This window comes from Ptychodera flava, chromosome 1 (genome assembly GCF_041260155.1).
Source record: "Ptychodera flava strain L36383 chromosome 1, AS_Pfla_20210202, whole genome shotgun sequence".
Classification (NCBI taxonomy): Eukaryota; Metazoa; Hemichordata; class Enteropneusta; family Ptychoderidae; genus Ptychodera; species Ptychodera flava.
The window spans coordinates 21,682,549-21,919,546 of NC_091928.1; the positions used below are offsets into that span (position 1 = coordinate 21,682,549).

At 37.4% G+C, this 236,998-nt stretch overlaps 15 protein-coding genes and 3 long non-coding RNA genes across 31 annotated transcripts; 11 read left to right on the top strand and 7 right to left on the bottom strand.

Moving 5' to 3' along the window:
• The first annotated feature begins 3,917 nt into the window (after nucleotides 1-3,917).
• On the top strand, nucleotides 3,918-6,716 carry LOC139132796 (uncharacterized). The gene is made up of 2 exons (XR_011552446.1): nucleotides 3,918-4,054; nucleotides 5,595-6,716. It is a non-coding gene; the product is annotated as an uncharacterized lncRNA (long non-coding RNA).
• A 1,580-nt stretch (nucleotides 6,717-8,296) lies between these two features.
• LOC139132767 (uncharacterized) lies at nucleotides 8,297-32,480 on the bottom strand. 2 transcript variants are annotated; one of them, XM_070699035.1, is made up of 2 exons: nucleotides 32,346-32,480; nucleotides 8,297-10,022 (listed from the first exon to the last, which is right to left on the bottom strand). In XM_070699035.1, the coding sequence occupies exon 2, from the start codon at nucleotides 10,018-10,020 to the stop codon at nucleotides 8,836-8,838; it is 1,185 nt and encodes a 394-aa protein (XP_070555136.1). In that variant the 5' UTR covers nucleotides 10,021-10,022; nucleotides 32,346-32,480; the 3' UTR covers nucleotides 8,297-8,835. The 2 variants fall into 2 exon arrangements, with proteins under 2 accessions (XP_070555136.1, XP_070555134.1); XM_070699033.1 differs by lacking the exon at nucleotides 32,346-32,480 and adding an exon at nucleotides 12,004-12,125.
• Nucleotides 17,393-26,325, top strand: LOC139132783 (zinc finger protein 420-like). Of its 2 annotated transcripts, none has more exons than XM_070699048.1 (2): nucleotides 17,393-18,554; nucleotides 24,292-26,325. In XM_070699048.1, the coding sequence occupies exon 2, from the start codon at nucleotides 24,740-24,742 to the stop codon at nucleotides 25,811-25,813; it is 1,074 nt and encodes a 357-aa protein (XP_070555149.1). In that variant the 5' UTR covers nucleotides 17,393-18,554; nucleotides 24,292-24,739; the 3' UTR covers nucleotides 25,814-26,325. The 2 variants fall into 2 exon arrangements, with proteins under 2 accessions (XP_070555149.1, XP_070555140.1); XM_070699039.1 differs by lacking the exon at nucleotides 17,393-18,554 and adding an exon at nucleotides 22,375-22,520.
• A 4,258-nt stretch (nucleotides 32,481-36,738) lies between the features above and the next one.
• Nucleotides 36,739-48,386, top strand: LOC139132755 (zinc finger protein 227-like). Of its 2 annotated transcripts, none has more exons than XM_070699029.1 (2): nucleotides 36,739-37,075; nucleotides 45,307-48,386. In XM_070699029.1, the coding sequence occupies exon 2, from the start codon at nucleotides 45,776-45,778 to the stop codon at nucleotides 47,135-47,137; it is 1,362 nt and encodes a 453-aa protein (XP_070555130.1). In that variant the 5' UTR covers nucleotides 36,739-37,075; nucleotides 45,307-45,775; the 3' UTR covers nucleotides 47,138-48,386. The 2 variants fall into 2 exon arrangements, with proteins under 2 accessions (XP_070555130.1, XP_070555123.1); XM_070699022.1 differs by lacking the exon at nucleotides 36,739-37,075 and adding an exon at nucleotides 41,829-42,272.
• A 12,888-nt stretch (nucleotides 48,387-61,274) lies between these two features.
• LOC139132803 (uncharacterized) lies at nucleotides 61,275-67,124 on the top strand. Its single transcript, XR_011552447.1, has 2 exons — nucleotides 61,275-61,533; nucleotides 64,609-67,124. It is a non-coding gene; the product is annotated as an uncharacterized lncRNA (long non-coding RNA).
• A 2,645-nt stretch (nucleotides 67,125-69,769) lies between these two features.
• On the top strand, nucleotides 69,770-104,980 carry LOC139132810 (zinc finger protein 420-like). Of its 5 annotated transcripts, none has more exons than XR_011552455.1 (2): nucleotides 69,770-70,054; nucleotides 74,890-75,454. XR_011552455.1 is itself a non-coding variant. In XM_070699080.1 (2 exons), the coding sequence occupies exon 2, from the start codon at nucleotides 103,112-103,114 to the stop codon at nucleotides 104,837-104,839; it is 1,728 nt and encodes a 575-aa protein (XP_070555181.1). In that variant the 5' UTR covers nucleotides 69,794-70,054; nucleotides 102,597-103,111; the 3' UTR covers nucleotides 104,840-104,980. The 5 variants fall into 5 exon arrangements, 3 of the variants coding, with proteins under 3 accessions (XP_070555181.1, XP_070555174.1, XP_070555185.1); XM_070699080.1 differs by lacking the exon at nucleotides 74,890-75,454 and adding an exon at nucleotides 102,597-104,980 and having other exon boundaries at nucleotides 69,794-70,054; XR_011552456.1 differs by lacking the exon at nucleotides 69,770-70,054 and adding an exon at nucleotides 70,063-71,064.
• Nucleotides 75,465-76,760, top strand: LOC139132837 (zinc finger protein 420-like). Its single transcript, XM_070699150.1, has one exon. The coding sequence runs from the start codon at nucleotides 75,491-75,493 to the stop codon at nucleotides 76,634-76,636; it is 1,146 nt and encodes a 381-aa protein (XP_070555251.1). The 5' UTR covers nucleotides 75,465-75,490; the 3' UTR covers nucleotides 76,637-76,760.
• On the top strand, nucleotides 85,361-87,958 carry LOC139132836 (uncharacterized). The gene is made up of 2 exons (XM_070699134.1): nucleotides 85,361-85,702; nucleotides 86,389-87,958. The coding sequence occupies exon 2, from the start codon at nucleotides 86,402-86,404 to the stop codon at nucleotides 87,956-87,958; it is 1,557 nt and encodes a 518-aa protein (XP_070555235.1). The 5' UTR covers nucleotides 85,361-85,702; nucleotides 86,389-86,401.
• LOC139132835 (uncharacterized) lies at nucleotides 88,359-91,860 on the bottom strand. 2 transcript variants are annotated; one of them, XM_070699107.1, is made up of 3 exons: nucleotides 91,581-91,860; nucleotides 90,881-91,070; nucleotides 88,359-90,483 (listed from the first exon to the last, which is right to left on the bottom strand). In XM_070699107.1, exons 2-3 carry the CDS (start codon nucleotides 91,060-91,062, stop codon nucleotides 88,995-88,997), a joined length of 1,671 nt encoding a protein of 556 aa, XP_070555208.1. In that variant the 5' UTR covers nucleotides 91,063-91,070; nucleotides 91,581-91,860; the 3' UTR covers nucleotides 88,359-88,994. The 2 variants fall into 2 exon arrangements, with proteins under 2 accessions (XP_070555208.1, XP_070555219.1); XM_070699118.1 differs by lacking the exon at nucleotides 91,581-91,860 and having other exon boundaries at nucleotides 88,598-90,483; nucleotides 90,881-91,564.
• A 48-nt stretch (nucleotides 104,981-105,028) lies between the features above and the next one.
• LOC139132843 (zinc finger protein 227-like) lies at nucleotides 105,029-106,500 on the top strand. The gene has a single exon (XM_070699162.1). It carries the CDS (start codon nucleotides 105,126-105,128, stop codon nucleotides 106,125-106,127), a length of 1,002 nt encoding a protein of 333 aa, XP_070555263.1. The 5' UTR covers nucleotides 105,029-105,125; the 3' UTR covers nucleotides 106,128-106,500.
• A 5,127-nt stretch (nucleotides 106,501-111,627) lies between these two features.
• LOC139132863 (uncharacterized) lies at nucleotides 111,628-120,117 on the bottom strand. 2 transcript variants are annotated; one of them, XM_070699184.1, is made up of 11 exons: nucleotides 119,624-120,117; nucleotides 118,736-118,767; nucleotides 117,894-117,960; nucleotides 117,680-117,769; nucleotides 116,683-117,455; nucleotides 116,101-116,183; nucleotides 115,634-115,740; nucleotides 114,529-114,740; nucleotides 114,121-114,188; nucleotides 113,351-113,446; nucleotides 111,628-112,534 (listed from the first exon to the last, which is right to left on the bottom strand). In XM_070699184.1, exons 1-7 carry the CDS (start codon nucleotides 120,004-120,006, stop codon nucleotides 115,636-115,638), a joined length of 1,533 nt encoding a protein of 510 aa, XP_070555285.1. In that variant the 5' UTR covers nucleotides 120,007-120,117; the 3' UTR covers nucleotides 111,628-112,534; nucleotides 113,351-113,446; nucleotides 114,121-114,188; nucleotides 114,529-114,740; nucleotides 115,634-115,635. The 2 variants fall into 2 exon arrangements, with proteins under 2 accessions (XP_070555285.1, XP_070555296.1); XM_070699195.1 differs by lacking the exon at nucleotides 117,680-117,769.
• A 12-nt stretch (nucleotides 120,118-120,129) lies between these two features.
• LOC139132865 (glutamine amidotransferase-like class 1 domain-containing protein 1) lies at nucleotides 120,130-133,265 on the top strand. 2 transcript variants are annotated; one of them, XM_070699211.1, is made up of 8 exons: nucleotides 120,131-120,287; nucleotides 121,275-121,351; nucleotides 122,789-122,894; nucleotides 123,422-123,529; nucleotides 124,158-124,255; nucleotides 130,351-130,444; nucleotides 131,120-131,231; nucleotides 131,950-133,265. In XM_070699211.1, the coding sequence occupies exons 1-8, from the start codon at nucleotides 120,236-120,238 to the stop codon at nucleotides 131,972-131,974; spliced, it is 672 nt and encodes a 223-aa protein (XP_070555312.1). In that variant the 5' UTR covers nucleotides 120,131-120,235; the 3' UTR covers nucleotides 131,975-133,265. The 2 variants fall into 2 exon arrangements, with proteins under 2 accessions (XP_070555323.1, XP_070555312.1); XM_070699222.1 differs by lacking the exon at nucleotides 131,950-133,265 and having other exon boundaries at nucleotides 120,130-120,287; nucleotides 131,120-131,235.
• Nucleotides 133,266-133,308: 43 nt separating this feature from the next.
• Nucleotides 133,309-155,154, bottom strand: LOC139132873 (uncharacterized). Of its 4 annotated transcripts, none has more exons than XR_011552466.1 (7): nucleotides 155,024-155,154; nucleotides 150,627-151,187; nucleotides 149,352-149,482; nucleotides 145,242-145,407; nucleotides 140,791-140,900; nucleotides 136,885-137,040; nucleotides 133,309-136,340 (listed from the first exon to the last, which is right to left on the bottom strand). XR_011552466.1 is itself a non-coding variant. In XM_070699234.1 (6 exons), exons 3-6 carry the CDS (start codon nucleotides 149,436-149,438, stop codon nucleotides 136,954-136,956), a joined length of 450 nt encoding a protein of 149 aa, XP_070555335.1. In that variant the 5' UTR covers nucleotides 149,439-149,482; nucleotides 150,627-151,187; nucleotides 155,024-155,154; the 3' UTR covers nucleotides 134,970-136,953. The 4 variants fall into 4 exon arrangements, 1 of the variants encoding a protein (XP_070555335.1); XR_011552479.1 differs by lacking the exon at nucleotides 155,024-155,154 and adding an exon at nucleotides 154,690-154,930; XR_011552472.1 differs by lacking the exon at nucleotides 155,024-155,154 and adding an exon at nucleotides 154,602-154,929.
• A 112-nt stretch (nucleotides 155,155-155,266) lies between these two features.
• LOC139132889 (caspase-2-like) lies at nucleotides 155,267-167,213 on the bottom strand. The gene is made up of 5 exons (XM_070699247.1): nucleotides 166,892-167,213; nucleotides 161,371-161,914; nucleotides 160,326-160,438; nucleotides 159,153-159,321; nucleotides 155,267-158,674 (listed from the first exon to the last, which is right to left on the bottom strand). Exons 2-5 carry the CDS (start codon nucleotides 161,453-161,455, stop codon nucleotides 158,652-158,654), a joined length of 390 nt encoding a protein of 129 aa, XP_070555348.1. The 5' UTR covers nucleotides 161,456-161,914; nucleotides 166,892-167,213; the 3' UTR covers nucleotides 155,267-158,651.
• A 10,088-nt stretch (nucleotides 167,214-177,301) lies between these two features.
• On the top strand, nucleotides 177,302-185,709 carry LOC139132852 (uncharacterized). Its single transcript, XM_070699173.1, has 5 exons — nucleotides 177,302-177,529; nucleotides 180,623-181,929; nucleotides 184,261-184,329; nucleotides 184,512-184,601; nucleotides 185,612-185,709. The coding sequence occupies exons 2-5, from the start codon at nucleotides 181,123-181,125 to the stop codon at nucleotides 185,663-185,665; spliced, it is 1,020 nt and encodes a 339-aa protein (XP_070555274.1). The 5' UTR covers nucleotides 177,302-177,529; nucleotides 180,623-181,122; the 3' UTR covers nucleotides 185,666-185,709.
• Nucleotides 185,710-194,166: 8,457 nt separating this feature from the next.
• On the bottom strand, nucleotides 194,167-221,331 carry LOC139132899 (uncharacterized). The gene is made up of 20 exons (XM_070699259.1): nucleotides 220,975-221,331; nucleotides 217,031-217,233; nucleotides 216,084-216,192; nucleotides 211,051-211,167; nucleotides 208,192-208,253; nucleotides 206,143-206,304; nucleotides 205,327-205,440; nucleotides 204,327-204,398; nucleotides 203,820-203,922; nucleotides 203,145-203,221; nucleotides 202,189-202,253; nucleotides 201,404-201,587; nucleotides 200,501-200,653; nucleotides 199,852-199,929; nucleotides 199,352-199,532; nucleotides 198,721-198,866; nucleotides 197,534-197,628; nucleotides 196,973-197,051; nucleotides 196,372-196,480; nucleotides 194,167-194,814 (listed from the first exon to the last, which is right to left on the bottom strand). The coding sequence occupies exons 1-20, from the start codon at nucleotides 221,045-221,047 to the stop codon at nucleotides 194,741-194,743; spliced, it is 2,256 nt and encodes a 751-aa protein (XP_070555360.1). The 5' UTR covers nucleotides 221,048-221,331; the 3' UTR covers nucleotides 194,167-194,740.
• On the top strand, nucleotides 214,668-215,436 carry LOC139132908 (uncharacterized). Its single transcript, XR_011552482.1, has 2 exons — nucleotides 214,668-214,841; nucleotides 215,236-215,436. It is a non-coding gene; the product is annotated as an uncharacterized lncRNA (long non-coding RNA).
• Nucleotides 221,332-226,231: 4,900 nt separating the features above from the next.
• On the bottom strand, nucleotides 226,232-233,884 carry LOC139132916 (small ribosomal subunit protein uS9-like). Its single transcript, XM_070699274.1, is given in 7 exon segments — nucleotides 226,232-226,452; nucleotides 227,327-227,374; nucleotides 231,278-231,355; nucleotides 231,358-231,373; nucleotides 231,837-231,938; nucleotides 233,654-233,705; nucleotides 233,814-233,884. Coding segments are annotated over 6 exon segments (441 nt in total). The 5' UTR covers nucleotide 233,705; nucleotides 233,814-233,884; the 3' UTR covers nucleotides 226,232-226,306.
• Between the last annotated feature and the right edge of the window lie 3,114 nt (nucleotides 233,885-236,998).

Consider the following 236,998-nt stretch of genomic DNA (forward strand, 5'->3'; position numbering starts at 1 on the left):
TTTTTTGGTGGGGGCGTTATTATTTGCGGCGGGGTTCAAACGAAATGACGGCTCCCTTGATGTCCTCAGTTGACCCTGCGTGGTCCCTCTCCAGTTAACAATTTATCAAATGCGGAACTTGGCTGATAACAAACTTCGAGAAAATATTGTTGAGCCTCCCGGGTGATCTTTTACATGTGATTAATCTTTGATGGCGACACATAACTAAATTGAAGTAAGTGATAGACCTTCATTGTGTGTAAACCTTTGCTTATGCATTGTTCAAAAGACTTAGACTCTGGGATAGCTGATCATCGACAAAGTGACCTCCCTGAACGGCTTTTCATTGTTAGAAATCATTTATACACCTTGATCACGTGTCTATTGGGCAGGGAGGGACGAATGTGCCATAATGATGAGTCGATGAGGGCGCTTGAAGTATTAAATTTCTTTTCCTCTTCAAAATATTTTACGCACAATCTTTGTAAACCAAAATCAACCGGACGATTCTCGGAATGTTTCGGTTTCCTTAAGAGCTAGCACACCTGGATAAGATGATTTATCGTAAACAATTGCGAGATGCTATATTCATGATAAACCAAACAAAACCGGTATATCGCGAGCGAGGTTTCCCAAGAGCGAGCTCAGTTTGCGCAACGTGCGTCCAATTTTGGTTTTCAAGCTCAAAAATAATGGAAATTGGTCACGTGAAAGACATATGGAATAATTCGTAAAATAATGGGGAACGGATACCATTGGTATACTGACTCACTGGCGATCATCGGTTCCTCTAATTCAAATCTCTCGACAACAAGACGTGAATAGTTGGGTTTCATGTTCTCTTTGACAGAAGAGTGGAAGTATATGCCAGTAGTCAACAGCTTGAAGATCAAACTACATTAACTTATAAAGTTCTCTCTCTCTCTCTCTCTCTCTCTCTCTCTCTCTCTCTCTCTCTCTCTCTCTCTCTCCAGATGCTCGTGGAACAGATTCTGAAGTCTGCCCTGTTCTTCTTTTCGGTGTCACTGTACTTCCGATTGAAGACGTCAAGCACGTACACGCCGACGGAAGAGATCGAGATACTCATAAAGTTGCTGCCCATAGTGTCCTTGATGGCTTTCATTTTCTTCCATTTTAACATGAAGGGGAAATTTTCCCGCTACCCCTTTGGAATTTTACTGGGACTGTTTTTCTCGGCGATAGGAGATTACTACCTGATAGAGATGTCGTCGTCAGAAAGTCGTTTTATCAAAGGAGTCATAGCTTTTGCGATTGCGCAGTTAATCTATGCGATTACTTTCGGTTTCAAGCCATTAAGGCCGCTGATTTTCCTTGTATGCCTTGTGAGCGGTTCAGTTATGTACAGCTACCTGTTTCCAGGCTTGGAGGGCGCCCTCAAATACCTAATCGGGGTGTATGTCGTCCTCATTCACTACATGGCGTGGAGAGCCATAGCCAGAGTTCGACTCTTCGAAGGAAAATGGACAGTAGGTCAGCTATTTTGCGCATTTGGCTCGATACTATTTATAATCTCAGATTTCCTTCTAGGCGCTGGTGACATTGACATCCCAAACAAAGGTATGATTGTCATGGCAACTTATTACGCAGCACAATACGGGATAACAATGTCAGTGACGGACTACCCAGAAAGTGATGATGTCATAGAAGATGGAAGCAGTGGTCACAAGAAAGAGAAAAAGAAAAGACGCAAGACAAGGGACACTAGCAAAAAGAAAAATTAAATCAATTTTACTTTGTACATTTTGTTTAACAAAAAGTATAATTTGTGTTCTGTAATACAAGCGAAAGGATTTTTAAATATACTGAACGAGACCCATTTCCTCAAACTGAAACGCTTACACAACAACTCTGTACAATATAAGTTTCAGCTAAATCTCTGAATTTAATTATCACTCTCAAATTTCCATTATCTCTACCGTCTTCTTGATGCTTGTTCAATGGTAAACCTTGTTTCCTTGACAGGAAATACTCATGTATGAAAAAGGCAACTTGAAAAATGCAGAGTTTGCCATTTCAGTGATCCAGAACTGCAGAAGAAAGAAAATATGAACATTCGCCTATCTTCAAAATCGCAGAATTATCGAAAATGTTAAAGCGAATGCCATGGGGAATCGAAGTGTTAAATCTCTAACAACGTCTTATATGCGGTGTGATTGTGTTTTGCCCGTTTATACACAGTTTTGGTCTTATTAAGAAAAATTAGTACTGTCGATCTTGTGGACATGTAATCGTTTCGTTAACCCCGCTGGTGTTTGTTTTAGCACACAGCTGGCTGAAACCGCAAACATGCATGTAGTAGTGATTACGAGAATAACAAAGCTAAGGCGTTAGAAAAAAATGTGAGCTTCCGTTATCAAGCCCTCGAGAAATAAGGTTGCAAGTCGGAAACTTTTCATTTATTTTTTTTATTTTTGTGAGACCCTTCAAAAATAGCAACGTTCGGTAAAGTCTTGCATTAATTTCGAAAATGAGAAAAAATGTTCAGGGTCGGAGGGTTTTAAATAGGGTAGGTCGGATTACTGGAAACACACATTTTTATTGGTCTTATTCAGAATCAAGTTTGCTTAAGCTTCAAATTGAAATCATATTGTCAATTAATAACGATACTTAAAATTTTTGTCCATATTTGTTGAGTTGCAGTCTGATTAAAATCAGATATAGAGTACGGCGACGTCTTGTTATGCGTACGCGGTAGTGAGAGGCGACAGCGAGAGAATACCGCGTACGCACAAGAAGACGTCGCCATACTCTACATCTGATTTTAATCAGATTGGTTGAGTTGTAGACGAGAACAGGTTACGTCAGGGACGCAGAACACAGTTTGAACAATTTTCCTGTCAGCAAACAAGGTTTTTAATTTTAACTACACCGATACAAAGTGAAACACTGAGCGTATAGTTCAACTTGTGAAAGTAAAGCTCCCTTAGCTGTAACATTTGATATACTTTAGATGATTGTTGTAGTTTTGTTTGTTGAATACACTTCCTTGTGCTACTTCCGAATGGAAATCCTATACGCAAACGCCCCCAGTGTTCAGCACAAACTGCACGTGTGTAAAGTCAAGCGCTATCAGTTGTACTACTGAATTTTACAATCTAGACTTGAATTCATTTGTCAATAAAAAGATATCGTTTGTAATTTCTTTGTGTTTGCAAATTAGATGTAATACTTTTGTATCGAAGCATACTTTAGGGAGAAGAAGAAAATATGCTTATTTTCTATGAATAAAATTTTCATTCATTCACTCATTCAGTCAGTCAGTCATTAATTCATTCACCGGTAAATTTATTTATTAATTAATTCATTTATTCATTTATTCACATATCTATTTATTTCGAACTCTATGCACCGTAAACAGCAAATCAAATTTCGCTTGTAGCACGCATAATACGTCGAAACGGGCCGAAAATGTATTGTTTATAAGTCGAAAATTATGACTTGACAACATCGCGATCGGTCTGAAATATTAAACCTCTCCAAAAGACAATAGTGTTCGAGGCGAAAAGTGTTGGTCATCTGCGCTTACAAAGGTCTCTTGTCCGGGCAGCTGGATGCTCCCCGTAGTGGGGGCGACGTAGACCACGGTCCCTCCACAGAGCTATAAGCTGCAATAATTGTACCCCTTGGTTGGTGGGGCTTGGCTTCTGTCGTACGGCTCGCGCCCCGGTTGGGACACGGCGCGAGCCGCACGACAGAAGCCCAAGCCCCACCACCAACCAAGGGGTACTTATTGCACCACTTTCCTGTTTCATACTGCGATTGTCCTGTAGTAAATGTGACAGAAAAAATTACCAAAGACAAGTTTAATATTTATGCAGTCAATCGGTATCATGAAATTTCTGAATTTTGCACCATTGAGTTTTAGGACCCGATATCAAAGACCCTCACAAATGACCCTAGATTGACCTGTGTTGACATAGGGGTCAATTTGATTCACACTGTAAGCAAAACGAAGTGACCTTTGCTTGGCAGGGACAAGTCCACAGAGATCAGCAACCGATGAGTACAGCCGTTCCATTCCGTAGCGGTGTTTTGAAAAGACACTTGGAGAAAGGTGAGACATTTCTGATGTTTATTGAATTGGTGTAAAACTCCAGGACTCAAAATTGACCAGATAAACTTTACGCGTATTGTGAGTGTAGGTCTCTGGTCTTCATGGGAAAGGAGCCATTGTGCGAACTTTGGTAGAGCTTCTTGCGTACATGAAGCAACACGGAATAATGGCTCGATATCGATATTAATCCTGGTACATAGGCAGTGTGATATTGAATCACCATGCACGACATCTTTTGGTTGTTCGTAATCGACAGTGGCAGAAAGGTCAGGATAGTGCCACGGCGATAGCTTCCATATTGCCACCGCATCGCAGCTTGACACACACAATGTACGCCCTCAACGGCAGACGTGTTCAACAAACGATAAGCCCTGTGCCTGTCATCTGTGCTATGAATAAAACCGTACACGGTCGTAATGATTCAAAATATTGAAGAGTTCACTTGTATGATTTATAAAAAACAATGGTGTTATCAACTTTGATCAATCATAAAAGTACGTTGCTTTTTTTTCCCTGAAAGAGTCTCTAGCTATCAGTAAAGTCACAATAGAGGGCCTACAACTCCCAAAACTCCCAAACTAGATCAGTACATTATTTATTCATTGCTTTAGGTCTACATTACCTATGGAAATAGAGATAATGTTTAGAATGATCATTCACAGTATAATAATAATAAGCAGAATAAAAAAGGTCTGTAGTCATTTGTGATGTGATCATCCCCCCCACCCCGGACGTTGGTCGACCTGTCACGTGACTGTCACCATGCAGATATTAAAAAAAATAACGTTCGCGATGGTTATATGTACGTATTTATTTAACCTAATAACTTTCCACTGGTTATAAAGCAACGGTTGGAAGAAACTTTTCAAACCGAATTACCCTCTTTTCAGATGTAAAATTATCGATGGAATACAAAATAATAATCTGAACGTACACGTCTTGATGTTGTTTCGTGGGTTCACTGCCCGGTTTTCTGAATACAACTTGAACTTGAAAACCCGAATCATTGACGTGCAACAATGCAACTCTCGTGGATTCTTCAGAGTCGTTCTCTGTAGCCTCAATGATGCGATTATCGTTTCGCTACTGAAAGGTAATAACATTGTAAGGTGTAGGTATGAAATATAGCCTTATCAGCAGGTAATATGGTTGATGTCAGCTGAACTGTAATCCGGAGTAGAATTTTATTTGTCTACACGTGCATGCTGTACACGATGCATGTTTTGAAGACCTAAAACGCACTTAAAGGGAGGCAGTCGTCGGAACTGCGCGTGTGCGACTTTCTTGTTTACAAACAATGTATTTCATGCATGATATCCAGATGCATCGAGTCAACATAGCTGCAACATTTAAAGTTTACGATCTTCACTGTTAACAAACGTATTTTAACTTCCATCAATCGCCAACATACCCTAGATACAGTGTTTACATCAAGATAGTGAAGTTTTTTTATAGAACAAAAGTATTATAAATATTGTCCAGTTAATTTACAAATGTTCAAGTTCTCACCGTATAATAATTCTCGCTATTTTGCTTACAGATGTTGGCTGCAGCCGTCGCCTTGTACATGTTCTTTTTCTCTGCCAGTCTCTATTTCATCAAATTCCACACAGAGCCATCACTTGAAGCCATCATCGTCAAACTTTTACCAATCGTGTCCCTTATGGGATTCGTCCTCTTCCATTCTCTGGGGAAGGGAAAGGTGACTCGGTTCGCGGTTGGCCTTCTGGTTGGTCTGTTCTTCTCATGTGTCGGCGACTACTACCTTATCTACCGAGAGACTCGCTTCGTCGACGCGGTGGCGTCCTTCGCCGTGGCGCAGCTGATCTATGCCATCACGTTCGGCCTGAAACCGTGGAGATTCGACGTGCTTCGCATTTGCATACTCAGCGGCTCTGCCATGTTCTACTATCTGTATCCCGGAATCCAGGGTCATCTCGTACCCACCATAGCCCTCTACGTCGTCCTGATTAAATTCATGGTTTGGCGGGCAGTGGCGCGCTGCCAGTTTGCTGATGGAAAGTGGACACTTGGCCAGCTGTCGTGTGCGATAGGAGCCATATTTTTTGTCATTTCTGATTTCATCATAGGAATTGACAAATTTCGATTCCATATTTCTGACCGACAATTCTATGCAGTTCTTACATATTTCATTGCGCAGTTTGGTATCACCATGTCTGTCACCGACTACCCCTGACGTGACAATAACAGCGGAAACAGACATTTTCAATAATTGAATGACGTGATTTGAACCGAATAATTCATATAACAGTAACGTTTAATAAACAAAACTCAGACATTTGAAGAGTTCAGGCAGCGTTGGCGACTCCGTTCAAGGGGAATGGTGGTGTTTTTCCAATTTTGAGAGACATTGCAAATGTTTATGTTATTGAAATATGGCTCCTAAAACATGATGTTCCGTCACTTCCGAGATTATTTTTTGTTACTTCAGGGACAGAACAAGCCTATTAACGTAATTTTCATCATTTTCTGTGTAACTCAAGCAAAAGTAAAGGTCAAGCGATTTACAGATGATCTGGGATGTGGAATTCGTCCCATTATACGATATCGCATCGGAATGTTGTCATTCTGAAACCAAATGTTGCCTGCGTGCAACCGCCATCGCTTGAGGAAAAAACCCATTAAATTTGATATCAACTGACTCATACACGTCACTGGTCTTGTCTCTGTTCAGCCTGCATGACTTACAGTAGATAAAGCAACCAGAGTTTAGGCGTAAGATCATTCATTCGAGTACAAATCATGATTTTCGGGCTTACATTGCGAGATTTCGATATTCAGCGTCCCAACCATAGGTCCAAACAAGTCAGGTTCGAGAAACAGTGGAGTATTCGTACATTAATCTAAATAAGTGATTTTAGTGCGGTATACCCTATAATAGTTTGTTCTGCATGGTGAGAAAATGCCCCACAGACACCTTATCGACGAGCCGTCTCAAGATCTCGTGATGATCTCGAACATTGCAGTATATCGTAGAGTAATCTGAATCGACGCCGGTCCTTAAAGTTCCCTGTCCCATAAATCACAACTGAGTCTAGAAAATTACATCAACCAGATATTAAATTGACTTTCATGAACACAGTCAACAAAATACCGTTGTAATCACCGTCATATTATCCGAATCTGAACGAATTGCCTTGTGGTGTTTTCTGAAATCATCCACACAGACAATGTCACTCACCATACTTTATATTCAGGCACACTGTCACACAGTACCTGATATTCAGCTCGTTGAAATGGGAAATTACTTATTTTTTCAAAGTTTGCTGTTATGTGTGAAGTGTTTCAGGTTTAGGTTTGGTCTTTCATTGTTCTGTTGTTCTGCTTCTCATCAGTAAATATGACATGTTAATGGAAGTTAAGTTATAAAACTTACACGGCCGGAGTCAATGAAAGGGAGTGGTCGTCGGAACTGCGCGTGTGTGACTTTCTTGAGTATAATATCTATATGCATCACTTCAACATGGCGGTAACATATAAATTTTACAATATTCATTGTTAACGAGCATGTTTCAACTTTCATCAATCGCCAGCGTTACCCAGATACAGTGTTTACATCGGTAGTAGGGGTCCCTGACAACCTCTGAGCAGAGTTCCGACGACCACCCCCCTTTAAGGTAGTAGGCGCCTCGAAACTGAAAGACTTAAAATTTTGCTCAAAATTTCCTCACGGCATCTTTCAACCATTCCCTTGAAATCAAGAATGAACATCACCGGTTTAACAAAATTTGGTTCTAGACATTGAAACAGATTATCGTAAATATTTACCGACACCTTACATTCAAAAATCCTATGTTTACTCCATAATGATTAATTAATTGCGATTTTCATAAAAGTAAGAAAGTGAAAAGTTTATTTACTTTATGAGCTTTAAAATGAACCCCCATAAGTGGTAGACCAAAACGGTATTGTTAAATTTTGAGAGTATGAATATTTGTCCCTGAGGCGCATTCTATCCTAAGGGAAGCGTTTTGCATAGTCACGGTTTCATGTAACTCGAGGTCAACACCAGCTAATTTAGGAACGTCCTTGGATGAGGTATTTCTGTGCATTTATCGGGTACATCTTCTCCCTCTGATCCTACAGTGCGTTGCAATTGAGCCATGAGTGTCCATTGGGAGGAGGAAATGGGGAGGGGAAGGGAGATAGTAGGAGGAGGAAAGGAATGGGAGGGAGAAAACGCTGTACGCTGTATAGAAATTGCAATCATAAAACAATCACTTTTCTTTTTATTTATCATGTTTCTCTTTACTGATAAAACATTCGGCTATATCGTGAATATCATTTACAACATAAAGGATATATCTTGTTTTCTAGTTCACAATAATATTGATTAAATTAAACTCGTGTTTCTCTAATTGATATGGTTAAATGTGAATGTCAGTCTCATGTATCTGAAGAGAACTTTGTTTACGATATAGACGGATGAGACGAGCCATCTCTGAAGAGTAATCGGTATTCTTGCACTATGTACGTAAATATTATCCAACAAACAAACAAACAAACAAACGGAAAAACACACGGCTATATAAATACTATGATGTAAATTTGTATTGTTGCTATTGCATGCTGGCCCAAAACGTAATAAGGTCATCCTCTGGCCTCTTTTCGGCGTTGATTCGCTAAGCCGTCCCGTTGATATCTATGATTCGGGTAGCGAAGGTAGAGCTCTTGCTTGCGAGAATTCCTAACTGTTTTTAGAACTGATCTGCTGATGGTGATAGTTCGTGAAAGTTCAAATGAAATGCCACCTTTGGGATTCAGACTTCAATATAGTCAACTTCTCTCCACCTCACCGACCTGCAGCTGTAAAACACGGAGATGTTTTTACACTTGAGTTTTCCGACTGCAACGAGTGGAATTAACGCCAGAGAAAGCACAAACTTGTCTGAGCTGCAGAGATTAAAGGGACTCGTCAGAGCAAAGTTTAGAATCCCGCCTACGCAATTTGCGAGACAGCAGAAATCTAGGAAGATCAGCAGATAGTATGGAAGGCAGGCTATGATTGGTTCGAGGGGGAGAACATCGAGGGCGCCTGTACTCTCAAAATTTTCTCGGGCGTCCGTCTCATCCTTTTCGGCAACTGTTACCGGCCCACCTGTGGCGCCATCATTCTTGTCGTCGCCTACCCCATTCGTTTTCTCTCCTTCTTGAAACGTACCGTATTGAAGTTTACCTCTTTCCGCCGATCGAGTTCTGTCTGTCGCATTGCCCGTGGCAGCTCTGATGGCATCTTTCTGACATTCGCGCGTTTTCCTATCGGCTATGCTCTCTTCTATCGACAGAACGCAGAAACTCTCCGCAAAGTAATACATCACACATGTCAGCGATATGAAAACGCAGAACGCATGCACTGCAGTCAACGAATGCACTGGACCGGTCGTCGGTTTCACCAGATTTTCCATGGCTGTGCTTGCGTTTATATTAGCCGAAAGGTTGTTGCTCGACACAAGTATATTTGTCCACAATACTGGCGCTGGTGGTACAGTGAACAACTGGACGGCGGCTACTACCGTCGTGGCTAGAAAGTACACCACGGATATGGTAAATACGATCAAATAGGCGGGAGATTTGCGCATCAGTCTACCGAAGTCGCAGAAGAAGCTGGCGCGGCAACCCGGCTGTTTGTTCCTGGCCTTCAGGATGACCGTCGACAGGAATGCGTAGAGCACGAATCCGAAAACGAAGCAGCATAAGCCGTCAAAGACGATGGGTAGCATGGGATCCATGTAGAACACTCTCTTGAACTCGGGAGTCAGGTAACCATTCGCTTGTTGGAAGGAGAATGCGACGAAGAATGTGAACATCAGAATGGCATCCATAGCGGCGAGACATCGCACACCATAGTAGATGGAGCTGAAACTGTAATCTTCCTCGGCTGGTTTTGGTAACCGTACTATCACAGCACGTGGCCCAGAACAGCACTCACACAGAAAGCAGGCCATAGCTGATGGAGAACAACAATTATGTAAACTTCATGGTCACTACCAAGCAAAATGTACGTTAACAAGTATTATAGATGCTATTTCATATGATTATTCTCGATAATTTTCAGAGTATTCGATCCTTTGTTTAGTGTACACGTTTAAGGTAATGCAAGCCTAAAAATTACAGGGCAAATTTTCTTCTCAGACTTCAGTAAGGGAATTTTAACCGTCCTTTTCGAAATCAAAAGTAAAAATTAGTGGTTACCTCGCAAAATTTGCACTATAGAAAAAAAAATACTCGAAGTTCAAAATGGCCACCATTCCTGTGTCAACTCCGCAGGAAAAATAAATTTTCACATAAATGGGGCCATGAAAATTTTACTTACTTCTGGAGCGTCAAAATAAGCCGCAATTAAGTGAAACACCCAAAACAAGTTTGAGAACCCGAAGGTCTGTCCCCGAGGCGCATGCTACCTTAAACCGGTCAACATGTCATAATTGGTTTTAACAGGATAAAAACACGTTATGACAATGATAAATTGGTATGACTAATTCTGAGTGATATTGAACACAATAAACGTAACTGGTTTCCAAGCGATGGCCCGACTCACTTCCAAACAAAAATAGGGCCCTGACAGCGTCATCAAATTTTGTTGCTGCTGGATCCCGAGATCTCTAAATACAGCCAAAACAATTTTGGAGTTTTCAGAAAACAGAGGTTTGAGAAAACTGACACGGCAGGAAATAACGATGCATGGGAAAGTTCAACGCTGGTTCAGAGTCAGAAACACGTGACTCTGGAGGAAAATTATTATCAAACAAACATACACGGTGAGAAAGCAACAAGGCTGGACTTGTTGCTCGGTTCAGCTTGTCACTTTCCCATCGTTAAAATGACCTAATTGTTGGCATGGCTACATCCTTGTTACAAATTGCACACATAGCTAAGACTAGTATTATACCGCTTGCATAATAAAGTTTAAGTTTTTTTATTGGAAGACAAATTTTCAATAATTTTCACAGGAAGATAAAATTTCATAAAAATAAGGAGGCAAAAGTGTTATCGACCAGAAAGTGAGTGTACAAAACTAGGACATATTTCATTAAACTTAAACTGGTCTCGTTTGTTGATGTGGTTACAGGCAGAATACAGGGGGTGTGCTGCCGAAAACATCTACCCGCATTTATATTCCAAAATATGACCCATTTTTTAGTGGTTTGCTTGACAAACTTGATGAGTTTTTACTTTTATTCTCCTGCATGTGACGGTTTTCCTAAAGCATTGGGCATTTGCTTTGTTATCGACCCATAATAGAGATTTTTCGTGAAAATTGACCCATTTTGGCGGCATACCCGTTCACCTTTCTATAGGAGTACCCCGACGGGATATTCATATTGACCCTCTCTGGCTACGGTTTCACTCAAAACATGACACTTGCCCCACACACGTGATATACCATGTCTGGCAGACAGAGATCGAAAGTTCATCTTAAGGTCACTCAGTACGTCTACTGAGTAACAAACGGAAATTCCCGAATCCGAGTCATACATATGTACGGCTAATTACATGTAATTCAAAGAATTGCTTCGACGGCTGTGCAAGACGGTTACCTACATGATTATGATGTCGATCGTATAGTAATCTCAAACTTTGAACAATGCTAAATATGCTGATGATTAATATGGGCATAGTACTGAAACACAGCGCAACGCAACGTCGAACACGTTTGTCCGAAATGTAAAGTGTGCATGCATAGTGGTAGACAAAGCGAAAGCAGCCATTCAACGGACACGTACGCGTCGTACTGAGAACGAGGACGTCTACTGAGAACTGAACATCAATGCATTGACATTCTGTCTTTGCACAAAAGACTGGATGTGTGTTGAGCTCTCGACGGACGTATACGCTACAGAGACGACGGTGCACACGGATTCAATAGCCACAAACATATTCGCAGGTAAAAAAATCTGATATATAAACTACAACAGATGTATGCTTACCTTCTGTATGACCTCATGCACAGACGAATTTGAAATCGTGAGGTTCAGATCAGCATCAGATACTGACATACGCAAGATAACGCAGACAGTGCTTCGTCTGTCATCTCAACGTTTAGTGTTATGCCGATTATAACTGTCAACAAAAGCTATATATAGCTCAGAAGGGAATTTCCTCTGATGCACCAATTGGAAGAAAGCAGTTTATACTTTTCAAATACAAACTCCGCCCACGTATTTCATCATGCATCTGATTCAGAGTACTGGGTGCCCTACTTTCAATCTAATGATGCAACTTCTACACATTTTTGTAGCGTTTGAGCGAAACACGATTGGAACTAAATTAGGATAATTGGATGAGAGTAATTTTAACGAAAGTATAATGAAATCGAAATTTTTACAGCTTAAATTTTACAAAATGATAGAATACTGTACAAATTAAAATATTGTTTTCATCGAACAAAGCAACGAAAACACGTCAATCATTGTATATCGCTAAAGTCGTATTCATTTCTATGAAAAAGGTGGTATTTTTGTGTAAACGTCATAAAAAAACGAGACAAAAATGCATAAAATGTGTCTTATTAATGACTTTGAGTCTGGGCACTTTTAAAATGTCCCTTACTTTTTCGTCAATTTTGGGCTAAATAAACACTTTATGTAGTCAGGGCACTTTTGAAATGACCCTGACTAACTAAACCGTAAATCGATCGAAAAACTTCATTTTGGGTGGGAAAAGTAACAAATCGAGATAAAACTAGTATTTCAGTACCAAAGAAAGTATAGACAAGTTCATTCAAATAAAAATATTGTTCATTTATATTGAACAATATTCAGGGCTCGAAATTAACTTTTTACCTTGGTAGTCCACTTGGGCTACCATTTTCTGAAGTTGGTAGCCCAGTGACAATGGCTGGTAGTCCATGAATATTTTAGTTTAGGGATACTGTACTCGTCCGAGTATAAGCCCCGGTTCAGCAACACAAAATAGCAGTAAAACTAGGGGCTTCTACTCGAGAAACCCCATGTTATGTGTCAGAACGCTTAATTTATGCTTATTTTTGTACATTTGTAACACTTTCTATCAGTTTCTAAATCGGTTTATACATCCAAAGAAATTGTAACTTTAGTAGAGAAAAACAGAAAAAAATATTCTCATGATCTTTATGAACTGGCATGCCTTGTTACACCCGAGTCTCTCTGTACAGAACGTAATACATTGATACTGATCGACAACCATAGATAAAAGACAGCGAATCTCAGCCACGATTTCCAAGCACAGTGTTTTATATTACTATTTCAAATCAAACTGATTACACAATCTCTTGATATAGAAGTGAAAGTTTTGTGAAATTTCAGCATCAAAACCCCAAAACTTGACACGAGTACGTCTTGTATGCTGCCGATCAACAGCATAGTGTGAACTGTCATGCAAAGACTGCACACGGAAAAGAAACTCAACATTCTATTATCAAACGCTCTGCATCTTGTGAAAACAACAACTTAGCAGTGAAAATTGTAATGGTCACCAGAAAAAATTCTTCACAGATAAAAGGATAATTGCTTCAAACAAATGAAGCTACATGTTGACTGCATTTATATCGTGCAAAAGTGACGGACATCGCACGCCAAGTATTTCATGTCCCAGGCTCTGGTAGTCTGTGTGGGCTACCATTTCATGGACTTTGGTAGTCCCAGGGAAAAGTTGGTAGTCTGTGGACGCGAGAGTACCGCTAATTTCGAGCCCTGATATTGCATTAGATGCAGTCATGCAATGATTCTTACTCATAACATGAGCACAACATCGCAAAATTTTGAATAAAATTTTAAAGATGGTTAGTAAATATGGTGTAATATTAACAAATCCTTAAATTTTTGAGAAATTTTGCCAATCCAATTATCCCAATTTAGTTCCAATCGTGTTGCGAATAGACATATTTGTACCGAAAAAACAATTTCTTACAGTCGTCAAAGACGAAAATAATTACAATGTCAAGTAAATGATGGAATAACAACATCAGTTCCAATTATGGAATTATTAAGAAAATACTTAGTTGCTAAGTAACATAACTTCTCAATTTCGCACCATCGGCTATGACCAGTATATGCCATATACATACATACATACATACATACACACATACACATACACAACACACACAACACACACATACATACATACATACATACATACATACATACATACATACATACATACATACATACATACATACATACATACATACATACATACATACATACATACATACATACATACGTGCGTCCCTCCGTCCGTCCGTCCGTCCGTACAGACAGACAGACAGACAGACAGACGTACCTGGACACATATGTACTGGACTTGGTTCAAGTCGGTGATTTAAAAAATAAAACTCATTTGTAACAGTTTCTCTTGTGTCTCTCCTATTTCATACAAACAGGCCAGTCAGGCCATGGCCAGGCTTTCTTAGCGATTGAACGCGTTACCTTTGAGTCTGTGCAGTAGTGAGTTAGTTTCTGCCAGATTCATTTACAGCAACTCAGAAAGCCAAGTCTGTGATTCCGGGAGAAACTCCCCTGTATAGCGTTCACCCCACTCATCGCGTTCACACAACTCACACGTTTCACATGAAAACAGAACACAGAGCATCGTGTTCACCCCACTCAAACATTCACAAATCAAAGACTTGAATCAAGTCGACATACATACATACATACGTATATAATTTTACAAGCATATAGATATACTATATTTATTTATATTTATATACATGCACTTAAATGCATAATGCATACAGATAAAACAATATACATTTATTGTTTTTAATCTATTGTATCTACATTGAGATGTAGCAAATCGTTTGTACACACGTGGCACATCTTTTGCCGTAAAATTAGTTGTGTTACGTCATCCGTCCAAAGATACCATGGATCGTTTCGTTAATCGTCAAGTGCTGCAGACAAACTCTGTCAACTTCTTAGAACTAAAACATCTTCGGTAAGTACAAAACGGTAACTACAAAATGAATCCCTATATCCACTTGGCTGGTGTTGCCTCCGCCAGGATGAATAACCTGTTTATTATTTGGTATTTATTAGTATTTGTCTTTTGGTATGAAATCTACCTCTGAATATGAAGACGAGGCCGTGTTCACAACATCAGAGCGTCTCATTTATACGACGGCGGATAAGATAAGATGGAAATACAGTAATAACTTCTTTGCAAGACAACAAAGCAACGAGAAAAATACCTTTTTTTAGTTGTTTGGTGCGAATACTGATTTTGCATCGAACTCATGAAAACTAACAGATTTAACAATGCAAGTTTACACGTGATAGGATCAGTGTAAAACAAGCCGTCATCCAACGAACTTAGCTACTGTGTAATGAAACGACACAACTGCAGATTATGCATCCTGAATAAAAACTTGTTACGCTAAATATAAAAATAGAACAGTATTAAAAGGGTAGGTGTGATTATTTTAATTTATCGTGATTCAAAATGGAGTTCAGACAAGATACAGAAACACGTTAATTTCAATTCCAACACCATCAATATTTTCCACACTGACTATAATCTCTACAGAATGGGATATATCCCAGAATTCCCTCTGTTCCTGAAATAACAGTAATGAAATTATAGACCATTTATTTTACTCTTGTAAATTCTCTGACACCCTGAAGGGGTGAACTTTACATTTTCTACAAAGAGTCTCCATTCCTTGTTGTGAGACCTACCCTTTATGGTGTACTTTTTGGCGACACAAGTGCTGGAGTTATTTATAATCATCGCATACTAAGAACAAAACGATTTTTATGCGGTGAAAATGAATAGAAAATGAAAAGAAATCATCATTTGCTCTGTACTTGATACAAGTTAACACAATGTGACCTAGCTGTTGGTCCACAAGCTTAGCTGTTGTGTTTTCAGACGGGATTCCTGCCTTTTAAGGGCTTGTTTTGACTTTTACGATTGTGGTGGCGGGTTAAAAAATCGTAAAGTCAAAACCAGCCCGTAAAAGGCAGGAATCCCGTCTGAAAACACCACAGCTATGGACCCACAGCTAAATGTGACCTAGCGTACAAAATTGCTCCAAAAGCAGACAAGTTGGAGATTTATTGTTGTAAACTGATCAAAATAATACCAACGATTGATAATTGATATCTGTTACACCTTTCTGACAAGCAGTGTAACCACTATTTACCATTATACCAATAAAACATGTTCAAATACAAACAGGAGTAAAACGGCATTCTCTTCAAATGAACTCGAAAATGTTCCATGATTAGTAACTCTTCCTTTTGAGTGTGAACAAAATGAGGATTGGACATGGAACGGTAGGCGATGCAATTTGTTTTATGGATGACAAACCATTTCGTTGCTGATACGAGACAACAGTACAAATTAACGCCAGGCCATTCCATAAATTGCAATAAAGTATTTCATATCTACGCTTCTGTCGATCGGCCGAGTTACTGTTATGCTAATTTTGAAGAGAGACTGTCGTCGGAACACAGGCGACCCAGACGTTATTAATATTATTGAGTTTTCTAACTCTTTTCTCTATCAGTTCCTCTCCATTTTTCATGCTCTGACTGATCGGAGTAAATAAAATAAATGATTATATAACCTAACCTAGCCTGCTTATAGCATGAGCTTTTATATCTGTATTTTGTTGTCACTTTGAATTTCATTTTGATAGTTTCACCTTTTTCATTCGTCATGAGATAACCGATGATAATCCAGCAGGGCAAATCAGGATTTGAAAAGTCTGTACTATAATTGCTGTATTTATGTAAATTTTACAAATACATGTATCGGTAATAACTCTTCTAGGGGGGGTCAGTCAAAATTTCTGAGTTAGAGAGGGGGTAATCAAATCTATCATGGTTGGCAGATGGGTACTCGAAATTACGGAGTTTCCGATGAAATCCCCCCGGGCGTAAATAATGACAGCTCCCTTATATGCTTACAACGGCCATCGCCATGTATCGAACCACAGCGACTGAGCATGTATCGGACTCATCACCCATAAAGAGTCAGTTTGGAAGCATAACCATATGGTGCCATGATACGCCTCAGTTGTCCCCGAAAGCTATTCCCCGGTATTAAACGATACAATTGTGCTCTTTCAGTTTGATGTATCCATTTGGTTGTCCGTTTTTCCTAACTCCATCGTACCAACCTACAGCTGTAGAAGACTTAGATGTTCCTACACTTCAGTTTTCCGACAGCAACCACTGGAATTAGAGCTATATACAACGCAAGATTTCCGACTGAACTGTCATCAGTGTCATCGATAGAAAACGCCACAGCAAAATCGATTATTCCGCTGATGCAGTTAGCAAGACAGCATAACTCCAAAAGCATCAAAGAGCGGTACGGCAGACAGGCTACAATTGGTTCGAGTGGGAAGATACTCCCGTGTGAGGACAGATCCCTATTCTGTGATGTGTTCTGGTTCCCATTCCGTAACTAGTTCTGGTCCACATTCTTTGACATATTGGTCACCATTCTGCGACGTGTTCAGGTTTCCATAATGATAAGTGTTATGGTCCCCATTCTGTGACGTAATCTTGTCCACATTCTGTGAAGTGTTCTGGTCCCAAATCTGTGATGTACCGCCCAGCAGTGGAGACACCTCTTCTGAGGTGTGCTGCTCCTGTCGGATACTTGTGTAGTTTCTGGTCCCCCGCTCAGGTTGTGTATGAAAACTGTTGAAATTTTTCCTGTCGGCAATACTTTCTTCGATCGACAACACACAGAAACTCTCCGCCATGTAGTAAACAATGCAGGTAAGCGATACAGCGATACAGAATGATTCCACTGTTGCAGAGGGTTCATTTATGGACTGAGTCTCAGAGTCGTGGGCAGTTGCCGTGGTAGTGATTGTTGTGTACGACGCCCGACGAGCACTTATATTCTGACAGCGCATCTTTATCAACTGCATAATGGCAATTGACATTGTCAACAGAAAGTACAGCAAGGAGATAACAAATACAAGCGAGTATCCAGGCGATTCGCGCAGAAGTCTGCCAAAGTCACGAGGAAAACCATGGAAATGCTGTCGCTCTCTCTTAGCCTTTAATATGATAACTGCCAAAAATGCGTACAGTGCAAAACCGAACATGAAGCACAGTAAACCATCGTATAATAGGGCTACCGTAGGGTCCAGACCGACTTTTTCTTCAAATTTAGATGCCAAATGTGCGACGTTATCTATCTGCTGCAGAGAGAAAGCGACGAAAAACGAAAACATTAACATTCAATCGATAAGAGCGAAAATTCTCACACCATAGTAGATACTACCGTAATGGTAGTCTTTCACCGCTGGATTTGGGAGATTTACCGCTGTATCGGGCGATCTACAACAGCAGTCACAAAGAACGCAGCTCATGGCTGTAAGTAATAAAGTCTCATGCAAGGGTAGATACGTCTGTACAGTTGTCTACTCAGAATCTGAGTGCCACTTTATTATGAGAAACATAGAACGACTTTGTTGGAATGCCGACCATTGCTGTGGAGAGAATAGTTATAAAATAACTGCCTGTCTCCGGTAAGTTTCACCTTATCAATATTTTACATCTCTCTCTCTCTCTCTCTCTTTCTCTCTCTCTCTCTCTCTCTCTCTCTCTCTCTCTCTCTCTCTCTCTGACCTACACACAACTCATGTGACAGCTACATAATCAAGAAAGCATTATAGAACTTTGCGATAACCTTTCACAAAGAGTACTTTCCTATGGATATATTCGTTCTTTCGGCGATTTGTATCAAAATCATTCAATCGAATTAAGTTGACGCTTGTGGGGTGCATGTAGAGTGTCAGATATAACTAAAGAATAACAATTAAACAGCTGATGCCCCACTTTCTTTTTGCATCATAAGGGAGTTGGCGCCTTGAAAATGAAATACTTCGCTCAAACTTTTCTAAATGAAATTTTCAACCATTCCCTCACCAATTTTAAATCGAGACTAAAAATTGGGCGTCAGCATACAAACTTCGTGGGTACACTAGAAAAACAAATTACTAAAACATTTACCGATATTTGAAATTCAAAATGACCGCTATCCCTGTGTTATCTACATGGGAAAAATTAAAATTCTCGATTTTAACAAAACTGAGTCAGAGAAAACTTAGCTTGCTCCATAATGCAACTTTCATTGAAAAAATTGAGCAAAGTTGAAGTATTTCACTTTCGAGGTGCTATTACCTTAAACTGTTGGTAATTTTGACGAATCTAGTAAATATTGAACCCTTTGGCTGCGGCAATTTTTCCCACCAAAAATTTTAATGTAGTATTTTACCAATTTTTGTGAACTTCTCTGTAAGTTTGTCATAATTTTGGACCAAATGGACATCACATTTCATCAGCTACAGTTTTTTATCAAATGTTTTGCAAAAATCAGAAAAAATGACTGTGGTATATTTTATAAAGGTGACAAAATAGACTTTGGCGTCCAAAGGGTTTTAATAATACAAACTGCTCACCAGCGTGCATTATACGGTTGAAACCAAATTCGGACGACGCAAAAATGTGTCTCCTTATACATACAATGCTTAGTCCGAACAAAAAAAAATGTGCTGTTCCGATAACCCGACCTATCCTAATTTTTACCTGCCGATCCTAAACATTTTAGAGCTAATAAAACACGGAAGTGAAAAAAAGGAAGATAATAACCGTAAAATCGCGCGTTCATTACTTGGCATTTGATTTTTGCTTGAACGAGGATGTCTTTTCTGTTTGTATACATTTTTCTGGAAATGTTGTGGCCAGTGTTTGATCGCCCTGAACCCCTGAAAATGCATATGCAAGAATAAAAATATTTTGGAAAAAAAAATCCTGCTGACCTACCTACCCGTTTTTGGAAAATCATGTCATCGGAACAGCACAATTTATATGTTTTGTCTTACAACAAATAGGAGTACATGCACTTTATGTCACCATACATTATGCGTACCTCGCACTATGTAGCCTAGTCATACAACGATCTCATAGAGTGAAAATCTTGTCTATAGTCTCTGTATTTAGATTTCACGGCAGACTTACCAATATTTCTCTGATACGATATCAATCAGCAGAGACAGATTCAGTCACTTGTCCCTTGGTTGATCATGATATCGTAACAACGTCGGTTTTGCCTAATTATGAGCAAACATCCCCGACGACAACCAGACGTTAGTCTGAAAAAAAATACTGGTAAAGCTGTCTTCAATTCTCAGAATAGCACTGATCTCATATATTGAGACAAACTATTGGTTGTGCAACGCTAATATGACACCCCCTAGAGCGATAGAGGTATTCGTTACAGGAAAGCAGACTTTATATTGTTTCGATTTCCATGGTACATAGGGAGGACGGACATCTGATGGAATTACACGTCACTCTTCTTTGTGCAATCTGATCAAACAATTATTAACTTAAAGTGGCTGGGTATTTCGTCATATATTTTTCCGGGTTCAACGATCAGTTCGAATGTAGTGTATATTAGAAGTACGGTGTCTTGTCATTATCTGCTACCACCATAGGAAGCAGTTTTACTAAAATCGTCGCTACTGCACTGAACAGACCCATACAAGTTAGGGAACAAGCGTTATTAACGGCGGGGGAGGGGCTGAAGAGAAAACATTTAGTATTTCGACTGGGACATGGGCAAAAATGTCCATGTTTTTCAACGGTCCCGCGGGGACCGTGATTTTTCTGCAGTTGCAAGGTCATTTCAGAGAATTTAGGAAAGAGCTGGATTACAACTTTTCTCAGCTGTGTTACAGATATTGAACATTTTGCATACCGACTGAGCATTTAGATAATAGACATGTATTCGAAGTGGTTCTTGTTCAGCTGCATTTTCAAATCGTGCCCCACCATTTAGCATAGAACAGACAGAAATAAAGGGGCGAAACATTCACCAGAGGACATCCGAGAGGTCGAAGCTCATTTTTCATATACCTGTGAGTAAAAAGGAAAAGGAAGTGCTCATTCTTTCACCGCCATTAGTATATCGCGAGATGTTAATCGACTGATAAATCCCTCGATTCGTCCGACAAATAGTAACAGCAGTGTGCGGTCATGTGATCAAAGCTTGCAAGGCCAGTCCGCCATGTTAAGTAGTAAGCTTATATTGCCTGAATGCATGGGTTTATATTTATGTGCCCGAGAGCAGGTGACAATTTGCTCGACGCCAGGAGGGCAAATTGTCTCCTGCTGGGAGGTGTATACACTGTATAGTAACTTTCGCCGTAGACTGAACACTTTCGCCGTGGACTGAACATGGGTCATAGTGTCACTTGTATATTTTGATATAGATTGTGAACTAAATAAGGGTTTCCAGAGGGTTATTTACATAAGCAGATTACAATGTGTAAAATATGATTTTATTCAACATAATCATAAGTTATTAATAATCATAATTATAACAACAATGTGGTTTCCAGAAGGTATTTACAAAAAATAGACATTGTTTGTAAAAACGCAAGATTTTATTCTGTAACATTCATATTAATAATTTATAAATATTCATAATTAATTTTTGATCATAACTGGAAATATCAACCTGGAAATATCAACACAAATAATGTCTAATTAGCTTGTGGTTGGGCGTGCAAATAACTGCGGTCACGGTTGGCACACAGGCGAATTTGGCTCAACAGAATCACGGTTCAGAAGCGATACATCGACGGTACGCTTCAGCAGTACTGCACAGAGACAGTACAAACTGAATATCTTTTTCACATTCGACGCATACCTTCATCCTAAGAAACTGTTATGCCATAGTCACTATCAAGCAGTACATCTCTAACAGCAAGCGGCTGCAGTGACTCAATAAAAAGAGACAAAAACTGTTCAATCACGGAGTGTATTCCAATCAATCGGAAGAGTAAAGACTCTGCTGGGTCTTTGGTATTTTCAATTCTTTTCACAAAGCAGTGAGAAAAGTCTCGTTATATATATATATATATATATATGCATATACAATCCAAGTTAAAATTTAGCGTAGATTTAAGTGCTACACGCGGTATGTTTTTGTCAAAGGTTGTAGTGGTGTAGACAAATGAAACCATAAACCGTGGAGAGGTAGGTGTCCACGGAAGTCTAAGGTAAAAGCGAGGCGCTACAAAGAACAAAGAAAGTAACGTTTATTGTCCTTATGAATATAGGACGATAGCAGCATAAGGACATTGCATCCCTCCCATGGAGATACCGTTTACCCACGGTTAACGTACAGTATATACACTGTTTACATACGCGCCAAAATACTCGTAAAGTAAATGGCACCAACTAAACTCTTTTGTCATTTGCCATGAACGCACTTGTCTGCCTGTTGTGGTCCGTGCATACTGAGACAAGTAAAAACGCTGGTCCTAAGTCACTGGGAAAGAAGTATCGACGACCGCATCTTAGTTTGCTCTGGTATAAACTTGAAAGTCATAGACTTTACGGCTTATTGCTCAGTTCAGCTCGTCGGTGTAAACACGACACCTCGAAAACTTTCGGTTTCTTTATCGTCGACAAGGTGAAAAAAGGTAAGTTAATATTATTAGTCGTTTCGGCACTAAAACATTACGGCCTGAATCGTTTTGGCCCCGTATTTTCCTGCCCAAAGTCGTGTCGGTACTGGGACCTAATAGCATGATCAGACGTAGACTTATCAAGTCTGTGATTTGTGAATGTTTGAGTGGGGTGAACGCGATGATTTGCGTTCTGTTTTCATGTGAAACGCGTGAGTAGGGTGAACGCTATAATCCGGTAGAAACTAACTCACTACTGCGCAGACTCAAAGGTAACGCGTTCAATTAATCGCAAAAAATTCTTAATACTGTAGATTTGTATGAAATAGGAGAGACACACAAGTCTATTACAAATGACTTTCTTTAGAAATTCACCGACTTGGTAGTCTAGATCAGACGTTTCGGCTCTGCTGTTTCCAATGGTTCACAGTGTTGTCTCGTCGAACTTTATCAACCTTTATATATATATATATATATATATATATATATATATATATATATATATATTATATATATTATATATATATATATATATATATATATATATATTATATATATATATATATATATAGAAGGTTGAGAGTCCGAATATTATCTGTCCCCGAGGCGCATACTGAAAGTAGCAAATGCGATCATATTGATCAAAGTGAATGTGTTTCAAGTTGTTGTTAGCTATACCCAGGTCATAAGAGGACCGTCTGCTACCTCCGTGGCCCGTTCAAGGCGGAGTGATTGTGCTTTAGTGTTCTTTTTGAGGTGGCAAGTTGTCGGACATTAGGATTTAACCGCTGCGTCTCTGTAGTTTATGCCACTTTACAATGAGTTGTTGTTTTTTGTTTTTTGTTTTTTGTTTTTGTTTTGTTATGTTTTGTTTTGTTTTGTTTTTTTGTCTGCTGTTTTTTTTTGGAGGGGTGTAGCATCTGGCATAACTCATATCTGTAGTCCGTTGGCGTTGTGTCCGATTCGATATACCACATTAGCTCCGCCTGTTGTCAGTCAAGGTTATGTAACAGAGAGAAAATAGATAGATGGATGCACAATATAGAAGCACAGTCTCGCCATCAAGGACTGCTCTAGTAGTCATGATATGGACACGCTGACACGCTTATTGGCATATCACTGATATTTTCCTCCAAGCTTATAGTCAGGATCCCATGGGGGTTATTGAAATCAAAAGATCATTCTTGGCATCATGGTAGTTCGTATACAGCTGTTCGTATATGCATGGAGCTAGATAAGGATCCGTTTCTAGCTCCACGGTGTATGCATGGAGCTAAAAATGGATTAGCTCCATGGTTTATGTAAACTACAGAACAACTAAATGTTGATATCAACCATGGTACTTTGTGGAATTCTTTTGCTTTGTTTATTTGTCTTAGCAGAAAGCTTTCTACCTCAATTGTTTTAGCAAGCCTCTGATAATAGCCCGTGTGCACTGTCAACATTTAACAGTTAAGTTGTCTTTTCTTTTCGAAACTTTGAGGGAATGTCAGACTGTGAGATCCGTCGCCCGAGGGCGCTCTCTAGGCGCACCCTCGTAATGTATACGCCCTTTAAAAAAGTAACTATATGGGACAGATAGTGTATAGGACGGATATCTGCATTGGGCCTTTTGTTTCAGATGACATTTTAACACGATGCACAGATATTTTGTCCTTGTCTGTGCACGATGGATAGTGCGTTCCGAGTTTAGTCTCATTTAAAACATAAACGGTAGAGGGTTCCACTGTACTGTTCATGTTAAAACAACATCTACTAAGTCGTGAAACTTGTTTTTTTCTTTCAGAGCATCCTGGAAGTGGATGTACCCAGTGAATTTTGAAAAAGTAGTTCTGAACAGTTTCATCGCAATTCAAAGTAACAAAGCAGGCAAGCTTCCAGTTACAAGAAAAGCCGGATCGGATGCCACAGTCGGAATTCACTGAGACTCGGGTGATTGGATAGCTACATGTCTTCGAAGTAAATGTATCCAAATGCAGCAATTTATATAAATCTTGGGAGATTTGAAATTCAATGTCCATCAACGACTGTCAATGCAGCAATAAGAAGGCAACAGAAGCCACACATAATCGCCCAAGTAGCTCTGAGGTGAAATCTTCCTGAAAGTGATTCCTTATTCTTCAGCTGGGAAATGAAGTTGCAATGCCTTGCCTTTTGTAAGCATTGTTTGCATAGAGAGTTTCACGTGGAGATCTGAACATCGCTGAAGGATTCCCTCAAGTGAAAATACCATCATGGCATTTCTCGGACAAGTGTGCGGGGAAAGTTTTGTGGAGAATGCATGTTCGGGAGCTCAACAGAAGACTCAGTCAAATGAAAAACATTTGGAATACAAAGTTAATGATGAAAGGTTTGAACCGAATAAGAATCTTATACATCATGAGAGAATTAATCATGGGGCAAGCTCCATGGCTAACAACATAAAATGTCACCATAAGGTTAATTCAGATGAAGAGCCATTTGTTTGTAAAGTCTGTGGTAGAGGTTGTGCTTCGAATTCTCATTTGAAAAATCATCATAGAATTCATACAAACGAAAGGCCATATAATTGTAAAGTTTGCAATAAGAGTTTCAAACAGATTGGACATCTATATCTTCATCAACGTGTTCATTCAAATGAAAAGCCGTTTGTTTGCAAAGTCTGTGGTAAGGGTTTCAAGTGGAATGTCAGTTTGAAAAATCACCAGAGAATTCATTCAAACGAAAAGCCATATGCTTGTAAAGTTTGCGATAAGAGTTTCATACAGAGAGGATATCTAAATATTCACCAGAGAATTCATTCAAATGAAAAACCGTTTGTTTGCAAAGTCTGTGGTGAGGGTTTCAGGTGGCATTCTGGTTTGAAAAATCACCAGACTATTCACACAAACGAAAAGCCATTTGTTTGTAAAGATTGTGGTAAAAGTTTCAGAGAGATTAGAAATCTAAAATCTCACCAAAGAATACATTTAACTGAAATCCCCCATGTTTGCAAAGTGTGCGGTAAGAGTTTCAGGCGGAACTCAAACTTAAAATGTCACCAGAGGATACACAAAAACGAAAAACCATTTGCTTGCAAAGTCTGTGGTATGAGATTCAGAGAAAATAGTTCTCTAAACCGCCACCAGAGAGTTCATTCATACGAAAAACCGTTTGTTTGCAAAGTCTGTGGTAAGGGTTTCAAGTGGAATTACACTTTGAAAAATCACCAGATGATTCAGACAAACGAAAGGCCATTTGTTTGTAAAGTCTGTGGTAAGGGTTTCATACAGAGTGGAGGTCTGACTATTCACCAGAGGACTCATTCAAATGAAAAACCGTTTGTCTGAACGGTATGTGGTAAGGGTTTCATACGGAATGACACTTTAAAGGGTCACCATAGAATTCACTCAAATGAAAAGCCATTTGTTTGTAAATTCTGTGGTAAGGGGTTCACACTAAATGCAAGTTTAAAACGTCATCAGATGATTCATAATTAAAATGAGAAAAGTTTTGTTTTCAAGATGACAGGAAAGTGTTGAAAATGAAATACAAAGTATGCAATACCACACATGCATTCATACAAAGGAAACAGTGTGTTTTGAAAGTGTATCTGTTATACAACGAAAACGTTATCTGGTATTATCTTTTTTTTATTACGTATGAAGGTAGATGCTCTAATATAGGTTTGTTCAAGTAGCAATAAAATTTGAACGTGAAAGTTCCTGAGATTTCTTTCATGAGATAAATTTCCGTATTGTATAGGGTGCAATTGTGATTAGTCGGTGTACATCCATTGCGTGTGTACTTCATGTATGTATGTATGTATGTATGTATGTATGTATGTATGTATGTATGTATGTATGTAGTGTATGTATGTATGTATGTATGTATGTATGTATGTATGTATGTATGTATGTATGTATGTATGTAGTGTTGAATTGAGGACCTCCAAACCACGGCAAAAGAGAGGTTATTTCTCTGTTTTTCTTTAGGTCAATATGATGGAAACATATATTTTTTGCGACGAAGGCACGAGAGTCACAAACGAATCCTATTAAGTGGATATTGCCAGTCATAGTAATTTGTGACACACCCAATCCAAATTTTCCCATTGAAAAATAGGAAAGTACACGTTTATCACTCGTCTCTGTTGCAGACGACAGCAAGTTTTCCTAACAATTCACAGAATGTGCACATGCCTGGATGATGCTTTCAAACTGTCAACCAGTCTGTAAACGGTTTCTAAGACTGTCAACCTGTAATAAGTTGTTTGCTTGTATCAACGCTAACATTATGTTTACCAAGTGACCAAATATTGACGAATAAGGATAGATATTTTTGATGTAATGAGTCCCCACGGACACCGTCCGGGGGGACTTATAGGTTTGGTCATGTCCGTGCGTCCGTGCGTGCGTCCGTGTGTGCGTGCGTGCGTCCGTGCGTCCGTCCGTTCACCCAGATATCTCAGAGACGCCTGGAGCGATTTCGTTCAAACTTGGTACAAGGATAGTAACCTACCTCATACAGATGCACGTCGATTTGTTTCACAATGCGATCAAATTTGGCCGTGTTAGAGGACTTTTTAGTTTTCACCTCCATTGACTCCCATGTATAAGGCAGTCTCCATAGACTCCCATGTATAAGGCAGTCCATAGACTCCCATGTATAAGGCAGTCCATAGACTCCCATGTATAAGGCAGTCCATAGACACCCATGTATAAGGCAGTCCATAGACTCCCATGTATAAGGCCAAGAAAAATAAAAATTTAGTTTCTCATCGTATTCATATTGCAAAAAGGATGCAGTGACACAGTTTTTAGTGCCCACAGATAAAGTCCAGGGGCTTATAGATTGGGTCATGTCCGTCCGTGAGTCCATCCGTTCACACAGATATCTCAGACACTTTGACAAAATGTCACGTGACCTTGGTGACCTTTGACCTTGAATATACATATTTGTCCGTAACTCAGTAACCACAAGTGCTAAACCTTTCGTATATGGTATGATGGGACACCCTATGACGCCACATATTGTACCTCACATTAATTATGCACCTATCTAATTTTGAGCAACAAGCCAATAGACTTAGAGGTCTGATTTTTGGTATATATGGATAACTTAGCACTACAATTTTTTGACAAAGTGTCATGTGACCTTGGTGACCTTTGACCTCAAATATACATATTTGTCCATAACTCAGTAACCAAAAGTGCTACACCCTTCATATTTGGTATGATGGGACACCTTATGACGCCACATATTGTACCTCATTAATTATGTGCTTATCTAATTTTGAGTGAGCCAATAGAGCCAGAGGTCTGATTTTTGGTATGTAGGGATAACTTAGCAATACAATTTTTTTTACAAAATGTCACGTGACCTCAATGACCTTTGACCTCAAATATACATATTTGTGCAATAACTCAGTAACCACAAGTGCTACACTCTTCATATTTGGTATGATGGGATATGACGCCACATATTGTACCTCATTAATTATGCACCTATCTAATTTTGAGCGAGCCAATAGAGCTAGAGGTCTGATTTTTGGTATATAGGGATAACTTAGCAATACAATTTTTTTGACAAAATGTCACGTGACTTCGGTGACCTTTGACCTCAAATATACATATTTGTGCATAACTCAGTAACCACAAGTGCTACACCCTTCATATATGGTATTATGGGACACCTTATGATGCCACATATTGTACCTCATTAATTACGCGCATATCTAATTTTGAGCGAGCCAATAGACCTAGAGGTCTGATTTTTGGTATATAGGGATAACTTAGCAATACAATTTTTTTGACAAAGTGTCACGTGACCTTGGTGACCTTTGACCTCAAATATACATATTTGTCCATAACACAGTAACCACAAATGCTACACCCTTCATAGTTGGTATGATGGGACACCTTATGACGCCACATATTGTACCTCATTAATTATGTGCATATCTAATTTTGAGCATGCCAATAGAGCCAAAGGTCTGATTTTTGGTATGTAGGGATAACTTAGCAATACATTTTTTTGACAAAATGTCACGTGACCTCAATGACTTTGACCTCAAATATATATATTTGTCAGTAACTCAGTAACCACAAGTGCTACACTCTTCATATTTTGTATGATGGGACATGACGCCACATATTGTACCTCATTAATTATGCACCTATCTAATTTTGAGCGAGCCAATAGAGCTAGAGGTCTGATTTTTGGTATATAGGGATAACTTAGCAATACAATTTTTTTGACAAGATGTCACGTGACCTCAATGACCTTTGACCTCAAATATACATATTTGTCCGTAACTCAGTAACCACAAATGCTACCTCCTTCATATTTGGTATGATGGGACACCTTATGAAGCCACATATTGTACCTCATTAATTATGCATATATCTAATTTGAGCGAGCCAATAGACCTAGAGGTCTGATTTTGGGATATAGGGATAACTTAGCAATACAATTTTTTTAAGAAAATGTCATGTGACCTCAGTGACCTTTGACCTCAAATAGACATATTCGTGCATAACTCAGTAGCCACAAGTGCTACACCCTTCATATATGTTATGATGGGACACCTTATGACGCCACATATTGTACCTCATTAATTATGTGCATATCTAATTTTGAGCGAGCCAATAGAGCTAGATGTCTGATTTATGGTATATAGGGATAACTTATCAAGACAATATTTTTTACAAAATGTCACGTGACCTCAGTGACCTTTGACCTCATATATACATAATTGTCCATAACTCAGGAACCACAAGTGCTACACCCTTCATATTTGGTATGATGGGACACCTTATGACGCCACATATTGTACCTCATTAATTATGTGGATATCTAATTTTGAGCGAGCCAATAGAGCTAGATGTATGATTTTTGGTATTTAGGGATAGACTAAAGGATAGACATTGTTTGACAAAATGTCATGTGACCTCGATAACCTTTTACCTAAAATACACGATTATGTCAAAAAATAAGTAATCACAAGTGCTATGTCCTTTACATTTAGTAGGATGGGAGACCTTATGACAACACATGCTTTACCTCATTAATTATGTACATATATAATTGTGGGCAAGCCAATAGAGCTTGAGGTCTGAATTTTGGCATATATGGATTAATTAGCAATACATTTTTTTTTTCAAAATGTCACGTGACCTTGATGACCTTTGACCTTGATTATGCATATATATGCATAACTCAGTAACCACAAGTTCTTTACGCTTCAATTTTGATAGGATAATAGACCTTAAGATGTAACATCTTGTACCTCATTTATTATGCGCATATGTATTTCTTGGCTGGCCAATACAGCTAGAGGTCTGATCTTTTTTCCCGATATAGAACCATAAATTAGACATGCCTCTTGTTTCAAATTTGGAACAATGACATAGTCCTATGTGCCCATTCATCTGAACATATACACTCCAGTCATACTTGTTAATGACCACATTTCCCTGCCCCATCAAGACTAATACTCCTATTACAAGTGGGGACTATGTCATTGTCAATGACTTGTTGATTGTAATGTGTTACAATTTCAGCGCCATTGCCCTGTTTTAGATTTTCTCATATCTTTTCTAAATTTTATGTCAAGGAGTCCATTGGTCATTCTTTCATTGTTTTGACTCTCGTCCCCTATTCTTTCATGTACCTTTTTTATCAATTGTTTCTATTTCATGTGTTGAATATGTAAATGTGTGGCTGCAACTAAATTTTTCAGACTTGAGATTGACATGTCAACTACGTTTCCTTTTCTTCGTTTGTTTTCGTTTCCAACGTTGTCAGAAATAAAATCTCTTTCAAGATACTCAGTAGAATTTTTTTCATTTGTGGAGTTCATGACGAGACAACTGAGGTATTGAAAACTTTCGGAACATCTTATTCAAGCTCCCCTTGAAAACACATAGCAGGAAATTATAATTCCTGGTATTATTCCTTTTGCATCATACCAACATTATGGCTGTGAAGTAATAGGGAATGGATGTAGCGGGTTTTCCTCGACGATGTATGGCTAAAGAAGGTGCAGAAGTTAAGAGAAAATCTATACTTCACATGGAATGCTGCCTTAAATTGTCACCATAGAATTCACACAAAGCCATTTGTTTCCAACGTTTAAAGATTACTGTTCATTAAAATGTCATCCTGGGATTCATTCCAATGAAAGGCCGTTTGTTTGCAAAGTCTGTGGTGGGAGTTTTAAGTCGAAAACTCATTGGAAATATTACCAGACAATTTACACTAACGAAGAGCCATTTGTTTGTAGAGTTTGTGCTATGAGATTCAGAGAAATTCAGTGTTTAATACGCGAGAAGAAGGTTCATTTAAAGAAAAACAATTTGTTTGCAAAGTCTGTGGTAAAGGTTTCACACAAAATGCACTTTACTGGATGGTTCATGATTAAAATGAGAAACCTTTGTTTCAAGTTGAGCGGAAAGAGTTCGAAATTAAATACAAAGTATAACATACCACCACAGCATCCATAAGTACTGCATAATGTCTATGAAAAACCAATGAAACCATAATGCTCATGGTTGACGTCACGGTTGCGAAACTGTCTACAGTCACGGTCACTGCCATAGTTTTCGGACAATAAATATATTTCGACTGACACAATTAGAAAGACAAAAGACAAAAGACAAAATTGACTCAGTATATTGACAATTCTTACAGAAAATTTCAGTGCATTTATCATTCTGATTCAACTTGGGGGGGGGGGGGCGCAGCAGTATACTTCAGATACTTATTTTGTCACAAATCCAAAAATTTGCAAGTCCATACCAGGACATACTTCATTAAAACTTAAACTGGTCTCGTTTGTTGATGTGGTTACAGGCTGAATATATGATCTGTGGTCCCACCCTGTGACTAACGGAAACAAGGTTGACGACACGTCTTTGCACGTCTTAAGGCATACCTTGGGTTTTCTGACTCACCCCCTGCATATGGACCGCCTCCGGGAGGAGTACTTCTGATATATTCATACGGGAGGGTGTGCTGCCGAAAATATCTACCCATATTTATATTCCAAAAATATGACCCCTTTTTAGGGATTTGCTTGACAAACTTGATGAGTTTTTACTTTTATTCTGTTGCATGTGAAGGTTTTCCTAAAGCATTGGGCATTTGCTTTGTTATCAACCCATAATAGAGATTTTCGAATGCAAAATCGACCTATGTTTAGGTATTTTTTCGTGAAAAGTGACCCATTTGGGCGGCATACCCGTTCACCTTTCTATGGGAGTACCCCCACGGGATATTCATATTGACCCTCTCTGGCTACGGTTTCACTCAAAACATGACACTTGCCCCACACACGTGATATACCATGTCTGGCAGACAGAGATCGAAAGTTCATCTTAAGGTCACTCAGTACGTCTACTGAGTAACAAACGGAAATTCCCGAATCCGAGTCATACATATGTACGGCTAATTACATGTAATTCAAAGAATTGCTTCGAAGGCTGTGCAAGACGGTTACCTACATGATTATGATGTCGATCGTATAGTAATCTCAAATTTTGAACAATGCTAAATATGCTGATGATTAATATGGGCATAGTAGGGAAACACAACGCAACGTCGAACACGTTTGTCCGAAATGTAAAGTGTGCATGCATAGTGGGAGACAAAGCGAAAGCAGCCATTCAACGGACACGTACTGTCGTACTGAGAACTAGGGCGTCTACTGAGAACTGAACATCAATGCATTGACATTCTGTCTTTGCACAAAAGACTGGGTGTGTGTTGAACTCTCGACGGACGTATACGCTATAGAGACGACGGTGCACACGGATTCAATAGCCACAAACATATTCGCAGGTAAAAAAATCTGATAAACTACAACAGATGTATGCTTACCTTCTGTATGACCTAATGCACAGACGAATTTGAAATCGTGAGGTTCAGATCAGCATCAGATACTGATATACGCAAGATAACGCAGACAGTGATTCGTCTGTCATCACAACGTTTAGTGTTATACCGATTATAACTGTCAACAAAAGCTATATATAGCTCAGAAGGGAATTTCCTCTGATGCACCAATTGGAAGAAAGCAGTTTATACTTTTCAAATACAAACTCCGCCCACGTATTTCATCATGCATCTGATTCAGAGTACTGGGTGCCCTACTTTCCATCAAATGATGCAACGTCTACGCATTTTTGTAGCATTTGAGCGAATAGACATATTTGTACCGAACAAACAATTTCTTACTGTCTTCAAAGACGAAAATAATTACAATGTCAAGTAAATGATGGAATAACAACATCAGTTCCAATTATGGAATTATTAAGAAAATACTTAGTTGCTAAGTAACATAACTTCTCAATTTCGCACCATCGGCTATGACCAGTATATGCCATATACATACATACATACATACATACATACATACATACATACATACATACATACATACGTGCGTCCCTCCGTCCGTCCGTACAGACAGACAGACAGACGTACCTGGACACATATGTACTGGACTTGGTTCAAGTCGGTGATTTAAAAAATAAAACTCATTTGTAACAGCTTCTGTTGTGTCTCTCCTATTTCATACAAACAGGCCAGTCAGGCCATGGCCAGGCTTTCTTAGCGATTGAACGCGTTACCTTTGAGTCTGTGCAGTAGTGAGTTAGTTTCTGCCAGATTCATTTACAGCAACTCAGAAAGCCAAGTCTGTGATTCCGGGAGAAACTCCCCTGTATAGCGTTCACCCCACTCATCGCGTTCACACAACTCACACGTTTCACATGAAAACAGAACACAGAGCATCGTGTTCACCCCACTCAAACATTCACAAATCAAAGACTTGAATCAAGTCGACATACATACGTATATAATTTTACAAGCATACATATATATATATTTATTTATATTTATATGCATGCACTTAAATGCAAAATGCATACAGATAAAACAATATACATTTTATTGTTTTTATCTTTTGTATCTATTGTATCTACATTGAGATGTATCAAATCGTTTGTACACACGTGGCACATTTTTTGCCGTAAAATTAGTTGTGTTACGTCATCCGTCCAAAGATACCATGAATCGTTTCGTTAATCGTCACTAAAGTGCTGCAGACAAAATCTGTCAACTTCTTAGAACTAAAACATTTTCGGTAAGTACAAAACGGTAATTACAAAATGTATCCCTATATCCTCTTGGCTGGTGTTGCTTCCGCCGGGACGAATAACATGGTTTACTATTTGGTTCGAATTTATCTTTTGGTATGAAATCTACCTCTGAATATGAAGACGAGGCCGTGTTCACAACATCAGAGTGTCTGATTTATACGACGGCGGATAAGATAAGATGGAAACAGAGTAATAACGTCTTCCCAAGACAACAAAGCAACGACAAAAATATGGTGTTTTTAGTTGTTCAGTGCGAATACTGACTTTGCGTTCAACTCATGAAAACTACTAGATTCAAGTTTACATGTGATAGGATCAGTGTAAAAAGACGTCTTCCAATACACTTAGCTACTGCAGGGCTCGAAATTTGCGGTAGTCCCGCGTCCACAAGACTACCAACTTTTTCCTGGGGCTACCAAACGAATGAAATGGTAGCCCACACGGACTACCAAAGCCTGGGCATGAAATTACTTAGTGTGCGACGTGATGTTGATGGCTGTGAGATGTCCAACGCTCATACAGTCAACCCAGCTGGACACAGAAAGGACATGTCGACTTTGTTGCGCCTAACTTTGAATAAAATATTTAACTGATGTACTTGGATAACAGGCTCGGTAAATGATGGCCAATGAAAAATCATTTTCATAGTTATTTAATCAAATTTTATCAATCACAATCAAACACAAAATTATTCAAACTGCAAAGAAAAAGCTGTCGGGCCATCCACAAATTTCGCTTTCTGAAGTGTACGAGATCATCCCATGATATGGTGGGGAAATATAGTCAAAATTGCCATGAAAGTATTAGGAACATGACTGTACCAAGTTGTCATCCTGAAATTCATAGCCAATCTATTTTTAGCCATGTTATGTTTACACATGCTGAGTGAAAAGTCGTTGTATTGCGAACATCAAAATTTACATGTAAGCTCTGCGTATGTGTGAATAATTCGTGAAACTTTGAGGCGTCACCGTTGTCAACTGCACATGCTATACCGTTCTCCTAAGGCTATGATCTGCAGGTATTGATGTCAAATGACTAGGAAATTTATTTCCTGGATAGAATCATGCAAAAATAAATCGTTCATTGTCTAGATATAAATAAAAATATCCTTTACAAAAAAAACCCTCTTAATTCATGCATGGGCTACCAGACCTTGTCGCTGGGCTACCAACTTCAGAAAATGGTAGCCCAATCGGACTACCAGGGAAAAAAGTTAATTTCGAGCCCTGTACTGTGTAATGAAACGACAACCACACAACTGCAGATTATGCGTCCTGAATAAAAAACTTGTTGCACTAAAAATAAAAATAGAATAGTATTTACTGCGTAGGTATGGTTATTTCAAGTTACCGGGACTCAAAATGGAGTTCAGACAAGACACAGGAACTCGTTTATATCAATTTAAACACCACCAATATTTGCCGCACTAACTATGACATCTATACAGAATGGGATGTATCCCAGAATTTTCTCTGTTCCTGTGATAGCAATAACGAAATAATAGAGCATTTACTTTACTCATGTAAACTCTCAGACACCCTAAAGGGGTGAACTTTACAATTTCTACAGAGAGTCTCCCGTCCTTGTCATGAGACCTAGTCTTTATGATGTACTTTTTGGAGGCACTTGAGTTATTTATAACCATCTCATACCAATAACAAAACGATTTTTATGCAGTGAAAGCGAAAAATGATAAACCATCATTTGCTCTGTACTTGATACAAGTTAACACAATGTGACCTAGCTGTGGGTCCATAGCTGTGGTGTTTTCAGACGGGATTCCTGCCTTTTACGGGCTGGTTTTGGCTTTTACGATTGTGGTGGCGGGTTAAAATCGTAAAAGTCAAAACCAGCCCACAAAAGGCAGGAATCTCGTCTGAAAACACCACAGCTATGGACCCACAGCTAAATGTGACCTGGCGTGCGAAATTGCTCTAAAAACAGACAAGTTGGAGACACATTGTTGTAAATTGATTAAAATAATACCAACGATAAATGATAATTGATATCTGTTACACCTTTCTGACAAGCACTGTAACCCTTATTTACCGTTATACCAATAAAACATATCCAAATACAAACAGGAGTAAAATGGTATTCTCTTCAAATGAACTCAAAATGTTCTATGATTAGCAACTCTTTCCTTTTGAGTGTGAACAAAATGAGGATCGGACATGGATGCAATGTGTTTTATCGGTGACAAAACCATTTCGTTGCTGATACGAGACAACAAATCAACGCCAGGCCATTCCATAAATTACAATAACGTATTTCATATCTACACTTCTGTCGATCGGCCGAGTTTCCGTTTATATGATAATTTTAAAAAGAGGCTGTCGTCGGAACACAGGCGGCCCAGACGTTATTAATAATATTAAGTTTTTCTCACGGTTTTCTCAATCAGTTCCTCTCCTTTTCTTCATGCTCCGACTGATCTGAGTAAATAAAATAAAAGATTATATAACCTAGCCTAGCCTGCTTATAGCGTGAGCTTTTATATCTGTATTTTAATGTCACTTTGAATTTCATTTTGATAGTTTCACCTTTTGCAATTGTCATGAGATAAACCGATGATAATCCAACAGGGTACATCAGGATTTGAAAGGTCTTTACTATTGCTGTATTTATATAAATTTTACGAATACATGTATCGGTAATAACTCTTCTAAGGGGGGGGGGTTCAGTCAAAATAGCCATATGGTGCCATGATACGCCTCAGCTGTCCCCGAAAACGATTCCCCGGAAACGATACAATTGTGCCCTTTCAGTTTGATGTATCCATTTGGTTGTCCGTTTTTCCTAACTCCATCGTACCAACCTACAGCTGTAGAAGACGGATATGTTCCTACACTTCAGTTTTCCGACAGCAACCACTGGAATTAGAGCTATGTACAACACTAGATTTCCGATCAAATTGTGATGGATAGGAAACGTCGCAGCAAAATTGATTATTCCGCTGATGCAGTTAGCAAGGCAACATAACTCCAAGAACATCAAAGAGCGGTACGGCAGACAGGCTATAATTGGTTCCAGTGGGAAGATACGCCCGTGTGAGGACAGATCCCCATTTTGTGATGTGTTCTGGTCCCCATTCCGTATCGAGTTCTGGTCCCAATTCTGTGACGTGATTTGGTCTCCAGCCTGTGACGGTATCTGGTCCCCATACTGTGACGTAATTTCATCTCCATTCTGTGACGTGTTCTTTTCCAAATTCGGTAACGTGTTCTGGTCCCCTTCGGTGACGTGTTCTGGTCCCCATTCTGTGATGTACTGCCAAGCAGTGGCCTCCCCTCTTCCGAGCCTAGTTGGACCTGTCGGGTACTTGTGTCTTTTCTCGTCCCTCGCTCAGGCTGTGCATGAAGAATGTTGATTTTTTTCCTGTCGGCAATACTTTCTTCGATCGACAACACGCAGAAACTCTCCGCCATGTAATAAACAATACAGGTAAGCGATACAGCGATACAGAATGATTCCACTGCTTTAGGGGACCCGATTATGGACTGAGTCTCAGAGTCGTGTGCAGTTGCCGTGGTAGTGATTGTTGTGTTCGACGCCCCATGAGCAGTTTCATTCTTTGAGGGCATCTCTTGATATACCAACTGCATAACGGCAATTAACGTCGTCAACAGAAAGTACAGCAAGGAGATAACAAATACAAGCGAGTATCCAGGCGATTCACGCAGAAGTCTGCCAAAGTCACGGGCAAAACCATGGAAATGCTGTCGCTCTCTCTTAGCCTTTAATATGATAACTGCCAAAAATGCGTACAGTGCAAAACCGAACATGAAGCACAGTAAACCATCGTCTAATAGGGGTTCCGTGGGGTCCAGACTGAATATTGCTTTATATTTAGATGTCAAATGTGTGAAGTTATCTGTCTGCAGCAGAGAGAAGGTGACGAAAAACGAAAACATCAACATTCCATCGATAAGAGCGAAAATTCTCACACCGTAGTAGATACTACGGTAACCGTAATTGTAGTCTTTCACCGCCGGATTTGGGAGATTTACCGCTGTATCGGGCGATCTACAACAGCAGTCACAAAGAACGCAGCTCATGGCTGTAAATAACAAACTCCCACGCACAAAAAACAAACGAGGGTTATGCTTAATAATGGGCAAACATCCCCAACGACAACCAGACTAATATTGAAAAAAAATTACAGGTAAAACTGTCTTCAATTCTCAGAATAGCACTGATCTCAGATATTGAGACACAAACTATTGGTTGTGCAACGCTAATGTGACACCCCCTAGAGCGATAGAGGTATTCGTTACGGGAAAGCAGACTTTATATTGTTTCGATTTCCATGGTACATAGGGAGGACGGACATTTGATGGAATGACACGTCTCCTCTTCTTTTGTGCCGAATTCAATCTGATCAAACAATTATTAACTTAAAGTGGCTGGGTATTTCGTCATATATTTTTCCGGGTTCAGCGATCAGTCCGAATGTAGTGTATATCAGATCTAGAAGTACGGTGACTTATTATCTGCTACCACCATAGGAAGCAGTTTTACTAAAATCGTCGCTACTGCACTGAACAGACCCACACAAGTTAGGGAACAAGCGTTATTAACGGCGGGGAGGGGCTGAAGAGAAAACATTTAGTATTTCGACTGGGACATGGGCAAAAATGTCCGTGTATTTCCACGGTCCCTCAGGGACCGTGATTTTTCTGCAGCTGTAAAGTCATTTCAGAGAATTTAGGAAAGAGCTGGTGTTGCCATCGACAATTATCTTCCTCGGGGAATCGCCATGCGAGAGGATGTCGGGATACAGAAACAGCGTAGAGACTCCAAGTCTTCAAAGATAACACCGTTTATTTCTTATAAATGGATGCTACATATTGCCAGATAGTTCCTTCTCTCAAGATGTTGTCCCTTCGTCTGAGCTGGTGTACGTAAAGACACCGTGTATATACAATTCAATGCATACAATCCTTATCTACATACAAATAAAATGAAATCTTTCCCTGACGTATTTGGTGCAATCGCCAAGACCATAAACACGAGAACAGTATGTACTTGTTAGATTTCTCACATGACGTAACAGTATGTACTTGCTAGATTTCTCACCTAAGGTATAATCATCGCACATAATTAATAAGTCTGAACCTGTCTGCACCTGATAATTAACCTTTATGCAGAATTGACGTCAGAGTCAATGAACTCTGTAACACTGGATTACAACTTTTCTCAGCTATGTTACAGATATTGAACATTTTGCATACCGACTGGCAGTGTGCGAAATTAAGAGAAAATAGCTTCAGGTCATAAGGGCCTGCACCAAGCCAAAGCTTCAGGTCCTTACAGAAAGCTGCCGGTCCTCAATACATGAAGTTGTTAACGACAATTAAAGTCAACTTCTCCACCAATATTATGCTTTTGAATGTTGTAATATTTAATTTTTCATGTCCTTTTATTAATAGAGTCAGTAAGTATTCTCTGAAAAGGACTATTGTTCACATAGATTGCAGAATAGTGTAAGTGAATGAATCATTCAGCTACATGATCTGGAATCTGAAAAAGATCACAGCCCTCATCTTCCTCACTGTCATGCGCACACATTTATTAATGTTTTCCACCACGGAGGGGGGACTATGGGACTAACAGGCCAAGGAGAATTTGAAATTTTTTCTAGCCATGTCAAATCCTCCACTTTCGGACTATAAAATTATGTCAAACACCCAGGGGCCGGGGAATACAGGCCCATGCACTGGCTACATGTGGATGATGAAAGCGAAACAGTTTGTCTCTCATGACTTTCTATGGGGAATGGTGTACTCTAAATTGCTGTGTACAATTGTACACTACACCTGGGCATGTGATATTGTGATTTGAAAATGGTTGGAGAGCTGAAAATCACTTCTGAAATTAGCCAACGCGAGTGAGTGAATAGCTTAGTACCCTGAAAACAGTCATGAGTAAGGGGAGTGTGTGAATAATTTTTTATACAAACATTGTTCTTTTTTATTGTTATGTAAAACATAAGGGGGAAAATACCTGGTATGTATTTTGATATGACGTATGGATTACTTTCAAAATTTTTCAAAACATAAATATGCTTAAATATGGCCTCTGTTGCATTCATGAAGAAACAGATGAAGTTATACTTTTAATTGAAAGGATAAGTATCGTAACTTTTTTCTCGATTATAGAAATTGCAGACAACATGAATGGCACACGTCGCCACTCGCGGAAATGAATGCATATTTTCTGATCGAAAAGTTTTGCCTGAGCGATTGTTGGGTCTCATCGCCCTTTGAAAGCGTAAAGTTATTAAAACGACTCTGAAAAGTTTGACATACACTCGATTCTGCTGAAAACTACGATCAGTTAATGCTAACATTACCAGGGTTACACTCATTGGACAAGTATTATTATAATATTGTATCGCATTGTTGCACCAAAATCAATCCATTCCATTGCTAGAATCTGCATGCATGGACGTAATTGACACTGATCTGAATGTAATCAGCTGCACTGTGCTATGAGGGATTAGACTCTTCGTAAATGTAAAACGTCGCGAGACAAAAATTACTATGTTGCGACATTGTCACCCCCCCCCCCCGGTCTGGCGTACCATAGAGATTGAATTCCCCACTACCAGGACACGAAGTGCGATCAATATCCCCTGTTGCCAAGCACTCCCACGGTGGAAAACATTGATAGGTGCATGACATTCAAGTCCGAATCAAATGATTCAAAGTCAGTCATCATCTGCATCTGTTACAGGTCTTGACGGAGAAATTTTCATTATTTATTCCAAATTTCAGTCGGTCATAAGGACCGACACGTTGATAAAAACTTTCGGCCCGACGAGAAATCTGTCGATCTCGGACAGTCGGACCGACGTTAATTTCGCACACTGCCGACTTGGCATTTAGATAATAGGCATGTATTTCATAGTGGTTCCTGTTCGGCTGCATTTTCAAATCGTGCCCCATCATTTAGCATAGAACATGAAAACATTCACCAGAGGACATCCGAGAGGTCGACGATCATTTTTCATATATCTGTTAATAAAATGGAAAAGTAATCATTCTTTCAGGACCATTAGTATATCTGATATATATACTGATAAATCCGTCGATAAGATCATCACGACAGTGTTTATCGACAAATAGTAACAGTGTAGGGTGTGGTCATGTGATCAAAGGTTGCAAGGACAGTCCCGCCATGTTAAGTAGTATGTATTATTGCCTGAATGGATGGCTTTATGTGCCCGAGAGCAGGTGACAATTTGCTCGACGCCAGGAGGGCAAATTGTCTCCTGCTGCGAGGTGTATAAACTGTGTAGGAACTTTCGCCGTAAACTGAACATTTTCGCCGTAGACTGAACATTTTCGCCGTAGACTGAACATGGCTCATGGTGTCACTTGTATATTTTGGCACAGATTGTGAAGGTTTTCATGAGGGTTGCTTACATAAGCAGATTACAATTTGTAAAATTTGATTTTATGAAACATAATCATAATTTATTAATAACTATAATTATAACAACAATGGTGTTTCCAGAAGGTATTTACACAAAGTAGACGATATTGTTTGTAAAAAAAAAGCAAGATTTTATTCTGTAACATTCATATAAATAATCTATCAATATTCATAATTAATTTTTGATCATAACTGGAAATACCAACACAAATAATATCTAATTAGCCTGTGATCGGGCGTGCAAATAACTGCGGTCACGGTTTGCACACAGGCGAATTTGGCTCAACAGGATCACGGTTCAGAAGCGATACATCGACGGTACACTTCAGCTGTACTGCACAGAGACAGTACAAACTGAATATCTTTTTCACATTCGACGCATACCTTCATCCTATAAGAAACCGTTATGTTATAGTCACTATCAAGCAATACATCTCTAACAGCAAGCGGTTGCAGTGACTCAATAAAAAGAGACAAAAACTGTTCAAACACGGAGTGTAGTCCAATTAATCGGAAGAGTAAAGACTCTCCTAGGTCTTCGATATTTTCAATTCTTTTCACAAAGCAGTGATAAAGGTCTCGTTTCTACAGTCTCACATCTATATATGCATATACAATCCACGTTAAAATTTAGCGTAGATTTAAGTGCTACACGCGGTATGTTTTTGTCAAAGGTTGTAGTGGAGTAGACAAATGAAACCATAGACAGTAGAAGCGAGATGAAACTAACGATATGTGTAGAACCGTGGAGAGGTAGGTGTTCACGGAAGTCTAAGGTAAAAGCGAGGCGCTACAAAGAACAAAGAAAGTAACGTTTATTGTAATTGTGTGATACAAGACGATAGCAGCATTAGGACATTGCATCCCTCCCATGGAGATAATGTTTGACCATGGTTAACATACAGTTTATAGACTGTTTACATACGCACCAATATACTTGTAAAGTAAACGGCACCAACTAAACGCTTTTGTCATTTGCCATGAACGCACTAGTCTGCATGCTGTGGTCCGTGCGTGCTGGGACAAGTAAAAACGCTGGTCCTCCGTCACTGGGAAAGGAGTATCGACGACCGCACTTAATTTCAGCCGGTACAAACTTGAAAGTCGAAGGCTGTTCGGCTTATTGCTCAGTTCAGCTCGTCGGTGTAAATACGACTCCTCGAAAACTATAGGTTTCTTCGTCGTCGACATGGTAAAAAAGGTAAGTTAAAGGCGGGGGCCAACCAATGGCGGTGTTCATCGTGTAAGTGGACACCAAGCAGGTAACATGAGGGCACACGCTCCAAAAAATGCCACTTTTTAGTTTTTCCGACCGCAAAAACGCTGACAGACTGCCAAGCGGTCAGCACGAAGCTGCTGCCGATCGAACTCAGCGGTTCTATTTAAATTCTAACGTGACTGGAAGACGTTTTTTAAGGAAATTCGAGTGTGGTGCTGGGGAATAAATGACCGTTGGCAATTTGAACCGACCGTCAATCAAACGATTATATAAGCTCTGTTTGCAGGATTAGCAAAAGGTGACAAAAGATTGAAATCAGTTTGCAAACATCGTACTGGCCATGTGTTTGACTTCGGCACTGGGACGTTTCGGCACTGCTTTTTCTCAGTGTTGTCTCGTCGAACTTTATCAACCTGTATAGATACGATCTTTTTGCTAACTCTTTCAATCGCGGCGGTGAAAATCACACGCGTGCGCGTAATCTTTGCCTTCGGACTTGCAGCTGCGTAGACTTGTTCCATGTCTGTGGGCATATAAAAATCAAAAATGAATAAATTAAAGGAATTAACGTCCTTCAGGCTGGTGCTTAGATCGTGGGGTGAACGTCTAACCCCACCGTCGGATAGCATGGAGCTATAAAAGGCCAACAACTGCACTGACGAGACAAGCCAAGCGTCTGGGGGCCTGTCCAGTAACCGCGTATTCACTGCGATTGTGAGTTATGGAAATGTCTACACGTATTCATTCTCAAAAAAAAACCATTTGAAACACATTGATTGTCCCTTTAGTGTACCGTCGGGTGCGGTGTACCGTACGATGAAAATTTGTTAATCGCCGTAGCGACATGTGCTTGTTTCACGGCAATCACGGTTAAAGTTATGACATGGCGGCCTAATTGGTGTAGGCTTGGTTCAAATCGGCGAATTTTTAAACAAAAATCATTCGCGATAGTTTCTCCCGTGTCTTTCCTATTTCACACAAATCTATTTGGAATTTGGTAGCCGAGGCAAGTTTTTCCTTATGATTGAACGCGTTACATTTGAGTCTGCTCAGTAGTGAATTAGTTTCTGTCTGATTCACCGAGACTCCCTGTCTCCACTCTTCGCATTTACCCCACTGACGCGTTTCACATGAAAACAGAACACAAAATCATCGCGTTCGCCCCACTCAAATATTAAAGAATCACAGACTTGACCCAACTCTATAATTGGTACGGTTATCGGGGGAAAAAGTGTTACCGAAACGACATTGGGCCGGAAAACACAGGGCCGAAACCACAGGCGTTCGGCACATTTCTGGAATGATATCAACAGTTAATAGTCGCGCCAGCGGCTTACTGACTACGCATGCGCTTATTCATAATATACTATGCGAGTAACCGGAAGTGTACCCTTCTTTCATGGGCGCCGCCATGTTTTTTTGAGTACTCGTAAATTAACAAAAACGAAACAAATTACTATTATATAACATGCCTTTTATAAAATATACCTCTTTTATTAGTCAGTAAATGTTATTATGCACCTTGTCGCTGATACAAAATATCGTTAATATAGATAAAGGGAGAAAACTGTCGTGCATATGAACGGGGAGCATACGCAAAGAATGCTGGGATTGAATTATAGAAGAGCGCCCCCTGTGTCAATAATTAGATTCAAAAATTGCCAGTTTTTAGACGGAACGCTATAGTTTTCAGCTTGCAAGTGGAAGGTGGGCAGTGCGGTTACCATTGCAATGATAATGATTGCATAATACGTCCCTTGTTTATCGCAATAGGCTGTTATCATTGTAAAAATTGCCAATTTTTGTCCAAAATTTTTACACGCTACAGAAAATCTATACTGCCCTATATAGACATACTGCATAATATTATATAGGGCTCAGCCCTTGGTGTCGCGCCAGGGGTTATTAAAGATTGGCAATGTTATTTGTATTGATTCATGATAAACTGTAATTGTTACTTCATAAACGTTTATATGACAACTACCGGTATGCCCACTTTCCCTCTGATGAAAGCAGTTCACGTACGTACAGGACGTCAAACCCTGTAACAACTATACAGGTCATTCTGTTTAATCGGTTTTGTCGTTTATGCCACTTTACTATGACATGTTGTTATTTTTTGTATTTTGTTCGTCTGGGGGAGGGTAGCATATGACATAATTCATATCTGTAGTCTGTTGGCGTTATCATTGTCCAATTCGATTTACCATATTAGCTCTTCCTGCTGTCAGTCAAGGTTATGTAACAGAGAGAAAACAGATAGATGGTGCACAATAAAGTTACACAGTCCCCCCGTCAAGGACTGCAATAGCAGTTATGATATGAACACGCTTATTGGCATATCACTGATATTTCCTCCAAGCTTAAAGTCAGGATCACCATGGGGGTTACTGAAATCAAAAGATTATTCTTGGCATCACTACTGGTAGTTCGTATACAGCTGTTCGTACATGCATGGTGCTAGAAAAGGATGTGTTTCTAGCTTCATGGTGTATGCATGGAGCTAAAAATGGATTAGCTCCATGGTTTATGTAAACTACAGAACAACTAAATGTTGATATCAACCATGGTACTTTGTGGACTTCTTTTGCTTTGTTTATTTGTCTTAGCAGAAAGCTTTCTACCCCAATTGTTTTGGCAAGCCTCTGTTAATAACCTCTGTGCACAAGTTAAAATGCACTGTCACATTTGACAGTTGTCTTTTCTTTTCGAAACTTTGAGGGAATAGACTGGGAGATCCGTCGCTCGAGGGCGCTCTCTGGGTACCCCCTCTTACTGTATAGGTACTTGACATATGTAATATGGGACAGATATTGTTTAGGATGCATATCTGCATTGGGTCTTTTGTTCAATGACATTTTAACACGATGCACAGATTTTTTGTCCTTGTCTGTGCACGATGGATACTGCGTTCCGAGTTTAGTCTCATTTAAAACATAAACGGTAGAGGGTTCCCCTCTACTGTTAATGTTTAAATAACATTTACTAAGTCGTGAAACTTTTTTCTTTCTTTCAGAGCATCCTGGTAGTGGATGTACCTAGTGAATGTTGAAAAAAGCAGTTCCGAACAGTATCATCTCCTGGCAATTCAAGCCCCGTGTATTGCGAGTAAAAGACCAGGGAAGCTTCCAGTTACAAGAAAAGTCGGATCGGATGCCACAGTCGGAATTCGCTGAGACTCGGGTGATTGGATAGCTACGTGTCTTCGCAGTAAATGTAGCCAACTGCAGCAATTTATATAAATCTTGGGAGATTTGAAATTCAATGTCCATCAACAGATGTCAATGCAGCAATAAGAAGGCAACAGAAGCCACACATAATCGCCCAAGTAGCTCTGAGGTGAAATCTTCCTGAAAGTGATTCCTTATTCTTCAGCTGGGAAATGAAGTTGCAATGCCTTGCCTTTTGTAAGCAACATTTGTGTGAAGAGTTCTACGCTGAGTTCTGAACGTCGCTGAAGGATTCCCTCAAGTGAAAATACCATCATGGCATTTCTCGGACAAGTGTGCGGGGAAAGTTTTGTGGAGAATGCATGTTCTGGAGCTCACCAGAAGACTCAGTCAAATGAAAAACATTTGCAATGTAAAGTACATGATGAAAGGTTTGAACCGAATGAGAATCTTATACATCATGAGAGAATTAATCATAGGGCAAGCTATAGGATTAATTCAAATGAAGAGCCATTTGTTTGTAAAGTCTGTGGTAGAGCTTGTGCATCGATTTATCATTTGAGAAGTCATCATAAAATTCATACAAACGAAAGGCCATATAATTGTAAAGTTTGCAATAAGAGTTTCAAACAGATTGGACATCTAAATGTTCATCAACGCGTTCATTCAAATGAAAAGCCGTTTGTTTGTAAAGTCTGTGGTAAGGGTTTCAAGTGGAATGTCAGTTTGAAATATCACCAGAGAATTCATTCAAATGAAAAGCCATTTGCTTGTAAAGTTTGCGATAAGAGTTTCAGACAGATAGGATATCTAAATATTCACCAGAGAATTCATTCAAATGAAAAACCGTTTGTTTGCAAAGTCTGTGGTGATGGTTTCAGGTGGAATTCTGGTTTGAAAAATCACAAGCAGATTCACACAAACGAAAAGGTATTTGTTTGTAAAGTCTGTGGTAAGAATTTCAGAGAGATTAGAAATCTAAAATCTCACCAAAGAATACATTTAACTGAAATCCCCCATCTGTGCAGAGTATGCAGTAAGAGTTTCAGGTTGAAGTCAAACTTAAAACGTCACCAGAGGATACACAAAAACGAAAAACCATTTGCTTGCAAAGTCTGTGGTATGAGATTCAGAGAAAATGCTTTTTTAAAAAGCCACCACAGAGTTCATTCATATGAAAAACCGTTTGTTTGCAAAGTCTGTGGTAAGGATTTCAAGAGGAATTTCAGTTTGAAAAATCACCAGATGATTCACACAAACGAAAGGCCATTTGTTTGCAAAGTCTGTGGCAAGGGTTTCACACGGAATGACACTTTGAAGGGTCACCATAGAATTCACACAAACGAAAGGCCATTTGTTTGTAAAGTCTGTGGTAAGGGTTTCATACAGAGTGGGGGTCTGACTATTCACATGAGGACTCATTCAAATGAAAAACCGTTTGTCTGCAAGGTATGTGGTAAGGGTTTCACACGGAATGACACTTTGAAGGGTCACCATAGAATTCACACAAACGAAAGGCCATTTGTTTGTAAAATCTGTGATAAGAGTTTCAGACGGATTGAAAATCTAAATGTTCACCAGAGAACTCATTCAAATGAAAAACCATTTCTTTGTAGAGTCTGTGGTAAGGGTTTCACACTAAATGCAAATTTAAAACGTCATCTGTGTGTCAGATGATTCATAATGAAAATGAGAGACATTTTGTTTGCAAGATGAGAGGAAAGTGTTGAAAATGAAATACAAAGTATACCACACCGGCATTCATACCAAGGGTACAAATAAAATGTTTTGAAAGTGTATCTGTTAAACAAATAAAACATTTTCTGGTATTATATCTTTTTTCATTTTTTATTATCTATGAAGGTAGATGCTCTGATATAGGTTTGTTCAAGTAACTATAAAATTTGAACGTGAAAGTTCCTGAGATTTCTTTCATGAGCTAAATTTCCGTATTGTATAGGGTGCTATTGTTATTAGTCGATGTACATCCATTGCGTATGTACTTCATGTATGTATGTATGTATGTATGTATGTATGTATGTATGTATGTATGTATGTATGTATGTATGTATGTATGTATGTATGTATGTATGTATGTATGTATGTATGTATGTATGTATGTATGTATGTATGTATGTACTACACGTATGCAAACACGTATGTCTACAGAGAGGATATTTCTCTGTTTCTCTTTGGGTCATTATGATAAAACAGCTTACACCATGAAATAATGAATATCTTTCAATTTATGCCTTTCTTGATTGATTAAGAGGAACGCCGTTGGTCAGTGGAAACATTGTTGCGACGAAGGCCCGAGTGTCACAAACCACTCCTATGAAGTGAATATTGCCAGTCATAGTGATTTGTGACACACACCATCCAAATTTTGCCATTGGAAAATAGCAAAGTAAAAGTTTATCACTCGTCTCTGTTGCAGACGACATCAAGTTTTCCTAACAATTCACAGAATGTGCACATGCGTGGATGATGCTTTCAAACTTACTCTGTGAACATATGTCTGACTGTCAACCAGTCTGTAAACAGTTTCTAAGACTGTCGACCTGTAATAAGTTCTTTGCTTGTATCAAAGCTAACATTATGTATACTAAGTAACCAAATATTGACGAATAAGGATATATATTTTTGATGTAATGTGTTGCAATTCTAGCGCAATTACCCCTTTTTGAGATTTTCTGATATCTTTTCTAAATTTTATGTCAAGGAGTCCGTTTGTCATTCGTTCATTGTTTTGATTCTCGTCTCCTACTCTGTTATGAACCTTTTTTATCAATTGTTTGTATTTCATGTGTTGAATATGTAAATGTATGGTTGCAACTAAATTTTTCAGACTTGAAATCGATATGTCAACAACGTTTCCTTTTCTTCGTTTGTTTTCATTTCCATCGTTGTCAGAAATAAAATCTCTTTCAAGATACCCAGTAGAATTTTTTTCATTGGTGGAGTTCATGACGAGACAACTGAGATATTGAAAACTTTCGGAACATCTGATTCAAGCTTCCTTTGAAAACACATAGCAGGAAATTATAACTCCTGGTATGAAGTATTCTTATTTTGACATACCAACATTATGGCTGTGAAACTATCGCGTAAAGGGGACAGGGAACGGATGTAGCAGGTTTTCCTCGATTATCTATAGTTAAACGTGGTGCAGAAGTTGAGAAAAAAGTTATACTTGGCATGGAATGCTGCCCTAAAGTGTCACCATAGAATTCATGCAAGCTAAAAGCCATTTGTTTGCAACGTTTAAAGACTACTTTCCACTAAAATGTCATCCCAGGATTCATTCCAATGAAAGGCCGTTTGATTGCAAAGCCTGTGGTGGGAGTTTTAAGTCGAAAACTCATCTGAAATATTACCAGACAATTTACACTAACGAAGAGCCATTTGTTTGTAAAGTTTGTGCTATAAGATTCAGAGAAATTCAGTATCTAAAACGCGACAAGAAGGTTCATTCAAAGAAAAACAATTTGTTTGCAAAGTCTGTGGTAAAGGTTTCACGCAAAATGCACTTTACTGGATGGTTCATTATTAAAATGAGAAACCCTTTGTTTTAAGTTGAGCGGAAAGAGTTCGAAATTAAGTACAAAGTATAACATACCACCACAGCATCCATAAGTACTGCATAATGTCTATGAAAAACCAATGAAACCAAATGCTCTCGACGATTGCGAAACTGTCTATAGTCCCTGCCATAGTTTTCGGACATTAAATATTTTTCGACTGACACATTTAGAAAGACAAAAGACAAAATTGACTCAGTATATTGACAATTCTTACAGAAATTTCAGTGCATTTATCATTCTGATTCAACTTGGGGGGGGCAGCAGTATACTTCAGATACTTATGTTGTCACAAATCCAAAAATTTGCAAGTCCATGGTAATATCATAAAATATGTCCGACAAATGCCGAAGTAATCGGACGACAAAGTCCGACGAGGATATAAATTGTTCATGGACAATTTAAAATAGCCGAGCCAAATTTCAAATTTCAAAGTGCCGAGAAAATTCTCTCGTGGTCACTTTTTGCGTAATAAACCGCTAAAATTTCAACGAGTATATTGCGTACATTACCAATCACACTCGACTAGGAAACGTACGTCAACGCCTACTAAACATAAAAACAAGGTCAAATTACCGGTGTGATCAAAAATATCTACGTTTCATTGTGACTTCAACAGTGAATGCAGTTTCGTCCAAAGATAAATCACGGGACCGTAGATAAATTTACAGATCAGGTAACGCCTTTATATTATTCCAAACATGGAGCTAAAAAAGGAGGTTCATGTTCACAATGACAATGAGCTCTTCAGCTGTCTGAGTGTAGAATGCAATTGTTATGCCATAGTCACTATCAAGCAGTACATCTCTGAAACCACGGTCACTCCACAAAACCGGGTTCATCAGTTGAATTTAACGTGTACTGTTATCAAAAGAAGAAATATCAGAATGAAAAACCGTCAGATTTTTTTTTTCAGTTTAGAGCGAACAGAAATTCACGCTCTGACACACATGAAAGACGCTATCAAGTGAAAATGGCTTGCAAAATCATGTTAAAGCCCCTGTAGCTGTAACTCTTAGAATTTGTCGACCTGAAAAAGGCTTTCTATTTTCTCTGGTTTTCTTTAAATTCTACAGGATATAGTCGTTCATCACTGAAAAAACTGGACAAGTAAAATTAAATTTTAACCGTTTTGATTTCCCGCCATTTTAAAAAAAATGTAATATTACAAGGAAACATAGCATATGGTGTTATAGTGGAAAACATTCAGCACTATGTATTATATTGACTACTCTATTGTTTCTGTGAAGATTCCAGTTCATATATGCACGACGTACAGTGGTTTTTTTTTGCTGTATCTGCATTAGGGCGTCATTTTGTTTGGGCAAACATTTATTATTTATCTTACTCAAAATTGCACATGTAGTGACAGTGGACAGTTTATTCTACCTGTAATAAACACCTCTCAATGTATACATTCCCGTGAACTTCTTTAAGTTTTGAAGTAAAATCTCAAAAAATAATGCTAGACAAAGACACCACCGTACCCACTCTTTGAGGGGACGCCACAGCTGGTGTGACGTCACCAACAGCGACCGCCAGCGCAACGCGCATCCAATAAACTAATGCCTCATTCACACGTTTTTGTTGAGTGACCGTGATTCAATTAACAATTTGAAATAGCCAAGCCCAGCCAAATTTCAATATGCTGGGGAAATTCTCTCGTGGTCACTTTCTGTTTTGAATTCACATTGAACTGCCAAAATTTCAACCAGAGTATTGTGTTCATTACCAACCACACTCGCTTACGTCAACGCGTACACTCAAAATATCGATTTTCCCCAAAACTTGTAACCTTCTTTTACATACAGACTTTCAATTCCGCAAAAAACAAGGTCAAAATATTTGCGAGATCAAAACTATCTACGTCACATTGTGAATTCAACAGTGAATGAGGTTTCGGGCAAATAAAATTTATAGATCAGGTAACTCCATTGTGTTGTTGTTCACAATGAAAAACATTTCTTCTGCTGTCTGAGTGTAGAATGCAACTGTTATGCCATAGTCACTATCAAGCAGTACATCTCTAAAACCACGGTCCAAGTTGTTGGAGGGACTCGACACAAAGAGACAAAAACTGTTCATACACGGAGTGTAGTCCAATCAATCGGAAGAGTAAAGACTCTCCTAGGTCTTCGGTATTTTCAATTCTTTTTACAAAGCAGTGAGAAAAGTCTCGTTTCTACAGTCTCACATCTATATATGCATATACAATCCACGTTAAAATTTAGCGTAGATTTAAGTGCTACACGCGGTATGTTTTTGTCAAAGGTTGTAGTGGTGTAGACAAATGAAACCATAGACAGTAGAAGCGAGATGAGACTAACAATATGTGTAGAACCGTGGAGAGGTAGGTGTCCACGGAAGTCTAAGGTAAAAGCGAGGCGCTACAAAGAACGAAGAAAGTAACGTTTATTGTCATTGTTGAATATAAGACGATAGCAGAATAGGGACATTGCATCCCTCCCATGGAGATACCGTTTACCCACGGTTAACATACAGTTTATACACTGTTTACATACGCACCAATATACTTTTGAAGTAAACGGCACCAACTAAACTCTTTTGTCATTTGCCATGAACGCACTGGTCTGCCTGTTGTGGTCCGTGCATACTGAGACAAGTAAAAACGCTGGTCCTAAGTCACTGGGAAAGAAGTATCGACGACCGCATTTTAGTTTGCCCGGGTACAAACTTGCAAGTCGAAGGCAGTTCGGCTTATTGCTCAGTTCAGCTCGTCGGTGTAAACACGACACCTCGAAAATTATAGGTTTCTTCATCGTGGAAAGGATAAGGTAAGTGAACGCGATAACTTGTCGTTTCGGCACTAAAACATTACGGCCTAAGTCGTTTTGGCCCCGTATCTTCCTGCCCCAAATCGTTTCGGCACTGGGACTTCTAAGACGTTTCGGCACTACTGTTTCCAATAGTTCAAAGTGTTGTCATGCTCTCGTCGAACCTTATCAACTTGTATGTTTTTGCTAAATCACACGCGTGCGCGTGATCTTTGCCGTTGGACTTACAGCTGCGTAGACTTGCTCCAAGTCTGTGGGCATATAAATATCAAAAAAAAGAATAAATTGAAGGAATGAAATTCAGCAGACTGTCAGGTTAGGTAGTGGGCTAGTGCTTAGATCGTGTGGATAGAGGTACTGTGGTGGGGTTAACTTTTTGCCCCACCGTCTGACAGCATGGAGCTAAAAAAGACAGTAACTGCACTGACGAGACAAGCCAAGCGACTTGGGGCCTGTCCAGTAACCGCGTATCCACTGCGATAGTAACCACAGGCGCTCCTTAACGGGTAGTCTGCTAAGTAGATCGATTTTCCGATCGATCTATTGATCCCGTAGTCGATATGCCCGCCACTGCAACCTAAATACTCACAAGGTGAGTATTTAGGTTGCAGTGGCGGGCGTATCGACTACGGGATCAATAGATCGATCCGAAAATTGATCCACTTAGCAGACTACCCAGCTAAGGAGCGCCTATGATAGTAACTAATGACAATGTCTACCTGTATTCGTTTTCAAAAAATAATTTGACACACATTGATTGTCCCTTTCGTGTACCGTACGATGAAAAGTTGTTAATCGTCGTAGCTACGTGTGTTTGTTTCACAGCAATCACGGTTACAGTTATGACATTGCGGCCTAATTGGTATAGACTTGGTTCAAATTGGCGAATTTTTAAACAATATACTATTCATATGGTTTTTCTCCTATTTCACACAAATCTATTTGGAATTTGGTAGCCGAGGGGCAAGGTTTTCCTAGCGATTGAATGCGTTACATTTGAGTCTGCGCAGTGAATTAGTTTCTGCGGGGACTCACCGTAAACTTCCCTGCTCACTCCTTTCATTGCATTCACCCCACTCACGCTTTCAAATGAAAACAGAAGACAAATCATCGCGTTCGCCCCACTCAAACATTCAAAAATCACAGACTTGAACCAAGTCTATAACTGTTACGATTATCGGGGAAAAGAGTGGTACGGCGAAACGACATTGGGCCAGGGCCGGAAAACCACAGGCCAGGGCCAAAACCACAGGCGCTCGGCACATTTCTGCGATAATAAACATAGTTAATGTGTGGAATGTCTACATGCCTTGTTTATTCAATAAACAATCACGGTACATGATATTACAGAAAAAATGTGCAGCAATGGACAACGCTGACACTGTGCAGCAATGGACAACGCTGACACTGTGCAGCAATGGACAACGCTGACACTGTGCAGCAATGGACAACGCTGACACTGTGCAGCAGTAGCCAATCGGTTATGCTAGCCGACATGTACAGTGATATCATTTACCGGGATTTTTTATCGAATAAACAAGTCATATAGATATTCTACATACAGTATTAAAAATGATTATTATCCCAGAAATGTGCCGAATGCCTGTGGCTGAAACGGCTTTGGCCGTAACGGTTCAGTGCCGAGACGTTTACAACAACCGTTTTAGTACGGTCATTGTGGAGGGACCGTCGCTTTGGCAAGAAAAGTATTCCATTGTACTAAGTTCTCACGCGTACCTCCATGGTTAAAATCAACTTTTTGTGTCATTTTTATGTATCTGAGTATTATAAACATAATAAAATGACTATTACTGTGCACTGTACAACTATACAGGTCGTTCTATGATTTATCGGTTTTGTTGTAAGCCAAGAGACGGGTCCTGAAGCGCCATGACCAAGGATGTTACCAAAGTCGCCCCATAATATGAAATTTTCCATAAGAAACCTTTCGACCGTTTTCTCTCAAATCAAGAACAAAAATCAAGGGTCACAGTGCAAATTTTGCTCCTCAAATTTACACACATTTGAAATTCAAAATGGCCACCATTAGATTTTCGAATTTTCACAAAAACTTCACTTTACTAGCTTCAAAATGAGCTCCAACAAGTCGTACTTCAGAGTATTGAGAAGTTTGAGAGTCCGAATATTATCTGTCCCCGAGGCGCATACTGAAAGTAGCAAATGCGAACATATTGATAAAAGTGAAGGTGTCTCAAAGTACAGTAGCAGTGAAGAGAGGGCTTCACACATCGAACTTAATGTTGTTCGTGATACCCCCTAGTCAATGGAGGGCTGTCTGCTATCTCCGTAGCCCGTTCAAGGCGGAACGATTGATTTTTGGTGTTCTTTTTGAGGTGGCAAGTTGTCGGACACTAGGATTTAACCTCTGCGTCTCTGTAGTTCGTGGCACTTTACTATGGCTTGGTTTTTTTTTGTATTTGTTCGTTTTTGGGGGAGAGTAGCATAATACAAAATTCATATATGTAGTCTGTTGGCGTTATGTCCAATTCGATTTACCATATTAGCTCTGCCTGCTGTCAGTCAAGGTTATGTAACAGAGAGAAAAACAGAAAGATGATATAAAGTCCCTCCATCAAGGACTGTACTAGCAGTCATGATGTGGGAACGCTTATTTGCATATCACTGATATTTCCACCAAGCTTATACTCAGGGTCACCATAGGGATGTGCTGAAATCAAAAGATTATTCTTGGCATCACTACTGGTGGTTCGTATATGCATGGAGCAAGATAACGATCTGTTTCTAGCTCCATGGTGTATGCGTGGAGCTAAAATGGATTAGCTCCATGATATATGTTAAGTACAGAACAACTGAATGTTGATCTCAACCACGGTACTTTGTTTTTTGTTTGTTTGTTGTTTCTTTTAGCAAGCCTCTGATAATAACCGGTGTGCACAAGTTTAGCCGCAACTGTCAGCATTTGACCAGTTGTCTTATCTTTTCGAAACGTTGAGGGAATGTTGGACTGGGAGATTCGTCGCTCGAGGGCGCTCTCTAAGCGTCCACTCTTACTTCATACGACCTTGAAATGAGTAATAAGGGACAGATATTGTATAGGAAGCATATCTGCCTTGGGTCTTTTGTTCCAGATGACATTTTAACACGATGCACATATTTTTTTATCCTTGTCTTGCACGATGGATACCGCGTTCCGAGTTTAGTCTCATTTAAAACATCAACGGTAGAGGGTTTACCCTCTACTGTTCATGTTAAAACAACATCCACTAAGTCGTAAAACTTTTTTTCTTTCAGAGCATCCTGGTAGTGGATATACCCAGTGAATTTTGAAAAAGCAGTTCCTAACAGTTTCATCTCCTGGCAATTGAAAGTAAAAAAGCAGGCAAGATTCCAGTTACAAGAAAAGCCGGATCGGATGCCACAGTCGGAATTCACTGAGACTGGGGTGATTGGATAGCTACGTGTCTTCGCAGTAAATGTAGCCAACTGCAGCGATTATATAAATCTTGGGAGATTTGAAATTCAATGTCCATCAACAGATGTCAATGCAGCAATAAGAAGGCAACAGAAGCTACACATAATCGCACAAGTAGCTCTGACGTGAAATCTTCCTGAAAGTGATTCCTTATTCTTCAGCTGGGAAATAAAGTTGCGATGCCTTGCCTTTTGTAAGCAACATTTGTGTGAAGAGTTCTACGCTGAGTTCTGAACGTCGCTGAAGGATTCCCTCAAGTGAAAATACCATCATGGCATTTCTCGGACAAGTGTGCGGGGAAAGTTTTGTGGAGGATGCATTTTCGGGAGCTCACCAGAAGACTCAGTCAAATGAAAAACATTTGCAATGTAAAGTACATGATGAAAGGTTTGAACAAAATGAGAATCTTATACATCATGAGAGAATTAATCATGGGGCAAGCTCCATGGATGACAACATAAAATGTCACCATAGGGTCAATTCAAACGAAAAGCCATTTGTTTGTAAAGTCTGTGGTAGAGGTTGTGCATCGAATTATCATTTGAAAAATCATCATAGAATTCATACAAACGAAATGCCATATAATTGTAAAGTTTGCAATAAGAGTTTCAAACAGATTGGAAATCTAAATATTCATCAACGGGTTCATTCAAATGAAAAACCGTTTGTTTGCAAAGTCTGTGGTGATGGTTTCAGGTGGCATTCTGGTTTGAAAAATCACCAGACTATTCACACAAACGAAAAGCCATTTGTTTGTAAAGACTGTGGTAAAAGTTTCAGAGAGATTAGAAATCTAAAATCTCACCAAAGAATACATTTAACTGAAATCCCCCATGTTTGCAAAGTGTGCGGTAAGAGTTTCAGGTGGAACTCAAACTTAAAACGTCACCAGAGGACGCACAAAAACGAAAAACCATTTGCTTGCAAAGTCTGTAGTATGAGATTCAGAGAAAATGGTTCTCTAAACCGCCACCAGAGAGTTCATTCATATGAAAAACCGTTTGTTTGCAAAGTCTGTGGTAAGGGTTTCAAGTGCAATTCCAGTTTGAAAACTCACCAGAGGGTTCACACAAACGAAAGGCCATTTGTTTGTAAAGTCTGTGGTAAGGGTTTCATACAGAGTGGAGGTCTGACTGTTCACCAGAGGACCCATTCAAATGAAAAACCATTTGTCTGCAAGGTTTGTGGTAAGGGTTTCACAAGAAACGAGCATTTAAAGGGTCACCATAGAATTCACACAAACGAAAGGCCATTTGTTTGTAAAGTCTGTGGTAAGGGTTTCATACAGAGTGGAGGTCTGACTATTCACCAGAGGACTCATTCAAATGAAAAACCATTTGTCTGCACGGTATGTGGTAAGGGTTTCACAAGAAATGAAACTTTAAAGGGTCACCATAGAATTCACACAAACGAAAGGCCATTTGTTTGCAAATTCTGTGGTAAGGGTTTCACACTAAATGGACGTTTAAAACGTCATCAGATGATTCATAATTAAAATGAGAAACATTTTGTTTGTAAGATGAGAGGAAAGTGTTGAAAATGAAATACAAAGTATACCACACCGGCATTCATACTAAGGGTACAAATAAAAAACAGTGTGTTTTGAAAGTGTATCTGTTATACAAAGTAAAACATTGTCTGGTATTACATCTTTTTTATTTTTTATTGTACATGTATATGAAGGTAGATGCTTTGATATAGGTTTGTTCCACATGAAAGTTCCAGAGATTTCTTTCATGAGCTAAATTTCCGTATTGTATAGGGTGCTATTGTTATTAGTCGGTGAACATCCTTTGCGTATGTACTTCATGTATGTATGTATGTATGTATGTATGTATGTATGTATGTATGTATGTATGTATGTATGTATGTATGTATGTATGTATGTATGTATGTATGTATATGTATGTATGTATGTATGTATGTATGTATGTATGTATGTATGTGTACAGTAAAACCTGTCTAACGGAACCCTGTCTAAACTGAAAACCTGTCTATGGCTCATTTCATCCAAATTTCCCCATTGAAAAATGGGAAAGTACAAGTTTATCACTCGTCTCTGTTGCAGACGACATCAAGTTTTCCTAACAATTCCAAGAATGTGCACGTGCGTGGATGGTGCTTTAAAACTTACTCTGTGGACATTTATCCGACTGTCAACCAGTCTGTAAACGGTTTCTAAGACTGTCAACCTGTAATAAGTTCTTTGCTTGTATCAACACTAAAATTATGTAAACTTCTTGACTAAATATTGACGAATAAGGATGGAGATTTTGGATGTATGTGTTGCGATTTCAGAGCAAATGCCCCTTTATTAGATTTTCTCATATCTTTTCAAAGTTTTATGTCAAGGAGTCTATTTGTCATTCTTTAATGGTTTTGACTCTTGTTTTCTACTCTGTTATGTACCTTTTTATCAATTGTTTCTATTTCATGTGTTGTTTATGTAAATGTATGGTTGCAACTAAATTTTTCAGACTTGAAATCGATATGTCAACAATGTTTTCTTTTCTTCGTTTGTTTTCATTTCCAACGTCGTCAGAAATAAAATCTGTTTCAAGATACTCAGTACAATTGTTTTCATTGGTGGAGTTCATGACGAGACAACTGAGATATTGAAAACTTTCGGAACATCTGATTCAAGCTTGCTTTGAAAACACATAGCAGGAAATTATAACTCCTGGTATGAAGTATTCTTTTTGGGACATGCCAACATTATGGCTGTGAAACTATCGCGTAAGGGGATAGGGAATGGATGTAGCAGGTTTTCCTCGACGATGTATGGCTAACGAGGTGCAGAAGTTGAAATAAATCTATACTTCGCATGGAATTCTGTCTTATAGAATACACACAAACTAAAAGTCGTTTGTTTGCAACGTTTAAAGACTACTTTACCCTCAAATGTCATCCCAGGATTCATTCCAATAACCATAATTCATTCCGATGTTTACATAGTTTGTGGTGGGAGTTAAACTTATTTGAAATATCACCAGGAAGTTCACACTCACGAAAAGCCCTTTGTTTGTAAAGTTTGTGATATGGGATTCAGAAAAATTCAGTATTTAATAAGCGAAAACAAGGTTCATTCAAATGAAAAACCATTTGTTTGAAAAGTCTGTATTAAAGGTTTCACAAAAATGCATTGTTTTTAAATTACAGAATGACTCAGAATTAAAATGAGAATCCTTTAGTTTGCGAGATGAGTGGAAGGAATTGAATTGAATACAAAGCATAACATACCACCACAGCATCGATACCTAAGTACTGCATAACGTCTATGGAAAACCAATGAAATTAAAATGGTCATGGTTGACGTCACGGTTGCGAAACTATCTATAGTTACTGTCATAGTTTTCGGACAATAAATATTTTTCGACCGATACAATTAGCAAGACAGCGAAATTAACGAAGTATGTTGACAATTCTTACAGAAAATTTCAGTGCATTAATCATTTATGATTTAACTGGCGAGAAGTAGTATACTTGTTTGGTCACAAATCCAAAATTTGCAAGTCCATTTGATATCACAAAATATGTCCGACAACTGTCGCAGTAACCGGACGACACAGTGCGACAGGGATTTCAATTGTCCATGGACAATTGAAAACAGCCAAGCCAAATTTCACATTTCAATGTCCCGAGAAGATTCTCTCGCGGTCACTTTTTGTTTTGAATGCATATTAAACTGCGAAAATTGCACCGAGCATATTGCGTACATTATCAATCACACTCGACAAGGAAACTTACGTCAACGCATACTCAACATATCGATTTTTCCCAAAACTTGTAAACATCTTTTACATACAAGATTTTCTACCCCGCAAAAACAAGGTCAAATTACCGGTGTGATCAAAAATATCTACGTTTCATTGTGACTTCAACAGTAAATGCTATTTCGTCCCAAGATAAATCACGGGACCGTGGATAAATTTACATATTAGGTAACGCATTTATATTATTCCAAACATTGAGCTAAAAAGGAGGTTCATGTTCACAATGACAATGAGCTCTTCCGCTGTCTGAGTGTAGAATGCAATTGTTAGGCCATGGTCATTATCGAGCAGCACAACTCTGAAACCACGGTCACTCCACAAAACTGGGTTCAGCAGTTGAATTTAACGTGTACTGTTATCAAAAGAAGAAATATCAGAATGAAAAAGACCGTCAGATTTTTTTTCAGTTTAGAGCGAACAAAAATTCACACTCTGCTGATCATGACACCTATGAAAGACGCTGTCAAATGAAAATAGCCTACACACTATAGCGTATATTCAAAGCCGATGTATAGCATAAAATCGATAAGGGAAAAAAATCGCATGCTTGCTGTATCATGAAATACTAACGTTTCGAAGTAGCAGTAGATTTTATTGCAAATTCAGGTTAAAGCCCCTGTAGCTATAACTCTTAGAATTTGTCGACCTGAAAAAGGCTTTCTATTTTATCTGGTTTTCTTTAAATTCTACATATTTAAAGGATATAGTCGTTCATCACTGAAAAACTTGACAAGTAAATTTGAATTTTAACCGTTCTTTTGATTTCCCGCCATTTTTAAAAATTGGTAATATTACAAGGGAAACATAGCATATGGTGTCACAGTGGAAAACATTCAGCACTATGTATTATATTGGACTACTCTGTTGTTTCTGTGAAGATTCCAGTGCATATATGCACGACGTACAGTGTTTTTGCTTTATTTGCATGAGGGCGCCATTTTATGTTTGGGCGCACGTTTATTATTTATCTTGCTCAAAATTGCACATGTAGTCACAGTGGACAGTTTATTCTACCTGTATAAATACCCCTCAATGAGTACATTCTCGTGAACTTGTTTAAGTTTTGAAGTAAAATCTCAAAAAAATAATGCTAAAAGATACAGCTATCGGGCCTTGAATTTCTTCCTCAAAGACACCACCGTACCCACTCTTTGAGGGGACGCCACAGCTGGTTTGACGTCACCAACAGCGACCACCAGCGCAACGCGCATCCTATAATAATGCCTCATTCACACGTTTTTGTTGAGGGACTGTGATTGAATTAACAATTTGAAATAGCCAAGCCAAGCCAAATTTCAATATGCTAGGGAAATTCTCTCTCGGTCACTTTCTGTTTTAAATTCATATTGAACTGCCAAAATTTCAACGAGTATATTGCGTTCATTACCGACCACACTCGCTTACGTCAACGCGTATACTCAACATATCAATTTTTCCCAAAACTTGTAACTTCTTTTACATACAAGATTTTCAATTCCGCAAAAAATAAGGTCAAAATACCTGTGAGATCAAAACTATCTACGTCTCATTGTGCATTCAACAGTGAATGAGGTTTCGGCCAAAATAGATTTGCAGATCAGGTAACTCCACTGTGATGCTGTTCACAATGACACGCATTTCTTCTGCTGTCTGAGTGTAGAATGCAACTGTAATGCCATAGTCACTATTTTGTGGAGGGACTGTGTCACTATCAAGCAGTACATCTCTAAAACCACGGTCCAAGTTGTTGGAGGGACTCGACACAAAGAGACAAAAACTGTTCATACACCGAGTGTAGTCTAATCAATCGGAAGAGTAAAGACTCTCCTAGGTCTTCGGTATTTTCAATTCTTTTTACAAAGCTGTGAGAAAAGATCTCGTTTCTACAGTTTCACATCTATACATGCATATACAATCCACATTAATATTTAGCGTAGATTTAAGTGCTACAAGCGGTATGTTTTTGTCAAGGGTTTTAGTGGAGTAGACAAATGAAACCATAGACAGTAGAAGCGAAATGAAACTAACGAAATGTGTAAAACCGTGGAGAGGTAGGTGTCCACGCAAGTAAAAGCGAGGCGCTGCCATTTCCATCATAGAACAATGAAAGTAATTTATATTGTCATTGTGTGATATAAGACAATAGCTGCATTAGGACAACAATTGCATCCCTCCACTGGAGATACCGTTTAACACGCAGTATATACAGTGATTTTTAACAAGGAGCGCGCCAAAATAAAGTGAATGGCACGAACTAACTCTTTGTCATTTGACATACACGCACTAATCTGTCTGTGTCCATACATGCCAGGACAACTGAACACGCTAGTCCTCCGTTACTGGGAAAGGAATATCGACAACTGCAATTAGTTTTCCCTGGTATACACTTGAAAGTCGAAGACTGTTCGGCTAATTACTCAGTTCAGCTCGTCAGTGTAAAGACGACATCTCAAAAACTAGAGGTGTCTTCATTGTTGATGGGGTACAAAAGGTAAGTTTAGGGACGGAGCACAATTATCCACAGGGGGGCCGGAAGAGAAAATAGGGGGGGGGCACGAAAAAATGAGTGTTCTTGGGGGTGGGCCATGAAAATTCCAGGGAAGGTAAGGGGTGGGCCACCAAAATTTTTTACACCATGACAGACAGAGAATATTTTTCAGCATTTTTGTTTCTTGTTAAAGCTGGAGTTCCTTGTTAAACTTCTTGTAGCATGATGAAATACCAAGTCTTAAACCTCACAATGCAGTTGTTATGTGTAAAATGAGCAATATTATTATTGGAAATTGACTTCATTTGTCAACAATAATAATGGTTGGTAATGATACAGGGGCTAGGTTGAAACTGGTTATTTCATCATGCTATAGGAAGAACTAGAATACGTAGTAGACACACGGGAAAAAATACTGAAAAAAAAGGAGAAAAAATGGCATTAATGGGTTATTTATAGTTAGCCCATGGAGGACTATTCCAATGGCAGACTGTCATTACAGTGGAGTAACATTGAATATCTTGGGTAGTCATACAAAGGCAGACACTGGGTTGTGATAAGTGCATTGAAATCACAATGGTCATGTTTTACATTCAAACAGATACTCAGTTGAAGTAAAGCATAGACATACAGGTATATGAAATGCTAAACATGCATATCAGCAAACAGACTTAAAAATAATTATGCAGTTCGGTCTTCTCAGTGACAAAATTGTCCTAAAATTCTTACTCTTTGCTGTATCATACTTTGGAAATTAAAAAGACAATGCATTCATTCTATATATACCATGGGTAATATGTACATGACCCCTGTGTGACCATTTGTTCGGATGACTTTTGAGTAAAACTATATTAAACTGAAGGGGAAAAGTTACGTGGAATTCTGCTCATAAAAACACTTATCTTTAGGGTTGTGCAGGAATCTGTCAAAAATGTCCTCCAAATGTCTTTTGTTTCAGGGTATTCAAACTAAACACACAACACACAGCATAATAACTGAACATTCTTATATAGGGATGGTTAAAGGTACAGTTGCTAAATTTCTTAATTTCCCTGGTATTTAGTCTCGGTATAAATTGACCGTTATTGTTCAACTCCCTAAAATATGTGGCATTGTCCAGTGTTCAGCATATTTTGTGTTCTGTGTGTTTCACTTGAAGTTCTTATTTTACTCAGAGTATGATGAAATGCACAATATTGAGCTTGTTAGACTAACTTGGAGATGTGCAGTGAACACTGTCATCATTAAAAATAATCCATGTCTTAATCAATGCTTCAAATTTAACAACTATAGTAGCACTGAAAGAACTTGTAGATTTTTTATAAGGTATTTGGTAATTTCATCATTCTTTGAGATTAAAATAGCACAACACAATACTGAAAAATAGCTGTTACAAGTAGTAAAGCTTGAACATATGTTATTTTGTTTGTTTATTATTTATATATTTATTTCTTTATTATTTATTTCAAGAATGCAAGAATGTTGTTTTCACTAAAGCATATATATTAAAAGTTATAAGGATTATATATATCTGTACAACTTTGTACCTATGTAATCTTTCTTTTTGGGCAGGGGGCACAACAATTTTGTTGCCGTTGATGGGGGGGGGGAGGGGGCCACTAAAACTTTTGCTGGTGTAAGGGGGCCTGTAAAAAATATATGCACCACATATTTTTTCTTCTAGCCCCCCCCCCCCCCTGCCGTTAATTGTGCTCGTTCCCTTAGGTGATAACTGGTCGTTTTGGCAGAAAACTGTTACGACCTAAGTCGTTTTAGCCCCGTATTTTCCTGACCGAAGTCGTTCGGCACTGGCACCTAAGACGTTTCGGCTGTGCTATTTCCAATAGTTCAAAGTGTTTTCCATGCTTCATGTTCTCGTCGAGCCTTATCAATTACAACCGTTGTGCGAACTCTTTCAACCGCGGCGGTCAAAAGCGCACGCGCGCACACGATATTTGCCTTCGAACCTGCAGGTGCCGCGATAGGTGATAACATGTCTACACGTATTCATTCTAAAAATCATTTGACACACATTGATTGTCCGTCTGGTGTACAGTACATGAAAATTTGATAATCGTCGTGGCGATGTATGTTTGACCATGGTTAAAACAATGACGTAGCCGGCTATTTGGTACGATTTAATATTGGGGAAAATAGTGGTGCCGAAACGACTTTGAGTCGGAAAAGACGACTTTGGATGTAACGGTTCAGTGCCGAACGTACACATAAAGTTTTAGCGAGTACCGTTGTTTTAGCAAGAAAAGTATGTCATTAGTTCTCACTCGTAATTCCATAGTAATGTAAACTTTTTGAGGAATTTTAATGTTACTGATTCACTGTACAACTATACCGGTCGTACTGTTTATCTGTTCTATTGTAAGCCAGAGAGGTCCTGAAGTGCCATGACCTAGGATATCACCACAGTCGCCCAATCACATCACGCCACAACCACAAAGGACTGCACCAGCAGTTATGATATGAACACTCTTATTGGCATATCACTGATATTTCAGTGATATGAATATATATATTAGTCAGGATCACCATCGGGGTTATGGAAACCAAAATATCTTTCTCGGCATCTCCACTCGTGGTCCGTATACGCATGGAACTAAAAAAGGAGCAGCCCCTTGGTATATGAAAACACAGCCCCTACACCCACGGGAGGCCGTGATGTAAACTACAGAACAAGTGAATGTTGATGGCAACTACAGTACTTTGTGGAGTTTTTGTTCGTTTGTTTGTTTGTTTTAGCAAGCCTCTGATAATAACCGGTTTGTGCAAGTTTAGCCACAACTCTTAGTATATTGAAAATTGTTTTCTGTTTCCGAAAAGCTGAGGGAATTTATACGCCCAAGAAAAGTTGAGGGAATGTATACGCCCTAGAAAAAATAACATGGGACAGATATTGTATAGCACGCATATCTGCCTTGGGCCCTTTGTTCCGGATACAAATTTTTTGTCTAAGTTGTCTGTGCACGACTTCAGTCTCATTTTAAACCATAAACGGTCGAGCAGTTCCCCTCCACTGTTCATGTTTAAAACATTTATAAGGATGTGAAACTTTTTTTCTTTCAGAGCATCCTGGCAGTGGATGTACCAAGTGAATTTTGTAAAAGTAGTTCCGAGCAGCATCTTGTCCGTGCAGTTCAAGCCTCGTGTATTGCGAGTGAAGACAGGGAAGCTTCAAATACCAAGAGAAGCCGTATCAGACGCCACAGTAGGAATTCACAGAGACTCAGCTGAATGGATAGCTACGTGTCTTCCAAGTACATGTATCCAACTGCAGCAATTTAAATCTTGAGAGATTTGAAATTCGATGTCCCTCATCGGGTGTCAATGTATGTAGCGATGTGAAGGCAATAGATGCCACGAATAATTGCTTAATATTGTGCTAACCCTTTTGTGGCTCTTGTATAGTGAGAGTAGAGACAGAAAGGAGATTGTAAGTTGTTTTGTACTCCTATCGAAAAGCATATCGACTATCATACATTTTCAGTCCAAGGTAGCTCAAATGCGAAATCTTGCTGAAGGTGATTGCTCTTTCTGTAGCTGGGTAATGAAGTTGCAATGCCTTGCCTTTTGTAAACAACGTTTGTGTCAAGAGTTCTAGGTGGGGTTCTGAACGTCGCTGAAAGATTCCTTCAAGTGAAAATACCATCATGGCATTTCTCGGAGAAGTGTGTAGGGAAAGTGTTTTGCAGCACGCATTTTCGGGAGCTCACCAGAAGACTCAGTCAAATGAAAAACATGTGGAATACAGCGTACATGATACAAGGATTGAACTGAATGAGAATCTTATATGTTATAAGAGTTTTTGTCATGAGGAAAGCTCGACAATGACGCACAACATAAAATGTCACCAGAGGGTTAACTCAAATGAAAAACCGTTTGTTTGCAAAGTCTGTGGTAAAGGTTTCAAGAAGAATTCTCATTTGAAAGATCACCAGACTATTCATACCAACGAAAAGCCATTTGTTTGTAAAGACTGTGGTAAGAGTTTCAGAAAGATTGGAAATCTAAACGCTCACCAGAGGATTCATTTATCTGAAAATCCACTCGTTTGCAGAGTATGCGATAAGAGTTTCAGGTCGTATTCAAGCTTAAAACGTCACCAGATGACTCACAAAAACGAAATACCATTTGCTTGCCAGGTCTGTGGTATGAGATTCACAGAAAGTGATTCTCTTAAAGCCCACCAGAGGGTTCATTCAATGGGAAAACGGTTTGCTTGCAAGGTCTGCGGAAGGTGTTTCGCACGGAATGACAGGTTAGAGCGTCACTATAGAATCCACACAAACGAAAAGCCATTTGTGTGCAACGTTTGTGGTAGGAGTTTTACAGACGACAGAAGCCTTAAATGTCACCAGAGAGTTCATTCAAATGAAACACCGTTTGTTTGCAAAGTCTGTGGGAAGGGTTTCAAGTGGAATTCCAGTTTGAAAGATCACGAGATGATTCACACAAACGAAAGGCCATTTGTTTGTAAAGTCTGTGGTAAGGGTTTCATAAAGAATGGACGTCTGACTATTCACATGAGGACTCATTCAAATGAAAAACCATTTGTCTGCAAAGTATGTGGTAAGGGTTTTACAAGCAATGACATTTTAAAGGGTCACCATAGAATTCACACAAACGAAAGGCCATTTGTTTGCAAAGTCTGTGGTAAGGGTTTCATACGCAATACACATTTAAAACTTCACCAGATGACTCATCAATAAAATAAGAAACCTTTTGTTTGCAAGGTGAATCACGTTGAAATAGTTGAAAATGAAATACAAAGTATGAAATAAAACCACAGCATCCACACCAAGGGTACAAATAAAACCAGTTTGTTTTGAAAAGTGTGTCTGTTATACAAATAAAGCTTTGTCTGGTATTATATCTTTTTTATATTTTTAATTTTCTATGAAGGTAGATATTATGATATAGGTTTCTTCAAATAACTATGGAAGTTTGAAAATGAATGATCCTCTGATTTCTTTCATGAGCTCCCATTTTCTAAATCCTATGAAGTGAATATTGCCAGTCATTGTAATTTATGGGCACATTCCACCCAAATTTTCCCATTGAAAAATAGCAAAGTAAAAGTTTATCACTCGTCTAAGTTGCAGACGACATCAAGTTTTCCTAACAATTCCAAGAATGTGCACATGCGTGGATGATGCTTTAAAACTTACTCTGTGAATATTTGTCTGACTGTCAACCAGTCTGTAAACAGTTTCTAAGACTGTCAACCTTTCATAAGTTCTTTGCTTGTATCAACACTAAAATTATGTATATCACGTGACCAAATATCGACGAATAAGGATAGAGATTTGGCATGTAATGTGTTCAATTGCCCCTTTCTTAGATTTTCTCATATCTTTTTTATGTCAAGGAGTCCATATTTGTCATTCTTTCATGGTTTGACTCTTGTCTCCTACTCTGTAATGTATCTTTTTATCAATTTTTTCTATTTTATGTGTTGAATATGTAGATGTATGTTTGCAACTAAATTGTTCAGACTTGAAATCGATATGTCAACAACGTTTCCGTTTCTTCGTTTCTTTACATTTCTTTCGTTGTCAGAAATAAAAATCTCTTTCAAGATACTCAATAGAATTTTTTTCATTGGTGGAGTGCATGACGAGACAACTAAGACATTGAAAACTTTCGAAACATCTGATTCAAGCTTCCGTTGAAAACACATAGCAGGAAAGTATAACTCCTGGTAGCGAGTATTCCTTTTGTGATATACCAACATTATGGCTGTGGAACTACCGCGTAAAGTGTCACCATAGAATTCACACAAAGCCATTTGTTTGCAACGTTTAAATACGACTTTACCCTAAAATGTCATCTCAGAATTCATTACAATGAAAGGCCGTTTGTTTGCAAAGTCTGTGGTGCGGATTTCACAAAAATGCATTTTTAAAAAAAATTTACTGAGTGACTCAAAATTAAAATGAAAATCCCTTTGTTTGCGAGATGAATGGAAAGATCTAGAGTTGAAAATGAAATACAAAGTATAACATACCATCACAGAATCGATACCTAAGTACTGCATAATGTCTATTAAAAACAAATAAAACGATAATGCTCATGGTTCACGTCACGGTTGCCAAACTGTCTATAGTCACTGCCATAGTTTTCGGACAATAAATATTTTTCGACCTATACAATTAGAAAGACAGCGAAATTAACGAGGTATATTGACAATTCTTACAGAAAATTTCAGTGCATTTATCATTTGTGATTTAATTGCCGGGAAGGAGTATACTTGTATGGTCACAAATCCAAAATTTGCAAGCCCGTTTGATATCATAAAATATGTCGTCCGACAACTGCCGCAGTAACCAGACGACACAGTCCGACTGGGATGTGAATTGTTCATGGACAATTTAAAATAGCCAGGCCAAATTTCACATTTCAATGTGCCGAGAATATTCTCTCGCTGACACTTTTTAAATGCATATTAAACTGCGAAAATTGCACCGAGTATATTGCCTACATTACAATCACACTCGACCAGGAAACTTACGTCAACGCGTACTCAACATATCGATTTTTCCCTAAAACTTGTAAACATTTTTACACAGGAGATTTTCTACCCCGCAAAAACAAGGCCAAAATACCGGTGTGATAAAAATATCTACGTTTCATTGTGACTCAACAGTGAACGAAGTTTCGTCCAAAGATAAATCACGGGACCGTGGATAAATTTACAGATCAGGTAACGCCTTTATGTTGTTCAAAACATAGAGCTAAAACAGGAGCTCCATGTTCACGATGAAAAGCATTACTTCTGCTGCCTGAGTGTATAATGCAACTGTTATGCCATAGTCACTATCAAGCAGTACATCTCTAAAACCACGGTCACTCCACAAATCTGGGTTCATCGGTTGAATTTAACGTGTACTGTTATCAAAAGAAGAAATTTAAGAATGAAAAAGACTGTCAGATTTTTTCTTCAGTTTAGAGCGAACAAAAATTCTGGCTCTGCCGACACGTATGAAAGACGCTATCAAATGAAAATAGCCTTCACACAATTGCGTATAATATCCAATGCCGATTTATCGCTAAAAATCGATAAGGAAAAAATTGCATGCTTGACGCATCATGAAATACTGCTTATCGAGAATGTACCAACGTTTCGAAGTAGCAGGAGATTTTATTGTAAATTCGGGTTAATTCTTCGTCAAGACAAACACCACCGTACCCACTCTCTGGAAAGACGCTACAACTGGTTTGACGTCACCAACAGCGAACGCCAGCGCAACGCGCATCGTATCAACTAATCCCCCATTCGCGCGTTTTAACAATAGCGTTTCCCGACAGTTTTTGTTGAGTGACCGTGCACAGTCCCTCTTTGGACCGTGATTCAATTAACAATTTGAAATAGCCAAGCCAAGCCAAATTTCAATATGCTGGGGAAATTCTCTCTCGGTCACTTTCTGTTTTAAATTCATATTGAACTGCCAAAATTTCAACGAGTATATTGCGTTCATTACCGACCACACTCGCTTACGTCAACGCGTATACTCAACATATCAATTTTTCCCAAAACTTGTAACTTCTTTTACATACAAGATTTTCAATTCCGCAAAAAATAAGGTCCAAATACCTGTGAGATCAAAACTATCTACGTCTCATTGTGAATTCAACAGTGAATGAGGTTTCGGCCAAAATAGATTCGCAGATCAGGTAACTCCGTTGTGATGCTGTTCACAATGACAAGCATTTCTTCTGCTGTCTGAGTGTAGAATTCCATAGACACTATCAAGCAGTACATCTCTAAAACCACGGTCCAAGTTGTTGGAGGGACTCGACACAAAGAGACAAAAACTGTTCAAACACGGAGTGTAGTCCAATCAATCGGAAGAGTAAAGACTCTCCTAGGTCTTCGGTATTTTCAATTCTTTTTACAAAGCAGTGAGAAAAGTCTCGTTTTTACAGACTCACATCTATATATGCATATACAATCCACGTTACAATTTAGTGTATAATTAAGCGGGACACGCGGTATGTTTTTGTCAAAGGTTGTAGTGGAGTGGACAAATGAAACTATAGACAGTAGCAGGGAGATGAATATGTGTAGAACCGTGGGAGGTAGATGTCCACGCAAGTAAAAGCGTGGCGCTGCCATTTCCATTGTAGAACAATGAAAGTAATTTATATTGTCATGGTGTGATATAAGACAATAGCTGCATTAGGACAACAATTGCATCCCTCCCATGGAGATACCGTTTAACACGCAGTATATACAGTGATTTTTAACAAGGAGCGCGCCAAAATAAAGTGAATGGCACGAACTAACTCTTTGTCATTTGACATACACGCACTAGTCTGCCTGTGTCCATACATGCTGGGACAACTAAACACGCCTGCCCTCCGTTACTGCAGCATCGACAACTGAAATTAGTTTTCCCTGGTATACACTTGAAAGTCGAAGACTGTTCGGCTAATTACTCAGTTCAGCTCGTCAGTGTAAAGACGACATCTCAAACACTAGAGGTTTCTTCATTGTTGATGGGGTAAAAAGGTAAGTTTAGGCAATAACTGGTCGTTTCGGTACAAACTGTTACGACCTAAGTTGTTTTACCCCGTATTTTCCTGACCGAAGTCGTTCGGCACTGACGTCGACACCTAAGACGTTTAAGCACTGCTATTTCCAATAGTTCAGTGTTTTTCCATGCTTCATGTTCTCGTCGAACCTTATCAATTACGACGTTGTGCGAACTCTTTCAACCGCGGCGGTCAAAATCGCACGCGTGCACGTGATCTTTGCCTTCGAACTTGCAACTGCCGCGACGGGTACGTGACGGCAATGATAACATGTCTACACGTATTCATTCTAAAAATCATTTGACACACATTCATTTTCCGTCTGGTGTACAGTAAGATGAAATTTGGCAATTGTCGTGGCGATATGTTTGTTTCTTGGCAACCACGGTTAAAATAATGACATAACAGCCTATTTGATGGCTATTTAAGGCCAAAAAAAAAAGAGAAATGTTTCTGGTCAGCGCGCGCGTCACTTGACTTGAACAACGGCGCGTCACCCTTTTTTTTCCTTGTTTGTGGCCGGCGGCTGTGGCAAACTACATACTGATTACTATAACACCAAACCAAAACGGCTGAAGAGAAAATTCTTTGGGGCACATGATCAGTGACTGCATGAACAATTTAAATGTTACTATATTGATAACACTGTAAAACTCAGTGTTCTCCCCAGACCATAGAGGTCCCGCTACGCTTTCGCCTCTCCCCGTACGCTTTGATTCTCCCCGAACGCTTTCAAATAGTCCCGCCATCCTTTGCGTAGCTACCAGCTGATGCATGCATTGTCTACACATTAGCGCTCACTGCAACTTTCAACCTGGTGGAAGGTGTGAAGTATGGTATGCATCAGATAAGTTGTCCGTAAGTGTTGAGAGGAACGTTAAAACAATAGAAGAATCGGCTGGGTTGTTCACAGATTTTCATTCCAGAACGACTATTACGACCAACAAAGACCAACTCAGTATACATCGCGGACAAGTGTTCACAGAGGTAGGCGGTGTAGCACTAGCCACAGGTGTACGGAACGTTTCGTAGATCGTCGTCGGATGGGAAGTGACTGACACTGTGAGGCCGAAGGCCGAACCTAGGTACTGTATATATAATACTTGTACAGTACCCGAGGTTCGGCCTTCGGCCTCACAGTGTCAGTCACTTCCCATCCGACGACGATCTACGAAACGTTCCGTACGCCTGTGGCACTAGCAGGGCCTTTGATCACATTCCCATGCTTTGATCAACGAAATGGATCGCAAAAGAAACGAGTTGACTGGTGAGGTTGATTATGATTGTACAACGATGAGTTTTGTCCTAGTACGATCACGATCGCGATCGAGTTCACATTGCATAAATTTCAATATGGCGGCGGCCATGTTGGTCGACGGGTTATAACGTGTTGACATTGATACTGGCGTCGCATGTGGTGCAACTCTGACACGTCCTCTGAAAGATTTTACACCTGATTTTCGAGGGATTCTAGTCGTACCTAGTTCATGTCTTGTGATCATCTTATTGGTATTTTTAAAATCAAGAATCGAACGACGATGTCCTGTGGCAGTAGAAGTTATGGGGGGGGGGGGGGGCGCTGGTTGAAATTATTCGCGGTATTTGTCGTTCAAAAATGATATAAAACTCAATTAAATTTGAATTGTGTAAAGCTTAAACTTGTGAATTTTCCTCTTTGTTGGCAAGTTTTGACAATTTATTAGCAATATATGTATTAATGAAACTCCAATCAGACAAACCATTTCATGCTCTCAAAGTTTCAATCTGAATCTTGTTTTAATTGCAATTGTAATTACAATACTGTGATGATTTATTTAAGTGTAATAAAGAGTTTCCATGATGTTCAAACTGCACACTTGTGTGTTACCATTGCATTTTGTTGTGAGTGTACATGTATGTGTGGATGCATGTGCAAGCTTACATCCATATGCAAATATAAATTAATGATATGCAAATGATTATGCAAATTAGCCGCTACGCTTTGGCGCTTTAACTGACCCTCCTCCCTCCCTTGAGGAGGAGAAAAAAAATCCGCGTCGCCGCACCATTTTTAGCTACTATAGTATATAGAAGCTATTGGGATGGGTATCCGTCCGGCGTCCGTCGTCAGTCTGTATGTATGTATGTATGTATGTATGTATGTATGTCCGTTTGTGAGGCGTCCGTCCACTCAAATATCTTGAGAACCGCAGTACTTACTGATTTGATATTTGTTGTGTAGATTAAAAATATGATTTTGAGAAACTGATTTTTTTAATTTTTTGATATTGTTGAAAATAGGCAAATTAATGCCAAAAAAGGTGTTTTTGGTAAAAAATCTTCTTCTTAATAACCGCTGGTCAGACAGCTTTGTTATTTGGTATGCAGGTCCCTAGGGATAACCCAACTTAGATTTGTTCAAATTGTGATGAAATATGCAAATGTGTATTTTCCAGGAATTTTTTTTGTCATTTTTGGTCAAAGTTTTACTTACATTGTATGTAATTCTTGTACCAGTACTGCTTGTACTGTATAAACCCTATCAATTCACCCAGAAAAAAATAATTGATATGATTTTAGATAATTGAATTAATTAGGAAATCATCAAAGCCAAAATAATTTTAGTGTGGAATTATCAGAAAGTTCAACTTTTTTGACAGTTCATAGTGAAATGCTTACCATCTTTGAGGATGAAAACATGTAAAGGTATCTTATTTCCTGAATCCCAACTTTGATATATTCTGAACCACCATTTATGTTATCTAAAAGAAATTGCTCATAATAGTTTGTCATGATAGGGTGGTCAAATAAATAGAGGTAGAGAAAGTTCTAATTTCCATTTATGGTTGACTTGGTACTTTTTGTGGAAAAAAATAGAGTGGTCAATTAAAAGAGTGGTCAAAGTGATAGGGTTTTTATGGTAAATCTGGGCTGTAAGATTCCTCATGTGCTATTTATAGCACTTATGCAATCTGTGTAAACAGTGCAATGAAAGTGTAACATGATTCCTTATAATGCTTTTGATGACCTTGAACTTCTTAAGTTTCAAACATTTGTCTCTTCAGTGTGCTTTCTCTGAGTACGCACAGTCTCAACTTATTCAACAGAACTTACTTACAATGTTAATTTGAAAGTTAAAATGTGCTTGGTTAGTAGGATGAAAATACTGATATTAAAAGATAACCAGCTCAAGATTCTTTATAACCTGACAGATATGCTGTTTTTTTATGACGTAAATCTTGATTTAAGCAAGTCTTGTTTACTCTAATTAGAATGTAATTAACTCTCATTTATTTGCTATTATAGACTAATATAGTCTGATGAAATATGCAAATCTGTATTTTTACAGAATTTTTTTCCATTTTTGGTCAGGCCATCCTGAAATGAGCTATCAAAGATATCCACCTTCTTCATCAATACATGTGTCACAAAAGGTTATTCTCTACATAACACAGCAGAGCTCTGTCAACTGTTGAGTCGCTTGTTTTTTCAAAACCGCTGGTCAGACAGCTTTAATATTTGGTTTACATGTCCCTAGGATGACCTTAGTGAGATAATTTCATACACTCAGGAAATACTTAATTTTGTATCCATGTCTATAGTAGCTTCAGGGACTTTGGCCCTATGTTTTTAAGAAAGGCCTGACCAGAAACATTTCTTTTTTTTTTGGCCTAATATTTGGGAAAAGAGTGGTGCCGAAACGATTTTTGATGGGAAACACAGGGCAGGAACGAGTTTGGCTGTAACGGTTCAGTGCTGAACGTCTATAGATATAGTTATAGCAAGGACCGTTGTTTTAGCAAGAAAAGTATGACAGTAGGCCTACTTCACCGTACCTCCGTTGAGGAATTTAATGTAACTGAGTATAGTAAAAAGCCTACTATCCTTGGTTTACTGTACAAATATACGGGTCGTTCTATTGTCCGTTTTATTGTAAGCAAAGTGCTGGAGAGGTTCTGAAGCGCTATGACCTAGGATATCACCACAGTCGCCACATCACATGGAGATAGAGGGTCTTGTATGTAGTGACAGACTGAAAATCGTTGAAATTTTCCACGAGACAATTTCAACCTTTTCTTTTAAAATCAAGAGGGGGGGGGGGGGGGCTTCACACATCAAACTTATTGTTGTTAGTGATTCCCCAGTCCATAGAGGTCCGTGTGCTACCTCTATGGCCCGTTCAAAACGGAACGATTGTGTTTTGGTGTTCTTTTCGAGGTGGCAAGTTGTCGGACATTAGGATTTTGCCGCTGCGTCTCTGTAGTTCATGATGCCACTTAACCATAGCATGGCTTGTTGTCTTTGTTTTTGTCGGCTTTTTTTTTGGGGGGGAAGTAGCATCTGGCATTCATGTCTGTGGTCTTTTGGCGTTGTGTCCGATTCTGTCTACCACATTAGCTCCACCTTTTGTCAGTCAAGGTTATCTATAGAGAGAAAACACATAAATGATGCACTGTAGGTGGTTTCCATAGTAGCACAGTCTCTCCATCAAGAACTGCACTAGCAGTTATATATAGACACGCTTATTGGCATATCACTGATATTTCCTCAAAGCTTATAGTCAGGTTCACCATCGGGGTTATGGAAACTAAAAGATCTTTCTTGGCATCTTCGCTAGTGGTTCTCTTATGCATGGAGCACAAAATGATTAGCTCCATGGTATATGTAAACTACAGATCTAGAACAACTGAATGTTGATATCAATCACTGTAATTTGTGGAGTTGTTTTTATTTGTTTGTTTGTTTTAGCAAGCCTCTTGAATAACCTTTGTGTACAAGTTTAGCCGCAACTCTAAGCATTTGACAATTATTGTCTTGTGTTTCTGCTTCCAGTTACAAGAGAAGCTGTATCGGATGCCACAGTGGGAATTCACAGAGACACAGCTGAATAGATAGCTACGTGTCTTCCAAGTACATGTATCCAACTGCAGCAATTTAAATCTTGAGAGATTTGAAATTTGATGACCATCATCGGGTGTCAATGTATGCAGCGACAAGAAGGCAATAGATGCCACGAATAATTGCTAAATATTGTGCTAATCATTTTGTGGCCTGCGTTGATGAGAATGGAGACAGAAAGGAACTCTTAAGATTTTTTGTCCTATAGAAAAGTATACCAACTATAATACATTTTCAGACCCAGTTTGCTCCAAGGTGAAATCTTTCTGAAGGTTCATTCTGCAGCCAAGTAATGGAGCGTTTAGCGGTGAAGAGTTTTACTCAGAGTTCTGAACGTCGCTGAAGGATTCTTTCAAGTGAAAATACCACCATGGCATTTCTCGGACAAGTGTGCAGGGAAAGTTTTGTGGAGAATGCATGTTTTGGAGCTCACCAGAAGACTCACTCAGATGAAAAACATTTGCAATACAACATAAATGATAAAAGGTTTGAACTGAATGACAATGATAGCATTTGTCATGAGGAAAGTTCATTGATGATCATAAAATGTAACAAGCGGATTGATTCAAATGAAAATCAAGTGGTTTGTAAAGTCTGTGGTAAATGTTTCAAATCGAATTCTCATTTGAAAGATCATCATAAAATTCATACAAACGAAAAGCCATTTGTTTGCAAAGACTGTGGTAAGAGTTTCATAGAGATTGGAAATCTAAATAATCACCAGAGAATACATTTAACTGAAAATCCCATCGTTTGCGAACTATGCGGTAAGAGTTTCACATGGTATGCAAGCTTAAAACGTCACCAGAGGATTCACGGAAACGAAAAGCCATTTTCTTGCCAAGTCTGTGGTATTAGATTCAAAGAAAATCGTTGTCTAAAAGCCCACCAAAGGGTTCATTTAAATGAAAGACCGTTTGTTTGCAAGGTCTGCGGTCGGGGTTTCGCACGGAAAGACACTTTACAGCGTCACCATAGAGTTCACACAAATGAAAAGCCATTTGTTTGCAACGTTTGTGGTTGGTGTTTTAAAAACTACAGTAACTTAAAATATCACCTCAGGATCCACTCAAATGAAAAACTGTTTGTTTGCAATGTCTGTGGTAAGGGTTTCGCACGGAAAGACACTTTACAGCGTCACCATAGAGTTCACACAAACGAAAAGCCATTTGTTTGCAACGTTTGTGGTTGGAGTTTTACAAACAACAGTTACTTAACATATCACCTTAGGACCCATTCAAATGAAAACCCATATGTTTGCAATGTCTGTGGTAAGAGTTTCGCGTGGTATGCATTCTTAAAACGTCACGAGAGGACTCACAAAAACGAAAACCCATTTGCTTGCCAAGTCTGTGGTATGAGATTCAGAGAAAATGGTTCTCTAAAGCGCCATCAGAGGGTTCATTCGAATGAAAAACCGTTTGTTTGCAAAGAATGCGGTAAGACTTTCAGGTGGTATGCAAACTTAAAACGTCACGAGAGGACTCACAAAAACGAAAAAACATTTGCTTGCCAAGTCTGTGGTATGAGATTCAGAGAAAATGATTCTCTAAAAAGCCACCAGAGGGTTCATTCGAATGAAAAACCGTTTGTTTGCAAAGTCTGTGGTAAGGGTTCAAGTGGAAGTCCGGTTGAAAGATCACCAGACCATTCACACAAACGAAAGGCCATTTGTTTGTAAAGTCTGTGGTAAGGGTTTCATACAGAGTGGAGGTCTGACTATTCACATGAGGACTCATTCAAATGAAAAACCGTTTGTCTGCAAAGTATGTGGTAAGGGTTTCACACGGAATGACACTTTAAAGGGTCACCATAGAATTCACACAAACGAAAAAGCCATTTGTTTGTAAAGTCTGTGGTAATTGTTTCAAGTGGAAGTCCGGTTTGAAAGATCACCAGACCATTCACACAAACGAAAGGCCATTTGTTTGTAAAGTCTGTGGTAAGGGTTTCATACAGAGTGGGGGTCTGACTATTCACATGAGGACTCATTCAAATGAAAAACCGTTTGTCTGCACGGTATGTGGTAAGGGTTTCACACGGAATGACACTTTAAAGGGTCACCATAGAATTCACACAAACGAAAGGCCGTTTATTTGTAAGGTATGTGGTAAGGGTTTCACACGCAATGCACGTTTAAAACATCACCAGATGATTCATAATTAAAATGAGAAACCTTTTCTTTCATGATGAGTAGAAATAGTTGAAAATGAAAGAAATACAAAGGTTGAAATACCACTACAGCATTCATACATAGGGTACAAATAAAAAACAACTTTGTTTTGAAAGTCTGTCTGTAATAAAATATTGTCCAGTATTATATATTTTTTTAAATTTGTAATATCTATGCAGACAGATGCTCTGATATAGGTTTGTCCAATTAAGTATAACATTTGAAGATGAAAAATTCTTAGAATTTCCTCCAACATCTCACATTTTCTAAACTTCAATATTGCACAGAGCGCTATCGTGATTAGTCACTGTGGACATCCGTTACGTACATTTATATAACTCATGGTCATGTGACACATTGTTCTCACCGTACGTTTATTATCGAAACACCAATTGTTCTTATGCAAATAAGTAAACCATTACGGTTTATTAATATGGAAATTAGTAAACCTTACAGTTTAATGAATAGACTTCATTATCATATGAATACAGACGTCAGGTTTACTACTTTCCATATCAATGTACGCGTAAAGGTTTACTTATCTACATACAAACGAAAATTAAACATCTGGCAGATTGTACACATGGCAACTTTTAATGAACTAGCGAAATTACATTTCAATGACAACTTATCACCGTGTTGATTTTGAATGAAAATATGGCCTGATGAACTTGTGTACGAGGTTATTAAACGTAGTGGTATCTGACAAGCAGACGGAGAATGGTACTCTTAAACTTTTACATAAACTTTTGTCACAGGTTGTGAGGGCTGTAAAGCGTTAGACACGGTTTTCTGCAGGAAATTGCTGATACGCAGTGTACGTGCGAAATTCTTCATCAGGACGATGACCTGTGCATTCTTTAAATAGTTGTTCATCGAAGCCCTTATTCATACAAAGAAGTTTCTGCAGCAACCTGAATTTAATGAAAATAATCAATAATTGAAAAATATTGCCGTCGAAAAGGAATGACATTTGAGCGGAAAGTAATGGAATCCCACACTTGAAACTCCGTTCAAAGGACAACACTCAGCGGGCAGGATAGACCCATTGCATCGAACGTTTCAAATATTATGTCACATTAAATTGGCCTTTCAAAAACACGATGGAAGAAACAATAACGATAACATTCACGCCGGGAAAATGTAAGAAAATAATTGAAACTAACCTGCCCGAATGGCCGGTATGATATCCAGATATTCCACACATCCGCAAATGAATATTTCACTGCTTTTAACTGGAGTGCTTTAAGTTTCTCACTTCGGGTACGTCCCCATGCATCCGACACTGATCATGACACGCCTGATCCGGTAGATTTGCGTGCATTTTAAAGTACGCGAGATCCTTATATTTCAGTCAATTGTGCACTGTTCACGGCAGCAGGAAATCTTTCACTTTCATGTTTGCCGTTAGGTAAAATCCTCTCTGTCATCCAGTGGTATAGCGTTATCAAACTGCGAGCAAAACTGTTCCACTTCGCTTGATTACATTGTGTCGGAGATATACAAGTATGCGTCCATACTGGTGGCGTGGCCGATGCACAGTGACATGCACATGCATCATACCACGTGGCAAATTGATATGCACCTGGATCAGTGCAGTCAGTTTGTTAGCCAATGAGAAAGCTGTATTAAACTATCTATTGTGTCAGAATTTCAATCCCTAACGCACCAGGTGTTTTAAGGCGCAATGCAAATGATCATTCTGATAGCTCCGCACAACTAGGTCATGATATTTTTCAAATTTCATCTTTTTTCGTGGTATAAGTAGGTAATTGTACAGGTTCTCGTTTGTTTACAATTCTAATTCTCACGGCTTTAGCTGGCAAGTTGTAAACCGCACTCGGCCTTCGGCCTCGTGCGGTTTACAACATGCCAGCTAAAGCCGTGAGGTTTAGAATTGTAAACCCACTCGAACCCGTACAATTACCTATACTTATATAGCGCATGTACGTATGTATTATGTGCATGTATTTATGTAAGTGTGTGTGTGGGTGTGTGTGTGTGTGTGTTTATTACATATATACAAGCATGTTTGCTGTGTTGAATTTAGGACTATCAAACCGTGGCAAAAGAGAAGATACTCCTCCTATTTTTGTTTGGGCCATGATGACGAAACACCCTACTTGATTAACTCTTTCAATTTATTCCTATCTTAATGATTTTGTGCAACGTCGTAGGTCAACAAAAACATACTTTTTGGGCGTCGAAGGCCCCAATGTCACAAATGAACGATATAACTTGAATATTGCTGGGCAACATTTAATTTGTAGCACACCTCATCCAAAGTTTTCCATTGAAAATTATGAAAGTTGCTCACTTGTCACTCGTCTCAGTCGTAGACGAAACAATTTAAATTTCTTAGAATTTCCCAGAATGTCACATTCTGTACACTTTATGTGCGCACGCATCAAAGCGCTTTGGTGTTAACATTTGTCCGAATTGTTACCAGTCTTAAAATGTTCCCATTAGGCCTACTGTTAACCTCTAAAATGTTCTTTGCTTGCATCAACGCTAAAATTATGTATACCAAGTGAACATGAATTGACAAATCATGCTAGAGATTATATGGTGTGTTGCACTTTCACTTGCCTTTTTTTTAGATTTGCACATATCACTCATTAATTTTGAGTCAAGAAGTCAATTTGTCATTATTTCATGATTTTAATTCTTGTTTACGCTGTCATGTGCCTTTTTATCAATTGTTTGTATTTGATGTGTTGAATATATGTAAATGGATGGTTGAAACTTATGTATGCAGTCTTGAGATTGCTATGTCAACGTCCTTTTCTTTGTTTGTTTTGGTCGTAAAGTTGTGAGAAATAAAATCTGTTTCAAAATACTCTGTACAATTGCTGTTCTCTTCCATTGGTGGAGTTCATGACGAGACAATAGAGATATTGAAAAGTATCAGAACATATCTGATTCAAGCTTCCTTTGAAAACAAAAACCAGGGACTAAATAATAAATCCCGTTATGAAACATTCCTTTTTGTGACACACCAACATAATTACTTTGAACCTAACACGTAAAAGGGGACCCAGATGAAGGTATCTCCGGGGTTTTTATCGAGGGTCTAAACGTGGTGCAGCCTACTGTCCCACGGGCCTCCTGGGACAATAAAAAGCAAGAGATGGCATATGCGACGCCCTCAACGACCATCTGAATTGTACGTTTCGTCTTTAGGTGTAACTATGGACGCGCGCGCGTTCTTTCGACGTGTAAAGTTTCGTCTTTAGGCGTAACTATGGACGCGCACCGCGCGCGCGTTCGTTCGACTTGTCTCACGTAAGCGAGTGAGACGGTTTTAGATATACCAGGGTATGAAACACATTTTCAGCCTTCTCCCATATAGCCTATATAGACCTCGAAATACGCCACCCCAATCACAGTTTACGTTTTAGAACACAAAGAAAACTAACGTGCAGCTGTTTATTTTTCACTAGTTTGGCGAACATTCGAGAGAATGGTGAAATAATGTGTGTCACTTTTTCTCGGTACGTGCGTTACCAAACTTCGTTTTACGGTAAACCGGACTGTCGCAAAATTAACCGCAAAACGTCATCAAATTTTGCTTTGCATCAAATTTCGCGCGACTTCATCAGTGTGTGGCATGGTGGCAGCATGACACACAGGAGGTATTGGATCGTCTACCGTTTTCGTCAGGCACTCTGAATATACAGCTAAGTAGATTTATTGTTAGTCTATTAGATAGTGTACCACTGTTATTTATCAAGTTTCTTGTAGGTGGATTAGGTTTTTCAGTCATTTTTTATCGCATTTTTCAACTTAGATTAGTTGGGTTATGAACAGTCTCATGCGCCATGGCATGGTTCTGCTGACTGCAGTGTCGATGTGTCATTTTCCCTTTCGTCGTATTGTAGCCTAGTACTATTTTTAATGCCGGGTATCCTTATTCGTTAGGGTTTCCATTGTATCTAAGCTTTTGGATTTTTTTTTCTTTCACCCTGTCAATACACGTTGCGTAATATTTGGTCTGTCCTCTTTCATTTTCTATCAGCTGGTTATTCTCCTTCAATGCCTGCATCAACTGTTCTGTGGTCATGTATGTCCTCTGGACACTAGTGCACTGGATGTTGTTGGTTGGCCAGATGCATCTGTCTCGCAGTTGATACGTCTCCTATACCGTGCTGACTTCAGGCAGTTGTACAGTGTTCTGCAAGCCTCGCATCTGTTCGAGTAATTTTGGACCATACTGCAACAACTTTTTGAATATATGAGACAGTCGTCTATGCCGTGTTTTTCAGCTTTGCATATTGCATCATTTCTCAATTGTATAGCGGTACACGATTCTCCAAATATCCCTTTACAGGGTTGTGAATCAAGGTCTCTGAATCCTCCCTCACCATTCGGTGTGATTTCATCACTTTCTCTACGTGACAGATTGAGGTAACAGTATGTGATATAAGTTAGGGAACTGTACAATTTCTGATGTATACCAGATTTACCCTTTAAGATGTATGAATTGTGAGTTTTTGTATCACTTTAAGAAGAAGAGAATGTTCTTTTTCAACAGTTATACTATTGTGTGTTATTATATGGATCAATTCAGGTTTTATTAACATAGAAGGCACACTGTTACAAACACATTATCAAAGTCCGTTGTAGACATGTAGTAAAATTGATCTGTCTTCTGCAATCTGTAGGTAATTGAAGCAGCTATATACATGTATAGTGTCCATTGAAAGGCACAAGCTATGTGATTTATTTAGACGTATTTTACGATAATTTGATCATCAAAGTGTATAGTCTATGTCATAGTGCAGCTATGACAAGGCCACCTTTAAAATGACTAGGCCACCTTTAAATTCATCATGTATTTTGTAGGAATTTTTCCATTGTTGGTTAAACTTTTGCTTTAAAAAATATGTTAATCTAAGAGTTAATGTAATAACTTTCATTTTAGGGGGGTCCTTCAGGTATTCTCATTTTACCAAGTAAAAATTACTATTTACATGTACATGCTGTTAAAACAATAGTTACCGGTAATTTTTTAACCAGGTGGCCAGCTGAGAACTTTGTTTACACAATTCCTGCACGGTGACATGAGAGATAATGTTAACATAAATTATTGCTTCATTTTTGATGAAGAAAATCTTGAAAGATGTCATTGCTCTACTTAAAAAGTATTACACAGAGTTGATGTTGAAATATGCAGTCATTAGCTGGAACAGATAATTGACACCAAGCAAAATATAGCATAACTTGGGAATACGTTTTGTTCTGCACACTAAAATGTACAAAATCCCTGACACAGCTGAACCTTGCACAGCACCATGTACATAGAGAAAATTCATGATTTGTTCCGTCCAGTTTTTGGTACATAACAAAAATTGTGCTATAGTAGAATTCATGCTCTATGAAATTCCTTCACCTGCACTGCACTGCACTGACACTTATTCTGCAAGTTCATTTTAAATGAAGACAATCTTGGGGAAAATCTTTTAATTGCTTTACTTGAAAAGTTCATGTTGCAAGTTCAGTGAGATATGCAGTCATTAGCTGGGTCAGCTCAACTCACCTAGCAAAATTTAGCATTAGATGGGAATACTTCACTGTACATATTTTAAGGTAGTGTAAAGGGTATTTTTTGGACCAAAACTTAATTCAGATTCAAAAACAAGTTAGAATAAAGACTTTGCCAAAAATTACACCTTGTGGACCTTTGGTGAGCTAATCACCATGAAAATGTATTTTGATTCAAATGAAAATCATCACAATACCATGATAAACAAAAAATGCAGAACTTTTGTACTTTTATAAATTAATAAGCCTGTATTTTCAAAAGAACCACCCAAGACTGGGTTAAGTTAAACAAATTGACTGTTACTAGGGTTTGACTCTTGCTTTTATGACTTTGTACTTTTTTGTATGAAATTTTTCAATATTCTTCATGTTGAACATGTTTCACAGATTATCTACAACTCGAATACTGGATGTGTGTGTGTTATACCTTTATGCCATTAGAGAGTTCACGTTATCAAGAATAACTGCAAATAATTGGGGAGGTACTGGTTATACAGACCATTCCTTGCTACATCATTTATTGATATATTTTAACACTGATAAACATGTAAGGAAATAGGATTTTTCTGTTCCTGTTATTCATAACATGGCCTCTGTGAATGCCAGATTTCCATGTCTGGTTCTGGAACGGACAATGAACACAATGTACAAGTTTTTACTTTACTGTTTCATTGATTTCCTTAAATATTCATCTCATCATCATGTCATAATTGTTTAATTTTACATTGTCTTTCATCCTGTCAACAAAAGTGGCATAATATTTGCTCCATGTTTTCATTTGCCTGGAGATTTTACTGCCTGTGAAGCTTCACAAAAAATTAGTATTTAAATAATTGATTTTTCTCTGTTTGGTACATAATTTTCAATTGCATATAGCCTGATAAAAATTGTTATGAATGTAATCAAACTGATTGTCCTCTTGTGACCTAGTGTAATGTATAGACTGATAGTTACAGAATTCAGTCATTCCTATTTGTGTTGGACACCATTAATTCAGTATGTTTGCAACAAAAAGAGAAAAAAAGATCAGTTAAGGATGTACAAGCATTATATGGGTGGAATTTATCCTTTCCCTTAGGTTTACATTGAGAATCGCTGGAAAAGCAGTTCCAATTGCCATTTTCATGAAAAGTTGCACATTGCTAAGTCAAAAGAAACAAATAATATTAATAGTGATAAAATGATATTGAATGGTCACCATGCTTAAATATAATGTGGAGATAAATGGCATTGGAAGATTTCACCCATAGAAAAGGCAATGGTGAAAAATGCTGACTTTGCAAGTTTTTCTCAAAAATGAAATTTAAATGTTAAAATTCATGGTCTTGTATCTCACAAATGAGTGCAGTGACCCCCATATTTTATTACACATTTTGATATACAGTGAAGAACCCAAATAACAATTCTATCAATTCTATCGCTTGTACATCCTTAATATGTCCTGTGTATGTACATCAAATTTTGATTATGCCATGTGACAAGGACTCGCTCAAAATTGTTTTATGAACAAAAAGGGATATCGTCGTGAACCATCAAATCTTCGTATCCTTTGCACTTGTAGGAAGGTAGACATTATGCACCTGCCAAACTGATCTTTTGTGATGTCATGATTATGGCTGCAGCAGTAGACGTTGTATTCCTCTGATACTGTGACCATTTTACCTGATACTACTGCAAATGTTTGATGAAATCTGAGATGAAAATAAAGTCAATACATGTAATTTGTCATAGCAATATTTTGTTGTCTCCACAAACACTCACACCAACATATGGAAGCTGTATTAACAATTTCCATTAGGGAAAAATAACCTGTTCCTCAGATCCACCCCTTCTCCCTCACTTATCTGATATAGAATTTTACAGTACATTTTCTTGAAATTAAAGAGACAAAGTTGCTCATTTCCAAGTTTTAGTTGATTTTAAAATATTGCTTTTCTTGTTAAGAACAGTGAAATGGCCCAATCACTGGTTGTCACAGCTCAACCCTGTACATAGACATAATGCATGATTTCTTCCATCATTTAATTTTTGGTATGTAATAAAAATGTATCATAGAAGAAGAATTCATGTGTTATAACCATGTACAGGGTGAGAGTTTACTTGTATCATCTAGTGATTGGGCATATTTCAGTCAAAGAATGGAATAAATGATGTTTCAAGAGAAACTAAACTAAAATAATGTCAAAAATGAGTGACTTTGTCCCTTTAAACTGGATATTGTTAAAACTATTCTTCAGGTTTTCCTTCAAACTAAATATTTAAATTACTACTTTGCTTCAATGGTAGTTCAGTGGTTTTGCATTACCAAATTTATAAAAGCCTCAAATTATTGTGCTTGCCTATAGCTTGTTCTGAGTGTTTTGAGTCCTTTATAATAAAATTATTTGGTATTCCAAGTATGTTGGAAGGAAAAAAATTAGTCCTCTCATTGATTTCACTGCCAAAAAAAATCAGGATCAGTTACAAATTTGTTTCTTGATAATTAAAATTGACTGTACATCACAGAACTTTATGCACGAACTGCAAGTGTTCCACTATTTTTTTAGCCTAAAAATGCACAAGGTGTATCCTAACTGTATATATAAACAAGATAATAAAAAACTAAAGGTGAATCATGTTCAGTAGTCTTGCTCTTGTGATGACGTAAGTATATATGCAAATGAGTGTGCAATCGGATTTTTCATCTTTTTTTAATTTTTTTCCTTGTTTGAGCTTACAGTGTTCAAAACATTGGTTAAATTAAAAAAATGGAGTTTTACTAACCTTTTGGTGACGGTTACTGCTGTGGAAAAAAGTGTCCCCCCTGTCCCCCCTTTTTGGTAACGCACGTCCTGAGAACTCATATGAGCGGTTGCATAGACCCTTTTCATAAAGAGGGCGTCCTTTAATTATGACGTCATTTACCGAACGAAAGCGTAATGAAAGCGAGGTCAGTAGGTCCTGTCAGCTGGAGAAGGTAAACAAAGCGCACGAAGTTACGAACTATTGACGGTGTTACAGCAGAACTACCTGAGAAATTTTTCTAGAAAGGTAAGGTATTCAACATTTCTCTACATTAATATTCCAAGATAGGGCTGTCATGCTTGTTTAACCGCACTTTTGCCACTGTGTGCAGAAAATGTTTGTCATCTCTCTCGCGACCGGTCGCGAGACGTTGTCGTCTGCAGCTGAAATAGTTGACGTTGTACCACTGTCGGAGCTCGTGAATGCATGCGTTGGATCACGAAATATCAGGTTGACAACAACATGTGAGCACGCTTATAGAAAGTGAAACACCATAAATATTCTCTAGTGTAATTACATCCCCTGTATACCCGGTTTTGTAAACTTAAATCGGATAAATCTGAACATCGTTGAGGCATCGTTGATGGTGGTGCCTCGATCATCCTCACAGTCAATGGTTGAGGACACGAAAGTACGGAATTGAATTGTACAATAAGTTGCTGACTTTCTCGACTGCAGTTCTTGATACATTTGAAGAGATGGATTTGTTTATACTACGTAAATCAGGTAAATACAGACTCAGGCCTTACAATGACATGAATATGCTGTTAGAAACAGCCGGGATTAAGCCACACTGTCACGTTTATGTTCATTTACATGCTCAGATCATTTTGACGTTGTTTCTTGATGTCCATCAAGCGACAGTGGCTAGAGGGACTGTGGTAGTATGTAATCGCTGTGAAAACATGCTAACTCGGAATTTTTTTCCACAGGGAGGTTTGAAACATGCCCCTTAATTGCTGTGTTCCTGGTTGTACTGGTAAGGGTTACCGGAGAGTGTCTGGTCACAAGGTATCTTTCTTTAATTTCCCACGCGATACAGACCTCGTGAAGAAATGGCGTCATGCAATAAGGCGAGATCCCAATGCAGCTGTTTCAAGTACCAAGGTCTGTTCCCTACATTTCAAGGAAGATGACTTCCGATACACACTAACAAGAAAGAGACTCTTGTGTAACAGTGCGGTGCCATCACAATTTGCGTGGACCAATCTGATTCAGAATAGGAAAACGCCTGTAGAATGGAGAGCTGAATCCACAAACTCAACTGTTAAAGACACAGTGACAACAAAAACAGTCCTAGGGGAGTGTCAAAATACCTGTGACACAGTAAATGCTGAGGAACTGATCATGCAACATAAACTGAACATAGAGAAGTTGAAACAAGATAATCTACAGAAAGACATAGACATAGAAAAATTGAAGAGTGAAATTGAAATTCTCAAAGACAGTTATGAAAAGGAATTAATGAAGGTCAGAAATGAAATAACTGAACTAAAAAATGAAATAATAGCTGTGGATGAAAAGCACTGTCAGATTGCTTTTAGTGTACACAGATTTTTAGATTCCGACAATGATATAGCTTTCTATACTGGTTTTCCTGATACCAAGACTTTCCTAGATGTTTTTGAATTTTTAGATACAGGAGAAAATGGAGAGAATGTCAGATACTGGAATACTGGAAATGAGAAATGTAACATGGATAATTCAGGTACCAGGAATAATTTCCACAGAAATAAGTTAGGTCGACCAAGGTCTCTGGAACCTCTAGATGAATTTTTTTTAATACTTTGCAGATTACGGCAAGGCTTTCCTGAACATCATTTGGCCAACCTGTTTAATATTTCATCATCAACAGTAAGCAGAATCGTTGTAACTTGGGTAAACTATATGTATTTGAAACTAGGCAGTCTTGATATATGGCCTTCAAGAGATGTTATCTCAGCAACAATGCCACTCTCAATGAAAGAAAAATATCCATCAACCAGGGTTATAATTGATTGCACTGAAATAAAATGTGAGGTTCCATCATCTCTTATTTTACATAATGAATTGTTTTCACATTACAAAAATCACGTGACCATGAAAGGATTAATAGGAATTTCTCCATCGGGTGGTATCACATTTGTGAGCCAGTTATATACGGGTTCAATAAGCGACCGTGAAATGGTGAAAAGAAGCGGTTTTCTGGATATGTATTTTGATGTTGGAGACTCTGTGATGGCAGACAAGGGATTCACCATATCAGACCTTCTAAAGCCTAAAGGTGTTTCTTTAAACACTCCCCCATTTCTTGAGAAGAGAAATCAATTTGATGCAGGTGAAGTTGTTAAAACTCAAGAAATAGCTGCAGAACGAATACATGTCGAGAGAGCCATCAATAAAATAAAAAAATTTCATATTTGGGACAAAGTATTCCCTTTGTCTATGTTTGGCAGCATCAACCAAATGTGGACGGTATGTGCACTTCTTTGCAATTTTCACGATCCAATTATAAGTATGTAGAAAGAGAAATGTACACAAGCAGTCTACTCACTTTTCTAGTTCATTGCAAAAAAGTAGTTTTATTAAATGTTAAGTCAAGTGCATTTCATAACAGTATTTCTTTCAAAATATTTAACATTTGAGAACATAGTGAACTCTGTAAATAAATAGAAATACATTAATTTTAAACAGAGTTGGCCTATGTAAATGTTATCTTATAGTCACAAGTCATCATAAATATATGTATATCAACATTGATTTTTAAAAGTGGTAAAGCCTTTCAATTATATATTCTGTGAAATTACAAATATAAATAGTTATAGGTGTTTAAAAGACAAAATGTATATTCTGATACTGTAATCATAAAACTGGTATTTTAAATATTTATACAACCTGTGGATTATTTACACCAAGAGATCATATATTCTCAGTAAATTATTTACAAAAGAATAACTGAGACTTTAGTTTACAATAATATTTACATGTTTTATCAATTATTTATTTCAGCAATAAAAATACTTTTAGAATGTAGAATTTTCAGTGCTCTATAATTAAATTTGATCAGTCAATATAAATATAAATAAAAGCAATGGTTCAGATATAAATATTTTAATAAATGTTGTATAAATCTATATTGGATGATGTATTTTCTGTCTTTTTAAGTGTATTTTAAAGCAAACTTCACTCTGGTGTAAATACTTGGCTTAACTTTTTTGTCTCACAAAGATTGGACATACAGGATCTAAGAATATTTCAAAGTCTGACAATATGAAATTGATAATTCACTGTGGCGTTGCATTGTGAGATGCAATAACACATGGCCCATAATAATTTACAAAGAAATCATTCAATTTTAGAAACATCATTCTCCAAAATGCATAGTTAAAATCTATTCTTTCAACACTTAAACCCCTGTGGGTGTAGATGATGAAATCACACCACTGTGCACCTGTGATGGCCATCTGGCCTTGTACTTGATAATAATATCTGTGAGTTTGTTTCAAAACTGGTTTATTATCAATATTTTCACTGCAGAAATTTGGGTCAAAACATGCATCTAATGGTGTAATGTTTTTTTTGATTCAGGGCATTTTACTTCACAGATACCAAAGTGTGAATCAGCACTCATGTCTATAACCTTACCATCAGGGGAACATGCAAGAAAACCTTGTGTTGTGTCAATAACTAGACCACATTTATATACTGTTATACTGTAACCACCATTTTGCATAAATTTGATGTAAGCCTCCAAAGCTTTCTTTTCAAACATCCTTCCATGTTCTGTGCTCACTGACCTAAATGGCTTTGGATTAAATAATCGCTCAGCAAGAGTATCAAAATTACGCTTTCTAGTGCAAACATCAAAAAATGTTGACGCAGTTATCCTTGGTTTGCGATATTCCCACCATTTGTCACAAGCTGCCTGGCCCCTGGTATCAACCTCAATGCTTGAAGCAGTGTTTTCATCAATTGTTAGTTGACTTATTAAAGCTTTGAGACAATCAGGTAGTTGCTTATCTGTAGATTCAGTTGGCAATGAAGAGAGTGGAAATCTAGGGTAACTAATCAGTGGCATAGTATTTACTGGAACTCTTGCTGAAGGGTTAGTTGAAATATAAACAGCAAAGTTGGATTCACTTGGTGCTAACTGATAACTTAACACTGAACCTCTTGGCATTTCACCAGCTTTAGTATCAATCATATTTGTAGTATCATTCAAAGGAGTGATCAACATTGCACAACTTTTGGGGTTTCTGTCAACACAATTCTTTTTTAATGTTACTTCATTGTCAACATTAATCACATCACCTCTTACAGCTTGATATAAAGTACAGCACACTGCATCCCCCTGATTTTTCTGGCCCACTTTAAGCTTTTTAACAGCTACATCCATAGCTGCTGTGGGTTCAATTCCATCAGTCCGTCTTTGATTCCACTTTTGTAATTTTGATGTCACAGGAATATTACCATTCAAATCTTTTTGTAGATTTTCATCATTAACATTTTTGTATCCATATAGCGAAAATTCACAAATTCGGAACATAAGCCCAATCATGTGGTTACAAAAACCAGATTTACCTGCAACACATGTACACTGGCCATACAACACCTCACCACTTACTAAATGCAGAGCTAATTTTAGAGAATGAGGATCTTTGGTTTTACTGTAGCTGTGAAAACATTTTGATTTAAAAAAAAAGAAGGATTCTGAAACTGCTGTCTGTAGGCTAAAAATATAGTTCTCATGATGAAATACAGAACCACGCTGAAATGAAGTTGCTTCTCCTCTTTTGTGTCTGTGCAAGGCCTTACCACCCTGTGTTGCATAGCGGTCCATCTGGGCTCGGGAAAACAATGGCAGTTTCTCTAGTGATGTGCCCCATCCTGTCACTGGGAAACAGCTTTGAATAGATGTAGATGGTTGAGTAGTTGCTAATTTATTATTTCTTGTTAACCCCAGGCTTCTCCTTTTCAGCTCTGTATATATGTTGTTTGGATCTGGATCAACAATGGTATCTATTTTGTTGGCAATAAAGTGATGCACTCTGAAAAATATAAATATAGTATAATCCATCTAGTATACCTTTGAACATGGAACCTAGTGAATTGTTTTGTCTTAAGAAAATTGAGATTTAGTCACCATGACAATGGGTTTCCATTTTTATAAAAATGTACGTGTGTTTGGTAGACATCATCTTAAATCAAGTCCTATTCAATCATGGCTTTGAAAACAAGAATAAAACAAGATCCCTTCCCTTGAAGATTACCAGATTGATGTTTGTTGAAATTCAGTAATATTGCATACAACTTAATAACAAGATAACATACATGCAGACAATTAACAGTTACTTGTACTTCATCATGTGAATAACAAGTAGTGTATCAACATACAGAGTTTGTATTTCATTGAAAACAGAACAAGAAACTGCATTGCTGGAATACCTTGCCACAAGTTCTGCTTTAGTCATACTCTGCCTGGGTTTGTCTCCTCTACACTTCAACCAGAATCTCAGCTCGTCATTGGTTAACCTTGCTGGCTCCCTTCCATTCAATGCTGCCCCTGGTATGTCATCTTCTGTCAGGGATATACTGGTTTCACTTACAGAGTTCGTGTCTACCGCCATTATTAGATCTACAATGTACACATCAACATATTGAACTAAATAAATAATAAAATCAACTCAGACTCAATCACGAGTCACAGAGAAATATAGCTCAGCGTGGCAGAGCTGTGTGTTACCGGCGTTATATAGCCAGGTGGGAGACCCTATACCGCCGGTAACACACAGCCATAGGCTGCCACGCAGAGCCATCGTCCTGCGGAGTATCTCCGTTGTTATGTGTATACACACACCGACAACGTCAATGCAGGGGTGTTTAAAGAAATTTGCCGACCCAACAACTTCACATCGATGCATACGTCTATTGAACTCTACGACACATTTATAGATGTAGGGTATCACACTGTCCCTCCGTAGGTATCAGCACAAATCAAGAGCGACTGTTTAGCGCACTATTTGCAGACGACAACGTCGCGAGAGAGATGACAAACATTTTCTGCACACAGTGGCAAAAGTGCGGTTAAACAAGCATGACAGCCCTATCTTGGAATGTTAATGTAGAGAAATGTTGAATACCTTACCTTTCTAGAAAAATTTCTCAGGTAGTTCTGCTGTAACACCGTCAATAGTTCGTAACTTCGTGCGCTTTGTTTACCTTCTCCAGCTGACAGGACCTACTGACCTCGCTTTCATTACGCTTTCGTTCGGTAAATGACGTCATAATTAAAGGACGCCCTCTTTATGAAAAGGGTCTATACCCATCCTAATACATACAGTGTACAAACGCGTCTTGGCCCTAGTAACCAGAGATCGTCTGCTGCTGGTCCGTCGCGTGCGGCGGTGTGCGTTCAGTTGTGGTTGAAATTACGTCATTTCAGGCTCGGGTGTAGTCGATCATGGATGTAAAAAATAGACTACATCCATGAGTCGATCGACCCCGGCCCCGGTTCGTGGGCAAATGCATGCTTGTGCGGATGTACACAAGCATGGATCGTGTTTACGTACTGACTAAAGAAGAGGTTATTATGCTAACTTTATTTTGGGTTTCTTTAGGAGAGGCGTTTGCGCTAGGTTGATGTTCCGGAATCTTCCTTCTTGACGGGAGGTCAGGGTTCACGGGATAAAACGAATGCATAACGCAAATTTGGTCGGTGAGGGCGTACTGCTAAATTCGCTTTATTGTGCCATGAAGCCCATGGTTCAACTCCAAAGAGAATGTTGCAATGATGAGAATTGAATGAATTGACTTTCCAAGTTTTGCAATTTTGAACGATGGGATATCAGTATGCACTTCACCAAGACACCATTACAAATGAACTCACCATACATGTAGCCTACATACATAAATACATAAACTCGTACGTACACACATCTCTCTATCTCTCTATCTATCTATCTATCTATCCAGCTGTCTGTCTATCTGTCTATCCATCTATGGTATCTATCTATCCATCTATTCAAGGGACAAAGTCGGCCATTTTTCATGAATTTTGTTTGATATGAGATACTAGGCCTGCATACTTTAGGCCTATATTGTTTGACATGTTGAAAGATACTGAATGAAAGGGTGACCATGCATATATTCGACCCCGGTTTTAGAAACGATACATGAAACCATCACGAAAATGAATTTATTTTCGCAATGATTTCATTGATCGTGTCTAAAACCGGGGTCGCATATATTGGGGCTACGTGGTCAGCCATTCATTCAGTATCTTTCAACATGTCATGATAAAACAATATAAATTATGTATCTCGTATCAAACAAAATTCATGAAAAATGGCCGATTTTATCCCTTTAAATGCAAAAGTTCATTAAATATGAAAATTACAAAGTATTCTATAGTTTCAAAATCACAAAATCTTTGAAACAAAATTGCAGTGCACGTAAGTTTGTTAGCTTAGGCCTATAAGCTTACAAGCCTTAGATCTTTGCTTTGCAGCCAATAAGCTTAATCGTCATTCGAAACTTAGCACAAAACTGCCACATGTCCTTCACTACTGTTTGCATTATCAATATTTTCGCTAGTTTTATTGACTTTTGCCAAGTCTTTCTGGATAAACATACATCCCACTTTTTGTAAAAATTCGTTAAAAATATACAAATTCGCACGAGAAAGCGCATGCATGCAACAACCGACCGTGTTGAAAACGAGGCATTGTTCCCATGATGCCTGATTTACATCACAGACCCTGGAGCGAGAGGGTCCTATGTTCACATGTATCCTGTCACTGATTGTCAGTCGCATCGGTCGGCACAAGAAGGTAAGCTTTGGCGTGTGATCGGTAATAATATAAGTTTAGCTACCGTAAAACACTGTCTATCTCGTAAAATGGGGCGAATATGGGCGAAACGATTATAATGACTACTGTGTGTACGAATCACTTGTGATCAGTCCGGGTTATGTCCATATAGAGGATAGTAGGGAAGAGCCAATGGCGTACCGTATATGTAATGAAATTAAGGCAAGAACCAATCACGTACTGTATATGTAACAAGGGTCAAAGGTTACGTTGGTTCACTTTGTTCAGATCGCGATATGACCTGACAGATCCACCGATCGAGTGAGACTGTTGGCTACCCGGAAGTATCTTAGCTCCAGTCGATTGGCGACGTTCTACCGTGTTAAAAATTGTAAGATTTCTTCAGGAATAGTTTTCTGAGTTTCTTTACCCTTGACCATATTCGACAAAGAGTTATTGGACGTTTTTCGTTCTCTTTTCCAGCTTTTGGTTAACTTCTCGGCGATTGATCCGGCGCGCGTTTTTCTGAGCGAAGGGTCAATCGTACCGGAAACGCATGGTGATCGAAAAAATCGTGCTCCATCGTGCTCCGATGACCGACTAAAACAGTTGACCCATCTTTGTAAAGCTTGAAAAATTCTGCATACTGCAGATGGCAAGGTTAAATTGAAATTTGACCAAAAAATAGGCGATATTTGGCAACAAATAACTTACTGTAGATTTACAAGGGTCAAATGCTGATTTCTAGGAGTCGTACCCGGCCAGGAAATTCATCCAAATAAGTAATTTTCAATGTACTAACCACTTGTGTCGGTCACCATCTCGGCCGCACTGAACATTGTGCGTAACGTCTACAACTAAAAACTACCCAGTGCTAAAAATAAAGGGCGAAATCAAGCCGAAAAGTTCCAAACTCGTTGCAATGTACGAGCCAAGGTTTGCATGGTTAAGTATTCATGACGTTGGCGGCGGCAGGTTCGCTGATTGGTCAATCGTACTATCCTCTCTATGGACATAACCCGGACTGGTAGTGGTATGGTGTACGCCACTGACTCCAGCTGCAGTACAGTAGCTCTAGGTTTTGCCTGGGTATTTTGGACGGCAACGTCCGACCCAAATACCCAGGCTAAACCTCGAGCTACTGTACTGCAACGTCCGACCTAGCGCTGCATGGCACGGCTGTGTGTTACTGGCGTTATACGGCCTCAGACCGTATAACGGCTCCGGTAACACACAGCCCTGCCATGCAGAGCTACGGCCGACCCAACTACCCTGCAAAAACCTCGAGCTCTGTACTCACTGCAGCTACACCGACTGCAGCGCTGCTCAGAGTCAATTATGCATACTGAACGCAGACTTTCGCGGCTAATATAAGGGAGCGTTCAGTTATTATGGCCGGGGTTGGGCCGGCAAATTCTTCCTGCACATCAGTCAAAACAAGTGAACCCCCCCTACTCGTTGTACCAAAAATTGATGACCCCTTTAAGACGACAAAAATTTCATGACCCCCCCTTCCCCCATTGCTTGAGTAAAGCTGCACACACAAACACCTCAGGGCGGGGTATGGAGCAATGGAATAAAAAAAATCTTAGATTTTTTCAAATGACCTTCCTTACAAACTAACAAGGTGTTAATGCTCAGATTTCCCCTTCCGACTTCCTATAATTTTGAAATTATACCCCTCACAGGGGTTGGACAGAAATTACAGGTGGATCGCAATATTTTTGCGCAAGCGTGTGTGTACAAAATGTTGATATTTGGATTTAATTGAAAATCAGTTGTTGATAATGTTGATTCACTATATATGGTAATGTATGAGAAAACTATGTGATACTTTTTCAATGCAAAACTATATCTATGCATTTATAGATATTTGATAATTTACATAAATGCACTTAAATGAAATAGGGTTGAAACTGGCATATGGACAAAAAGTTTCACTTCAGAATTTTACCAAAAATGTTCATCCACTATACCGGTACATGGGAGTCAACGATAAAATTGTGAATAATTTTTTTTTTCAATGAAAAACTTGGTATACTTGTGCATGTACAGACGTTCAATAATTAACATAATTGTACTTGATTAGAATATGATGGTTGAAGGTGCATATTATGTGTACAAGAAATCTGATTCTGGAATTTCACTGAAAATGTCCAATTCAAAAATCTGTGTATTTATAGATGTTTGATAATTCATTTTAAAGTATTTAGTTAGGCTAGGATGGTTAAAGGTTGATATGTGTGCAAGAAATTGGATTTTAGAATTTCACCGAAATGTTGATTCACCATACATGGTAGTCTATGAGGAAACTATGAATAATATTTTTACAATACAAAACCATCTAAATCTGTGTATTATGGATGTTTGATAAAGTACTTAGTTAGACAAGGATGGTTAAAGTTGATATGTGTGCAAGAAATTGGATTTTGGAATTTCACCGAAATGTTGATTCACTATACATTGGAGTCTATGAGAAAACTAAGAATAATTTTTTTACAATGCTAAACTAAATTAATTTGTGCTTTTATAGGTGTTTGATAATTGATACAAATGTACTTGATTCAAATAGGGTATTTAAAAGTTCAGATGTGGACAACAATTATGATATTGGAATTTCACCTAAAAGTATTATTTAACTTTTCATGGTACTAGTAGTCTCAGTACAGGTAACTGTTAAATAATTTCCCTGACAAAACTTGCTATATCTCTAATATGTAAGTAATAGGAATTGTTCATTGCCCTCAGTGCAGTGAGCTTGATTTACAATAAGACAAGCCTCAGAGTTGCCAAGTCAAGATGTTCATGTGACAGGTAATTATACTTTTGTTCAGATTTACAGTTGAATAACTTCAGAGAATGAAATCATACATGAATCATTTTTATCTCCCAGAATATTTCTGAACACTAAAACTGCTTTTTGACGGGACGGATACTTTTAAAATTAAGTGACCCCACCCCTCTGAGCTGTTTGAAAAATACATGACCCCCCTCCCTTGCAGTTTTCAAATTTGAAGTGACCCCCTCCCCCCCGTAGTTTTTGCCGGCCCACCCCTGGCTATAATAACTGAATGCTCCCTAAGTCACGATTTCTCCACAAAAAGAGGGACCATGTATAAGTCTGTACCATAATCACTGATAGGAGATGAAGTTATGTGGTGCAGCCTTGGGTTTATGCTGTATTTGTATTTACCTCGTCACACAAACACATGCACCAGGGAGTACACTTAGTGTGACAGTTTTCGGACGACCTCAGTTTTTGGCACACAGTCCATGTAGCCGACAATGAGATGCAAATGATATGCAGTTAAGGTCTCCTCAACTAACTTTCAGCTGGTTGTTCACTTTCTACTATTTTTATAGTATTTTATACAAAGGCACAGACTTATTCTACCTGCAACTTAAAACTGATAGTGATTTTGTACCTCATTCTTTACTATTTTTCATAGTTTTCGGTGGCCGGTAACAGACACTTCGTGTTCATGTCGGCTACATGGACATCTGCCCAGTTTTTGGACATTTAATGACATGTTGTTAGATAGCAGTCCGATTACTACGCACTCAACATGGGGTCAAAAATTTGACAACTTTGACCCCCTCAATACCACTTCCGTCCTTTTTATAACAGTTTGAGGATAAACACTATAAAGTTTCAAAAGGTATGGTAATAAGATTTCGAGCACTTGCTCGTCATTTGTGAAACAGCTCTGGGTGAAATTCACAACCCTGTATGAAAACTGTCACACTGAGAGTATGGCTGCACGTTGGCTACAGCATTGACGTGCTCCAAGTCTGTGGGCATATGAAATCTCAAAAGAGAATAAATTGGAGGACTGAACTTATTTAAGTAGACTGTGGTACTAAGTGGTAGGCTGTTGTGTCGATCGTTTGGTAAACGCCTCGCTTGGCCAGCCAGTAACACAGCTGCCGAGAAAAGCCAGGCGACTGGGGACCAGTCTAGCTGCGGCTGTAGGCCATGTGAGTTTGTTGTTGTTGTACGCGATCGAAGAAGTCTTGAAGTTGAGGGGCAAGAGTAATATATGCTCTGCAGAACTTTTGCCACTGTAGTCCGCCCTCCTTTTCTAACAGCTAATGTTAACCCCTCACAAGAACTGTCCACATTTGTTTTGTTTTAGGTGTCTGAGCTCGTGGCAGTCTTTCATCCATGCATTCACTCTAACTCACTGGGCAGTCAGCATTCAGGTTACAAAACCAAATGTAAGTATACAGATTTCAGAGCCTCCAAGTTCTACCGGTATTAGTCACAGTGCCCTCAAGCTGGTATATATAGCCAGTAGCTGTAACTTTCGATAATTTTTACCATATTTGTTTAACCCTTTTCCTGCCAAGTCCATATTTCACCATCAGGTCAAGATGGTTGAAATTAATGAAACACAACATATTCCAGAAGTTGTATTTAACATAATACTGTACATTTGAAGGCTGTTGAAAAGATAAATACCGTAAACTTGATATTTTTGGACTAAAGATGCTATAACAGACCAAGCCAAGTGGGTGAAAATACGTCATGTTTTGGCTCAATACTGCTGTTTTACTGACGTGACTTATTAAGAAGTGATACTGTCTGGCAGGAAAAGGGTTAATATATAAATGGCTATTCTTATTTTACTCCCCAAAGCATGTTAAAACACCGGCTGTTTATCTTGTCAACACAGCATCTATTCACACAGAATGCACTGTTTTTGTTTACGTTTGAATACTCATTCAGTCCAGAATGCATGCAGTCTGTACATGTACACACTGAGTTGACAACCGGAATACTTTGTATCTCAACATGTTTTGGAGATTAGAACAAGAAACTGGTTGATGTGTAAACAAAAATGTTTCGATATAATCATAAAAAAATTAAGTCTTGAAAAATTTTAAAAGTCTATATGTATCCCTGAGGCGTATACTGAAAGGAGTATATATATTTCAGAATAACATTGAAGAAGGGAGGGAGGGCTTAACACATCAAACTTACTGTTGTTCATGGTACCTCAGTCAATGGAGATCTGTGTAGCTACCTCCTTGGCCATTATTAAAGCGATACAATATCATTTTGGTGTTCTTTTTGAGATGGCAAGTAGTCAAAGATCAGTTTTGCAATATATTTTGCAGCAGTATCCAGTGTTCGAAATTTGTGGAAAATATCAACCAGTCACCAGGACTGGTAACTTCAAAAAGTTGCCTGTCCTGCCAAAAACTTACCAGTCCTGATACTACTGTTATGTGCCTAAGTATTTTTGTTATGCGCTGTTGAGTAGGATGAATTTACGGGAAAGAAAACTGTCTTGCCATAAAATTTGAATGGAAGCCCGGAGAAAAAATAGCAGACATAGTTTTAAAGAAGACTCCCCACGCTAAAGTCAACCTGTCCGCCGTACTAGTAACTTTTTTATTTTACAAGTCCTGCAGAAAAACAACCAGTCTCGGACTGCCAGACAGGTGTTATTTCGAACACTGCAGTATCAGTTTATGCCACTTTCCAATGAGCTGTTTGTTTTTGGGTATGTTCTCTTGGAAGGGGGGGGGGGGTATCTGAGATATCTTATTTCATGTCTGAGGTGTTTTGTGTCTGTTGTTGGTCAAGGTTATATTACAGAGAGAAATCAGATCAATGTTGCACAGTAGGTGGTTTCCATAGCAGCACAGTCCCTCAATCAGAAACTGTACTGTCATGCAATGGGCATGATTATTGGACCAATTTAATGTCATATTACAGATGTTTCCTCCTTGCTGATAGTCTGGGTTACCATGGGAATTAAATCAAAAGATCTTTTCCAGCATCACTACTGGTACAGTCAGTATTGACTCGAAAATGTAAACTTAGACATGCTGATCCGAAACACGGTGATTTGCTCAACGCATATACCTTTTGCAACCCTCTGATAAGAACGAGTGTGAACAACTAACTTAAAGCCGCACTTTTCAATCCCAGGTTCTCGCATTAGTGGAGTTCTCCTCCCAGTCAAACACTTGGCCAGTACGATGTTTGATTTCTATCATTACTTACGAAAAACTGATCTCACTCTTTTGTCACCTTTTGCTAATCCTGCAAACAGAGTTTATACAGGCGTTTGATTGACGGTCAGTTCAAATCGCCAACGGTCATTGATTCCCCACCACAAACGCTCGAATTTCCTTAGAAAAGTCTTTCAGTTGCGTTAGACTTTGAATATAACTACAGAGTTCGATCGGCAGCAACTTCGCGCTGACCGCTATGCAGTCTGTCTGCGTTTTTTGCGGCCGAGGAAAACTAAATGTGGCATTTTCTGGAGCGTGTGCCCGCGTGTTGCCTGTTTGGTGTCCACTTACACAATGAACGCCGCCATAGCTTCGCGTCCTTTTAAAGGGAGGCTCCGCCTTTAAGCTGCAACTGTCACCATTTTACAAATGTCTTGTGTCTTCAAAAGGTTGAGAGTATAATATGTATATGCCCTTTAAAAAAGTAAACTGAGATAGATATTGTTAAGGATGCATATCTGCCTGGGATGCTTTGTTCCAGTTAACACTTTCACATTATGGTCACCACGGTTAAGGTCAGTCTCATTTTAACCATTATAGACAGTGGAGGGGTCTTTCTCTACTGACTATGTTTAAACAAATGCAAATGTATAATTTTGACCATTGAAGTCACCTCTGTCTCAATACTTGTACATATTTTGAAGTCAACAATGTATCAGTGTGGGCCTAAATTAAACATTTATCAATAATGTCGTTGACAATTTTAATGAATACAGTGCTCATGGACAAATGCCATAGAGGATGTTCCCTCATCTTTAGACTATTCAATTATCGAAATGACGAAACTACCACATATTAAATACTGGTAAATGATAATAATCCATGAACGCATAACTTACTAACAGTGATTAAAAGTCAATTGGAAGTTACGAAGAATTGGAAATGCCAACAAAATGCCACAGAAATATTGTGGCACTATTGAGTCCTAAAAACTACAGCATGTAACATGCATATTTTGACCCTTTTCCAAGTCCATTTCTCCCCATCAGGTCAAGATGGTTAAAATTAATGAAACACAACATATGCCATATGGCGTATTTTATCATAATACTGTACATTTGAAGGCTGCTGAAAACATAAATACTGTAAACTGATTTTTTTGGACTAAAGCTGCTATAACAGACTAAGCCAAGTGGGTGAAAATATGTCATGTTTTGGCTCAATACCGCTTTTTAGCTCATATTTGGTATGTATTTAAATACCAAAAAGAGCCTATACCGGTACTATATGGTGAATCGGTGGCATCTGTATGTCTGTATATATGTACATGTACCGATGTATGTCCGTCACACGCAAAAGTTCCCATACCGCCAAAGCTACATCTCAGTATTTGATGTACAGGTAGATGCAGGGATTGAGATGTGACGTTCAAATGAACACATCAGTGTCAAAAATGTGCAAATGAGGTAAGAAAAAGGGAAATCCTGCAAATGTGCAGGAGTGGTGGCATGTCAGTGACTGAAACAGGCTACTCAACTGACCTTTAGTCATTAACTGTTACATATTAAGGTGGTTGGAAAGGCTATTTTTGCACCAATTCTTTTCTCAGAGTTAATGTCAAGTTTCAAGTGTTAGAATCAAGATATTTAGTTCAAATTTTCAGGATAACTCTCTTAGTTAATACTTTCTCCAAAGAATATATAAAATTGTATATTTGCAGCCATGATTTTGAAATATGACACTGCAGTAAATATTAAAATTTAATTTTTCATATTTTCTTTACATATTTGAATTTAATAATAATTGGATAGTATTAATATTACCAAATTAGTTATAAATATGTTGACACTATTATTTGTAAGATTTGTACGGCAGGTTTGTAAATAAAATTTGTTTTTATGATTTTACATGGGTTTACATATCAAAAATTATTAAAAATTCTTTCAAATTTCAAAATATGATTTTTCAAAAAGTACTTCAAATACAGGAAAATTGTGCCGTACATATCTTATCTGTAACCTTGTTAATAGGCTGTAAAAATTCCATGTGCATATCTCATTTCAAAGGTTGGATTAAATTGGTATATCGGTATAATTATGTAGGAAAACTGTTATTCTGTCAAAAATGTTGAAAACAAGCCATATTTGCACACCTCTTTTGAAGTCACAGAGCAGTCTTTTTGGTTAATCTCACTTTTGACACCTCTTCGACACTCAAAGAATCTAAAAATGCATTTACAACTCACTCTGAATGCAAGCACCGCCTTGTCAAACTTTCCTGAAAAACAGCAAATAATGACTTTCCCTTTTTAAACATTTTATTAAAAGCTAGGGGACCTCTACCGTAGTTAATACACTAAGGACTCCCCAACTTCTTCTTATTTGGTCAGTTTTTCAGAAGTTTCAACAGGCTGTAACTCTGCAATGCCTTTGTGCCAAATGTCTAGTTTTTTTATTTCACAGAGAATGTTGACTACTTTTATATTTTAATAGTTTTGTTGAAGTTTATAACTGACGCTCTAGCCTTTCCAACCATATTAACAGACCCAGCTGTTTCTGCTATGCATGTTGCTAGAGTTGACCTCCAGTACCTAAAGTTTCAGACCTTACTTTTGTCATTCTTGTTTTTCTGGTTAAAATATTCCTTGTTGTTTTTCTGGTTGTACTGTGCAGAAATCATTGTCATAACATCAACGTAGAATTTTCCTGCACTGAACAGATAGAAACAACATTTATTGTTGATCTTTGGTACCCATACTGGTATGTACCAATTCTGATCAAATGTGAGCGACACCGTATAATTGCGGTATTTTTACTGACTTGGCTGATGGGGAATTGATACTGTATGGAAGGAAAAGGGTAAAGCTATTTTGGTGGGTCTAACGTATGGTTATGATGCACAACAACTGTTGGTTTCTCTTATGAACTAGAAAATACCACGGTTACAGGGGTGAGAGAATGTTAAAGGATGAATTCGACCTATAAAATCGTAAGACATAATGCACGCACATAGGGATAAAGTAATGGTGATATACCGGTATGTGAGTAAACCATACAAAACTGATGAAATACAACAGCTTATAATGCAAGTGAACAAATTCTCTCCCTGGTTCAGGACAGGAAAGGGGCAACAATTCCCCTTACTTCTGAGCGACAGAAGTTAACAATGACTTCTTATAACTTTTGTCAGAAGGAACAATCTAATTGATGACCATTTTCCTCAATGTATTCCCAGACATTTGTATATCTGTACTATTCACCCAAAAATACTCTATCCTTTAGAATAAACAATCTAATACAAGTACAGGACAACAAGTAATCTTCTCCCAATAAAAGTGGCTCTTCTTAGGTCAAATCTTTATATTTGCAACTTCTTTTCTCTTTCAGTGTATCTAGGGCAGCAGATTTAACAAGTGAAATTTGAAAAAGTTATTCAAAACAACATCATCTACAGGCAATTCAAGCTTTTGTCTATTGCCAGGAAAAACAAGGAAGCTTCCAGTTACAAGAGAAGCCATATTGGATGCCACTGTAGGAATTCACCGAGACTCAGATTGAATGGATAGCTATGTGTCTTCCAAATACATGTATCCAGCTTCAGCAATTAAAATCTTGAGAGGTTTAAATTCAGCGTCCATCATCGGGTGTCAATGTGTGCAGCTATAACAAGTCAAGAGAAGCCAGGAATAATTGCAAAATATTGCGCTTTCAATTTGTGACCTGCGTATCTGAGAGTGGAGATCGAAAGGAACTCATTAGATTTTTTAGTAGTTTTATAGAAAAGTGTACCAGCAAATGGAGATCATATCATTTTCAGACCTGGGTAGCTCCAAGGCGAAATCTCCCCGAAGGTGATTGCTCATTCTGCAGCTGGGTGATTAAGTTGCAGTGCCCTGCCTTTTATGAGCAACATTTGCGTGAAGAGTTCTACGCGGAGTTCTGAACATCGCCGAAGGATTTCTCTATGTGAAAATACCATTATGGCATTGCTCGGACAAGTGTGCAGGGAAAGTTGTGTGGAGAACACATTTTTGGCAGCTCACCAGAAGACTCACTCAACTGAAAAACATGTGGAATACAAAGTACATGATAGGAGGATTGAACTGAATGAGAATCTAAAACGTCATGAGAGAATTTGTCATCAGGAAAGCTCAACGACAAACAAGATAAAATGTCACGAGAGGATTAATTCAAATGAAAAGTCATTTGCTTGTGGAGTCTGTGACAAAGGTTTCAAGTCAAATTCTAAAATGAAATCTCATCATAAAATTCACACGAATGAAAAACCGTTTGTTTGCAAAGTCTGTGGTAATGGTTTCAAGTGGAAGTCTAATTTGAAAGCTCACCAGCAGATTCACACAAACGAAAAGCCGTTTGTTTGTAAAGTCTGTGGTAAGGGTTTCAAGTGGAATTCAAGTTTGAAAAATCACCAGAGGATACACACAAACGAAAAACTATTTGTTTGTAAAGTCTGTGGTAAGGGTTTCATACAGAGTGGAGGTCTGACTGTTCACCAGAGGACTCATTCAAATGAAAAACCATTTGTTTGCAAGGTATGTGGTAAGGGTTTCAAACGGAAGGACACTTTAATGGATCACCATAGAATTCACTCAAATGAAAAGCCATTTGTTTGTAAAGTCTGTGGTGAGGGTTTTAAGTGGAATTACAGTTTGAAAAATCACCAAAGGATACACACAAACGAAAAGCCATTTGTTTGTAAAGTCTGTGGTAAGGGTTTCATAAAGAATGGAGGTCTGACTATTCATCAGAGGACTCATTCAAATGAAAAACCTTTTGTCTGCAAGGTTTGTGGTAAGGGTTTCACACGGAATGACACTTTAAAGGGTCACCATAGAATTCACACAAATGAAAAGCCATTTGTTTGTAAAGTCTGTGGTAAGGGTTTCAAGTGGAATTTAAGTTTGAAAAATCACCAAAGGATACACACAAACGAAAAGCCATTTGTTTGTAAAGTCTGTGGTAAGGGTTTCATACAGAGTGGAGGTCTGACTGTTCACATGAGGACTCATTCAAATGAAAAACCTTTTGTCTGCAAGGTATGTGGTAAGGGTTTCACACGGAATGACACTTTAAAGGGTCACTATAGAATTCACACAAACGAAAAGCCATTTGTTTGCGAAGTCTGTGGTAAGGGTTTCAAGTGGAATTACAGTTTAAATGAAAAACCATTTGTCTGCATGGTATGTGGTAAGTGTTTTGCAAGCAATGACATTTTAAAGGGTCACCAAAGTATTCACACGAAAGAAAAGCCATTTGTTCGTAAAGTCTGTAGTAACAGTTTCATAAAGAGTGGAGGTCTGACTATTCACAAGAGGACTCATTCAAATGAAAAACCATTTGTCTGCACGGTATGTGGTAAGGGTTTCACACGGAATGAAACTTTAAAGGGTCATCATAGAATTCACACAAACGAAAAGCCATTTGTTCGTAAAGTCTGTTGTAATGGTTTCATAAAGAGTGGAGGTCTGACTATTCACAAGAGGACTCATTCAAATGAAAAACCGTTTGTCTGCACAGTATGTGGTAAGAGTTTCACACGGAATGAAACTTTAAGGGTCACCATAGAATTCACACAAATGAAAAGCCTTTTGTGTTTAAGTCTGTGGTAAGGATTTTGTAAAGAATGGAGGTCTGACCGTTCACCAGAGGACTCATTCAAGTGAAAAACCGTTTGTCTGCATAGTATGTGGTAAGGGTTTCACACAGAATGACACTTTAAAGGGTCACCATAGAATTCACACAGACGAAAAGCCATTTGTTTGTGAAGTCTGTGGTGATGGTTTTAAATGGAATTTAAGTTTGAAAAATCACCAAAGGATACACACAAACGAAAAGCCATTTGTTTGTAAAGTCTGTGGTAAGGGTTTCATACAGAGTGGAGGTCTGACTGTTCACATGAGGACTCATTCAAATGATAAACCTTTTGTCTGCAAGGTATGTGGTAAGGGTTTCACACGGAATGACACTTTAAAGGGTCACTATAGAATTCACACAAACGAAAAGCCATTTGTTTGCGAAGTCTGTGGTAAGGGTTTCAAGTGGAATTACAGTTTGAAAAATCACCAAAGGATGCACACAAACGAAAAGCCTTTTGTTTGTAAAGTCTGTGGTAAGGCTTTTAAGTCGAATACCAGTTTGAAAATTCACCATAGAATTCACACAAACGAAAAGCCATTTGTGTTTAAAGTCTGTGGTAAGGATTTTGTAAAGAGTGGAGGTCTGACTATTCACCAGATGACTCATTCAAATGAAAAACCATTTGTCTGCATGGTATGTGGTAAGGGTTTCACACGGAATGACACTTTAAAGGGTCACCATAGAATTCACACAAATGAAAAGCCATTTGTTTGTAAAGTCTGTGGTAAGGGTTTCAAGTGGAATTTAAGTTTGAAAAATCACCAAAGGATACACACAAACGAAAAGCCATTTGTTTGTAAAGTCTGTGGTAAGGATTTTGTAAAGAGTGGAGGTCTGACTATTCACCAGATGACTCATTCAAATGAAAAACCATTTGTCTGCATGGTATGTGGTAAGGGTTTCACACGGAATGACACTTTAAAGGGTCACCATAGAATTCACACAAATGAAAAGCCATTTGTTTGTAAAATCTGTGGTGAGGGTTTTAAGTGGAATTTAAGTTTGAAAAATCACCAAAGGATACACACAAACGAAAAGCCATTTGAAAAACCGTTTGTCTGCATGGTATGTGGTAAGGGTTTCACACAGAATGACACTTTAAAGGGTCACCATAGAATTCACACAGACGAAAAGCCATTTGTTTGTAAAGTCTGTGGAAAGGGTGGAGGTCTGACTATTCACCAGAGGACTCATTCAAGTTTGAAAAACCGTTTGCTTACACGGTATGTGGTAAGGGTTTCACACGGAATGACACTTTAAAGGGTCACCATAGAATTCACACAAACAAAAGGCCATTTGTTTGCAAAGTCTGTGGCAAGGGTTTCACACGCAATACATATATTTAAATTTTAAATCTTCACCAGATGATTCATTATTAAAATGAGAAACCTTTTGTTTGCAAGATGAGTCACATTTAAATAGTTGAAATACAAAGTATGAAATATCAGCACAGAATCCGTACCCTGGGTACAAATAAAAAAACTTTGTTTTGAAAAGTGTATCTGTTATACAAATAAAACATTGTCTGGCATGATAGCTTTCTAATAATTGTAATAGTTATGTGGAGGGATGCTCTGATATACACCACATGACAATGAATTGACAAATCATGGAGACTTTGAATGTAGTATGAGTGTCCCTTTCTTTGTTTGTTCTTGACATCTGCAATTTAAACTATTCGACAGTATCAGAAATAAAGATCTGTTTCAAAATACTTGTGAACATTTCCATTTTCTTCCTAGAGTGAAATCTTGGTTTTGAATCATTCTTTTTGTGACATACAAATATTATGACTGAAGCTTACACATAAGAGTGATCTGGAATAAATATACCAGGTTTATCTGGAGCTTGGGTCTATGGCTAAACATGGTGCAACTGTTTAGAGAAAATGTATGTAATTCAGCTCCAAGGAAAATGTTGCAAAGATGAGAATTCGGATTTACTGACTTTCCAACTTTTAAGGGACAGCATTGCAATTTTGAAAGATGGGTTATCAATATTTGTGCACTTCATCAAGATGTCACCCATCTATACAATGCAAGAGCCGAGGTACATGAATATTCCACATTGATTGTTAAGGGCAATTTTAATACCGAAACAATGCTCATTAATGTAATCTGCATATTTGAATATCATTTTACCTCGCATCTTGTACTAATAGCACCCATCAGTAAACCTGCTCACAAGTGTTATTATTTAAAGCTGTTATACTTGAAGAAAAGGGCCAAATCGCCAATTTGTATTATTCATACGGGGGGAATACTAACAAAGCAGTTATTAATCTTAGATACTCTAGAAAGTATTAAACAAATCAAACATATCTTCAAGTAAATTTGTAAATCGTTGAAATAACCATGTGTACGATCATGTGCAAGGGGCTAAAATCTTGAATTAAGTGTGTGCTGGATATTTTTCATAGCAAATATAGAGAATTACACACCACTGAGATCATTATTGTAGAACAAAAGATGTAGTTAAGTATATTAAATTAATTTGTCTTTTGCTTCGATTATGTTGGTCACCATCATTTAATACAATATTGAATAATTAATGGCGATCTGGGTCGTCGGTATGTTGCTGTCAAAGTCTGTACTGTTAATAATAGTGAAGACAATGCATGACTTGTGTCAGGGGATTTTATTTGTTGGATTCCAAAGGTTACCATCATTGCTTGTGTTAGAAAATCATGAAGAAGAAAGTTAAAATAATGTTCTATATCGAGAGTAACAGTACTTCTGTTGCTGGTGTAAACTCTATTATTTTCCGACGCCAAGGGTGCTGGCTTTACCATGATACTTTACAAGATTGATTGCCTGAGCTAACAGAAAAACTCGAGAAAATCGACAAATATTACAATTAACTATGGACATAATTATGTGTGATTTAACTCCTCTAAATGTTGATAATGATTTGATAATATAGCTGAGTATTGAAATTTAAAGTTCCATTTGTCATAATTTCCCTAAAAATCGCAGACCAGGCTACCTACTCTAACGAATGTTTACAGCTTTGCTAACGCTTTGTCTACCTCCCTCAATGTACAGGATCTCCTTTATGTTGTACAATGCCTTCTAGAAAGCTTGAAATCCAGCAATGATATTAATTCAAATTCGTATGCGACAACTGAAATCTCAACCATTTCATCAAAACAGAATTTTAAAATTATAAAACTTAAAAATAAATACATAAAGTTTTATCATTTTTGTGTCGGCTACAATCAAATACCAATGCAAAGTAAAGATATTGATATACACCGAAATGAGTGAATATTTTCATATTTTTGTATCACTATATTGTTACAAAATAAAATAAAATATACAATATATATGGGTATGTTATGTTGTCTTTTCCTTGTAGACACAATTCCTATATGCAAAACGAAAGTTACAAAATATTTGAAATGAAATTTCAATGAGTGTTGCAGTCGGTGCTGTTATAAGTAATATCTATGCCAAGATCATCTGTTTTTCAGCCAGTCATAATCATCATATTCATATGTAGCTTCAGCTCACACAAAACTGCAATACGTCTCCACTATCGTCGATATCTCTATATAATCAAGATATTTTTACTAATTTGATCAAATTTTGTCAAATATTTCTGGATGTACAGCTCTCTAACTGTATTAAAGGGATATAGTCGTCACGTTTGCGGCTGCGCGTATATTGATGTTTACAAACATTAATTTTCCTAAAACATGGCGACGGCCGATGGAAGCTTCGCACTGACGGAGGTGGAAGAAGCCCTTCTTAGAGTAAATGAGCCAAGGTCGTGCAACTGTTCAGGAGTGTGCGCTCGGAAACGGGGACGGGGTGCATGTCCATGCAAAAGCATGGATGAATACTGCAATAGAGCTTGCACTTGCGGAAAAAAACGTGCATGTGTGAATAGACTGCCCGTAAGTAAGTATTAGAGTTCACTGCTGTTTCAGTGTCTTTTATTGTCTGCACACTATATTCTTATGGGGTCCTGATCCTAAACTTGCTTGTTTTATTTAGAAAGGGTGCACTAAGATCTGAAAATACAGTTGTTTGGTAGGCTACAAGCCTCTGTGCGTACGTACGCGCTTTCTTTATACCACTTTGAAACTGTCTATGAGATCGAGAATGAATGCAGAAACCGCGGTAGCGTGTGGTGCGTATGCTAGCTGGCAGAGGAGACTTGCAGCCTGAAAGCGACTGTATTTACATATCACGATGTTGCATTTGTGCAGCGAAAATAAGGTAGAGGGTTTGAACATCATGTAGGATTATGTGCCAGATAAGTACAGAGCTATAGACCCGTGCTGTTCTGTGTGGTATATTGCCCTTCACAAAACTCGCGCCATTGCTACCAGCACAGGCTCTTGACTCAATGCAGGCGAACCGCTAGTCGTCACTGATTTGTATTTTATTGCATCAGTGACGGCTAGCGGTTCGCCTGCATTGAGTCAAGAGCCTGTGGCTACCAGTGTTTGGGACGCAAAAGCAAACATGTCTGTATTTGTTCTGTAATTTTCTGAGTTTTGTACAGACAGACTAATGGCAGATACGCTACAACTGGACACATGCATAAAAATCAGTACTTTTAGGGACTTGATCAATGAGAAATTGAATACATGTAAGTGAAAGTCAATGCTAACTGTTCATCAGAAGTGGTATCTCATGGAGGGAACACCATTTCAAGAACAACAACACAACCAACCCCTCGCGTAGGAGATATTTCTCCCAATGAAAGTAATACAAAGTTAGGAATAAAATAGAGCCCTTTACTATAATTTTAAAAGTAATGTCAGCAGATGTACCCATGATTTTTTTCTGAATGACATGTGTTTATGACATTTACATGCAGTCTGTGATGATATTGTTTGTGCAGGACTCAACATCAGAAGAAGATGAGGAGGACAGATCAGCTGACACATCACGGAAAAGGTCTAGGGAAAGTCATGAGTCTCACCATCTAACAGCAGAAGAAATGATGGAAGAAATGAAAGACAAATGAAGGTGTTTGACCTATTATTGATATATATATAAAACACTGCTTGATATACTTGATATGAATTTGAATTTTTGCAACATTGTGTAAATTTTGTCACATTATAGAGTGCTCATGAATTTTATAATTTGTTCTTACATTTTGTGATTTCCTGATAAAATGCCTGCTTTCCTTGATAACCATCTATCAAATGTATTAGCACTATTTCAAGTTACTCAATAAACAGAGCAGTTTTGCCCAGACTTTGACAGAGCAAAGTGTGTCAATGTTGATTTGTTGCTTGCTCAGAAAAACAAATTTGTCTGCAAAATGTGAGTTTCAAATATATGCCCATGCCACTTTTGGTAAAGGATTGGAAATCTTTTAAACTTTGAACATGACACACCAAAATGTACATTAATCATCAAAACAATAGTGTATCTTGATATTTGGCAAATTTTTTAGTTAAACTTTTTGATTTTACAAACTTTCAGGAATTTGTACAGCAAAAAACCAAAGAAGAATTGGAATGTTTGACATTAGAACTGCTAAGGCGACAGCCTGGAGCATGGGCTGATTTGCAGCAGCAATTACCTTACCCGGCTCCTCAACCTGGACCTAACCCCGGCTCCAGTCCTCCATGGTGCAAGTGTGGTCAGTGTCAGGATATGCCCACACAGCAGAGAAAAAATGCTGCGCTACACGTCAAAGTCAAGATGCATCACTAACAAAGGCTTGTTCAACTACCTTGTCTTTGACGCAAATGTCTTGGAACTGGCAATGCGTTGGAATGCAGACACATATGCTGAGGAACATCAGAGAGACAACGCCTGTTTTCGTCACTTTGCATATCGACAGTATATTTACTGGCAACATGGCAGGCTGGGTGCTGGGAACCGCCGTGTTGTCCCTTCATGTTGTGTTTGGGCGATCAGAAGAAAATTTCCAAGTCCAAATAACATATATGTTGGCTATAGGGATGGAGAAATACAAGACTAGGGCAAATTTATTAACTGACCATTAAGTTTCAAGAAAGGGTGTTTATATCTACAAATTGCAACAGTTGTTTGTACAGGATTAGAATGCATATATTGTGTGTGTGTGTTGTATGTATGTACACACGCCATACATATGTATATACACTGCCACATTCATACATATTTTACTTACACACATACATGCATGTATGTGTGCATACATGCATGATACAGGCATATTTGTATGATGTAAAGATGTATACATGTGGCAGTGTACATATGCATGCATGCATGCACGGCAAAAAATCACCAACTCTAAAGTTTTGTATTCCCCAGAACATGATAGCAGTCCCTACATATTCATGACACATGTAAACTCTGTGTACATCAAAATTCATCTTTCCAAAACTGCTTGTTTGGAAATTTCTTATCAAAAGTGGTGACATTTTGAAATGAATGTTTACTTTATACCATTACCACTTATATTTTGTGAGTAAAATGTTTACAGCTATTTTTCAGTGATACATGTATGCACAATTGCCTGCCGTGTATGCAACATTTCTCCTTAAAAAATTGTCATTGCTGCCATATATAACGGAAGTTCTATGCTGTTGTAAAATTATATTTTATTTTCTTTTTGTACTTCGTTATACGTCTCTTAGTGACAGTTAGGGTTGAGTGTCACTTTTGATTTCATAAACCACTCTTGATCTTACATCCTGGTACTTCTGGTCATACATGGTTGTTCAAAATCAACATTATGGTGCAAAAGATAAATGTTGCTTTTGATACACTGTTGTAATAAATCCATGACATTAGTGAACAAACAGTTAGATTTTTAGTTTTTATTCAAACCAGTGAATTAACACTAACAAATTCCATAGCCAATATAGTTGCATATACAGATCAAGAACAGGGTATTTCAATACCATATAGAGATTTTCGTTTTGTTAAAAGATCATGCTATAACACTTGGCTGCATTTAGTATGGACTTGTGAAAATTCTGACATTCTGTTTTGTCCTTTTGACAAAACACTGTTTCAATGTCATATCAAACACAGAAATTATCAGATGATGCCAACACATTGAGTTTATTTTGGTGAATTTTACTCCTTTTGAAAAGAACATGTAGCATGTGTATCTGCTGCAATGCTCAAATGCATGAGAATAAATCATGTTTTATGATAGATTGACATTTGTCTATTTGTCTATGTTGTCTTTTGTTGTTCAGGAACAACACAGGATGAGAAACTTTGACAATGTCTTGACAAGAAAATAGAATATTTCCTACAGAAACTGTCACACAAACTATTATACAACATGTGCATCCTTGCTAGTGCACAAAAGTGTGAGTGTCATTTTCACAAATGTAAGTAAACTGCTGAATCTGTGTTTATTGAGAGTGTCCAATGTCCAATGTATAAGGCAAGATGTTCCTTCGTATCTGAGATAGATCTCCTTTAGACGGACTCTTCTGATGTTTGGACTTCGCAAACCTGCTCTTATGAGCTTCTACTAAGTCAGCAATATTTGGAGGGTTCATCATTGACAGTCTGGTATGTAGATGACAGGGATCATTTTCAGCTGGTGGAACATACTGAGATAAATGACCTTCTACTCCAAGGCGCATTTCAAAAATCTGCTGCTGAATGTCATTTATGTAGTCATACTTCTTTTTGGCTACCACAGGTACTGGATAAAACCTCTTTGACATCTTTGAATACTTGCAATAGTACCTGCAAAAGAATGTAATGATATTTATCAGTGATTTGACCTTGGTTCTATTCAGGGAGGGGGGGGTACTCCCATAAAAAAGGTGTATGTGTATGTGCCACCCAAATGGGTAACTTTTTCATGAAAAAATCCCTAAACATGGGTCAATTTTTCTGAAAAAATCTCTAATTATGGGTTGATTTTTCATACAAAAACCCCTAAACATTGTTTGATAAAAAGGCAAACCTTAACATGTAACAGAATAAAGGTGAAAATTCCCCAAATTTATCAAAGAAATTCCTAACAACAATGGGTCATATTTTTTGAATATACGTGGGTATATGTATTGAACTCAGGTGGCACAACCCCATATGAAAATATCAAGAGTGCCCCCACCCCCCATCCCTGAGGGTTCAATAGCGGCTAGCAATTGTCATAGGAAAATTACACATCATGCACAAACCTGAATGCATATCTTGAACACAAATACCAGAAACACATACACATACATGACCAAACACAAACATGTAAATGAATTCACAAACGAAAAAAGTCATAAACACACATATAATGAAAAGACACGTGTTGAGTGTTGTTTCTGCTTCCAATCAATACACTTAGATAAAGTGCATAGTATTCAGCTGTCAACAAACTCATGCATGTACAATGAACATGGTTTACTGCTGAAGAATGAGTTCATTTTCAGATGTGAAAATGTCCAAACTCAGCAAGAGCAGTTAAACAAATACATTCTAAGTTGGGTTTGTTGGCAGACTCAAAGACACTACAGCTTTAAAAACTTTGGCAACCTTGAAAATGACAGTGTACAGGTACATTACCTTTGTTGTCCATCTACTGCAACTTCTTTCTGCCGATTTGCATGTTTGTTGAAGTCTATAGCAGCCAACACTGTCCGTGCTTTGTAGCCAACAAAACTGAAACATTTGTAAGATGGATATCGGTGAATACTACATTCCTGATACGAGATTACAATAATAAGACTTACAGTGGTAAGAGAATAGAAATAACATCTCCACTTATAAATGATATTTCCATCAATAGGTCATTGGAAATGTCATCGTCTCCGAAAAACGTACGTAGAAAACATTTCCGGAATTCATGATCAAAAGGAATGATCCACATATACTAGTGGAATGGTGTTCATGCACACTACAGTAGAAAGTGTATAATACTGAAGTAGGTACATTTTTATGCTGCCAAGAATGACCACACACACTGAATTTTGATAGGGAAGTACAGCTTAGCTTTATTCCTTAACTAAAACTTTTGTCAAATATTGTGAACTGTAAGAGTATGCTTTGATCTTCTGGGCCATATACCTTTCATAATTTTGATTTGACACAGAACAAAGAATTTACTTGTATTGGTAGAATGTGTTTTCCATGAGATTCTATAACTATGCAATTCAAAGTAATATGATTCACCAAAGATTATTTGTACTATCTTGTGTCATCTGACAATACTGACATATCCCACTGAACAACAGTATGTTCCATGCAATACAGCTTAAACCCTGTGAACGCTACATATCAGTGTAATGTAACAGTTTGGACTTAAAATTTTGAGGAAACAAGCAATAAACACTTACGAATATGAAAGGCGCTTTGGTGCATACATCAAAGATGGCTGTGGAAGGATTCTAAGAATCCAGTATGTCTGAAATAAAAAAAGGATACATTTAAAATTTGCATGCAGTAATATGCTAAATATCATACGCATCCTAGACCAAAACAAGCAAGATCGTTTTTCATTTGTATATTTTTGAATAAAATGCTGTTTCTGTGTAAATGTATATGTAAATCAAGCTGTGTGGTAAAGTGATACAGGCTTGTTATGGATACTGGTGATATGGAATGACAAATACTGATTTCACAGCAAAATCACGACAAATAAATTTCTTAGCATACTAATTTTGACACTTGCATAAGTGGCATGTATGTTCTGAACTTCGAAAATTTTCATTGCAGTGATAGTACTACAAAATATAAACTTTTACCGAAAGTTGACATAGTAAGGGACATTTTTCATTAGACGCTTGTCTTCTACAATCTTTTGCAGTGCTACATGTGACGGTGACCCTTTTATCAACCATGGTATTCGTTCACCATCACTGAGCGGACCATGTCCACACTTTCCATATGTTCCATCATGATTGAGAATCCACTCATGTTCATCAACTACATGGTGAAGTATGCCAAACCAAATGGCCTGAAAGAATATACAAAGAAATGCAAACTTGCATACGTATTATAAAGATTAACATAAATTGAGGACTGCCAGTTGCAGGGTATCTGTGTATCTGTTGCAGGGTATCATTCAGGGCTCGCAATTAACTTTTTTCCCTGGTAGTTCACGTGGACTACCATTTTCTGAAGTTGTTAGTCCAGTGACAATGGCTGGTAGCCCATGCATACTTTCGTTCAGGGATATCTCTTTTTGTTAACCAGACAAGAAAAAGCTATTTTTCAAGATTCTGCCCATAAAGTGAATTTTCTAGTCATTTGATATGAATATTGCACACCTTTAATACCCAAGGAAACAGGTATAATGGACGTTAGTGATACTCAAAAGTTTGGTGACCTATTGACAACTCAAAATTCACTCTCAGAGTTGTATGCAAATTCTGATAGTCGTCATGACAATGATTCGACCTTCTCAGCACTGAGACATATTGTAGCAGGTCTAAAAATAGACAATGGGCTGTCTGTAGGGAGGAGGCATATAATTTCTGTGTAATTGTGATTGATATATTATGATCAAAATGCATTTTCATTGGCTATCACTTCCTGTGCCTGTCATTCAAGTATGGCAGTACAGATATAGAAACTTTGTTGTAAAGTTCCGCCGCATGGTCGTCTTCTTCAGGCCTTTCTTTGTCCAGCTGGGTTTGACTGCATTTAGCTGGTCCTAAAGTGACAGACCGGACATGGCACGCCAAATACTGACTGGATTTTATGTCCCAGGCTTTGGTAGTCCCTTTGGGCTACCATTTAATGGATTTTGGTAGCCCCAGAGAAAAGTTGGTAGTCTGTGGACGCGAGACTACCGCTAATTTCGAGCCCTGTCATTGCAGGAAACAAAATCAGCATTAAACAACATACCTTCATCTTTCTCTCATTGCCATTGCATTCCTTTGCAGCATACCAAAATGATTCCTCAATGCATTTGCCCAGGGAAGTAGATCCTTGCAAGCTCTTTGTTTGGATGCCTGCCAAAAATTAGACAATGTTAAAGAGTTTTGTTTTTTGTTTTACTTTGGAAAGAAAGAGTCTGGTTTTCAAAAATATTTTCATTTACATTTCTAAAATTACAATGAAAAGTTTCATGACTATTTGCACCTATTAGCAGTCTATTGCTGTAATAAATGCAACTTTCCATTCAGAATGTCAACTTTCATTAGCAAATACTATAAAACTAACAAATACTGCAAGTTAAAAGTGTAATAAGTTTTCTTTCACGTTACACTTAAATTTGATAATCAAATACTGAAAATAACTCATCTGATGAACAATATTACCAGTAGGTTTGCAATGCACTATCATGTAAATAAAATCTAACACTATCTCACCTCTAAGATTTTCTTGTGAATATTTTTGCCCCCATGCCATATGTCCCAAGAATGCTTGATTTCTGAATATTTTTCACAGTGTCCTGAAATTTGGTAAAAAAATGCTTAGTCAACATAACATAACATATATAATTCAGTGGATGAACAAATGCTGTTATTGTATAACACTATAAGTAATACATGTATTTTGAAGACCAGAATTCTGACACCCTAGGCAGATAATCAAATTACACACTTTGCTCATAATAATTGCAAACAGAATTGTCTGAAGACTGTTGCATAACAGCTACACTGCAATACAGAGACAAAGATTGCATGATTAGAGTTTAGAGAAATCTGTCCATTACCATTTGTACCATTCTTGTACTTTGTACACATTTACAGAAAGTTTGCGTTTGGTTGTGTGCATACACCACTACACTGAAATTTAGGTGACATGTGGAGCACACACTAACAGTGTATACTACAGTGTGGTGTTCAGTCAAATAAAAAGTGTGCTCATAGTTCCCTTTATACAGTGAAAATTGGTGTTTCAAATAAAGCAGTCACAAACTAACAATATACATATTGACCACAACTTACGCATGGCTGCTGCTATCTGTGTATGAGCGTCAGTTATCATTTCTCCAATGTCCAGCATTCCTGTCAAATTATCCATAGATCTGTCAAAGCCCAAACGTTCCATATTTGGACTTTTTCCATTAACTTCTCGCACATCAACAGTCTCTGTGTGGAGAATAACCTGCTTGGATGTGTCACCCACATTATATGACAGATACTGGGCTGAGTGTCCTGGTGAGTCATTACGACCATCTCCACACAGAACCACCTTCTGTCCATGAAAAGATCCTGTTAACTCCAACTGCATGGCTTCCCAGTACTTCTGAATGGCGGGAGCTGCATACAGTTTTTGTACCCGTAAAAATGTACTGGCAGAGATACAAGCTATATTGGCAAACCTAAAGAGCAGTTCAATCTTCCTGAAGCTATTCCCAGACAGTAAGATACAGGCAGTAGTTTGTAGGTTGCCAGCAAAGATGCCATCAAAACGAGGTTGAGACTGCCATCTTCCACCAAGATGACCTGCAGAACAACTCCAAACAACAGTAAGTGCAGTGCCTACTGTTGTTGTACTGTATAAAAGTCTCCTTTGACATCCCTGCCGAGCACACATATCCCCATAGGCACGTTTCAGCAAGTTAAGTATTGCTGGAACAAAAGCCAAGCACTTCTTTGCAATAATTACATCCATGGCATTGGTCACATCATCTCCAGCTTCTGCAGCACCATTGTCATCTGTTCCATACTGTTCTGTATCAAAGACAACTTCCTCAAGCGACATGTTCTTGTCATTTCTGAAGAAATGATTGAATAAGTATGAATTTACTAATAGCCAATATCAACAACAACAACTGCAATTAGTATAGCGTGCATTTTTAAGTTCAAAAGACTACAAAGGAACTCAGAGAGATCAATCAACATTTTTGCCTGGAAAGTTGACATTGAGTAGCTATCTTACATTTACATCCAGGGAAAAAAGATAATAAAATGTATCAGCACCCCAAGGAGGGTAACTAACCCTAGAGTTCCGAAAGAGACAGCAAACTCTCTTTCGTCTTCATCTTCACTGGCAGTATGTGTGTCTTCAGATTCACTGTCACAGCCAATTCTGGTACAAGTAAAATATTATAAATACATTATAATATCAGTGGAAATTTAAGAGTAGATGCTAATGATATCACTGTGAAATATCAACGCAACATTTATTTCAGTGAAAAAATCAAGTATCGTACCTCACAGATTGTCCACATGATTTTACTTGCATAGGAGTAGACGATGCAAGAGGAAGAAAGCTTGAATCTGAAATTACAAACAAAATTTGACATTCGTTCAATATACACAAAGTATTCTATTGTATTTCATTGTTGTATGTGTATTACCATAATTCTCTTTAAATAGCACATTGATAGTCTGCCCATAAAAGTATAAGCAAATTATTAGATTATTAATTAATAATATAAAGTGCTATTTATGATTAAAAAAACAGGAATGTATAGTACATACCCATAAAAAAGGTAAAATAATTGATCGAAATTATTGTAAAATTTTAAACATAAAAATCAAAATGATCTACACAGCATGCTAACAGTTCTGATATACAAAATACATGCAAATTAATCCTCCATTGAAAAGGATAAATTTATACATGTATACCATCCAGATTTTAAAGTTTAAAAAAATTTTAGTATTCATTTACTGTTTACAAAGCCATGAAAATTGGTTTTCTAATCAATAGGCTAGTCAAAATATGCAACTCTACATGTGTTCTTATTATTTTCTTGTGTGGCTCAAATTTGACTCTTGCAAATGCCATTTTGGTAAGCTCACATTTTACTTGCCAAAACATATGTAAAATTGCTAACAGTAGATTATCAAAATTGAGCTATCCTGGGCAATTTTATAGTCTTTATTTGAGCTCTGTTTCCAAACAAATGTAAATGTACATTACAACTATATATATAAATATATAACTATATATAACTATATAACTATATATATATATATATATATATATATATATATATACACACACACACACACACACACACACACACTGTTTTGCACATACAATTACCTGATTCCCTGCTTTTAATTGGTGTAGGAAAACTACAAAAAATAGTCAACAATAACTGGTCATTTTGTAATCTGTTGAACACGGAGACACTTTTCTACAATATAAGCTTACTTGCACAAAGTAATTTCCAATAATGTCAACAACAACAACAACAACAACAACAAATCAACAAATGAAATATAAATGGACTGAGTCCAACTTTTTGGGACACGTTTTGATTGATTGATCGATTTGTTCAAAATCAACTTGGAAATTATGTACTTCATTAGATTATTACCACATCGCCATACACATGGATTCTTGACACGTAAATTTCACAAAGTGTCAACAGTCATGTAAAGTTTCGCGTATATTGCGTGTGACGGTGCCCGGCTATGGCAGCGCCGTCTGCCAAATCGTCCGGCTAGCTTGTGACCGTTGAAATGTATCGAAGTGGTTTTTGTGGTGGAGAATTGAAAAAGGAACAGTCAAAGCCAATGTTCCATGGCAATCCATGCCGGGTCCATGTCACACAACAACTACGAGCGACAACATAAGCGAGGGAGAACACAGAAATATCGCACACACTGTGGCAGTCTGTGTACGCGTACACGGTGAACATCCGCCCAGTAGCTCTGCATAGCAGGGCTGTGTGTTACCGGCGTTATACGGCCTCCCACCCCACCAAAACCCTGCAGATTGCCATAGACAAAACCGCAGGTAGCTCCTCGGTGGTAGGAGGCCGTATAACGCCGGTAACACACATCCTAGTTGCAGTACAGTAGCTCGAGGTTTTGCCAGGGTATTTGGGTCGGACGACCCAAATACCATGGCAAAACCTCGAGCTACTGTACACTGCAGCTACACACAGCCCTGAAACGCAGAGCTACCGTCCCAGGAAAGACTCACCTTTCTGTGTTGGAAATATTACTTCCTGCACGTTGGATTCCTTGTCCTAGTCCTGCTGCTATCAATGTCGTTGATTGGAGACCTTCTTCCCAGTTTTCTCCTATGGATCTCCTGCCCGTACTTCTCGGTAAACATGTACATTCCCGTTCACTATGTGGTAAAGGATTACATTCTCGGCAAAATAGGCGATGAATTTCGAGTAAATGTAATGAAAACACAGCGTTAGATTCTTGGTTATAGTTCACGGATTTCGCATCTATCCACTTGGGGTAAGATCTTCCCAGATACACTTTTGTTGCGTCCCTCGTTTTGTAGGCTTTCGCTTCGGCCTCTGTCACCAGTTTCGGTGGTTTGAACACTGGACGGGATGGGTAAGCCGCCATTTTAAAAGTTAGGATAAGCGCGAGGCATGCTGGGAGCTGTTACCTTATCAACGACGCCGTAGTATGGGACCCATATCACACAGCCGCAAACGTGACGATTATATCCCTTTAAATTCGTTAAATATGCAAATTAACTGACCTGAAACTTTCCCTGCGGTTCGCAAAAGACGGAAGAGCATCGACCCATGTGTTGAAAACGAGGCATTGTTCCCATGATGCCCAATTCAACATGTCAGCGCCCAAGACTTCGTGTCTTATTGTCGCGTCTTCGGCACAAGAGGGTAAGTTTTAGAGGTTACTAGGCAGTAATATCAGTAAATCTACCGTGTAACATTTTCATCGGTCGAAAAAGGGGACGAATTGGCGCTACTTGACTTTGTTATCATATCGATAACGATCAAATTCCGGCATCTAGATCTGGCATCATTGCACGAGTCGCTACCAAAACAGTACACGCCCCCAACTGCCCAACGCAGACTCCGGGCCCAGACTCTCACGGCCAAACCATACTAGGCACCACAATCTCTGATTGCATTACAGTTGCAGTGACACGATGCAGCCTATTGCTATCACTGCCGCTGCATGCTGTATTTATGCGGCGGGGAGCATCGCTGGCTACATCACTGCAGCGGCTCTGACCAGCGGCTGTGGGTCGTAATGTTCTGTGCGATCGAGGGCCATTCCTATACCGTGATCGGGTCATACTAAAAACTGCCCGGCACCGCCAGGCGACACACACGGCACTGCCCGGCACAAGTGCCCTGAGTGTCGCCGGGCAGTGCCGGGCAGTTTTTAGTAGGACCGTAGTGGTCATCGGGGAGAACCATTTCATTTGATTTCTGGGGAGGTAGGGACTTTTGAGGAGAAAAGATTCCCGGCAAGCGGAGGAAAAAAATGATTTCATCCTGTAATGACTTGAGAAAAAATAGATTTACAATAACAAAGTGCTGTCACAATGATGGAAAAAAAGCAGTCATACCCGTTTCCTCCACTTCCTCCCAGAGATCAAATGGTTCTTCCCTTATGTTTTGCGGCATCCATTCTCTAAAGGGTAAAGTTATTGATGTTAGTTTAAAATAATCGATGGGTACCTTTACCTGCTCTCCTTTTCAAAATAATATCTTCGCTTCTGGTACAAAATTTCATTTATAGCTTGAGATTAGTAATATAATATTTGCCTGACACAATTTTTCCCCTGTAGCCCACCCCCCTTCCTAACAGCTAATGTTAACCCCTCACAAGGACTGTCCACATTTGTTTTGTTTTAGGTGTCTCAGCCCAGTCTTTCATCCATGCATTCACTCTAACTCACTCAGCATTCAGCGTTCAGGTTGCAACACCCAATGTAAGTATACATGTATACTCAGAGCCTGCCCGTTCTTTAGGTCATGGCGCCCTCAAGCTGACAAACCTTTGAGTCTGTGAAGGAATTTCAGGATATTTCTTTTTATCATCTCTATACCAGCACATATTATTAAACTGCAAGTCACTCTAACCTTTGATGATTTTCCACTGTTTCTGTTTTGTATGTCAATTGCTACTTCTTTTTCTACTCTCCAAAGCATGTTGGAACACCAATTATTTTTGTAGAATGCACTGTTACTATTTGCATTTTAGTTCTAGCCAGGATCAGAATTCACTTTTCAACAATACAATGCACAAGACTAAAATATTTTGTCCACTGAAGAATGTCCTGGGAACACTTGCCCCTGGCACATTCTTGATTTGGATTAGGGTTAGAGTTTCAGGTAGAATGTGCCTCGGGACAGATATTCCGACTCTCAAACATTCACAATGCTCTTTTGATCTACCACTTGTGGGGGTTCATTTTAAAGCTCTTGGAGAAAGAAAACTTTTCATCATCTTGGTTTTTCGAAAATTGAACGTTTTATTTTTCTCCATGGAGTTAACACGGGAAATTTTAGGTTATTTGTTTCTGTAGTACAAAAATTTGCACGGCAACCGCTGATTTTTGTTCTTGATTCGGTGAGAGAAAGGTTGAAAGTGTCATCGAGGAAAGTTTGAGCAAAAGTGTAAGTCTTTCAATTTCGAGGTGCATACTACTGCAAGATTAGGGTTTAGGTTAGTGTTAGGCGTTTTGACAGGATTTGGGGACATTCTTCAGTGGACAAAAAAGACATGTGCCAGTCTACACATGTACAGGCTGTCAGTTGACAAGCTGAATACGAATGCTATCTTCATGCCTTTGGGAGTAGAACAAGAATCTGTAATTGACAAACAAAAATGTATTGAATATTCATAAAAAAATACAGCTACTGGCCCTTTAAACTTTTCTAGCATCTGAGACAATTTTCTTCAATAAATGGTGTACGTGCCAAATTAATTACAGGGCACACTGCCTTTTAATGTTTGACTTCATTCACGTATCGACCATGAATCCACCCATCAATTCGGAATCCCCAAAGTACTGTCAGTGCTTTTGTTTGACACCAAATGTAAGCAACACCAGGTCTTACTATGACTGCACATCCACCGGGTTTGCACCAAAATTACAAAGTCAAAGCCGTACAGGGATATCATGAAAGGAATTAGAGAATGAAACTTTAATCAGCAGTGAAGCAAAACTGCCCATATGCCCCCTTCCACATCATCGTGGAAAATTGTCTGAGGCTGGAGATCTACAGCTAAAAAAAATATACTCCAAGGATCTCAGCAAGCAAGCTCCTGATAAATTTGACTGAAAGAATGTTACCTCTTAAAGACAGAAGATCTTATTTGTTTTAAAAGATAGCAGTTATTTCTTATACTGTTCTGCAATCAGGGTAGAGGTATTGAATATGTTGGCCAGGACGATAACAGTCGGAGATGGCTGAATGAATTCAGAACCAAGCCATTTGCAAATCCAACCAGTCTTCAATCAATAGACGGTAAGTGAAATGCCAACCTGTTTGGGAGTTGATAAACAGACGCACACACAAAGTAAAGTTCAAGTTGAAGAGGCATGCATTCACACACACACATACACACACACACACACACACACACACACACACACTATTGAGGTAGTAAGCGAGTTTGCCTCCAGGCATAGAGACTGAAGCAGCACAAATTCATCGAATATCATTATGTGCAAAACTCACTCCCAATGTTGTTGTTAATTGCCCATCATCATGAAAACAATATTTGCAACACGAAGAGTGCTCCACAACAAATTGACCAGTCAAGAAACCGGATGATGGATGGTACAGTGAACTGTCTCTGGAAAATTTACAAGGAAATGGAAAATCAAGAATTTTAAATGACTTGAAGTTTACCATCCTGCAGAGGAAACATGCAAAGTTAGAGATGTTTGTAATATGTTTCTGATCCGTAGTTTTTAGCTTTAGCATAGTACTGGTGATACACAAATTTGATTGTAAATACTTGACTTGCTGTCATTTATTTCTTTGCCAAGCTTCAAGATACTCAGTGCTGTTGATTCCAAGTTGTCCTGGAGCACTGCATGATCTTGCATCAGACACCGTGCTGGCACAAATTCTGGACCACTTTATGGCTGAGAAAAGTAAGTGCCATGGGTAGATTCAAAAATCAATGCATCACAGTTCCAAATATGGTAATCATCTAGTATACAATGCTTGTACTCAATATGTAGTCTCTGTGACTCAACATGCAGTGAATGGCTACAAGACTATAGTAATATGGCATTTGTAATGTTTTGAAAATCTTACTAAATCTGAGCAAGTCCTCTTTGTGCCTTCATAGATGAGCATTTATCGCCATAGTGATGTGGTGAATATCACAAGTGCAGAAGTAAGGTATTGACGACCAGTAAACCAGACAAATATTACTTTCCCTCTCCAATTGCTGAAAAGCAAATTTCAATCATATCACTCCTCATCATGGTTTGTAACAACAATGTACCCGTATAGATTGAGTTTTACCACATCTGAAAAACAAAATGGCTGCCAGGCAATACCCTTAGTGTTCATGGTATTTTCATATCATTAGAATTCACTCTGCAACCCAAAATGTCTTGTGTATTTTTATTACCATTATTTCTCACTGAATGTTAACCTACAAAATATCTTCAGCCCAGAAAGTTCTTGTTTTTATCATGATTTTAGCGTTATGATGTATGTTTTTTTTGACACGTGTGTTTCTAATTGATAATGTCCATGTTCTTTGCATAGAACCGATATGTGCAGTTGGTTTTGGTGTCGGTGCTCTGTGTTGTACAAAGAGAGAACCAAGTCTGCCATGGAATTTTGCTTCATATTGCATGACCGCAGTAAGTATTGAAATGATTTCAATAGGTTTATGCCTTTGAAGAGTCAAAAGAGTTCTCTTTACTTTAACAGCAACTTGGTTTTAATATTGAAAATATCAGAGAATCATATTATCATATCTAATTGAAATGGCAGAGAAAATAAGGTTGAAGTTGGGCAGTTGAGAGTCTGCACAAATCCAGCATGAGTGCAAAGAGGATTGTAGTATGTGCCTCGAAAGTGAAAGACTCAAACTTTTGCTCAAACTTTCCTCAATGAAACTGTCAACTATTCTCTTACCAAATCAATAATGAAAATCAAGGGTCACTGTGAAAATATTGGAACTAGAGAAACAAATTTTCTGACATTTACTGATATTTGAAAGTCCGAATGGCCGCCATCCCTGTGTTAGCTCTGTGGGTAAAAATACAACTTGAGATTTTCCAAAAAGTGAAAGTTTCTTAGTTAAAATGTGCTCCCTAAAGTGATAGATCGAAAAAGAATTGTAAAAATTTGACAGCCTGAATATCTGTCCCCAAGGCACATATCAGCCTTAATTGTAATGTTTGTATGAGAATTTTGAACTGTTTCTTTCTGAATGAGCATTACCATTATGGACGCAGCAGTGTTGTACGAAACACTGTTAATCTATTCTGGCTGTCTGTGTGTCCCCTGGTCTCATGGACGATGCAAACTATCAAGGTGGTAACAGATGCATTTCATCCACGTCATGATGCACCTCTGATAGGCGAGCGGCAGACACACCCATTTTTCACACTTAATGTACCCACCTTACATACAGCCACATCATACATCATTTGAAAGCTTATTATCTCTACTTCAAGAAAAATTGACGATGTGGAGCTGCCAAGTAGGGCTATAACCCCCTAATTTGCATAATTCACATTGGTACCCAATTTGCATAAATGTGATATAAAATTAGGAAATTCATTGTTAACTACTCTAAACATACTTTTAAACTATCGAGTGATATATCAAATGAAATATATTTGCATGTAGAATGCAAAATTGATATCCAAAAAGATATTGAAAATGGTTTTACTGAAATATTTTCATATTAATACTGAAAAAAATATTGAACCCTTTTGAATAACAATATCTTCAATATTTGAACACATTCAGCCACATCATACAGACACATTATACATCATTTGAAAGCTTACTATCTCTACTTTAAGAAAATAGACAACATTTAGTTGTCAAGTACGGCCGTAACCCCTAATTTGCATAAGTCCCACGGGTACCCAATTTGCATAAATGCGATTAATATTAGATATTTATTATTCACTACTCGAAAAATACTTTTAAACTATCGAGTGATATATCAAATGAAAGGTATTTGCATGTAGAATACTAAAAAGACATCCAAAAATATATTTAAATTCATTTTACTGAAATATTGTCATATTTATATTGAAAAGATATTTTCCCCTTTTCAATAACAATATTTAAAACATTTAATACAAAAAGCCAAATCTTACAGCATCATCATACGTTATTTAAAAGCTTACTATCTCTACTTCAAGAAAATTGACAATGTGGAGCTGTCAGGTACGGACGTGGCCCTTAATTTGCATAATTTACATGGGTACCCTATTTGCATAAATGCGATATAAAATTAGAAATTTATTAACTACTATAAACATACTTTAAACTATCGAGTGATATATCAAATGAAAGGTATTTGCACGGAGAATACAAAATGGATATCCAAAGAGATATTAAAATGATTTTACTAAATTTTTTCGTACTAATGTAGAACAATATACTTTCCCCTTTTTAATAACGATATTATAATAATTTTAACACATAGAACCGCATCACACAACCACATCAAACGTTATTTGAAAGCCTATTATCTTTGCCTCATGAAAAACGACGATATGCAGCTGACAAATAGGGCTGTAATGATTTAATTTGCATAATGCAAACGGGTACCTAATTTTCATGAATACAATATAAAATTACAAAAATCAATTGTAAAGTACTCTAAACATACTTTTCAACTATCAAGTGATATATCAAATGATAGGTATTTGCATGTAGAATAGAATCATGAACTCCAAACGTGTATTCAAAATATTCTTATTGAATATTTTCAATAAATCGTAAACGTTTTGACTAGTTTATAATATTCAAAATATTGTGTACTAATAACGAATAATGCTAAAGTTTGGGGATAAATATCTGAATTTGTTTTGCAATTGATTTTTTGTTTATTAAGGATACGAAAACTGGAACATTTTCCTGTCTAATTCCCATATAGCTGAACAACAAGAATACATAAAACCAATTGGAACTATTTTGCGATAATTGGGTCTTCATATTTTGCAAATTTTCTAAAGCGTGTTTTGTGCTCTATAGTTAAGTGTTGAAATATAACAAGTTACTCTTAAAAACATTACAAGTAAAAGAAAAGCAGATGAGCTTAAATTTGCAAATTAAACCGACATTACTTCACCATCCAATTATCCCAAATAGTGTTCCAATCTTGTTATAAATAGCTGTGTGTTGAATGACCCTTTTGTATTATTGATGTCATTTTTGTTTCAATTTCTCTAGAAATCTTGTTTGATGGAGACATCATTGGTTACTACATCTGTGTTACATCTGTATTTTCAGTTCAGTTCTGTGGAATATGTAGACGGAAGGCACCATATTTCATTTATCGTATTTATTGTCATATAATGAAGGAAAAGCAACTCAACACACCGTTCATATCTTCGTTGTTTGCATTTTGTGTATGATATTGTGTATATTGTCAGTGTATATTATGTTTGGCTGTTTTATATAAAGTGTTAATTAGCCATGGCGATTATTCTAGTCGAGAGTAAAACACTAGCACCACTTACAAGTTGGTACCTTATGCTAAAATACAAGTGAACAAAATGACGCCCACGAGGAAAGTTCGTCGGCCGTCCAATTATAAGTGGATGATGCAGTCCAACCTTTCACAGATCAAAATTCATTGACTATTTTCTCAAATAAATCGTGAAGAAATAAACAACATACATCAAAGATACGACTGATTTTACACGGAAAATTGAGACAATAAAGTTCCGGCCAATGCGACATTGGTAACACTAGACATTGTTTCAATGTACACTAATACAACGCACAATGAACCAATGGAATCAGTCGACAGAGCATTAAATCAGGAAAGATCATCAAATGATTGCATAATCAAACAACCAACAAACAAAATACATGATAGCTATGCTGAAAATAATCTTGAAAAACAACACTTTCAAGTCAACAGTGAATTTTACCGTCATGTATTTGGGTGCGGTACGAGATCTCCAGTTTTACCAGAAATTCCCGACATTACATTTCACAAGACAAAATGAGAATAATTCAGCAGCAACACACTGAACAAATATCGCTCTGACTGAGATTCAGAAACGATGTATGATTCTAATTGGAACTCAACACGAGCTTAATGAATTCATATCAAACATGAAAAAATGCATCATACTTTCAAATTTTCGAAAGCTCTTCTCAAGAAATCATATCGTTAGACCTCATTATCTATAAAGGTCATCGGTGGAACAAAGAGGACATTCTCGACTGCAAAACACACACAAAACCAACAGATACATTGCGGTTCACGAAACCAAACGGCAACATTCAAGGGCCTTGTTAAACGCGAAACATTACGATACATTAGAACAATCATGCAACAACAAGGCAATAGAGAATACAAGATATTTTCGAGATAAAAGTAATGAAATGCGACCAAACGATTCTAAATCTGTTAAATTATTACTACTTTGGACAATCGGATGACATTTAAATGTTATTAAATTTTCATTAAATTAATTTCAAATTTCCTTGGAATCGTAAATCGTAAAAGGGAACCAAAACATTTTCAGGTCCCCTATATGCTGATCAAAATCTCCAAGTACCCCTCTACAATCTCCCAAATTTTCGATTCAAACCCGAATTCCTCTGCCTCTCACCGTTATTTGTGAGCGTGCCCTAATCACATACATAAGAAACGGTAATATAAGCGTTACGATGATGCCAAACTTCACAAAACCTACAACAGTCCGATCTCCGATTCAAATGAGCTTACACAAATACAGCCTGAACGAACAGTAGACATCCTAGCTTCCGTACTTGAACAAACTGAACTTTCAGTGGAACAACTCGATTGGTAACACCTACAATCATTCAATCAGTGCACATGTTTCACCAAAAGAAAATGAAGGACTGATGAAGACAACTCAGTACTCTCGAAAGGTAGCATCAAAGGATATCGCAGTGTCACATTAGTCATGCTATCCCATAGGGCAGAACACGTAGATTAGGGTTGCGTCTCGCCATGGCAAATCAACACTATACATAAAACGGCCAAATATAACATAATATACACTTACAATATACACATGTACCGTACACAAAATTCAAACAACTAAGATATGAACGAATTGCGGAGCTGCTTTCTCTTATTACATGTCACCAATTGTGTCTGCTGTCGAATTAATCTTCCCTGCACAGACCTTTGTTCCTGCCAAGGCAGCGATAACTGTGGCAACCCTTTCACTCATGACAATGCTGGTGAAGAAGAGGATGATGAATTCCAACAATTACTAGATTTACTGGAAATGACATGAATGATTTGGATCATAAATCATGCCATTACTTTGACTGTAGCTTACTCTGACACATTGTTTCAGCTACAAAGCTACATTTCAACAACTACAATAGTGTCTTTCGTGTGGATCTTTTTGTTGCATTGATACTTAAATTAATTTTTTTAAATACCATTATTATAAAGAGGAAATATTTATTTCGACAGAAATATGAAAATATTTCCGTAAATTAATTCAAATATCACTTTTGATATAAATTTTTATGTTTTACATGCAATTACCATCACCACAGACCATATATCACTCGATAGTGTAAAAGTGTGTTTAGAATAGTTAACAATGAATTTTCTAATTTCATATCTCATTTCTGCACATTGCTTACCAGTGTAATTTATGGACATAAAGGGGTACGGCCTTCCTTGATAGCTCCACATTGTCAATTTTCTTCAAGTAGAGATAATAAGCTTTCAAATGACTTATGATGTGGCTGTATGATAGGACTCTATGTGTTAACATTTTCAAAATATTGTTATTCTAAAGGGGAAAATATTTTTTCCATATAAATATGAAAATATTTCAGTGAAATCCATTTCAATATCTCTTTGAATATTCATTTTGTATTCTACATGTAACTACCTTTCATTTGATATATCACTCGATAGTTTAAACGTATGTTTCGAAAAGTTAACTATAAATTTATAATACTATATCGCATTTATGCAAATTGGGTATGCGTGTTTATTATGCAAATTAGGGGTTATGGCCCGATTTCGTAGCTCCAAATTGTCAATTTTCGTGAAGTAGAGATAATAAGCTTTCAAATGACGTATGGTGTGGCTGTGTGTTGTTGCTGTATGTGTTCAAATTTTTAAAATATTGTTATTCAATACGGGAAAATATTGTTTTCCATATAAACATGAAAATATTTCAGTATAATCAATTTCAATATCTCTTTGAATATCCATTTTGTATTTTACATGGAAAGACCTTTCATATGATATATCACTCGATAGTTTAAACGTATCGTTAGAGAAGTTAACAATAAATTTCAAATATTATATCGCATTTATGCAAATTGGGTACCCTTGTTAATTATGCAAATTAGGAGGTTATGGCCCTACTTGGCAGCTCCACATCGTCAATTTTCTTAAAGTAGAGATAATAAGCTTTCAAATGATGTATGATGTGGCCGTATGTAAGGTGGGTACATTAAACTCCTAAAATAAGGCCCTTTTTGTGGATTCGCCGCTCGCCTATGATGCCGAAGATGCTTGAGTACAGCCCTAGGCAAATGGTTGACTGTAATGACACAGTGAGAAAAATTGTGTACTTGAGTCATCTATAAGAGAGGCATGCACTGGCTCACTTTCCTTTCAATCATAACTTGAGGTCAAAGGTTATATGCAAATTTGGAAAAATCTTACATTTGTCATAGGAAAGGTTATATCATGACAGACACTTTTGATATGTCAACCTTATATTCTTTGATCCTTGACTTTCAGCCCTCAGTGTTCGAGTTAGCAAGGGGACCAGACCTTTCCACCATGCCTATCATTTTAGAGGATTACATCAAAGATGCCGGAGCAAACTACAGTGGTAAGTTGAGTTTAAATTTATTTTCTAGGGTCTGACGGATTTCCTTTCTCCTCAGAATTTGGACCCAAGCCGTCAAAGCTGTATTCTACATGTTAAGTTAGAATTGCGTACTCCTTCCTGAAGTTTTTCTGTCATTCTGTCATTGTGACAAAAGTGTAATACGAATGATTTTGTTGAAAGAAGGCTGTGAAAATGTGCTTCTGAAATTTTTTTCTGCCCTTATCTGAAGCAGAAGAGAATGCTGTAAACATGTCTCAGAGTCAATTGGACTGAATATCCAAGATTTCTTGATTTTTACTACTCTAGCTGAAAGTCTGACCAAGACATTGTGCCTCGGTTTGTAATGTGGCTGAGTTCAGTAATACTGAAAATACAACAAAATAGGCCACAACTTCATGGTTTTGGTTGAATAAATTATATAATCAGGAATTCAAATTAAAAGTAGTTCAATTCAAATTCAAATTATTTTATGTGTCAAAAAGTATTGTGATTATTTAAAATAAGCAAATAGTTGCACCACATGTGTAAAAGTTGGTCTAAAAAGTCATGACAGTGGCAGATCTCTGCACACCCGGCACTTTGATGAAACTTGTTTTTCTCAGTGTATCTCTGAATCTCAACAATTGGTCTATAGTGGTCATTCCCTTTGACCTTCACACCTTTCAATCTTTGCAGCCAGTGAGCCAGACGCCGTACACGTGGTAGTAGACAGACATCTCATCACAGGTCAAAATGAGCAATCCACTCTCACAGCTGTGCAGAATCTTATACTTCTAAGCAATGCCAGGTGAGTCTCATTTGCATTTTATCAATGCAACCATCTGCCTAGTGATGCATTCATGTGATAATGTCAATTGGTACAGTCATCACGGTCTAGTAGCAAGATCAATGTAGTAGTTCTGTGCGGTGTGCCATCTTATTTAAATTTCTCAGTGCTTTGAGTCGATTTAGGAATTTCTGGAAATTTCTTTGGATCGGCTTTTCACCAGTATGAAAAATCTCCCTGTGTCAGAGTAAACTAATGTGACACTGTGAAGAGTCAGTTTAGCCCACCCTGCAGACATCATGAGGCAAAATACATTCATATAGTGATAGACGATAGTACTCTGAGAAACGCTGTATAAGTTCCAAAACTTGCCAAAATGAAGTGATTTGCCACGCTGTTGTAAAGCAAAGAAGAGAAACAGGATATAAAAGGCACATTGTCATGATGTATGGATAAGACAAAGTGCTTGCTAGAATGTGCCGCTGCCAAAAGTACAGTAGTTTAACCTGCTTGCCTGAGTTCAGTATCCAATGACTCTCGCTCTCTCTCTCTCTCATCCTTGAAAAGGATTCTGCCAAGACATTCTGGATGGCTGTTGATTCTGATACAGCCTTACTGCCTATTCTTTGAAAAAGGAAACTGCGACTAATGATGTCCATTATAAATTGCAATGTTGCCGTCTCACTTAAGCTAGTCATTTTACAGTCTGTGTATTTATTTATTTATTTTGTCATTTCAGGCAGAGTAAGCTGGCTGGGAAGTGACAACAGATGATCTAGATGAAAATGAAGAACTTATATACAATGTGAACGCATTTGGAAAACTGTGTTACCCGTGTATCCCTTCAACTTTTAATATTGAGTTCCATACTACACTGTAATGTTGGCTGATGTAATGTTAGTATAATGCAGAATATTACATGTCGTATGTGTCATATGTAATATGATGTATATGTCATATGCATGTAATAAGATGTATGTATCATATGTATGCAATATGTGTGTGTGATATGTATGAAATATGATGTTGCGTCATATGTATGCAGTGTGATGTATGTGTATGTATGCAGTGCTTCATGAGCATGCTAGTCTTTACCCTACATGACACTTAAAAGTGATATATAATGTTAAATACAGTACAACATGCTGTAATAATTGTCAGCTTCCATACAAATTCAGTCAGGCTGGTTAGAGTTACGTAAAAATGACTGTCAAAATTGTTAATGAGACATCATTTCAGGATTATCATGACAACCCTATAAAGGCTACTCTGCAATGGGCCCCTGAAGACAATGATATTGGACAACCACTTTTCTTTCAGACACCATACTTTATGTACAGTGGAGAATTATCAACAGATCCCCTGATGAACATTTGATTGTTAAAAAGCAATGTTTTTTTTTCCAGTACAGATATGTTAGGTATCTGATGAGTAAAATAGGTCACCATCTTCTATCGAATGAATAATATCAACAAAATTTACGTAGTTTGTCAACCTTTATTGTTGATATTCATATGTTTTGTAAAACAACTTCTCTAAAGCAAAAGACGTTATACATTCAGACTGCATTATCATTTATTTTTGTCACAATTTTTTTATTTCACATACATTTTTAATAATCAATGTTAATTAGATTTACTGAAATATTACAGAGACTATATATGTACAATAAAGTATGTTGATGCAAATAGATGTTTTGTTCCCATTTTAAGAAAGATTGATCTGGTTACAAATGTATCACATTGCTTCCAATTTTACATGTCAGTATATAAAGTAGAAACTCTTTTACAACTTGTGCTGCACCCTCCATGTGCAACACATGATTCAAATTCTGACACCACTTTATTACAGGATGCCTTTGATTCTTTGATAGTTGATGGATATAAAATAGAAATTTAATTTCTAAACAATGTTGTCACAAAAATATGGCAACCATAACCAATAACTATAACATTTGTAAGATTATACAATTTTGAAGGTCCACAGAGAGGCTTTCAGATTGTGGTCTTCAAAAAGACAAATAAAGATTAATGACACCTACACCCTAAGAACTACACACAAAGAAAATTCATCAATTTTTTATCCTCACATGGAGTCTTGTTTAAAACAGAATACACTTCACATTAAAAGGTTCATATCGAATGTGTTTCCTGAATTACAGATACAGTAATTGCAGGATTTGCAGGTTAGTTGTGATGTCTTCTTTTTTGATTTGAAGAAAAACAAAAATCTCTCTGAGTCAGTTGAACACTCAAAAAACTTAATGTGCATTTCTTTGATGAGTAACATATCGGTAACACATTTGTATAGAAATTACAATAAGGCATCTGTAACTTGATTTTCGTTTCCTGTTTGAGGCTGCGTAAACTTAATTTTGTATCTTCAGAAAGTATTCCCATCACCTCTACTCATTCCCATAGATAATTATAAGATCTACTCAGAACTGTTTGTGAAATAATTTGGCAGATTGTCTGTGAAGTGTTCATTTACTTTGTTTGCTCTCCGGAGTTGATGAATACATAGACAGGGAATTTGGATATCCACTTTTAGCTCACATCACACATGTGAGCTAATGTCACAGCGATGTCCATCTGTCTACCCATCTATCTGTCTATGCACCCAATATCTCAAAAACAGCTCATCAGATCAGAATAAAATCTGGTACATAGATTCAGTTTGCAAATGGCAAGAATTGATTAGTTTTGGTGGGTGTGGCTTGCTTACTTTTGCTCATTTGCATAATTAATGATTTTAGAAAAAATGGATATACATTGAGAACGACTGCTACACAATTTGATGAGACTTGCTACAAATGCTGATCACATCAAGATATATCAGCCAAAGCCCCAATAGCTGCGAATGCGTTAAAAAAGGATCTCAAAATATCCATAGTTTTCCAAACATTTTCTTTGAATAAGACCTATTGAAGACTGAAAAAGTGTAAACACTGCCATAAGTGTGGAAAATGGCGTGTAAATTCAAACGTTTTACCATCGTTTTAGATTTTCCGCCATTTTCAAAAACTAATCATGTGACAGAGAAAACAAAGATTACAACAACAAAATGCTGGCCATTTTGTGTTGTCCATTCAGGTAAATGGCATCATGCATGTTTCTGGTATGATCATGATGTGTATGAGCAAGAAATACTGTTATTTGTACTTTTCACGTGAGGGCGCCATTTTATGGGTGCGGCACCCGTTTATTATTCAGCCTGTTAAAACATGTAGGCATGGTCCAAATCAGCGAGCAGTGATACCTGTATACACAACCTTCAGTCAGCACATCAATCTGATTAAAATCCAGCTGTAGTGATGTGCTCGGTATTTTCGCCCTTACCGTTTTGGTCGTTTACTTCCGCGTAGAAACGACCACAACGGTAAGGGCGAAAATACCGAGCACATCACTACAGCTGGATTTTAATCAGATTGGTCAGCACATCTACATGAACCAACTTAGGTTTGAAAATAAAATCATGAAAATAATGCATAGAATTAGCAGCTATTGGGACTTTAACCCTTTGCACCCTGGCCCCCTGGTACTCTATGATGAAATGAAAGATAATTGCAAATTTGCATATTTAATGAACTTTCCTAATTAGGGATATATAATTGAATTGACTCTACCAAAGTTAACAAAACTTGCAATGTACATTGAAGAAACTATAAGTAAACATTATTGAAAGTCATGAAGCATTTTTATTTCAGCCAATTCCTAACTTGCATATTTAATAAACTTTCTTAATTAGGGATATTATCTGAATTGACTGGACCAAATTGACAAAACTTGCTATATACATTAAAGATACCATGATACAACGTTATTGAAAGTCATAAACATTTTACTTCAGCCAATTCCAAATTTGCATATTTAATGAGCATTCCTAATTTTGGATATTTATCTGAATTGACTGGACCAAAGTTGACAAATTTGCTATGTACATTAAAGATACTATGATATAACATTATTGAAAGTAATTAAGCAGTCTTACTTCAGCCAATTCCTAATTTGCATATTCAATGAGGTAATTTCAGTCAATTGCTAATTTGCATATTTAATGAACTTTACTAAGAAGGGATATATACTTGGATTTACTCGATCACAGTTGGCAAAACATGCTATGTACATTGATGATTATACCAGGTTAATGTAATATTGACAGTCATTTTGCATTTTCATGTCAACTACTTAATAATTTTCATATCTAATGAGCTTTCACAGTTTGGCATATTTAGCTTGAAGGATTTGACCAAAAGCAATAACACTTGCTAAATAAGTGGTGATACAATGACAGCAGTCAAAGAAATTTAATATTTTTGTTTCAGCTAATTACATATTTGTATACCTAATGACCTTTAGAATTAATCTGTGGTGAATATGTTAATTATATTGATCATAGCACTTTCAATGAAGTTGCAAACATGTGGCAATATATAAGTTCCAGTTCATATCTGTTTCTACAATGGCAAAAGGTGCAGTTCAGTGTTGACATGTTCTACGTTACAAATGTTCTGACAAACATTTCTGACTCAATACCTCAGATCAGAACATCCAGTACTTACCAGCAAACTATTTTCACATCAAAAATACCTTTCTTAACAGATTTCATAAAATATGATGATAGCCAACCGTTCAACCCTATATTTCATGGAAAAATTACATCACTTTTTTGTTTATTGATGGACAAATAGCTGATATAAACATACAACTATTACAATGAAACTTGCGATGATCAATATCTTGGTGTAAAATTACTTCCTTGCTTCTTCATATACTTTACATATGATTATTTACAGGTAGAAAACAACAAATATTTGGTATGTTCAAACTGCACCTGCCCAAAACAGTTTCTGGTAAAGAGAGGAATACCTGATTTTCACTTAAGCAAATTAGTGAATTGGATGTTTGCAAAACGCAAAAATCTTCATTCTGTGTTCCATGAAAAGGCTCTTGTGCAGGAAGAGCGGTGTGCTGTGTATCTGCTTCATTTTGAGTCCACTTTTTCACCAAACAATTTTGTAATTGGCATATTGCTCTTGGTCCTGCACAGTTTGATAGGGGGACCGGTCCAGGGGCTGAGAAATTGCCATATTATTCATTCTGTCAATCATTTCCTGGTTATCGTGTGAATCTAAAATAGTAAGTAATAATTTTGTGATGAGCTATCTAAAATACCTTCCCTTATCACAGTGTAATGGTCATTATAGTTTGTTACCACATTAAAGTTGCTTCAAAATATTTATTTGTGGAATATGAAAAAACTCTAGACAAGAACAACATATAAATTGCCTTCTTTAAGGCTTTTAGGCCACTTGATATTGTCCATGAGTACTCATGCCGTGCTTGCCTGTCTGCAGCTGTTCTGTCTTCCAGAAATCTCAGGTGGGGAATTACTACCGTGTTAGACAAATCCATGGTACACATTGCAACTACAGAGATAGTACTCTGATCGTATTTTGCTCAAGAATCTGCTACAAGCAGACAAGTTTGAAGCAACTACAAGTGGGCAATCTAGTTATTGTGATGTATTCTGGATATCACAAGTATTAATAAATTTGTTTTGATGGCTACTTTGAACGGTGCATTTTATGTCACTCCATAACTTCGGTGAATTTTCCAAGTGTTGCATTTCACAAATGGAAAACTATTTTAAAGAATTATTGATGGAATTTTACCTTCTTGGACGGGTTTGTCAAGCTGTAGCAGTACTTCAAGAAATTTTTTGGAAACTTCATGTCCCTTTGTCAAAAGTGTATCAACCAATAGTCGACTTTTGTCAAAACCGAACAAGTTCTCCTCCTGAATGTCTGATTTTCCTTTAGAGAGAACACCTAGTGTTGGCAAACAAATTCAAAAAAATAGCGTCAGTGACATTGGGCTGTCATTTTTATCACAATCATATGACTTTAATATGACATGCATCTCAATCTCATACTGGTCAGTATACCGGTATTTAACATAATCAGAATCATTTAATTAAGAGAGACAAATTCCCTTTTTTGACTAACAGTATTTTAGTTCTTCTGAATCATGTGAGACATTATTCACAATGTACTCTTTACTGAAACATTTGGATATTAATCTTTAGAACTCCCCACATCGTGCAGATCATACATGTAACACATAGAAATGCTGCTGACATAATTTATTACATGTACAAGATCATGTTATCAGATACAAGTACAGAGGGTGTACAGAACTGATTACTGACAATTCGGTATTAATGTTTCAGTGAAGAAGAACATGAATAGTTGCGTGAAATAAGAATAGTGACAACATCACTGTTCGCTCCCATATATTATCGAAACAAGTCAACAATTGTATGAAACATGGACATACATATACAGACAGACTGACATACACAGACTGGCACAGAGTGATGACATTGACCCCAAGTGTGCCTTGGCCCATGGAGAGTAGCAAAGATATAACAAACAGCTGAAAGTAATGATAAAATAGTTAAGTATAGACCTATACAGGCACTGAGAGTGAATATGTTACAGCAATTTGATTAGTTTCTTTTCCTTTTCTACTTCTGTGATAATCTTTAAGACAATCAATCTGCAAGGCAGTTTATGTATTGACAAATATGTTGTCTTTTACAAGCACACAGCAAACTGTTCTTGATTTTTTCATTTACAATATTTGACATAGACTGAAATACATAACATGCAACCAATGTTTACACTTTGCCCATACACAAGATACATGGAGAAATTTCAACATACAATCATCAACTCAGAAACCCTACATGGAAAAGTAAACATTGTTTTCTTCCAGAACAGCTGGTGCGTCCACATCTGGAACAAGTTACAAACTTAACCAATTACACAAGGATGATGACACAAGAGATAAAGTTATCTATTCCTTTCAAATCCTTACCTAACTTGACATCTTAAACTAAAATACACTGCATGGTTAATTGCGCACAAAAATACATCGGGTGGACCATTTGATAAGGGACGGTGTCTGGAAGATCGATGAGGTACATTATCTTTTTTATCCAATCCATTGTACATTCTTTTTTCCCACTCTCCCACCTTTTCTTTTTGTCAAACCACCTCTGGCTGAATTTTTTATTGGCATTTGTTTGGAATTTTTTCAAAATCTGCCAGGATTTTTTTACTGCATTTCAACACCAAATACAGTTTACCATATCAAATGCTTACTAAATCACCACATTATATACTCTTAGTTCCAGTAGGTATAAAATTACCCAAAAAAATCTTAAAAATACAAAATGAAAGATATCCCAGTAAAACTGACAGTTTTGCAAAGTTGCCCCAAAAATTCAAAATTCCGGATTTCAACTTAATTTCAATATATCTTATTAACAAACCGGTTTACTAAATATCAAAGCAATCAGACTGGTAAATTTTGAGAAACAAATTTTTTGACCAAAAATGGAAAAAAATTGCCCCCAAAATACAAAATTGCAGATTTCATCCTAATTTACAATATATCTAATTAACATAAATCCTAGGAACCTGTACACTAGATATCAAAGCTACCAGATCAGAAGTTTTAGGAGAAAAATTTTTGACCAAAAAAGGCAAAAATTGCCCCCAAAATAAAAAAAAATTGCCAGTTTCAACATACCTTCAATACATTATATTGAAATTAATCTTAGATACCTGTATACCAAATATCAAAGCTATCAAATCAGTAGTTTTTGGATAAAAAATTTTTTTATCAAAAATTGGGAAAATTGCCCCAAAATTACAAATATGACAATATCAATACAATTTGTACAAGCATGACTGAGGTCATCCTGAGGAACATGAGTATTAAGTTTCATAGCAATCAGACGAGCGATTTCAGAGAACAAGATTTTTTGACTAAAAAAGGAAAAAATACCCTAAAAATACAAACATGCAAATTTCATCCAAATTTTTGCACACATAATTTAGAATACCTAAAGAAATCTGCATACCAAGTTTCAACCAAATCTGACCAATGCTTACTGAGTTTTAGCCATTTGCAGGATTTTTCCTTTTTTTCCCCTCATTTGCATATTTTTGGCACTGACATGTTCATTTGAACAAATTCACATCTCCACCCCTAGGTGCACCTCACAGTAAGTGAGGCTACCCACAATTCCCTTTGATTTGGTGCTCAGACATTATTTGCTAAAGGCTTCTTCAATTTTATCAGTTTCTGAACAATTTGAAACTTAGAATTTAATTTAAGGATTATTGGTTAAAACTATGTTCCAAAATTATTGATCGTCTTTAAAATTTAGGAGTAAATTGAATTAGAAGTCGATGTTTGGAGGTGCTAAAAATTGCACACTTGTCATGGTAAAGTTATCAGCAACTAAGATGGTCTCATCATACCACCTGTCAGACATGCAAATTTCCTTTGTTACAAACATTTAAAAAAAATCAATACCCTTTCTTTTGCCAACACAGATGCAACTTATTCCCGTAGTTTCCTTGAAAATATTGTGTATGGCTGTCAAAAATCTATGTCGACAAAATCACAAATTGCTATCTCCTCTGCGGAAAAGGGGTTGATCTTCTCATTATTCGCAGTGAGAAATTAGAGAATTATGATTATCAAAACTATGGTCCCAGAATTTTGATATATGGACCGAGCTGTTCTGTGTACAGAAGAAATTTGCTCCAGTTCAGAGAGTGATCTCCGTGTGTATGGATCATGGAGCATTGTGGGTAGCCTCACTTACAGTGCACCTGTACACCAAATACTAAGACAGTAGGTGCTACGGTTTAGGAGTTTTTGATGTGGACGGATATACATACATACATACATACAGACGACATTTTTCCATCTTATAAGAATACCTCCCATTTGCATATATACATATGCATATATGGGAGCTAATAAAAACCAAGGTATTATAGTTAACAAAGATAGCAATTTTGTCAAATTCAATAAAGCTATCCACGGAAATCAAAGCAGTGAGGGAATTGGCAGCTAAATAATTATTTTGTTTTTCAAGAAATGACAAAAGTATTCTAAAGATTAAAATGTTCATTTCATTATGACTTAAATATATACCTATGAATACATCTTTAGTTATCTGAAACCCCAAAGCAATTAAGCAAGCAATTTTGAAGAAATTATTTGTGACCAAAATTGAGACAATGAAAATAGATTCCTTCATAAAACTATTGAACTAAAAAATCTAACCAAACACTACCCAAACTAACAACAAATGAGACATCAGAGAAATCTGATTTGTACCAATGTAGTTCCAGAGTTCTAGGGTATAATTATCATTTTCAAGTTTTTCAAGCTCAGTTCATGTTTTAGGACTTGATGTTATTTGTGGTCCATAAACTGTAGACACACATACCTTAGGACACTTGCAACGATCCTAAGCTCTGATGATATGAAAGATACCAAATGAATTTGTAATCTGTAAGAGTTATTTATGATTCTGTGATTTTGTAACTCAAAGACTAGGCTAGGGAGGGTTGAGGGACTATAGAAGACACTAATTGCCAAAACATTTATGAACTCCTTTCACCCATGGAAGGATGGACCAGCATAGATCGTTACTCCACTGTCTATATGGATGGACTGATTCAGACAATGAAATATATTGTATATCTCACATCCTGCATCTTGTCAAAAACTTTTTGGTATGGAAGGTCTCTTGCAAGCTCATCTTTGTAGTTGCTCAGTAGTTGTTGATGAAATGTTTCTGTACTCCGTCCTGATGAACCTGGAAATAAATTTTAGAAATCTCTCAATTTTTTTTGAAATGGATGATGAATTATTTACCCAATAACATGTATACCATACAGTGATTTTCGTTAACAAATATTAACATGAAGAGATGTCACATGAGTAATGAAAATTACTGGTTTACCTCTGCACTTTTTAACTTGATATTTGGTGTGTGGATGCATCCTGGGCTATAGAAGGGATTGTTCAAATGAAGTTTGCATTGCCCAAATTATGCAAATGAACTTTAAAAAATGTGAAAATGGTCAAAAACTACTAACTCAATAACTGCTGTTTTGATTGCTTTGAAAATAAGTATGCAAGTACATTAGGTGGATCTTATACAGTTTTATATATATTGTGAAGATATCTTGAATTTTGTATTTTGCTGAATTTTTTTGTTATTTTCCTCATTTTAAGTAAAATTCTTTTTCTGTAACCTGCCAAATTGCTTTCAAATTTGGGTTGGATGTTTGCAAGGGTATTACCTTCTAATTTGTTGAAATTATGACAGAATTGGCAAAATTGCCGTTTTGATGCTATTTTTGTCATTTTTGGTCAAAAAATTGTAAAAAAATCTTTTTTCTTTAAAACCGCTGGACAGACAGTTTTTATATGTGGTATACAGATGCCTAGGGATGACAATATGTAGAACTTGTCCGTAAATATGCAAATTTCTATTTTTAAACTGTGTCATTTTTGGTCAAGAAAACTTGTTCTCAAAATCTAATTGTCTGATAGCTTTATGGTATAAAAGTGCCAAGGGATGTTATTTCATAGATCTGCTCAAAGTGTTGGGAAAACCCAAGTTTGTATATTTAGGTATAATTTTCTTGAGTGACTTAAATGACCTATACCAACCAGGGATATGTTGTGAGATGGCTTCAAAGGCTGTGAACATAATTTTGTCACATTTGGTATCGATTGTAGTAACATTTGATCCAGAAACAAAGCTGAGGGTAATTTTTAGTCTCCACGGACACCGTCGGGGGGGGGGGGGGGGGGGGGGGGGGGGAATTATAGGTTTGGTCATGTGCTTGTGTGCATGCATCAATCCATTCACGCAGATATCTCAGAGATGCCTTGAGCAATTCATTCAAACTTGGTCCAAGGATTACTCCTCCCTATGTCATACATATGCATGTCAATATTTTTGTGATCCTATCTGATATTATCATCTAATATTATTAAACAGATGATCTCTTTTGGGGATGTGATGGCCTGAAAAAGGCCGTTTTGCTTTTGATCATCTAATGGTCAGTATACTGCTTCAGTATCAGGCCATGCGGTCTGTGCGAAGTATCTCCAATATCCCGTGGATGACATCGATGTCCCAGTTCAGGGAGTCAAGAAGTTTCTGCGTCCGCGAATGCAGTCGTAGCCTTCGTGACTGGGACCGGGATTGGAATACTTCGGCCATGTCGATCATCAGCCGGCATCGCTGGTAGTAAAGATTTTCCAGCATTAGGTACCTGGAGTACCTCGATTGCTTCAACGCGCTAGTACGGGGTGTCATTATAGCCTCGACACCATAGCGAATGGTATTCTGTAATTTCTGATCGTTGTGCGCGTGTGTGCGAGTCATTTACAGAGTTGTGAGCTTTTTATTTTAAACCTGGTCTTTCATGTTATTGAATTAATAGAAAAAAATGAAATATTGAGAGTATTAGACCAGAATACCGTTGTTCTCTGGCTAAGTCTTCGAGGTCTGAATAGTCTGGAACATTCTCGCTGTCACTGAGCGATGTTTAATGCTTGACTCACATGATGTCACTAAACGCCCTCTGGTAGCGAATTTGAGAAATCGACTGGTAAACTGATTCTGGGTCAGTCTTTGAGATCGAGTTTTTGGCGAAACGAAAAGGTTTTTTAGATGTTTTCTTTGAACTTTTTTGTCTCAAATCTTCTTGTACATACTTAATACGTAGACCAGGGTAATTTTTTGGAATTTTTTTTCCTTTTCGTTTCATCTTTAAGTAGTATCATGTCAATTGATTGCAAATTTGCATATTTGATGAACTTTTGTAATTAGTGTGATATGTCTAGAAATGCTGAATCAAATTTGTTTAAACTTTGTTCAGAAATACAGTCACCGTGGTGAATGGAAAGTGACCCATGCAGGACTCGAACCCACATCCCCGGTATACATCATGGATGCCCTACCAACTGAGCTAATGGATCAGTCGGTACAATGTGGGCGGTCCTGATTCTCAGATGGGGCTTTTCATTCTGTTGTGCGTGGATGGTGAGTAAGGCGGCTAAACTCATCACCTAACCAGGAGCCTAAGGATCCCATGGGATTCTACAAGGCCTCTCACACAAGTCACCAACTTAGGAATCAGTTTTTGGTAATGAGGATCAATCATATGAATGATGCAAATTAAGCCAAAGAAGTGTTAATTTGAAATGACTCACCATAAGAATTTTTTATAAAAATACAGTGGTGAATGAAAAGTGACCCTGCGGGACTTGAACCAACACCCCCAGTATACATTACGGATGCTCTACCAACTGAGCTAATGGATCAGTTGGCTCAATGGGGCTATTCATTTTGTTGTGCGTGGATCTAACAGTAGCGTTGTGGCATGCAAAAATTTAAAGTAGTAGTATCATGTCAGTGAACTGCTGATTTGCATATTCAATGAATTTTTATAATTTGGCTGATATGGCAAGAAACAATTCATCAAATTCCATGAAACTTGGTACAGATGTTGAGTTCACATTGGTTTAACATTGAATAAAGACATTTTGCAGTGTCATTTTAACTAATTCTTAATTTAGATATTTAATGAATTTTCCTAATTAGAGTGATTTGTCCAGAAACTTGTCATCCTATTTGATTAAACTTTGTTCAGATGTTGATCTAACAGTGCTGTAATACAATTCATTGTGGGCATCGCTTATGAAATGTGGTACATGTGATGATAATCTGTCAGTGTTATAATAGAATGAAAAATGTTTGGCAACATCCAACAACCTTTTGTAATTAGGGTGGCAGCCCACATTGGTTTCATGTTGTCACCACCATGCAACTCATCTTTAATCACAGACCCAATAATGAACCCAGACTCTATCCTCTCCAAGGACTTGTAATCAAAGTACCCATTAACAAGTGCCAACCAATGTTTACAACTTGTCCATGTAAGACACACAAGAGCTGATAAGAAATTTCGATCCAGGATAATTACAGATGTCATAATCATCCCCACAGTGGAAGACATTTCACCATCTGTTACTAACTTATGTGCTGTTTACATTTGAATGATAGCACTGATAGCATTAATTAAAAAATCCCCAAGGTTAGGCCACAAAAAATAATTTGTTTCTGGCCATCGCGCACATCATTTCAAAGTGTGCACGTCAACTCTTTTTTTCCTGTTTTTCATTTGCCCCATGGAAAAAAGCGGAAAATGTATCAAATTCCGCCAAAAATAAAAAAAATTGAAAAAACGCATCGCCGCATCATTTTGCCACATGTCAATGATCAAAAACAATCCTTTTTTTGGCCTTATAAATAGTTGACATATTGTACATATCCTGCCATCTGGCCATGGTAGCTCTTTGTGTAAAAAGGGGTGGAACATTTGATATCCGAGGAGGGGGGGGGGGGGGGGGTCGAAAAGATGATGAGGTAGCATTATTTTTTTACCTAAGCCTTTGTGCATAATTTTTTCCCCACTCTCCATGTTTTCTTTTCGTCAATTCTTCTCTGGCTGATTTTTTATTGACATTTGCTTATGTATTTTAGGATCTGCTTGTCCCTTTGCTATAGAAGTTGATATGCATGTTCCTAACGTTGACCTCCAGTACCTAAGTTGCAGTCGACGATTAGCTTTTGTCACTCTCGTTTTCTGATTTAAATATTTCTTGAAAGGACCAATTTCAAACTGAATGTGAGCATAACATCCTTTGCGGTATTTTTGTGTCAAAGCATTGGGATATAAACGCTATACTAGACTATTGCAGGCTTGCTCAAATGCATGTTGCACCTCAGGCACATGCATCGTATTAGTTATCATCACATTAACATGGAATGTTTTATTGTATGATTCAATTATGTCTACACCAAAGAAACAGTATTTTTTTATATTGTCAAGAATCTGCTGCAAGCAGGTGAATGTGAAGCAACTTTATATGTGTAAGATAATAAAGGTGAATATGTACCAGTGGGTATCGTAATACACAGTGTGTCTTGATTGCATCAAATTAATAATGCTGAAATTTGTTTTGACGGCTAGATTTTCAACCCATACTGCAACATACATAATTCAATAACACTTAACTGCTAACTTAACCAGTGTTAATGTTAATGTATTCTTAAAACATCCTTGAGACTCACCTTCTTCAATGGGTTTGACATTGAGATATGGTGCAAATACTTTGGAACATTTTTCAAATTCCTCAGGTTTCAACATAGTATTCAGAAGTATACCAATCAACATGCTTCTTTTGTCATCATCTGAGATGTCTCCCTTTGTCTCAGCCTTTTCATTGACATATAATATCTGAAATACAGCAACAAATAGGTAACAAGGGACCTAACGGCCGATACAGCTCAGCTGTGTTATGTAGGGAATAACTATTTGTGATACATGTTGATGAAGGTGGAAATTGTGAGAGCTCGTTTCAAGATGGTCTGACAAAAATGTCAAAAAAATAGCTACAAAAATATACAATTGAGGATTTCATCATAATGTGAACATATCATATTAAGATCATCCCTGAGAAAATGTCAACGAAAGTATGAGACAAGTACTTTTTCTAGAAGCAAATTTTTTGACCAAAAAGGGCAAAAATTGCCCCAAAAATACAAATATGAAAATTTCACCTCAATTTGAAAAAATACTCATCTAAGGTTGCCTCTTGGTACATGCATATCAAGTTTCAAAGCAATCAGAACAGTTAATTCAGAGAAAATGATTTTTGACCAAGAGTCTGAAAAATTGGCCCAAAAATAAATTTGAAAATCTCTTCGCAATTTTAACAAATCTGACAGAAGTCAACCCCAGGATCAAGAATATGAAGTTTCAAAGCAATCCAAAAAAATTAGGGAGAAAATGATTTTTTGACAAAAATGGAAAAATGCCCCAAAAATACAAATATGAAAAATTTCACATAATCTGGCAGAGGCCAACCCTAGGATCATGCATACCAATTTTTAAAGCAATGGGATGAGCAGTTTAAGAGAAGAAAATGTTGTGACTAAAAACCAGAAAAATTGCCCTAAAAATACAACTTAAAAAATTTCGCCACAATTTGAATAAATCTAAAAAACCTGCATACCAAGTTTCAACCAAATCTTGCCTGTGGTTACAGAGTTCTCACACTTTGCTTCATTTTCCCTTTTTTAACTTATTACATACCGGTATACAGGTATGTTGACACTGTCATGTTCTTTGAACTAATTCACTACTCTGCCCCTGGGTGCACCTGTACACCGAATACCAAAATGGTTGGTGCTGGAAGTTTGGAGTTTTTGAAGTGGACCGACATACATCCACACATACGTATAGACGTACAGACGCCACTGACTTACCGTATAAGCTATTTGGTTTATAACATATACCAAATATGAGCTAAAAATTGCCTTCAAAATACAAATTTACATATTCTGCACAATTTGAACAAATCTGAATAGTTCATTCTATATTAGGACCTATATCCCAAATATCAAATCTGTCTGACCTGCCAGTTTTGAAAATTAGATCTTTTTTCACCAAAAATGACAAAATTGCCTTAAAAATACAAATTTGCATATTTCATTACAATTTTGGACCAACCTAACTGAGGTCACTTTAAGTGAACTACATCTCAAATTTCAAAGCATAGGACAAGCCATTTCAGAGATTTTTTGACTGGAAAAGAGCAAAAAAAAATGCCTTGAAAATACAGGTATGCAAATTTCACCACAATTTGAAGAAATCTGACTGAAGCCGCCCTTAGTGAACTGCATACATGTATTTAATTTCAAAGCAATCAGACAAGGGGTTTCACTGAAGAAGGCAATTGTTGATGGATGACGGATGGTCAACAACAATGGAAAATCAGCCTATTCGATAAGCTCTGCGTCGCTGACAGTGGAGCCAAAATGTATATATTATTGCATCAGTGATGCAGAGTGCTTTAATAGTTGGGAATATATTTCGTTACAAAATTACATTATTCCACAACTCCAATTTCTTACATCAAATGTTAGTTTTTTTTTGACAGAATGACCTTTGTATTAGGCTGTCTATACTACAATTAATCCAACCTGCTCCATATTGAGTGTATATATTCCACAGAATAAGTACTGTTGTTGAATATTGCCAAATTTCAGGTGGACAATTTTCGCACTTGACACCAAAGTAGATTTGCAGGTGTTACAAATATGGCATTTGTAGTCACCTTTAAGCAGCCAATATTGCCATATGGCAAACTTTTCACAGTAACAGCATCACAACCCAGCACCTAAAGTCAATTATTAGGATGACAAAATTGTTGTTTTTTTAATGTTTTTACAAAAATAAAGTTTGAAACATAGAATATTTGAAAATCTGATGACAAAAGCAAACCAAATGTGATTGAAGACATCAAGAGAACTCCATTAAAAAATGGACAAAATCTTGCTTCCGTCATTTGATCAATGGGCATGTAAGTTATGTAGTCATTAGAAAAATATGTGCAAAAAATTTTAAAAATTTATTTTTATGCAAATTTATGCTACTTTAAACAACAGATAATACCAGCATCCCAAAGAAGCTACATATTAAATTCACATGTTTTGATTGACTTATGAAAAATTAGCCTAAAAATTCTCATATGCAAATTTCCTATCATTTGGACATAACTGAATGAGGTCATCCGTAGGAACTATTTGGACAAACACTTTCCAAAAGGAAAGATTTCTTAAGTAAATTGAGAAAAATTAAGTGGGTAAAATTGTCAAAAAATTACATTTGCAAATGTTGCAGCTCTAATTTTGACAAAAGTCAATAGGGTCTCCCCAAAGAAGCTATATTCTGATGTAAAATTTGCAGTTTCAGAGAAAACAATTTTTTGACCAAAAATGAGAAAATTAGCTTGAAACAATATGAATATTTAAAATTCATTGTTATTTGAAGAGGACTGAATGATGTTATCTAGGAACTACCAAACCAAAATTTATTGCTTCTGGATGAAGAGTTTCAGTGAAGAATATTTTGAAGAAAATTAAGGAAAAGATGAGCAAACATGTTAAAAAATTTACATATATATAAGTCCTATGCTCAATTTTACAACTCCTAGAGAATCCCTAAGAAGCTGCATGTAAAATTAAAGCTGTACAGAGCAGCAGCACCAGAGATGTTTGACTAAAAATACGAAAATTAGCCATTGATATTTGCATATTCAAATTTAGAGTTATCAAGACATCATATGTGATCTATAAACCATTTTCTGAGCAGCAATTTCAAAGAAGATATGTAAAGTCAATGGATAAGAAGTGTCCGATGATACAGTGCATTTCACCTAGGTACAGCAACTCAGAGTATGAGACAGACACATTCCATGCACAAAAGAAACGATTAGCCTGGGTATCACAACAAATTTCAAAGCTACCAACTCATTGATAAGTTACGATAAACCAGCATTAACAGCAGTCTAGACTGAGAGATACTTTGAGATCTACAATGTAACTGTTTTTACAATTTCAGCTATGAGTTAAACAGCTGAAAGGTTTTCTCAACAGAAATGTCTGCTCTCGAAATAAAACGTCTAGTACGAAACTTTAACTTGAAAGGAATTACATAACAGTTCGATTCTTGCGTTGACTGCAGGCATTTGAGGTTCTACTTCATGTCAGATCTCAAAGTCAACATCGTATTCGAGCTCTGTGTATTTCATTCTTTCAAGGTTAAAGTTTCAGCTCTTCAACTTCTAGCTGAAATTGTAAAAAACAGTTACATATTGTAGGCAAAGTGTATCTCTCAGTCTAGACAGAGCGGCTGACCCATGCTGATTTACTGTAATTAATCAATGAGTCGGTGACTTTCAAATGTGTTGTGATACCCAAGCTCATCGTTTGTGTTAATGTGTCCGTCTCATACGCTGAGTTGCGGTACCTATAGGTGAAACGCACTGTATGTACCAATTGACCTCATTGTGATAAACACTGCATCAAAGACAGTAGAACAAAAACTTCATGTACTACTGTGATAACAGGCTACTTTTATAGACACCACTACATCAACAAAACATCACGTCACCAGTTTCATTCTGTGTACTATAGATAGATCATTAAGGATACTTTGTCCTGGAAGATCTCGGTTTGATTTTTTCGATTTTGCACACCTGCTTTAATAGCTACATCACATGAATAATCAGGAAAAATTATGAAAGATGTCAATATTCTATGCATTGCTAGAAACCTTACATTCATAATTTTAGCAAAGGGAAGATAAAACTGAATTTGAAACTTGAATTGTCTTACATCAGATATACTGTAATAAATTTCTTTGACTGGAAGACTTGCTTTCATCATGAAATCTCCTATGCAACGTCTCAACAGTTCTTCCATGCTTTTTCCTTTATTTGTATCTGGATATGGAATTTGCTCTCGCTCTATAAAAACCAAAACAAAATTATCATAGATTATGCCCTTGGTGACTAGCATGAACTTCAAAAGTGAAAGACTTACACACTCTTGCTAAAACTTTCCTCCATGAAATTTAAGTTCTCTTGGCAATCAAAAATAAAAATCAGGGGTCAGTGTGCAAATTTTGGTACTACAAAACAAATGACCTAAATATTTTACTGATATTTGAAATTAAAATTGGCTGCCACCCCTGTTTTAATGCTATGGGGAAAAATTCAGTTTTCAAAGAGCTTCAAACCTTCACAAACAGTATATCAGAGAAGTCTTGAAAAAATTTGAGAGTCCAAATATCAGATCTATACCCAATAGTCAGTGACTTAATTGGCGAATGCAAATATAGTTATTGCATGACTTCAGTGTACTATAAAGTATAATTCCCATCTTGCATTGAATAAACAAAATTTTAGAGAAAGGCTGTTTTTACTCATTCAGCTGTTGTCATGACCTTAGTGAATTTTGAATTAAAATTTTTTAAATTTCACAGACATTTAAAAAAATACAGCACTATCAGTCACAAGTCAATTGCTCTTGCCATTTGGGCAGTATTTAAAATATCCAATCTGGGGGCCACATACATCAATGGAAATTTGAATATTACATCGACAATTTTTGCTACGAGTGAAATGTTATTATATTGTTTTGCATGTTCAAACAATCTGAGCAAAGAATCAAATTTGGGTCACTGCCAGATCATTGTATAATGATGCTGGCTGATCCTCGTGTTTCGAGGTATACAAGTCCTAACACTGGGCTTATGTAGAATTCGTAGATGCATTCACAAACCCTGCATTGGATGCTGTACTTGCTTTTTTAAAAGTAATTTACTTTCAGACTCAATCTTTTTTGGTAAAACTTTGGTCAGAGTGTAGCTCAAAGCTCAGGTGTTCACCACAGGAAAACCAGGATAAAACAAACAAGCAAATAAATAATAAACAAATATTACTTGGCTGAACAGCACATGCAACATATTCAATATGCAACCCTCAGTACTATCACTACTGACTCATTTATTTAATTATTGTTTATTTGTTTGTGTGTTTACCCTGGCTTCCCTGTAGTTTGAATGTATGCCATATTCTGCTGCTGGGGATTTGAAACTTCATTAATTACCTATATTGTGTGCGGCTGCGGCCCCCTGTGTTGTAGAACTGTCCCTCACTCCATCAGTAGAAACTCCTGAACAGTCAAACCATGCGCTGTGGAAGGAGTGGTTCCACTTTCATCGGTATTCAACTCATCTTGAGTGGGTTTGATACTGTTAACCAACTGTTTTTTGAAGTGAGGATGCCATACCTCCAGTGAACTATATTGCCTGAGACATTCTGGACATGACTTTCTGGAAAAAGCTTCACCAGGATCAATCGATGACTATCACGTGGGTCATTTTATTGAAGATAACCTCCAAAGTATCCAGAGCCTTGAATTTTTCTCTTTCATCATGGTCACCAAATCCAATAATTACCTTGTGGCATTTTTATTGAATGATTGGACAAGCTCTAGCACCGGTACACCTCCTACCTTATCCCTGCTCTCATATTGTCCTTTGAAAACCTTCTGATTCAAGGTCATTGGCTGTGTCCTCTACCCATTTCCAGTTGTCACTGCTACTTGTGATGTAAAAGTGATAGCTGTAACCAGCTGGGACCTCGATTGCCATGGTAACCAATTATTCTAAAATTATACAAGACGCAAGTTTTTTTCAATGTTTCTCTTGAGTGAAGAAAAATGAAGAATTATTTTAAAAATATTCCTTAAATAGCTGTCAAACATATGTTAAAATGGGCATGTCTACCTAAGAAAAATTACACTTAAAACATTCAGTATTTCAATATGATTCTCAGCTGAAGCTTCCTTCTGTCCTACATTTTGAAAAAATTATATGAACAAGTGCGGTAACTTTACACAGTGCACTATATTTGTTTCCATAGCAGCTCACACATTTTAAATTTCTAATACTGATATGTCGGCATTCAGAGAAAATGATTTTTTTGATATAAAATGTGAAAAATTGCCCCAAAAATACAAATATGAAAACTTCCCCACACTTCTACCAAATCTTAAAGAGGTTGCACCCTTGGATCAAGCATAACAAGTTTCAATGCAATCCAACAAGAACTTTGGGAGAAAAATGATATTTTGACCAAAGTGGGAAAAATTGCCTCACAATACAAATATGAAAATTTCACAATAGTTTGAACAAATCCGACAGAGGCTAACCCTAAGATGATGCATACCAAGTTCAAAGCAATGAGATGAGCTTGTTTAGGCTATCAAACTAGGTGATTTTCCATTGTCGTCCGTCGTCCGTCAACAATTGCCTTCTCCTCTGAAACCGCAAGTCCAATTGCTTTGAAATTTTATATGCAGTTCACTTGGGGTTACCTCACTTAAGTTTATTCAAATCGTGGTGAAATTTGCATATTTGTATTTTTGGGGCATTTTTTGGTGTTTTTGGTAAAAAAATCTTCTTCTCTGAAACCGCTTGTCCGATTGCTTTGAAATTTGATATGCAGTTTACTTAGGGTGACTTCAGTCAGATTTGTTCAAATCGTGGTGAAATTTGCATATTTGTATTTTTAAGGCAATTTTTGTCATTTTTTTTTGGTAAAAGATCTTTAAAAATCTTCTTCTTCAAAACTACCGGTCAGATAGCTTTGATATTTGGTACATATGTCCCTAGGATGATCTATTTCAGATTTTCAAATTGTGCAGAAATATGCAAATTGCATTTTTAAGGCAATTTTGCCATTTTTGGTCAAAAAATGTGTTTCTCAAAAAGAACTGATCTGATAGTTTTGAATTTGGTATACAGGGTTGTATAGATGAACTAAGTAATATATGTTGAATTTCTGATGAAATCTGTAATTTTGTATTTTTGGAGCAATTTTTGCCATTTTTGGTCAAAAAATGTGTATTTCCAAAACTACTCATCTGATAGCTTTGCAATTTGGTATACAGGTTCCTACAGATCACCTTAATGATATTTATTGAAATTATGATGAAATCTGCAATTTTGTAATTTTGGGGCAATTTTTCCCATTTTTGGTCAAAAAATGTTTTCTCAGAAAGTACTGGGTCTGATAGCTTTGAAATTTGGTATACAGGTTTCTACAGATGAGCTAAGTAATATATATTGAATTTCTGATGAAATCTGTAATTTTGTATTTTGGGGGCAATTTTTGCCATTTTTGGTCAAAAAATGTGTATTTCCAAAACTACTCATCTGATAGCTTTGAAATTTGGTATACAGGTTTCTATAGATGAACTAAATGATATTTATTGAAATTATGATGAAATCTGCAATTTTGAATTTTGGGGCAATTTTTTCCATTTTTGGTCAAAAAATGTGTTTTTAAAAATACTGGTCTAACAGCTTTGGAATTTGGTATACAGGTTTCTATAGATGAACTAAATTTGATCTTTTGAAATTATGATGAAATCTGCAATTTTTATTTTGGGGGCAATTGTTGCCATTTTTGGTCAGAAAATTTTATTCTCAAAAAACTACTCATCAGATAGCTTTGTTTGACATGTTCTTAGGGATGATCTGATGTGATATATTCAAAGTATGATGAAATCTTCAATTGTGTATTTTTGCAGCTATTTTAGCCACTTTTTTCTGGCCACTGCATTGAGCTATCAAAGATTTCCACCTTCTTCATCAACATGTGTCAAAAATAGTTTTTCTCTACATAAACACAGTGGAGCTATATCGGCCACTAGGTTGCTTGTTTAAAGACAGAGGATTTTTTGTCTCAAAAACAGAAAAAATTGCCCCTAAAATACATCCAAAATTTCACCACAAATAGAGCCTGCATACCAAGTTTCAACTAAATCTGGCCTGCGGTTACAGAGTTTTAGCAATTTGCAGGATTTTCCCTTTTTTACCTCATTTGCATATTATTGACACTGACATGTTCATTTGAACAAATTCACATCTCCACCCCTGGGTGCACCTGTACACCAAATACTAAGATGGTAGGTGCTGCGGTTTGGAGTTTTTGATGTGGACGGATATACATCTGCACATACATACAGACACACCAACTTACCATGTACGGTATAAAGCTCTCTTTGGTATATATACATATGAGAAGTGTAAACTAAAAAGTGACTACACATGTGCTTCAAAATGTAGTGATGGCAAATACACAAGCATAATGCAGATTAATATTTAACTATATAGAGTAGGCTTATGTTACTCTAATGCTTTTGTATTCACTCTGAACGGCATTCCAATACTTGCCTTCTCTAAGTTGGCGTCACCACCGTCCCTCCACCCAGGGACAGTGGCATCACCTTTTAATATTCTGTAAACGTTGAAGTATATTCCTTGTGAACAAAAATATATACCACTCTGAATTCATGCTTTATCAGAACAAAATATTATAACCATCTTTTCGAGATGTTAGGCTTTGGTAAGGTAAATAGCAATGAACTGATCAACGTATGGAAATGTCTTTTCTCTTATCGTATTGACGGCTGAGTCAGCATTAAAGTAATGCAGGTCATAGTCTCTTTATCAGTCCGGGTTATGTCCATATAGAGGATAGTAGGGAAGAGCCAATGGCGTACCGTATATGTAATGAAATTAAGGCAAGAACCAATCACGTACTGTATATGTAACAAGGGTCAAAGGTTACGTTGGTTCACTTTGTTCAGATCGCGATATGACCTGACAGATCCACCGATCGAGTGAGACTGTTGGCTACCGGAAGTATCTTAGCTCCAGTCGATTGGCGACGTTCTACCGTGTTAAAAATTGTAAGATTTCTTCAGGAATAGTTTTCTGAGTTTCTTTACCCTTGACCATATTCGACAAAGAGTTATTGGACGTTTTTCGTTCTCTTTTCCAGCTTTTGGTTAACTTCTCGGCGATTGATCCGGCGCGCGTTTTTCTGAGCGAAGGGTCAATCGTACGGGAACGCATGGTGATCGAAAAAATCGTGCTCCATCGTGCTCCGATGACTGACTAAAACAGTTGACCCATCTTTGCAAAGCTTGAAAACATTCTCATACTGCAGATGGCAAGGTTAAATTGAAATTTGACCAAAAATAGGCGATATTTGGCGACAAATAACTTACTGTAGATTTACAAGGGTCAAATGCTGATTTCTAGGAGTCGTACCCGGCCAGGAAATTCATCCAAATAAGTAATTTTCAATGTACTAACCACTTGTGTCGGTCACCATCTCGGCCGCACTGAACATTGTGCGTAACGTCTACAACTAAAAACTACCCAGTGCTAAAAATAAAGGGCGAAATCAAGCCGAAAAGTTCCAAACTCGTTGCAATGTACGAGCCAAGGTTTGCATGTTAAGTATTCATGACGTTGGCGGCGGCAGGTTCGCTGATTGGTCAATCGTACTATCCTCTCTATGGACATAACCCGGACTGTTTAGTATAGAGGGACTGTGTGCAGGTGGACTTCATGATGAGTGTTTTTGGATTTGTTAGGACAAGCTAATGCACACGACATGAAACTGGCTAAATAAAGTAAAACCTACCTTCACACTTTGTGCTGATGATGAACTTGAAAGGACAGGTGATTGTTTTCTCGGACGGAATCGTGAAGTACGAGAGACACTCATTTACAGAAATGTGTTCGTATAATCTTCCAGCAAAGCTATGCACAAACGGAAGTGACGTTTTGATGTTTAACTTTGGCACAGTTACAAACAACACCTCGATTAAGGTATGAGTGTGTCCCAAGTTCAGGACGCTTTTAAATCATACATCCTTCTTGCACATTTTATTCAATCATCAAATAACATTGATTTCTCTCCTCGATACTTGGCATATGGTGTAATGCCATATATACTTTACACATATACTGGTACATCCGCCAATAAATCACTTGATAAGCTGCAATGTTGCCAACCAAAATGTTGTGACAGGTATTGTGTTTAATTTATCAAAAGTAAATAAAACTTCTGATCATTCAATAAGATCAAGCAGTGGTGGTGGACGTAAATGAAGACAGGAAGATTGTCAAACATGCATGCAATGATTGACACTGTTTTTGAAAGGTGAGATAAAGCTATATCTTGACATGTCAACAATATTTGTTTTATAGTTAATAAGCAAGCAACTAGTTTTTAATAGTCCATACATATACACTGAAGTTTTATGGATAAGAACATTAATACTTGATACTTTCTTGCTGCAAACTTGTCAGCAGATACGGTATATTTAACTTTCCATAATGAGGTGAGTATTACGGCCGTGGTTTACATTATTTACACTTTGCAACAAATTTTTGAACTTTACTCTGCACTGACAGCGTTAGATCACAGGACTAAGTTCAGTTGCATCTGAGGAAGCAGGTGGGCTAGTTGACACTGTGTATTCCCTTAATAATCTATCAGTATCAGTATCGGTTTAGCGATTGGTATCAGTGTTCCTGGTTACAACCACTGTGGACTCAACTGGTGTCAGCCTTAGCATGCAATCTATAGCATAATTTGCCTTATTCAGCTCAGGATGATCAGTTTCAGTAGCAGTTATTGCACATAATAAAAATGGATGGTTTGGGCCATGTTATGTCAGGGGGCCTTAACAGTTTTGACTACTTGTACTTTGTACTCTTACCTGTGTAATTATCTATTGATGAGTTCAATAATGTTCATGACAGGCCAGGCAAATAACAAACAAAGCATGGCAGTACATTTATGACCACACAGTGACTGTGTTCTGACCAAGATAACTGACTTCTCAAGCAATGTGCTACATTGGCATGCCCAAAGACAGTAACTTTCTTGAAGAAAACTGCTAGAAAATCAATAGTCTAAAGAAGAATCCAGGTTTATTACTTTGATTGATTGTGGGGGAACAAAACATTTGAAAAGAGTGGTAATCTTAATTACCAGTAAAAAATAGCTAGGTCACATGGCCTGGTGATAAAACATTACAGAGTCTCATGTTAATCTTTTTTTATTGCAGTGATTGAAACATTTTCAAAAGCACAGTTTTTGTACAGTTAATACAGTTTAGGCTGACTGATTTCATCATTATTTTCGTCATACTTCTTTTAACTACCTGTATTTTTCTGAAAATCAATGTTAACTAGAATATTATAAACTGAAAATTAATTTTCAGCAACTATATTTGTACAATAAAGTGCATGTATATCACAGCAAATACTCTGATGCTTCCTTTCTTTTTAACAAAGATTGATCTTGTAACAAACCTTTTGCATTGCGTCTAAAATAATGTCTACGTAGCAGCATAGGGGATATATCAAATAAAAGTGACAATATAGCACGGTTTTGTCACAAAGAACATTCTTGTAAAAACAAGTATATCCCTTCCTGGCTGATACTTATTTAGATGTGTTTGAGCAAAAATCAGAACAAAGCTGTATGGAAACAAGAAGAGAACATTCCATAATCAGTTTGTTGGATATTTATACCCCTCTTCTGATTCTTTAAATCGAATGGTGATAAAATTCCATTTTTCAACAATGTTTTAGTGAGAAGTGTATCAACGTTAAATTCCTTTAATAGTAGCATTTGTAAGTTACATGATTATACTATGAAAGTCCACACACTATCTTTTAGAGAAAGTTTTCTAAAAGGTACATCAAGATTTATGAAATCTATACACACGGAATAGAAATTCTGATAAAGAAAAATTGATCCATTGTTATATTTATCCTCTCATGGAGTCTTGTTTGAAACAAAATTAATGTCTATGCCATCTCCTTCAAATATACTGAACAGTTCAATTTATAACACCTGCAACTCAACCACCATGAATTACTGATGATCACAATGACAAAGATTGCAAGACACAGGCAGCATCTAGTTACACTTGAAATAAATTATATCTTTGTATTAACACACACACAAAGGGGCATCCATTTTTAAATTTAGCTTACATATAGTAGTTATGTATCACACAAGGACGCTCCCATCTGTGTGTGTGTGTTTATACAGCCGTTAAATGTGTGAACTAACTTAAATGCCATATCATGTCATCTGCATCATCTTGATGTGCAATTTTGAATGTATCTAAATTACAGACACCATATCCCTCTGATCCGTCAGTTCCAAGTTATTCGCTCTTCTCTTTCATTTGAAGGCAAGGACAAATTTCTAAAATTGAGCACACAAATGTTTGACACTCACTTTGTAGAAATGTAAGTCAGAAAAACAATGGAAAGGAGACGCACCTAACAGGGCTGTTAACTTGATTTTAGTTTGCTACAATAGTCTTTGGGGTTTTGTAGACAGCTTACTTTTATACCTCAAGAAATAAAATCTCACTGTTCAGCTTTGCTGTAGCTACATAGACAAACATTACATGCACACTGAACTGTTTCAGTTTGGATGTGATCCTAGTGGAGAAACAGACTTGTCACTGAGTTGAGAATTTATTGCGTTTCCATTATTCTACACTTGGAAAAGGGTAAACATTTAATTTTACAAATAACATGATCAACTACGCTTATGAACATTATGTGTATGGTACTGACAGTTTACAGCTGGCACTCATCTGAACCAAATATACCAAAAATACAGTAAATTTGCATTTACTAAACATAAGCTAAAAACAAGATTTCTCACTGCACCAATACAGCAAGCTCTTCAACTGTTCAGATTTGCATTTTATGGCACAAATTAAATCACTTCTATGCTTATTTCAAGACAATATATTTGATAACAAAATGAAATAAGACTTACGTTTAAAATCAGAATAATTTATGCACAATTATTTCTTATATTCACAAATTAAAATTTACAAACAGAAAACTTGTTTCAATTGCTGTCAAAAACTTGAAATTTTGAACTTAGAATCAAGCTGTTAGGTTATTTTGTGAGAAAACTGACTTCATTGAAGCAAAATACACAGGGTTCATTTGATTGAAGAATGACTCCGATGTTGATTGGAAGATGGTGAAAACATGAATCTTCATAGCTGAATCTGCATTCTACAAATGCTGTGTTTGCAACCTGAGACAGCGCCACCAACGTTGATCATAAGAAAACCAACTAAATATAGTGATGATGGTTGCCATGGTTAGAACATTTCCCTGTCATGAGTTTTGCCTAAAGAGTTCTTGAAGTGGGTGGCCTTGAGCTGTGTGTTTGTTAACATTTCCTCAAGTAATTTTCATGCCTTTCATTTGTTTTGTCACTTTTTGTTCCGTAATGGTTCTGAAACCACAACAGAGAAGTTAAGTAATATTATTTGGAAAATATAATCAAGAATATGCTAAATTGATCCTGACAGTGCACAAGTATATGAATACGAAAGCATCTTCAACTTAAGTTGTTTAGAAAGAAATTTAAACACTTTTAGGATACAAAGCCTAAAACTTTAAAATGGATAATTATCGAGAGTCTCGACTCATAAGCGTTGAAAACAGCATAAGAACAACATACATATATATTTGGTATAATAATATACTGTCCATCTTCAGTACAGTTTGGAATGATATTGTACTAGCATGAATAGAACAGGACGCATGGCACAGATGCACTAAATGTCTGCACATGTTTGGGTCTTGAAGACAACAACTCAATGCTCCATTATGCAATTTGAGCTATAATATAATATTATTATAATATTAAACCAGTCTTGATATTTAAAAAATTCTCTGATGTCTATCAGAAGTGCAGCAAAATCACCTACCTGCTTTGAGAGCTTTGGCAAGATGTGGGCACTCTCTCTCCAGTACCTTGACAAATTTAGGAAATGCTTCCGGTCCTTTTGTCAAAAGTATGTCAATCAATGTCCGTCGTTTGTTAAAATCTGACAAGCTGTCCTTCTTAATCTCTGACTCGTCTTCCAGTGAGAACACCTGAAGTTGATGAACAAATGCAACTGAGTTGAATGAAATTAGAAGTGTTCTTGTAGCATAGTAGTACTGTATGTCAAAAATATATCCTTTCTATGGCTGAAGTTTTTCATCCCAAATCAAACTTTGGACTAGGTCTCTTCAGAACATGGAGCTGTCGATACAACACACTTACTAGACATATTTTGTAAAGACATCACAATTGCACAGCAATTATGAAAATTGTCAATCAGGAGGGAATCTTTTTTGTTGCATGAATGAAATAAACCCTATTTTTGCCAGATAGTATCATTTCCCCATCTGCCCAGTCAGTAAAAAGCGGTATTGAGCCAAAACCATGTGTGCTTCCACCCATCTGGCGTGGTATGATACAGCAGGTTTGGTCACTAAAAATCATATGTACAGTATCCAGATATTCAGGGACCTTCAAATATTCAAGTTTTTGTTTAAAATGCAACAAATTGGACCTTTGATGCCTACAGAGGTTTTAACCAACTTGACCTGGTGATGACATATGAACTTGGCAGGATTAAGGGTTTAAGTACCAGTATCTGAAGTGTTATAATTCTACACCTGCCGTGTACTACAGTATGACCACTGTGTTGCCAGTATTTCCAATTTCCTTGAGTTGGTTTAGGAATTTGCAAAAAATTCATTTTGTCAGCCCTATACCAACAGACACAATTTTATTTTCAAAAATTTGAGTGAACGGCATCAATGGCACATTAACACCTGTGGCCTTGATTGTATTGTAAGAAAAGATGTTTCGAGTTTAATAGAATTTTTACCTGGTATCCAAATGAACATTTACTGAAAATTTTTGATGCTCCAAAGTGTCCAAACAAGATGGATTTTACTTCTCTTGTACAACAACTGTTAACTTCATGAGCAATGAATATAACTGAAAAATATGCGAAGGTGACATAAACTTCCTAGAAAACAATTTTCTTAGTCTCTTACTCTCAGCTAACTGAAAGATAGGCTGACAGACTGTAAATGTGTCTTACATCTGACATGTGGTCCAGAACTCTTTGGTATGGTAGGTCCTTGGCAAACTGTTCCTTGTGTTTCCGGAGCAGATCTTGATGATGGAGAGGCATACAGGGTCCTTTTCTCAATTCTAGATAAAAATTCAAAAAACATCTCTTGAAATTAGAGAAACGATAGTAATGATATTTTGCATGATAAACTATACATATGAGAAATTGTCACATGAACTTTCCAGAACTTTGAGTGTTATGAAAATAACTGCTTATGGGATATTTTATGGAAAGCTCTCTTTATGTAGAATGCACCTTAGGGAAAATCTTTTGGACTTACAAATTTGTACGATGATTTTGTAGTCTGCTCCTTGTGTGGACTCACTTGAAGCCCCTCGAGTAAGTGAAGATTTTAATGAATCATTTTTGATGATTTTCCATGACCACCAGGAACTGAGCAAATGCATAATTTTACAAGAATGCTGCTGCAATCGAAATCATGCCATGTGCTTTCTTTCATATCTGTGTTGTAGCTATATAAAAGTAATACATGTACCAAGTATGCACATCCTTGGCCTTGACAGTGGAAATAAGTCTTCCACTACTCTTTGTGAACTCAGCACAATAATTTCTGTCTATTTTCATTATTATTCCCTGCTGCATTTTACCATACTGTGCTGAATAAGTAAAGTCAAATCAAAGTTTACCATTGACAAGGGCTAGCAGAAAATTGTTTGTGTAGAAACAAACTTAATCTTATAGGGCGACGGTTTGAAACCTGAGCACCCCTATCCATGAGGTTAAGATGGAATACCAGTACCAGGATATGTTCTTACACAAGCATTTTCTGACGACAGGCATTCACTACATCCTGTCTCATTTTCAGCCATGGAGTTGCCTATATTAAAACGCCGCAATTACTGTAAGGACCATTGGTTTCTTTTTTTAAAATTTCTTCACACCTCAAGAAGCCTACGGTTACAAATTGGATGGTTATGGTGATGATGGTATGTGAGATGGCAAACTTGTTTAACACGTGCAGTGGTTGGGTCACAGGCAGTTTTTAACTTACCTCCACCTTGTGTAGCTGCCCCCTGTGTCCTGGAGTTCTCTTTCCTTCTGCTTGTACCTTCTGTACAGCTCAAACCGTATGCCATGGAAACAGTACCCCTAGTATTCCACTGGTCTGTAGTGAACTTAACACTCCTCAACAAGTGTTCCTGGAACTTGGTATCCCATTTCTCCAATGCTTGCAGCTGCCTGAGACATTCCGGCACAGCGCTGTCGGAAAGAGCTTCACCGGATCAGTCTGTAGCTGTCACGCCGATCATTTTTACAGAAGATGTCCTCCAGTGTGTCCAGTGACTTGAATTTCTCTCTTTCGTCATGCTCACCAAACCCAATGATAATCTTGTGGCTTTTGAAATGTAATATTGGGCAAGCTGTGTCACTGGCATACCTCCCACCTTATCCCTCTCTTCATTCACCCCTTTGAGACCTTTAGATTCGAGGTAGGCAGTTGTCTCCTCTACCCATTCTGAGTTGTCCTGGCTACTGCTGATGTAAAAGTCATAGCTGTACCTTGCTGGGATTGCTGCCATGGTAACCAAATTATTCTAAAAGTGTATAAGATGCAATCATTTGTGAATGTTTTTTTCATGTTTTCGATATTTTAAAATTATAATAGACAAGAAAAGACAACCAAAAAAAACCAAAAATGTATATTTCTAAAATATTCATAGCATTCATTACCGCCGACAAAACTGAAAATCTACATAAGATATAGATATTGGAGTCTGTTTTGCTCACGATATCTCTAATGATAAAGGATCTTTCGAAACAAAGTATTGATGCAACACTACAGATATGGAAAATAATACATTGAACTTCAGTTGACTTGACACAGTAAAAGCAATTAGGAGAGATTTAAGATCATTCTAATTTCAGTATGTCTGAAGCATTTAGAAGTTTTCTCTCTTGATGTCTGTTTATTGTCATGTGCGATGTGTAACTTTGTGTTAAACTTGCATTATTATTTTCAACATTAGAATCTTTGTAACAAGCACACTGCATGAGAATTTTACACAGTCAAACATTTGGTGTTGTCCCATTGCATTATTTGTACTCCCTTGCAGATTTTGACAGGCAGCAGCAGGGCATACCGGTATGGCATGCAAAATTACAATAGTCCAACAACCAAGCAGCCTTGATGACATGCTGCATGTGTCTAAAATTCCCATCTGTTGTTGTATTACAGCACTTGTTTGGACTTTCAGTGTGTGTGATACACACACTGATAATTAGTCTGGCAGAGACCCTGCGATTCGCGTTCTTCCCTGTTGGAACACACGCGCGCCCTTCGGAGACGCGAGGCGAATCCCAGGGTCTGGACGTTCTTGCAAGCGACCGGTCGGATTTCTGCCTGATCCGGGTACTTTATAGAACTCCACACATCCGTTAATCAAAAACAAATGACAAGTACCATGGCCAAATAAAATGAAAAATGAAAAATAAAAACATACCGCGTATATAGGTCTACCGGCTACTAGTATAATTTCTCTCCGCCCAGTTAGATAGGTGTTTCTTTGACGTCACTACCCTTATGAATATTCATATACTTGCAAGAACCGACAGTCGCTGTGTCTGGCAGCGCGTGCTCAGAGCTGCACAGCGTAGCCTTCGAATGCAGGACCATCGTGGGCGCGCACGAAACAAGGCACAGCGACTGTGGAGAGTCTAACTGATAATGTGAGTGTTCTGGTACAAGTTGTTTGACTCTGACACAACATCAAAGGATGTGACCGTTGCAGCACGTTTCCTTATCATGCAGAATGTTACACATTGCTGTAGCAGAACTTTGAGCTCTTGAAACAGTGACAGTAATAATGACTGACGTGTGATTGGTTTAAAATTTTGAAGTCTCGGTCAACCACAGACAGCTCATCCATGTTCATATCAAGGGGTGTGATTTGTAAGGATCAGTCATTCTTGATCGGGAAAATAAATGCAAAATAGAAATCTAGTCCTTTTTTATAAAATGCCCAAAAATGTGTGTGTATAGTACCAAGAAGCATCAGTCAACACTCAGTGGCACCCTTGCATGACTTCTATGAGAGAAACCTTCCTCATACAGTACTGAGTATTCAGTGTCCGTCAAAAACTTAACTCCTGCCAACTTCGCTGTTTGGACAGCAATGGTACAGATATACAAGTGTTGCAGTCGGAATGTTAAACAAGGGTACACTGTGTTCCACAACCATTTATTTTTGGGGACACTTACACATTTTGGGGACAACATGCGTCAGCTGTCAATCAAATTTTGTATTATTTAATCATAAATTAGTTTTGCAAAAACAAAATTCAGGTATTGGGACTGCATCACTATTGTAACAGTATACTGTCTCTGCCTCCAACCAGAGCTCAGTTGGACTACAACCAAGTACAGCATTGTAGTGACTTTAATCACAGCTTCGAAAGTATAATATAAACCTCAAAATAAAAACAAAGGTCATTGTCAATACCAGACATTACTTGTAAACTACACCTGTACCTATTGAACACAGTCGACTCATGAGTGTGCCCGAGGTGACCCGCAGTGCGCGAGAATGCGGGACAACAGGTTCCATTTTAGCAACAATGTCCCAAGGGCGCGTCCAGGCTGCAACACTGTTGACCTCATTGCCAAGTCAACGTTCTGTGAAGAGGAATATATACCGGTAGACACATCTACACAAACCTTTTAGGTTAATACCATGATCTGGACAACCACATTTGGACAAATATTCTGTCCCTTGCTCCTTGCCAGTCATTTGTGGTTAGATGCTTGGCAAATGCCCCTCTGACGTCGGAGTAGCCTAGACACCATTCTCTTTTTTTCTTGTTTTGTTTTGCATGCCCTACTGCCAATCCTCTGACCCCAAAGCCTGTTGAAACACCAACTATACCTTGCCTACAATTCTCCATGATCAGTACACATGGAGATCACTCATTGAACTGGAACTGAAGAACTTACGCACACAGAACAGCTGGTTCCATATTTCAAAATTCTGACAACATGTTTTGATAATCATAATTTTCTATTTTCTCACTTATAATGATTAGGAGATCAACCCCCTTTACACAGAGGAGATAGCAATTTTGTAATTTTGTCAACATAGATTTTTGAATAAGGGAATAAGTTACATCAGTGTTGGCTAAAGAAAGGGTATTGATATTTTTGAATGTTTATGACAATGGAAATTTACATGTCTGACAGGTATGAGACCATCCAAATTGCTGATAACTTAACCTTGACAAGTGTACAATTTTCAGTACCTACAAACATTAGCTTTTTATTGAATTTGCTCTTGAATTTTTAACATAAACAACCATTTTGGAGCATATTTTTAACAAATAATCTTGAAATTAAATTTTAAGTTTCAAATTGTTCGGAAATTGATAAAATTTAATTAGCCTTTAGCAAACAATGTCTGAGTGCACAAATCAAGGGGAATTGTGGGTAAACCTCACTTACTGTGAACTATATTTAGCTTGTCAACACAGCATGATGTGTAAAATACAATGTACATTTGTCCTATGCATTATCCCTGCTGTCTACATATGTAAAACACTACAACATATGGGAGCCGTCATTTAAGTTATGGCTTGGGGGGGGGGGTCGGAGGAATGTAAGGGGGTCACTCAATTATTGAAAGCTACAAGGGGGGTTGCTCAAAATGTGGAGAGAAAAAGGGGCCACTCAATTTTTGGGAAATGTACTCACAGCACTGCCTCGATAGCAAACCCATCTTGTATTGCAAGAAAATAATTTGTCATAGTCAAACAATACTGAGCAATAGAGTTTCCTTGTATCTTTCGACCAAATGTATAAATTTAATTCTCTACATTCATTTTTTGTTTTCGTTGTCTTGTTTATTTTCCCCGTCCTGTTTGACACAAGTTTTGGCCATCTCTTGATAAACACAATATTGCAGAAAAACAAAGTTTTGATACCCTATATATAAATAAAATGTATTTAATGCATACAAATGATTATCTAATAAAGTATATTTTACTTTTATAAATGTGAAATATCAAGAGAGGTCATGGAGGAATGCACTTAGCAGATACCATTATTAGTGCATATGGTCCAGGACAAAACTGAACTGTTGTGAATTCATCCTTTATTATCACAGAAACACATTTTTATTGACTTACCCGTTTTAAAGTTCTATAAGCCATTCCTGCATATTCTTTGATCTGCAACCTCATGCAGTAACTGACAACTGTTTTTATAACCAGATACAAAATTCTGTCATTGTTTGATTGTTGAACATTGTGCATGCAAAAATGAAATACAAATATCAATGTTCAATGTCATGTTCAAATAGTTTTAACTAGTGCAAATTATTGGAACACCTCTCAGATTGCATCATTGCACATATCAATTCTCAAAATTTCCAATCAGAGAGGACACTCCCCTCTTGTGCCCCCCCCCCCCTTGGCGATGTTGTATACTAACACTGTGTTACATAGTAAAAATAAAGTGAAAACACCACTCACATTGCACTATGAATTTGCACACATCAATTTTCTCAAAATCTTCCACACAAGAGAGGTGAAAACCCCTCTGGCACTATTCCCCCCCTCCCTAAGAATTTTCACATTCTTCCCTGTCAGATATCCTAGTGAAAACGCTGTCATACTATATGGTTGGATTCTGGACCTTATAAGGTGAGCTAAATTTTGTTCTGACTTTGAATCTCATGTTGTTGGTTTCACCCTTTTCAACCGTTATGAGGAAACTGATGAAAATCTAGCTGGGTACACCAGGATTTGAAAGGTCTTTACTATAGTATTTTTGTAAATTTTACAAATACATGTATTTTTACATTTCTAAAATGGGTTGGGGTGTCAGTAAAAGTTTCAGTGTAAGAGAGGGGATTACTCAAATTCATGATGGTTAGCTCTGGGGGGGGGGGGTACTTGAAATTTTGGAGTTTAAAAAGAAATTCCTCCGACCACTCCCCCCCCCCGGGGGTCGTAAATAATGATAGCTCCCAGGATTAGGCTCGGTATAGCACTCACCCTCCAACTTTTTCAATTCCGTAGCCTACAACATTCCCCGACAATTTCTGTGGTGGGCAAGGTGTGCTTCCCCACCATACACGATTGCCGGAGGAATGAGGGCTACGGAACTGCGGAGACACAACTAGCCCTACGAGTATGGCAAGAGTGTCTGGCTTTGAGGCGGCGTAGCCAAACCCGGACACTCGTAGGGCTACGCACAGGTGCTCAAATCAACCAGTGATCGCGAAGCCCCCTGTAAAACGTACATAGAAAGCTTACATGTACGTTTACAGGGGGCTTCGCGATCACTGGTTGATTTGAGCACCTGTGGGGCTACGTGCACACATGGAGGTAGAAGGAGATGTTCCTCCTACCTCCATGGTGCACACAACATGATTCAGCAAGTTGTGACATCTAATCAGAACACAAAACTTCTGACGCCATACAACTAGTACAATGACAACTGCAACTGTCGGTAGAGTACGGCGTATACATTAGTAAACTTATAGATATATAGGCGGCAAACGATCTAAATAAATCCCCACCTCAAAAGCGTTGCGCTGATGATAAACATGGACGGCCGTTTGATTCTGTATTCGTCATCTTTCAGGGACGACGCTCAGTCATTAACACCGGACAGTTCGTCCGGAAGTGTCAGTATATAGGTAAACTCCCCGACCCACTGTCCGGTGATTTCCCCGGTGAAACGAGAGCAACTATGACGATGTTAACGGTTAGCTCTGCGAGACGTTGTTCAGTTTCCTTAAAAATTTGTTAGAATTTCGTTTCAGTCCGCACTTCGGGCAGCGGCAGCTCAGTTTCATCGTCCAGTTTTATCATGGTGGCGGACGTGCGTGACCTGAAGTGCGCCCCCGCGTGGTATTTTGGAGAAAACGTTTGTTTTCCTATTACTAAATTATGATGCAGAAAAACCAACAAATTTCTGACAAAATAAATACATAGAAGTGTCATTCAATGAAAACTTGCAGCCTTTATGTTCACATTTTGAAAAACATGACATACCTAGTTGTTTTTACCACTTACCATTCACTATTCAGTCTTATTATATGAGATGTTACATGCAAGAACATGGTCTAGGTTTGGCCATACATCCAAACTATTATATAGTATGATGAGTTTACACATGTATGTGTGGACATACATACATGACATTGTACACAGCATGGAGTAAGCTTTTGCAATCAGTTACATGAAGTAATCAAGTATGCTATCACATGACATAAGATGAATATGTGCACTATACCTTCTCTTATCATGTAGAGCATACACCTGCCTTAGAACCTATGAAACTTGTTGTACAGTAAGTTTTGTGATATACACCTGCATCTATATTCAATAGAGTTTCATCATACAGTAAGTTTCGGTATCAGAGGATGCAGAGTCTAATAACTCTGCTGACACAGAGTAAGGTAATTGGACTCTATTTGATCTTTGTCCTCATAACATCTGTACATCAACCAGCACAGGGTCAAAAAAAGGAATTACATTTTGTACGAAAAGATGGCGGACACAGACAGGACTAGTTAGCCAAGCCTCTCAAAGAAAAAACTTGATAATTAATATCCTAAACAATACATGCCTGTTTGCAAAGTATGTTAATGAGCATTGTTCAAGTTAGCAAATCAACTTATACTGGCCTCAGTTGCAGGCCTAAGTACAGGGAACTTGATCCCAGGGTTGTCAAATCAACAGAGAATATTCATTGGCCCAAAATTCATTCAGCATTTCATATGTACAAAGAAAACTATTTGAGTTGATTAACAAATTCATAAAAATGAAGTTTTATTGATTATCAAGAAACTGAATATCTCTGGCAAATATTAAACATATAAATAAATTCTGTGGAGTAATACATTTTGTGAAAAATCTTGTTGTATGGAGGGAAAACAGTATAAGTTTGAGTATGTGTATCTTTGAAGACACAAATCTTACAGGGTTTCATATCAAAGAACTATTATGGAACTTAGCTTCCTGGACAGTTTGTGATAATTGCACACACAAAAAAATCAAGCTTTTTTCATCATTCTTTGGCACAGGAATATTATCAAAATACCGAAAATTTTAAAACTATAAGATTTTGTGTGTAAAATGCAAATTTAATCTTGTCAATAGTATGGTAAGTGATTTAAATAGGCCTTGTCAGAAAAGTTATGTATTCCATCCCTCAACTAAGAAATACAAAAGAGCTTTTCTTAATTATCTTTATAAAAAATATACACTCAGATAAGGAAGACTGATAATAGTCACTTGTGCTTGTTGTAGAGCAGTGTGATAATTGGAGTGCTAGTACAGCCCTGTACCAAAGGCATGGAGCAGTTAGCATCCATCATAAACAGCACTCCCATATTATATACACACAACATGAGCACAAGGGACTGCTAACAGTCTAGGATAAGACACAATGTTACCTTGTAAATAAGTGAAAAAGCATTGCATGATTAATCAGCCAAACTCTGTACGACCTTGTCTCATTCACATATTTTTAGACTGCAATTATTATATCAGAGATAAGCAATGCCATGTGTATCACTCTTGTCCGTGTCACACCATCTTGCATAGATTTTCAATAGGATTTTCCTACATTTTGTAGTTGCAGCCCGCAGTGCAGTCTGGGTAACCGGGGACTATGTATGAGCAGATTGTTGCTTCAATGGGTTTTGCCACAGAAACCAATATCTTCCTTTCAGGATAATCCTTCTTTTTTTTTCTTTGAATGACATCTTTTTATTATCTCTTATGGAATAAAGTATTTACATTACAGATTGTTCCAATAACGTATACACGTACACTCGAAATTTTGACAACTACATTACATTAATCATCCGCAGCTTCAGTTCATGATGTACCAAATTGCATAACTGAGATTTATGTAACTCCATGCAATGAAACTTGTGTATAGACCATTTTGCAACCAAAATAACAAGATTTATCCCATCTAATTTATCATTATTATCAATCCCATATACAATATTCCGCCAACTCAAGGCTTCATGTAAATCATACAACAATGGATCCAAATCTAGATGAATTTTCAAGTTGCAACAGAGACAATGACTTGGTTGATGCTAAGGCAAGGCTCTCTTTAAAAAATATTTTGCACGCGTATTATTTATGTGATATTTGGCGTAAGCATCATCCTTTGTGTTAAGCAATATACTTGGAGACGAAGAAAGCCTCTTACACAAAGCCGTTTAGATTTTTATCTTGTGTCAAATGAAATTAACAAAAATACTACTTTGTGTGAAATAATTCCTGCAAGTTATAGTGATCACATGGCCGTAGTGCTTTCTTTTGTGTATAGTAAGCATGAAAAAGGTCCAGGTTACTGGAAATTTAACAACTGCCTGTTAGAAGACAAGGTTTATTTGAATAAGCTTGTTATTTTGTTGAGAATTGTGCGAAAAAATATAACCATGTAACTTGTAAACGAACGAAATGGGATTTATAAAAGAAAGAGTTAAAGCAGTTTACGGTAAAGAGTAGTATTCAAAAAAGCCGACAGCAACGGAGTAGGAAACAAGACCTTGAGGAATTGTTAAAGCAGAGTGAAAAAATTGTTGTGTGATTTTCCATCAGAAGAAAATTATGATGTGTTTCAGAAAATTTCTTCTGACCTCAGTAGTATTTTACATAAAGAGGCGGAAGGTTGTCAAATCAGAGCAAGAGCTCGATGGGTGGAAAAAGGTGAAAAAACACAAAGTATTTCCTTGGTCTAGAAAAAAGAATCATCACAAAGAAAATATTAGTAAAACTCAGGACAAAAGATGGGAATGTGGTCACTGACCTCGATGATATTTTGAAGGAAGAAATCAATTTTTATAGGGATTTGTACAGTGAAAAACAAGAGTCTCTCAGCTTGGATGATTTCATCAGTAATGTTGATTTACCCATATTGAGCCAGACAGACAAAAATAGTTGTGAAGGGTTGATTTCTTACGAAGAATGTTGCCGAATGTTACGTAAAATGAAAAAGAACAAATCTCCCACTTATGATGGTTTTACCATAGAATTTTATTGTGATTGTTGGCCATTACTGGGGAATTTGATTATTGATTCGTTAACAGTGCCTTTCAGAATGGCAGTTTGTCAATTTCACAACAGAGAGGTGTTATTACGCTGTTACATAAGAAAAATGAGCCCGACTTACTGAAAAACTGGAGACCGGTGTCATTATTATGCACTGATTACAAAATATTGACCCAGGTTTTAGCTAACAGAGTTTCAAAAGTTATATCAAGTATTGTTAATAATGATCAAGTGGGATATATCAAAGTAGATTTGTTGGTGAAGTTGTACGTTTAATTGAAGACATGTATCACTATACTGCTGTGCGCAATATTCCTGGTGCAGTTATGTAGGTTGATTTTGAAAAAGCGTTTGATGCATTAATTGGGAGTGCATGCGTTTTGGTATCAGTCTCAGCAGTGCTTAAAATTTAGCCGCAAACGGACTCAAAAGTAATGTTGCAAGACACTGCTGTTTGAGACTGTTGCCTTGAAACTTTCGTAGAGTCTGTGGATGAGATGAACAGTGCGGTCAGTTTCGTTCAGCCGGTCACTATCAATGATGCCGTGGTTTGTCTGCTTTTAGCTCACGTGTTCACATCCGTGAGCTAATGTCATAGTGATGTCTGTGTGTGTATGTGTCTGTCTGTCTGTCTGTTTACACGATAACTCAAAAACACCTGTACAGATTCAAGTCAGATTTGGTAGACAGGTACCATATGCTACTTGCAAGAACTGATAAGATTTTTGGTTAGTGTGGCTTGCATATTAATGAAGTTATGACATATTTTTTCATATAATGGTTTTCCTATGGAGACAGTAATGACAGTGTCGAATATATCAAGAAATACTGCACAAAATTTCATGAAACTTTTCACAGATGACAATCTCAGAACATTGTGATGATACTGTGAGTGTCATGTCAATTATCTGCTCATTGCATATTTAGTGAACTTTTGTAATTAGTGACATGACTGAAATTCCTGCATAAAATTTGATGACACATACAAAAATATGGATCTGATTTATATCTAATTGTACTTAGAAGCAATGGGCAGTGTCAAGTAAAAATAGCTCATTTGCATATTTTATGAAGTTTTGTAATTAGTCATATAACTCAGAAATAACTGCACCAAATTTGATGAAATCCACTGCAGATACTGTTTCGATAGATATCTAATTGTGGTGTAAAGCATTTAGTAGTGTGAAGTTAATTAAGGGTTCATTTACATCTTTAATAAACTTTGTAATTAGGTAATTGCTCTGAATTACTGCTGATAAATATCTAATTGCGCTATGAAACATTGAAAAGTGTCAAGTTAATTAGGGTTCATTTAATATTCAGTGAACTTTGTAATTAGTGATATTACTTTAAAACTACAGCATTAGATGAAATGAAACGCTACAAATGTTGATCTGATAGATATCTAATTGTCCCATGAAGCATTGAGCAGTGTCACGTTGATAAACATCTTATATGCATATTAAATAAATTTTTGTAATAAGTGATTTAGCTCTGTGAGTACTGTGTGAAAGTTGAATTAAACCTGATACATATAGTGATATAACATATATCTTAATGTTCTATGAAGCGTACTACTATTAATGAAACTGTTGTAAAACACGTGAGCACATTCAGTTTCACATCTGGTCTCTGTTTGTCCTTGTCCTTTACATTTTTTCATTTTTGATGTATTTTGGGACAGTGCTAGAGGTGTTCGACACCTGTTTGTCTCTACCATTTACTGGCTTCTGTTTTAGTCTTGACTTTGTATTGATCAATTGTGTTGCAAAGGGTTTTCTCTTGCAGTCTAGTTGTTTTTTTATTTTGGGTGTGTCGTGTCTCTGTTCAGTCTTGCAATCTACGTATACCAGTGAAGAAGTATAATAAATAAATAAAAATAAATATCCCTAAGTAGGAAAGTTAATTACACATGCAAATTAGCAATTATCTTTCATGTCACACCTTAATACCTTTCACGGCTGATATATTTTGGTGCGATAAACATTTGTAGCAGTTCTCATCAAATATTGTGCAGTCATTCTAAATGTATATCCATTTTTTCTACAATCATTAATTATGCAAATGAGTAAAAAGTAAGCCACCGAACCTATCAAAAACTAATCCGTTCTTGCCGTTTGTTAACTGAATACCAGATTTGTTTCTGATCTGATGAACCAGACAGACAGACAGAACAGACAGACATCGCTGTGACTTTAGCTCACATGTGTGAACACGTGAGCTAAAAACCATTTTCAAAGATTTCTTTCCACCCTTTCACCACCATGGTTTCATCGAAACTATTGTTGTCAAGGGAAACTGTCTGAACAGCTTTGTGATATTCAGCCTGAGGATATCAGATATCTACTGAGCTATGATAGTAGTATTGTTTGATTTGGTTGAGTATAATGACAGGCGTTTCACCAGGATATCTGACCGGGAATAATTTGAAAGGACAGGGGAAAGACCATAGGAGAGGCTGAGAGGGAGAGTTTCAGATGGTAGTTTAACCTCTCTTGCGTGGAAAGTTTTGAGAAATTGATGTGTGCAATAGTGCAATCTGAGAGTATTTTCACTTTTTTTACTAAGTTAAACTGTTAGAAAATGACATAGAACACCACTCTTCCGTCAAAAGTTTGAGAAATTGATGTGTGCAATGGCGCAATCTGAGACATGTTTCACTTTATATTGCACTAGGTAATAGTGTTTAAAGATAACATTGAACACATATTTTATAACAATTTTTGCATGATAAGTGTTTGAGTCACAATAATCAACAATCAAACAATGCATTTTTGCCCGGTAAAAAGTTCTCAGTTTGCGTTAGATTGCAGATCAAGGAATATGTAGGAATGATAAATCTGCCATTTTATTGTTTCATTTGCAAAATCTCACATTTCTGTAAACAATATTAATCGACCAACAGTCAGCGTCAGTATTCTCACCAATCAATCATTATTTGTTTGTAACAGAGATTTGACAGCTTATGAAATGACTTCGCCAGTCGTACAGTGGGGGAATAGAATGTCAGAAATTATGCTTTTGTAAAGAAAGACACGGGGATTACTTTTGTATTTGCTAATTTGAATATCATTTGTAAAAATACAGGTTCAATGTTTTCACGAGCAACAAAGGTACAGGTTATACATATGTAATAATGTGGTGTACAGTCTAGAAAAATCAAATATTTATAGATGTTATCTTCGAAAGATATCTCGATTTCAGGCAACGAAAGAGTTCATTGGAATTGTTTAATATCCACATGGAAATTATTTCACTATAAAGTTATTCGATTAAATCTCTGCCTAATGTGCTGACGGTAGTTTAGGTTCTGTTTTTTCTTTCCTGAACGTTTTAGGTTACCCTCTAAAACCCCCAAAAAATTAAATTATCCCTGTCAACCCTTGATATTAATCCAAAAATTTTGTATTTCAAGTTCGTAAAGGTGGTTGAAACGTTGGTCTGCACTATTCAATTCTGCATGTGGCAAAACCATTGTCAACTTCTCTTGCAGAAGGCAAAACAAGGTGACTTCTCTGAACTGCCGGATAAAAGTATCAATTATCAGTATTTTGGAGAATCAGCCAAATATCAATAACCACAGAGTCTTTGCCTCAATATATAGCTTTGTGCGATATGGTCGAAACAGAGGCATCTCATACGGGGCAAGGCATCAGGAGTGGAAACAGATAGATACGAAAACAAACAAACATAATGAAAATGACAAATGGACCAAGGTCCATAATGACTAATAATATTAAAGTAACAGCCATACTCTGACTTTTGTTGTCAAATAATTTATTTCAATATCACAATCGAAATTATTTCAATATCACCAGATCGAACATTTAAGCCTGTTTTCACAATAAAAGAGACTCAAATGCAGTTTAAAATATGATGAATTGTTATAACCAGATATGACCTGAAAATGCTCATGTTTCAGTATAAATTGCAGCTGTCTATGAATTTAAACATTTGCCAAATGTTTGAAACTTCATTGAAAGTGTTACGATCAACATCATGAACAGTATTCACCACAGATTAATTCCAATGTCATTAAGTATATAAATTTGTAATTTGCTGAAATAAAGATACCGAATTTCTTTGACTGCTGTCATTGTATTACATACAACTTTATCTCGCAAGTGTAATTGCCTTTGTCAAGTCCTTCAAGCCATAACTATGAAAGGTCGTTAGATATGTAAATTAAAAAATTAACTGACATGAAAATGCAAAATATCTTTCACTTAAAACATAATTGTCTCATCGATGTAAATGACCAGTTTCATAACTTTTTTCTGGTCCTTCCAGTCTTATATCTCTAAGTTGAAAGTCAATTAAATATGCAAATTGCAAGTTTTGCCAACTTCAGCCATGTTAATCCAGATATATTCATAATTAGACTGCTAAAACAACTTTTATGATTGTTATATCAGAGTATCTCAAATATGCATAGAAAGTTTTTGTCAACTTTTATCATGCCAATCCAGATTTTTATCATTAGTTTGAAAAGTTCATTCAATATGCAAATAAGTGATCAGCTTGAAGTAAAAATGCTTCATGACTTTTCAAAATGTTGCATCATATTATCTCCCATGTACACAGTGAGTTTCATCACCTTTGGTCAAGTCAATCAAGACATATAACCCTTGTTAGGAAGTTCATTAAATATGCAAATAAGGAATTGGCTGAAGTCAAAATACTAAATAGCTTTCAATATTGTTGTAATCTAGCATCTTCAATTTACAAACATGTTTCGGCAGCTTTGATCAAGTTCATCAAGGTATATATCCCTAATTAGGAAAGGTCATGAAATATGCAAATTACAAAATGGCTGAAGTAAAAATGCTTAATGACTTCAATAATGTGTTACCATGGTATCTTCGATGTGCAAAGCAAGTTTTGTCAACTTTGGTCAAGGCAGTCAAGATATATAGCACTAATACGGAAAGGTCAATAAATATGCAAATTACGACTTCGCAAGTAAAATGCTAAATGACTTTCAGTAATGTTAAATCAGTTTATCTTCAATAAACATACCAAATTTCGTCAATTTTGATTTAGTCAATTCAGTTATATATCCCTAATTACGAAGTTCATCAAATATGCAAATTAGCAATAAACCTTCATGTCACACCTTTATGTCTTTCATGGCAGATATATCTGCCTTTGTGATCATCATTTGTAGCAATTTCATCGAATTTGTGCTGTCGTTCTCATTGTATGTCTTTTTTTTTTTGCTGAAATCATTAATTATGCAAATGAGCATGAAATATGCAAGCCAAACCCACTAAAAACCGATCAGTTCTTGCCATTTCCAAACACAATCTATGTACCTAATTTGATTCTGACCTGATAAGCTGTTTTTGAGATATCGGGCCGACATATAGACAGACAGACAGAGAGACACAAAGACATAAAGACAGACGACATCGCTGCGACATAAGCTGACATGTGTGAACCTGTGAGCCAAAAATAACAGCGACAAGGCCAACGTATTAAGTACATTAAACCTTTAACAAAAAATTGAATGCAAATTGCAAAATACAGTGATGAAAAGCGAAACAGAATTAAGCGCAACTCTGGTTACCCTGTCTACTGAAAGCTAAGTTGCACAAAATATAAAGTATATTCAACCAAATGTGAATGAGTAAACTTAACTAAGCTTAACTAAACCGAAATTATGTAACTGAACCAAGCAAAACATTATTAAATAAAACTTAATCATAAAAGGGAAATGTGATTGTTTTGAATGACTTCCCCCGACACTAGAAAATTAGTTAAAAATGTTCACAACAGTTACTGAGAATTAAAACAAATCTAAATACAATATGACAATGTAGGATATATAGAGCAACAAAAAGGTGGACGAATTCCGCGTGTTGCCTGTTTGGTGTCCACTTACTCAGTGAATACTGCAATAGCTTCGCGTCCTTTAAAGGGAGGCTCCTCCTTTAAGCATCGATTGCAACTCATCTCTGAGATGATAATTTGTTGGTTTTATCAGTTTCTTTGTTGCTGCTGTTGTATTTCCGTTCGCAATACATAATAAAAAATGACAATATTTGGGATAAGTAAGTAGATCAAGTATGTAAGTAAAGTAATAAATAGGAAAGTAAGTACAGAAGTAAGTAAGTTATAAGAGAGTGAGTAGGTAGGTATGTTATTTAGTTAATAACTAAATAAGTAAGCAAGAAGCAAGTAAGTAAATAAATGAGTCAGTCAGTAAGTCAGTATAATAATTGTATTGTGTTGCTGTATACAGCAAGACAGCGTTCAACGCAGTATGGCATACGTAACCATGGACGCATGCAGGGCTTGCCAGGAAATACAATTTTTACCGATGGCGCGCTGGCCGCTGATTGGCTAATGATACGAAAAAAAATTATGGTATAGCGTCGCCAATTTTGGAAATGACCCGGACTTAACAATGCAAATCACTGTTCGCATCAAACAATATTCGTGAAAAAAGCTCAAAACAGAGTGACTTTGTCCCGTTAGGGATTTACTGTATCTCTTTTTTTTTTTGAGGAAACAGCTTTACACTTTTTGTTCAGAAGTGTTTATTTACTTCAGTTAACTTATATTACTTGTAAGTAACCAAGCAACCAGAGACCCATCGGAAACGTCCATTTTCTGCAAGGTAGAGTAGGCTGCATCAGATGTATTAAACTTCACTTATATAATCACAGGTTTTTACGCTTTGCCTCTGCTCTCTAACCATTTCTTTGATCATTTCCTTCGATGTGTCGTAAGATAAGGTGAATACTGGAAAAGAAGACCGCATATCTAAACCGACATTTGAAGGACACAGTAAGTAACACCTGTACTTTACGCATTGCCTTATTCACATGGTCTAACCCGTTCAGTAAAAGCTTACGTAATCTTCGGTGATCAAGTCTTAAAAGATAATTTGGCAGACAATAAGGAAGTTGTCTGGAGTCCATTGTTCGCCCCGTTACTCACTAATGTCGTTTTTGCGATTGTGTCTAAAAGGTACTGCTTTGACTGTAACTGGGTCTATTTCTTTACGCCCGCCGTACAGATCAACGCCCTTCAAACGTACATAATAGACTTCCTGTGGGATTGCGTTGTCCCATGAGAGCAAATTTTAAAGCAAAAAGAGGAGAGAAGAGACGAAATAACACGAAGACACAGTGAGTACACTTTGTTTTGTTGGTACAATTTAGATCGGTACGTGGATAGAGGGACTGTGGTACAAATGAGCAGTCTTTCAGTAATGGTTGGATACGATATTTACCATGGAACGACCCTGGAAAGCGAATTTTCAGTTCCTGTTTATGTACGCCATACTTGCACTTTATGAATCTCGTCATTAACTGTTTGACTTAGTGTCAAACCCCGTCCCAATAAACTTCAGTAAAAGTTTGTATCCCGGGAAAACGTCCCAATACTTGTACATTAGTATTTGTTAATCGCGTACACATGGCATATGTGTATTGTCTGTCTCTCCGACTGCCGCAGAGAATAAGCAAACAGAGTAAACCATGCCCACAGTTCACAGATATAAGCTTACGTATTGAAGCGTAAAATGGTACGCATCGTATCCACACATACTCGTTTAAACACTATATTTTGGATGTTTTGTTATTCGCTCACTGATAGTCTACCTCCAGAGGATTACAACTATATTTTATAAAAGATCTCCGGGACTTTCCAATCAGAAAGAGAGAGCCTCGGGAATTTCACATGAACAAGGTTATGCTTGTCTTCACATTTACTCGAATGTCATGACGTACCGAACCGAAACATTTATTGGTCAAACTAAATTTTAGATAATCTCATCGCTAAGATCAATAGACGGAGACAAAAGAAATTGATCATTCACCGTTACGTCAAATCCCACAGACCAATACCACCTGTTGACTCCCAGACTACGTGATTGTATCAACATTCTGACACAAAATATGCAATGAAGAAATACTACTTTTATTCCCTGTATTGTATCACTAAACTCAAAAAGATTAAGTTTATTCCAACTACATTTAATTTGAAAAATTATTTCATCTTTCATGAAATTCTGCGGCAAGAATTGATTTACTTTAAGGAGCTTATGAAATGTGGTTCTTATTAAAATGTTGGCATGAAGGATCTAGACGAAATGATTTGGAATGCAACTTCCGGCAAGGATTACTAATTAAACGAAGAGTTAAAAGGGGAAAAAATTGACCTTTAAGCGCAATATCATCGTTTCCGACTGTATTCTTCGCAAACCTAGTCAATATCATACTCAGCTACAAAGCACTACACTCTTTGGCCCGACATAGGACTTTGAGCACATAGCAGGGTATTGTGTCAACCGTGGTGACATTGAAAGAAGGAATAGTTTGTGAAGCAAGAATTTAAAAAAGTACAGAAAGATCCGTCTTGACAAATGATCTATTTATCATGTATTAGAGTATGGATGCTATCAACAGGTTCTCTTTGCGGTACTAATCGTTCATGCTGTGTATGTTATGTTACTTCTCGTAATAACAGATTAGACCATTTAGGCTGCATTCACAAATACTGGGTGGGGGGGGGGGGGCTTGAGGAATTCATAGGGAAGGATTTATTAATTTTGCGGGCAATGGAATAGGGATTTGAAAGTTTTGCTCTGAGTATAACGGGGGACCTGAAGATATTTTGGTTCCCTATTTTTTGCATTTTCAGATTCCATATTTCGGTAAGTAACTCATTACTTTCATTTCGAAAAAAATCTGAAAATTTAATATCGAAAAATTCTAAAAATGAAAAACAACAGCAGGCATTTCAATATTTCTAATGTTAGGTTACAATGCTAGATAAAATCTTGAACCTTTCTGTCACCATTTTGTATCAAATACACTTTCTTGCTGTCGTCCTACAGTATGCTTAGGGATTTGCATTAGGGATTTTTGAATTCTATCAGAATGATCATAAATTAAGGGGAAAATGGGGTTACCATGCTTAATTTTCTACCAACGTACGATGAAAGTCACAGTTTTATACCAAAGCAACTTAATTTCAATATGTAAAGACCATTCATTTCAAGTTCATGCCGTGAATAAAATATTCACATTCTCATCGTACAATAACACAAAAGTAAAACTTTGAACTGTAAAGATTCTAATGTAAATGGAAAAAAATGTGCGAATAAATGGAGTTTTTATTTTTCACCAAATTTGCCATTATTGCATCATGATCCAAAATTTCAAAGATTAAAAGTTTTCTATGATGGAATATTTCAACCTTCTTGTATTGTCAATTTTGTAAAATTTTTATAAGTAGCATGTAGGTCATATATGTCTTGTACTTTTTATAAATAATTTTTTGGGGGATAGGTCAACGTTCTCAGTTTTTCACCGCAGCCAAAGTGTATATAAAGTCAGTAATTCATAATTTGCATTCTCTCTTATTATCGTCATGTTGGTCGTTCTTCCGGTCAGATTTTGTTTAACTCAAGATGGCTTAGACTGATAAATGTAAAAGTCAACCAGTGCATTTAGAATGAATCAATTGAAGAACTTGCCTAAGGAATATGGCTCTACAACCTGCCGACTACATTTCTATAATCACTACAGAATATTCATCCATGCGTCAAAACAAAGGAAGTCTCGAACTTCTGCAAGCAGAACTGTACAATACATGTGTATTTTCCTGCGCGTATATCCCCAGTATGCTATATGGTTGGAAGTACTTGAAAAATTTTGATCATGTAGACGGCTAGATCTGAATTTTTATGGTATTGAGGAGGGTCTGAAAAAAATAAGATTTCAGTTCCTCCAAAACCCCCACCACCATTATTTGTGAAGCACCCTTAATTCCTTGTCATTTCACTATTGTTCAACTCTTTGCATGCTCCAAATTCAATACGATTGATTCTCCAGGCATAACAATTGTATCTGTCGATATATCCTCGGGGCTATGCTAATCTGCGAAGCAGAAGTACATAACAGGTATTGCAGTGCATAGTACCGCTCGCTGTGAAGACACAATTTCGTACAATGTAGTTTGTCAAACACAACACAAACTAACAACAGTCCTGTAATTCTGTGCTACGAACTCCAAAGCAGCAATACCGATTATTTTGTGTTATCGAGGGTGATCTGAAAAGAAATAAGATTTTCAATCGCATTCCTCCAACCCCCACCACCGCCATTATAAACTTTTTACGAACCAAAAGAGACTGTCACAGCAAAATGCTTTACATAGAAAACCCTTACTCTTTCTGAATTACATTTTTTCTTGCCCTGCTTTCTTCAAAACAGGAACTCTGGAACAGCGAAGACACGGCTGATGTAAAGATTCGCCGAGGAAATGCAGTAACTCCAATCAATGGTGTTGGAAATTCATTGGCCACTGCTGACAAGAACACCACATTGGAAATGGATTTTGAAGTAGTAGAATTCAGAAACAACACTTGTCAAAAGACAAGCAATGTTGACAAGATGGAACTCACCAATGAACAGGATGATCAGACATTTGTCAATGATACACAGAACATGCAAAATAAATGTTCCTATGGCAACGAATCGGAGGACTGCAAGGTGGAAAAACTTCTCCACTATTCGATTCCAGAAAAACTAACTTTTTACGACTCGATGAGACCAATGATAAAAGCGATGTCAATCTTTGGGTTGTGGCATTCACATCAGCTTGATCCAAGATATTACAAAGGAAACATTCGACAAATGGGAAGTCAATCGAAGTCAAAACTACAGAAAATATTCAACGCCAGGAATTATTGCATATTGGTAAACGTCTTATTATGGTTCAATTTTCTTCGTTTCGTGCCGGCATTTTGGACTGGTCCCGAACAAGCTATGTTGGAGAACGACTGTTCTTTAAAGTTATTTTCTGTTTGTTTACCTTTCAATGTGCGTGCAATGCTACAGCGTTTTTCTTTGCATCAGAAAGAATGCATAGAATGCCAAGATTTTTCCATCACTGGGAAGACCGCATACAGAGTTCAAGCGAAACTGGAGCTAACCTCAAACATATCAAACGTTGGTCTATAATATTTACCGTACAAGCTATACTTTTTGTCACTTTTCATTTTTTAAACCAATCCTTTGGTGTGTTCGGCACTATCGAGTTAGTCAGGAATGCATCGGCTGTATTTGTCGCGCCATTTCCAGATCACCCAGCTCTTCATGTGCTCTTCATTATCATCAACATTTTTGACTTTGCCGCTTGGATTTTCCCCATTTTCTTCTTCATTCACATCTGTATGATTCTCTGTGACCGATTCGGTAACTTTGCGAAACGACTACGCCTTGACATTTTACGAGGATACAAAAAGGGAGGAGTACCATCAAATGTTGAAAGTCTACGATATCAACACCAGGAACTGTGTCTGGCCGTGGAACATTCAAACAATGGTTTGTTCACATACATTAACGCCATATCATACGGTACAATGTTACCACTGGCCTGCTTTCTGCTATACCAGTTGCTGTTTTCAAGCAGTTACAAAGGAAACGTCTCTGCCATTCTGATGTATGTGGTTTGGCTTACTTCCATCTTCGTAAACGTACCTGTGGTATCGTGGATAGCGGCAATAGTGAATACCAGGGTAAGTAAACAAACGGAATTGAGAATTTATGCACCTGTGTGTAATTGTCTACCATATATATTGCAATTCACATACATTTTTAGCTCATATTTGGTTTTGTATATAAATACCAAAAAGAGCTTATATGATGAGTCGGTGGCGTCTGTATGTCTGTATATTTGTGGGTATGTATGTGCGGATGTATGTCCGTCACACGCACAAAGGCTCCCATACCGCCAGAGCTACCATCTCAGTATTTGGTGTACAGGTAGATGCAGGGGTTGAGATGTGAATTTGTTTAAATGAACACATCAGTGTCAAAAATGTGCAAATGAGGTAAGAAAAAGTGAAATCCTGCAAATGTGCAGGAGTGATGGCATGCCAGTAAGAAACAGGCCAACTCCTCATTTCCTGTCATTGTTTATGAACTGTTACATATTAACAGACCTGCTTAAACCATAGACAGTAGAGGGGGAAGACCGTCTATGCTTAAACTAAGAGGGGCTTGTTTCTGCTATGCATGTTGCTAAAGTTGACCTCCAGTACCTAAAGTTTCAGACCTTATTTACTTTTGTCATTCTTGTTTTTCTGGTTTAAATATTTCTTGTTGTTTTTCTGGTTGTACTATGCAGAAATCATTGTCATAACATCAACGTAGAATTTTCCTCCACTGAACAGATAGAAACAACATTTATTGTTGATCTTTGGTAACCCATACTGGTATATACCAATTCTGATCAAATTTGAGCGACACCGTGTAATTGCGGTATTTTTATTAGTTTCCGTGATGTCTGAGTGTCAGCACTAATTCACCTCTTCTTTTATCACTTTAGGGAACTGGTCAGTTTCTTCGGCCTGGGGGGGGGGGCGGTGGATTATTTTTTGCCGACGTCAAAAAGTGGCTGACCCCCCCTATTCCAAATTTTGAAAACAGGGTGACCCCCCCTATTCCAAATTTCTAAAACAGGGTGACCCCCCCCCCCCCGGGCGCGACAAAGGTAAAACAAAAGATGGACATAAATTATATATATATATATATATATATATATATATATATATATAATATTTTACATTTTACATATATTTATATTTTAAATAGTCATTCTATGTTTTAGTGAAATTGTTGACATGTCAGTTGTAAGATAGGAATTCAAAGTGTCAATCTTAAAGTTTAAATACAGTACATTTTGAATGAGCTGTATTTTGAATGAGCTGTGAATGTATATTACACTTTCTCTGCTTAACCAGATGTCCTGAACTGTTGTACAGAAATGGATGTCAATCATTAATATCAAAGAGGAAAAAGCAGTGAACAAAAACTTTGATGGGTTAAGACTTGCCAACCATCCAATTAAATCTACTGAGGAGCCATAGAGAGCTTTTTTAGCCAAATCTGATGTGTACAGTGTCTGAGAGGACCTTTTCTTGTGTAACATTGAAACCATAAAAGCACAGCTAATAATGACAAAACTGCCTTTTTTAACTGTTATTTTGTTCATAAAAAAGCATCTTTCTACAGAAAACCTATGAAACAAAGGAAAATAATTGCATCAATGAGAAGGAAAGATATCTTGTCATTTTTCTATCTCTAAAATAAGTCACTGTATCAAATATTGTGAAATATTTGTGCATGTTGCTTTCTCATACTGAATTCTCACAGAGATCAGAAAAGTATCAGGAATTTGTCATCCTTTTCATATGAAATGCAGATTTCATAATGGTACACTTTCACTTAGCAAACATCAAGATATCTCTGAAAGTATGGCGCCCGAAGGGCGCGCCAAAAAATATGAAACATCATGATATCTCTGATATATATGCCTTGTATATTAAAGTCATGCACCTGAAGGGCATGCTGAAAGATGTATGATATATTAAAGTAATGAGCTTGAAGAGCACGCTGAAAAATATTGAACATACAGATATCTCTGATGTATGTATGCTTGATATGTTAAAGTTGGGCGTGCTGAAAAATATGACTGATTATTAAAGTTATGCGCCCGAAGGGCGCGCCGAAAAATACAACTGAATGATGAATTTTGTGGCTGACACTAGCATTTTAGGCAATGATGAGCCTGTGTCAAAATTCAAAAACACACTGACCCCCCCTATTGGGCATTTCAAAAACATGGTGACCCCCCCCCCCCCATCACCAAAGTCAAAAACAGGGTGACCCCCCATGAATCCACCGGCCCCCCCAGGCTGAAGAAACTGACCAGTCCCTTAGATAGTTGACATTTCCAAAAGTCTGAGATTCCTTCAAATTATCCCGCACTTTGTATACAGTTTTGTTTGAACGATCTGAATTTATCTTGTTTACTGATTCTTATTCCTTGTTCTTCCTACTCACAGGCCCACGAACCAATCAACATGACTTATAATATCCGAGTAGAACATGTAAAGAATGACGATTTGATGGTGGTAAGTGTCAATCAACAAAAGGCGTCGATAACGTCCACATTTTCTAGAGTGGTAGTTTAGTTTGTTTTGCAACTATTGTAACTTTGTTTTGCTTTAATATGCCAAACTGAGTACATATGCAGTGAGAGTTTAGCTTAAAGGACATTATCACACTCTTTGACCTATTACGATTTTCATTCCAGATTAGCATGTTTCTATCGAGGTTGAATGGACACGCTATTGGGTACACCGTATTTGATCTGGTCACTCTCACAAAACCATTTATATTGACGGTAAGAATTCAATCCGTTTTGATTGTAATACTTAAATGGTCCACTCGCCGCGAAGAAACTCGATCTATAGCATCGAACTCAGAAGGTTTAAGCGAATTTCGATCATCTGTAACGTGCTTGTTTCCATTGCGATTCGAATACAATTTTTCGTCTCCATGATGTCCATTGTTGGTCTACGTGAGGCAACATGATCGGTCACTATGGTACTGTTGATATATCACAAGTTTACATGGAAAGATAAGATTAAGATTCAAAGAATTCTATCTCCGTTAAACTGCGCATTCCTTTGAACGATTACAACATGCAACAGGTTGTCCACGTTTTGCAAACAATCATGCAAGCTACTAAATCTTGTCAATTCACCATCAATACCAAATAAAAACAACTCGTAGGAACTTGCACTTTCCTTAAGGTAGAACGCGCCTCGGGGACAGATATTCGGACTCTCAAATTTCTACAATTCTTTTCTGATCTACCACTTGTGGAAGCTCATTTTAAAGCTCTTGGAGAAAGAAAAACTTTCAACGGCTTAGTTTTTCGAAAATCCAAAATTTTATTTTTCCCCAAAGAGTTAACACAGGAATGGCGGCCATTTTTAATTTCAAATATCGCAAAATGTTGGGTAATTTGTTTCGCTAGTTCCAAACTTTGCACGGTGACCTCCCCCCCCCCCCCCCGATTTTTATTGTAGATTTGGTAAGAGAATGGTTGAAAGTTTCATTCAGGAAAGTTTTAGAACAAGTTCAATTCTTTCACTTTAGAGGCGCATACTATCTTAAGCCAAGTACGATTTAAATATTGTAGCTTACATGTGTTTAACCTTGGAATTTTTAATATTCAAGTTAAAGAGTTATCCCCGACAGAACATAATTGAAGATAAAAGCCAAATTTGTTCATAACTATTGGCAACCATGAAAAGTGTACCACATCATCTAAGATTCTAGAATTTAGGCCCCTATGACAAAGTCTGAATCAGACACATGAAAGTTATTTCTATGTTTCATTCACAGATGGGTGGTTTAGGAGTGACATACTTCGCACTGCTTGCAGAATTTGAAAGATAAAAAAAGCTGTACAGGTGCATACGATGACTATACAATCTCTGCTCAGTGTCTGCTCCTGTGTACTCGTCGTACATTATCATTATCCTTGCTTGTATTTGCATGATAGTTATTGAAGCAAAGTATTCATTTAAAAAATGCCAATTGTGTTTTGTTATCAAATATTAAATATCATTCTTCTGAATCCAAATGTCAATCACAATAAAACTAACAACCTGGTTAAAATGTCTTGATGTTGACTTTAAACATGAATTTCCATTGTTGTTGCTTATTTAGTAATCTGAAAAGGAATAAGTCTGTAATGCCTTGTAAAATGTATGTCTATTGTCATCACTTCTGGACATTCTAATTACTTAAAAGGACAAAGTCGGCAATTTTTCATGAATTTTGTTTGATGCGAGCTACTACTTATATTGTTTGACATGTTGAAAGATACTGAATGAATGGGTGACGATGCATACATTCGACCCCGGTTTTAGACACGATACATCACCCATAGACCATTAATTCATTTTCACGATGGTTTCATTTAATTTGTCTAAAACCGGGGTCGAAGATATGCATGGTCACCCATTCATTCAGTATATCAAACAATATAAGTTGTAGCTCGTATCAAACTAAATTCAATGAAAAATGGCCGACTTTGTCCCTTTAAAGTGTATGCCGGTACTATTGCCATATTACTTGACAACCGCTATAACAGCCCTTGTTGATGGGAAATGCATGGTTTATGAACATATAGGGTATCGCCAGCAATATTCGCCTTGAAGTTATAAATATGATCAATAAATGTTATTTATTAAACTTTCTTTTACATTTTACAAGTCTTACCTGTATCTAGCGTGTGTCTCTTACTTTACCCTAGTTATCTCTGTACAGTATTTCAAAGAAAACAGTCCATATTTGTCAATTGCCCTCCCTAATCCCTTCATTAATTTGTTCTGCCGATCACCACCGTTGGGGCTTATCGCCCTGACCAAATGACTCGTTAGCATCTCATAAGAAGTCTCCTACCTTATGAGATGCTAACGAGGTATTGGTCAGGGCGATAAGCCCCCGCGTTGGTGATCGGCAGAACAAATTAATGAAGGGGGTTAGGGAGGCCAATTAGCAGAAATGAACTGTTTTCTTTGAAATACTATACAGCGATAGCTAGGGTAAGAGACACCCTAGACAGGTAAGACTTGTATAATGAAAAAAAGTTTACTTGAATACATGACATTTATTGATCACATTCACAACTTTTGGAGAGCTATTCAGCGCTGGGACTATTCGCCCCATAGACTATTCGCCCCATAGACGAGTGTACAGAAGCGAGAAATACCTCGCTTCTGTACACTCGTCTATGGGGCGAATAGTCCCAGCGCTGAATAGCTCTCCAAACGACTGTGATCACATTCACAACTTTTAGATGGATATTGCTCCTGATACCCTGTGGTGTGAAGTGACAGTACCCATGACAACCAACTATCGGCCAACTTCAATAAATAGACTTTAATTAGGGTAAATTGAATTTCATAGATTAGCTGACAAAGATCACCTGTGGTCAAGTGTAACAAAGGATGCTGTTTTAATGTCATGAAAAAAGTCCATTTGATAATAATCAATTAACCATTACTAATTAATGAGACTGACTGTTCAATACTGTGATTGCAATTGTTTACTTGCTACATTTGAAGCTCTTCAAGTTAGTGAAATAATGTAGGTCGGTAGATTTTAAGAATCTCTCTGAGGATGGTGTAATTTTGTAGTTTGTTGTTTTTATGATTAAATTCATGACTCTTTGCAAGATTGATTCAATGAAACAGTTGGTTTATTGGTTTTCAAGATTATGGCTTATGTACATTTACCAAGCACATGCAGTCAAACCAGTGTATAGTGGTCAAACAAGGGACAAGGAGAATGACCATGGATAGCAAACACATGCAGCCAAACATGCGTATAGTGGTAAAACAAGGGACGGGGAAAACTGACTATGGAGGTGGCCTTTTTATGGCAAGTGGGTGTGCCATTACTTGTGGAATAGGTGCTGTGCTGAGAAATGAAATTTAGGACAACAGTAATCATATTCATTACAATTACTTTCTTTAATTATGATACTATACATGCATTCAATGCCTCAAGCAATTGTGATGCAAACTCATTTGAGTCTGATTACTTTATAAAGTGACCAATTCAGTATAAGCATAAACCCTTGCTCCAGGGTCTACGGTATAAGCATTTTGCACCTGGGGTCATTCAGAGCCAATTATGATGACCTGAATACACAAGCTTTTTACCAAATTAGAGCAATTTCATGCAGCCACTGACCACATAAGAGACGGAACTGCTCTGTAAAGAGGCTTCAACATGTAAAATGTCAGGGGACTGCTACAAGGTCCCACTATAAAAAGGTACTGCTCTGTAACGGTGACCACTAATACAGGTTTGACTGTACTTTACTGTGTTATACTGAAAAGATATTTTTTGGCCATGATATCTACCAAGTAAGTTTCCAGACAATGCCAGTTTGCCTATTTCCTTTGTTAAATCTTTATTGTGAATATGTAAACTGATTTTTAATATGACATTATCTGCAAATGATTTACAAAAGGCCAATAAACTAAGCAATAAACACTTTTGTTGTTTTTATGTTTCTTATTTTAACTTTAATATGTGGTATTTTTACACTCATATAGAGAGATATTGAATCCATCTGACTTTCTTGTAGCATTTGTAAATCACACCGTGTATAGGGGTTGAGGCCTGAGAGAGGTGATATGGGCATTAATTTGCTTTATACACTCTTCACAATAGCACTATTGTCAGTAAACAACACTTTTGATTGAAATGGAAATGTTTTAGTAATACTTATTTTAATGTTCAAGATAAAAAAATCCTGAAAGGTTGTAACTACAAAAACTAACAAATTAACAGATGAAAGTAATCGATTTAGTGAATAACTTGTCAACATTTGCGTTTTGATGATCATGAATCAAATACATGTAAAAGTAACATGGTAACATTTTCTTGTGAACTTGTACCACTTGCTACATTTGTATCAAAAAGTACATAATTGTATCAAACAATAGCTGAAGTAAAGGCTTATCAAACTCTTTTATTTTCTCCTACTTAGACATTTTCCTTTCTTGTTGGAAGAGTCTTGACTGAAAGGAGGGGGCCTTTTTACATTCAAGACTAACTGTCAAGGTAGTCATTTCACATTATCTGTAAAATAGTGACAATGTCACTGTTCGCTCCCACATAGTTATCAAAACAAGCCAACAATTCACATTATCTGTAAAATAGTGACAATGTCGCTGTTCGCTCCCATATAGTTATCAAAACAAGCCAACGATTGTATGAAACATGGACATACATACTGACAGACTGACATACAGACTGGCACAGAGTGATGGCATAGGCTGTCGACAAGTTTGTCTTGGCCCATGAAGAGTGAAAGTTATAAACAAAAGCTGAATGTAATGATAAAATAGTTAAGTATAGCCTACAGGCACTCAGGGTGAATATATTACAGCAATTTGATTAGTTTCTTTTCCTTTTCTACTTCTGTGATAATTTTTAAGACAATCAATCTGCAAGGCAGTTTATGTATTGACAAATATGTTATCTTTTACAAGCACACAGCAAACTGTTCTTGATTTTTCACTGATTTACGGGAGCTAAAAACTCTACCAAAACACAAAATTTTAGATATTTCTCTGAAAATTTAAAATAAGCAACCTAGCAGTTGATAGAGCTTGGTTTATGTTATGTAGAGAATAACTTTTTGTGACGCATGTGTTGATGAAGGAGGAATCTTTGCAAGTCCACTTAAGGTCGGCCTGACCAAAATGGCAAAAATAGCTGCAAAAATACCTATGGTAATTAAAGATTTTATCATAATTTGAGCATATTTAATTAACATCATCTGTAAGAACATGTCTACTTAACATCAAAGCTATCAGACAAGTGGTTTTTGAGAAACAAATTTTTGACCAAAAATGGCAAAAATTGCCCAAAATTTCGAATTCCATATTTCAACCTAATTTCAATATATCATATTAACAAAAACCCTACGAACCTGTTTACTAGTAAATATCAAAGCAATCAGACTGGTAAATTTTGAGAAACAATTTTTTTGACCAAAAATGAGAAAAGTTGCCCAACAAATACAAAATTGCAGATTTCATCGTAATTTCAAATATCTTATTAACATAAACCCATGGAACCTGTACACCAAATATCAAAGCTACCAGATCAGTAGTTTAAGGTAAAAAAATGTTTGGACCAAAAACGGCAAAAATTGCCCCAAAATAAAAAAAATTGCCTGTTTCAACCTAACTTCAATACATTATATCGAGATAAATCTTAAATACCTGTATATCAAAGCTATCAGATCAGTAGTTTTTGGATAAAAAAGTGTTTGACCAAAAATTGGGAAAATTGCCCCAAAATTACAAATATGACAATATCAATACAATTTGTACAAACTTGACTGAGGTCATCCCAAGGAACATCAATACAAACTTGCAAAGTGATCAGACGGCAATTTCAGAGAACAAGATTTTTTGACTGAAAACGGAAAGAAAATACCTTAAAATACAAACATGCAAATTTCACCCAAATTTGTGTACACATAATTTAGAATACTTAAAGGAATCTGCATACTAAGTTTCAACCCTATCTGACCAATGCTTACTGAGTTTTAGCATTTGCAGGTTTTTCCTTTTTCCCCTCATTTGTGTTGTTTTGGCACTGACATGTTCATTTGAACAAATTCACATCTCCACCCCCAGGTGCACCTGTACTCCAAATACTAAGACAGCAGCCGTTGTGGTTTAGGAGATTTTGATCTGGACGGACTAACAGACATACATACATACACACAGACGCCATTTTGCCACCTTGTAAGAATACCTCCATTTGCATATATACATATGCATATATGGGAGCTAAAAAAATGTTCAGGCAATGCAATGCAATTCAAAGGCTGGAATTGATACAACACTTTCAGCAAACATCACAAAACATATGTATTCACTGAAATCAGAGATCAAAGTAATGTGTATGAAGTATATTTGACTTTACACATGTGAGTTGGCATCACAGTTGCTTGTGAACCAATATACAATGGCCGTTGCGTGGTATGCATTCAAAAAGTAAGTGCATCCCATACAGCGGCTGTCGTGTATTGGTTCACATGCGACTGTGGTTGGCATTCACTTTGTTTTGCAATTGTCAGTAATAAAGTTGTACGCTGTAAATGTACATTTGTGCACTCATGTCTTTACACTTTACTGTTAACCTCGAAATAGTTTAGCTTGATAGCGTACTAACCCCGTCACATATGCCCGACTTAAAAACAAAACAACAGTCTGTTTCAGTTTTGATGGGTTAGTTTCAATCATAGATAACAGTAGTTGTGCATTTCTACCAGTCTGTCAATAAGAGGAGACAAAAATTCCCAACGGGGTTTTCTGCTTGTTATCATTATGAACAGACGTCTGAAAGCTTGGTCATAGACGATGGAAGATAATTGTACCGGTAGGGCACAGTGGCAGAAAACTTCATGCCCAATTTAATCAGCTAATACTTCAACAGCTGAAGCCCCACTTCCATAGAACAGAGAGTATGGAGTGCATCACAGCAAAGTTTCTCCATCCCTGACAAAAATAATTTTGTACTCAAACTGGTAGAATAATTTTTTTAACATATGACAATTTTTTTTATAAATCCTCAACCCTATCTCCCCCTCCCCACACACATACACATATCAAATGGCGTATCACTGGGGGGAAGCGGGAAGGGGCATTGCTCACCTCTAGCTAGATTCAATATCAGTATTTCAAATGAAATTAGCATGCATTTCAGCTGGCTGTTTACAGCAGTTTAAGCCTTGGTCATGTGAAAGCAAGGAATCGCATGGTTTTACTTTGTATAGAATTGTTTTGTACTCAGAGCTACTTATTTATATTACAGAGCAAGGTATAAACAACCAAATATATGCAGAGATGAGCTTGTTAATCTGTCATTACTGCCACATAATGTCATTGGTCAAAACAATATCGTTTGATGTGTTATGTGTTATTTAAAGAGAGACACAAGTTAGCAGTAAATGTTCTGCCAAACTGGTTCACACACATACACATACACACACACACACACAGAGGACCCAAATGGCTTTCTGTACAATATATTTCATCCTTTTTTATTTAAAAACTTTACATAATTATTTGCAAGGCACAATACACATTTTGCATTTGAAAAGTTGCCTCCCCTCTGCTTCTCACAAGAGCACAGAGAAATGAATTTCTGGAAGCCAATCAATTTGGACCAGAGGTCCATGCTATGCAAATTTGAACATCAGACAATGACACAACATCACCTGGCTGTCCAAGAAAAGTTTAAATCAATCCACAAATTCATAAAAAATGCAGTTTTAACAATCAAAGAAACAAAACTTTCCAGGGACTGAAAAATAGATGACATAAATGATTTACAACAACAGACAGCATACACATAAAGAAAATTTCAGTAAATTTACATTTTGGAGTCGTTCACATGCAAACACAAGAGATTACAGTACAGTATTTGATGACACGCAGAGCTGAGCTAAGCTAATTAGTATTTTTTGTGGCCGGACAATTTGAAGGCACATTCAAGTGTCCTCCAGTCTTATTTGGTAATCCTATGTATAGTTTTATCACATTTTTTATCTGTATTCACTAGTCCATAGGATCAACCATACAGAAAATTAGCTGTTCTTAATGAAATTTGTTGGCCCCTCACCACAGACCACTTGATTTGCTCACCCTTTATAACACTAAATAGGGTACACACAGACAAAAAATATTGCAATTGAATGATGGTGATTGTATATCCATAAGTTTTAAATAATTTATTGTCCAGTCCACAATACGAATAGATAATGTCATATTTTTTATTGTTGTCTCCTTGTTATGAACAGAAAGTATTATCTATATAGCACAATACAATGATCTGAAAATTTCCACATGCCTTCCCTACTTGACAATGGAATGACCCTGTCATGCATCAAAGTCAGATGAAAACGGGCAAAACCACTGAGAAAAGGGGCAGCTGAATAGTTAACATGGTTAGAATTTAAGGAGTGATATCTACAAAAAACAGGTCTGAAATATTTCTCATGTCTTCTGGACAGTCAAGAAAAATAACAAGGATCAAATTTTAATGTTTTGAAATCTTCAAGGGTCAGCCTCCATTAAATATTTACAAAGGCAAACATTCTTTTCATTGATCAATGTCTGTGATGAAAACACATTTGAGTTATTGAGTATGGCTTGTATATAAAATTATAAAGTTGGCTTCCCTGTAAAACACAATCCAAAGGCCCTTTGAAATCAAAATGCTTCTTGACTGTGGGATCCAGGATAAAGCGTCACATTACTGGCAAAATGTTCAGTTCATTGTTTGCTGATACAACTGATAAGTACAGTTTAAAATTTCTATTAAGTAACTAATCTATGTGACATCGGTGTTTTTATAGGATTCCTATTCACACAAGCCTCTTGCAAGATTGCTACAATACCATTTCTACTAGAATATCTAAAAATTCTGCTGGGATTACTATATTGCCCTTCCTGTATGGATGACAAAATATTTCTGCATGTTTTCTTGATAGCACTCCTATAGCAACAGGATTCTGTAGTACCACTTCTGTGGCAATTCTACAGGATTCAAGTAGTAACATTCATATAGCAATCCAATAACAGGATATGTGGTAGTACTCCTATAGCAATGCTGAAGGATCCCACCTGGTGCCATTCTTTTAGCAATCTTGCAGGATGATTTTGTAATGAAACAGTTTAAACGTTTCCTTTACCCTGTGAGGAGTCTTAGGAATCCAAGCGTTATTATTTTACAAAAGTAATTGTGGTGGGGTGATATATTTTGTGAAAAATTCTGTTGGATGGAGGAATAACAGTTAAAGTTTGAACATGTATATCTTTGAAGACACAAATCTTACAGGGTTTTCATATCAAAGAACTATTATGGAACTTAGCTTCCTGGACATTTTAAGGAAAACTAAAATTAGGCTGTGATAATTGCACACAAAATAAAATCAAAGCTCTTTTGTCATTCTTTGGCAAAGAAAATATTATGAAAATACCAAAAATTTAAAAGTATGAGATTTTGTGTGTAAAATGCAAATTTAATCTCGTCAATAGTATGGTAAGTGATTTAAAAAGGCCTTGTCATAAAAGTTATGTATTCCATCCCTCAGCAAAGAAATACAAAAGAGCTTTTCTTAATTATCTTTATAAAAAATATACACTCAGATAAGGTAGTCTGTTGATAGTCACTTGTGCTTGTTGTAGAGCAGTGTGATTTTTGGAGAGGGTGCAAGCACAGCCCTGTACCAAAGGCACAGGGCTGTTAGCATCCATCACGAACAGCACTCCCATATTACAGAACTGTACATACTGCATAAGTACAAGGGACTTCCAACAGTCTAGGATCAGACACAATGATACCTTGTAAATAAGTGAAATAGCAAGGCATGATTTAATCAGCCAAACTCTGTACGACCTTGTCTCATTTACATATCTTTTAGACTGCAATCATTATATTAGAGATCAGCAATGCCATGGTGCATCACTCTTGTCCATGTCACACCATCTTGTTCATAAATTTTTAGTGGGATTTCCCTACATTTTGTAGGGCGGCCCTGCAGTGCAGTCTGGGTAACCAGGGACAATGTATGACCAGATTGTAGCATCAATGGTTTTGCCACAAAAAGCAATATCTTCCTTTCAGGATAATCCTTGTTTGTTTGAAATCTCTGTGTAACAATCTAAAAAGGGACACAGGCTCATGACCCTTGTATATTAATTACACAATCAATCCAATGAGTCAGTGTACCAGCACTGAATGCAAAATAATGCTGAGATCACCCTATAGAGGGCGCTGTGCAAATACCGCTAGGCTTATCCCAAAATTCTGCAAATATCCTCACAAATTTATTCTTCCCAGCTGATACTATTTTTGATATCTACAACCTTTTAAAGGTTAAATAATAGTAAAACCATAATTTGTCTGTAGGATTGTTGGGGATCATCAACATCCTGTGGGACTGGGAGCAAAATAATACATGGCGATCAAAATGAGGTACACAATCACCAGTGTTGAACCTGCAAATAGAAAACAAAAATATGTAAGCCACTTGGATCTGAGAAGTTTTAAGCTTCAAAGGCAAATTGATCACACTTGAACCATTGCACACTTTTCTCTTGAAATCCTTATTACACAAGCAATGTCTTCCACGGAAGAACAGTCAAACTGAGATGGTGCAAATATTTTCAGTACATATTCTGTTTTGAATTCACACTGCCACTGACTTTTATTCTTTTTGATAATTTTCCAGAATTAAATTTTGACTTTCATCCCCCAAGATCAAACTCTTAGTAGTAATGTAGTGTATATTAACCATTCTATAAATAACAAGTAAGAATACAAATATCGCAATTATACGGTGTCGCTCAAATTAGATCAGAATTGGTATATACCAGTATGGGTACCAAAGATCAACAATACATATTGTTTCTATCTGTTCAGTGGAGGAAATTCTACGTTGATGTTATGGCAATGATTTCTACACAGTACAACCAGAAAACAACAAGAAATATATAAACCAGAAAAACAAGAATGACAAAAGTAATAAGGTCTTAAACTTTAGGTACTGGAGGTCAACTTTAGCAACATGCATAGCAGAAACAGCTTGCCCTCGTAGTTTGAGCATAGACAGTCTTCCCCCCCCCCCCTACTGTCTATGGTTTGAGCAGGTCTGTTAATATGTAACAGTTCATAAACAATGACAGGAAATGACTCAAGATCAGTGGAGTTGGCCTCTTTCTTACTGGCATGCCATCACTCCTGCACATTTGCAGGATTTCCCTTTTTCTTACCTCATTTGCACATTTTTGACACTGACGTGTTCATTTGAACAAATTCACATCTCAACCCCTGTATCTACCTGTACACCAAATACTGAGATGGTAGCTTTGGCGGTATGGGAGCCTTTGTGTGTGACGGACATACATCCGCACATACATACCCACATACATACATACATACAGACGCCACTGACTCATCATATAAGCTCTTTTTGGTATTTATATACAAAACCAAATATGAGCTAAAAATTCATTTTGTCATTGTATGTGTCAGCTCTATAGTCTGTGACACACAGGATGTAGATGCATTAATTAATTAATGAACCCTTTTCACCACCATGGTTTGGCCCAAACCCATTGTTATCAATGGTGATTTTGGAACTGCTTACAGGCTATTGGGGTGAGCAGGTTAAAGGACACACTAACGGAAAATTCTCCATGGTACATATCTGTCCAGAATCAGATCATGTCAACACACAACACCGGATTGCATGGCATTTGGTATAAAAGTGTCAAAGAAGTCAACGGAAAATAGTGTGTCATAACTTTTCCTATAACCCTTTGACCAAAATGGTTTAGCAAAAACAAACTTTCATTCATTATATGAGAGGATCTGTTTACAGGAATCGTAGGTGAACACTTTCAGAGGATTCATTGAACTTTCGGACACTCAGACCATTGTTTCAAAACATGTTTGTTTGTCAGAAGTGACTGATTTCAATATTTCAGCTTGGGGAGTCAATCCACTTCAAACTTGGAGCTTAAGGGTCACAAGACATCGCTAGAGTTTCTCACCTTGAAAATAATCGCATTTTCCATCCATAAATATGTAATTTACAAGGACTACACTAAGTACAACTGACCACAGATGTAAATCATTGAAGACCAGTACAAAATCGATTGGCTGAAAAAAAAATTACAAAAAATGTGAAAATTGCTGTGACCAAGCCCATACAATAGATAATTTACTGACATCATTTCAAGTTTATTTTTCTCTATGAAAGTGCCAGACAAAGTTAAGTGAAATATAGGTATAATATATTTTATCCCGAGTAGATGTTTATGGATAAATCCTGAAAATGACCTTCGAACCCTCAAGTGTTCTCAGCTGAAAGTCTGCATGAATAACTCTGTCCCCAACTATTGGGATTTTGTGCCATTCTACACTTCCAGCTGTGTTGTTGGCTCCATTTGGAAGTGACTCAGAAATGGTCATGCCACTTGAACAATGGTATTCTCCACTGTGTAACCAGGTACAAAGAAAGGTCATTGCTATGCAAACAATGCAAAAAAATGTTTGTTTGTATTTTCATATCTCCACAGATCAATATTCTGATGAATAGTGGACAAAACTTTCTGAGTGAAGACGGTAGCTCTTGAAAGTGTTTTCACTTACATGAATGGCATTGACAATGACAAGCACAGGCATCTGAATCAGACAAACTTGGACTGCTATCGAACACCCAACTTCAATACTGTCAAAAAGAAATTTCAAGAACAAGTCAATTCTTCATACAGAGAACTCTTTTTGACAACAATTTCAGTTTAAGAGATGCAAATCAAATGTGGTTTGCATGTACTCAGTAAATGGTAAAAAAACTTTTGGTGAAAGCTGAAAAGTTACGGACAACTTTCCACATCACTTGAAGAATTATTAAGCTCTTTGAATGCCATATTTAACAAATCTTACTGATAATTTCTATGCTCTTTCAAAATTGTGTCTATTGCTTATTTCTAAGTAATACTGATTATGTGAAGTGAAATCTCATAACATAGAATCCAAGACATAAAATGTCTTCCACAAGTGAGATCACTATGCCTTCGTATTCATTGGGAACATATTAACTTGACAGAATTTTGATCTTGATCTCAAAGGTTCTACCAAAACCTCAGTTGCACATTGTTCACTTGCAAAGTGAGGTCAAAGTTGAAAGGTTAACATCCCCATGATGCTCACCTGAGGGTCATGTTATTCTGCAATGCAAACTGTATACCATTCACTATCTCTGGAATATCAGGCACTAAAGCCAGTAACGTCACTCCTATAAAATACTGCAAAAGAAAATAAAGGTTTGTTAATTTTGATTATCATCAAAAAAAGCCTAAATAAAGAATCATATTTGAAAGGTTTTACTTCAAGATTTTACACCGAGCCATACTATAGACTGATAGCAGAAGAGAGATGTGGTATGTAACTGGCGGTATTTCAGCAATTTTTTATGCTAACTTGGTTATTATCCTTTTAAATTAAGCTGTTCTATTCAAAGGTTGGTAACACGTTGACAAGCTTAAAAACAGATGCTGGCGACTCATGCCTTTGCGTTTCCTCTGTTAGTTGACTCAAGATTGTATGAAACTATGACTGAAGAACGAAGAGATTGTAAACACAGCAAAACTCTGCTGCCAAAAAAGCCCCCACATTTTTCATATGCAGTCAAAAATCATACAGATTTTGAAATTTCTGGATATTCAAATGACAAATTGGTTGTACCAAAAGCTCGATTGATATTTCACCCCAAAAAAAGATTTGTTTCAAGTTGACATGTCTTGTAAGTCGACCAGTAACAATATACCGTAGTGTCAACAGCTGAGAATGGAAAGACCCTAAACACAATAAAACTTTGCCACCAAAAAATCCTCCATATTCTTCATATGCAGTCAAAGTCGTACAGATTTTGCTAGTCGTGGATAATCAGCTGTCGCGTGGACTGTGGGGTTACAGCTCCACTGATATCTCACCGGTGAAGTTGACACAGTGTGTTCACATTGATTGAACCTTTGAGGATGCACCCATAGCACAGGAACACGCTCACAGGAGCAATGATTTTGAGGGCATATTGCCAAAGTTGACAGAAAATAACAAGTTACCTGCAAAAGTTTGGATTTAACAAACAAATTCTTTATTGCAAAAAAAGTACCGGTAAAACATGTTCCGGAAACAAAATCTCATGTTCATGAGAGAGCTGTGGCACACTATAACAAGAACAGGAATCATACCGGTATATGCTGATACGATGTCATCTTGCATACGCTTGTGTTTTTGTTTATTGTGCATTACAACCCACATCAAATAAGTGGTTCTTTGATGTTATTAGCCTAAGCTAAATGTCCCCACTCACTTCTACTGTCCATGGCCGTACTTACTATTGAAACTTTTGAGTTGACTAAAATTTCCTGGATATTGTCGGTCACCAGCTCTGCACACAGTGACATCAAGATGGTGGACACCATCAGAATGATGAAACTCTTTAATCTGGACCAGTGTGCAACGCCATGGTGATGACTCTGAGCTACGAAAAGATGATCAAGAGGTGATTAATTACTCAGCGAATCTCAACTCTTTACACATTCAATTTGCTATTTGGTTGCTATCAACATGCTGTATGAAAACGTATCTATTCTAACAAATTTTGAGTGACTTTTGGTCGAATTTCAACACTGTAGATGATGAACACTTTGAAATGAATAATACCCATGGAGACAGCACTGCAATGGATTATCTTGTAAAAGTTCCTAAACCTGAACAAAAACACTGTGTTAGCTATAACATACTGGTTCACTTACCCAGTGGTAGGGTATTGTCACTATCCTATGGTTTGATGGGATCTATGGGAATCCTATGGATGTGTACTAACCTATGGCACAGCACTGTCAGAATCCTATGGTTTAATGGGTTCTATGGGAATCCTATGGATGTGTACTAACCTATGGCACAGCACTGTCAGAATCCTATGGTTTAATGGGCTCTATGGGAATCCTATGGATGTGTACTTACCCTGTGGCAGGGCATTGTCACTCTCCTGTGGTTTGATGGGTTCTATAGGAATCCTATGGATATGTTTGTGTGTTTTTAGAGTGTAGATCAAACCCACGATGTAGGCCAAGGGTAGCAGAGCTGTACAGGTGTAGATCAACGGTTCTATATGCTGTGTAAACATTTCACTGTTGTGATCAAACTGTTGGAAAAAATTCAATATGACCACTTCTTAAAGAATGAATGATCGGAAAAAAGTGAAAATATTCTCATATTTTTGAATGAGGGATTTTTTAATGCCAAAACATGAGAATAATCAAACATTCTAGAAAAAAGTAGCATCATGATGCTCAAATTGCTACAAAATGGCCATTTCAAGTCAGTTTCTCACACAAATGATTGTGGCAAAAATTTGTCAGAACTGTGTGAGTCAATTAAGGTCTCTCCATGGTGGGGGAGACTGTGTGAACAGAGGACAAAATGTCTCTGAAAGAAGTGTTCAAATCAACTGGTTTACTTACCGGCTGTGACCGACACTGAGTACAAATAAACTCTGTATCATTGTCAAGCACTGTGTGATTGGCTACAGCGTCACAACCCTACAGGAAGAAGACAGAGGTAATCTGATTGGTGAAATTAAAAGAAACACACTAAGAGCATGTAGGTTGGACCAATAGAAAGTGCCAGCCAGAAAATACATGGTGACATAGTGAAGTATAAGATCTATTGACAGTGTAATATATGGAAAGTTGACAGAATACTGTAAGCTATTTGACCCTGAGAGCTGTGGTCTGTTATTTTAATATTTGTTTAATATATTGTGCTAGTTTAAGTCTTATACTTTGTAAATTATAAACAGTGTAGATGCAGAATATATATAAAATTGACTATCTTGACATAAACAGGAAAGAACTCACAAAAGATGAGTAAGAGGTTGGAAAATTGGCTTAAAAAATGTATCACCAGTTTCATCACAATTTCAACAAATCTAAATGAAACCCATCAAAAGGGGATATACACACCAAATATCAAAACACTAACACCAGTCACGTAGAGAAGCAGATAAAAAAAGAAGTGATGACAATCAGGAAACAATGGCAATGGACGGCCACCGTGACCTTTTTGATGCACCCTTTGTTGTCGATAACGCTGAAAATTGAACATGCTTACACTGCAGATAAGTATTCCGTAGGCCTTGGAGAACATGGTTGGAGCAAAGGCACCAGCAATGCAAACAAACAACAGTGCAGAGCTGACCCCAGCTGACCTCCAGTTAAATCTCTGTTCATGGTGTTTGAGTCCTCCTAAAATCATGCACAATCCCTGTTGAAAAGAAGACAAATTATCATCATGCAATCCATTCTAACCCTCTTCAGATCAAGTCACTCACAATCAGCTTAACCCTCTCAGCGCCATGGTCAAATATTGTTGCCTCTCTAAAATATAGCTCAGCAAATTCTTTTCAGATCAAAACAATTTCTTCCCAAAATCTTGACTAAAAATGTAACCTATGGAAAATGATGTCATTTTGTTCCAAAATTGTAAAAATTAAAGAAAAATTCATAAAAAAGATAGAGTTTTGCACTAAAATTTTGGTAGGAAAAATTACAACACTCAAAGGGTTAAAAATCACAGAAACTAGAAGATCGTTGTGACACACTCATGAGATTTGAGTTGTCTTTATATCGCTTCAAGCCAACTGAAATTACCACCATTGTTTTGTAAATCTTTAGATGACAAGTCCACTGAACTGTAGAGGACTGGACCTACACTGACTAATATTACCAATCAAGATGATCCTAGGGGGTTCAGTTGCTATGGGAGGACCCCCCTACTACGTTATTTTTACAATAAAGATTTGGCGTAGTGCTCTTTAGGCATGCTGATGAGTCAGTTAAAAGTCGTGTTAAATGTCATATCATGTTTTTTTAACTCATCTTCAAATTATCAAGTCAAGACATCAACTGATAATTACAAGATTTCCTGCTGTTCTGCAAGAAACCTACACAAAGCAGCAAAGTATTACAGCAGATTCCACAGCAATTACAAATACTGTGGTCTGGTATCACTTACCGGTATAAACAACAAAGTAGCTAATATGGTTCCTGTCAGCGCTGCTTTCACAAGTTCTGAGTAACAATGGTCATCACCCTGTTTGCCGTGTAACAGGGCAGTTATGTACAAAACTATTTCAACTATTGAACCAAACGTTGCATTGAGAACTGCGCCCACTGCAAAGGTACTCTGTGCGGCAATACTGAAAACAAAACAAAAAGAAAGACTTCAGCGATTAACTTTTCTTTTTTCTGTGAATTTTTGACACTGGCAAATTTTCCTGTCCGATTATTTGTTTGTAATACCTACGGAGTAGTACCTGCCATTGCTCTGAATGCTATGATCACTGTCATCATCATAATCATCATCATCATCATCATCATCATCATCATCATCATTATCATCATTATCATCATCATCATCATCATCATCATCATCATCATCATCATCATCATCATCATAATCATCATCATCATCATCATCATCATCATCATCATCATCATTATCACAATCGTCATCATCATCATAATAATCATTGTCATCATCATCATCATCATCATCATCCTTGTATCATCATAGTCATCATCAAAATCACTTTGTAATTTCATGTAGAGTATTATCATCATCACCACCCATTTTGATCATAATTGAAAATCACTGTCTAAAGTAATGTCAATGACATCCCTATCCCATTTCTCCCTTCTTTGTAAAACATACAACACTTAGTCTTCATCTGACCAAAACTGGCATGATCCTGAGCTGAACTGATCATCGTCATACTGATGAGTCACCAGCAAACTTACCTGGCAATCGCCATGCCGATGTAATAAGCTAGAGGTATGATTGCGAGCAAAGACAATATGAATTTCTGAAATAAACAAAATTGCAAATACTGAATCGAAATCTGAAAGAAAGCATATCGAAGACATGCAATGCCAACTTGACAAGACCGCTGTGCCTTTAATGGGCAAAAGCTGCAAAAGGACTTTTGTGCTCTTCATTGATATACATCCTGTTCTCCCCATTTTTCTAATATAGTAGTCCAAGCACTGCTGAAAATATGGGATTGTCTATACCACATAGCAGAAGTGAAAGGGCTTATAAGTATCCATATGCCTGCTTATCAGTTAAATTGGTGTGTATATATACACACAACTTAATCATATTTTGTCAGGAGATGTCCTAATGCAGAACAAAATATATATAATGCACCAAGCCCAAGTTGTTTATGGTAAATCATATCATACCAGTATATTGATGGCGCAAATACAGTGACCTGATTGGTCGAGACGCGAAAAGAACTGTGGTATATTGGTGATATACCACGGCTGGCATACTTGCAAGCTCACAGCTTGAGCAAAATCTGTTTTTGACATTCCACGTCAGAATTTCAATATACTATGATGATATAATAGCAATAAATCACACCCAGCAACGGTATACCACTTGATTTTGACCAGTTCATTTCGTATATACACTTGTTATCACTTGTGCATATATGTCGTGAACTGGTCAAAATCTCGTGGTATACGTTTCGCTGGGTGTGCTCTATTGCTTAAGTATGATATCATCCTAGGAAAAATAACTAGATGAGCATTTGGAGTGGGAGATCTACTGTCGAAAATATTACGACAAAATCTATGTCAAATGCTTTGGAAGAAAGATCAATAAACTCTAGTGTACATCACTGCATATATCTGTACATAAAACACTATCAGGGTAAAATACTTGTAATGATACTCAAAGCAAAATCACTCACCACATTGGATGACTGGGGCGTGTCTGCGTGGTCCAGGTAACCATAGAGAAGTGCTACTACTACAAATACAAGTAAATCTGGACATCAGAGATTAAGGATTCCAATCTTATCCGAGTTATATTGAAATACTGGTACCATTCTCATTAAAAATTAAGCCGATGACTTGTTGTTGGGGTTTTTTTAGCTAGTTTTGCAATGACAATGACTTCAGATGAAACAAGAATGTGAAAAATCTTAGTGGAAGTGAAAAGCTTTTCAGGGCTATACAGGCTACTGTGTTAAAAAAATTTCTTGCTTGAATTCAAGTTTAAACATCAACTTAACCCTTTCACCACCATGGTTTGCCCCAAATCCATTGTTTTCTATGGTAAAGTTGGACCTGTATACAGGGAACTCTGGGTGAAAGGGTTAACTTTGACTCTAGACAGTTCGTTGCTGCACCATTCTGTACAGACCTCAGGGAATTTGGTTGGCTTTTATAGAGTATTAGATAAAAACGGCTTTTTCATATTATTCACATTATCAGAAATACTAGGATGTAAGGTCATAAGGTCGGGTCAGCAACCAGAAAATACCAGGATGTAAGTGTAATGTGCATTCTGTCCTAGTTATCCGACACGCTGCATGTAATTTGTTTTCACAGAGAATTTTGTGCAATGACACAACAAAGGATACTGACTAGTATTACATTCATGCCATCAACGGTGTATTTATAATAATATACATTGACAGCTTGGTAGGTACACACTACGACCTCTGCGTGGGGGCCATCACCATTCTGTGGAAGAAAGCAAAACAAATTCCACTTCATCTATGTGAGTGAATAATGTTCCAAGCGCTCGGTTGAAATAAAAGCAGAAGTGAGAAAAAGTGGTAATTTCTTTAACAAATTAAATCTAAAGTCTGAATGGCAGCAAATCTGGTTTATTATCAGGATTTATTTTCCTTTTTGTAGTTCTGCCAGCAGACAGTGTTTGTCTAAAACATCACAGACCTACAGTGTGTGCAAATATCTGAATGTGTTACTGTTAGGGTCCATGACCTGAAACTTCTTAAACTATCTTTTTAATAATTTATAATATACTGTTTCTACTGTGATGAAAAGAGAATACAATATAATCGGACAAGATTTTTCCTGAAACTCAAGTCCATGCCTCTAACTACCGGTATACCCATACTTACCATACTGGTTTTGTCTATCCTAACTTTCTCTGGTGGAAGAAATAATATCTTTTTAATCGCAATACTGTTCACCTGTAACAAAAAATATACTCAGTTCAGATGTAAGTGACATATTTTATCAATTTTCCATTTTTTTCACATATTCTCGGACTTGGTATTTGAGCTACCATATTTCTCATAATATTCTGAAAGCCATTTGAGGGGCAATCCACGTGGTCCTACCCAATAAATAATAGGATGTGCTGTATTCTTCAGATTCAGTACAACAGATCACATGATGGCGGCACAAACAAATTCATGTGTGTACAAAAGGATGAGTGTACGCAATCTATACAGAGGAAGACATTTGTCCACTTTACCTCATGACCCTTCAATGAACCATAGGGAGGTTAAACTGTATGATATGCAAATTGGGACTGTTACCATTAACTTAAATTACACTATATGTTACTAATGGCACAAAAAGTCTACAACTTGGGCATGTTTTTCGAAAAATATTTATACTCATGGTTGACAACACTAAGTTTATGCAGCTTCCTGAGAATGAAACACCATACAACTACTGAAACCAAATTTGTTTTTACTGTAAGGTTCACGCTTAAACTGTGTTATTCATTTTTTATTGCTAATGGGGTTATTTTTCATCAGAGAAAATTTTGATGATAGAAATCAGAGTTTACAGCTTTACTGAATGCAGAGAAACTCAAAATGACAAAAACTGACATATATGAAAGTTTTAGTACAGACAATTTGCAGCAGAATAATTCATGATAAATACCATCTCTTTCATTTATCTCATTTATCATTATTTTATATTTCACAATTTTTTAACCCTTTCACCCCCAGTTCCCTGTATACAGGTCCAACTTTACCATAGAAAACAATGGATTTGGGACAACCATGGTGGTGAAAGGGTTAAACTGCAGATGGACAAACACACTTATATATATATACACTTTCTACAGGAGCACAGAGGGCAAAGGTCAGGGGTCAAGCTCACCTTGGCAATGGGGATGAATACCACTAGTAACCAGGTAACCAGAAATACCAACGAGTGTACAATGACCAGTATGGGCACACCAAGTACAAGCCAAAAATAAGTGTCCACTCGACGCTGGTGAGAGAAGCAACACACATGGAGACACTGTCATGAATGGTTACATGGAGAGATGGAAGAGGGAAACAGTAGCTGAATGTGGTATTAAAATATGGCAGCCAACAAACTTTAAGTTTAATTTACCATTCAGTACAGACTGTGACAAAACAGAAACTATATACTGGTACATCTACCGCTACTTTTGATCTTTCAGGACTCTTGAAAGAATTGTCAGAGTACAGTTTTCCAGCGGCCCCTTACACTTTTCATTGAAAAGATAACAACTGTAACTTGTGATGTTGTCATTATCTTTGTTCTACAAACCAGTTCATTTTCTTATATTTCTCTCAACAACATATGTCAATTTACAAAATACTAGCTTTGCAAAGGAAAAGTTTTGTATGGCAATGTGAAATATTCTTGTCGACGAATAAATTCTAGTCTGAAATAAAATTCACATGTCAACAATAAAAGTTTGGATTTTATATACCTGTGTTGACAGGCTTGAATACTGGGGCATTCCGACATGATTTTGAGAATGGAATAAGAATTTGTATTTTAAAGACATAGGACAGTAAAAAATACAGAAAAAGTAACACCTATTAATGGATTTTTAAACTTGCACCATTTTGTGATGATTCTGAGAAAATTAGGAATGTATGACATGACTCCTCTCTCTTCTCATTTTCCATTTGATATTGTCTTTGAAACATAACTTACCCAGTAGTTGCCATTTTTTGTTTTCACAAACTTCGTGTCGATATCAGAATACGATTCTGATATCACCAATGGTGAAGTCTCAGTCAGGTTTTCTGATCCGCTGCTCTGTTTCGAACCTGAATTTGTGACGTGATTTGAGATTATACTGGTGTATTCAGTGTACTGGAAAGAAAGAAGATGCAATATAAGATTATCACAATATAAGATCAAAATATCATAAGACACAAATTTGATCACATAACTCTTCTAGCATGTGCAACTGAGTTTCTGTATTTGTAAGTGGGCTGTGGAAATATTCCCCTGACAAAAGTTAGTCCTGTGAGTGCTGTAGTTTTTCTTGCCAATTTTTACAATTTTTTTTCTGCAATTTTCTGATAATTTTGGACCAAATGGACATCGCTTTTCATTGGCTACAGTTTTTGATCAGAATTTTGGGAAAATTCGGAAAAAATTGGCTGGGTTAATATATGCGACAAAAAATTGTCATCACACAACTTGGTGCAGTTGTCTCATTCTGTACTATCATCCCTGAAGGTCAATGTGAATATCTTGGTGAACTTTTCCAGAGGTAAATTACTTTAAAAATTCCTCTATATATTACGACAGTCTACTGCACTTGTTTAATTCTATTTCATTGGTATCATGACCTATCTTAACCTACTGTATTTGATCATTTCTCAAAGCTAAATTTCTAGGTTAATACAGTATGCATCTCTAACATGTAACTGTAACATGTTACTTAGTACTTTTTAATATAAAGAAGTCTTTATACTATATTCAATAATCATGAATACAAAACATCAACTATGGAGCATTTTGTTTGGATCAGAGAAGAAATTTCACTAGAATTTACCAGCATTTGAGTTCAGAATGGCTAACAATCCCGAGATAACTCAAAGAATCATTTTTTTTTACAAAATCAAGACAGCAGTAACTTAATTCTTCCAACAAGTTTCAAAATGAGGCCACAAAAGCTGTAGGGCAGCAAAGAATTGTAAGAATTTGAGAGTCATAAAATCTGCCCTGGAGGCATATACATCATGTATCTTCCTCCAAACTACATTCTTTTTCCAAGCAGGCAACAGCATACCACAGATAATTTCTCAGTGAATATGGCACAAAGATCAAATGAACTTATTTGAAAATTTATTTCCAAGTTTTACATGGTCGAATTATGAAGTTTGTGCAAATTTGTCTATTCTGTCCCTAATAATGAATTGTATTTGGGTTTTTAGGTGTTTAAAGCATTGCTAAAATTGTCCCTAATAAGGTACAGTTTTTACCATGCAAGTGGGAATTCAGAGGTGAGGTGAATTCACGAATATGATTACACTGCTGATCTTAGGCAGAGTTTTACTGGAATTAAAAGTAGAATGCGCCACAGGGGACAGATAATTGGACTCTCAAACTTTTACAATATGTTTTGCTCTACCACCTGTGGGGGCACATTTTGAAGCTAACAGAGTCAATAAATTTTTCAATGAGTTATTTCTTTAGAATCAAAAGTTTAATTTTTATCCATAGAGTTAACACAGGGATGGCCGTCATTTTGAATATTGGGTAATTTGTTTCTCTAGTACCAAATTTTGCATGGTGGCGCCTCGTTTTAGTCAAAATTTTCAAAAGGAAATGGTTTAATGTTCCCTTACAATAAGTTTGAGCCAAAGTTTAAGTTTTTCAATTTAAAGGCCTGTAGGGTACTACCTTGCAAAAATTGCAATTACATTGCTGATCAGAGGTAGAGTCATAAAAATATAACACACATGTTCGGAAGACGCGGTCAAGAACCTTGGTTTTAAATGCGACCTAGAACTCAGTGTCTTTGACCTTTACCTGAAAGTCAAGGTCTACCCTTTTTATTGCAGCAAGCTTGTTTTCTTGTCTTTTATTGACATACATGTACTTCTTTCACTCTGCCTATACCTCTTTGTATTTTTTATGCACCAAGACTAAGATGACCTTCTGAATGTTCAACTCCAAACAGACTTGTACTGTCTTTCTGATATCTTTCCTGAAACTCAACATATTTTGATCTCCAGCACAGCTTACCTCTTGCACAAATTTGCCGAACGGCCAGAAGAAATATCCTGCAAACTTGAGGCAAAACATTGCTGTAAAGAAAATGAGAAAGTAGTCTTTTAGAAATTTTTGTCCGACGCAGATCCTGGCATTTGGTTCAAAAACTAAAACAGTTATGACAGTTAACAGTTTAACATGCCAGTCTCCAAAGCAAATAATTTCTCACTTCCAAAATGAAGGTTTTCAATTTTCATAACCACACAAGAATTTTTTTTCAACTCCTAACAGGCAGAAGCACTTTTACAACAGTGGCATTCAAAATTTACTCAATCAACAGGAATAATCCCAAGGTACAATACTGAGCATGTGCAGTAGGTACATTTACTGGATAAAGGAACACTGATTCATTTTAGTGTATACAGACTTTCGCTTCAGAGATTTTGGTTTCAGTTCTGCTATTGCTCTGTGACAAGAAAGCACGTAAATACAGCTCTTTAACAAGTTTGCACTATGTTCATCGAAAAGATAATGCTATGCCAGGCTGAAATTTATAGCTGTCAGAAGAATGGCTTGGGAAGTAAATAAAACCTGTTTCATATCAAGTAAAAATATGCAAGCCACATTTTTCTTGGTTACATGTAGCTATGCGAGCACACTTAACTCTTTTACCGCAATAGTTTGGCCCAAACCAACTGTTATCAATGGTGAGTTTGGACCTCTTAACAGGGCATTGGGGGAAGAACAGAAAAGATCTAAACTTGTAAACATTGTAAATTTCATAACTTAAGACTTAAATACTAGATATTTGATGTAATTTGTAACAAATTATGTCTCCTCTGACATGAATGCAAATAATTTTGCACTTTTTTATCAAAAGCAACAAGTTTCCAGGCCATAACTGTCATTTCTGTTGTCAAATAGTACTGGGGCCCGGCAGACCTCTATCACATGATGCGAGACAGATGTATACAGTTGTCAATTTTTTTTTAAAGTTTTATCATCATTTACACAACGCATCTGATGTATGTCATTGAATGAAATCAGTGGTTGTGATTTATTAACAAATTTACAAATATAATGATACAGTGAAACCTGTCTAAACCGAACCCTGTCTAAACTGGAAATCTGTCTAAGCTGAACCCTTTTCCCATTCCCATTCTAACAGAACTCTATGTTAAAAGGACCTCTGTACACCAAACACAGGTTTTACTGTACTTTCGTCATTTTTTTGCATTTTACAAACAGATAGAAATGGTAAGTATACTATATCCACTGTATGCGGTACATACAATATACATGATATACAATCCATACTAACCAGCTTTAATTCAGAGTAGGACAATAACTGTATCCTGGTATGTGAAATATGTATATCTTAGGTAGGGTAGATGAAATTTTATAGTTAACTACCCAATGTGTGGATGGAATAAATTGCAAATTTTTTGTTTGCTAAAAAGAGAGGCATAAAATACCGGATACATACACTATACAAGACATAACTACAGTGAAACCTGTCTATTAAGGACACCTTCGAGAATGGAAAAAGTGTCCTTAATATAGAGATGTCCTTAATAGACAGGTGAAATTCTATTCAAAGTGATTTTTGCTTTGATAAATCCGTCCTTAATAAAGAGGTGTTCTGATTAGAGAGGAATCCGCAAGTACAGATTTCACTGTATTTTGGCAAGCAGCTTTTCAAAATTACATGCACTAATATCTGTTTGTTATTTCCTGCGAATTTCCTACACTGTCCTATTGTCAAATAGAATTATATTACATGCAAAATGCTTGGGGGAGCTGAAAATCAAACGTTCATGACAAATGTGAGAAAATGTCAGGCACAAAAGTACTGTAGTTTTTTTTTTACTGGTTGCTATGCTGCCTAAATAAATCTCAGGAATACAACAAGACAGGACATCGACCCAATGATGATAGTCCACAGTGGATTCTGCCCCGTGAGAAGAGAACAGATATCCTGACAAATACAGAACAATAAACCCATTGAAAAGTCGACAAGCGTATAAAGGTTGTGTCACGGTACTGGCCAATGAAACAGTGCCTTGTTGTGGAGGAGTGAATGCCTCTATTGTCTTCAAAGTTCTCTCATTTTCCGCAAACTTGCCCACCTTTGATAAGAATCCACTTGTAACCTTGAGTGGGGTATCTACAATTTTTTTGGCCTTCAAGGTTGTTTGCTTTGGATAAAAGTACAGCAAAGCTAGTTGTTTTTGTGACTCAGGGGATGAAACGTCTCAAGTTTCTCCTGCGGGTGTTTCAACCCACCAGTACATGTTTCTGCAATAGCGGTGCTACTGTGTAAATGCGTGATGACGTTTTGTGAGTTGGCGGGCTAACAAGAGGAACATTCAACAAATTGTATTTTTGGTGTTTCCTTTACAATTCACTAAACAGACACTAGCTGGGACAATTAATGAAACTTTCATTAATAACATCGGCCCTGTTGACCTCTAGTCACTTCTACATTATTTGGGGAATAGAGCAAGGAACTTCATATTTAACAGAGAAAGAAGAAAAATAACAGAAAAGACATCAATGAATGCTAAATGTATGTAATTATATATACACGTACATATTTAATTGTCTGTATTTATGTTACCGTACACAAATTCATGTAGATCCACATGTGTGTGTGTGTATGTATGTATGTATGTATGTACCGGTATGTTTGTTTCTATGTGATAAAATTTCAATATGCCATTATGATACAATAGCTGTAAACCACCTCGGCAATGGGTATACCACTCTGTTTTGACCAGTCCACTCCATATATGCACTCAGTATCTCTTACACATGTATTCCATGAAACTGGTGAAAATCTCCAGGTATACCTGTCACTACTGGGTATGATTTATTGCTTAAATATCTTACCGTGTTTTCTTCCGATAATTGTGAGAAGCATGATCAACGCCACTAGCAGATACACCAATGCAACCCACCAACCAATCAGAAAGCAGTATATCAAATTACCAACCGATATTGTTGATGCTGCAATAGAAAAAGAAAATTTAAGTTAATTTGGAATGTTTTTTTTTTTGAAAACAAAGGAAGACAATAACAACAAGACAGATTACATTGATAAGATATGGAATAATGATCGTATCAAGATTTTCATATTCAAATCACATGGCTTATTTAAGTAAAAAGCGTTTTTTTGGACCTACATTTTTGTGAAATCTTTACAATTCTGTCAGACAGGTTTAAAGTTTAATATCTAGTCATCAGTCTTGGTATTGTGGGATTTTAAGGAAGCCAAAACACACCACCTAGATACTATACTATAAATACCGTAGGTTTACATACAGCAACAAAAGGACACTTTTTCAGGCAAATATTTTGTACAAGTTTTCTGGCAGCTTCTTGCATGGACTGTTCGAAAGCCTGTTCAGTAATTGAATTTTCACTGTCCTGTTTTTGTGAATATCAAAAATTATTATTTTTAACCAAAGAGTTTAATAACTCTTGTGAATATCTGGATTGAATACTGGTCTAGACAAGTGTTTATATTACTTGTGACCTTTGGGGAAGCATGTTTTGTCATTTGTCAATACTCAACAACAGGAATTTGAAACATTACATCAAATGTAAAGTATACAATAGTGATTATTACAATGACCTTTCTTGACCCAAGCCTGTTACCATTTTATGGTAGTTAGCTACTCATGAGTGTAGGCGATGGCACATGGTTACAGTTCTATTAGCTGCTGTAACTTCATTTTGATATATTTAGTCTTTTTTTTTATTCTGTTTGTAAAACACAGTTTCCAATCATACTCCCGCAATCATGTCTAAATCCTTTGGAGTGCACCTTGTCGTTGTTGACAACTGAATTTTACTCTGAGCCAGAATTCAAATGTCAACAATATTCTACATGGTTTGCAATCACATAGCATATTATTGTACTCAATGTTGCGTGTTGGCCACACTATTCTTCATGTCGCAACATATTTTGAAGCAAGAATAAGAAAATGTATATATTATATGGAACAAAATCAATGAAGAGTTATCAAAAGTTACTGCTGTTGAGGGTTCTGGTTACAAAGTATTACAGACTAACCCTGTGAAAGCTGATGCGACATCAAACATTAAAAATTTTTCACCAACATGTCATGCTAGAGCTCAGAAAGATCCAGTTCTAAAAATAACTTAATGCCGCATAGTTGTAAAAGATTCAGCAACTGTCCTGATTTTTGGGTGAAATCTCTCTATGAGATAAATACAAAATGGCTAGTTGTGTCAACTAACATTTTAGAAAAGAAAATCTTTGTGTACATGCCCAATTGTGCTGTCCAATGTTATTGTGACAATTGAACTTTGCACTGGACTCAAATTCATTTGTCAACAATTCATTGACAATGCAAGGCTAGCACTTTGTCCTTCCACAGGCTTAAGACAAAAGAAGAAGTACCGGTACGTGTACTTAAAACAACAGGGGGAAGAAATGAAAATATTATCAAAAGCTGAATCTGTAGATCGTCCTTTCAGACATCTAATAAGGGCAGTATTTTCAAAGGAAATGTCTATTTATCTAAGCATGTCGATTTGCAAAAAAATTGCGACACACACTGCCTCAATTTGAATTTTCTGGATCTGTATAGTCATATAACACTACAAAATTTACTGTACTTGCATTCAATACACTAGCAACCCTAATTGTAAATTAAAGTGTTAACTGGATAGGCAAGTGGCTAATTCCAATAAATCTCCACATCGTGAAAACTTGAGAGCCTTTTTTTAAAATCTAAGCAGACAAAGAAGTAGTGTGAAATATTTCTCTAATATTCTTCACAAAACTTCAGAGACTGTTTAAGAGAGGTAGACTTCCGATGAAAAGAAAGCAAAAGGTTTAAAATTCAAGCAAACACAGTGATTTTTGAGGGGTAAATTTGGTAAAGTAAACATTTGCAGCAACAGGTGTACTGACTCCCAAACTGTATTCTTCAACCCTTTGAGTGTTGAGGATTTTTCCCAACCAAATTTTGGTGCAACGTTTCAACAATATTTTTGAATTTTTCTGTAATTTTTTTGATAATTTTGGACCACATGGACATCACATTTCATTAGCTACACCCTTACCGAAAATTATTTCAACTGCAAATTTGCCGCAAGTTTGCTGCAAATATGCAGCAAGCATATAGCTTGCAGGAAGGAGTTGCAGAAGTTTGCAGGTAGATGTGACCCTCCTGCAAACCCTTAAGTCAGTTTGCAGCAAATTTGCGGTAAACGACTAAGTTGCTGCAAAGTTGCAGCAAACCAGATTATTGCTGCAAATATGCAGCAACACATGATTGACATATTTCCCACTATTTCATTACCAGGGAGTACACAGTACACACTGAGTACTGTTGCACTTCGTGACAGTCATGTGTAAGCAACATAAAATTGATCTTTCATTTATATTTTATGTTCCTTTATTTCATAACAGACAATCCACTTTTTAAATTATAATAACTGGTAATGCTAGATAATGAACAGCTTCAGTTATGCTGGTGAAAGCATTGCATGGATATAGAGTGCATCTATAGTATATACTGTAGTGACATGATGTAATAAAAGTGCCCTTTGACAATCTGGTTGGGTAAATTATGGTTGGATCGAAAACTGAATTTTTACTAGGAAACAAATTTTTGAAACAGGGACTTGTCTGTCTTGCAAGTTACACCCTGTATTTTCTGCGAATGATACCAAAATGCAAACAGTTTCGAACGAAATGTGCGTTTGACATGTTTGATGATGGTCTGTAAGGACACGTCGTAGACTTTTGTTACTGCAAATCTGTACAGTAATGTTTCCGCTACTACCTCCAAGCAGAGTAGTGGCTGTGCTCCAAGCTATTCATCCCATCAATATAGTACATGTATACGGTACGTACAATGCACTGCAGCTTACAGTCTGTCCCATCGATGCCACTGACAAAATCTCGCCTTCTGATAACATGGGTCGAGGTAAAAGGCTTTTGTCCATGTTTTCAGCGTTAGAGTTGTATTGTCGAGCACAAATTTGAGATTTAGGATTACACTCCATCCCGAGTCGCTGTACGAAAATTCAAAGCGCCGCTTCACCAACGTCCAACACGTCCTGTGTATCGGCTGCGAGCAGCCGACATATTTACACTCTCGGTCACGGTTCATCAAGGTCAGTTCGCGCATTGATATTGATTCTTCGTGCTGAAAGAATTTTTACTCTCTTTTTAGTCTTTCTATGATAAAAATAACCATTTTCATTAAACTAATAAATTAAATGCTATATTAAGTATGAAATATAACGGATTGGTGCAGATGTAGAGTCAATTCCAGCATTTAAAACGGGACTACATTATCAATCGCGTAATGATTTATAGATCGCACTTCCGTTATCGTCATGAGGCTTGATCGGCGCGAAGTTAGATTTTAGTACCATCAGCCAGTGTTGGCTGCGTACTTGTGAGCAGGGAGTTTTCTAGTGGACAATTTCGTGATCTTTCTATGGAATCGCCAGCCAAATGATATCACATAGTTGCAAAAACGTGTATACAGTACCAGGGACAGGCGGAGTTCTAAATTTGTGAACGCGAGCGGCAGTAAAGATGCCGACTATATTTTCTGAGTACGGTATTTACACACAGCACGGTGAGACCTGCAACCGGACCGGAATTGTCCATCGTCTGCGAGCCGTTCAGAAATGTAAGTCAATGTACCGTTCGTCTGTACATCGATCGCTATAATTATGTTCTGTAATCGTTGTATTGCAATCTTTACTAAAGATAAATTTTCGTTGAGTACTGATTCATACTGAGTTCACTTTCGTTTCACAACAGTTACTTACAGTAAGTACTGAGATTTTTGCAGACTGTCGCCGTCGTGTATGTAAACAACATACGGCGAGTTGTCCGCTGTCGGACATTTTAATCATTATTAATTTAATTTCGATCATGAATATTTATGCATTTTCTGCTTCAATTTTTCAACTTGATTTTGTCTCATTTTCAAATAATTATCGATTTCTTTCATGAAATTTACAATGTTTGGTCAAACGGTAAAGACTTACACTCTTCCCTGAACGATTTATATTTTTCAGAATCCATTGCTGGTACACTACCTCCATGACTAAAGGGACAAGAAATTCAGAGAACAGAAAGCCAAATCGCAGCCTTTGACAGTAATGTAAATGTTACATGAAACTTCTCAAGTCAAAAGAAAATCTTGACATGATCATGACACTTATGTAGCATGAAATGAACATGGCATATAAAATAAATTGTACCACAATTGAATTTAACCTTTTTTTCTCTGTCATCTTTTTGTTTATAATAACTTTATTTGCGCTGACCATTGTTTCTCGTGAAACTGGTATTTCAGAGTTAAGTTGCATAAATAATATTTATATATTGGCCGACTGTGGACAGCACAAGATGTGTTTTATCCAACTAAACTCTGAAATACCAGTTTCACGAGAAACAATGGTCAGCGCAAATAAAATAATTTGCTGTATGGAGTTTGCGGCAAATTTCAGTAACATTCAAATTAATTTGCCGCAAGTTTGCTGCAAGGATTGTGCTGCAAATTTGCTGCAAAGAGTTTGCAGCAACCTTGCGGCAGGGAGTTTGCTGCATATTTGCAGCAAGTTCACAAGAAACCTAATTTGCATCTGAAAAATGAACCACCCGCATATTTGCGGCAAATAGTTTGCTGCAAATTTACTGCAAAGCTTGCGGCAAATTTGCAGTAACAGTTTGCGGGAGGCCTAAAATTTCAGTAAGGGCAGTTTCTCATCAAAGTTTTTGCAAAAATCTGAAAAATTGACATCACATTTCATTTTTTTAAGGCGGCAAAAATTAACTTTGGCACTCTAAGGGTAGAGGTATTGAGGCTGATGCTAGCTTGGTTACCTACACTAACAAAGCTTGATTGAAAATTCATACTTACTGACACTTTTCTTCACACTTTTTGGTTCTGCATACAGCTCCCTGACAACCGATGACCTTTGTGACAAAGGTCGTGAGGTCACATGACTTTTCCACTTCTTGTAACCAAACTATTGGCAATGAGAAAAAGAGAAGATTATTTGACTGGATGGAAGATGAATGTATACATAAACCCCTCAAAAAATTGGACAAAATCCCTCGTTCTACACGTCAGCATCAGCATGGAGAAACAGTTTTATGATATTTTGAAGTCTTTTTAACCAAACCTTCCCAGCCTAGGCATTGTTACGAAAATCAAAAACATCACTCGTGTGATTAGTGATGCAATGAAGAACGCTCTGCTTGTCACACCTTCCATTGTACATGTTGGCCGGTCTACAGCTGTACCTTGTGACAATGGTCCAATTCACTGTTAAACTATCTGCTGATCACATGCATGTACCTCAGACTAGGTCAACATCAGATTGCACACGATACTGACCTGAAGTAGAAAAAAAATGATTTTTCACCCTTTCACTACCTCTTTTGTTTGTTTGGTAATTTTGACAGCATTACATCAAAACTGAAATCTGGTTCAATTTTCTTTGTCATTGGATTGACAAACAGAAAATCATGCAGGGACAGGCATACAATTGAAGTAAAATCATGTCCTGAGATTAGCTCTGCCAGTTTATGTCTGTTCTCTACTGTTTGCTCATTTACTTTGCTGCATGCTGTATCTAACCGATGCAATAACTCATTTTGGCTCCCAAAGTCATAACAGGAAAGGAGCATTAACCCTTTCAGGCAAAATTCGCAGTAAATAGGTCCAAAATCACCATTTATAACGGTGGCTTTTGACAAAACCATGTATGGTGGTAAAAGTGTTGACAAAGCATAACTCCTCAGAGGTTATTGGATTATTTTATTTACATTTTAGGGGTGAAATGCTGGAGTTTTCCATCTTACCATGTAGTTCTGGTACAATTTCTGGGCTTCTATTTCATTCTCCGGTGGCGGACCAACCATGACGAAGCCGTCGACAACATCATCCATGAGTCTATGCGTGGTGGAGCCAGTGCCAGATCTCTGTCTGAGCTGAGAAGTCGCCGATGGACTGTCACTGTTGATGGACACTGTGTCGCCATCCTGTGTTCTTGAAACACCTGAACCTGAAAATGAGAAATAAAACAGTGTTTAAGGTGATACCGAAGGATTCAAATTGCTAAGCAACGGTTGCTATGGGCAATTTCCAAAAGCAATCAAATGCAAAAGTTTTCATGGTTTTCTTTCATAATAAAGATTTACAGAACCATACAATTCCAAAGACGCAGGTTTGTCAGGCGATTGGTCAGTGACGTCATGCATATACAAATTTTCACAGCTCTATTTTAAAATGTTTCAGCTCCTACAAATTTGCACCAAATTTTCCAAAATTTCAGAATGTAATACATGAGATACCTGTTTAGAGCCCCTAGCAAGAAATATCTACTGTGTCATTTTGTGAAATTTTGAAGGGTTTAACGGCTATATCTCATAAATGGTCCGGAATTTTTAGAAACGCATGCTTATCTATATTCTCAACTTTGACTTCAATAATCCTACCAAAAATCAGCTAAATTGGCTTGCAATTGAGAGAGTTGAAAGCTTTTGAGCTTTTCAAAATATCAGGAATCGAAAATCCATAGAAAATAACAGAACAGTAAGATTTTGGACGTGCAAAAGTGCATGTTTGGAATGTTGCCAGCGATAGCAACCAACACATGCTTTGAATCCTTCGGTATCACCTTAACCCTTTTACTAGTAATGGTATGGCCCATTTTCATTCTTTAAATGGTAAGGCTGGCCCTATGAACAAGAAAATCGGGGTGAAAAGGTTAATCCTTTTAAGCACGAATTTCTAATAACATACCAGCATCAACCCTTTATTGCTGGTATACGGTTCTGGTAAGAAAGGGTCGACAATCAAATAGAAATTATATCATACCAATATTTATTTACCAATACAGCTATCTGATTTGTCGGGACATAAAAATAATTGTGCAATATTTGTGTTGTAGCATGGTTGGAGAATCATGCGAGCTCTCAGCTACAGAAAATAAAAATTTTTGATGTTTCAGACCAGAATTTTCATATAGCATTATGATATCATAGCAATAAACCATTTAAGCAATACGTATACCACTAATATCCAACAAGCTCACTACATAGTACATGTCATAAAGTGGTCAATTTCTCATGATATATAGTCATTTGGTGTGGTTTATTACTTTTAAGTTTTTATTAATTTTTTAGTATAACCTTTACTTTCCCAATAATCACCAATCAATGTTTCGATCTTATGATGATTTTGATAAACTTCATTTAACAAGTCATCGTTGATGACACAGTCCCCACTTGTTAATGGGAACTTTGATTACAAATCCTCAGAGAGGATAGAGTCCTCTTCATTAATTAGGTCTGTGATAAAAATACTTTGATACAGATGGCGCTCAATGGCCAAGAATGAGTTCCATGGTGATGAAAACGTAAAACCAATGTAGGCCACCATCCTAAAGTTCATTAAATGAGTCAACTAGGAATTAATCATCAGGATGTTGCAAAACATTTTTGCATCCTATCATAACACTGATAGATTATCACTGGTACCATATTTTATAAAGTTTGATGCAGTGCTTCTGGACATTCACCCTAAAAACAAAAGTTCATCATGTAAATGCAAATTGGCAATTAATTTGATTTATTGGATCGTATCACAAAACAAATGGACGTGCATATGTATGACATATGTCAATGTCCTTGTACCAACTTTGAATAAAATTGGTTGAGAGATGCCTGAGTTATGCCTTCGTACATAAAAAATCGTAACAAAATGGCCGCACGGCAGCCATATTGGATCATATCACAAAAGCAATTGACGTGCATATCTATGACATTGGTCAATGTCCTTGTACCAACTTTGAATGAAATCGGTTGAAACATGTCTGAGTTAGGTCTTGTACATGACATGAAAAAATCGTAATAAAATGGCCGCCTGGCAGCCATATTGGATCGTATCAGAAAACAAATCGATGTGCATATGTATGACATAGGTCGATGTCCTTGTACCAACTTTGTATAAAATCAGTTGAGATATGCCCGAGTTACGGCCTTGTACATGATAAAATCGTAACAAAATGGCCGCACGGCAGCCATATTGGATAGTATCACAAAACAAATTGACGTGCATATCTATGACATTGGTCAATGTCCTTGTACCAACTTTGAATAAAACGGCTTGAAACATGTCTGAGTTAGGTCTCTGTACATGAAAAAATCGTAATAAAATGGCCGCCTGGCAGCCATATTGGATCGTATCACAAATCAAATCAATGTGCATATGTATGACATATGAAGTAATCCTTGTACCAAGTTTGAATGAAATCGCTCCAGGCATCTCTGAGATATCTGCGTGAACGGACGGACGCACGGACGCACGCACGCACGGACGGACGCACGCACGGACATGACCAAACCTATAAGTCCCCCCGGACGGTGTCCGTGGGGACTAACAAAAGAGTTGTTTCATCGTAAGCAATGCATTTTTATGAAAAAAAAACAGGAAATAAGCCTGCCAGATATCTCTGCCCATCAAGTGATGATTTTGTCCAAGAATTATTTCAAAATTGTTCACTTCTACACGTCCTAGGAACACTTTCAAAATGAATAACTAATACACATGCCTAGGATTGCACACCTTCAAAACACCGTACAAGGGGGTGACACCGTCCATACATAATCCCTACTCATCGGCTGTACCCATTCCTTGGCAAAATTTATGTCTGAGGACAGTTCTGTTACATTTCTGAAGGGATCTTGTAATTTTATTTTTTCTGGTTATCCATACTAGTAAATGTTATTCATAAAAAATAATCTTCTACTGCTTATTGACTTATAATTTAAGTCATGCAGCTTTATTAAGATTTTTTTCTATCGGATCTGTGGTGTGGGTACAGGCATGTGTGTTGGGTTACTTGTTTTGGTAAAAGTCCAATAAAATTTCATTGACTGTTATAATTCATTCAACCATGGAGGTAGTAGTACGACACGTAGTGCAGGGCAGTGGTGAATGAGCGTGGGAGCCCACTGACCATATGAACAATGGTTTCATTCAGTGTACACTACATTGTTCAGTCAGTCCACAAACTGACTGATGAAACAACTTGCTTTGTGGATTGAAAATGACAAATTCGACCTTTTCCCCTCCAAATTTTGCCATATTAAAAGCCCTATTTTCTGTAGCAAAATGATGTAATCAGGGAAGATAGAGTGGAAAAATTGTACCAACAGAATGCAAAAGGTGGCTACGTTTTACATAATTATTTGTTTTCGAATAACTGATGAACTGAACGGTACTCAAAAACTTGTGGAGGATAAATCTGCTGAGAGTTAAAGAGATTATGAACAACATATTCTTGGCTTAATTCTTTCTCAAGTTAAAATACTTAGGGATGCCTGGCCTTTTTCTCAAGTAAATACTTAGGGATGGGGTGGCCTGGGCTGTGGGCATGTATCCCTTGCACTTATAAGTTCATGTCTACTGCATGCATCACTTTACTTTGAACTTGGAACGTGACCATGGGATGACGAAGTCCGGACTTGGGAGGGCCCTGTTACTGGCCGGCTGTGACTCGGTCTCTGGCTAGCCATGTCTTCGGATCGAAATGCCCCCTTTGCTATACAAGGTGACGAAATAGGGAACTTCTCTCCGTTGTCGGTTTTGTTGCAGATGACTTCCGGGTTGTTAAATATTTCGTCTCGCATTTTGTTCATTTTTTGTGAATAACATACGCCTACCAACCAGTACTGCTTGGTTCAAGACTGAACTGCACGTAATTGATAAAAAAAATAAACAAACAAAATATCCTAATTACCTGCGGGTTCATAGGAGGGGTCTTGATCCACGTTGATAATATCTGACATGGTATGTTGTGAACTTGCTTGCATTTAACTTATTATAGATAGATGAGCGAACGTTGAGCATGCAATCTTCATTCAGTCCAACTGAATGGAACGGCCCCTCTCTGTACTGTCTGTAGGATGACAAATAATCTAAAATGAATCGCTCGCTAGCCAGAGGACAGGCGAGTGTGCTAGCGATTGTGGCTTAGATCCTGCGTTGCGTTGGTGACTTTGGAAATGGGAGGGGGCTTCAAAGAAGGTAATGGTCAGCGCGGACACAGGATCAGCATTGTCTGGCATTGACAGCTGTGTCGCATGACGGTCACGACCCCAACAACTTGGTTTAGGCATCACATGACCGTGAGAGTTTGGACCGTTCCATTATGACTTGGGTACACAAGACCGCACAAATGTGATATACCCACGGTCCCTCCGCCCACCGGTACAGCTTTCCATGGTGGGCCGCGTAGGCCGGAGCTGACCAACAACTACTGAAACACTAACACCGTAGGTTACAATTATTGCCGCCAGTTCACTCCAGTCACTTTTGCTACATCTTTTGTCGTGTTTGTTTTTATACGTTTTACAAGTTATTTTGCGCACATTTATGTAAACACGGACCAGGCATTTCACAGTGGCATATTACAGAACAAATGTTTGTTTATTTGTTCTTTTCTTATCAGCAACTTCGCAGATAAACGATCACGAAGGCCGACATCATGTGATTTTCTACATTAAAAATCCAAAATTACTGTAGCCGAATCAAAAAATAATGCATAAAGCAACAAGTACGAAATGTAATTGTGTTTGTTTGACAGCACATTACTACTACATGAGTAATTAGTTTCACTTTCGATCTCCAAAACTTGCGTCATCAACTCATGCATGTGTCCTCAAACGACCGTAGGCATTGCACAGTAAGTGAGACTACCCACAATTCCCCTTGATTGTGTGCTCGTGCAGACATTATTTACTAAAGGCTTCTTCAATTTTATCAGTTTCTGAACAATTTGAAACTTAGAATTTAATTTAAGGATTATTGGTTAAAACTATGTTCCAAAATTATTGATCATGTTTAAAATTCAGGAGTAAATTGAATAAGAATTCGATGTTTGAAGGTGCTAAAAATTGTACACGTGTAAGGGTAAAGCTATCAGCAACTAAAATTGTCTCATCATACCACCTGTCAGACATGTTAATTTCCTTTGTTACAAACATTCAAAAAATCAATACCCTTTCTTTTGCCAACACAGATGCTACTTATTCCCTTAGTTTCCTTGAAAATATTGCATATGGCTGTCAAAAAACTATGTCGACAAAATTACAAAATTGCTATCTCCTCTGTGGAAAAGGGGTTGATCTTCTCATTATTCACAGTGAGAAATCAGAAAATTATGATTATCAGAACTATGGTCCCAGAATTTTGAAATATGGACCGAGTTGTTCTGTGTACATAAGAAATTTGCTTCAGTTCAGTGAGTGATCTCCGTGTGTATGGATCATGGAAAATTGTGGGTAGCCTCACTACTGTGCATTGCCTCACAGCAAAATGTCTCAGATACGAAAACTATTGAGCGGTTATGGCTACACAAAAATTAGTCCTATGTGCATTTGTTTTTAGTGCTTACACGCATCGTGCTAGAAAACCGCACCATAAACCGGGGAAAATGACGAACGTACCGAGAGACTGTGTGTGGCTGGGCGCCGCCGCGAAACAGCGCTGGGGACGCAAATTTTATCCCAGTTCTCATAAAAGCAAAGGCATCCCCGTCTCGTATTGCTGAATTGCGACAACAACAAAAAACACGCAGATTAAAATTAAACAAACAACAACAAAACAAAACAAAACAAAACCCTCCAATAGGACAACATTCATGGACAGTTTATTTTAATTACCGTCTTCGGTCACTGTACCAGGTGCTTTCTGTTTTTCATCAAGTGTACTATATTAAAGGTAATACTGCTCTCGGGGTGAGGTTTATTTGAACAGAGATTTATGTTGAGAAGTAAGAAGTGGAGAAAATCTGCAAGCATATTTACATTTGACTTGTCTCATAAGCCTTTAAGCATCACGGAAATACCAAGGCCTGTACGATTTATACTCGTAGAAACCATGCAACTCAATATTCTACCATCTGCTTCAAAATATGTCAATGCATTCCTCGTACTAGAAGTTTCGGAGTTTAAGGGTGATTTACAGTGACGAATTAAAGCCGTTGGCCCCGCCATTAGGGCGACACTGTACTTCCAATTTTTTTAATTTCCTATTTTTTTTAATTTTAATTTCTCATTTCAAAATTTGGACAGCTGGTTGACACCTGAGTACAAAATTTTGAACATTGCGCTTCAAAAGCCTTGACCTCCCACGTACTTCAATAATGGTTGCCTATTTTTACACCGCGAAAGTTTGGAGCAAGCCAATGAAATGTAAATTTGAAGGGGATTTACGCAAAAGACTCACGGAGTCAGAATCTCCCAATTTTGCAGATGGTAGTACGGTAACCACCTCTGAATGACTGCGCACTGATGGACAGTGGCTTTTCGTTACATATGCGGTAGAAAACCCTCCTTTTAATGCCATAGGTCCTGTCCAATACTCTTCAATACTCTTGGCATAGACCCTTGCGTTCTCAGGTTAATGAACAGGTAACTCACAACAACAAGCACGTATGTACGGCGCCTATCTGACAAAATATGCTTATCTGACAAAACTCTTTTTAGCAATACCCTGGGGAGTCACTTTAGCCAGCGCACTTAATGCGCGTGTGGTACATGTCGCTTCGCTCTTCGTAGGATGTTGTGTACACGGAGTGTGCCAATTGAACGTTAATACGAAGTCTTCTACACGAAGGATTTTGTTTCTGTAAACTACTCTCAAATTGTTGACATGTAGGCCCTAATTAATTCTTTTTTGTTGTGGTTGTTCTTCCATCGGCCGGGCTCGCGCTCGCTCACTGTACTGTAGTCAAGACCTAAACCATGAAGATAACTCCGTATTGCAACATGTAGGTGCTTTTTTTCTCACCCACTTGCATGTTTATTGAGTATAATTTATGTACTTAAATGGCAAAATTAGCGATCGAGGAAGGTGATGAAAAACAAAAACAAGAAGTACTCTGTTTGCCATTCTGGTGATTTTGATACTCCCGCCATCGCGTACCGTGAGAGCGGACGACCTCATGTGACCTCGTGCCCTCTCCTCTACCCCTTAATACAGCCTCTATGTGTTGATCGATGTATACACAGTGATTGATTGAGGTGCTCGGCGATTTTACGCAATCAATGAAATTTACTGTATTTTTTAACTATTATATGGCTATTTTGTGATGTTTGTGATTTTAAAATTCTCTAATTAAGATTTCGTTTGTGTGTTTTAACAGACGAAGTATTGTGTGAGGGATTACTTTCCACAAATGAGTAAGGCTACAAGCAGTAATTAGTTGTTTTTGTCAGATAAGCACGTTTTGTCAGATAAGCGCCGTACACACGCCTCTCTATCCGTCAGAGAGTTGTGCAGAAGACGCCCTCAACGGTTGTGAAATGCATTTCAGTATACACCTCCGAGCTCCGGCGAAACTTTTATTGCACCCTCCCAGATATCATCGATACGTTTGTGTAATTATGTTTTAAAGTGTCTTCATGAATATGATGAACATCTAAAAAAGTTTACCATGCTAATATTTGCAAGTTTTACAATATATAATGATATTACTCCGAGATGTTTGCCCAGGACATGTGTCCTCTTAGGATAGCACATTTGAGATATTTGGAAACATCCCAGAACATTGCTGACAATGTAAGATTAGGGCATTATATACCCAATCTCTTTTACAAAGTAACAGCTATGGGGTGATAAACTGACCTTTCTGGAATTACTGATAAACATTCTTATCAATGTTTCAGGCAACTATCATTTCACGAAAAGCGCCAATATTTATGTATGGAACAATGCTAAAATGGGTAATTTAAGAGTTCAAGGGTACAGTACCAATTTTTTTCCCCTTTTGGTTGCAGAATCAGTGTGCGGTGTCACAACTGACAAAGGTTATGCTGCAAAATACAGCATCTCAGAGCCAGTGACAGAGAGATTGGATATTTTGAAACACTTAATGAATATGCAGACGCTGAAGGTAGTTTTGATGTATCTCAACGTCTTAAAAAGCTGCAAAACACTAAAACTGGGGCGAATAATTATGTATTCTTCTAACTGCCAGGAGAATGGCAAGAGAGGGATGCATAGGTAGTCCAAATCGGCCATTTTTTCATTTCAGGTAGTATGCGCCTCGAAAGTGAAAGACTGAAACTTTTGCTCGATATTTCCTGAGTGAAACTTTTGAATTCTCTCACCAACTCCACCATAAAAATCAGGGGTCACCAAGTAAAGTTTGCTGCAAAAGAAAAAACTGAACATTTACAAATTTTTGAAATTCAAAATAACTGCACTCTTGTGTCAACTCTATGGGGAAGAATAATTTTGTTTTAGAAAAACAAACCGAGGTGAACACTTTTCTTTCCATTAGACCTTTAAAATGAACCCAACAAGTGGTAGATAGGAAGTTTTAAAATTTGAGTCTGAATATCTGAGGTACATTCTGCCTTAAGAGAGAGATCCATCGTATAGAGATACTACCATTGCATGGGTTTGCAAGTGGTTGTAACAACGTCATGTACAGATTGGCTGTACCGGCCTGCTCATTGCCACTGGAAATCAAACAGGACACTTGCCTGGCACGTCACTTTCGTCACTTTTTGCCTTGGTGACCATTGTGATTCGAGGAGCCAAACAGTCATCCTATATGAAAAACTCTCACACGTGATTTCATTGATATTGAACAGACAAGTCACGGAGTTGAGAATTGCAGGGCTATGAACTGTTCTTCCCTGCTTGTTCTTTGACTCACTTTATTCTTAAATTTGCAACATGCAAACGTGAAAACATTTAGTACTTTAGCACCATTCCAGAAGTGGTATCGCCACAAACTGATGATGTCACACTTGCCATAGACAAAGCACATTATGGTGACACTGTTGTGAGTACCACTTGTGCAACGGTGCCGGTAGTTTTGTTGTCAACAGTGATGTTATGGACATCACGCAAATGATATGGTGTGAGAAATCTTGACTCTCCATTGCATTTCAAAGCATCTTGCACTATACAACCATACTTTTCCATAATATCAAACCTGACATTTGACATTCTCAATACGAAAACAACATCAGAACAGCAAATTTTCCAGAAACCTGTCTCTTTATTTCCAAGTTTTTACATATTTGTGACGGCAACAATGCAGTACAAATGAGAAATTAACGGTAAGATTTCTGGTAACGGGCACGGGGTCCGGGACCGCCAAACTTCTTCGGCTCGCATCGTCTTGGATCAGCGACGAGTAACGTTCTGTCGTACTGGATGAGAATGTCTTTGATTTCCTTCTTGGAAGCCTCATCAACGTCTGAAATTGAAATGATGGAGAAAGTGAGTGACAAAGTGGTAATGTTGACATCAGAAAGTACAATACGAAGACCAGTGCTCCTAGTACATCATGTAGTAAGAAAACTCCCATCCAATTTTATGCTGCTTGTCAATGTGCCAGTACGACATGCCATAACGCAATCAAATTGCCTGTAACGCAGCAAATTTTTAAGTTTATGTGTAAAGATATAAGGCTGATACAAAGAATTTTCCTAAAAATCCCAAAACTGATGCAAAGTTTCCAGAAATAAACATTTGTTAGAGGGCACACTGCTGCTTGTTAAGTTTCATTTTTTGCACTTGACTCGAGAAACTGCTTGGTGAAAACATAACAAGAATCAATGCCAACTGATGTCAACAGTGGCTATTTGAAAATGGCACGGTGTAAAGTGGCAAATGAGCAGACCAATTTGACTTTCTGTCCAGAGTTATAAACTGTAGATTGACGTGATGCCACGCATCCACCAAATGGCAAGCTTTGCTTTGATAAATCAGAAATATTTCACACATCTCAACTTGTTTTGTGGGAAATACTCTACAGTTTAATATGACAGCTTTACATACACCAATACATGCACAAGAGGAGAGCTATGCAAAAGAAATCACGCCAGCCTTACTGAATACACCCACACACAATCTCATTGTATTTCCTCCTGGTGAATGTGGTGGAGTGGCCATTAGTCAGTATCTTGGTGTTGCGATACTTGCACCACCGTAAAAGTATCAACGAAACACTACATGTCTTAGCATGAGTAGGTTTCAAGTACAGCTGTCAAAACGCTCACTCTGAGAGATTATACCAGTGTTAAAAGTGAAATGAAATGAGGAGAATATAATGACACTGCAGTACTTACATTTCTGGTAGTATGCAACTAATGACTTTGAAATGGCTTGACGAATAGCTGCAAATAAAATCAGAATGAACACTTTGAGATACATCAAGTTACATGACAGTAGGTTGATACAGCAATTTCAGGAAAACAAAACTTCATCAAATTGAACTCTTCCTTGCTATTATAAAGCAGTTTGTGTCTCTTTGAAAACAAACAAGGGTGTTAAACATCTAATGGTTCTACTCTGGAATAAAAAGGACGCGATGCGTACGCCGTTCTACACACTCAGTACGCCCAAATAATCACGTGATGCCGGTACACAGTCCGGGTCAGCTCCAAAATTGGAGCGCTATACCATAATATTTTCCCCCTCTCATTAGCCAATCAGCGGCCAGCGCGCCATCAGTAAAAATTGTATTTCCTGGCAACCTCCACATGCGTCCTCCGTTACGTACGCCATACTGTGTCGAACTCCCGCGTCGTATTCTGTCATAATGTCGAACAGTTGTGTGGCCACTCTGTCAAAACACAATTTCAAAATCGCGTACCAGTTTTATTCTGGCTAAGACAACCAAACCCCATATATCGCTGTGATTCCTAGACTCTGGCTTGAAGTCCTGCGAAATATAAATCGTGTACCTACACAGATCGTTCAGAATACCCCATTTGTGTCGGAGATGGCAGCGATACAAATTCTACTGTATAGGGAACAGTTGTGTGGCCACTCTGTCAACACATTTTCAAAATTGCGTACCATTTTTAGTCTGCGTTTGACAACTACAAAACAGGTATCGTTTTAAAGCTCTGACATTGCTCTTCTTTCTTGCAAAATGTTATACGCGTACCTACACAAATAACCTTTATAACAGTATTTCTAATAGAGATGACGAACATCCACAAAATGATTCTCGGTACTTGAGCGAAATCGATAAACTTGGGGTAGAAATGAATCGTCAATATTTCGAATATTTGTTCACTAATCGGACTCCTTGTTGGGCATGACCTTCTGCAGAACAACATGGATTATGTTGACTGTCGAAATTCGTCGAAATTCACAAGACAGGGGCTTAATAAGCGGCCCAAAACTGCCGATCACACTTGGTGGGTAATTTGTGACCCAGCGTGACCTGTACTTTATTAATGATGTAATCTGGTCGATGATTGGCTGAATGCCGGAATACATTATCAATGAGTCTCCAATTTTGGAGCTGACCCGGACTGGTACAAATAAGCCACACGGTACTAACGCGTATGGATATACACGTACGTCCATGCGCGTTTGCGCACATGGCTTTGTTTGTACCGTGGTCGATTCCAATTCCGGGTTTGGCCTATTCCATCACATTTATAGTTTTTGCCAATGATTTATTGTAGAACGCATCTCGGGGACAGATATTCATACTCTCAAACTTTTACAATTCTTTTCTGATATGCCACTTGTGGGGGTTCATTTTAAAGCTCTTGGTGTAAGAAAACTTTTTCCCGGTGTAGTTTTTTGAAATTCAAAAATTTTATTTTTCTCCATAGAGTTGACACAGGGATGTCGGCCATTCTGAGTTTAAATATCTGTAAATCTTGGGTAAAATTTGCAGTGACACCCCCAACCCCCTGGTTTTTATTCTTGATTTTGAAAGAGAATGGTTGAAAGATTCCTCAAGGAAAGTTTGAGCAAATGTTTAAGTCTTTCACTTTCGAGGCATATACCATCTTAACCTAAAGAGTAAATGTTTCTTTATGTGTAAATTCCATACAAAGCGTAATTCCAGGCTGTTCGATCACACTATTTAAGTAATTTTTCCTCACTTGCCCTCAAAAGAGAGCATTTTATTATCCTAGCTGTGGGTCCATAGCTGTGGTGTTTTCAGACGGGATTCATGCCTTTTACGGGCTGGTTTTGACTTTTACGATTTTAACCCGCCACCACAGCTATGGGATATTCCATAGACTAGCGTCCAAATCCGCCGCAAGCACCCTTTGCGCAAGTTTGCTCGACGATATTTCGAAAAATTTTCCATCCAAATTACAAATTGCCAACACTCATCGACAGCTTGGTTATTAGGGACTCACCAGACCAGAAATCCGCTCAAAATTCACTGAAATATCGCCTTTTTTCTAAGTTTGCGCGACATGACTACACGTAGACCGCCATTTTGCTAGCGTAAAACTGTTGGTCGAGGATCCCTGCAGTACGTCACTACAGTGACGTAGGGCCGTGACCTCTCAACTTCTGAACACAAACTAACTTACGGCCAGCATCCGCGCGGCGCGCCACGAATAATTATAGATCCTAGGACTGAACTTTTTTCCCCCAAGTAAAAGTTTGGTTTCAGTTTTGTGAGACTGGGAATGTCCATAAGACGAACGATGGTCATCGATATCACACGATGAATCTCTCAGTTTGTGTTTAGAAGTTGAGAGGTCACGGCCCTACGTCACTGTAGTGACGTACTGCAGGGATCCTCGACCAACAGTTTTACGCTAGCAAAATGGCGGTCTACGTGTAGTCATGTCGCGCAAACTTAGAAAAAAGGCGATATTTCAGTGAATTTTGAGCGGATTTCTGGTCTGGTGAGTCCCTAATAACCAAGCTGTCGATGAGTGTTGGCAATTTGTAATTTGGATGGAAAATTTTTCGAAATATCGTCGAGCAAACTTGCGCAAAGGGTGCTTGCGGCGGATTTGGACGCTAGTCTATGGAATATCCCATAGCTGTGGTGGCGGGGTTAAAAATCGGAAAAGTCAAAACCGGCCCGTAAAAGGTAGGAATCCCGTCTGAAAACACCACAGCTATGGACCCACAGCTATTTATTATCCCTGAATGAAGTATGTATGATCAGAAGTTCAAATTCCACATTATCAAGGCACAAATAATCTTGCCAGAATGATTCAATATGTAGAATCTGGAAGCTTCTCTACAGGTTAACTCATGCACCTCGGAGACAGATATTCGGACCCTGAAAATTTTACAATAGGTTTTTGGTCTACAACTTGTGGAGGGTCATTGTGAAGCTTATGGAGTAACTAAAATTTTCACTTGCTAATTTTTGTTAAAATCAAATTTTTTTTTTCTACAGCGTTTTAAAAGGAACAGCGGCTATTTTGGATCTCAAGAGCTGGTAAAGATGGAGTAATCTGTTTCTCTAGCACCAAAAAATTTTGCCCTGTGACCCTGATTTTAATTCTTGATTTCAAAAGGGAAGGAATTAAAGTTCGCTTTAATATGGAAAGTTTGAGCAAACATTTGAAAGTCTCTAAATTTCGAGGTGTGTACTGCCTGACGCAGGTAGCAAACTCATAGTTTGATTTTTCAATCAAATGCTACCTTTCTAACCACCAAACTTTTGACTTACTACAACCAAACTATTTTCAGTGGCACAGAGACCTCTAAAAGGCATATGGCTATGTGGTTCCAAAATATATCCATAAACTTTGATGTTTGCCTTTTTAACCCTTCCACCACCATGTTTTGGCCCAAACCCATTGTTATAACAGGTGTTTCAGGACCTGATCACACAGGAAGTGGGGGTAAACAGGTCAAATTTGGCTGCGCTATTTTCAGGCAGCCATAGCAGCAGATTTCTTGGAGAAAAAATACCTTATAATTCCTTGGTGTATGCAGCTGCACTTTGGAATTTTCAATGATGATTTGCAAGGTATATAATTTTTTTTCAAAGTAAGAATTTTAATTTCAAATGTCATTGAGGATATTTACGTTTTTCATCCAAAACTCTGGGTGGTGACTGGTGATTCTTATATTTGACCATAGAGGAGAACTGACTGCATGAGTTTTCAATACGCAAAGTATAAGCAGGATGGGCAATTACATTTGATCTGCTCACCTCTTTTTTGTAAACAGGTCCATCCTCACCACTGATAACTATGTGTTTGGGCCAAACATTGTCATAAAAGGGTTTAGTAAACTACTTCAGATGTGTGGCAACTATTAGCATGAGGAAGGAATTCAACACTCACCATATATCTGGGCAACGCGACCACCACCTTTGACTCGGACTCTGATGTCAACGCCGGAAAATCTCTCTTTTCCTAATAAAGGATTGGTTCTTGAAGCTGTAGGCATGGAGATAAGAAAAAAACACTTGATGACGATTACAAAAAGTCAAAATTTCAAGACCATTTTGAGGAGGCAAATTGTAAATTTGTCAGTCAATTATGGGTCATGGAGTCAACATCGGATGCGGCACTTGCACAAACGTGTTCTACTCACTTGCACAAGTTGTCCCAGGCTTTTTCTTTTATTGCGCACATACAGTGTTATATACATGCCTGATTGCAGATGTGAAAATCATGGCTTACGGCCAAGCTAGGTTAACCTCAATAGAATTTTCAAGTCAGTTCAAGCAAAATCGAAGCTCCAAATATTCCAGTGGCATTTTCCCCAAAGTTACATTTTAAACCATCAGTAACATTATTCGGTCTCTGTATTTGAACATTATCTACAGCACTGCTGTTGCTACCAAATTGTAACCACATGACCTGGTCTAGTGGTTGAGATCTTGTAAATTGAACTTACCTTATACCTAAGTGAAACAGGTTCCATTGTATCAAGGGGACGTCCATTGACTTTCAATAAACCATTCCCCCTTTTGCAGTGTGCTACTGCTGTTGCGGTTTTCTGCAATTTAAAACAAATATGACATAAGAAGCATATAATAGCAGTTCACACCTTCCAGGTCAATAATCACCTTTGATTGCGTTAGAGCTGTGTTAGCGGTTACTGTTTATGTCCATGCATTTGCCTTCAAAGGCTTTTAGAATATGTACTGGCTTTATGCAACAAAAGTAATGAAAATATTTTCAAAAGTTACAACTGTCTCTTAAATGGAGGACTCAGACGTATTTAATGATACATCTAACATTTCATACAACAGAATACTGGCAATTCTATTCCACAACATGGTGACTGCTAACTAAAGGAACCCAAAGTTAATTGTCCGGATGATGGTTCATTAGTACAGAATTGGTGTAGCTGCAAAATTATAGCACTACTGTGAGGCGGTTTAGGAGTTTTGGTTTTTGCGACCTTGTTCACCAGTAGCACTACAATGCCGATGGCCCTGTAGAGTGCCAAATAAGTGCATCGCACAGGGCGAGGTGTGTTGATGTGAAATGCTACATATTTACTGCATTTTGCTGTACCGATTTATCGCTTCTGAAGACTAAACACTATACTACAGTAACCTTGTCATTTATGGGGTTTGGTATTTGTTAAATGCGTCAATCGCATTCAAAACACATTCAGCATGTTTCTTGAAGCCGCCATTACCGGGAGTTTGTAATGGCGGCTCCCAGAAATGTTTTTTGAACATGATTGCAAAAACCAAAAGTGCATCGCACCGCCTCACCATAGAGCTACAATTTTGCAGCTAGCACAGACACAATAGTGATAAAATCATGTGATGTTGCATCAATACAAACTGAAATTCTACAAGACTGCGCTCTCCATTTTTTGACTCATCTGATGTACTGACAGAATAGCTGCAAAATTGTAGCGCTACGGTGAGGCGGTCGGTGATTTTTGGTTTTTGTGACTTCACTCACCAGTAGCTACAATGCCGGTGGCCCTGTAGAGGTGAAAATAAGCGCATCCAACTGGACGAGGCGTGTTGATGTGAAATGCTACATATTTACTGCATTTGGTCGTACCGATTTATCACTACTGAAGACTAAACACTATACTGCACTAACCTTGTCGTTTATGGGGTTTGGAATTTGTTAAAACACGACGATCGCGTTCCGAAAACATTTCTGGGAGCCGCCATTACCAACTTCCGGTAATGGCGACTCCCAGAAACACGGATGCCCCACGCTCAATTTTTTTTTTTTGCAGCTACTGACAGAATTGTTACGTGTGAAGGTGGCAAAGCATACAATTTTGAGATGTTGTGGCCAGGCTATAACTGGAATTTTTGCTGTACAGAGTGTATGATAGACTTTAAAAGTTCAACATGTATTACATTACTATCAGTCTTATTGCTGTGGTACAGTTGCTCGCGGATCTGCATGAGGTTGTGGGTTGGACGGCAACATAAGATTTTGCTGATTTTGCCGTCCAACCCACAAACCTCTCGTGCTGTACTATAATGCAGCAACCAATACTATTGGCAATAGTGTCACACTCACTCGAAGACAAATTTTGTTGATTAGCGAGCGATATAAATGTCATGACAGAAACTCCCTTGCTTAACAAAATGACGCATTATTACACGTATACATTTAACGGGTCAGAGCACCAAGTTTGAGGTCAGAAATCAAAGCATACGACTACAGGCACAAATCCAGGAAGACAAGCACTGAAGCAGCATTGCAATGCAATGGACGATACCATACCTTCCGTCCGAAGACTTGAACAGACTGAACTGCCGGCTTTGGGGTAGCCATTCTGGGAAAAGATATATATTTATCATTATTTTCTTTAATACTGAATCATAAATGGCGATTTGCTAGTTCAGTTACGATGTTTACGGTTTATTTTGGTTGTTTTTCTCACCTATGCTGTGCCTGTATCACGATCGGTCGTGAGACAGCGATGAAAGAGGTCGTGTAACGGGTTTCATCAGCTGACCTAAGTGGGAAAATTGAGTTCTCTCCTTGATTGACTATGAGGGCGTTACAAATTCTGCTGCTGGGCCTGCGACGAGGAGGGAGCCTGTGTTTCCTCAGTCACTGCCTTCGCGCGATCAATGAAAGTTATTATTAATTTTCGTGTCGTCGTTTGCCGTGCAACATTTGAAGACCAGTTTATATCATCGTTTGGCAGTTCGGCACCAGCCTTCAGCCGGCCTGCTGCGCGCACTAGGCAAGAAAATTCCACTGCACTTTCAGTAAAACAAGAGATACATAATTTCTAAACACGGTGCAGTGGCGCACACTAACAGGCATGCAACGAAAAAAAAAAAAAAAAAAAACTCGAGAAATTTATTTTACTGGTCCTTAATTGACATTCGGCAAAAGAATACGGCGATGCCATTTCCTTGTTTTTCTTTTCTGTTTTCTTTCTCTAGCAATTTGTACCATCACGACAATAGTTACTGTCTTTTCACTTTACTGCAAATTACTTTCCTCTTTAACAATTGTTGGTAGATCGCATCGGCATAACTCAAGATCTGACTGGCATAACTCAAAATCGGAATTATTAAAGTGACTGAAACTTTTACCAAATGTCAGTGGCTTCGTCTCTTACATGATGAATTTTCGCGTACTGAGCATAAAAAGGAATTTAGACGGTTTATCAGCCAGATCTTGCTCTCACCTTTCGTCCATAAACGACTACATGGAAGAACTGCACAAAAATGTTTGAAATACGACAAAACAGAAAATATTAGTCTCGTATGTCTCAACCCCCCCCCCACCCCCACCCCCCCGAAAAAAATCATAGTCAGGTAATTGCCCCGCATGATCTAAACACAGCAAAATCTGTTTGTCCAGATTAAATTTTACTCTGTATTTTCTGCAGTTCAATTCAAAAGTTTCTGCAGTTTTGATGGTAGTCTCTGGAATTAATACCAAGTCTCCAGCGAGATGGTAAAACACTGGAATAAGTTACTCTTTGTTTAATGTCTGTTTAAAAAGAACCCATTGGATTATGTATGTAGATATAATCAATTTTTCTATCTTTTCAACCATAATTTAATTTTGTAACTGAATTTTCATACTATTGCCTTATTTGACTTTTATATGGACGCTCAAGTCCGAAATAAAGATATAATAATAATAATAATAATAATAATAATAATAATAATAATAATAAACAATTCTATCAACCCCATTGAACGTCCGTCTACCCACACATCTTTTTAAAATCCTTCACGTATATGTCATTAAAGAGGAAAAATGAAAAGGGGAAATGATAAAGCCCTATCAAACAACATACGGACAAGCAAAGAAAAATGTAAAAGTCATCGCATGCGCGAGTAGTACACACGTTTTACTTTCGAATATATGGCCATTAAAGCTGAAACATTTTGCTCTTCAGACCAGCTTTTCTATAATTTATAAAACATATCCTATCGATGGGCACGGTCGAATGCCTTTTCAAAGTCTATAAACATGCAATAAAACCTACCTCCTTTATGACAGAGATATTTTTGTATAAGTGTTTTTAGAAGAAATACAGTAAAACATACTGAACCCTTTCGCAATCCGGCTTACCTTGCTGAGAGGAGCAATGTTCTCTTCCAAGTTCTTAGTCTATTGTAAAGAACACCTGACAATGTATATATTTTACTGATAATTGGTAGCAGTATGACATCCCTGTCATTTTTGGCTTCAGATTGGAAAAAATTATGCCCTCAATCCATGAATCTGTAAACATCACTGATAAAAAGTTTGTGTAAATCGTTTATAAAGCACATCTCGAGGCGCGATTAAATGCATGATTGGACTGTATAAGATTGGATTATCTCACGCCATAAATGCCAGACTGGCTGATTTGTTACTCTTTAAACACTTTATTTTCCAGAATTTCTTCTTCTGTAATCAACTGGTTTATAGCTTCGGCAGTTGTATAGTTAGAATCTTTGATTGGTTAACTTGCCGCCTCCCATTGAAAAATTATCATGGACAAAATGTTCCATCTTCCCATAAATCTCTAAGGAATGTATAGTTGTAGCGCTAGGCTAGGGCTAGTTCATCGCATTGAAATGTCAAGTTCATCTCGACTGTTGATGTAAGGAGTCGATCACTGCACCACCTTTTTTTCTATGAAACATTCATTAATCTTAAATTATATTTAGTAGTCATTATTTGAAATTGTGAGAACTCCGATAAGTTTTGAAAACCCATCAAAACTTGGATGTCATATTTGCCGCCAGTAACATTTCAATGTCTTCAATTCTCCTTGGTGCTCACACTTCATCATCTATTCCTTTCAATGTCTTGTCAGTTTGAAATTCTGCGAAATCACGGGTTACCTTATCGATATTCAACTTTCTGTTAACTCTGCGTCGAGAGTGATGGCATTCCTAGGCCTCGTCAAACCAACTCTCAGATGAATAAACTTTTCTACGATGGGACAAGTTGGAAAGAGCAATAGAATTGAATCGGTAAATTTTCGGGCTGAAGTATCTACGTCCTCTTCTGGAATGACAGTGTCGTGAAATTCGCGTACAAGAGATCCAATTTCTGGTTGTAAAAACTCATTTACAGATTTCACAGCATTTTATGAATTCATTTCCCTCTTTCACATTGGCACATGTATAGACGTGGTCTTGGTGATATTTGAGTTTGTTTAAATTGATATCAACTGTTACCTGTGAAGGGATATGGTCCAAATCAATTTGTCGGGCCGATTACTTATTCAGAAATCATAAACATTTTCAAACATGAATGAAGAGACGATAGAAAATGACACAACCCATTGCACGTCCCCTGAGGGATACTGACGGACGAATATATTCAAAACAAGTATACTCATCAAGAAAGGGTACCTACTTTTGTTGCCCAAGTTTCACCTACGAAAGTGACATAGCACATGTTTTAATAAAGGAAATAAAGTCGTCCTCATACCAATTATTTTCAGTTTCAAACCTGCAGCTGAGTAGAACGTCCCATATGAGAAATGATAGGCTATATGGGGGTATGGTGATCATTAGCTTGTGAAATAGGTGGAATGTAGTCTTCAAGTTTTCTTGGGCTTCGGTCAGTGTCGCAGAAACTTTTATAATCTTCCACAGG

What these genes read in the sequence shown, in the direction of transcription:
- LOC139132865 (XM_070699211.1), top strand. Translation starts at nt 120,236, where the DNA reads ATGTCAGCGCCCAAGACTTCGTGTCTTATTGTCGCGTCTTCGGCACAA. An exon ending in CAGTCTTCAATCAATAGACG is followed by an intron (nt 122,895 to 123,421) that starts GTAAGTGAAATG and finishes TTCTTTGCCAAG; the next exon opens with CTTCAAGATACTCAGTGCTG. An exon ending in TGCCGGAGCAAACTACAGTG is followed by an intron (nt 130,445 to 131,119) that starts GTAAGTTGAGTT and finishes CAATCTTTGCAG; the next exon opens with CCAGTGAGCCAGACGCCGTA.
- LOC139132843 (XM_070699162.1), top strand. Translation starts at nt 105,126, where the DNA reads ATGAGGACTCATTCAAATGATAAACCTTTTGTCTGCAAGGTATGTGGT.
- LOC139132810 (XM_070699080.1), top strand. Translation starts at nt 103,112, where the DNA reads ATGAGCAACATTTGCGTGAAGAGTTCTACGCGGAGTTCTGAACATCGC.
- LOC139132873 (XM_070699234.1), bottom strand. Translation starts at nt 149,438, where the DNA reads ATGGAAGAACTGTTGAGACGTTGCATAGGAGATTTCATGATGAAAGCA. An exon ending in TTTATTACAGTATATCTGAT is followed by an intron (nt 145,408 to 149,351) that starts GTAAGACAATTC and finishes GCTGTATTTCAG; the next exon opens with ATATTATATGTCAATGAAAA. An exon ending in TTTTTGACAAGATGCAGGAT is followed by an intron (nt 137,041 to 140,790) that starts GTGAGATATACA and finishes TGCCAACACTAG; the next exon opens with GTGTTCTCTCTAAAGGAAAA.
- LOC139132835 (XM_070699107.1), bottom strand. Translation starts at nt 91,062, where the DNA reads ATGGCGGTAGACACGAACTCTGTAAGTGAAACCAGTATATCCCTGACA. An exon ending in AAAGCAGAACTTGTGGCAAG is followed by an intron (nt 90,484 to 90,880) that starts GTATTCCAGCAA and finishes TATATTTTTCAG; the next exon opens with AGTGCATCACTTTATTGCCA.
- LOC139132755 (XM_070699029.1), top strand. Translation starts at nt 45,776, where the DNA reads ATGGCATTTCTCGGACAAGTGTGCGGGGAAAGTTTTGTGGAGAATGCA.
- LOC139132767 (XM_070699035.1), bottom strand. Translation starts at nt 10,020, where the DNA reads ATGGCCTGCTTTCTGTGTGAGTGCTGTTCTGGGCCACGTGCTGTGATA.
- LOC139132899 (XM_070699259.1), bottom strand. Translation starts at nt 221,047, where the DNA reads ATGCAAGCAAGTTCACAACATACCATGTCAGATATTATCAACGTGGAT. An exon ending in TATTCATCCCCATTGCCAAG is followed by an intron (nt 204,399 to 205,326) that starts GTGAGCTTGACC and finishes TTTTTGTTACAG; the next exon opens with GTGAACAGTATTGCGATTAA. An exon ending in GGATAGACAAAACCAGTATG is followed by an intron (nt 203,923 to 204,326) that starts GTAAGTATGGGT and finishes TTTCTTCCACAG; the next exon opens with AATGGTGATGGCCCCCACGC.
- LOC139132852 (XM_070699173.1), top strand. Translation starts at nt 181,123, where the DNA reads ATGGTTCAATTTTCTTCGTTTCGTGCCGGCATTTTGGACTGGTCCCGA. An exon ending in CGGCAATAGTGAATACCAGG is followed by an intron (nt 181,930 to 184,260) that starts GTAAGTAAACAA and finishes TCCTACTCACAG; the next exon opens with GCCCACGAACCAATCAACAT. An exon ending in CAAAACCATTTATATTGACG is followed by an intron (nt 184,602 to 185,611) that starts GTAAGAATTCAA and finishes TTTCATTCACAG; the next exon opens with ATGGGTGGTTTAGGAGTGAC.
- LOC139132889 (XM_070699247.1), bottom strand. Translation starts at nt 161,455, where the DNA reads ATGGCATACGGTTTGAGCTGTACAGAAGGTACAAGCAGAAGGAAAGAG. An exon ending in TTCTGGACCACATGTCAGAT is followed by an intron (nt 159,322 to 160,325) that starts GTAAGACACATT and finishes CATCAACTTCAG; the next exon opens with GTGTTCTCACTGGAAGACGA. An exon ending in TGCCAAAGCTCTCAAAGCAG is followed by an intron (nt 158,675 to 159,152) that starts GTAGGTGATTTT and finishes TTGTGGTTTCAG; the next exon opens with AACCATTACGGAACAAAAAG.
- LOC139132837 (XM_070699150.1), top strand. Translation starts at nt 75,491, where the DNA reads ATGATCATAAAATGTAACAAGCGGATTGATTCAAATGAAAATCAAGTG.
- LOC139132836 (XM_070699134.1), top strand. Translation starts at nt 86,402, where the DNA reads ATGCCCCTTAATTGCTGTGTTCCTGGTTGTACTGGTAAGGGTTACCGG.
- LOC139132863 (XM_070699184.1), bottom strand. Translation starts at nt 120,006, where the DNA reads ATGGCGGCTTACCCATCCCGTCCAGTGTTCAAACCACCGAAACTGGTG. An exon ending in AATTAAAAGCAGGGAATCAG is followed by an intron (nt 117,961 to 118,735) that starts GTAATTGTATGT and finishes TTGTAATTTCAG; the next exon opens with ATTCAAGCTTTCTTCCTCTT. An exon ending in TCATGTGGACAATCTGTGAG is followed by an intron (nt 117,770 to 117,893) that starts GTACGATACTTG and finishes TACTTGTACCAG; the next exon opens with AATTGGCTGTGACAGTGAAT.
- LOC139132783 (XM_070699048.1), top strand. Translation starts at nt 24,740, where the DNA reads ATGGCATTTCTCGGACAAGTGTGCGGGGAAAGTTTTGTGGAGAATGCA.